The sequence below is a fragment of the Bufo gargarizans genome, chromosome 6, assembly GCF_014858855.1.
Source record: "Bufo gargarizans isolate SCDJY-AF-19 chromosome 6, ASM1485885v1, whole genome shotgun sequence".
NCBI lineage: Eukaryota > Metazoa > Chordata > Amphibia > Anura > Bufonidae > Bufo > Bufo gargarizans.
Window position 1 is genome coordinate 179,674,802 of NC_058085.1, and position 288,358 is coordinate 179,963,159.

The following is a 288,358-nucleotide window of genomic DNA, read 5'->3' on the forward strand; positions in this document are numbered from 1 at the left end:
TTTTTTTTTTTGTTAACAATACATTTATTTATTTTTAATACTCTGTTGTAATTAAAATTTTTAGTAAAAATATATTTTCCCATGATTAATTGTCTTTGTATCTTATTGGTATCTTATTAATTAATTCTAAATATTTAGTTTTTTATATCACATGGATGTGTTTATTATATTTTATCATAAATTTTAATATAAATAATTACTATTATTTTAAATCTGAAAATTAATAAAAATTAAATATTTTTTTAATTTTAAGGTTTCATTACTTGTGGAGACTTTATAAAACTGCCATAATTATCCTACCTGGAAATCTATACATAAAAGGTATTTATCATTATTAATTTTTTTTAAAAATATTTATGCTAACAGAAAGTCAATTTTTTCATATTTCATTTTTATCACAAACTAAAAAAATTATCATTAAGATCTTTAACAACTACTGTAACTATCACGATCGGCGTAACTGTCACATACGTGACACGGAGGGAGGAACAGAGGGAGGCCCTGCCCTAGTGAGAGGGAAGGTGGTGACCCCTGACTCACCTTGCGGCTGGCGCCTGGCTGCCCTGTCGTCCCTAGACGGGTTCCTCACCCGTACGCCGATCACGTGCCTAAAACCCTGGCTTTCCCTAGGATGAGCCCTAGATAGTGAACAGGGCGGTGGGAACACTAGTCCGCACCACTAGCTCTAAAAGAAAACACCAAGGGGAGGACAGACAATACAAACTAAACATATAATCCCAGGTGGGCAACAACAGGAGACAACAAAAGCCCAACAGGGATCCGGAGGGTAGCACTCTGGAACAACAACCAGATTCTCAGCTCCAGTGGGTCAGCATAGATGTCCAGGCAGGAAGCTCTATAACTGGCAACAAGAGAAGTGTGAGAGGAGAATATAAGGAGTTTGGGAGTGGCAGACAAGAAACAGCTGAGGAGGAGAAGCTACGGATCCCTGAGTGAGACAAAAAGGATAGCAAGGCAAACACAGAAAACAAACACTAAGAAACACCGTGATCTTTAGACATAGAGCGCGCAGCCACCCGCTGCGACTTCCTGACCCCGGGTATAACGGAGTCAGACGTGGCTCTTGACACCCTCGTGACAGTACCCCCCCTTTCACGAGGGGCCTCCGGACACTCAGGACCAGGTCTCTCCGGATGAGAGACATGGAAAGCCTGAATCAACCTGTTGGCGTTTACCTCTGACGCTGGAACCCACATTCTTTCCTCGGGACCGTAACCCCTCCAATGCACCAGATACTGAAGAGAGCGGCGGACCCGACGAGAATCAACAATTCTGGATATTTGAAACTCCAGATTACCATCCACAACAACAGGAGGAGGTGGCAGCGGTGATGGTTCTAGAGGTGGAACATACTTCTTGAGCAACGACTTATGGAAGACGTTATGGATCTTAAAAGTCTGAGGTAGCTCCAGGCGAAAAGCCACAGGGTTAATGACGGCTACAATTTTATAAGGACCAATGAACCTAGGACCCAGTTTCCAAGAGGGAACCTTCAACTTAATATTCCTAGTAGACAACCACACATAGTCATTCACTCCTAGGTCCGGACCTGGCGACCGTTTCTTATCGGCCATGCATTTGTATTTACCACTCATATTTTTCAAGTTAGCTTGCACCTTCTGCCATACCGATGAAAGAGATGAAGAAAACCGTTCCTCTTCGGGAACCCCAGAAGACCCCCCCTCTTTGAAAGTACAAAATTGGGGATGAAAACCGTATGCACCAAGAAATGGTGACTTGCCAGTGGATTCCTGACGGCGATTATTTATGGCAAACTCGGCTAACGGTAAATATGATGACCACACCTCTTGGTTTTCAGACGCAAAACACCTTAAATATGTTTCTAGGTTTTGGTTGGTACGCTCAGTCTGTCCATTCGACTGAGGATGGAAAGCTGAGGAAAAGGATAAGTGTACCCCTAAACGGGTACAAAAAGCTTTCCAAAACTTAGAAATAAACTGGGTTCCCCGATCCGAAACCACATCGGAAGGGACCCCGTGAAGCTTCACGATTTCACTGATAAACACCTGAGCAAGAGTCTTAGCATTAGGAAGTGCGGGTAGCGCAATAAAGTGTACCATTTTGCTAAACCTGTCTACTACTACCAAGATAACTGTTTTACCCGCAGACAAAGGTAAGTCAGTGATGAAATCCATTGATAGATGTGTCCATGGTCTATTGGGGATGAAAAGTGGCAATAAAGACCCTGCTGGACGTGTATTGAGAGACTTTCGCGCGTGCACAAGTAGAACAAGTAGACACGAAATCTATTACATCCTGACGCAACCTTGGCCACCAAAAACGACGAGACAATAGCTCCAAGGTTGCTTTACTACCCGGGTGCCCAGCAAGTGCCGAATTATGATGTTCCTTCAATAACTCAAGACGCAGGTTTAACGGTACAAACAATTTCTCTGTGGGGCAAGAGGCCGGGGCGTCCCCCTGGGCCTCTAACACCTTTGCCTCTAGAACAGAGTGTACAGCAGAGACAACCACTCCTCTTTGTAAAATAGGTACCGGATCACTAACATTACCCCCTCCAGGGAAACTACGAGACAATGCGTCTGCCTTGGTATTTTTTGCCCCAGGACGATAGGTGATGACAAAGTTAAATCTGGTAAAGAATAGCGACCACCTAGCTTGTCTAGGGGTGAGACGCTTAGCCGATTCTAGGTACAGAAGGTTTTTGTGATCCGTAATTACCGTGACGGGGTGGATTGCTCCCTCTAAGAAGTGACGCCACTCTTCAAACGCCAGTTTAATCGCCAACAGTTCCCTATTTCCAATATCATAGTTCTTTTCTGCTGCAGATAATTTTTTGGAAAAGAAAGCGCAAGGACGCCATTTGCCAGGAGACGGACCCTGAGACAATACAGCCCCCACTCCCACCTCCGACGCATCAACTTCAACAATAAAAGGCTGGGAGACATCAGGTTGAATTAGGACAGGTGCCGAGGTAAATCTCTCTTTTAGAGAGGAAAATGCAATTTTAGCGGCGTCAGACCATTTAGAAAAATCAGTCCCCTTCCTAGTCATGTCAGTAAGGGGTTTAACGATCACTGAATAATTTTTAATAAACTTTCTGTAGAAATTTGCGAAACCCAAAAACCGTTGTAGAGCTTTAAGGTTCTCAGGAAGATCCCAATCTAAAATTGCCTGGACCTTCCCAGGATCCATACGGAAACCTGAAGCAGATAATAGATATCCCAGGAATTGTATTTCCTGAACGGCGAAGACACATTTTTCAATTTTCGCATATAATTTATTCGTCCGTAGGACCTGCAGTACTTGCCTGACATGTACTTCATGTGTTTTCAGATCAGCCGAATAAATTAAGATATCATCTAGGTATATGACTACAAACCTGCCGATGAGATGACTAAAAATATCATTAACGAAATGTTGGAAGACAGCAGGGGCATTGGTCAGACCGAAAGGCATGACTAAATTTTCGTAATGCCCCTCAGGGGTGTTAAACGCTGTCTTCCACTCATCCCCTTCCTTGATACGAATCAGATTGTAGGCCCCCCTAAGATCAAGTTTGGAGAACCACCTAGCACCCGCAATCTGATTAAAAAGGTCAGGAATGAGAGGAAGAGGGTATGGGTCTCGAACGGTTATCCGGTTTAGCTCACGGAAATCTAGGCAAGGACGCAGGCCCCCATCTTTCTTTTTAACAAAGAAAAACCCTGCAGCCACGGGTGAAGAAGAGGGTCTGATGTGTCCCTTGGCCAGACTCTCGGAGATATAATCTTTCATGGCTTGTCTCTCGGGACCCGAAAGATTATACAACCTGGACTTGGGTAATTTTGCACCGGGAATCAGGTTAACCGGGCAATCATAAGGACGATGAGGTGGTAGCTTCTGACAACCCTTTTCAGAAAAAACGTCCTCAAAGTCCGAAATAAATGTAGGTAGGGAAGCTATGGAGGCGATTAAGCAATTGTTATTTAAGCAATTCTCTCTGCAATGCTCACTCCACTCCAATATCTCCCTGGCCTGCCAATCCACCACTGGATTGTGCGCTACCAACCAGGGAAGACCCAATACCACACGAGAGGGAAGGCCCTCCAGAACGTAACATGAAAGACGCTCCTTATGGTGGTCCCCTACCCGAAGATGTAAGTTATGGACAACGTGAGTGAGGTTTCTCTGAGACAGAGGAGCAGAGTCAATCGCGAATATGGGAATGGGTCTCTGCAGCGTACAGAGAGACAAACCCATAGTGTGGGCAAAATGGGCATCTATCAAATTTACCCCTGCACCACTGTCTAGAAAAAAAGAAATAGACTCCGTCTTAACACCAAAAACAATAACCGCTGGCAACACAAATTGAGATGTTCGTATGGAGGAAACGTATACCCCCAGGCTGACATCCTCCGCACAGCCTGGGGTTAGTAGTTTTCTGACGGTCTTTTGTTTTTGGGAAAGGAGGGACAGACATTAATGAAATGACCCTTCCCCCACAGAAAAAACAAGCCCCCCACCTACGGCGAACCTCAGGAGGACGGACCTGACGAGAAGTTCCTCCTAGCTGCATAGGCTCATCCAAGTCCGTACAGACTAACTCCTGCTTGGGAGAGGTTACCGATTGCTCAGGAATTTTCGATCTCTCCCTAAGACGTCTATCTATCCTGATAGAGAGGGACATAACAGCATCAAGGGAAAGGGGGGTCTCATACAGCGCCAGCGCATCCTTAACCCTTTCAGATAACCCAGAGCAGAACTGACTCCTGAGAGCCGGGTCGTTCCACTGAGTATCCGTAGCCCACCTGCGGAACTCTGAGCAATATTCCTCTGCTGGCCGATCTCCCTGTAGGAGTCTCCGTAACTTCGACTCAGCCAGGGCGACACGGTCAGGGTCATCATATATGAGACCCAAAGCCCCAAAAAATCCCTCCACTGACCGGAGAGCCTGGGAACCAGGGGGTAACGAGAACGCCCAGGATTGCGGGTCCCCTTGAAGCAGGGAAATAACAATCCCCACCCGCTGTTCCTCATTACCTGAGGAGTAAGGGCGCAGCTTAAAATATAATTTGCAGGCCTCACGGAACAACACAAATTTGTCCCTTCCCCCAGAGAATCTGTCAGGAAGAACAACCTTGGGTTCTGTAACAACCTGGTTACCCATAGCAACCGCTGGGCTTACGGTCTGCTGCATTTGCTGCTGCTGTTGGAGGACAGACGCCTTCAATCCTGCCACCTCCAAAGACAGGCCTTGAAGCTGTTTTGCCAAAGCAGCAATAGGATCCATATTGGATTCTAAGTAGAGAAAAAAAAAAAATTATATATATGTATATATATATATATTTTTTTTTTTCTCAAAAAAAATAAGGGCCAGTTATAATATCACGATCGGCGTAACTGTCACATACGTGACACGGAGGGAGGAACAGAGGGAGGCCCTGCCCTAGTGAGAGGGAAGGTGGTGACCCCTGACTCACCTTGCGGCTGGCGCCTGGCTGCCCTGTCGTCCCTAGACGGGTTCCTCACCCGTACGCCGATCACGTGCCTAAAACCCTGGCTTTCCCTAGGATGAGCCCTAGATAGTGAACAGGGCGGTGGGAACACTAGTCCGCACCACTAGCTCTAAAGGAAAACACCAAGGGGAGGACAGACAATACAAACTAAACATATAATCCCAGGTGGGCAACAACAGGAGACAACAAAAGCCCAACAGGGATCCGGAGGGTAGCACTCTGGAACAACAACCAGATTCTCAGCTCCAGTGGGTCAGCATAGATGTCCAGGCAGGAAGCTCTATAACTGGCAACAAGAGAAGTGTGAGAGGAGAATATAAGGAGTTTGGGAGTGGCAGACAAGAAACAGCTGAGGAGGAGAAGCTACGAATCCCTGAGTGAGATAAAAAGGATAGCAAGGCAAACACAGAAAACAAACACTAAGAAACACTGTGATCTTTAGACACAGAGCGCGCAGCCACCCGCTGCGACTTCCTGACCCCGGGTATAACGGAGTCAGATGTGGCTCTTGACACCCTCGTGACAGTAACGCCTTATGCTGGATTGCGTCCTGGAGGCATACCGGGTATTCTTCAGGAACAAAACTGCGCATCCTCTCCCAATAGGCGAGACTTCATGTGAACGTACGTGCACACAGGCGCATGCGTTCACAGGTCCAAAAGGTAAAGTAGTGGATCAGCAGCCTGGCAGTGGACATCGTTCGCTGCCTGGGTGTAGAAGTAGTTTTTAAAAAAAATATAAAGGTATATAGACACTGTTTTGATAACAGCTTCTACTCTCCCTGGTATCTGGTCCCCCTGTGGTGCTATTTGTTTGGATAGACCACCATAGGACAAAGGTAGCTCTGTAAAGTAGCAACTCCCTATTAAAGGGAGTCTGTCACCAGATTGTGACCTAATAGACCGCTTACATAGCGCTCTAGCATAGCAGTCCTATGATTCTAATGGTACCTTTGATGTGTGCTTCTGAAGTTCCCCCAAGGCAAAAACAGACTTTTATTCAAGGGATCGCAAGTGCCCAGGGCGGGGTTCACCTTGTTGGAGCCCAGGCTGTTCTGCCTCTTTTCGCCATATCCCCGCCCCAGCCTCTTCCTCTGCCCGCCCCGCTCTTCCTTTGCGTCCTCCTTCTCTGCAGCCGAATCCCGCGCCTGCGCTATCCATTGCTTGGCCGGGGCATGCGCACTGCGATGCCCATTGTGGGTGTATCTGGTCCGCCTCCTCGCCGCTGTTTCTCGCCGTTGGCCGGCGCATGCGTGGTAGCTACTGCGATGCCGTGCCGACAATGGGCATCGCAGTGCGCATGCCCCGGTCAAGCAATGGATAGCGCAGGCGCGGGATCCGGCTGCAGAGAAGGAGGATGCAAAGGAAAAGCGGGGCGGGCAGAGGAAGAGGCTGGGGCGGGGATATGGCGAAAAGAGGCAGAACAGCCTGGGCTCCAACAAGGTGAACCCCGCCCTGGGCACTTGCGATCCCTTGAATAAAAGTCCGTTTTTGCCTTGGGGAACTTCAGAAGCAAACATCAAAGGTACCATTAGAATCATAGACTGCTATGCTAGAGCGCTATGTAAGCGGTCTATAAGGTCACAATCTGGTGACAGACTCCCTTTAAGCACTGATCAAGCAATATAGCCTCCAGTGTTAACCCACTCCCATTTATCCTCCCCCTCTAAGGCTACATTCTGAGTTCCATCTGTGTTTTGCACATCCGGAAAATAGGGATACAGTGGATCAACAAAATACAGATAAAGACAATGGCCTTTCTCCATTTTGCGGATCCAGACACACCCATAACTATATAGATCTTTAGACCTATATAAACCTTGAAAGTATTGTAGTGTAGAATTCAAGTAAGTCTGTTTCATTAACTTAAGTTTAAGGTAGGGTATCTGTGGTGGTTAATATTTTTATTTCAATTTTTTTATTTACAGATTCAAATAGAAAAAGATGCCGGCCTGTATTGTGACTAAGTGTCGTAACAAATCTGGCCGCCGAGGACAAAGTCCCCATATAATAATGCACTATTTTCCGAATGACATTGACCGTGTAGTTTTGTGGCTTGCACAAATTGGTCAAAAATTTGCTGACATCAATGGTGTGGCCAAAAAAATTGGCGAAGGAAGAAAATCTAACAAATATGTCATTTGTTCAGAGCATTTTGCAGAGGATTGCTATAGAATCACTCATTACGGAAGAGTTTTGAACAAGGATGCAGTTCCGACCATCTTTCCAGATGTGGTTGATGGAGAAAGTATTATTGAGGAAACTTTAAAAAAAACAACTGGACACTCTAGAAAGCGAGTTCGGGATCCTGATTTACCTACAACAAGTCTTTGCGAAAATATTTCTCCGGGTGAACCTATTCTACCTGAAATTGTAAAATATGGTATGTGTAGTGTATCAACCCAAACTGACTACAATTTGACCAATAGCAGAGTGTACTTGTTATCCACTTCTCAATCATTAAACGAAGCCCAACTATCAACTCAACAGGAACAATGCATTTTGAATCCAAATATGTCCACACCTCTACATCAAGGTGTACGCAGAGTTCTTGAAAGCAGTCCCGGATTTTCATCACCTCTAAAAAAAAATAATAATTTAGATTTCGAATTATTGGATCCGGATTCCAATATTATGTCAAAGATATATCCTTTATCACCAATTCAACCAGCAAACTTAGAACAATCTGAAGTTAATGAAGAGCAATTATCAATCAATGTAGATTAAAGTTTACAGAACGAATCTGAATATCTCCCCGGAATATCAAGTTTGGATGATTCTGAAAATTTTATGTGTGAACCATTAGTTTTAGAAAAAATAAATTCTGATCCATGCAGGCAATTTCTTCGCCCAGAAAACTTGGTCAACGATAAAAAATTGATTGTGTTTGAGAGCTGCCTTGAAGAACTATTTACAAAAATAAAATGTCAAAAATACAAAAATTGCAATTTTATGGTGAAATCGTGGTCCAAAAATTATGATGGTACCTTTTGCAAATTCAAAGGGACTTGTAGTGCTGGACATTCTTTTTTACTCTTTGAAACCCAACCAAAGATAGGACGTTACTCTGCTGGGAACATATTGACTGCCTCATCCATTCTTTTTTCAGGTCAAAATTTCCAAAAAATTAGTGAATTTTTTAATATTTTAGGATTATCATTTATTTCACAAACAACGTATTATAGATACCAAACAAGATTTTTATTCCCAGCAATCCATTTAGCTTGGGAAAAGGAAAAAAAATTGTATAATCAATTCAAAAGTAGGGAAAACCCTTTGTGTTTCCGGGGATGGCCAATGTGACAGTCCAGGCCATAGTGCTAAGTACTGCATATATACTGTTATGGACCTTTTAACAAAAAAAATAGTTGATTTTGAAGTTGTGCAAAAAACTCAATGCTCATCCTCAGTGGCCATGGAGAAGTTCGGTTTTGAGCGTGTTTTGAACAGAATGTCTGAAAAAGGATTGAAGGTCAAAATATTCGCATCGGATCGGCATGTTGGCATAAGATCTAAAATAAAAAACGATTTTCCATCCCTAATACACCAATTTGATGTCTGGCATTATGCAAAATCTTTAAAGAAGAAAATGCATACAGCATCAAAACTTAAATTTTGTAAAGAAATAACTCCGTGGATTGAAAAATTAATCATACATTTTTGGTGGTGTGTCCAAACATGTGAAAACTCACCAGAACTTCTAAAAGCAAAATGGCTTTCACTACTAAATCATGTAAAAAATGTTCACACCTGGGAAGGAGATTTGTATTCGGCCTGCACACACCAACCAATAGAAGACATTGACCGTGAAGTCCTCTGGTTGCAATTGGGAACTCCACCTTACACCAAGATTGAGGAAATTGTAACTAGCAAACAGTTGTTGTCTGATTTACCTCATCTGGCACATAACTGCCACACAGGTGAACTTGAAAATTTTCACAGTCTAGCTCTTAAATACCGCAGTAAACGTATTCACTTTGGAATTGATGGGATGGAAGCACGGGCCAAACTGGCCTCATTGACCCATAATAACAACGTTGGTCGTGAGCAAGCAGTTGTCAAATTTTCAAAAAAAAATACAGAGCCAAAAGGAACTCTTAGAACAGCTTTAAAAATTCCAAAAGGCAACGGGAGATGGATTGTACGGAACGTGTACGAAAAAGCCAATGTTGGCTATTTGGAAAACTTACAAATTGATGTTATTAAATTAGTCAAAAAAAATCTTACAAGTGACTGGTTGTCCCGTGCACCAAATTTACCAGCAAATATTCTAAATGCTGAGAGACCTTGTAAGGAGGATATCAAAAGGCAACAATTAAGCCGGTTCAGGGCTATGTCCATTGCGGAAAAAACTCCAATTGTGAATTTTGATTAAAAAAATATAATTGTAATACAAACCCTAAATATTTTTTTAACGTAATGTTATTCAATTTTTACTGTGTTTTTTAAAATAAATCTAATTTATTTCACTGTTTATCCTAAAATGTTATTTTTATCTAATAAATGTTTTTTGAAAAATAATATTGATATCTTTTATTTCCAATTATTTATTAATGTTATTTATTTATATATGATATGAAAATAAGTTTTATTTAGAAAACATATTCAAACAATGTTTATTAAACTAACAAATATTACAGGAAGACGCGGTGTCCACTTTTAAATATGTGGTCACTTGTGGGTTTTTTATACTGCACATTTTTTAAATTGGCTCTACAGCAGCATTACATGTATGTACTGCATTACGATTTTCAAATATTCAACTTAGGCCTCATACACATGATCTTTGTTTTTGAGAGCAAGAGAACATATGTTTTGGCAACTATCCTTTTTTCTTTATAGATGTAAATTATTGTACACATATTTTGCACAACACTCAGTGTGCTATCCGCATCACTGGATCCAGCCAAAATATATCATGTTCTATTTTAGTAGACGACTAGCGTACAAGAATCGGCATTTATATTGCCGGCTAACATCTTGTTACGCACATTTTTTAAAGCAAAACGGATGACCCTTAAATTATTGGTCGCTTACTCAGTTTGTGATCCACCAACAAATAAATAAACTTGGTCTGTTCTGTGCATGAGGCCTTATATTCAACATATGTGTAATGAAATAATTTTTTTTTTTTTCAAACTGGGCTGAAATAGAAAATTAACGTGAGATAGTTCATAATTTCCATCTAGTAATGTGTATTCATAAATATATTCTTTATTAATGCAGCCTTAAAGAGTTGTAATAAATTACAGGGTTGTGATAAAGGGTTAATAAGTATCAATGGGGGGTAAAATGTATAGTGTAGATTGTTGCTACTTAAAGAGCTACCCGTGTCCTCTGGTGTTAGATCAATGCAAAATTCACCAACAGAGGAACAGGTAGCAGGTCTATTAAATGGTATTAACAAAATTGGTTCAAAAATCTCATTCTTTTAAAAAAATACTAAAAAAAATCTACTAGATGCCATCAAATGCTATCCGGTGGAAGGCTGTCGATCAACTGGATTATCTTCCGTTCATGTGAACTTGTGTTCTTGTAATAGCGTGTTCATTCTTACAAATTTAGAGTATTGCCTGATGAAGCACAGGTGCATCAAGGAGGAATAACCCATTCAACTGCAGGACGCACCACAGCGCTAGGCAATCATGTGGCTGCAAAGTGCAATCTTTTCATTCATACATTTCAATCAGATAATAATTAGAAATTTTATTCAATTAAAATACATAAACTATCAATTCAAAACTAGATTTTTATTTTGATAAATTTAATTTTATAACAAAACTTTTTAAGTTCACCATAAACAAAAAAAATAAAAAATTTTTTTTAAATAAAATAAATAATTTATTAACTTAACAATAAAAACTTCTATTTAACCAAAACAAATCGAATAAAAAATTATTCGAAAGCTAGAAATTCAGCAGCCCTTTCTCTAGTATTTTTATATCCTAAATATATAGACTCAGGATCAGGAAATGAAATTCGAACACTGTTCACTGCACATGCCGGGATGGGTTGTCGATTACATGCCCCTAGGTATCCATGAATCCATGCCGTAAAGGATCGATAGGCAGTTTTTCGTAGCAATCTAGAAAGTATATAAAAAAATACATTTTATTAACAAAATTAAACATAATAAATTAAATTGTGAATTAAATAATTCAAACTTGTACAATTCCCCAAGATCGAAAATTGATATTGACTGTCTCTACTCTTTTACAATAAATGATAAATAATTCGTGCTCGGTAATGCAATTTAAGTCTTCCAAAAACGCATCTGCATTGGAAATTTCCTTACAACAGACTGACTCGATATTGGTCGGCATTGGAATACAGTTTTGACATTGACACCAATCATAATGACCAATTCGATTTTCATCTTCAGTGTCTTGGAAGACTATATATTTTAAATTTTCTGATTTTAAAGGATTACTAGTAAAAGACACTTGGCTTGGTGTTGCAGAACTGTACATTCGGTTCATTTCACCTAATAATTCATCCAACTGTAAAAAAAAACAATAATACATCATAAAATTTTTGATACATTGGTTAAAAAAAAAATGAAATTCATTTATAATATTTTTTAAATTGACTAAAATTATTTTACACTAAACTAAACTTTAAAAATATATTTTATAACATATCTTCTAATTTTAATGTTCCAAATAATAAATATTTTATCAGTTTATAAAATAATTAATAATATAAAAAAATTTCTTATTTAAAATAAAAAACTTTTGTGATTGCTGACGAACAATATATATCTAATAATTTCTCTAATAGTTACAAATATAGTTAAATTTACTTACTAATTTTTTTTTAAAATTTTCAAAATTAATAATTTAATGATTTCAATTGTTAATGTTTATTAAAACATTTTAGTTATGATTATTATATAAAAAATAATTAATATTAGATTAAATAATGAAAAAAATTAAATAAAATTAGTTGTTTATTATATTCTTAAATACATAACCAAAGTTTGAACACATTTTTTTTGGGGTAGAAGAACATTTTTGTTTTTAATAAATAATATTAAATATTATATTTATTATTCAAAGTTTAAATTGAAAATATATTTCATTTTTTTAATCTAATAATTTTTAAAAATTTTATTAATGTAAATATCAAATTTATAATATATTATATTATTTTAAATTTTTAATAAAGATTACTAAATTGTTTTTACCTCTTTATCAAAAACAGTAGAAGAGTCATGTAAATTCACCCGCCCGGTGGCATCTTCTGCAACATCCACAATATCAGTATCAGAAAATGGCTAAACAAAATATAAACAAAAAAATTTAAAAAAATTAAAAGTTATTCTTTTTTATAAAACAAATAGAATAATTCTACAGTTATGTAGGCAATTTTAAATTATTTTAAAAAAATTTAAGAACTAAAAAAAAAAGATAAAAGGAAATTCAAATGTTTTATAAAAAATAAATAAATTTTATACGGATTAAACCAACAACATGGTTGACTATTTTAGTTATACATAGATTTTTTGAGGTTTGCTTGATAGTTTGAAAGTGAAATTTGAAGATAATAATGTGTAAATTCTTATAATCTAAAAGGCAAAAAAGAAAAATAAGATATTCTATTTGAAGGATCCAAGTGCTCCTAAAAGTTAGTGTGTGAAAACTATTTGAGTAATGTTTGTAAAAATCTCTATCCTAGAATTAAAAAGTCAAACCTCTGTACTCGCTTTCACAACTAATGCAATGCAACAAACGGCAGTGAGCTGAACGGAAGACGCGTGATAACTAGTCAATAAGTAACGCTTATGCTTCCTGAAGTTGGAAGAGCCGTACTAAGTGATGTCATTGAAGGGCAGGCCTGCCAGCTAGCTGCATTTTATTCATCGTGAAAGTGACTACATATACAGATTTTTTGCCCCATAAGTTTACTTATTATATCCCTCCTAACACAGTGCTCCACAGATATACCCTAAGAGTGTTCTGAATTGAGCAATTTAAAAAAAAAAATCTAAATAGGTTGCACATAACAGCGTCCTCAACAGATCACCCCTAACAGTGCAATACACACTACACCCCTAATCATGTAATGGACATACGCGTAAGCAGGCTCAAATTTGAAAAATCTGTCCAATAAAGAAAAGTTATATAATAAAAAATCTATATAATTATACTTTGTAATTATAAATATGTATATATATTAAAAAAAATTACCAATATACTGTCGTCTTCATCAACAATACATTCGATGATATCGTAGTTGCTTGAAATAATAATTTCAGAATTTTGACCACTACTGATGGTAATAAAAACGTCTTTAGAATCATCGTGAACAGTTGATTCCTTTAATAATTAAAAAAGGAAAAATATCCCAATAAGCGTAATGTTAAAATATATAGAAATATATTTTTAACAAAATTATAACACTGGAAGATAATTAAAAACTATTATCAGGGATATTGTTACTAACTGTCAGTATTTTCATTCTGAGGCACATAAATACATGGCAAAAATATTTTAACATATAAAAGTTATTAAATGCAATATTGATTACGATGTTTTTTTTTATCAGTAATAATTTGTGTAAATATTAGTGAAATACATAGATTATAATTATTATTGACCGATATCATTTCTTCCGTATGCCTGAAAGCTACTTGATCAACATGTCCATTCAGAATTGTCTTCCCAACTCTCCTCCTGCTGAATGTTTGACCGCCTACAATCTGGGTTGCGAACCCAACAATCGACCGTGACTGCCCTTACCAAAGTCAGCACTGACCTACTAACATCAAAAACCAAGAAAGAATACTCTGTCTTCCTTCTCTTTGACCGGTCCTCTGCCTTCGACACTGTTGACCACTCCCTTCTGTTGAAAACTTTCTCACCTGTTGGCATCACTGACCTGTCTTTCTCCTGGATCACATCATACCTCACAGACCGGACGTTTAGCGTCTCCCACTCCCGCACCACCTCCTCATCTCATCCCCTCTCTGATGATGTCCAGCAAGGCTCTGTCATAGGACCCCTGATCTTCACAATATACACTTATGGCCTGGGACACCTCATTGAGTCCCATGGCTTTCATGTATCACTCAGATTATGATGACACACAAATCTACCGCTCTGGTCCAGACATCACCACCTTACTATCAAGAATCCCACAATGTCTATCTTCTATATCATCATTTTTCGCCTCTAGCTAAAATGCATACAACAGAATTCATAATCTTTCACCCATCTTGTTCAACACCACCAACAGACCTATCTATCACGATCAATGCCTGCACATTATCCTCAGTCAACAAAGCCCGCTTCAGACAAGCCTACAACGAGTGACCCTGCTGCCTCTATAACGCCATGACAAACTTAACTTGCACCGACTGTATCCCTCTCCCATACCATGTTGATCGTAACCCCTCACGTGCAAGGCACTCTCTCCTTCTGTACCAGATTTTAACTAATCTTGTTTATGATTAGTGCAATTCTCTGTGTTCATCATGTGCACCGCTTATTTATATAGGTCATAAAATTATTTAGAGTTAAATATTTTTTAATATGATCAAAGTGGTTACCATGTTTAATATTATATTAAAATGTAATCTTACTAGTGTTCTTGAAGAATTAGCTTCATGAATCTCAACCACGTTTTCGTCACTCTTAGGCCTCATGCACACAACAGTTTTTTTTCACGGCCCGCAAAAACGGGGTCCGTGGGTCCGTGATCCGTGACCGTTTTTTCGTCCGTGGGTCTTCCTTGATTTTTGGAGGATCCACGGACATGAAAAAAAAGTCGTTTTGGCGTCCGCCTGGCCGTGCGGAGCCAAACGGATCCGTCCTGAATTACAATGCAAGTCAATGGGGACGGATCCGTTTGATGTTGACACAATATGGTGCCATTTCAAACGGATCCGTCCCCATTGACTTTCAATGTAAAGTCTGGAGTTCTTTTATACCATCGGATTGGAGTTTTCTCCAATCCGATGGTATATTTTAACTTGAAGCGTCCCCATCACCATGGGAACGCCTCTATGTTAGAATATACTGTCGGATATGAGCTACTTCGTGAACCTCAAATCCGACAGTATATTCTAACACAGAGGCGTTCCCATGGTGATGGGGACGCTTCAGGTTAGAATACACTACAAACTTTGTACAAGACTGCCCCCTGCTGCCTGGCAGCACCCGATCTCTTACTGGGGGATATGATAGCACAATTAACCCCTTTAAGTGCGGCACCTAAAGGGGTTAATTGTACTATCATATTCCCCTGTAAGAGATAAGGGCTGCCAGGCAGCAGGGGGCAGCCCCCCCCCCTCCCCAGTTTGAATATCGTTGGTGGCACAGTGTGCCCCCCCCTCCCTCCCTCTATTGTATTAAATCGTTGGTGGCACAGTGTGCCAACCACCATCGGCCCCCCTCCCTCCCTCTATTGTATTAAATCGTTGGTGGCACAGTGTGCCAACCACCATCGCCCCCCCCCCCCTCCCTCCCTCTATAGCAGTAACATTGGTGGCAGTGCGCGGTCTCAACAGTAGAAGATTCATACTTACCTGCTTCTTGCTGCTGCGACGTCTGTGTCCGGCCGGGAGCTCCTCCTACTGGTAAGTGAAAGGTCTGTGCGGCGCATTGCTAAAGAACTGTCACTTACCAGTAGGAGGAGCTCCCGGCCGGACACAGACATCGCAGCAGCAAGAAGCAGGTAAGTATGAATCTTCTACTGTTGAGACCGCACACTGCCACCAATGTTACTGCTATAGAGGGGGGGGGGGAGATGGTGGTTGGCACACTGTGCCACCAACGATTTAATACAATAGAGGGAGGGAGGGGGGCCGATGGTGGTTGGCACACTGTGCCACCAACGATTTAATACAATAGAGGGAGGGAGGGGGGGCGATGGTGGGGGCACACTATGCCACCAACGATATTCAAACTGGGGAGGGGGGGGGGGTCTGCCCCCTGCTGCCTGGCAGCCCTGATCTCTTACAGGGGGATATGATGCCGCACCTGAAGGGGTTAATTGTGCTATCATATCCCCCTGTAAGAGATCGGGTGCTGCCAGGCAGCAGGGGGCAGTCTTGTACCAAGTTTGCAGTGTATTCTAACTAGAAGCGTCCCCATCACCATGGGAACGCTTCTGTGTTAGAATATACTGTCGGAAATGAGTTTTCACGGAGTGAAAACTTAGATCAGAAAAAGCTTTTATGCAGACGGATCTTCGGATCCGTCTGTATGAAAGCAACCTACGGCCACGGATCACGGACACGGATGCCAATCTTGTGTGCATCCGTGTTCTTTCACGGACCCATTGACTTGAATGGGTCCGTGAACCGTTGTCCGTCAAAAAAATAGGACAGGTCATATTTTTTTGACGGACAGGATACACGGATCACGGCCTCGGCTGCAAAACGGTGCATTTTCCGATTTTTCCACGGACCCATTGAAAGTCAATGGGTCCGTGAAAAAAAACGGAAAACGGCACAACGGCCACGGATGCACACAACGGTCGTGTGCATGAGGCCTAAGTATGATCGATTCTTTTAGTTTCCTTTAATTAAATTTTTTTTTTTAGTCTTACATACATAATATTTAAAAAATTACATACACAACATAAATTTTCAATACACTTTTATTTTAAAAATAGACTTACCATTTTACTATTTTTAAATTAAATTTGATTATCAAAAATTTCAAAGGTAAATTTTAATAGCCTAAAAGGAATATCAGTGCCATTTGAAATTGGGGAAAAAAAATAAAAAATAATTTATAAGTAATATTAGAGTATATCATTTTCAATCTATAGTAAACATGTATAAGAGAAAAGAAATGTACGATTTAAAATTAACAAAAATTTTTTACACTATATATTAATTTACACATTATTGAATAGAGAATTATAATAAGTAAATTAAAATTTAACAGAAAATTTTGAAAATAATTTCAAATAGAAAAATTGTGCTTGTTGTTTTTCTAATATCATTATGCTTTTCAACGGTATTACTAATTAATCAAAAAAATATTACTTGGTAATGAAATAACAATAGCATTTAGATGAATAATACAATATATATATAAAAAAAATAACATTAATATACCAACTAAAATATTAACATTAATAATAAAAAAATATATATATAAAATTCACTTATAAAAAACCAAAGAATTAAGTACACAATAATGATATATACATCAAATACATTTTAAATTTTAAAAAATAGTTGATTTACCGAATAGCATAATATCAATTCATAAAATAAAATGTCAAATCTAATTTAAATCTTTCCTATTTTTTACAAATTTATATAACAATTAAAAAATAATTATTTAGATAATATTAATATTTGCCAAATTTAAATTTTTATAACATCTATTTATTAATTTTCTATATTTAATTTTTTTATAAAAACAGGTTAAATTAAATAAAAAATTTTTTTTTATGTTTATAGTAAATTTATAGTTATTTTATTATTATATTTATAATTTATTAAAAATGATATAATAATTTATACTTAGTTTTTAATAGTAAACCACAAAAATTATATGTATATATTTTTAAAATATTTTTTTGATTTAAATTTAGTAATAAGTAGTTAAAAAATATTATAATAAAATTTTAATATAGTACAAAATATTTATTAACTTTTTTTTAAAAAAATTAAGTTTTAAGTTAATAAAAAATAATGATAAATATAATGATATTTTTGGGTTAATTTATACGATAAAGATTTTATATTATGTTTTCCTTAAAACATATTTAAAACAAAATTTAATGTGAAAAAATTTAATTTTAGATGTTATTACATTTGTACATATTTTTAAAAGTTTTAAATTAATATATATAATTTTTTTTAAATTTAAAGAATTTTTAATATTTTGAACTATAATTTTTTATAAACAATAAATATACATCTACACACATGTTATTTTAAATATATATATTTATTGCTATAGAAGTAGTCATGTGATTAAACATGTGTGTGTATACACATATATATATATATATATATATATATATATATATAACTATATTTATATATTAGATTATATACAGTAAAAAAAGAGATATATAGATACATATTATACATATATATATATATATATATATATATATGTAACTATATACACTCTATATTGGCTGGCTGTAAATGTAGCTCTAAATATAAACTACACACTATTGTGCTTGATATATTTTATCAATACTGAAAAAAATCAACTCTATTTTCGGTAATAAAAACTTTTATTCAACTACAATAATGCCCCATTAATCGTTGGTGGTATTAGTGGTTGTGATCGCTTGTTATTATGTATAAATAGTTACCTAATCCGAAGATCCAGCGATGAACGTCCAGAAAGCTACCTCCTCCGCTTGCTGCTGGGCTTCGCCTGTCCCACGGAGCTCTGTGACATCATCGGCGCAGGCGCAGTGGAAATGTCTGAGCGGGGAGCGGTCAGACATTGACTGCGCCTGCGCCGAATGCCTCCGAATGCCGCGACGAACGGCGCAGGCGCGGGATTTCTGAAGGCTGAAGCAGGGGGAGGATCGAATACAGTAAGAGATGGGCGTGCTGGAGCGAGGAGCTGGGCGGCAAACTGCAAGGTAGACGGAGCCTCTAGGTGCTGGAAAAACGCCTGCATAGCACCTAGAGGCTCATTTGCATAAAGATATAAGTGCTTTTTTTGAGGTATCGGCCGAACGGATTAATGTGATAATTAGCTTGTAAGCAACATCAGACACTAGCGGATCGCTAGTGTCTGAACACCAAATATGTGATATGCAAGTGGTAGAAACCCTTTAACTAACCCTGATGCTGAAAACTAGGGGATTTCTTACTTAATCGGGCAAGCAAATTACAAATTCAGAAGCAGTACAGAGCCTCATAGAGGCCCTAGAGCTGCCCACAGAGGTAGCCATTGTTAAAGTACCAGCCCATGTGAAGCAAGATGATCTGCTAGCCTTGGGAAACGCTCAAGCAGCCAAACAAGCAGCCGGTCTGCCGCTCTTGACATTGTTTTTACCAACTATGCCAGATTTGTCGAGCCGAGGGCCATGAAGACAGGAGAGCTCTGGCAGGTAAATGGCAGAACATGTTTGCCTCTGAGTTTCTATCCAATGATCGCAATTTAGCACATGGCCCTACTCATTTGTCAAAACGAACTATGAGTGCACTAGTTTTAGAACATTGGTTTGCACCTGGAATTCAGACCCTCTTTAAAAAGTTTGTTCAGGGTTGTCTTACATGAGCAAGACATAACCCTGGGAGGTTCGTAAAGACCCCCCAAAAACACCCTCCCAAACCTTTGTGTCCGTTTCAAAGAGTCTAGGTGGATTACATACAGCTACCCAAGGTGGGCACGTATGAGTATGTCCTTGTAGCCATTGATGTATTCTCTGGCAAGTAACTACGGCTACAGCCAAAAACACTACTAAGAAAATATTGTCAGAAATAGTCTGCACATATGGGATTCCAGAGGTGATAGAATCAGACAGAGGTGCTTAGTTCACTGAGCAGATAATGGGACACATACTGAAGACCCTAAGGATTACACAAGCTCTGCACAGATGGAATCACCTAGGTGGTACTGTTACTGCGTTTATCACTTTCTGTTCTGTATTGAGTAGCTCCGGGACCTAAGTGGAAGTTCGGATGGAGGCGCATCTTTGGCAGGAAGGAAGTGTCCGTCCCAGGTTTCCCATCGCCGAAGTGTCCGTAGCGTTGACTAGAGGAGGACAGAGGTGGACGTTCAAGGCAATTCCAGGCCTTCTCCACGTAGCTACACTTCCAGGTGCACCATATTGGTCAAGGGATATGCCATGATTGATAGCACTGTCAAACCAAGGGACAGCAGCACCCAAGATGATGCTCACCTTCCTGATTCTACAACAGAAGACCACATCTACACAGAGACTTTTAGGCTTACTGTTGATGCTCCTAGCGGTATAGCTGACCTACCAGCTCCTAGAGATTCCAACACAGGAGCAGAAGAAGGTGTATCCAGAACTATGGACAATGATGCTTGGGACAACAATGCTGCACCTACATCCACTTAGATAGTGTGTACTTGTGTTTCGTGTGAGGGTTAATAAAATGTATGCATGCTTAGTCAAATGACAACTACTAGACAGACTGGAATCGATTCTTGCATCGCATGGTCCATGCAGCTTATCTGTATACTCTGCGAAGTACAGGCTGTCTAAAGGGTCATTTGTTTGCTCAGGCAGGTTACTAGTTAGCAAGATACACATAAATGATACAATGAGCCTTCAGAAGAAACGTCCACCATGTGAAGAGATTCTTCAGCGCCCACATAAAATTTAAACAAGAGGAGGAAAATGTTAAATAAATTATCCAGCTTTCCTGAAACTGGATATTATAAAGAGACCAGACCAATGCGACCAGGTGGTAGTTTGGATTGCAGCAGATAATGCATCTAGTCGGTTAAGCACCACCCTTTCTTCCACCAAGTCCAGTCTCAGTTGCTCTTTTCAGCACCATTCCTTCATTTGGGCATCTCGACAAGCCTGCTTGAAGAGGAACATGAGATCTTGTGCCCTGATTCCCAAACTCTTGAGCATCCACAGTCACAAGAAGATGACAGTAGGGAACTTATGCCTGATTCCTATTTCCTCTGGATTGCCACTACCCCACCAGTAATGAAGTAAGTGACCACTTGTTGGTGAGGACAGTGCAGAGGTGTGTGTGTGTCACTCAGCTTTCCCAGACTATTCCTCTGCACATACGCCATTCAGAACAGGAGGAAAGCTTAGTGCTATTATGTAACGTGACTCATCTTTCCTGATGTCCTGCATGGCACAAGTGCAGAGGCATGAGAAGATATGAGGGTAGGTGGGAGCTGTGTTACTCAGCTTTCTCAGACTATTCTCATGTCTCTCCACATGTGCCATGCAGGACAGCAGAAAAGCTGGGTGCTATTACATCATGTAATGTCACTCAGATTACCTGCTATCAAGGGGCGTAGCTAGAAATGACTGGGCCCCATAGCAAAAAAAATTTATGGGCCCCCCCTCCCGGATCTCCCACCCCCACATTACCTCTCGGACCTCGCCGCCACATCCGCAGCTCGTCATGCACTTGCGACGGTTACGCGTAGGACTGAGCATAGACAGTTGGTCACTGGCAACGCATTTGTGCCAGTGTAGGAAATGTATGAATCTAAATGTCTGTGTATTAAAGTAGGACTAGTCAGAACTGCCCCCCAGACTGCGGGACCACTCCAGGGGTCAAGTCCTGGGAAAAAAAGTGTGGGAACTCACCCAAGATCCACTGCCACCCCAACCCCCCCCCCAAAAAAAAATATATATATATATATATATATATATATATATATAATATATATTTTTTTTTTATTTTTATTTTTTTGCAGAAAATTCAGTGCAACATAAACAAAAACTGGAATTTGCGCTATATGTCTGTTCAGACATAATTTGTCTCTTTCATATTATATGCTTCCCTTATATATAATTTACTTACAGTTCTGAAGACTCAGGGGTGCTGACTGGCTTGTCCTCAGGGGTGCTGGCTGGCATGACCTCAGGGGTGCTGGCTGGCTTGGCAGAAGGAGTGTGTGAGAGACAAGATTTGATTTCTCCTGTAGTACACATTTGTCTCCACTAGATGGCAAAAACTCAATTAGGAGCCTCATGTACATTTTCTTTGTCCTAAGATCATTAGTGAAAGAAAGGAGGAGTTAAGTTGCTATCTTTCAAATGTGCCAATCAACTCAGGAATAGAGTTAGTAAACCACTCCCTTTTTGTCACAGAGCCAATAAACTTTCATCTAGGACCTCCCTTTTTGTCTACCTCATGTTGCCTATATAAGAGTATGTAACTGTAATAAAGAGAGATATTTTCCATGATACCAGCCTGCATTGGTCTCAGAGAGAAAGCTGTATGAGCTCATACTTATAATTCTAATTGATTTGGAGCCACACAAAAGAAGAAGTTGTGTCGTAGAATTTGCGACGACAATATTGGCGCCCAACGTGGGGCAGACAGCTTGCGTAACTTCCGATTTAAACGCCAGGAGAGGACTTGCGTAAAAACATCAGACGAGGCATAAGCTGCAGCAAAGGTAAGAAGCTTTTATTCTTACAACCTCCTCTGAGTCTTTTGCCCAGATGTTTTCTCAAGAGTTGAATTGGTGTTATCGCGATATAAGGGTTCAAATTATAGCTGATCTGTCCGTTAGAAAGAACCTGTTGAAATATTCCTTCTTTGTGTGGTGGAACATGCTGAAACTAAACGGAAGTTGTTAGACAGCTGAGTCGGATATCCTGTGACGTAGAATTGGATCCCAGCCAAGATTCTGACGAGAATCTGGAGAAAAGGGTTAACACCAATTGTCATAGGCAATTGGAAGTTATTAAGATTTTGTATCCCGGTGAATTGACTAGGGGTCTTCACTTTGAGAGATTGTGGGTTCAATACTATTATATCATTTGAGCTTTGTGCAACTGCGTTTGAGTTAGTGGGTTCGGTGGCGATTACTTATAGTAATCGGATACCGTTTGAGCTTTGTGCAACTACGCTTAAGTTTGCGGGTTTGATAAGTAGCAATTGTTTGAGCTTTGTGTAACTACAATAATGGGAAATTCTAATGTTGCAGGACAGAGTGAAAAAATGTTAACAGCAGCTCAGTTGATGAGAGAAAGAGAAGGAAAAGTTTCAGTAACTAAGTTAAAATCGTTCATGCAGGCAATTGGTATGCATGAAACTGGAAGATTAAATGAAAGTTTATGGAAAAATATATTGCAAGAAAAGAAAGGTTGGCTGAGAGATAATAATAGGCTGGTGCAAGCAGAGTTATGGTGGAAGTTGTCTGCAGATGTGACTGATGGAAAGTTGAAAGAAATTGAGAAGAATGGTCAATATTGGTATAGTAAGATGGAGGGTTTGGATGTGGTAAGGAACAAAGAACAGGACAGTTTGCCATGCGGCATCCCTTCCCCCACCACCTCTGTTGTAAGTAATCCTGGGTCTTGTGGTCCAACAAACAATCCATGTGTCAGCCCCTCCTCTACACCATGTGCTGGAATGTGCTTATCAGGACCACCCACTGTGCTTTCTGCTTCCTCTATCCCTTCTCCATCCCCCAAAACTGCTTCCTTTGAACAACAACCCCCTCCTTATGGGGGATGGGAGTGTGTGTGCAGACACAAGAATGCTGAGAGGAATAACATGTGTGTTGTTTGTGGATCTCAAAGAAAGGACACAATTCCTATCATAGGTCCCAGCACTGGATTATATCCAGTGATGTCTTCCAATAACCCTTCCCAACTGTATGTCCCAACAGTTAAAAATGATCCTGCAGTAATTGCCCCTATGATGCCTACTAGAAATATTCCAGACCAGTCTACCCAATCTAGGATTGCATCCACTTTAAGTCCATTTTCAGACTTGAGTGGATTTCTATCACAGGAAAGTATGGGATATCCAACATCAATGTTGGATATGCAAAATCTCATGCACCCAGTTTCCCCTATTATACCATCTCCGCCAAATCCACCCCGACCAAATATATCCTATCGTACGCCCAGGTACCTAACCCCTGGAGCTGCTCCTCTCAGAGGTCCAAATGACACCCCTGATGAACCTGTATATCGCCCTTGGTCCCCTAGTGAGATGCTGGCCATGATGAGTAGAATCCCTAATCCAGAGGACTTACCCATGCCATTCTGTAGGGAGTTAGCGAAGATAAGGAAAGTGTTCTCATGTTGCTGGAGGGATCTAGAAGATTTAGTTCAGTGTAAAGCTGGTGACTCCTTCTCTCAGATTATAGCCTCTGCAGTGGGATCTTATGAGGGGGATGATACTACTTTGTTGTCCGGTGAGCGATACATAGTAAGACTCACGGAATGGGGGAGAAAGCGGTTAGGTGATCAGTCTGTTACGTTGTCGGATATGCATCAGGATAAAACGGAAAGTGTGGAGAAATTTTACACTAGACTCCAGCAGAGATGGGTGGATTTGGGCTTTGAGTATACTTCAGACATGCATGAGAGAATTTTGAGTGCTGCTTTTGTGGATGGTGTTAGGGAAAGCATTCGCAAGGGTCTGGTATCAGCTAGGCCTGAATGGAGAACTATACCGCCCTCCATTTTGTTACAAGTAGCAAAGGGGGTAGAAGCTGAATTGAACAAAAGACCTAAGGCGGGTGTGGCCGCATACCAGCACTTTCCCCAAAAAGGGGGAAGGAACGCAAGGTATCGCTTAAGATGTTTTAACTGTGGCAAGGTGGGGCACTTTATGCGGGATTGCCAAACTCCTAACCCATGGGAGGAGAAAGAGGAGGAGAATGCTCAGCAGCATCCCCAAATGCTGACGCCCATCGGAAATTGGCAATCCAGAGTCAAATGCTGTGCCCCTATTAAAAATTCTAACCTTAGGGCCTGCCCCAGTTGTCTCCTTGGCAATTAATGGGGGGGAGCCCATCCCCTTTTTGATTGACACTGGAGCAGCCAAAACTGTTATTCGCAGCAAACATGTAAAAAGATCCCTCATGTCTAAGGATAGTATTGCATGTGTAGGAGTAGATGGTAATGAGATTCCTACTCCTCTCACAAAGCCAATACAAATTGCATTTGCCCCAAACCAACAAATGCTAAGTCGTCTCTTAGTCAGTGACACCGCCCCTATTAATTTGCTAGGAGCAGATTTGTTGCAGAGAATATATGCGCAGATAACATATCTTCCTGATTGTACTGTGAAGTTACAAGGCAAACTAGGAGAAGAGGATATATGTCTCTTAGCAGCCTGTGATTATAATCCATTTCACATGTACGTGTCTACACTCTCTGAAGAGGGCGTGTCCCTTCTGCTGCAACAATTACCTGCACAGATGTTGGCCATTTATCTGTCCCTCCAATGATGATAGAACGTAAACCTGGTGCTCCTTTACCTCGGAAGGCACAATATCCCCTTAGTATACAACAAACGGATGCCATCACCAAAATAGTACATGATTTTGTCAGTAATGGGGTACTAATTGAAACCACCTCTCCATGTAACACTCCCTTGTACCCCATTAAGAAAAGGGGGGAAAAAGGTCAGCCAGTGCAGTATAGAATGGTACATGATCTTAGGGCTGTTAATGAGGCTACAGTTTTTAATACCCCTGTGGTACCAAACCCACATACGTTGTTGGCACAGATTCCCCACAGTGCTACCCATTTCACTGTGGTGGATCTTGCAAATGCATTTTTCTCAGTTCCGTTACATCCATATTGCAGATATCTTTTTGCTTTCACACATGACAGGAAGCAATACACCTGGACGGTCTTACCACAAGGTGCCCATAATTCCCCCAGTATGTACAGTACTGCCTTAGCCCAGGTTTTAGCGGATTGGCCCATTCCATCTGAAGGAGTTGTCTTACTTCAATATATAGATGACTTACTTCTTTGCTGCCCGGGAGAGGAGGTGTGTAAACAAACCTCGGTGTCTCTTCTCACCTTCCTGGCTGCAAATGGCTGTAAAGCTTCCCGCAAGAAGCTTCAATTTTGTTGTACCACTGTCACCTTTCTAGGGCACTGTATATCTGCTGGGATTAGACATCTCACCCCAGACCGTATAACTGCAGTTGAACAAATTCCTTTGCCTACTACTGTGGGGGCTCTGAGAATTTATTTGGGTCTAGTCTCATACTGTAGGCCTTGGATCAGAAATGCCTCTGCTCTTTTGCAACCCTTGTATGATTGTCTCACCTCTCTTCCTTTTTCATTGACAGATAAGGCCGTGGAGAACTTTCATACATTAAAATTAGTCATCAGTTCGACACCAGCATTGGGTCTACCGGACTACAATAAAGATTTCAGACTTTATTGCACTGAATGTCTTGGCCATGCTTCAGCTGTTCTCACACAAGCTAGGGCTGGCCAACAGCGTCCAGTGGCGTATTACTCTGCCAGACTCGATCCAGTGGCTAGAGGAGCGCCATCTTGTGTCCGTGCGGTAGTGGCTGTACAACTCATGCTTGACAAGAGCTCTGAGATTGTGCTCAATTATCCAATCACTGTTTTTGTCCCTCATGACATCTCGGCCATTCTCACACAAGTAAAGCCTAAATACCTGTCCACTGCCATACCTGTCCTTAGACTAGAATGTGCACTACTTATGCCACCAAATGTCACCATCAAAAGGTACACAACTTTGAATCCAGCTACTCTGCTGCCTCTGGAGGGGGGAGGGAGTAGTAGTATGAGTCATCTAGCCGAATATCTTCCTGACCTGGAAGATAAACACGACTGTCTCCAATTAATGTCCCAAGAGACAGCAGGGTTTGATCACGTGGTAGATACTCCCTTAGGAAACACAGATTTAGAGCTCTTTGTGGATGGATCGCGGTATGGTGTCCAGGGGAAGTTTTATACTGGGTATGCAGTTGTCACTCAGCACGATACGATCAAAGCGGAATCACTGCCCTCTCATATGTCTGCACAGGAAGCTGAACTTAAGGCTTTGGAAGAGGCCTGCAGGTATGCGGAGGGAAAAACTGCAAACATCTATACAGATTCCAGGTATGCTTTTGGGATCACCCATGATTATGGTCCAATTTGGAAGGCTAGAGACTTCCTTACAGCAAATGGCAAGCCAATTAAAAATGGCAAAGGGGTGAAAGCCCTAATGGACGCTCTGCTGTTGCCAACGAGGGTGGCCATTATGAAAATTAAAGGCCATTCGTCAGGAAAAACTCTTGAAGCTCGAGGAAATCATCGAGCTGATCTGGCAGCAAAAGCTGCTGCACAGAAACCCAGAGATGATCCTGTAGGGATAGCAGCAGTACAAGAGCAAATTTCCCTGCCTGTCAACTATGAAACATTTAAAACCTTACAGTCTCAAGCAACCAAAGAGGAAAAGTCAGTATGGATAGAGAAAGGAGCTGTGATGACCCCAAAAGGAACATGGCAACTTAGAGGAAAGCTGTGTTTGCCCCGTGCTTTGTTCCCAGTCACAGCCCAGGCCACTCATGGGAATACTCACCTGTCCAAAACTGCCATGACTGCTCTTGTTAATAGTCACTGGTATGCCCCAGGATTCAGTGTAACTGCAGCCAAATTCACTCAGGCTTGTATGATTTGTGCACATCACAACATAGGAAGGACGGTAAAAACACCTTTGAGGCACACTCCCAGGCCCGATTTCCCCTTCCAAAGACTGCAAATAGATTACATCCAACTACCCAAAGTGGGGACCCTAGAATACGTCTTGGTATGTGTAGATCTGTTTTCAGGGTGGCCAGAGGCCTATCCTGTGGCCAAAGCCACTGCACAAAACACAGCCAAGAAACTTCTGAATGAGATAGTTTGCCGGTATGGGGTCCCAGAGACAATTGAGAGTGACCGAGGTTCTCACTTTACAGGGGAGGTCATGCGTGAAATTATGGGAGCCCTGGGTATTGAACAAGCCTTCCATACTGCGTATCACCCACAAAGCAGCGGTAGAGTAGAGCGACTCAACGGCACAATTAAATAAAAAATACAGAAGGCCATGGCTGAACTGAAAAAGCCATGGACAGAGTGTCTACCCTTGGCACTTTTCTCCATCCGGTATACACCTAACCGGAAGACAGGCCTGAGTCCATATGAAGTACTCTTTGGGAATGCCCCTAGACTAGGACTCTATTTTCCACAGCAACTCCAGATGCAGCATAATAGTCTTTCAAAGTACGTTATCTGTCTTACAAACAGACTGTCTAATGTGTATTCCCAAGTTTTTGCTTCTCTTCCAGATCCAGACAGCATAGAGGCAACTCATTCTCTACAACCTGGAGATTGGGTAGTGGTGAAACGACACGTGCGGAAAGTTCTAGAACCACGATTTGAGGGTCCACATCAAGTACTGTTAACCACCGCCACTGCTGTCAAGTTGGAAGGAAAGCCTAATTGGGTCCACGCATCACACTGCAAAAAAGTACCAGAACCTCAAGTGCTGGAATGACTGCAAGGGCCGTAATATCTTTTTATGTCTTACTATTCGTTTTATATTGTACAGGGGAACATGCAGTCAGATCAAGTCCCAAATTCCATATTTAGAACAATATTAACACAAGGGAATCAGAATACAATTACATCTCCTACAGCTTCACCCATGATTGACAAAATGGCCTTAGAGACAGGGTTTTCAGACACAAATGTATGGCTAGAATGGATCCGCTATACGGTTCTTTCCCAGAAGCGATCCAACTGCATAGCATGTGCTGTAGCTCGACCTCATTTGGGTACGGTACCTTTCCCTTTGAGTGAGGTTACCGATCCTGAGGGTTTCAAGTGTATCCTTAAGATGTACACTGAAACCATTCCCAGTAATGACACCTCCCGCTGCAGGACATTAGAATTACTCTATCCTATTGTTCATGATAAAGATCATATGGGTTTCGGTATAACGCCATACCCTGGAAATTATACCTGTTTCAATCGTAACCATACAGGCAAAGACATTGGTATTTTCCCTCCAGGATATTGTTCCTATAACATCTATCTAAATGATACAAGTAGTGACTCTGATGCTTACCCTGACAAATGGTTTGTCCACCAAGGTTATCAACATTCGGATATCTGGTGGTTGTGTGTAGACATGAAGCTCCGACCCAGGATACAAATGGAATGGATTGGCCAATGTACCTTGATTAAGGTGCTGATGCCATTTGTTCTATTTTCGACTCTTGAGTGGGAGCAAGTCAGTACGCAAGCCAATGTCCGGTCAAGGCTAAGGAGGTCACTCCCTACAGCTTTTGATTCTCATGTATACATAGATGCTATAGGAGTCCCTAGAGGAGTTCCTGATGAATTCAAGGCTAGAAACCAGATAGCTGCTGGTTTCGAATCAATACTTCCCACAATTGGCGTAAATAAAAATGTAGGATGGATTAACTATTTGTATTATAATCAACAGAGATTCGTAAATTATACCGGAGATGCAGTAAAAGGAATATCGGAACAACTGAGCTCTTCATCGGTGATGGCGTTACAGAATCGACTGGCCCTCGACATGATCCTAGCGGAAAAAGGAGGCGTCTGCAAGATGATCGGAAGTTCCTGCTGCACTTTCATTCCGAACAACACTGCCCCTGACGGAAGCATCACAAAGGCTTTGAATGGACTGACTTCTTTATCGAATGAACTAGAGGAAAACTCTGGAATCAACAACCCCATTAATTCATGGCTAGAACAGTGGTTTGGGAACTGGTCTAATGTGTTAGCCAATATGTTAATGACACTGGTGGTAGTACTTGTAGTATTGGCATTAATAGGGTGTTGTGTGATTCCTTGTTTTAGAAAAATTGTTTTTAAAATGTTCAATTCAACCACACCTGCAACAACCATGTACATGCATTGTGAAACTGACAAACCTAAAGATTATTTGGAGAACCTCTTTGAGGAACGCGATTCCGTCCTAAAACAAATGAAATCTTGTTGATAGTTGCGAAATAAATAGCACCAGGTGAAGGCAAACCCGAAAGGGAGTTGGGGGGATCTGGTGAAGCAATAAGGAAAGTCCAGCTCTTCGCCGTTTAGGGCGCTGGGAGAGTACCTCACATTGCTTATTCATCTTGTATCTATTTACCGCAAAAAGGAGGGATTTGTGAGAGACAAGATTTGATTTCTCCTGTAGTACACATTTGTCTCCACTAGATGGCAAAAACTCAATTAGGAGCCTCATGTACATTTTCTTTGTCCTAAGATCATTAGTGAAAGAAAGGAGGAGTTAAGTTGCTATCTTTCAAATGTGCCAATCAACTCAGGAATAGAGTTAGTAAACCACTCCCTTTTTGTCACAGAGCCAATAAACTTTCATCTAGGACCTCCCTTTTTGTCTACCTCATGTTGCCTATATAAGAGTATGTAACTGTAATAAAGAGAGATATTTTCCATGATACCAGCCTGCATTGGTCTCAGAGAGAAAGCTGTATGAGCTCATACTTATAATTCTAATTGATTTGGAGCCACACAAAAGAAGAAGTTGTGTCGTAGAATTTGCGACGACAAGTGTGGGAGACTGTGAGGCCTTTTTTCTACAAGCTGCTCCGGCAAAAAAATATTTTTCATTACACCTCAGGTCAGATCACCAATAAGACCCTCAATGTTAATCAGACCTCAAATCACACCTCAGCTCAGACCCCAATATGAATGACCCCCAATCAGACCTCAGATAAGAGCCCCATGCCTATCGTCCACCAGCAAGGCAGCTGGCACTGGGATCTCCATGTTTTTGGTCAGTTAATACATTAGGGACCCCCTGGCATGGGGCCTGGGCATAGCTAAGTGCAAACTGGGTGATCAATAGGCAGGACCGGGTGGCTGCCCTCATCCACCAGCCCGTCCCTAGGAAATCTCTCATCAGATGTGAGAGCAGCAGCGATCGATCAGCCAGGATTAATGTGCACAGTGTGAGGCCCCTCCTTAGGCAATTGACAAACTGCCCCCCCCCCCCTCATTCTTAGGCAAGTGACAAACTCAGCTCTGCTACATCTACAATGAGCAACTACAACAAATGTAATGCCAAACTGCAATTCCTCTATGTGATGCCTTGGATAGCTTCCACTGGACCCACAGGCTGTGTGGGTCCAGTGGAAGCTATCCAAGGAATCACAAGGAACTGCAGTTTGGCATTACATTTGCTGTAGTTGCTCATTGTAGATGTAGCAGAGCTGAGTTAGTCACTTGCCTAAGAATGAGGGGGGGGGCAGTTTGTCAATTGCCTAAGGGGGTGCCTCCCACTGTTCACATTAATCCTGGCTGATCGATCGCTGCTCTCACATCTGAGGGGAACTGTTAGGAGGCACTGGGGTGACTTTGTAATTGCTCCCTATATAATTGAGTTTGTCTGCTAATAGATCAGGGCACCCAGAGAGAAATCAGATTACGCTAACCAGCTGCCGAAGAATAAGGGGCCACACAAAGGGGCCCATCCAAGCTGAATGACAGATGTAAGGTAATTTACCTTAAGGGCCCCTTACATATGGCAGCAGCTTGATAATTCTGACCCATTGTGTAGCAAACTGACAAGGCTTTAATGAAGTGACATTAGTGCTCCGGGGCAGACATACCATAGCTGTAACTGGTGCAGCTGCATAGGGGCCCCACAGGCATTAGGGCCACAGGCCAGCTCAAAAGTAGCATATGTTCCCTACGTGACACGTCAGATCAGCCGTACCCGAAAATTCCTGAGCCTGAGGTGGAACATAACAGCAAGCTGATATTCGCCAAGATTTAAAGCATTTAGAAATAATTGTCCCAGTATGACCACTGTAACTGCCTGCACCCAGCTTTCCCAATCCCCTGAATGGCAAACCTGGAGAATTAGACCGTAGGCGGGTCAGGGGGGGCCCGGACTCACTCAGGGACAGTCACTCACTGACTCTACAGTCAGTGAGTCACTCACTTGTCTGGCAAGTTCGCAGCACCGCGCGCTGCACACAGCAGCTTCCTCTTCCGACCGCAACTGAAGGCTGAAGCCGCTCCCCCTCATCACTTCGCCTGGCCCTGCCCTGCACAGTGCGCGTCACGCAGGGCTCGGCTCTCAGCCTCCGCTTCACCCCCTGTCCTGTGAATCTGATTTCAGACAGTTATCAGCTGCGCCTGCAGGCCGCGTTCTCCTGGCTTGAGGCGGAGGCCCCGTGGGCCCCCCTGACTTAGGGGCCCGGTCGCAATTGCAACCGCTGCGACCCCTATAGCTACGCCACTGCTGCTATCCTGCAAGGCATAAATGCAGATAATAAGAACATGGAAAGGCAGAGGGAGGGGTTCACCCAGCTTTCCCAGAGACTCCTGTCTCTGCACATGTGTCATGCAGGATAGCGAGTAATGACAGTGTCTCCCAGCTGTCCTGCATGACACAGAGGATATGGGAAGGGGGGCACTCGCTTCCTCACACTTTTCTCATGTCTATGCGCATGTGCAATGCTGGACAGCAGGAAAGTTGGGTGCTATTACATCATGTAACGCCCCAGATTCTTGTCAATATATGCTGAACACCGCCAGAACCTACCAGATCCCATTCTCTATAAGGCTACTTTCACACTTGCGGCAGGACGGATCCGACAGGCTGTTCACCATGTCAGATCCGTCCTGCGGCTATTTCGCCGTGCCGCCGGACCGCCGCTCCGTCCCCATTGACTATAACGATGGCGGAGCTCTGGCGCAGCATGGCGGTGCACGGCGAAAGCCGCCGGACTAAAAGGTACTTAATGTCTGACTTTTTAGTCTGGCAACTTTCGCCGTGCACCGCCGTGCTGTGCCGGAGCTCCACCCGGGATGGAGCGGCGGTCCGGCGTCACAGCGAAATAGCCGCAGGATGGATCCGACATGGTGAACAGCCTGTCGGATCCGTCCTGCCGCAAGTGTGAAAGTACCCTAATGGGTCTGTTGGGTTCCGACATGAGTACTGCCATTTTGTAGAACAAAATACTTCTGCATGAGGTGGGGCAGGGGAGAAGTTAGGGAGGGTAGTGAGAGGAGCCAGGGCGCATAGTAGGAGGGACTAGGAACGGGCATGGTGGCCCAATTTAAATTCTTGCTATGGGGCCCAATGATTTCTGTGTACGCCCGTGCCTGGAAATATTGCCATTTAGGCTTTGGACATTGAGGGCTTCCTCAACCTGATGTCCCCAGCCACCACTTTTTTTTTCACAGTGTGCCGTGCCTGCCTTACACCAGCATGTGTCCTGTAAGATCAACCGTTCCCTGACCAACGCAGTTACTGGGAAGGTCCACTTTACCTCTGACACATGAACAAGTGCTTGTGGCCAGGGACGCTACATTTCCCTAATGGCACACTGGGTAAACGTTGTGGAGGCCAGGAGCGAGTCATACCCTGGGATGGGTCAGGAGCTACCGATGCCAAGGATTGCGGGCCCTAAGATGCCAAGGATTGCGGGCCCTAATTCCATCAGGTTTTCCACCACCACCTACGTTAGTGGCTCCAACCCCCCCCCCCCCCCCCCTCTCCTCCTCATCCTCCACTTCCACCTCAGAATTATCCTCTTGTAGCACCAGTCAGCCATCAGTCACTAGCTGGAAGCAGTGTAGCACTGCAGTGGGGAAGCATCAACAGGCTGTGTTTAAGCTGATCTGCTTAGGTGGCAAACAACACACCGCCGCAGAGCTGTAGCAGGGGATAAGAGACCTGACTGAGCTGTGGCTCTCGCCACTCAACCTACAACCAGGCATGGTTGTGTCTAATAATGGCCTTAACTTGGTGGCGGTTTTGGAGCTCGGGAAGCTCACACACATCCCATGGCTAGCCCACGTGTTCAACTTAGTGATTCAGCGGTTTCTAAAAACCTACCCCAATTTGCCTGAGCTACTGGTGAAGGTGTGCCGTGTATGTGCCCATTTCCGCAAGTCATCGACAGCTTCTGCCAGTCTGTCAACGATATAGCAGTGCTTACAATTGCCAGCTCACCGACTATTGTGTGACGTGAGCACGTCGTGGAACTCCACTTTCCACATGTTGGCCATGCTTTGTGATCAGCAGACGACAGTAGTGGAATTCCAGCTGCAACATGGTCATCGCCTTTCCAGTCAGCTTCCACTCTTCGCAAGCGAGGAGTGGGCAAGGGTGTCTGACCTTAGTGAGGTTTTAAGAAACTTTGAGGAATCAACACAGATAGTGAGCAGTGATAACGCTATTATCAGCGTCACCATCTCACTTCTGTATCTACTCAAACGTTCGCTGCTCGCAATTAAGGCCGACACTTTGCATGTGGAATAAGTAGAAATGGGAAAATACATTACACAGGTTGATAGCCAGTCCACCCTCAGTAAGTCTTCTCAGCGCAAATTGAAGGAGGAGGTTGAGGACTAGGAGACGGTTGCCTCCACTACAGAGGGTAGTACCCATGGAAGTTTAATTTCATCTATTCAGCATGTATGGGCAGAAGAGGAAGAAGAGGATGAGGAGATGAGAGTCATCCTCCTGATGATGACAGCGAAGTCTTGCCTGTTGGGACTCTGGCACACATGGCTGACTTCATGTTAGACTGCCTTTCTTGTTACCCAAGTGTTTTACGTATTTTGGACAACAACGATTACTGGTTGTTCACCCTTCTCGACCCCCACTACAAAGAGAACTTCTCATCTCATTCCTGTGGTGGAGAGGACAAGCAAAATGGTGCTATACCAGAAGGTCCTTGTGTAAAAATTGCTCCCAAAATGTCCAGCTGACAATGCTGGCAGCAGAATACGTAGTTCCTTGGGCAACCAAGGAGGAGAGATGAGGGCAACACACAGCAGTTCCAACAGAGGCAAGGCAACACTCTCCAAGGCCTGGGACAGTTTCATGACACCCCGTTAGCACACTCACCCTGCTGCCTAGTGTCACAAGGAGAGCAAAGTTTTGGAAGATGGTGAAGGAGTAAGTAGCAGACCATGTCAGCATCCTCAATGATCCATCTGTGACTTACAACTACTGGGTATCCAAGCTGGACACGTGGCACGAACTGGTGCTCTACGCCCTGGAGGTGCTGGCCTGCCCTGCCGCCAGCGTTTTGTCAGAGCGCGTATTTACTGCTGCTGGGGGCATAATAACTGATAAGCGCATCCGCCTATCAACTGAAAATGCTGACAAGTTAACTCCTATAAAAATGAACAAGGCCTGGATTTCCCCTGACTACTCTATCAGAGGAACTTTAAATGTGTTTTTTTATAATGTACTGAATTATTGTATTATTGTCAGTATGTAAAAGTGGCATACTACTCTGACAATATCGATTCCAGCAGCTACCTGGGAGTCCAAGATGCAGCCAGACATCATCCCATGTTGTTCCCGAAACATTTTGGTGGTGTTTCCATAAATTTCTGACCTTTTCCTATGAACCAGATACCCTCCCCCGAGGTGTTCGACCCAAGCACCTGAACACCCAAACACTTTGCTGCTTGATCAGCACTAGTGGGGACAGTCACTCCCTGCTCAAGAACTCTAAGGAACTAATCATTTTGCTCATCTCTAATGGCCACCAATATATTACATGAACAGTTCGAGTTCACCAGAATGAAACCTGCTCTTATGGAGTGGGGGACCTCTCTCTTTAACATCCATTTAGTATGCCAAGGATAATAGAAAGATATTATCTTTATGAAATATACTTGACTGTATAAAACGGAGAAGACATTATGGAACAGGAAACTTTTATTAATAAGCAAGCAATATATTTCAGTTACATTTTTAATTTAAGGCATATAAGTTCTTATGATCATCAAAGGCAACATTGCTTCCTCTATGGCCTCAGGTTTGTCCTTTCAGTAATATTTTCTTTGAGACTGGCAAGGATCAGGAACACAGGGGTTGCAAGGATCTGGCAAGGAAAATAAGCATTTATATTACTTTTTATCTACTCCATTTCTTTACACTGTTTTAATTGTAGTGATATAAAACAACTATAAGTGTTCATATTTTATTCCATCCAGAACGTTACTTGATTAGAAAGAATGGATGGTTTCTGTGTTTAAGTGAGTTTTCTCCGTCTGCTCTAGTTTCATCACAAAATGTAGTATCCTAGTTATGCAGTCAAAAGAAACTGCACTTTGAGTCCCTGAGAGAGTATGGAATTTATGTAGTAGCTTCAGTTGCAGTAAAGACATTAGGAGAAAGTGTACTCGTCTCTCAGCATTTTACTATTCTGCTCCAAAAGAGTTAGGCCCCTTTCACAAGGGCGAGATATCCGCGTGGGTGCAATGCATGAGGTGAACGCATTGCCCCCGCACTGAATCAGGACCTATTCATTTCTATGGGGCTGTGCACATGAGCGGTGATTTTCACGCATTACTTGTGTGTTGCGTGAAAATCGCAGCATGCTCCTCTTTGTGTGTTTTCCACAAAACGCAGGCCCCATAGAAGTGAATAGGGCCGCGTGAAATTCGCAAGCATCCGCAAGCAGGTGCGGATGCGGTGCGATTTTCACACACGTTTGCTAAGAGACGATCGGGATAGATACCTGATCATTATTATTTTCCCTTATAACATGGTTAAGGAAATAATAGCATTCTTAATACAGAATGCATAGTACAATAGTGCTGGAGGGGTTAAAAAAAACGAAAAAAAATATTTAACTCACCTTAATCCACTTGTTCGCGCAGCCGGCATCTCTTCTGTCTTCATCTTTGCTGTGCGCAGGAAAAGGACCTGTGGTGACGTCACTACGCACATCACATGGTCTGTCACATGACCCACCACCATAGTAAAAGATCATGTGATGGACCATGTGATGAGCGCAGTGACCTCATCAAAGGTCCTATTCCTCAAAGAAGAAGACATAAGAGATGCCGGCTGCGCGAACAAGTGGATTTAGGTAAGTTAAATTCTTATAATTTTTTTTTAACCCCTCCAGCCTTATTGTACTATGCATTCTGTATTAAGAATGCTATAATTTCCCCTTATAACCATGTTAAATGGGAAAATAATATAATCTACACAACCTTGAACCCAAACCTGAACTTCTGTGAAGAAATTCGGGTCTGGGTACCACATTCAGTTTTGTATCACGCGCGTGCAAAACACATTGCACCAGCGCGATAAAAACTGAACAAGGGAACGCAATCACAGGATGCCTCCGGAGCCAAAACGTGACGCCCATGTGAAAGAGGCCTTAGGGTGGGTTCACACTAGCTTTTGGGATTCCGTTATGGCTTTTGGTTATAACATAATAATAACAGAAAATAACGGAATCCATAAGACGGAAGGACGGACCGTTTTTCTGCCTATAAACTTGTATTATGACGGAATGCAAAACGGAAGCCTTTAAAAGGTATTCCGGTTGCTTTCCATCCTAATAGAAGTCTATGGGAAGCAAAACACCTCCGTCTGGGTCCCATTATGCAAGACGGACCCAGATGAATAATGGGACCCAGATGGATTCATTATGCTTTTCTATAGACTTCTATTAGGACGGAAAGCAAACGGAATGCTTCTGCGTCTGGGTATTTCGTTATTTTCCATTATAACTATGTTATAGAGGAAAGCCTTAACGGAATCCCTAACGCTAGTGTGAACCCACCCTTATTGATATAAAAAAGCTAAGCTTATAATGGTAACATAGTAAACTGTAGTCCTAAATCAATGAACTCTGACTCTATATAGACATATAGGATAATACACCAGCATTACCATATAAAATTGCTGGCTTGTGAAGGACAAATGTTGAAAACTACGTGGTAGAATGAACTAAAAGAGTAATTTTATAAACTAACATTGAAAGTCTTCAAACATTTGAGCTTAGAATTGTTTTACTATCGTAATTGTAATACACATGCTAATCTTTTCCTACGAATAACTGCTTTGGTATTTGGTTTTAAAACACATAGCACAATAGTAAAATCAACATACAGGAAACATGTTGAATTGAAACATTTTCTCATTAAAATATAGAATGTGTCGGCAGATAAGAACCATTTGGCCCATCTAGTCTGCCCAATATAATAAATACTATGGATAGCCCCTGGCCCTATCTTATATGAAGGATGGCCTTATGCCTATCCCATGCATGCTTAAACTCCTTCACTGTATTTGCAGCTACCACTTCTGCAGGAAGGCTATTCCATGCATCCACTACTCTCTCAGTAAAGTAATACTTCCTGATATTACTTTTAAACCTTTGCCCCTCTAATTTAAAACTATGTCCTCTTGTAGCAGTTATTCTTCTTTTAAATATTCTCTCCTATTTTACCTTGTTGATTCCCTTTATGTATTTAAAAGTTTCTATCATATCCCCTCTGTCTCGTCTTTCTTCCTTTTAGAATGCAATTCATAATTTTTATGTAAATTAAAATATAATCTTTAGTGTACATACCTTTGCACTGCTGTACAGGCTTGCAGGCTAAAAGAAACAATACATGTCAATAGCTGTTATGTAATATGCCTTGTTAAATAACCAAATGGCTGCTTCTAATAGAGTATGGTATCCTTTCATATTATTTCCCTTTCATATTTAACCCCTTTCGTACTGGGCCCATTTTTGGTTTTCCGTTTAGTTTACCATGTAATGTACTGTAAAATGGGAAAAAAACATTCTTTGTGTGATTAACTTGAAAATAACCACACATGCCAAGGGTTTGCGGGTTTTGATATTTCAGCGTTCACTGCATGCTAAAAATGAAATGATGTCCTTATTCTGTAGCTCAATACGAACACGACGATATCAAACTTATAAATATACCGGTATATGTATATATATATATATATATATATATATATATATATATATTTATATATATATATATATATATATATATATTGTGAGGCAGTGACAGGCCACATGGTTGTTAGGGGAGATATATGGCAGGATTTGCTGTGTCTTCCCCAGAATCACCAGGTCTGAAGAAAGACCAGGTGCAGTAATCACCTGGGGATAAACGAATCCTCAGAGTGAGAGGGGGCGGGGACTTGCACACAGAAGGCTGGAGTGGTTCTGTGTGGTCTGAGCCGGGAGAGCTGAGAGACCACTATCCCCAAAGAGACACTGGTGTGAGAGCAGCCTGGAGGCTGCTAGAGGTTGGCCTGGGAAAGCCGCATCTCATCATGGGTGTTACACAAGGGGAGACAGGTTATTAGTGTATTAGTTAGAGCCTAGACGGGCGAGTGTTTACTATTTTGTTGTTCTGCTTTAGCTGGTGTGCCACAATAAGTGCACTGTTTGGACCTGAAACCTGGTGTCCTGAAGCCTTATCTGTGAGGATGATCCCCTGAAAGAAAGCTACCCCTCACTATACATATATATATATTACTACTTTTAAAGAAATAAAAACCTTTAAAAAAAATCACAATTTTTATAACTTTTTTATATTTGGGACTACAGAGTGTACGACATTTTGATCACTGTTATTGAATCTTTTTAGAGAGGGGGGTAAGGTGACAAAAGATGGCAATTTTTTATTGTTTATTTTTACCAATTAAGTTGTACTTTGTGCTAAATGTATTAAAAGTTGTACATTGCTTGTCAAATTTGTCCCGTCTTTAAACTTTTGTCTAGAAAAGCTACCCAAATTGCCATGCTCAAATAAATTAGCTTAAAGTGACTTAAAAGTTGTGATAAATCTGTTTTTTTTGTGCTGAAATGTCCATAATATGTAGCCTTCTATATTATCATAAGCTACAAAAAGACTCTACTGTGATTCTTGTCTTTTAATTAGTACCTCAATTAATATTAATATTACTTACGATCCTTGCATGGATCCTGGCAGATGGTCTGCTTCTGGCATGGATCCTGGCAGATGGTCTGCTTCTGGCATGGATCCTGGCAGATTGTCTGCTTCTGGCATGGATCCTGGCAGATTGTCTGCTTCTGGCACGGGTCCTTGCATTGGGATTTCTGATGTCCTCCTTTAACTCCAGACATGTTTGCTTTGGGATCTTTGCCTAGGACAGCACAAGATAGGAAGATTTGCAGTTGATTGTAGGTATCCTTTGCAAAGTTTCCTTTTATATACACAATTTGGTATGCTGTGTGGCATGCGTAAACAAAACCGCTTTTTACAAGATGGAAAATCAGGATAATCCTGACAGAATGTTTATTGTCATTTAATTATTTCCTTGTAGTTGGGTGTTTCTAAGAGAACAGCTCACGTCATATACATCCTAGAATAATGTGCTTTTATGGCTAATGATTTAGATACCCAGGAATTTTGAATACACCTGTTGAATAATGTACTGAAATATAAGGAAGATCTTAAATAAATGATAGGTTAGGGAGATGTGATTGTATTTTGCTGACACATTTAGCAAATTCCATCCTAAGCCATTTAAAAATCAACAAGGTTTATGTCATTAGTATCAGTTTTGATTGTATAATGCCACATAGTTACATAGTTAATACGGTTGAAAAAATACATAAATCCATCAAGTTCAACCAAATGATAAGTCGGGATCCGAATCCCAGAAGGAAGTGAGACTCAGATTTCTACATGTTTTCATAAGCATTAATGTAATTTACTTTTAAAAATTAATCTAAACCCTTTTTAAAACTGTCCACTCTTCCTGCTGTGACCACGTCCTGAGGAAGTCTATTCCACAGATTCACAGTTCTTACAGTAAAAAAGTTTTTATGCTTCTGGAGACTGAACTTTTCCTTCTCCAGTCGGAGGCAGTGCCCCCTTGTCTTTTGAGGGCATTTGACATGGAACAGTTTTTCACCGTTTTTGTATGGCCCATTTATATATTTGTATAGGTTAATCATGTCCCCCCTTAGACATCTTTTCTCAAGACTAAATAAATGCAATTATTTTAATCTTTCTTCATAACTAGAGATGAGCCTCTCAAAGTTGATTTTAGGTTTTATTTGATTTGCACCGCAATTCGTGGTAAGGAATAGCATTTTTTTTTAAATGGCTGCTGCTCGTATGAGGACATGGAGCAAGGAACTCTGGGAAGGCGGGATCACCCATAATGCCATGCATGCAGCCAATCAACAGCCAGCCATCCCTGTGATGTCATAGCCCTATAAATAGCCTCAGCCATCTTGGATTCTGCCATTTTCCAGTGTACTTAGTGGAGGGAGATACGTCAGCAGGCGCTAGGGACAGTGCTAGAAAAATCTTCATTGTGCTAAAAAAAAAAAAACATTTAAAAGTGCAGGGAAAGATTATTTAAGGTGTGCGGAAAAGATAGGGAGGAATTATTCCATAGCATTTATGTTGAACAGGGTTCAGTAGGGGAGGTCACAGCCTGGGTAAGAGGAACAATCCTATTACACCTTGCTGCACTGACTGGGCACCCAAATTGCCATTATACAGCTCTGTAATTCCAGCAAACCATTCTTGTTATTGGGGTGCAAGTGCTGTTGATAACAGGGTTTATTACAAGGAAATATTTATACGTCTTATTTGCCCTTGTGTGGTGCAGTTATATGTTCTAAAGCATTTTTGGCTTGTATTAGTGGGGAAAAAGGGACTTATTAGCCGTTGTGTGGTGAAGTGCTAAAATTACAGCAATTTTTATTGTGTATTAGTGGCAAAAGTAAAACATATTTGCCGTTCAGCGGTGCCGTTATATGTTCTAAAGCCTTTTGTGGCATGTATTAGTGGAAAAAGAAAAATATATTTGCCGTTGAGCAGAACAGTTAGATGTTGTAAAGCACTTTTCATTAGTGGCACAAAAAAAGTATTTGCCTTTCATCGGTGCAGTTATATGTTCCAAAGCCCCTCTTGGCATGTTTTAGTGGGGAAAAAAGAATAAGGGCTTATTAGCCAGTGAGTGTTGAAGTGAGAAAACTACAGCCATTTTTGGTGTAGATTAGTGGCAAAAAAAAGTATTTGCCAATCACCGGTGAAGTTCCATTGTGCTACAGCCATTTACAGGGTGCATTAATAGGATAGATATGTCCTATTAGCTGTTCTGTGGTGAATTGTGACTGTTATATTTATTTTTTGGGAGTGTATTAATAGGAAAAAAAATATAAGTTATTATCCGGTCTGCAGTGAACTGACATTGTTATACTGCCATTGTTGGGGTGTATTAATTGGAAAAGTCAGTGTTATTAGCCTTTCTGCGGTGAATGTAAATTGTCATTCAGTGGTTATTTGTTTGTGATACAGCCTTTTTGGGGAAAATTGATGAGTGATTGTAGACTTCCTTTTGCTGTATGGACTGAATTATGTAGATTATCCATTCAGTAGTGAATTTTTTAACAGCCTTTTTGGGGAAAATGTATGGCTGATTGTAGATTTCCTTCTGCTGTATGGACTGAATCGATTAGCCATTCAGTGGTGAATTTTCTTTTTGGGAAAAAGCTATTTTTGGGAAATTTGGTCGGTAGCTGTAACTACGGTCAAGGACAATATATGTCCTTTATGGCCCACTGGGTAAATGTGGTTCCTGGCCAGCCACACCAGCAACTTGGCCAGGTGACGCTGCTTCTGCCTCCATGTTCTCACGCTGTTGGTCCTGCAACAATGTTCGCCTCTGCCTCCTCTTCTTCCACCGTGGTCCTCAGCCTCCACTGCAGGGACAATTCACAGTGCTCCTCCAGCATACCACATGTGCAGGGCACGGCAATTTCATGATGTTCTACACCTCGTTTGCCTGGACGAACAGAGTCACGCAGGGGAGGAACTGCTCTGTGGCCTTCCTCAAGAAATCGAATCCTGGCTTTCTCTGAGACAACTCAAAATCGGAACCATGATGACCGTCAAAGAAAAGAACATGGTGTTGGCGCTGTATCAAGGAGGGCTGAGCCATGCACCCTGTATGGCACACATGTTCAATCTGGTTGTCAAGCAGTTCCTGAAGTCTTCCACTCACCTGCAAGACATCCTAAAAACAGGCAGGAAACTTTGCATGCACTTCAGCCACTCGAACACCGCAAAGCACACACTCCTTGAGCTGCAGCGACAGAACAGCATCCCCTAACATAGGCCGATATGTGATGTTTCCAACAATTAGAGTTCAACCTTCCATATGTTGGACCGATTATACGAACAGAGAAAGGCCATAAATGATTTCTTGATGATCCAAGTGGACAGGAGTACTCCCCTGTGTAACTTCGATTAGTACAAACACTAGATATGACTTGTTATTTAGCTTGATAAGGGCTACTATGTAGTCGAAACATTGCTATCTGGCTTTTTGTATACACACTCTTTGAAGTACGATCAATAAAGAAAGAACTGGAGATGCTGCTGTCGCCTTTTGTTGATTACTGTGTAACTTCGATGTCAGCCAGTGGCAGCTGATGCGTGACACCTGCTGGTTGCTCAGGCCCTTTGAGGAGGCCACGTTATTTGTTAGTCGCCAGAACTACAGGATAAACGATGTCTTTTGACAGCTTCATGTCCTGGAACAGATGTTGGTAAATCTGGCCGGTTCAGGGGACTGGAGACGTGATGCCTACATCTCACGGCCAAATGAGCCCTGTAGGGGCTGAATTTCAGGAAGAGGAGAACATTGGAGCACAAGCAATGTGTAGCAAAATGGGCGGTTTCTCTACATAGGTGACAGGAGAGGAGGAGCAGGAGCAGGCAGAGGAGCTAAAGGGCCATGAGGAAGACTAGGCAGAGGAGTCAGACACACCATGGCAGTATGCAGTGGAGATGGAGGCAGGGAGTCCCTCTCAGTCACTTTCGCAAATGTCCCGATGCATGCTCTCTTGCTTGAGTAGTGACAGCTAGAGATGTCCCGATTCTCCCGAACTATTCGCCGGCGAATAGTTCCCGGCGAACATAGCTTGTTCGCGTTCGCCGCTGCGGGCGAACATATGCGATATTCGGTCCGCCTCCTATTCGTCATCATTGAGCAAACTTTGACCCTGTACCTCACAGTCAGCAGACACATTCCAGCCAATCAGCAGACCCTCCCACCGCCTATCAAAAAGCAAGGACAGCATCCATCTTAGATTAATTCTGAAGCTGCAGTGTCACAAAGCTGTAATAGCAATGCGATTAATACAGGTTATATTAATCACATTGAGATTACAACTTAGAGCTCCTAATGGTTATATTGATAGAATATAACGAAGATTGAGAATATAGTGCTATATTCGTTGTCAATTCTAGCAATACAACCATTAGGAACTCAGATCTAGGTTGTAATCGCAATGCGAATAATGCAGGTTATATTAATCGCATTGCGAATTCAAGCTAGCGAATGCAAGCTAAGTTCCTAATGGTTCGATTGCTAGAATTGACGAATATAACGAATATAGCACTATATTCTCAATCTTCGTTTTATTCTAGCAATACAACCATTAGAAACCCAACAGCTCTAAGTTGAATTCACAATGTGATTAATATAACCTGCATTAATCGCATTGCGATTACAACTTTCTCAAATCCGACAGTACATTCTAGCATGGAGCCGTTCCCATGGTGATAGGGACGCTCCATGAGCACGGAAGTCGGCAGAATCTCTAAGTTGAAATCGCAATGCGATTAATTCAAGTTCTATAAATCGCATCGCGATTTCAACAGAACTTCTGCTGACTTCCGTGCTCATTGAGCGTCCCTATCACCATGGGAACGACTCCATGCTAGAATGTACTGTCGGATTTGAGAAAGTTGAAATCGCAATGCGATTAATTCAAGTTCTATAAATCGCATGGTGTTAGTCCCCTTGAAACAACTTTTCCATCCCTATTGTGGCCACAAATTTGCCTTCCTATTGATGTCTATTGCGGTTCGCACGTTCGCGAACATCTGCGGAAATTCGCGTTCGCCGTTCGCAAACGGAAAATTTTATGTTCGCGACATCACTAGTGAAAGCCGAATTGTCACCATTCAGCAGAGGGATCCTGTGACATTAAAAGGTCTGTATGGTGAATGCGGTTCATACGCCACCATAATGAGAGGCAGAGGAGTGAGACAGAGGTTTGATTATGTGCCTAGAGGTAAAAAAAATCTAGCTGTCGGCCAGTACAGGCCACCAAAATTAGGCAATAGGCATTCACCCGACGGCGAAGAAATTTGGATTCTGTGGCTGGGGGTACATTAGGATAATGCTTGCAGATCTGTTTGTAAAAGAAGTAACAATGAATATTCCCAGACTGCGCAGAGTGTATCCCAACACAGCCCACAATCAATACAATACAAAGTGCATAGTGCTTATTTGTAAACAATAGTCAAGGGAACAAACATAAATAAATACAGACCAAGTCCTCCCGGATCCCTACACGTGTTTCGCGTTTTGCTTCCTCAGGGGATACTGATGGTGTGTGTTGCCTGTTCCTATATAGTCTGCAAATTGATTGAAAATAAGGATCACCTGGGCTTCATGAGAGAACCGAAAAACGGAAGTAAGATGCGTTCCACGCTGGAGCGCACCATTACTTCCGGCTCGGTCGGTGTCCGGACACCTCATTTATACATGGATAATCAATACCCAGAGTATGGCCCATCTTGGCGTCTGAACTACACATCCGGGCGTTGGGTTCGCTCCGCGTTCATTTTGGGATTGTACTTTCTGTTTATTGAATTTATTCTCTTTACAGACTTGCGTATCCATTATAATGGATTTTTCAGCCCGGGAGGCCTCGTGGAAGTCCCAGGCAGAAAGTATTTTTAACAGTGGAAGCAGCCACTCACAGGATATTGAACAGAGGAATTCACGAGAAATGAAGGTGAAGTTTAAAAATCTCTCACATAAACGCCTAAAAATTTGGTGGAATAGAACATCACTGGAGCAGTATATCATGAGGAATTTGATTCCACGCGGCCTCAGGGTACAGGTATTCCCGTCCCATAACCTGGGCACAGAGCAACTCAATACGAAATGGGAGGAAGCATGCAATTCATGCTCCCTGACATTCATGCAGACCCTCATTGCCACAAACGATATAATGCTGGTAGAAGTGGATAACGAATTACAATCTTTAGCGGATCAGATGAGCCAAGTAATGAACGAGAACGAACAGGCGCTGTTCAAAAGTGAGGTAGATGAAGCCTTTAAAATATGGGAGAAACAAATTAAAGAAAGGAAGACAGCCAAATTCCAGAGAGATCTACAGGATTTGGATCAGAACAGGATCTATAAATGGAAACAGATGAGGTCTGAACCATGGGGTAGAAGCATGTCCGTATCCTCATATGTTTCAACAGAAAATGAGGGAAGCAATTCCGATTCAAACATCAGAACATACCCCACACAATATGGGAGAAGAAGGAATGAAACTGCGAGAGGGCGTCCAACAACGAGGAAATTTCAGGGGACGGGCGACCCTAAGAACCAGCGCCTGCAGGTAATTAATTTATCTAACTATGTCTTGAGCAATGAGCAATTAGAGGTGCTCGGCCTGGGTCTAAACTTTATCCCTAAAACAGGATTTAATCTTTTTACAGCGGTGAAGGATTTACAGTTATTAGCACGGAATCTTACTTTTAAGAAGTTGTATCATAGGAGCGGCACGGAGGACACTAAGTTCACAGCGGAGGAACTTCAGAATGAACAAGTTGATGTGGCACCGGTGAGTAGACTACCTGCAGCTCTGATACCCAAATCTAAGAAATTTCCTCCAATGTCATTATTTCCAAACGTAGACATCTTCGTCAAGGTGGTTACGGATGAACTAAGATCCATCAAGAAATTTACACCAGGAGATAATGTCAATAGACGACAACGTCTTGCCCTAAAACAACTCAATAAAATTGAGAACCTTGTCATTAAGAGTTCAGACAAAGGAGGCAATGTGGTTTTATGGCCAAAGGACATGTACGAACGGGAGGCCTTTAGGCAACTGAGGAATCCTAGCTGCTATCGAAAATTGACATTTAATCCCTTATCTGCTTTTCAGGGTGATTTGGGAAAGATATTACAGCAAGCAGCAGACACAGGAATAATTACTTGCAAAGAACAAAATTGTCTATTCACCATGGACCCGACTATCGCAACTTTTTACATGTTGCCAAAGATCCACAAAAATGCTAAAGTCCCACAGGGGCGGCCGATAGTCTCAGGTAATAACAGCATGTGCGAGGCTATCAGCAAATTGATTGATCATGTTCTGCGACCTTTTGTTGACAGCTTACCTTCGTATCTCAAGGACACCGGAGATTTATTACGAAAAGTGGACGGTCTACAATTGGATGAGGACATGATTTTAGTGACGTGTGACGTCGAGTCATTATATACATCTATCCGCCACGATGATGGAATTCGAGCTGCAACACACTACCTGATGACCTCCAACACGCGAAGTGAGTATGCGGGTTTTATCCTTGAATTACTGGATTTCACACTGCGTCATAATTTTTTCATGTTCAAGGGATCTTTCTACCTACAGCTCCAGGGAACCGCGATGGGGGCGTCTTGTGCGCCCTCTTACGCAAATCTTTTCCTGGGGCTGTGGGAGAGAAACATCTTCTTGACAGATCCGGTGAAGCATATTGAGAAAGTTCATATGTGGAGCCGATATATTGATGACGTCCTTATGGTCTGGCAGGGCAACATGGACGATCTACAAGAGTTCATGACACTCCTGAACACGAATGACGTAAATATCCATCTTAGTTATAAGATGGGGAGAATGCAAATGGACTTCTTGGATGTTGCTCTGAGTGTTGACAATGATGGTTTTATCCACACAGATTTGTTCCGCAAGCCGACCTCTGTGAACAGTCTCCTCCGTGCCGACTCCTATCACCCAAATAAATTACTTGATGGTATACCAGTGGGACAGTTCTTGAGACTGAAAAGAATCTGCTCTAGAGATGAGGATTTTGAGAAACGATCAACGGATCTAGCCAAACGATTTAAAGATCGTGGATACAGTGATCGCTCGGTGAGGAAGGCGTACCTGCGAGCTAAATATAGCAAAAGATCGAAATTACTGGAGGATCGGATTAAACAAGAAAATGGGAATAAAGTTGTGAGGTTTATTACATCATATAATTCTGGACATGAAGAACTCATTTCTGTTCTGCAGAAACATTGGAACATATTAAGATTGGACCATACCCTACGGAGTTATGTACCACATCATCCCTCCTTAACCTTCAGACGTGAAAAGAACCTAAAGGACATCCTAGTGCACAGTCATTACGAGGGTAAGACTGCAGGGAATCTCTTTGGCTCTAAGGGCCCTAAATGGGGTTGTCGTCCGTGTGGAAAATGTGTGGCATGTCCCAACATTTTGTGTACGAATTCTTTCACAGATTCCACCGGACGCAAAAATTATGAGATCACACATACGATCTCATGTACAACATTGGGGGTGATCTACGTTGCCACCTGTCCCTGTAATTTATCCTACGTAGGAATGACGTTGAGACAATTGAGACGAAGGACACGAGAACATGTGCTTGGAATTCTGGGAGCAAAGGAGGAAGAAGATGTGTTGAATCTGAAGACGGTCCCCCGACACTTCAAGACCTATCATAACTGTGATGCCTCCCTCTTGAAGGTAAGATAGGTGGGAGGGGTGGTAACTGGAAGAAAGTTCTTGCCCAGAAGGAGGTCAAATGGATTTTTGTGTTAAATACAGTCATACCATTTGGCCTAAACGAGGCCCTAAGTTTTTCGCCATTTTTAGGCTAATTTAACAACGTATATTATTAATTCGTTCTGTGAAATCCTCTGTAGGTCTAAGTGGTGTGTATCCCTTTGACCTTTTTAATATATATTTTTATGTTATTTTAATTTGTTCTTTTTCTGCATTTGATAGGTTAATTCTATTTGGTCGTTTTTTCCTGAGGCTGTCTGTCATGATATATGCATGTATGGCAGATATCGACATCTGTGGAGGTGTGGATAACGTGGCCCATTGAAGAACTTCTTAACAAGAAATATTAATATGGATACTACATATACGGAGTACGGGAAGGGCTCCGATAATCACAGAAAATCAGTATAATGGTTAATGATTGTGTAGCGTCTAATGTGGAGTCATCAATTCGCTCTCATCTTAATAGGGATGTTCACATTTGTGATACACATTATGAATTAGAAGTATTTTAACTATGTATGATCATAATAATTTCTCTTCTTTTTTACATTCACTTATTATTTATTCACCCTTCTTCACTGAGCACTGCACTTTATTACTATTATATTTAATATAATCATATATCACTTTTTATTTTTTCCTCTTTTTCAATTGTTTTCACTTTTCTGGTTATTCATTATAAATATTGGATCTCTTCCGATCGATATGACATATATTTATGAATTGTTATTTAATGTATAGTATCTATATATCGAGGTTTAAAGATACAATGAAATGTATCCTATATTGTCTTGTTATTATATTTGGGCAGGTATCCAAGATATATCTATTGTGAGTTGAATATCTTTATAGATTCACCCCCATTTATTCTACTAGGACCCCAGAGTGAATGAACTGGCTTTGAAATTGATCTCCGTTTAGTCTAGGAGGGAGAAATTCCATTTGCGTTCCAGGGTGAAACGCACTGCAGGTCGGAACAATCCACAGGATGTGACATCAGTCTGGGCGGAGATGTGGGAGGTGGCTGTGCCGCCGTGACGCGGGTGATGCGTTCCTCCGTGGACGCATGTTGGACATCCGGTTCCTACCTGTGGAAGAGTCCCCCCGTGAGCCCGCCCGCCGCCTCCTCCTACACCCCAACTTCTCAACACCTGGATGTGTAGTTCAGACGCCAAGATGGGCCATACTCTGGGTGTATTGATTATCCATGTATAAATGAGGTGTCCGGACACCGACCGAGCCGGAAGTAATGGTGCGCTCCAGCGTGGAACGCATCTTACTTCCGTTTTTCGGTTCTCTCACTGAAGCCCAGGTGATCCTTATTTTCAATCAATTTGCAGACTATATAGGAACAGGCAACACACACCATCAGTATCCCCTGAGGAAGCAAAACGCGAAACACGTGTAGGGATCCGGGAGGACTTGGTCTGTATTTATTTATGTTTGTTCCCTTGACTATTGTTTACAAATAAGCACTATACAGTTTGTATTGTATTGATTGTGGGCTGTGTTGGGATACACTCTGCGCAGTCTGGGAATATTCATTGTTACTTATTTTACAAACAGATCTGCAAGCATTATCCTGTGTAGCTTTGTGCTGCTTATTCATGTATATGGATATGTATGTTTTAACAAATGTATGTCCAATAAAGGCTTTTGTACTTGTTTAAACTACGCTGTTCTGAGTCTAGCTTTGGTTTGGTTAATGTAATTGTTCTAGGACAGCGACAATACCGGGCGTTGGGTTCGCTCCGCGTTCATTTTGGGATTGGGGGTACATTAGGTGGTCACAGGATAAATATGTAACTGTCGGCCAGTACAGGCCCCAAAAATTTGGCATTCACCTGACATAAGAGGCCTTTATACCGCTGTATATACACAAGGCAAGGACCATTCTTTATTCTGGGTAATGGCAGATATGTATGGGCTGGCATGAGGAAATTCAATTACATGTGGTCATCACAGGTGTTGACTTCCTCCCATATCCATGCCTCCTTCATTTTTAGAAATGTGAGGTAGTCCACACTGTCGTGAGCTAGGCGGACACCACACTCAAAGAGGGGCAAGCCAAGAGTTCAACGGCAAATTGTGCCAGCTCTGGCCATAGGTCAAGCCTGCACACCCAGTAGTCAAGAGGTTCCTTGCTTCTCAGAGTGTCCACATCAGCTGTTAACCTGATTTAGTCGGACAACTGTGGGTCTAGTCGTTTCTCTGAAGCTGGATCCTGAGCTGTCAATTGGTTGGCTGCAAGAATGATCTCATATCCAAAGTGACCAACACATATTCAAACCGCCCTCTGCACGGTAGGATTGCAGAATCATGCATGATCCCCCGAAGACACTGGTTTTCCAGCGAAACATGTCGGGAGACAGAAGGTCTATGTGTGTGTATTTTTAGAACAGTGATCATCAGAGAGGGAACTCCTTGAGAGGAGGAATTAATAGCTAGAACAGCGATAAAGTGAATGCAGTAACACAGGCAATTGAGCAATGTAGCAATAGACCAAAGCTGAAATGAATAGCTAGTATGCTGCTGTGAAAGACTAAAATCAGCAGCAGACTTTCAAGTGAAGGAGGTGATCTGCAATCACTGGGAATTATTAACCCTTTCCAGTATTGTTGTTAAAGTATTTTAATAAAGAGACCTGAATAAAAGTGAAGTTTTAAATACTAGTAGCACATGAAAAAAGACGTTAATTGGTCCAAAAGGACCATTATGTGTATACCATTAAAGTAATCATTGCACATGTGCTAGGAGGTTCTATGATTCTACAACAGTATTTGGGGTTGCACACAGCAGAGAGTGAGCAAGGTGCAGATACAGAGGATGAGGAGGGTGCAGAAGCAGAAGGCTGAGTGAGCCACTCAACCAATTCTGGTGCGTCCTTTGACATAATCGCACAAACCTTCTCCAACTTCCCACTTAGGCTCCGGCCTGGTGAACCTGTCCAACCCATACCACTCCTGCGGAAGAGCCTGCCTCTTCCTCTGCATGTGATTTTCAAAATGACCCTGTGTCAAAGTCCCTAGAAAAGAGCAGTATTTGTGGAAGCTGATATATGGCAGGCCTCAATCAGTTGTTAGTTGAAGCTGGTATATGACCCTCAAGCAGTAATTTTGTGGACGCAGGTATATGGAAAACCTCTATCACTATTTTGTGGAAGCTGATATATGGCAGGCCTCAATCAGTTGTTAGTTGAAGTTGGTATATCACCCTCAAGCAGTAATTTTGTTGACGCAGGAATATGGAAAACCTCAATCACTATTTTGTGGAAGCTGATAGATTGCAGCCCTCAATCAGTATTTTCTGGAAGCATACAAATGCACTATAATATACTTTCTATGTTAGAAAGTATATTATAAGTATATCACACCCCTCTGTGTATCACACCTATCGATAGCACACAGCTACCTTAAAAGTTCTTTTGTGGCCCTATTAGCTAGCGTTTGGTGTCCCTAAGTTCCTAACAGTCTGTCCCTGCTCCAAAACGCAACCTCTCCCTACACTGGCAAAACACATAATGTAAAATGGCTGCCAGATCGGGTTCTGTTCTAGGGTTGGGGGTGTGTCCAAGTGCTGAAACGTCTCAATTGGCTGCCCTGTTCCACCTGATGGATGTGTCATGGGTCAAAGTTCGGTGCAATGCAAAAGAATATGGTGCTCACAAATGTTCTCCGCGAACTGACCACCGAGCGAACCGCGAGGCCATATTACATATTGCTGCATTCACATAGACCAGCTCTATACAAATATCACATGACCTAACCCCTCAGGTGAACACTGTCAAAAAAAGTTAAATAAAAACTGTGCAATTTTTTTTTTCCGTCACCTTGATTCACTAAAAGTGCAACACCAAGTGATAAAAAAGGAATATGCCCCCCAAAATAGCATTATATTTCATGTTTGCCTTTATTAATTTGTGTATCCACAGTTGGGGCCTATGATTGAGCCTATGGTGGAGTATCACATACATGGTATTTTGGGTGGATGCTGGAGTTACCTTAGGATGCTATAGCTATTATTGCTCTTTCATTTACCATTTAAATGAGCATTTGCGGCTGTGGGGATCTGGTTCTTTTTGGTACAGCAGGCGAGCTGCTTGTCGCAGCGTTCACTTGCATTGCTGCTATGTATATTAAATTAATGTATTATTTGTTTGTAACTATTTAATAAAGTTATTATATGTAATGTGTCCCCCCCCCCTGTGAGTTTCTTTTGGTACTACGTGATCAAGCAGGAAGTGCGCACAATGATGTCATACAGAGTGCTTTAAATGTTAACTATACAAAAAAAAACAAATACATCTATAATACAAGCAGTCTGTTACCTGTAAATTCACTGTTAAACCAGGCACAATGCTTTGTAGGGATAGCTCAGCTAAATGTAATTATTAGTGTTGAGCAAATCAAAATAGCCAAAGTGGACTTTGATCCAAATTTTATGGAAAATTTGATTTACGGCAAGGCCGAATTTCCTTGTGTTTCGTGGGAACCAATGCATTTTCCCTGAAATGGCATAAAAAAAATACATACTCATTTCATCTCGTGAGCGGTGATGTATTATGGCCAACATGATGACGTCATCACGCACCGCACAAGATTTCAATCCAGATGGCCGTGGCAACCTTTTCTCGCTTAGGCGAATAAGGAATAAGACGAGTATTATTTTTTTTTTTTTACCCCTGAAAGGCCTCCATTTTTACATCAGATGATGCGATGAAACCGAATCAAAGTTTTCATAATCTCGTTCAACACTAGTAATAATACCTTTCACTAAATGATTCCATTGATTCATTTTTGAAAAAAAGATCTTTTAAGCCATATTCAAATGAGCAGTTAAGTGCACCAGGGTTTAGCCCCAAGCCATTCTGAGCAACCTTGCTCCTCCTTCTTCCTCTACTAACCCCTCCCTTTCCTTAATGGGCAGGAACAGGTTCATGCATAATCATCTGACCTGGTTTAACAGTGAATGTGCTGTTGTTGAGATTGTGTGACCCCCCCCCCCCCCCCCCGAGTGGTATTACCACTCCTACGCCCTGCTTCTATCTATGAATGCTAATATAATGTCATGTTATGCATTTATTTCCAGGTCCCTAGACACTGTGCATTTATAACAATGTTATGTAAATGTTTATGTAATGTGCCTGGTTCACCAGCAGGTGGCAGAAACTATGGCAGAGCTACACATAGAGAGAATGAAACTCACCATTCTATTCTCCCCTCCTTTATTGGTCAGAAGTGGGCCAGTCCTGTTTGCTACCAGAAGGAGGTAGGGAGTTCTAGTGTGTTCTGGTTGAGAGTTCATGTTGGAGTTGCCAGAATTCTAACCTATTCCTTGGCATAATCCAGAGTCAGACTACAGAGAGAAGTTGCATCATCCTGCAGAAGCAGGGATTCCATTTAAGTCTGTTAGTACAGCACAGCCAAAGAGAAACCAATGTAGCAGAATTGAGATTGCTTGCCTGCCAGAGTTAATGCTAAAGTCTGCTGGAACCAAAATAGTGTCTGTAAACCGTTTGGAGGAATGTAAAGTAAAGCTGCTATTGAACTTTATCACAAGGTGCAAACTCAAATATTTCTTCAAATCCCTCAATTGTTCACCTTATTTGTCTGCTTCAGAGCCAATGCCTGGGGTTCCAGAATATCCAGGTAGGAGCACCGTGACACGTGCACAAAACATTAAGGGACATTGTAGGCCACCCTATATCACTCGGCCATTCCTACACCTGTGTTCCAATTCTTAAAGGGACTCCATCCCGTTATTGCTTCATTGCAACTGGCATCACAAAACACTTATCTCACCTTAAAGGGACCCGTTGCGGACTGCTGGAGTTGCACAATCCACAATAACTTAACATTCAGAGCAGATTTTTAAGCCACACCATATCTTTTTATGTTTGCAGAAATCTACTGCTGATTTTACACTTTGCAATGAAGAGGGCGAACTTTAAGGAAAAATGCACAGTTTTGTGCGGATTTTATCATTGCACATTTCAGCCGGATCCAATGTAGTTTTTTCATTTCGGGCATGGCACTTGTGGCTACAACCTTATATAACAGATCAACATTTCAAGATTATTTGTCATTAATTGGCTCTTAAAATTTTGGAATGTATTAACTATAGCTGACATTATATCTCAGTGATAAAATGTCTCGTATCAGGCTGATGACTAACATTGCCACATGCCTGCAATATTTTATTGATGCACAGAAAGACTTCCAGGAATGATAACAAACATGCTCTTCATATTTAGTCTGTCAGGTTGTTATAATTGTGGGTGTCACCGAATTAATGATTTTCTTGATTATGGTATGCAAGTGTAAGGCATTTAACCCTAGCTGACAAGCCCATTGCTGACATGCCCCTGTGAGGCAATTGTGGGGTGCCCATGGTGGCTATGACAGCTGGGAGCATAAAAATACCCCCCCATGGCTGCCATCTTAGCAGTCCTATTAGGCCTGATCATAGGAAAGGCCTAATAGGATGTCTGTCTGTATTTCATTATTATATCAAATAAAATAAATAAAGTGCACTTAATTGGCATTGGCCTGTTTATAATAACCTGAACTATAAAATGATCCTGTTATTTTACCTGTATAATAAAAACTGTAAAAGTAAAATAAAATAATAAAGGTGTTGTGGTTCATAAAGAACTTTTCACTCTAAATTTTAGCTCCCATTCCTCCTTGGATTATTCATATTTACCTAATTTGCAGTTTTGTGTAACTCATGCTAATGTACATAATTTGTTAGATCAAAAGTTATTATTATGTTTGTCTATCTATCTATCTATCTATCTATCTATCTATCTATTGTCCATCTGTCTATCCATCCATAACTGACACTGTAACTGCCATGTAAGTGACACTGCACATATATGAGTGGTTATTAAATGGAAGGAAAAGAAATGCTGTGAGCATGTGCGTCCTGTATTACAAAGCTCCACTACAGGACGTAACGAACAGCAACTGAATTTAAAACTGATTTGCCACAGGGCACAATCGTAGGTTATTATTATATTTATTTATTGTACTATTATATTATAATACATTTATTTATTATTCTAAGTATAGAATAAGGCAGTTTTGATAAACAGTGATATTTGTGGATAGTGATATAACAGCAATATTTGTTGAGTGAGACTTACAAATTGGAAGAATGCAATAAATAGCTATTAAAAAGTCATACCTCAAAATATTAACAATAAAAACTACAGCTTGTCCCAAAAAAACAGGCCATCACACAGCTCAATATATGGAAATAAAAAAAAAATACAATTGTGTCTATTGACCTGCAAAATACAGTAACATTATTTATGCCGCAGAGTAAATGGTGCAAAATGTAAACAATATAAACCCACAAACACTGGTCTAACAAAAAAATAATCAGTAAACTATATATTGAAATTTCCAACTCATCCCACAAATCAGAAGTTCCCCTACAGTTATGTTGAAAAAACAAACAAACAAAAAACTGTTATGGTTCTTGGATGTGATAAAAAATAAATAAATGCTTAATACTTAAATGGATTGTCCACTTTTCTTTAGTTTGCCCTCCCTTCCAGCCAGCTATATTTGTGGAGACATCCATACTCATCAGCTCCCTGCCTTTTTGTTTTACCTCTTCAAGACTCTTTTCACTGGACTTGTGATCCCCATCTGTCAACTGCTGCATGGACAGGATCATGTGCGCTGCTGTAGCCAATGACTGGTCTCAGCACAGAAAAGTCCCTGCATGGGAGTCAGCAATGGCAAGTTTTTTTGGGACATATTACTCCTGAGGCCACGCCTTGTCTGAGGCAATGCATGTGATCCTGTCCACGCGGGAGATAACAGACTTGGACTGGAATTTTAGTGACAGGGAACAAAGTGGCAGGGAGCAAGTGAATATGATTTAAATTCAGTGCACACGCAAATGTGAATCAACATTAGATCCCTTTTTTTTTTTTGGCGAGATATTTGTACATCATTTCTATTGTTTCAGTAAAAAGAATAAAAAAAGGGAGAACATTCATAATTTCAATAATCTTTTCTCAGCATGATGATGACGTTTCGATGGTGACCTTTTTCAAGTCTCATCTGCGCAAAGGAAAGAATAAGAGGCAATGAAAAATAAGTAGAGTTCTGAGAAAACAAAAGATCAATCTAATACAGTGGATATAAAAAGTCTACACACCCCTGTTAAAATGTCAGGTTTCTGTGATGTAAAAAAATGAGACAAAGATAAATCATTTCAGAACTTTTTCCACCTTTAATGTGACCTATAAAGCGTAAAACTAAATTGAAAAACAGACTGAAATCTTTTAGGTAGAGGGAAGAAAAATATAAAAATAAAATAATATGGTTGCATAAGTGTGCACACCCTTAAACTAATATTTTGTTGAGGCATCTTTTGATTTTATTACAGCACTCAGTCTTTTTGGCTATGAGTCTATCAGCATGGCACATTTTGACTTGGCAAGATTTTCCCACTCTTCTTTGCAAAAACACTCCAAATCTGTCAGATTGCGAGGGCATCTCCTGTGCACAGCCCTCTTCAGATCACCCCACAGATTTTCAATCGGATTCAGGTCTGGGCTCTGCCTGGGCCATTCCATAACTTTAATCTTCTTCTGGTGAAGCCATTCCTTTGTTGATTTAGATGTATGCTTTGGGTCGATGTCATGCTGAAAGATGAAGTTTCTCTTCATGTTCAGCTTTCCAGCAGAAGCCTGAAGGTTTTGTGCCAATATTGACTGGTATTTGGAACTGCTCATAATTCCCTCTAGCTTAACTAAGTCCCCACCATGCACCATGATGCCACCACCATGCTTCACTGTGGGTATGGTGTTCTTTTGGTGATGTGCAGTGTTGTTTTTGCGTCAAATATATCTTTTGGAATTATGGCCAAAGAGTTTAACCTTGGTTTCATCAGACCATAACACCTTTTCCCACATTCTTTTGGGAGAAATCAGATGTATTTTTGCGAAATGTAGCCTGTCTTGGTGTTTTTCTTCGTAAGATAAGGCTTTAGTCTTGCCACTCTACCCCATAGCCTAGACATATGAAGAATGCGGGAGATTGTTGTCACATGTACCACACAGCCTGTACTTGCCAGATATTCCTGCAGCTCCTTTAATGTTGCTGTAGGCCTCTTGGTAGCCTCCCAGACCAGTTTTCTTCTCGTCTTTTCAGCAATTTTGGAGGGACGTCCAGTTCTTGGTAATGTCACTGTTGTGCCATATTTTCTCCACTTGATGATGACTGTCTTCACTGTTATCATGGTATATCTAATGCCTTGGAAATCCTTTTGTACCCTTCTCCTGACTGATACCTTTTAACAATGAGATCCCTCTGATGCTTTGGAAGCTCTCTGTGGACTATGGCTTTTGCTGTGGGATGCGACTAAGAAAATTTCAGGAAAGACCAACTAGAGCAGCTGAACTTTATTTGGGGTTAATCAGAGGCACTTTAACCCCTTAAGGACACAGCCCAATTTCACCTTAAGGACCAGGCCATTTTTGCTAATCTGAGCAGTGTCACTTTAAGTGCTGATAACTTTAAAACGCCTTTACTTACCCAGGCCGTTCTGAGATTGTTTTTTCGCAACATATTGTACTTCATAACACTGCTAAAATTGGGTCAAAAAAGTTAATTTTTTTGCATAAAAAAATACCAAATTTACAAAAAAATATGAAAAATTAGCAAATTTCAAAGTTTCAGTTTCTCTACTTCTGTAATACATAGTAATACCCTCAAAAATTGTAATGACTTTACATTCCCCATATGTCTATCATAAAACATCTATCTCACCTTAAAGGTGTAACAGGGTGCCGAAGGCGCACTCGGTCTCCCATCAGCCGCAGACCTGCTGCTTAGCTTTGGGAGCGAGGATCTGTGTTTGACCTCGTTCCCAGGGCGGCTATGCTAGCTGGGAGACTCCCTGCTCTTAAGTCTGCCTTAAGCACCGAGCCGATCACTCGGTGCTCGACTGGTTGGTCTGTCGGTCATGTGATGCTGGACATGTCACATGACCCTCACTCCCCACTATAAATACAGGCAGCCTGCTGGCCACAGGTTGCCTGTTAATTCTAGGTTCCTGGCATTTTGTTGGACTACTGAATACTACCTGACCCTGTTCCCTGACGATCCTTTGCCTGCTCCTCCTGTACTGAGCGTCTCTCCTGGTATCCTGACCCCGGCTTCCACCTGACGATTCTTTGTGGACTCCTGTTGTACTTCGTTTCTATCCTGGTATTTGACCTCGGCTTTTCCTGACTATTCTCTGCTCATTCCTTAGTACTGCATAGCTCTCTAGGTATTGATCCGGTCTGTTCACGTTCCGTTATTTGTCTTGTCTGTCTTCCCAGCACGTATCCTAAGTTAGGGACTGCCGTCTAGTTGTCCCCAGTCATTTGGACTTGCGAGGCAAGTAGGCAGGGCCAGGGGTGAGGGTGGAGCGCAGTGGTCACTATCCTCCCTCTGTGTGTAGTGTACATGACCGTCACAAAAGGGACCCGCGGACTGCTAGAGTTGCACAATCCACATATAACTTAACATGCAGAGCAGATTTTTAAGCCACACCATATCTTTTTATGTTTGCAGAAATCTACTGCTGATTTTAACCTTTGCAATGAAGAGGGTGAAATCTAAGGAAAAATGCACAGCGTTTCCACACCAAAATCTGCAGTTTTGTGCAGATTTTATCGCTGCATATTTCAGCTGTATTGTAGTTTTTTCATTTCAGGCATGGCACATGTGGCTACAACCTTATATAACAGATCAACATTTTCATAAATTAAAAGTTTAAATAGATGGATTGGCTCACTCTATCAATCACAACGCGAGGGTGCTCCCCCAAAAAAAGATATCCCCAATCTTTCAGAATAATTAGATACGAATAAAAATGACGTGAGGGGCACACCTGCACCTAGAAATCACATGGAAGGCCAGCCAAAATGTATGTGTAACAATAGTTTTATTAACACACACTATATGTACAGAATGTATATAAATATAAAATGAGGATCCTCAACTTTCACATAAATCAATACATAGATATTAAAATGCATAGAAATTTAGAATATCTGTGCAACAATTTAAAATTGACTAAATGGTGCAGACTTGTTGTATTTCGAATGCACAAAGATGGAGGCGCACTGACTCTATTTAAAGTTCTGACTATGGTCAGTGATGGTATCCAATCCTGAATGAAAATGTTTTCACAGCTTATATGGCTTGCTTTGCTGAAAAACCGCTCTATGTAGCTGGTATATAGTCTAATAATGCCGCACCTGTGTGGCCGGTAAAGGTGTTTATATGAACAGTCTTTATAGTGAGGTTTTTTCACAGCCCATATCTCTGAAACTGCTGTTAAACCGTACTTAATGTACCCACATTACTCACTGTTCTGATGTGGTACAATACCCGATCCTCCGTGCTTAGCGTAGCGTCCCACGTGTTACAGCATCGGTGGTCTGGGTTCCGGTCTGTTCTTTTTAACTGACAAGCGGATTGTTGGGACAGGATAAGCAGTGATTGAGACGCCGGGGTCAAACGTATTCGGGACCCGGTGTAGATTTCGGCGTTGTTTAGTGTCTTTAGTTCAAGGCACTTTATCACTTCACCGCTTGTGTTCCTTTCTGTCCAATGTGTGGATAAGCGCTTCCGGAAGTTCTGTAGTGGTGCGCAGGTAAATCCGCTGCGGCTTTTTTCCTTTTTAGTTGAGACTTGATACCAGACGCGTTTCGGAGTTGGCAGTGACTCCTTCCTCAGTGGTCAAGTCTCGTATGTTATGTGAAGGTTTATATAGGGCTAAGTCTCTCCTCTCATTGTGCATTGTTTAGACGTCATCGGGAGGTTTAGAAAACCCGGGTATGGATTCCCGAGTTCTTTGGTTTTTTATCATGACGTTACCGATGTGTGTGTGTATATATGTGTGGATTCAACAGTATACATAATAATCTGATAGTATGAACACATACGTGTTGGCTGGATACGATTGCGACCGTTCATTTAAATTATGGAATCCTGTATCAATACGATATAAATGATAAGGTTTAAAGCAGCATACATTATTAAAGTGATTAATAAATTACTTCTGCATTATATGAAGATGTTCTTCGCTTATTTCTTGAGCTGTGTCTGCATGACCACTGCATGACCACTTGAGCTGTGTCTGTTTATATGGAGAGGTGACCAATCGTCACTCGATCTCTTTTTAGAAGATATTAATAATAATTTATTGAACTTACACTTTACGGCTATTACAAGTACTTCTTCCGTTGAATTTTTAGACTTACAAATTAATATAGAGAAAGACACATTACTATGTAGCACCTATCAAAAACCTAGGTCCAAAAACAGCTACATATTATTTGACAGCTGTCATTTGCCACAATGGCTTGTGAATATCCCTTCGGGGCAATTTAGACGCATTAAGAGGAATTGCTCAAAACAAGAAATGTTTGAAGAAGAAGCTTTAAATTTAAGGGACCAATTTTTAGAGAAGAAATACCCATTGCAAATTTTAGAATCTTCTTTGGAAACCGTACGTAAATTAGACCGCAATACCTTTTTCTCTGACAAAATGGAAATATTAAAAACTGACACAAATGATAATATAAGAATTATATTGCCATTTAATTCTCAATACAAAAAGATCAGATATATAATCAATAAACACTGGCACCATGTCGTCAAAGATAGGACAATTGGCCACATTTTACCAAATAAACCTCTAATCACTTTCTCTAAGGCTCCTAATTTGGGCCTATTGGTAGCTCCCACTATCAATAATAAATCTATGAAAACAACATCAATTCAAAAATGGATAAATCTAACAGGCTTTTATAGATGTGGCTCCTGTATGGGGTGTAAATCCACCACATTCCCTAAAAAAACCATTGAAGTCAAATCCACTAGCAATAACCACACACATAAAATCAGAGAGTTTATGACATGCAACACAGAAAGTGTCATATATATTATCCAATGCCCATGTAAAAAACAATACGTGGGCAGAACAAAAAGAACATTGAAAAAACGTATTGCGGAACACATCTCTAACATTAAAAAGGGATATGACAAACACACTCTGTCATACCATTTTAAGATGTCACATAATCAAGAACCACAAGGAATGATTTTTGCAGCCTTAGAGAAAGTGAACACACATTGGAGAGGAGGAGATCATATAAGTCAAATGTCCAGAGTTGAATCCAGAAAATTTTTTGAATTCGACTCCATCCTCCCTCGAGGTTTAAATGCAGAAATGGAGATTTTCGGTTTTTTATAAACTGAGTAAATACAGATTAAACACATGAGAATGGTCTGCTCATTTTTGGTAATTTTCTAAACATTTTAGGTAATTTTCTAAATCATCATGTAATAAAATTCTTTTAGACAAGTATGGAATTATTATAATATGTATATAATATTCATTTACTATTAACCCTGTATTCATCATCATTATAAAAAATTAAAAATAACCAGAAGATTGTAATATTAATAATTTTTAATTTTTAAATTTTTATTTACAATTTTATCATATATATTTTTAATACCATTTCCATCTATATATATATATATATATATATATATATATATATATATATATATATATATAGTGTTAACCTATCTATTTATAATATCTCAACAAGTCTATTGATATCTGAATATAGCATAGTCTTTTCAATACGATCCATATTATCACTAATATGTATAATACTTGTGGTTTGTACTTACTAAATTTTATATATATATATATATATATATATATATATATATATATATATATATATACTACTGCAACACACTTATTAGCTTTTACTGTGAATACATTTCCATCGGAAACCATATGGTAAACGAACCTATGGGGACAAATTGTTTAATAACTACACCTAATAATGACACCTGATGGTCATGCAGACACAGCTCAAGAAATAAGCGAAGAACATCTTCATATAATGCAGAAGTAATTTATTAATCACTTTAAAAATGTATGCTGCTTTAAACCTTATCATTTATATCGTATTGATACAGGATTCCATAATTTAAATGAACGGTCGCAATCGTATCCAGCCAACACGTATGTGTTCATACTATCAGATTATTATGTATACTGTTGAATCCACACATATATACACACATCGGTAACGTCATGATAAAAAACCAAAGAACTCGGGAATCCATACCCGGGTTTTCTAAACCTCCCGATGACGTCTAAACAATGCACAATGAGAGGAGAGACTTAGCCCTATATAAACCTTCACATAACATACGAGACTTGACCACTGAGGAAGGAGTCACTGCCAACTCCGAAACGCGTCTGGTATCAAGTCTCAACTAAAAAGGAAAAAAGCCGCAGCGGATTTACCTGCGCACCACTACAGAACTTCCGGAAGCGCTTATCCACACATTGGACAGAAAGGAACACAAGCGGTGAAGTGATAAAGTGCCTTGAACTAAAGACACTAAACAACGCCGAAATCTACACCGGGTCCCGAATACGTTTGACCCCGGCGTCTCAATCACTGCTTATCCTGTCCCAACAATCCGCTTGTCAGTTAAAAAGAACAGACCGGAACCCAGACCACCGATGCTGTAACACGTGGGACGCTACGCTAAGCACGGAGGATCGGGTATTGTACCACATCAGAACAGTGAGTAATGTGGGTACATTAAGTACGGTTTAACAGCAGTTTCAGAGATATGGGCTGTGAAAAAACCTCACTATAAAGACTGTTCATATAAACACCTTTACCGGCCACACAGGTGCGGCATTATTAGACTATATACCAGCTACATAGAGCGGTTTTTCAGCAAAGCAAGCCATATAAGCTGTGAAAACATTTTCATTCAGGATTGGATACCATCACTGACCATAGTCAGAACTTTAAATAGAGTCAGTGCGCCTCCATCTTTGTGCATTCGAAATACAACAAGTCTGCACCATTTAGTCAATTTTAAATTGTTGCACAGATATTCTAAATTTCTATGCATTTTAATATCTATGTATTGATTTATGTGAAAGTTGAGGATCCTCATTTTATATTTATATACATTCTGTACATATAGTGTGTGTTAATAAAACTATTGTTACACATACATTTTGGCTGGCCTTCCATGTGATTTCTAGGTGCAGGTGTGCCCCTCACGTCATTTTTATTTTCATAAATTATTTGTCATTAATTGGCTCTTAAAATTTTAGAATGTATTAACTATAGCTGACTTTATATCTCAGTGATAAAATGTCTCGTATCAGGCTGATGACTAACATTGCCACATGCCTGCAATATTTTATTGATGCACAGAAAGACTTCCAGGAATGATAACAAACATGCTCTTCATATTTAGTCTGTCAGGTTGTTATAATTGTGGGTGTCACCGAATTAATGATTTTCTTGATTATGGTATGCAAGTGTAAGGCACTTAACCCTAGCTGACAAGCCCATTGACCCCTGTGAGGCAATTGTGGGGTGCCCATGGTGGCTATGACAGCTGGGAACATAAAAATACCCCCCCATGGCTGCCATCTTAGCAGTCCTATTAGGCCTGATCATAGGAAAGGCCTAATAGGATGTCTGTCTGTATTTCATTATTATATAATAAAATTAATGCAGTGCACTTAATTGGCATTGGCCTGTTTATAATAACCTAAACTATAAAATGATCCTGTTATTTTACCTGTATAATAAAACCTGTAAAAGTAAAATAATAAAGGTGTTGTAGTTCATAAACAACTTTTCACTCAAAATTTTAGCTCCTATTCCTCCTTGGATTATTTATTATTTTTTTCCATTTATTATTAATATTTACCTCATTGCAGTTTTGTGTAACTCATGCTAATGTACATAATTTGTTAGATCAAAAGTTATCATTATGTCTGTCTATCTATCTGCCTATCTATTGTCTGTGTCACCGCCAGATCTCTGAGAAGTTCTGAGACGTTCTTCAGTACCTCCTGCATGATGTTCTTTTGTTTTGGTTTCGCTTTGACATCTCTTCTCCCCCTCCCAGCTGTCATCTATTAGCAGTGATTGCCTCCCTTTATACCTTCTCCCATACTGCCTCACTTTGCGGTTTATACTACTTCCTGGATTGTGCTCAGTGCTAGAAGTTTGCTACTGCTGGTTTCTCAGTTAAGTCTATCCCTTTATTTGTGTTTTCCTGTTGACTTGATTCTAGGTGATGATGTGATCGCATGGCACGTCATCCATGCGCATGGGGCGCTCTGATGTCATTCTGGAGCGCCCCGGGGCCGCACGGACTGTAAGTATACTGCTCCCCACTACTACTATGGCAACCAGGACTTTAATAGCGTCCTGGCTGCCATAGTAACACTGAACGCATTTTGAAGATGGATCCGTCTTCAAATGCTTTCAGTTCACTTGCGTTTTTCCAGATCCCGCATGTAATTCCGGCAAATGGAGTACACGCCGGATCCGGACAACGCAAGTGTGAAAGAGCCCTTAGAGACCACTCATGAAGGCGACCTTGACGTGGTGAGAGGCTTATTACGCTTTGGCCAAAATGTACACCAATGCCTTATTCAACATCGAGCATAAAGGCAGGGCAGAGTGCTGGTTTGCAGAGTGCGATTGCATTTGTGTTTTTGCGTTCATCTATTTCGCCATAGCAATGTGCACCTGCATACAGGGTTGTGCGGGCTGAACCCCCAGATATGTTCAAGAAACCAATTTGAAATGATTCGAGCTTTGTGACATGGTGCATTATCCTGCTGGAAGTAGCCATCAGAGGATGGGTACATGGTGGTCATGAAGGGATGGACATGGTCAGAAACAATACTCAGGTAGCCCGTGGCATTTAAACGATGGCCAATTGACTCTAAGGGGCCTAAAGTGTGCCCAGAAAACATCCCCCCACACCATTACACCACCACCAGCCTGCACAGTGGTAACAAGGCATGATGGATACTTGTTCTCCTTCTGTTTACACCAAATTCGGACCCTACCATTTGAATGCCTCAACAGAAATCGAGACTCATCAGACCAGGCAACATTTTTCCAGTCTTCAATAGTCCAATTTTGGTGAGCTCGTGCAAATTGTAGCCTCTTTTCTATTTGTAGTGGAGATGAGTGGTGGGGTCTTCTGCTGTTGTAGCCCATCCGCCTCAAGGTTGTGCGTGTTGTGGCTTCACAAATGCTTTGCTGCATACCTCGGTTGTTACAAGTGGTTATTTTAGTCAACGTTGCTCTTCTATCAGCTTGAATCAGTCGGCCCATTCTCCTCTGACCTCTAGCATCAACAAGGCATTTTTGCCCACAGGACTGCCGCATACTGGATGTTTTTCCCTTTTCACACCCTTCTTTGCAAACCCTAGAAATGGTTGTGCGTGAAAATCCCAGTAACTGAGCAGATTGTGAAATACTCAGACCGGCCCGTCTGGCACCAACAACCATGCCACGCTCAAAATTGCTTAAATAACCTTTCTTTCCCATTCTGACATTCAGTTTGGAGTACAGGAGATTGTTTGACCAGGACCACGGCCCTACATGCATTGAAGCAACTGCCATGTGATTGGTTGACTAGATAATCGCATTAATGAGAAATAAAACAGGTGTTCCTAATAATTCTTTAGGTGAGTGTGTGTGTGTATATATGTGTGTGTATATATATGTGTGTGTGTATGTGTGTGTGTGTGTGTGTGTGTGTGTATATATATATATATATATATATATATATATTATATTAATTATATGAAATCCGGCAGCACTCACTTTAGAGGTTATCAGGTGCAAGCGTCTCGCCTTTGACCATAGGCTTGTATATTCAAGGAAAAATCAACGCAGCACTCAGTGTCAACGCAGTGTCTTTATTCACACATGTGACACAAAAATAGGCAACGTTTCAATCCCCTTCCGGGATCCTTCTCAAGCCAAGTGCACAGACCAACAACATGCTGGCATCTAAATACATATCCAACTTTTCAATACAGTCTGGGAAGGGATGTAAAGGGATGCAATCAGTGCAACTACATGACAGCTGAGAGAGGCTAACGAGATGAGAAAATGAAAGCAAAACAAAAGGAAGCTCAAGGAGGAGGTTCTGAAAGGCATCTGTCAGAGCTTCTCAGATGTCTGGTGGTGACACTTTATTCACACATGTGACACAAAAATAGGCAACGTTTCAATCCCCTTCCGGGATCCTTCTCAAGCCAAGTGCACAGACCAACAACATGCTGGCATCTAAATACATATCCAACTTTTCTTTCTTTCTTTTCTTTTTAATATCTTTTTATTATTTTCAAAGATAAACATATAGGGGATTACAAACAGTCTGTAAATCGAGCTATCAATGGTCTACCTCCTTAATACATTGAATCGTTACAGATGCATTATGAATAGTAACAGAGGTACTGTGCATACAAGAATCATATCAAGAGTCATATCAATCAATGAACCCTAGTCATCTAGAATAGATACATGGGACTTTTACGCCCGCAGTGTGTAGTTAAATAATGGTAATTAGTCTATTGACTTATATCAGGAGACAATATATGTAATATATGTAATGACCGATATGAGGCAATGACATCAACAGCAAGTTACATTGATAAGAACAAAAAGGAACTTAACAGGTAGAAGATAGGGAAAAGGAGGGGGAGGGGGGGGGTACCCTTAATATAGCAAGAGCAAGATACACATGTGTCTGATGGAAGGGAAGTAGTAAACTACATCCTATAGTCCGAGGGAAATATCCTTTTTAACTAGAGTCAAAGTATGTGGTCTGTCAGGTCTGGGCCGTAAATGGGGATTAAGGTAAAGAGGATCTCCATTTGTGCCAAGGAGACCAGATTTTTTTGTACTTATGATGTGATCTCAATTCCCAGTGTGACAGTTCTTCAAGTCTGGAAATTGAGGCAACTTTGAGAAACCAGAGTGTCTCGGGTATAGGGCCATGTGATTTCCAATTGGTAGCTATGATAATTCTGGCTGCTGCAATAAGTGGTCTTAGAAGACTTTTCTCTAAAAGGGATAGTGAGCATGGCATAATGTTCAACAGGGCGGTCCTAGGGCAACTGACAATCCTCTTTGAGTCTTTTCTGTCTAAAATGCAATTAATGTGACTAAACACCCCATTCCAGAAGGTCTGTACATGTGGACAGGACCACCATATGTGCAAAAAGGTGCCTCTCTCTGTTTGACATCTCCAGCACAGGTCCGAGGTAGTGCTATACATCTGGCTCAGTCTGACAGGTGTGAGATACCATCTGGATATCACCTTGTACGAGTTTTCTTGAATGTTAACACATCTTGAGGAAAGCTTGGATGAGAGTAAAATTTCTTTAATCTCCTCCTTTGTGAATGAGGTATTTAGGTCTCTTTCCCATTCCCTTAAGAAATAGAGAGGTTTTGGCGTGGTGCATAGAAGCAAGTTTTTGCTTATCGTGTGTGTGAGTTTCTTTGGAGTCTGAGTTTGAGAAACCAGTTTCTCAAACCAGGAGGGTTCTCTGGTTGGGTGATCTTGAGAGAGAACTATTTTCAGTGCATTTAGAATTATATTATGTTGGAGGTAGCTCAGTTTAGGAGTATCAAAGTGCTCTCTCATAGCTTGTAAGTTCAATATCGCTCCATCTGAGTCTAGGAGATCAGCTGGAGCCATAGTGCTATTACGTATTGGAGCTGGCAGCGTTGCAAATCCATCACCAGTTGCAATAAGGAGGTCACTAAGGTTACTTAAGTGAGAGGGAAATTTAGAGCAAATGTCTCTTATGTACTTAATTTTCCAGACAGATAGTGTGGCCTGGACTAGTATATTGTCTTTACACACAACAGGGGTATTCTGTGGGTCCGAGAGCACTAAACCTTTTAAGGGGAATTTGGTTAGTTCGTTCTCTAATGGGATCCAGGTTTTATGCTCAGGGTGTCTCATCCAATCGATGATTCTACCTAAATGAACAGCGGTGATATATTTATCCAATGAAGGGGCGCCGATCCCTCCCTTGGTTATGGGTAGTTTTAGAATATCATGTGAGATCCTTGGTCTTATATTACCCCAAATGTAGTTTGAGCAGATTTTCCTGAAGGGAGTCAAGAAGTGTTTTGGAATTTTAATTGGGAGTATTTGTATTAAATATGTGAGTTTAGGCAGGATTAGTGTATTAAACATATTTTTCCGTCCTAGCCAAGATATAAAGGTAGGTTTCCAAGAGTTCAGTATGTTAGGGATGGATTTTATTAGTGGAGTGTAGTTTAAGGTAAATAAATTAAGGTCAGGAGGGATATTAACCCCTAAGAATTTCAGGGAGTTTCGAGTCCATTGGAAAGGTGAGTCTTTTTCTAGACGTTTAAAGGGAATTGTGGGAGTATAGAATGCCCATTGCTTGCGACTTGGCGATATTAATTTTGAAGTTGGATATTTCCCCAAATCTATCTAGTGTCTCAAGTACAAGAGGGAAAGCTTGTTTCGGGTTTGAAATAACCAGCAGTAGATCATCGGCATATGCCGCTTGTTTTATTTCCAGGGCACCACATCTTAAGCCTTTTATGTCAGGATTCTGTCTTATAGCTTGTAACAAAGGTTCCATTGACAAAATAAATAATAAGGGAGATAAAGGGCATCCCTGTCTGGTTCCGTTACTAATATGTACCGCCCGGGACAGAGTGTCGTTTACTTTTATGTACGCACGAGGGGATGCATACATAGAGAAAATGGCTTTGATAAATGTAATAGGGAATCCAAATTTCTCCAGAGTGCTATTGATAAAGGGCCAGGCCACTCTATCAAAGGCCTTTTCGGCATCTGTCCCGAGCAGTACAATAGGGGTTTTATTCTTTTTTGCTAGGGAGATAGTATTGATGATCTTGTATATACCGTCTTTGCCCTCTCTGCCCATCACAAAGCCAGTCTGGTCAGGATTAATCAGATCTTGAAGTATAGGCTTTATTCTACCTGCCAAGATTCTAGCGTATATTTTCAGATCTAAATTTAATAGGGAGATGGGTCTGTAGCTTGAACAGAGGGTGTGATCTTTTTGGGGCTTAGGTATTAGGGTGATATGTGCGCTTAAGGTTTGTGGAGTGAAGGGTGAACCATTTAGAGCCGCATTGTATAACTGTGCCATAAAAGGGACCAGTATATCCTTGAACGTTACATAATATAAGGCTGGAAGGCCGTCAGGTCCTGGGGATTTGCCTTTAGCAATTGATTTTAGAACCTCCATGATCTCTCCTTCAGAAATAGGGGCGGACAATCTTACCCTCTGGTCTTCACTGATTTTGGGAAGGTTAAGTCTACCCAGAAAGTCTGAGGTAAGTTTATTTTTGTCTTGTTTAGTTCTTTCAGTGTCTGCTGTATTAATGTTGTATAATTCAGAGTAAAAGTCATGGAAAGCCTGTGCAATTGCAGTGTCATCTTTATGTAACGTTTTGTCGCCTGTTCTAATACTGGCAATCCTGGATTTACGTTTCCGTTGGCGTAACATAGCAATCATAAATTTAGAAGATCTGTTACCATGTGCAAAGAATTTCTGTTTTAAGGCTAAATATAATTTTGCTGATTGAGCATTAAGATGGATTTTCAGCTCTTCTCTGGCTTTGTTAAGTTTATCGAGGGTATCATTTTCCTTAAGGCGTTTATGGTGACACTCTAGATCAGATATTTTAGAGAGTAGTTCCCTTGTCTTTTTCTGTCTGGTTTTGTTTAGGTTTGAAGCTAGAGAAATGAACTCCCCCCTAATTACAGCTTTGTGAGCTTCCCATACAAATTGTGTGGACGTCTCACCGATAATATTGTCTGTGGTAATCCTTTAATCTGTTTATAGCATCATGTACAGCAGTAGAGCTAAGTAAGGTTTCATTTAGACGCCAGTTGAAATATTTAGGTGAAGAGTTTGGTATCTTAAAGGTGAGGGAAACTGGTGCGTGATCTGAATGTATAATAGAGCCTATTTTGGTTTCTGTACAGAACTGGAGTATGTTAGATGGTATAAAAATGTAATCGAGCCTTTGATAGGATTTGTGTGGAGCCGAGAAATGAGTGAAATCTCTTTCTTTTGGGTTAAGAGTTCTCCAGACATCAACCATGGAGTTTTTGTGTAAGGATCTTTTAATGAGTCTCAGGGATCTGTTTGAAAGAGCTGATTTACCCGTTGAAGAGTCAATGTGTGGATTAATCGTCAGATTAAAATCTCCGGCTATTACAGTCAGGCCTTCACGGAAAGCCTCAAGTTCGGGCCAAAATTTGTCTAACCATTTTCTTTGGGCAGTGTTAGGGGCGTATATGCTGACCAAAGTGAATAATTGGGAGTTAATCTCTCCTTTGATCATCAAATACCTCCCTTCTTCATCTGACTTGGTAGATTTGTGTAAGAAATCTGTATTTCTGTGTATTCCTATGCTAGTTCCAGATTTGTTGGAGGTTGATGACGTGTTGTGAAACCAAAGATTGTATTTAGTCTTGGATAGTTCAGGTATTTTGTTGTGCTTATAGTGTGTCTCTTGTAGAAAAATTATATTGGCCTTTTCCCTATGTAGATTAATGATTTGACTTCTCTTCACAGGAGACTTAAAGCCTCTAACATTGTAGGTAGCCACTCTAAGTTCCGCCATGGGGAGAAGTGAATGTGGTGTTTTGTGCATATAGTTTACTCACTGATGCGGTACTCCAATCACCTTTTGCTGGATGTTCAAATCTTCCAAGGACATTCATCAGTACTTTGGGTACATGCGGGGAGGAGGGTAGGTATAAGGGAAAGAATAAAGCCTGTCTAAGGACATAAAAATTGTAGATAAAATAAAGGTTAAACATAAACAAACATTTAGAAAATTTTCCCGAAATTATATTCCGGAGAGGAAAATCAGTTAGAACGCAAAGGATATAGGTCTTAAAAAGACCTAAAAAGTGGTAGTATGACATGTTTAGAAAAAAAAGAACAGATTCTCAAATAAACATATCATGTACGGCATAGGTGGTGATACGTAGTAATCTAACTACTAATAAATCTGGTATCAACAACTTATACAGAGTTATTAAGATAATATGTGCAATTAAGGTAACATATGTAATGGAGAATATTTGCTGAGCGGCTCCAGGACCTGATCCCAATCTGCAGCACGCGGTGCCACTGAGTGAGGAAGGGAAGAGTGGAGATACATTCATGTGCTGCACAGTGGGGTCAAGAAAAGAAAAGAAAAAGATACGGAGATACATTTCCCCGTAGATGAACCTTTGAAAGGATTAGTAGAGCCCAGTCAGCATCTCCATGTAAGTGAACAATACAGAGTAACTAACTATCATATCTTCAATCTTCATCTGCCATAAGACGTCTGGGGGTCATCTTCCCTTGTCTTCGTTTATTCTTCAGGGCTTTGCTGGAGAGAACGGTTTCCCATGAAGATGGAGGTGGAACTTCAGATGGTATAAGGGTGTCCGTCGTGATCGACCAATCAGGAATATCAATGTCTGTGATTTCTAATGCAGCTAAGACATCTGGTAGATCTTTGGGTGTTCTTATGGTATATCTCCTCTCTCTCCATGTGATTAAAATCCCAAAAGGAAATAGCCATCTGAAAGCGATCCTTTTATTGCGTAGATAGTCTGTTAGCGGCTTCAACATACGTCTCTTGTTCAGTGTTACTGGTGCAATATCTTGAAATAATTGAATTGAGGCTTCTTCATACTCAATGCTTTCCATCTCCCTAGCTTTTTTCATGATAGCCTCTTTTTGGGCAAAGTTCAGTAATTTGCAAATAATGTCTCTGGGAGGGTCTCCCGGCTTTGGTTTGGGGCGCAGGGCCCTATGAGCTCTTTCTATGACCACGGGGTTGGGAGGGTCTTCTGCTAACAGGGATTTGCATATTTCTTCCACTGCCTTGGGGATTGCTTCATTTGCCACTGATTCAGGAATCCCCCTAAAGCGGATGTTATTCCTCCTCCCTCTGTTGTCTTGATCTTTAATGTAATCATGGAGATGGTTGATATGTTGTTGATACTTAAAAAAGGTTTCTGAGGCTTGTTTAGTGTAGTTAGTGATAGCGGTCTGTGTGGTCTCAAGTGTTTCAACTCTATTGCCAATCTGCCTCATTTCTCTTTTTATTTCGGATAATTCTTCAAGCACTGGATTTAAGGCGTCAGATAGCGCTTTAGATATGAAGGATCTGGATAAAGGTAATTCAGTGCCAGGTTCTGAGACTTCTTCATCTTCACTATCTCCTTCTGTAGGTCGTATTATGAGTTTTTGTGTGGCTCCTTTAGGAGTAGAGATTTGTGCCCCAGGGGCGGTCTGTGATTTTTTTCATCATATATTTGTCTAGACCTGCTTGGGAAAGGTGCGGAGGTTTTGTTGGGACGAGCGAATCTTGGCTGGTGCCTCTGAATCTTCCCACCTTTACCATATGGGCTATTTAATGAAACCACTTGTGAGAGTAATCACCTATGCCTGTATCTGAAAGGCTATTCGGTTAATACATCCTCTAACCTTTGTTGTAGGTTGCTGAAAGAAAAGTCTCTGGACGAGGATGCTGATGTGATAGTAGCTTATGAATGGGTAGCAATGTTATATAAACTGTGGGGGGTACCGTTTGCAGTTTAAGGTGAAGTCCTATTGATCTGTTGAAACGTCAATGCGTTATCACTGTTGGTAAAGTACTACCATTAAAGAGGTTACTGCGCCTTTAAATATCAGTTAAGGCAGATCTACTTGTTTTCCCTATAACTGCCCGTAATTCAGCCACAGGGGGGGGGGGGGGGGGCAAAGAAAGGAAAGATCGCTGGTCTTGTGTAAACTGGGGTTAACCAGTTGCAGTGCAATATACAGTCCTAATACTTTGCGGTGGCGTGCGCAGGGTATATGAATGGAAGCGCTATGCTCCAGACTCCGCTGTGTCGCAGCGATTCTCCTTTGTGAGCCCGGATCTTTCACCCTCACTGCAGGTAAGGCTCTTGTTTAAATTTGCGCCGATCAGCTATAGCGGTACAATGACGGCCGAGTGCTGCAATATGGCGGGATGTTAACCCCAGGGCCCGGGGATTGTGTTGCGCTTGTATCGGAGCGATTTAACAAACTCCTCTTACCGGCAGATGTTCACCGAGCGCTGCTCACGGGCCCTGTTATCGGGTAGGCTGCAGTGTTGATAGCTAAGTCCGTCGTGCTACAAATATAGATCCGAGGCTCCGGCGTTGTGACTAGGCCGCAAACGGCAACTGGTCGTTCTCGTTCCTGCTCTCTCAGGAGAGGGCTTAAAATAATCCGCCTGGAGTCTGTTGTCCAGCAGGATGGATCTTGAGGAGATTCTAGCTGGTAAATCCACTGGATGTCTCTAGATAGATTCAAGTTCAGGAGCTCTGTGAAGACACTTCCTCCCTGTTCGGCAGTTGGCCACGCCCCCCCCCCACATATCCAACTTTTCAATACATGTGTACAACATCAATTAATCAAGTGATTACAATTAGTGACAGCTGATACAAAATCAAACTAAAAAAATGTGTTCTTGTATACTTTGATTGGAAGCTGCACTTTATTGGCACAAGCACTTTATATACAAAGACGCATGAGACTATATATCAAGATCACAATACAAGAAGATCCGTTGAAAGATTGGAATGGAGCGAATTTTTTTACTTTGATTTTGTATCAGCTGTCACTAATTGTAATCACTTGATTGATTGATGTTGTACACATGTATTGAAAAGTTGGATATGTATTTAGATGCCAGCATGTTGTTGGTGTCATGGAACCATGAACCAGACGTACAACAAGAGATAAGTGGAAATAAGAAGGCTTTATTGAAAATCAAGCTGTAAGGCAAAAGTCCAAACGGATGGCTAAACCGAAGCAGGGTCTTGCGAAGCCAGAGGTCAGGAACCAGAAGGGTAGTCAGACGAAGCCTGGATCAGGAACCAGCAGGGTAGTCAGACGAAGCCTGGATCAGGAACCAGCAGGGTAGTCAGACGAAGCCTGGATCAGGAACCAGCAGGGTAGTCAGACAAAGCCAGGATCAGGAACCAGCAGCAGTCTTAGAAGCATGTGAACACAGGAGGACCAAGCAAGGAACTGAAGCCACAGACCTCCTATATATATGAGCTAGGCATCCAGCTCCTCCCAGTGGGAAGGAGAAGCCGCAGGGTGGGAGGCTACAAGAAACCCAGAAACCAAGATGGCCGCCAGCACATGTCAAACGAAGGAGAACAGCAAGAAGGTAAGACCATGACAGTTGGTCTGTGCACTTGGCTTGAGAAGGATCCCAGAAGGGGATTGAAACGTTGCCTATTTTTGTCACATGTGTGAATAAAGTGTCACCACCAGACATCTGAGAAGCTCTGACAGATGCCTTTCAGAACCTCCTCCTTGAGCTACCTTTTTGTTTTGCTTTCATTTTCTCATCTCGTTAGCCTCTCTCAGCTGTCATGTAGTTGCACTGATTGCATCCCTTTAAATCCCTTCCCAGACTGCTTCACTTTGCGGTTTATATTCCTTCCTGGAGTGTGTGCATGCTGATCCTACTTCTCAGTCTTCTACAGATAAGTTTTGTTCATTCATTTGTGTTTTTCTGTTTGATGGATCCCAGGTGTCCCTGACTCCCTCCGTATCAAGTGTAGGGAGCCGGTGGCCATGTCCCCTCACTATTATAGGGTGTTCAGGTGTTATACAGTCAAGGTACTAAGATATGCGATCATCTACCATTCGGATTTTCGCATAGGCTGAGCAGTCAGGGAGAGAGCCAGGTCTGATGCAGGGCTCTCCCTTTTGTTCCTTAGTTTTGGATCCAGTGATTTGGATATTCATTTTGTGTCTTCTAGTTTCCTGTACACCTTCCATGACATAAAGACACTGCGTTTTTTTTACAAGAAGAGTGCTGCGTTTATTTTTCCATATATATAACAAATAAACACAAAACTTGTAGTATCAGATCACATATTTCACCCCAGAATTAAGAATGAATGAATGTACTTATGTATCACAAAAAAACAAAGCTCAAAACTTGTATCAGGCTGCAATTTCACCCCAGAATCGAGGATGAATTCATGTACTTATACATAACAAAAAAAACACCCCAAAACTTGTAGTATTAGACTGCAATTTCACCCCAGAATCAAGGATGAATGGATGTACTTATAGATAACAAAAAGACATATACAGTACTAAAAACAAATATAAAAAAAAACCACTCCAACTTGCAGTATAAGTCCGCAATTTCACAACACAATTAGGGATTGATGGATATACTTATATACTATACAACTTGAGCAACCTAAAATGTGTAGTATAAGGATTAACAGATTGAATTATATATAAAACACCATGAACACCCCAAATTCTGTAGTATCAGACGGCAGTTTCACCCCAATAACAAAATCAAGGATTATTGGAATTACTGATGTATCTGTGAAATGGGGAAACAGCTCTCCTTGTCTGAACACTGTTCTAGTAACATAGTAACATAGTACATAAGGCCGAAAAAGACATTTGTCCATCCAGTTCGGCCTGTCATCCTGCAAGTTGATCCAGAGGAAGGCAAAAAAAACCTGTGAGGTAGAAGCCAATTTTCCTCACTTTAGGGGAATAAAAATTCCTTCCCGACTCCAATCAGGCAATCAGAATAAATCCCTGGATCAACAATCTCTCTCTCTCTAGTAGCTATATCCTGTAATATTATTACACTCCAGAAATACATCCAGGCCCCTCTTGAATTCCTTTATTGTACTCACCATCACCACCTCCTCAGGCAGAGAGTTCCATAGTCTCACTGCTCTTACCGTAAAGAATCCTCTTCTATGTTTGTGTACAAACCTTCTTTCCTCCAGACACAGAGGATGTCCCCTCGTCACAGTCACAGTCCTGGTAATGAATAGATGATGGGATAGATCCCTGTACTGTCCCCTGATATATTTATACATATTAATTAGATCTCCTCTCAGTTGTCTTTTTTCTAAAGTGAATAACCCTAATTTTGATAATCTTTCAGGGTACTGTAGTTGCCCCATTCCAGTTATTACTTTAGTTGCCCTCCTCTGGACCCTCTCCAGCTCTGCCATGTCTGCTTTGTTCACTGGAGCCCAGAACTGTACACAGTACTCCATGTGTGGTCTGACTAATGATTTGTAAAGTGGTAGGACTATGTTCTCATCACGGGCATCTATGCCCCTTTTGATGCAACCCATTATCTTATTGGCCTTGGCAGCAGCTGCCTGACACTGGTTTTTGCAGCTTAGTTTGCTGTTTATTAAAATTCCTAGATCCTTTTCCATGTCAGTGTTACCGAGTGTTTTACCATTTAATAAGTACGGGTGACTTGCATTATTCCTTCCCATGTGCATAACTTTTTACATTTGTCAGTGTTAAACCTCATCTGCCACTTATCTGCCCAAGCCTCCAATCTATCCAGATCCCTCTGTAGTAGTATACTGTCCTCTTCAGTGTTAATTACTTTACACAGTTTAGTGTCATCTGCGAAAATTGATATTTTACTATGCAAGCCTTCTACAAGATCATTAATAAATATATTGAAGAGAATAGGGCCCAATACTGACCCCTGAGGTACTCCACTAGTGACAGTGACCCAATCTGAGTATGTACCATTAATAACCACCCTCTGTTTTCTATCATTGAGCCAGTTACTTACCCACTTACAGACGTTTTCTCCCAGTCCGAGCATTCTCATTTTATATACTAACCTTTTATGTGGTACAGTGTAAAATGCTTTAGAGAAGTCCAGATACACGACATCCATTGATTCGCCGCTGTCAAGTCTAGAACTTACCTCCTCATAGAAACTGATTAAATTTGTTTGACATGACCGATCCCTCACGAATAGGGATGAGCGAACTCGAACTGTATAGTTCGGGTTCGTACCGAATTTTGGGGTGTCCGTGACACGGACCCGAACCCGGACATTTTCGTAAAAGTCCGGGTTCGGGTTCGGTGTTCGTCGCTTTCTTCGCGCTTTTGTGACGCTTTCTTGGCGCTTTTTGAAAGGCTGCAAAGCAGCCAATCAACAAGCGTCATACTACTTGCCCCAAGAGGCCATCACAGCCATGCCTACTATTGGCATGGCTGTGATTGGCCAGAGCACCATGTGACCCAGCCTCTATTTAAGCTGGAGTCACATAGCGCCGCCCGTCACTCTGCTCTGATTAGCGTAGGGAGAGGTTGCGGCTGCGACAGTAGGGCGAGATTAGGCAGATTAACTCCTCCAAAGGACTTGATTAACTGATCGATCTGCAGCTGTGGATCATTGAGCTGCTGATCCTCAATTGCTCACTGTTTTTAGGCTGCACAGACCGTTTGTCAGTCTCATTTTTCTGGGGTGATCGGCGGCCATTTTGTGTCTTGTGGTGCGCCAGCACAAGCTGCGACCAAGTGCATTTAACCCTCAATGGTGTGGTTGTTTTTTGGCTAAAGCCTACATCAGGGTGAAGCTGTCACACCAAGTGCATTTAACCAGCAATAGTCTGTTCATTTTTTGGCCATATACAAAATCAGGGGCAAGCTGCGCCTGTCACCAAGTGCATTTAACCCTCAATGGTGTGGTTGTTTTTTGGCTAAAGCCTACATCAGGGTGAAGCTGTCACACCAAGTGCATTTAACCAGCAATAGTCTGTTCATTTTTTGGCCATATACAAAATCAGGGGCAAGCTGCGCCTGTCACCAAGTGCATTTAACCCTCAATGGTGTGGTTGTTTTTTGGCTAAAGCCTACATCAGGGTGAAGCTGTCACACCAAGTGCATTTAACCAGCAATAGTCTGTTCATTTTTTGGCCATATACAAAATCAGGGGCAAGCTGCGCCTGTCACCAAGTGCATTTAACCCTCAATGGTGTGGTTGTTTTTTGGCTAAAGCCTACATCAGGGTGAAGCTGTCACACCAAGTGCATTTAACCAGCAATAGTCTGTTCATTTTTTGGCCATATCCCAGTCTAATTCTGTCACTAAATCCATACCGGTCACCCAGCGCCTAAATACTAGGCCTCAAATTTATATCCAGCTAAATCTGTCCCTAGTGCTGTAGCTGGGCGAGTTATTTAGTGTCCGTTCAAGCACATTTCTTGTTCTGGGTTGAAATACAATTCCCAATTTAGCAATTTCATAATTTAGTGGTTCCTGCTATATCAGAGCTATTTGAAATCTATCCCAAAAAGGGTATATAATATTGAAGGTGCACATTGGGTCATTCAGAATAACTTCACACACACACCCGCTACTGTGTATTTCCAAGTCTAATTCTGTCACTAAACCCATACCTGTCACCCAGCGCCTAAATACTAGGCCTCAAATTTAAATCCCTCTAAATCTCTCGTTACCCACCGCTGTACTGTTGTTGCTGGGCAAGATATTTAGTGTCCGTCAAAGCACATTTTTTGTTCTGGGTTGAAGTACAATTCCCAATTTAGCAATTTCATAATTTAGTGGTTTCTGCTATATCAGAGCTATTTGAAATCTATCCCTAAAAGGGTATATAATATTGAAGGTGCACATAGGGTCATTCAGAATAACTTCACACACACGCTTCTGTGCATTTCCAAGTCTAATTCTGTCACTAAATCCATACCGGTGACCCAGCGCCTAAATACTAGGCCTCAAATTTAAATCCCTCTAAATCTCTCGTTACCCACCACTGTACTGTTGTTGCTGGGCAAGATATTTAGTGTCCGTCAAAGCACATTTTTTGTTCTGGGTTGAAGTACAATTCCCAATTTAGCAATTTCATAATTTAGTGGTTTCTGCTATATCAGAGCTATTTGAAATCTATCCCTAAAAGGGTATATAATATTGAAGGTGCACATAGGGTCATTCAGAATAACTTCACACACACGCTTCTGTGCATTTCCAAGTCTAATTCTGTCACTAAATCCATACCGGTGACCCAGCGCCTAAATACTAGGCCTCAAATTTAAATCCCTCTAAATCTCTCGTTACCCACCGCTGTACTGTTGTTGCTGGGCAAGATATTTAGTGTCCGTCAAAGCACATTTTTTGTTCTGGGTTGAAGTACAATTCCCAATTTAGCAATTTCATAATTTAGTGGTTTCTGCTATATCAGAGCTATTTGAAATCTATCCCTAAAAGGGTATATAATATTGAAGGTGCACATAGGGTCATTCAGAATAACTTCACACACACGCTTCTGTGCATTTCCAAGTCTAATTCTGTCACTAAATCCATACCGGTGACCCAGCGCCTAAATACTAGGCCTCAAATTTAAATCCCTCTAAATCTCTCGTTACCCACCGCTGTACTGTTGTTGCTGGGCAAGATATTTAGTGTCCGTCAAAGCACATTTTTTGTTCTGGGTTGAAGTACAATTCCCAATTTAGCAATTTCATAATTTAGTGGTTTCCTGCTATATCAGAGCTATTTGAAATCTATCCCTAAAAGGGTATATAATATTGAAGGTGCACATTGGGTCATTCAGAATAACTTCACACACACCCGCTACTGTGTATTTCCAAGTCTAATTCTGTCACTAAACCCATACCTGTCACCCAGCGCCTAAATACTAGGCCTCAAATTTAAATCCCTCTAAATCTCTCGTTACCCACCGCTGTACTGTTGTTGCTGGGCAAGATATTTAGTGTCCGTCAAAGCACATTTTTTGTTCTGGGTTGAAGTACAATTCCCAATTTAGCAATTTCATAATTTAGTGGTTTCTGCTATATCAGAGCTATTTGAAATCTATCCCTAAAAGGGTATATAATATTGAAGGTGCACATTGGGTCATTCAGAATAACTTCACACACACCGCTTCTGTGCATTTCCAAGTCTAATTCTGTCACTAAATCCATACCGGTCACCCAGCGCCTAAATACTAGGCCTCAAATTTATATCCCGCTGAATTTGAATACAATACATTGGGCCAAATAATATATTTGTTGTTGTGGTGAACCATAACAATGAGAAAAACATCTAGTAAGGGACGCGGACGTGGACATGGTCGTGGTGGTGTTAGTGGACCCTCTGGTGCTGGGAGAGGACGTGGCCGTTCTGCCACATCCACACGTCCTAGTGTACCAACTACCTCAGGTCCCAGTAGCCGCCAGAATTTACAGCGATATATGGTGGGGCCCAATGCCGTTCTAAGGATGGTAAGGCCTGAGCAGGTACAGGCATTAGTCAATTGGGTGGCCGACAGTGGATCCAGCACGTTCACATTATCTCCCACCCAGTCTTCTGCAGAAAGCGCACAGATGGCGCCTGAAAACCAACCCCATCAGTCTGTCACATCACCCCCATGCATACCAGGGAAACTGTCTCAGCCTCAAGTTATGCAGCAGTCTCTTATGCTGTTTGAAGACTCCGCTGGCAGGGTTTCCCAAGGGCATCCACCTAGCCCTTCCCCAGCGGTGAAAGACATAGAATGCACTGACGCACAACCACTTATGTTTCCTGATGATGAGGACATGGGAATACCACCTCAGCATGTCTCTGATGATGACGAAACACAGGTGCCAACTGCTGCGTCTTTCTGCAGTGTGCAGACTGAACAGGAGGTCAGGGATCAAGACTGGGTGGAAGACGATGCAGGGGACGATGAGGTCCTAGACCCCACATGGAATGAAGGTCGTGCCACTGACTTTCACAGTTCGGAGGAAGAGGCAGTGGTGAGACCGAGCCAACAGCGTAGCAAAAGAGGGAGCAGTGGGCAAAAGCAGAACACCCGCCGCCAAGAGACTCCGCCTGCTACTGACCGCCGCCATCTGGGACCGAGCACCCCAAAGGCAGCTTCAAGGAGTTCCCTGGCATGGCACTTCTTCAAACAATGTGCTGACGACAAGACCCGAGTGGTTTGCACGCTGTGCCATCAGAGCCTGAAGCGAGGCATTAACGTTCTGAACCTGAGCACAACCTGCATGACCAGGCACCTGCATGCAAAGCATGAACTGCAGTGGAGTAAACACCTTAAAACCAAGGAAGTCACTCAGGCTCCCCCTGCTACCTCTTCTGCTGCTGCCGCCTCGGCCTATTCTGCTGCTGCCGCCTCGGCCTCTTCCTCCGCCTCTGGAGGAACGTTGGCACCTGCCGCCCAGCAAACAGGGGATGTACCACCAACACCACCACCACCACCTCCGTCACCAAGCGTCTCAACCATGTCACACGCCAGCGTTCAGCTCTCCATCTCACAAACATTTGATAGAAAGCGTAAATTCCCACCTAGCCACCCTCGATCCCTGGCCCTGAATGCCAGCATTTCTAAACTACTGGCCTATGAAATGCTGTCATTTAGGCTGGTGGACACAGACAGCTTCAAACAGCTCATGTCGCTTGCTGTCCCACAGTATGTTGTTCCCAGCCGGCACTACTTCTCCAAGAGAGCCGTGCCTTCCCTGCACAACCAAGTATCCGATAAAATCAAGTGTGCACTGCGCAACGCCATCTGTAGCAAGGTCCACCTAACCACAGATACGTGGACCAGTAAGCACGGCCAGGGACGCTATATCTCCCTAACTGCACACTGGGTAAATGTAGTGGCAGCTGGGCCCCAGGCGGAGAGCTGTTTGGCGCACGTCCTGCCGCCGCCAAGGATCGCAGGGCAACATTCTTTGCCTCCTGTTGCCACCTCCTCCTTCTCGGCTTCCTCCTCCTCTTCTTCCACCTGCTCATCCAGTCAGCCACACACCTTCACCACCAACTTCAGCACAGCCCGGGGTAAACGTCAGCAGGCCATTCTGAAACTCATATGTTTGGGGGACAGGCCCCACACCGCACAGGAGTTGTGGCGGGGTATTGAACAACAGACCGACGAGTGGTTGCTGCCGGTGAGCCTCAAGCCCGGCCTGGTGGTGTGTGATAATGGGCGAAATCTCGTTGCAGCTCTGGGACTAGCCAATTTGACGCACATCCCTTGCTTGGCGCATGTGCTGAATTTGGTGGTGCAGAAGTTCATTCACAACTACCCCGACATGTCAGAGCTGCTGCATAAAGTGCGGGCCGTCTGTTCGCGCTTCCGGCGTTCACATCCTGCCGCTGCTCGCCTGTCTGCGCTACAGCGTAACTTCGGCCTTCCCGCTCACCGCCTCATATGCGACGTGCCCACCAGGTGGAACTCCACCTTGCACATGCTGGACAGACTGTGCGAGCAGCAGCAGGCCATAGTGGAGTTTCAGCTGCAGCACGCACGGGTCAGTCGCACTACAGAACAGCACCACTTCACCACCAATGACTGGGCCTCCATGCGAGACCTGTGTGCCCTGTTGCGCTGTTTCGAGTACTCCACCAACATGGCCAGTGGCGATGACACCGTTATCAGCGTTACAATACCACTTCTATGTCTCCTTGAGAAAACACTTAGGGCGATGATGGAACAGGAGGTGGCCCAGGAGGAGGAGGAGGAGGATGAGGAAGAGGGGTCATTTTTAGCACTTTCAGGCCAGTCTCTTCGAAGTGACTCAGAGGGAGGTTTTTTGCAACAGCAGAGGCCAGGTACAAATGTGGCCAGCCAGGGCCCACTACTGGAGGACGAGGAGGACGAGGATGAGGAGGAGGTGGAGGAGGATGAGGATGAAGCATGGTCACAGCGGGGTGGCACCCAACGCAGCTCGGGTCCATCACTGGTGCGTGGCTGGGGGGAAAGGCAGGACGATGACGATACGCCTCCCACAGAGGACAGCTTGTCCTTACCCCTGGGCAGCCTGGCACACATGAGCGACTACATGCTGCAGTGCCTGCGCAACGACAGCAGAGTTGCCCACATTTTAACCTGTGCGGACTACTGGGTTGCCACCCTGCTGGATCCACGCTACAAAGACAATGTGCCCACCTTACTTCCTGCACTGGAGCGTGATAGGAAGATGCGCGAGTACAAGCGCACGTTGGTAGACGCGCTACTGAGAGCATTCCCAAATGTCACAGGGGAACAAGTGGAAGCCCAAGGCCAAGGCAGAGGAGGAGCAAGAGGTCGCCAAGGCAGCTGTGTCACGGCCAGCTCCTCTGAGGGCAGGGTTAGCATGGCAGAGATGTGGAAAACTTTTGTCAACACGCCACAGCTAACTGCACCACCACCTGATACGCAACGTGTTAGCAGGAGGCAACATTTCACTAACATGGTGGAACAGTACGTGTGCACACCCCTCCACGTACTGACTGATGGTTCGGCCCCATTCAACTTCTGGGTCTCTAAATTGTCCACGTGGCCAGAGCTAGCCTTTTATGCCTTGGAGGTGCTGGCCTGCCCGGCAGCCAGCGTTTTGTCTGAACGTGTATTCAGCACGGCAGGGGGCGTCATTACAGACAAACGCAGCCGCCTGTCTACAGCCAATGTGGACAAGCTGACGTTCATAAAAATGAACCAGGCATGGATCCCACAGGACCTGTCCGTCCCTTGTCCAGATTAGACATTAACTACCTCCCCATAACCATATATTATTGGACTCCAGGGCACTTCCTCATTCAATCCTATTTTTATTTTCATTTTACCATTATATTGCGATGCTACCCAAAGTTGAATGAACCTCTCCTCTGCCTGTGTGCTAGGCCTAAATATATGCCAATGGACTGTTGCAGTGGTGGCTGACATGAAGCCTGATTCTCTGCTATGACATGCAGACTAATTCTCTGCTGACATGAAGCCAGATTGTCTGTTACGGGACCTCTCTCCTCTGCCTGGGTGCTGGGCCTAAATTTATGACAATGGACTGTTGCAGTGGTGGCTGACGTGAAGCCTGATTCTCTGCTATGACATGCAGACTGATTCTCTGCTGACATGAAGCCAGATCGTCTGTTACGGGACCTCTCTGCTCTGCCTGTGTGCTAGGCCTAAATATATGCCAATGGACTGTTGCAGTGGTGGGTGACGTGAAGCCTCATTCTCTGCTATGACATGCAGACTGATTCTCTGCTGACATGAAGCCAGATTGTCTGTTACGGGACCTCTCTGCTCTGCCTGTGTGCTAGGCCTAAATATATGCCAATGGACTGTTGCAGTGGTGGGTGACGTGAAGCCTCATTCTCTGCTATGACATGCAGACTGATTCTCTGCTGTCATGAAGCCAGATTGTCTGTTACGGGACCTCTCTGCTCTGCCTGTGTGCTAGGCCTAAATATATGCCAATGGACTGTTGCAGTGGTGGGTGACGTGAAGCCTCATTCTCTGCTATGACATGCAGACTGATTCTCTGCTGACATGAAGCCAGATTGTCTGTTACGGGACCTCTCTGCTCTGCCTGTGTGCTAGGCCTAAATATATGCCAATGGACTGTTGCAGTGGTGGGTGACGTGAAGCCTCATTCTCTGCTATGACATGCAGACTGATTCTCTGCTGTCATGAAGCCAGATTGTCTGTTACGGGACCTCTCTGCTCTGCCTGTGTGCTAGGCCTAAATATATGCCAATGGACTGTTGCAGTGGTGGGTGACGTGAAGCCTCATTCTCTGCTATGACATGCAGACTAATTCTCTGCTGACATGAAGACAGATTCTCTGTTACGGGACCTCTCTCCTCTGCCTGTGTGTGTGCTGGGCCTAAATATATGCCAATGGACTGTTGCAGTGGTGGCTGACGTGAAGCCTCATTCTCTGCTATGACATGCAGACTGATTCTCTGCTGACATGAAGCCAGATTCTCTGTTACGGGACCTCTCTCCTCTGCCTGTGTGTGTGCTGGGCCTAAATATATGCCAATGGACTGTTGCAGTGGTGGCTGACGTGAAGCCTCATTCTCTGCTATGACATGCAGACTGATTCTCTGCTGACATGAAGCCAGATTCTCTGTTACGGGACCTCTCTCCTCTGCCTGTGTGTGTGCTGGGCCTAAATATATGCCAATGGACTGTTGCAGTGGTGGCTGACGTGAAGCCTCATTCTCTGCTATGACATGCAGACTGATTCTCTGCTGACATGAAGCCAGATTCTCTGTTACGGGACCTCTCTCCTCTGCCTGTGTGTGCTGGGCCTAAATATATGCCAATGGACTGTTGCAGTGGTGGCTGACGTGAAGCCTCATTCTCTGCTATGACATGCAGACTGATTCTCTGCTGACATGAAGCCAGATTCTCTGTTACGGGACCTCTCTCCTCTGCCTGTGTGCTAGGCCTAAATATATGCCAATGGACTGTTGCAGTGGTGGCTGACGTGAAGCCTCATTCTCTGCTATGACATGCAGACTAATTCTCTGCTGACATGAAGACAGATTCTCTGTTACGGGACCTCTCTCCTCTGCCTGGGTGCCGGGGCCTAAATATCTGAGAATGGACTGTTCCAGTGGTGGGTGACGGGAAGCCAGATTCTCTGCTATGGAACCTCTCTCCAATTGATTTTGGTTAATTTTTATTTATTTAATTTTTATTTTAATTAATTTCCCTATCCACATTTGTTTGCAGGGGATTTACCTACATGTTGCTGCCTTTTGCAGCCCTCTAGCCCTTTCCTGGGCTGTTTTACAGCCGTTTTAGTGCCGAAAAGTTCGGGTCCCCATTGACTTCAATGGGGTTCGGGTTCGGGACGAAGTTCGGATCGGGTTCGGATCCCGAACCCGAACATTTCCGGGATGTTCGGCCGAACTTCTCGAACCCGAACATCCAGGTGTTCGCTCAACTCTACTCACGAAGCCATGCTGATATGGCGTTATTTGCTTATTTCCGTTAAGATGCTCTAACATAGCATCTCTCAGAAAACCTTCAAACAGTTTACCCACAACAGATGTTAAACTTACCGGCCTATAGTTTCCAGGCTCTGTTTTTGGACCCTTTTTGAATATTGGCACCACATTTACCATGCGCCAATCCTGTGGGACATTCCCTGTCAATATAGAATCTGCAAATATCAGAAATAAGGGTCTGGCTATGACATTACTTAATTCCCTTAGGATTCGGGGGTGTATGCCAACCGGGCCTGGCGATTTGTCTATTTTAATCTTTTTAAGTCGCTGTTGTACTTCTTCCTGGGTCAGACAGGACACTTTTAATGGGGAATTTATTTCAACATTCGGCATGTCATCTGACAGTTTATTTTCCTCAGTGAATACATTGGAGAAAAAAATATTTAACAACTTTGCTTTCTCCTCGTCGCTCTCTGCGACTCCCCCCTCATTACTCTTTAACGGACACCTTCAGATTTATACTTTTTAACATTTATATAATTGAAGAACATTTTAGGGTTAGTTTTACTCTCTTTGGCAATTAATCTCTCGGTCTCTAGTTTGGCCGCTTTTATTTGTTTTTTACATGTTCTATTTTTTCCATTTCATCCACCATGACGGCCCACATTGAGATAGACCCTTGACCTCTGTAGGGGCAGGAACACATAGAGTTTAAGAACCCCCCCACCCCTCCACCTCCTCAGTGCTTTCCTGCCCCTACAGGGGCCAACACGTGGAGAGGATCCTCCTTAAGGAGGATAGCATCTTTATTTTCTTTACAGGTTCTCCAGCTGGCCTCCCGCGGCATGGGCTAAGGCTGGCCAGCTTGGAGCATCAAGGACCCTCGTCTTGGCCTATGCCAAGGCCTGCGGTCCTCCCCATACCTCTTGTACTTCCTTCCCTCCTTGTGGAAGCAGTCGGGGGTGCCGGCTTCACGGGCGCGCGCTGTATTCGGCGTCCCTTCTTCTGGAGGCATGCTGAGCACTTGTGACCGGCAGGGGGAGCAGGTGCGGCGCATGGAGCGCTTCAGGAGGCAGGCCGGACGTCGCACGTATCCTCTAATAGGCTGGTGCGGCGCCGGCTCCTGCCGTCACCAGGGCGCAGCTAGATGACGTCAGACGCCGGGATCTTTGAAAAAGGAAAAGACCGCGGTTCCCTCCGGCCCCTTGCCTGCTGCACCGCGATGTCAGACACCCCGCCAGGAAGGCCCTGATCCTACTGCTGCCAGTACCATGAGTCCCCTTCTGGGGGGTGTATATTTCAGATTCCTGTCTTGAAATACTAATTGTGGCATATCTGGTTGCTTCCTCACTCCAGGGCAGCAAGGTGTCAAAGTCAAAATCTAAACTCTTAAAATGCTGCGCTTGTTCCAAGCGTCTCCCTGAGAACTACAAAAAAGGTTGTGCAAATCTTGCACAACGGAAATTTGGAAGGAAGAACAACCAGATATACTTTCTGAGATGAAGTCTTTTATTGCGGACGAAATTAAGTCTTCTTTAGCCACCTTGTCTGCCCCTGCTAGTACCCCCAACCCCTCTAAGAAAAGCAAATTGTCCACTATCTCCTCTTCTGATGGTGAAGATGTTGAAGTGGCTTCCGCCTCATCCAGACAATTTCCTAATGAGGAACCCTTGTCTGACGGGGAAATTCTGGACGAGGATAAAAAATATTTTTTCTCCGCTGACGAAATGGAGGAACTGCTGAGAGCAGTCAGATCCACAATGGGAATCGAGGATACTCCTAAACCCCGTACGGTACAGGATGAAATGTTTGGGGGTCTTAGATCTAAATCTTCTATAGTTTTTTCCATCAATGAAAATATAAAAGAGATGATAATGGAAGAGTGGTCAGACCCGGAGAAAAGATTAGGCGTTCCCAAAGAGTTCAGAAACAGACTCTGCTTTGACCCGGCTGAAAGCAAACTTTACAATCAGACCCCTAAAGTGGATCTACAAGTGGTCAAGGTAGTAAGAAGACCGCCCTACCCTTTGAAGACTCCTCACAGTTGGGCGATCCTATGGATAGAAAGGCAGATGGGCTCCTAAAAAAAATCCTGGGAGTCAGCTATGTTCGGGGTCAAAACTAATATTGCTGCTACCTCCGTTGCCAGAGCGAAGTATATATGGCTAGGAGAGTTGGACGAACATCTAAAAAATAAGACTCCAAGAGAGATCAGGGATTCGCTCCCTCTTCTCCGCTCCGCCACAGCATTTCTGGCCGATGTTTCAGCAGAGTGGAAGGAAGTTTGGCCGGCACACGCAGGGTTGCACGTCGCACGGGACAGGATAATTACCACGTGTAGTAGAAAGAAAATCCCAGCAGACGTGTCTTCAATGCTAATGAAGTTTATTTTGGAGAAGGTACTCTCAAACAGGGGGTACTGGCCACACAACGGAAGGGCACCTTTCCGTGTCTCCATTGTTTCCAATGTTCTAATGTCATCAAAGGCCCCAATGTGTACCACCCACATACTGGACGGACATATGCAGTTAATGGCTTTTTTACATGCGAATCAGCAAATGTCATATATTTAATAAAATGTCCTTGTGGGTTGTTATACATTGGGGAAACTATGCAGAGTGTGAAAGACCGGATTGGAAAACACAAATCCACTATCAGGACAAAAAATTTACTTTTACCAGTTCCCTCCCATTTCGACAAATTTAACCACACAATTGCCCAATTAAAGTTCCAGGTCATAGAACAGATTTCTAGACCTAGGCGAGGTGGCGACATTAAAAAACTTCTTTTGCGCCGGGAGGCCTACTGGATTCACACCCTTGATACCCTTCATCCAAGAGGTCTGAACCGCGACTATGAAATTATGCATATCTGATCTCTATTAATGCTATTTTCTGTTCACTTTTATTTTATGGTTGTAACTTATTCTATTATATTTTTTCTAGACATCAATTATATAAACGAAGGAGTCCCGCAAGCGTATCGGTATTTAATCATAATATCTAACATTACTACTGACATGTATTCTGACACCCGTTGCGTTTTTTGATTCTTTGATTGACTACCTTATCACATGATTATGTATGTACCGCCCCTATCTTGGGCGTTTTCACTACTGGGAGGTTCTCATCATTGATGTGTGTGTGTGTGTGTGTGTGTGTGTGTGTGTGTATATATATATATGAGCTGTTGACCATGTATATTTATCTGTTGAGAAAGGCTACTGAGCCGAAACGCGTCCTATTCATGGACATATTGCTACTTGCAAAATAAACTTCATTAGCATTGAAGACACGTCTGCTGGGATTTTCTTTCTACTGATGTTTCAGCAGAGTCGATCCGTTTCTCAGCCAAGGATGCGGCTCTTTCTAATGCAGCCCAACGGGCGTTATGGATGTAGGCCTGGTCTGGGGACAAGGCTTCCAAGGCAAAGCTATGTTCCATCCCCTTTTCAGGGGAATTTGTCTTCGGTCACACTCTGGATAAGATCCTAGAGGGGGCAGCAGACAAGAAGAAGGGGTTCCCAGAGGAGAAAGATAAAAAAAAAGAAGCCCTTTCGTCAATTCCAGCCTCAGCAGAGATCCTACAGGGGGAAAGGGAAAACCGTCTGATGGAGCTATCCAAAAGGAGGGAGAGGAAGAGGCTTCATCCTCAATCCCTAGAATAGACAAAATAAACAGCAGTGACTCCAGAGTAGGGGGGCGACTGATGGGTTTTCTATCTTCTGGAAACAGATAACCTCAAATCCCTGGGTTCTAAATGTAATCTCTCAGGGCTACAAGATAGAATTCACATCAGTCCCCCCAAGAAGATTCTGCATCTCACCCCAGCGCAGATCAGAACTCCCGAAAATTTGTCAGGGCGTCCAGGACCTCTTAGATCTAGGGGTGATTCAAAAGGTCCCTATCCCAGAGGAAAGGAGAGGGTTTTATTCCAGCCTTTTTTTAGTAAAAAAACAGACCAATCCTTTCGCACTATAATAAACCTAAAACCCCTAAACAGGTCTATTCTATACAGGAGGTTCAGGATGGAGACCATCCCATCCACAATCCCCCTGATCCAGAAGGGGGCGTTCATGTCCTCAATCGATCTAAAGGACGCCTACTACCATGTCCCTATTCATCATCTCTCCCAGAAGTATCTAAGATTCGCTCTAAAGGGTCCGGATGGCTCGATCCATCACTTTCAATATGTGTCCCTTCCTTTCGGTATCTCCTCGACTCCCAGGGTCTTCACAAAAGTCGTAGTAGAGATGGTGGCCTACCTTCGTCAGGAGGGAGTTACAATCATCCCATATCTTGACGACATCTTAATTCTGGGCAAGACAGAATCCGAAAACCTTTTGGCAACTCAAAGATTCTCGGAGTTCTTAAAAAATTTCGGCTGGATCATAAATCTAAAAATCCACCCTAATCCCATCCAGGAGAATAAGGTTCCTGGGTGTGAAACTGGACTCATCCCTGTTGAAAACTTTCCTCCCTCGGGACAAGGCCACTACACTGACAGAAAAGATCCGAGTGTTCCAGAGGACTCGCAGTTGCTCCATCCGAAAGGCCATGAGTCTCCTGGGAAGCCTAACCGCCTGCAATCCCTCGGTTGCATGGTGCCAAAGCCACATAAGGGTGATCCAGAGTTGGATCCTAGGTATTTGGGACGGGAAGCAAGTAAGTCTAGACAAGACCTTCCGGATTCCGCAGGCAGTAAAAACAGACCTAGATTGGTGGAAAGAAAGAAGACTGCTTGGAGGCCTACAGTGGCAGAACCATCCGGCCGTTCAGGTAATCACGGACGCAAGCCTCGGAGGCTGGGGTGCAAAGATAGGAGATCATCTTCTGCAGGGCTCCTGGCCGGCCGAGATAAGAGTCAGATCCTCAAACTGCAGAGAGCTGTACGCGGTCCTGGAGGCGTTATTAAGGGGAGAGAGTCTTTTGAAAGGGCGACACATAAGAATAATGTCCGACAATACCACAACGGTGGCTTATCTGTGACACCAAGGAGGGACAAAGTCACAGCCTCTGGGTGCGATAGCAAGAAAAATCTTCTCCTGGGCAGAAGAGAACGTTTTATCTCTCTCCGCCACCCACCTAAGGGGCTGCGAAAACACGATAGCAGACTTCCTGAGCAGAGAGACAATAGATCCAGGAGAATGGTCTCTGAACAGGGATATCTTCCAGAAGATCTCGGAAAGATGGGGCCGTCCGGAGGTAGACTTGTTCGCCTCCAGAAAAAATGCGCAGGTGGAATGCTTCTGCTCCCTAAACCTAGAGGACAGACCCTGGGCAATCGATGCCCTGTCAATACACTGGAATTGGAAACTGGCCTACGCCTTCCCCCCAATACCTCTTCTACCCCGGGTCATCCAGAAGCTCCTAGGGGAACCAACTACTCTTATCCTAATAGCCCCTCTATGGCCAAAGAGGAGTTGGTTCTCCACTCTAAAACAGCTATTGCTGGAGGATCCGTGGGAGATCTCTTTCCAGAGGGACATTCTAGTCCAGAGCCCTCTACTTCATCAAGACCCCGGGATATTCAAGCTGTCAGCCTGGATCCTGAGAGCGAGACGTTGAGAAGCAGGGGTCTTTCGGAAAAGGTGATACTTACCCTAAGGGCTAGTAGGAAAAAGGTGACTTCCGCTATCTAAAGATCTGAAAGAGATATTGTTCTTGGTTAGGAGTTGAGCGCCCAGACACCTCCTCCCCTCCCATCAATAGGATCCTGGACTTTCTACAGTGCGGCTTGGAATTAGGCCTAAGCTAATCACAGATGGATCAGGAGGTTCTTTAGAGCGGTTTCAAGATTGAGACCCTCTCTGAAATCCAGAGCTCCTACTTGGGACCTTAACCTCGTCCTAGAGGGCCTAACAAAACCTCCCTTTGTACCATTATCAGAAATCTCTTTAAAACATCTTTCCCTGAAGACTGCCTTTCTGATTGCAATCACCTCAGCCAGACGTATTGGAGAGATCCAGGCCCTTTCTTGTAGAGAACCCTACCTCCAGATCAGCAAAGATCACATCCGTCTAACTCTCGATCCAGGTTTTCTCCCTAAAGTAGTCTCCTCTTTTCATCGAGAACAGGAGATCTTCCTACCCTCTATCCCCAAATCTGAATTTTCAGGGTCTAGCATTAATTTACATCTCTTAGATGTCAGGGATACAGTTATCCATTACCTGGATTCTACCAAAGATTTTAAGGTTGATAACAATCTCCTTATTCAGTTCTCGGGGAAAAATAAGGGAAAGAAACTAGCTAGGTCTTCCATAGCCAGATGGATCAAATCCACCATTGAATGCTGTTACAGGATGAGAAAGGAGGAGTCTCACTGGACCAGATCTGCAAAGCCGCAACCTGGTCAAGCGCTAATACCTTTGTAAAACATTATCGTCTTAATCGTCTTAATCTTCCGGATTCGAATGAAGCTCTTTTCGGCCGGAGGGTTTTACATCCCCACCCTCTTAGTTATCTGATATATCTCAATGTGGGCCGTCATGGTGGATGAAATGGAAAAACCGCAATTAGACTTACCGGTAATTCTGTTTCCTTGAATCCACCATGACGGCCCATACTATTCCCCTTCCCCCCCCCCCCCCCCCAAAAAAAAATAAAAAATATATATATATATGTATATATATATATATATATATATATATATATATATATATATATATATTTATATATGCATACTTTAAGATAAATAGGAGTTTAAGGGTATGAATCAATATCCTTTTACTTTCGTTCCACATTTTCGGGTAATTGTAAAGCACTGAGGAGGTGGAGGGGTGGGGGGTTCTTAAACTCTCTGTGTTCCTGCCCCTACAGAGGTCAAGGGTCAATCTCAATGTGGGCCGTCATGGTGGATTCAAGGAAACGGAATTACCGGTAAGTCTAATTGCGTTTTTTTTCCTTATAGTTTTTCTGTGCTTCCGTGCTACCTTCCTGTTTTAGTGTTTTATATGCTATATTTTTGTCAATTATTGCTTTCTTTACAGTTCTGTTTATCCACATTGGTTTCTTTTTGTTCCTTAACCTTTTATTCCCATACGGTATGTACCTCTCACAATGAGATTTTAGGATGCTTTTAAAGATATCCCATTTTGTGGCTGTATTTTTATTTGTGAGGACTTTATCCCATTTAGTTAGGCCTATGGCCTCTCTTAGTTGGCTAAATGTAGCTTTTTTGAAGTTTGGTATTTTTGTTCCTCCCTGTAGAAACGCTCTCTTGAATGATAATTGGAAGGTTATTACTTTGTGGTCACTATTTCTCAGGTGTCCCCCAATCTGCACGTCTGTTGTTCTGTCAGGCCTATTGGTTAATACTGTCCAGTATGGCCGTCCCTCTAGTCGGGTCCTGAACCAGTTGGAAGAGGTAATTGTCTTTGGTTATTGCCAAGAACCTGTTTCCTTTATGAGATATACAAGTTTCAGTTTCCCAGTCTATATCTGGGTAGTTGAAGTCCCCCATAATAACCACCTCATTATGATGCCGCCTCGTCAATCTCATTTAGTAGTAGATTTTCTGTGGACTCTGGTATATTTGGTGGTTTATAGTAAACTCCTATTAGTAATTTATTATTGTTTTTAGCGCCATGTATCTCTACCCACAGTGACTCCACATGTTCATGTCCCTCACTTATATCTTCACGGAGTGTGGGCTTTAGACCGGACTTTACATAAAGGCAGACCCCTCCCCCTCTCCGGTTTTGACGATCCTTTCTAAACAGATTGTATCCCTGTACATTAACTGCCCAGTCATAGCTATCATCCAGCCATGTCTCAGTTATTCCCACTATGTCATAGTTCTCCTCACACATCACTAATTCCAGTTCACCAGTTTTATTAGTCAGGCTTCTGGCATTAGTATACATACATTTGAGAGGTTTATGTATATTTTTTTACCCTACACCTTTCCTTCTGAACTGTTCTAGTCCCTCCTTCCATTCCTCCCCCAGTCTCACTACCTTGCCCCTGGTCTCTATCTGCACTATCTTCCCATCCTATAACATAATTACCCTCCCCCCCCAGTCCCTAGTTTAAACACTCCTCCAACCTTCTAGCCATCTTCTTCCCCAACACAGCTGCCCCTTCCCCATTGAGGTGCAGCCCGTCCCTACGATAGAGCCTGTAGCCGATAGAGAAGTTGGCCCAGTTCTCCAGGAACCCAAACCCCTCCTTCCTACACCAGTTCTTGAGCCACTTGTTAATGTCCCTAATCTCCCACTGCCTTTCTTGTGCGGCCCGTGGTACAGGTAGTATTTCGGAAAATACTACCTTTGAGGTCCTTGCCCTAAGCTTTTGACCTAAATCCCTGATATCATTTTTAAGGACTCTCCACCTACCCCTAACTTTATCATTGGTTCCGATATGGACCATGACCGCTGGATCTTCTCCAGCCCCTCTTAGTAATCTGTCAACCCGATCCGCGATGTGTCGAACTCTAGCGCCAGGAAGACAGCACACTGTTCGGCGATCACGGTCTTTGTGACAGATTTCCCTATCTGTTCCCCTAATAATTGAGTCTCCCACTACCAGCACCTGTCTGGCCTGCCCTGCTCTCCTGGTCCCCTGCTTACCGCCGCTGGCATTCCCCTGACTGGCAGAGGAAGTGTCTGGCTGCGGCAGTGCCATCCCTGGACTGACATCCCCCTCATCTGCCAAACGTGCAAACTTGTTTGGGTGTGTCAGATCAGGGCTAGCCTCCCTGGCACTCTTCCCTCTACCCCGCTTTCTAACTGTTACCCAGCTAGCTACCTCACTTTCCTCAGCCTCCTCTGTCACCCTCCCCCTCATCTATCCCAAAGAGTGCTTGCTCGGTGAGAAGCAAACTCTTTTGCAAATTGTCAATGCCTCTCAGTGTTGCAACTTGCCCATTTAGAGATTAAATTAAATGTTCTGGACTGACATTCTGCTGTTTGGCCACAAGATTTCCTAAACACAGCTACAGACTGCACATATATCTCCATATTCATGAGAGGTGGGGATTACACAGAGAAGGAGCGAGCAGCCATCTTAGATGGAGGTGAAAATAAGGAACCGTGTGAGCAGAGAATCTGACGGCATCCAGATGGGAGAGCATCCCTCAGATACCAGATCTGCAGCTAAGTGAAGCTGATCCTGTCCAAGACCCAAATTCTGTCCAGATGAAGGAGGATTGCTGCCAGGAAAGCTGATGAGAGCAGAGGAACAAAGCAACATACACTGTGGTACCGAATGCTTGTTGGAGAGACGTTTGTTCTATTCAGATTCAACAGCGGATGCAAAGCAGACCCGGGTCGGTAAGATTGTGCACGCACCTCATCCCAGTGTTGGCACCTAGAGACTGAAAACTGGCCTGTAAGTTAGTTAGGATTTATGTTTGAGTCAGGCCACAAGTGTTACTACTGTTCATTTCAAGGACTCCATAACTTAAAGCGATTTCACATTGGGGAGCTGATATAATTCTTGCAAACTCAAGTCAGGCTGGCACTTTCTTGCTCAGGAGGAATACTCACACACATGCTAGTGGACCAGTTATGGAAGGGGGAATATTGTAGAACTTAAGTTAAGATTGTAAGCTGTTGTGCTGCACCGCAGGATAGCCTGTAATACACACCCATACAGTGGTTCTTGTTTTTTAGGGTAATAACAGGTAAGCTGTGGCAGTTTAGTTGTGCCCGCCAGTAGGTACTGTAAATTACGTCACTTTTCTCCTTCATCCATCAGAGAGTGCCATGCTGTGCAGCACAAGGGTTTCAACCCTTAGGCCTGGGTGTATGTAAATTGATTGTATGTTCCCAGCATTTGTGGTTGTGTTTATTGTCACATTTAAGTAAAATTGTTTTGTTCTGTTTTGGCAAAAGCTGGTGTTGGGGTTGCTCTCCTTGTTCGTAACTTCACTGTATCCTGAGGAGCTCTCCCCGTTACACGGCTTACAACTTGGCTTAGTCGGCAGGATACAGCAACCGTTGTGGATGGGAAGATGGCGCCGGTCTAGGACCCAGCTCAGGATGCGCCAATGCAAGACCAACTTGTGTCATCTGCCAAAATTTGACGGGAAAAATATGATGCTGCAGGACTGGACTGAAAGGGTGTGAAGTGCGGTTAGAATGTGTAACCTGAGCCCTGGGCTGCGGGCAGAGATTGCCTTAGGGGCTCTAGAGGGTGACAGCAAACAAACAGTAATGGTAAGGCCAAAATCTGAGAGAGACACCATAGAGAAAATATTCTCACTGCGTGCTAAAGTAGTGCAGCTGCCGAGCCACTTCTTCAACCGACCACTGCGAGAGCACAAGACCCTAATGCAGTATTCCAATGCCCTACAGGAGACGCTAAATGAAATACAGCGGCAATATCCAGACGCCATGGGAGCCTTCATGGAGGTGGACTGGCTACTACGAGACCAGTTCATAATGGGGCTCTCCAACAAATTCTTACAGGACAAATTGGAAGAGATTACCCGGAAAACGCCCGACATGACATTCTACAGCTTCTACCTAGCCACCGTGGAGAGTACATGCCTGTGGCTGTGGGAGTAGTGAGTAGCACCATGTTAGAGGAGTTCGGCCTGCATGTGAAGACTCAGAGTCCATAAAGGATGTGGTCCAGGCCCTGCGAACAGAATTAAGAGAACTTCATCTGTAAGTGTCCCAGATGAGGGCAGGTTTACCCAGGCCTCCAGAAATGACCCCAATCTCCCCCCCCCCCCCCCCGCGCCACTCCACCCAGGATGACTCAGGTGCGGGGGCTCATCAAAAGAGGGACACTCTGCTGAGCTTGTTGACAGTACGGCCATATGGCCAGAGTGCCTCGAACAGATGAAGTCTGAGCCGACGTTAAACTTCCGACCACTGCAATAGCTGGGCGTCCTGCAGCGGTACACCAGAAGCTAGCCCTATGCATGAGGAACACAACCTGTATGCCAGCAGCCCCGTTATGGAAGACGAGTTGGAAGGCCAGAAAATATGCTGTTTAGTTGATACAGGGTCGGAGTGCACCCTTACGCCTCTGGAGTTCTTCTAAAGACACTTTGGACATATGATGGAAGACGGGAGCATCATCAGGCTGACAGCTGCCAATAACAGAGAGATGGACGTCTGAGGGATAGTCTGGATCCGGGTCAGGCTGTTTGGGCAAGACGTCGGCAAGAAGTGGATCATGCTGGTGGACCATTCATAGACCATCAACTCTTTGCCAAAGAAGGGCAAAAGTATTGGCAACGGGGCACAACACACCGGCCGACACAAAAGGTTCTACAGAAGTTGGTGAGAATCTGTATTCTGCAAAAGAGCCACATGTGCGGTTGGCCAATTGATCGTGTAAAGGTGCCGCGGAGGACCCCGGTGAAGATCGCACCTCGACAAGAACAAATATTGATGCTGCTGGTGGGGGCTGGACAACAACTGAATGAACTGGAGGTCCTGATCGAGCCCGCTTACCAAAAGGAAATGCAAACTCGCTATAACCGTTGGTGCAAATACATTGTCAAAGTTTGTGTCTGAAGGGGATATTCCTCGATGAAGGAGCATTACGCTACAGCCAGATAGGAGGTCAGCCTATGCTGTAGAGGCCCATCAAAGGGAGACTGAAATACCCTGGGAATTTTAGGATGCATTCTCGAGACATGATGAGAAAATCAGGTGTGCTTCCGCCATCAAACATGAAATTCCCACCAGCGATGCTGCACTGATCGGGGAACGTTACTGGCAAATCCCACCTAAAATGTACTAGGAGGTGAAGGATATGGTGGCTAGCATGTTGGAAAACCAGGTGATCCAGATGAGTCAAAGTCCTTGGGCTTCTCCAGTAGTCTTGGTGTGGAAGAAAGATGGGAGTCTCCGGTTCTGCATGGATTATCGTAAGCTGAATGCCCAGACCGTCCGAGATGCCTACCCCCTTCTGCGGATTGAGGAGTCGTTGCATGCCTTGCCCTTGAGTCATGCTAAGTTCTTCTCGACTTTTGACCTGGCCAGGCCAGTGTGTATTGGCAGGTACCGGTGGCCAAGAAGGACAAAGCGAAAATGGATTTCATCCTACCTATGGGACTCTGGATGCCTTTCCAATGCCATGGGAACATTCCAGAGGTTGATGGAGCACTGTCTGGGAGATCTCAACTTTGAGTCGGTATTGATATACCTGGATGACATAGCAATGTTTGAGGCCTCTTTTGATCACCTCCAGAAGCTGCGACAGGTCCTAAGACGGCTGCAAGACCATGGGCTCAAGATCCAGCCCAAGAAGTGACACCTGTTTAGACAGCAGATAGAGTATTTGGGACATTTGGTCACCCAGGAGGGGTAAAGCCAGACCCAGCAAGGTGGAGGCCGTCCAGAAGTGGGTCCAGCCGAGTACACTATGAAAGGTGCAGGCGTTCGTGGGACTGGCCGGCTAATACAGGAGGTTTATACCAAAATTTGCTCACTTGCTAAGCAGCCAATGAACCTGCAGGTAAGTACTGCTATCACTGTAATGCCAGTAGCCATATTGGCTGCTGGCATTACAGTGACTGGCTGGCCGGAACACATCATCGGGTGCTATATAGCACACGATCACGTGGGTTTGGCTCATTGCGAGTCAGGGAGGGACAGATAGTGTAGGGAGATTGTGATCGCAATACAGGGAGTGCAGAATTATTAGGCAAGTTGTATTTTTGAGGATTCATTTTATTATTGAACAACCATGTTCTCAATTAACCCAAAAAACTCATTACTATCAAAGCTGAATATTTTTGGAAGTAGTTTTTAGTTTAGTTTTTAGTTTTAGGGGGATATCTGTGTGTGCAGGTGACTATTACTGTGCATAATTATTAGGCAACTTAACAAAAAACGAATATATACCCATTTCAATTATTTTATTTTTACCAGTGAAACCAATATAACATCTCAACATTCACAAATATACATTTCTGACATTCAAAAACAAAACAAAAACAAATCAGTGACCAATATAGCCACCTTTCTTTGCAAGGACACTCAAAAGCCTGCCATACATGGATTCTGTCAGTGTTTTGATCTGTTCACCATCAACATTGCGTGCAGCAGCAACCACAGCCTCCCAGACACTGTTCAGAGAGGTGTACTGTTTTCCCTCCTTGTAAATCTCACATTTGATGATGGACCATAAGTTCTCAATGGGGTTCAGATCAGGTGAACAAGGAGGCCATGTCATTAGATTTTCTTCTTTTATACCCTTTCTTGCCAGCCACGCTGTGGAGTACTTGGACGCGTGTGATGGAGCATTGTCCTGCATGAAAATCATGTTTTTCTTGAAGGATGCAGACTTCTTCCTGTACCACTGCTTGAAGAAGGTGTCTTCTAGAAACTGGCAGTAGGACTGGGAGTTGAGCTTGACTCCACCCTCAACCCGAAAAGGCCCCACAAGCTCATCTTTGATACCAGCCCAAACCAGTACTCCACCTCCACCTTGCTGGCGTCTGAGTCGGACTGGAGCTCTCTGCCCTTTACCAATCCAGCCACGGGCCCATCCATCTGGCCCATCAAGACTCACTCTCATTTCATCAGTCCATAAAACCTTAGAAAAATCAGTCTTGAGATATTTCTTGGCCTAGTCTTGACGTTTCAGCTTGTGGGTCTTGTTCAGTGGTGGTCGTCTTTCAGCCTTTCTTACCTTGGCCATGTCTCTGAGTATTGCACACCTTGTGCTTTTGGGCACTCCAGTGATGTTGCAGCTCTGAAATATGGCCAAACTGGTGGCAAGTGGCATCTTGGCAGCTGCACGCTTGACTTTTCTCAGTTCATGGGCAGTTATTTTGCGCCTTGGTTTTTCCAGACGCTTCTTGCGACCCTGTTGACTATTTTGAATGAAACGCTTGATTGTTCGATGATCACGCTTCAGAAGCTTTGCAATTTTAAGAGTGCTGCATCCCTCTGCAAGATATCTCACTATTTTTGACTTTTCTGAGCCTGTCAAGTCCTTCTTTTGACCCATTTTGCCAAAGGAAAGGAAGTTGCCTAATAATTATGCACACCTGATATAGGGTGTTGATGTCATTAGACCACACCCCTTCTCATTACAGAGATGCACATCACCTAATATGCTTAATTGGTAGTAGGCTTTCGAGCCTATACAGCTTGGAGTAAGACAACATGCATAAAGAGGATGATGTGGTCAAAATACTCATTTGCCTAATAATTCTGCACTCCCTGTATATTCCAGTGAATAACGTTTCAAAGACCCAAAAGTCCTTTTAAGGACTATTGTGTGTGTGTGGTGGTGGCGGCAGCAATTTAATTGTGCAAAGTAGTGCTCAATTTTTTTTTTATATATACTTTGCGAAATAGCGATTCTTTTGCTATATAGGTGTCTGTAATGACTTGTGACATCTGTGCAGCAATACCTTCTGTGTGTAAGGGGCAGAGATGAGAAGAATATTAGTGTAAACAATATTTTTTTTTTTCCTATGATCCACATTTTTGCTGTCAACAGTGTAATCCATGAATTGTGTGATCTGCGCTTCAACACTTTGTGTGGTTGTCAGGCCCAGATATAGGGAAAAATATAAATATAAACTAAAACCAATGTCCGTACCGCAGATTCCAATAATCTGGGACTAAAATAGTGTCCATATTCTATGGTGTCCTGTGATATATACAGTACGCCATCCGAAAACAGTTTCCTTAGGGCAAATTTAACTAATCTGGGCCTAATATAGTGTCCATTTTCTGTGTGTTTATGTGGCATGTACTGTCCTGCATCCGAAAACTGAGTTTGTATTGCAAATTCCAAAAATCTGGGCCTAATTCAGTGTCCATAGTGTGTGACTTTCTGTGGCATATACAGTACGCCATTCGAAAACTGTTCCTTTAGGGCAAATTCTAATAATATGGGCCTAATATAGTGTCCATATTATGTGTGTTTCTGTGACACATACTGTCCTGCATCCGAAAACTGAGTTTGTATTGCAAATTCCCAAAATCTGGGCCTAATCTAGTATCCATAGTGTGTGGCTTTCTGTGACATATAGAATACGCCACCCAAAAACTCGTTCTTTAGGGCAAATTCTAATAATCTGGACCTAATATAGTGTCCATATTCTGTGTTTCTGTGACATATACTGCACTGCATCCGAAAACAGTTTCTTTAGGGCAAATTCCAATAATATAGGCCCAATATAGTGTCCATAGTGTGTGGCTTTCTGTGACATATACAGTACCCCATCAAAAAACTTTTTTTAGGGCAAATTCTAATAATCTGGAAGTAATATACTGTCCATATTCTATTCTGTGTGTTTCTGTGACACACTGCACTACATCCGAAAAACAGGTTTTTTTTAGGCAAATTCCAATAATATGGGCCTAATATAGTGTCCATATTCTGTGTGTTTCTGTGACATGTACTGTCCTCCATCCGAAAACTGTTTCTTTAGTGCAAATTCCAATAATCTGGGCCTAATCTAGTGTCTATAGTGTGTGGCTTTCTGTCACATATGCAGTACTTAGAGTTGAGCAGACACCTGGATGTACGGGTTCGACGTGTTCGCTGAACTTCACAAAAAAGTTTGAATTCGGGTCCCGAGCTTCACCCAAACTTCACCCGAAGCCCATTGAAGTCAATGAGGACGCAAACTTTTGTGCACTAAAATGGCTGTAAAATGTTATGGATAGGGCTAGAGGGCTGACAATGGGATCAAAATGTGGTTTAGAGCATGGCAAGTGCTCTGCAAACAAATGTGGATAGGGAAATGACTTTAAATAACAAAATATGTAAAAATTTAAATAATAATCTTGATCTAGTAGGACAAGGTCCATATGGAGTAGGAAGTTGTGGAGGCGGTGGATGTGGCGCTGTAGGTGGAGGCGGCGGTGGAGGAGGAGGAGGTAGCCTACATTGCTTTTGGTTTTAAATGTATTTTTAATTTTTTTAATTAGGGTACACCCCAAAACATTGGGAAATATAACCTGGGATAACCCTCTCCAGTCATGCTAAACACACGTTGAGACAATACACTGGCTGCAGGGCAGGCCAGCACCTCCAAGGCGTAAAGGGCAAGCTCAGGCCATGTGCCCAGTTTGGAGACCGAGAAGTTGAAGGGGGCAGACCCATCATTCAGTACGTGTAGGCGTGTGCACACATACTGCTCCACCATGTCTCACGTCCCCGCGATGTCCACAATCCAATTGGATATCTTCTTTATCAACTTTCGATGTTCTTTTATGCGCCTACCATGGTGATCACGGGTGGCAGTGAATCAGGGTTCCAGGCCGGAGAGGGAGCCTGAGAAAGGGATACCACATCCAAGGGAGGCCAATGGATGAAATTAAATGTAATTGAGCGGAAATGTGGGACAAAGTATTGAAGCATAAGCTTCCAAATTAAGGAGGGGGCGTGCGGCAATTACTCACTCCCGACTCGGGGAGGTAGTGACGATAAATAACAATGCAGGACTCTTAAGATGCCCTGTTATTTGAATGATTAATAAAAATTTACAGGGAATGTCACTGGGGTATTTTGAATTAGGAAACGTTAGACAGGAGAGGCCCTGCTGCCGCTTTGTTGACTCTAGATAACTTCTGGCTGATTGCACGTCCCTGTGACGTCCACCATCCATTTGGATATCTTCAACTTTTGATGTTCTATTTTCAGCCTAGCATGTTGATCACGCTTATCTGCGAATCAGGGTTCAGAGAGGGAGAGTGAGAAAGGGAGACCTCATCCAAGGGAGGTCAGTGGCTGCAATCGGATAAAACAGAAATGTGGGACAAATTATTAGAGCAGAAGGATTGAAAGAAAGGGCCAATTAAAGATGAATTTTAGAAATTTAGGTCCCTGTCACCTATGCATAGCAGGGGTTTCTATCCAGCAAAATTGGTAAAATGTCACCTGACAATGTAACAGACGATTTTTTGAAATTTATATTCCTGTCACCTATACAGAGGTGCCCCCGTGACGTCCACCATCCATTTGGATATCTTCTCTATTAATTATTGATGTTATTTTCTGAGCCTAACATGTTGATCACGGTTATCGGCAAATCGGGGTTCCACGCCGGAGAGGGAGCGCGAGAAAGAGACCACATCCAAGGGAGATAAATGGATGAAATTTAATTTTGATAGAGCGGAAAAGTTATTAAAGCAGTAGGATCGAAGCAAAGGGCCAATTAAAGACAAATTTTTGAAATTGAAGTCCCTGTAACCTATGCAGAGCAGGGGTTTTTCATCACCAGAAATGGATTAATGTTATCCACCAATGGAACAGATTATTTGTAAAAATTTCGGTCCCTGTCACCTATGCAGAGCAGGGGTTTATTCACGTCAAAAATTGTAAATGTCAACCCAAAAATGTAACAGAAAAATTTGTGAAATTTATTAACCTGTTTACTAGGTAGAGCAGGGGTCTATCACAGCGAAAAATTGTTTAATGTCACCTTTCAACTAGGTACAGCAGAGAAATTGGTTTATTTCACCCAAAAATGTAATAGACTAATTTACCTGTCTACTAGGTATAGCAGTGGTATATCACACCCAAAAAATAGTGACTTTCACCCTAAAATGTAACAGACAAATTAGTGAATTTTTTTTAACCTGTATATTGGGTATAGCAGTGGTATATCAAACCCCAAAATTGGTGAATTTCACTTGAAAATGTAACAGACAAATTAGTGAAATTACATAAAATAAAATACGGACAAATAAAAAAATAATTGATTTATGAGGTGGAGGTCCATATGGAATAGGAATTTGAGGAGGAGGTGTAGGTGGAAGAGCCGGTGGAGGAGGACGAGGTAGCCAACACAGGTTTTTGGTTTTAATAAAATCTTTTTAAATTGGGGTGCACTTTAAAAGAGTGTGAAATATCCAAAATACAAGAATGAGCAATTGTGCTGCAGTATAACAATGGCTGGTTAGAGCCGGTATACATGTTTATTCTGCACAAGGTACGGACAATTTCTGAGGGATCCATGTCTGGTTCATTTTAATGAACGTGAGCTTGTCCACATTGGCTGTGGACAGGTGGCTGTGCTTGGCTGTGATGACGCCCCTGCCGTGCTAAACACACGTTCAGATAATACACTGGCTGCAGGGCAGGCCAGCACCTCCAAGGCATAAAGGGCAAGCTCAGTGTGCCCGATTTGGAGACCCAGAAGTTGAAGGGGGCAGGCCCGTCATTCAGTACATGTAGGTGTGTGCACACATACTGCTCCACCATGTTGGTGAAATGCTGCCTCCTGCTAAGACGTTCCATATCAGCTGGTGGTGCTGGTTGTTGTGGCATGCTGACAAAGCTTTTCCACATTTCAGCCATGCTAACCCTGCTTTCTAAGGTGCTGGCGTTGGCGATCTCTTCCTCGTCCTCTGCCTTCGCCTTGTGCGTCCACTGTGCCCCCGCTGTCAGGTGGGAATGCCACCAGCAGCGCGTCTACCAGCGGGCCCGTGTACTCGTGCATCTTACGATCACGCTCCAGTGAGGGAATTAAGGACGGTAAGTTGTCCTTGTAATGGGGATCCAGCAGCGTGGCCACCCAGTAATCAGCACAAGTTAGAATGTGGGCAACTCGGCGGTCGTTGCGAAGACACTGCAGCATGTAATCGCTCAGGTGTGCCAGGCTGACCAGAGGCAACGAAAAGCTGTCCTTTGTGGGAGGTGTATCATCTGTGTCCTCTGTATCCCCCCAGCCACGCACCAGTGATGGCCATGAGCTGGTCTGGGTGCCACCCTGCTGTGAACATGGTTCCTCCTCATCCTCCACCTCCTCATCCTCCAGAACTGTGCCCTGGCTGGACAATTGTGTACCTGGCGTTTGTGGGTGCAGGAACACACCCTCGAAGCCACTTGGGAATGACTGTCTGGAAACCCTACAAAATTATCCCTCTTCCTCCTCCTCCTGTGCCACATCCTCTTCCATCATCGCCAGGAGCGTTTTTTCAAAGAAGCACTTGGGTTGGACGGCACTCCTCTGGAGTCCTTTTTGTACGGTGCTCAGTGTTAATGTGAGATGATATATAGTAAAGGAGACCACTGCACTCGTTTTTCGTATAAGAAAAAATATATTTTTATATTTTCATTTCATGATATTTATATCTTATTTCATCATTTCATCATTCATAATTTCATTGTTTGTTAGCATCCAGGAATGCAAAGACTTGGCCAACGTTTAACGTTTCGGTCCTTGTATGGGACCTTGATCACGGCCTAGAGTAAGATACAATGTAATGTGTCAGAAAACATTATACATGATTAGAATAAATTAAAGTATAGTTCATAGTATATATTACATCATAGTTCATAGTATATATTACATACATGTCAAGTAGTCAGCTGTCAAATCGCTAAGGGTGCAGAGGGTGACAGGTAAGCATACTATCATTAAAGGTATGTATTTCATATAGATGTCATCCATTGTGGAGTTACATACACATATTTACAATTGAGTACAGCATTAAGTGGCAAAATGGGACAAAACAGGAAGGAGCAGGAAGTAAACAAAGCGTAAGTCCACAGTAAGTGAAATAGTGATATCTCTCGCAAAATTCATAGTTGGCAAGGGCAAGATTAGGCAGGCAATATGGCAAAGTAGCAGGGCTTCTCTGGGGTGACTAGACCTGTAAAGTGTTGCAGAGGTTGTATTGTCATTAGGCTAGATAATATGCTGTAGTAAGGCTAGACATATAAGTATACATAAAATAGAAGAGGGGCCTCTGGTATAGCACTGGGTAAGGGTCAGGGTCACATCCCATAGGGACATATTGTCTGAAGTTGCCGTGGATGGAGAGAGTAGATGGGGGTGTCGGTCGGTATTTACCTTTGTCCGGGCTGCATGTTGCCTGCTTGAGGATGCGCTGGTGTGAGCAGCGCTGATGCCTTATTTGAAGTGTGCCGCCGGTGTGGGCGGGCGTCTTGCGCACGCCTCCGGCTCCGTCGCACGCATGACGCCGCCGCGCGCAGGCGAATGACGTCACTGCGGGCCGGCACGCATGCGCAATCGGCTCGCTAAAACCTGAGCTGGCAAGGTAGTGCTGGCATGAGTAATGTAGGGGGCGTTACGATTACAAAGGCATAGAGGGCTTGGAGCAAAGGCCCGTTTTGAATAGATGGGTGCAGGCAGAATTTCGGTGGAGGCAGACTGAAAACTTGGATACATATGGCGACCCAACCAGGATATATAAATACTAGTAATGACCTAACTTATGAACATAATGACTAGATTAGTTCAGTCATTCTGGAATTGATTATATAACGAGTGTAATACAGACATATTATGAGTATAGTACAATATGCTATAGATTGCATCTTCTGTTGTAGAACTATATAGAAACTATACTTAATACTATATGGCTATATTGTATCGTATACTACCTGGTTGGGATAGACTTTAAGAGTCATTTTGTCTGTGGGAGGTAAAATAGAAAATGGTGTTAGTAAACATCTCATTACAACAAAAGATCATTTACATTAAATGCGAAAGGAAGGAGGTGAGTGTGGGATATATGATGTCCAATTATAGTTATATAACCACACGTTTAGTAGTAAAAGTCTGGATGAGTTTATCATGATGTACAAAAATCGAAGTCCCAATTCATACCGTTTGGAAAAAGGGTATTAAGTTCGAATATCCAAAACGATTCGCGTTCTTTCAGACGCGCGATCCGGTTACCGCCTCTTCTTCCCGCCGGTATTTGTTCCAGTATTTGGAATCTGAGTTGGCTGATTTGATGTTTTGCAAGGGAGAAGTGATGTGGGATGGGTTGTTCAGTTCTGTTACATCGGATATCGGATTTGTGTTTGGAAATTCGTCGCGTATATTTTGCGTAGTTTCCCCCACGTAGGCCAGGCCGCAAGGGCATTTGATTAGGTATACTACAAATGAGGAGCTACATGTGAAGAAATTTTTTGAGTTGTAGATTTTACCCGAACGGGGATGTGTTATGCGATTCCCTTTGATTACATTAGTGCACTGTGCACAATGGAGGCATGGGTATGTTCCTGTTTTTTTCGGAGCTAGGGTGGTTTGTTGTAATGTGGCTTTGAGGGGGCCGATGTCGGCGTGTACTAATTTATCTCTCAGATTGTTCGGTCTCTTGTAATCAATTCCAGAATGACTGAACTAATCTAGTCATTATGTTCATAAGCTAGTCATTACTAGTATTTATATATCCTGGTTGGGTCGCCATATGTATCCCAGTTTTCAGTCTGCCTCCACCGAAATTCTGCCTGCACCCATCTATTCAAAACGGGCCTTTGCTCCAAGCCCTCTATGCCTTTGTAATCGTAACGCCCCCTACATTACTCATGCCAGCACTACCTTGCCAGTTCAGGTTTCGGCAGGCCGATTGCGCATGCGCGCCGGCGCCGCAGTGACGTCATTCGCCTGCGCGCGGCGGCGTCATGCGTGCGACGGAGCCAGAGGCGTGCGCAAGACGCCCGCCCACACCGGCGGCACACTTCAAATAAGGCATCAGCGCTGCTCACACCAGCGCATCCTCAAGCAGGCAACATGCAGCCCGGACAAAGGTAAATACCGACCGACACCCCCATCTACTCTCTCCATCCACGGCAACTTCAGACAATATGTCCCTATGGGATGTGACCCTGACCCTTACCCAGTGCTATACCAGAGGCCCCTCTTCTATTTTATGTATACTTATATGTCTAGCCTTACTACAGCATATTATCTAGCCTAATGACAATACAACCTCTGCAACACTTTACAGGTCTCGTCACCCCAGAGAAGCCCTGCTACTTTGCCATATTGCCTGCCTAATCTTGCCCTTGCCAACTATGAATTTTGCAAGAGATATCACTATTTCACTTACTGTGGACTTACGCTTTGTTTTTTCCTGCTCCTTCCTGTTTTGTCCCATTTTGCCACTTAATGCTGTACCCAATTGTAACTATGTGTATGTAACTCCACAATGGATGACATCTATATGAAATACATACCTTTAATGATAGTATGCTTACCTGTCACCCTCTGCGCCCTTAGCGATTTGACAGCTGACTACTTGACATGTATGTAATATATACTATGAACTATGATGTAATATATACTATGAACTATACTTTAATTTATTCTAATCATGTATAATGTTTTCTGACACATTACATTGTATCTTACTCCAGGCCGTGATCAAGGTCCCATACAAGGACCGAAACGTTAAACGTTGGCCAAGTCTTTGCATTCCTGGATGCTAACAAACAATGAAATTATGAAGGATGAAATGATGAAATAAGATATAAATATCATGAAATGAAAATAATGAAAATATAAAAATATATTTTTTCTTATACGAAAAACGAGTGCCGTGGTCTCCGTTTTTTCAAAGAGGCATAGAAGTGGGATAGTAACGCTGAGAACGGCGTTATCGGCACTGGCCATGTTGGTGGAGTACTCAAAACAGCGCAACAAGGAACACAGGTCTCGCATGGAGGCTCAGTCATTGAAATGGTGCTGTCCCGCCGAGCGACTCACCTGCAGCTGAAACTCCACTATCGCCTGCTGCTGCTCGCACAGTCTGGCCGGCATGTGCAAGGTGGAGTTCCACCTTGTGGGCACGTCGCATGTGTGGCGGTGAGCGGGAAAGCCGAAGTTACGCTGCAGCTCTGACAGGCGAGCAGCAGCAGGGTGAGAACGCCGAAAGCGCGCACAGACCGCCAGCACTTTATGCAGCAGCTCTGACATATCGGGGTAATTTTTAATGAAACTCTGCACCACCAAATTCAGCACATGCGCCAGGCAAGGGACGTGCGTCAAACCGGCTAGTCCCAGAGCTGTTACGAGATTTTGCCCATTATCGCACACCACCAGGCCGAGCTTGAGGCTGACTGGCACAAACCACTCATCGGTCTGTTGTTCAAGGCCCGTCCACAGTACCTGCACGGTGTGGGGTTTGTCCCCCAAATAGATACGTTTAAAAACTGCCTGCTGTTGTTTACCCCTGGCTGTGCTGAAGTTCGTGGTGAAGGTGTTACGCTGACCGGATGAGGAGCTGGTAGAGGATGAGAAAGCATAGTAGCAGGAGGAAGCAAAAGGAGGCAAACTGAAGCGCCCTGCAATCCTTGGTGGTGGAAGGACATGCGGCAAACTGCTATCCGCCTCAGGCCCAGCCGCCACTGCATTTACACAGTTTGCTGTTATGGAGATATAACGTCCCTGACCGTGCTTACTGGTCCACGTATCCGTAGTGAGGTGCACCTTGCCACAGATGGCATTGCTCATTGCACACCTGATTTTGTCCCCTACTTGGATGTGCAGGGAAGGGATGGCTCTCCTGGAAAAGTAGTGGTGCCTGGGCACGACTTCCAGTGGGACAGCCACCGCCATAAGGCCTTTAAAACTATCCGTCTCCACCAGACGGAATGACAGCATTTCAAAGGCCAGTAATTTCAAAATGCTGGCATTCAGGGCTAGGGATCGCTGGTGGGTAGGTGTTTACTTCCTCTCCAGTGTTTGGGAGATGGAGAGCTGAACGCTTCCGTGGGACATTGTGGAGATGCTTGGTGACCCAGGTGTTGGTGTTGCTGGCAGATCCTCTGTTTGTGGGGTGGCAGGTGACACTCACTCCAGAGGTGGATGAAGAGGCTGAGACTGCAGCAGAAGAGGAAGCAGGAGGAGCCAGAGACCTTTCTTGGTTTTTCAGGTGTCTACTCCACTGCAGCTCGTGCTTTGCACTTAAATGCCTGGTCATGCAGGTTGTGCTCAGGTTGAGAACGTTTATGCCTCGCTTCAAGCTCTGCTTGCACAGCGTGCAAACCACTCGTGTCTTGTCGTCAGCACATTGTCTGAAGAACTGCCACGCCAGGGAACTCCTTGGAGCTGGCTTTGGTGTGCTTGGTCCCTTGCTGCAGTGGGCAGTAGCAGGCATACTGTCTCTCCACTTTTGCACCCTGCTCCCTCTTCTGCTGTGCTCTTGGCTCTGTGCAACCACCGCCTCTTCCTCTGAACTACATAGGTCACTCGCATGACCTTGATTCCATGTGAGGTTGAGGACCTCATCGTCCTCCACATCATTTTCCACCCAGTCTTCACCCCTGCCTTCCTTGTCAGTCGGCACACTTTCGAAAGCCCCAGCAGTTGGCACCAGTGTTTCGTCATCATCCGAGACGTGCTGCGATGGTCCTCCCATGTACTCATCTTAAAAGATAAGTGGTTGGGCATCGGTGCATCTCTTCCACTTCTGGGGCAGGACTAGGTGGATGGCCCTGGGAAACCCTGCTAACAGTCATCAAAAAGCAGAAGAGACTGTTGCATGACTTGGGGCTCAGACTGCTTGGCTGATTTGCAAGGGGGTGAGGTGAAAGACTGATGGACATCGGCTGCAGGTGCCAACTGTGGTCTTTCAGCAGGAGACTGGGTGGGAGACAATGTGAAGGAACTAAATCCACTGTCCGCAACCCAATCTACTATCGCCTGTACTTGCTCAGGCCTCACCATTCGTAGAGCTGCATTAGGCCCGACCAAATACCGCTGCAGGTTCTGTCACCTACTAGCACCCGATAAAGGGTTTTCACTTGTGCGTGTAGCTGGTACAGATCGACCACATCCTCTCTCTGCAACAGGAGCTCCACCAGCAGCACCACGACCTGAGCCACGTCCCTTATTTGACGCTCTCCTCATATTTCTCGAATTTAGGATCTTGCCCTAAATGGGTGTTTAATAGTAGAATAGAATGACAGTATGTAAAGGCCTGAACCAGACTAGGCCTCAATTAAAGATTTGTTTGCCCAAAATGGCTGTATTTCAAATACCTGAATCAAACCCCTGTATTTAAAGGATGTATCTCATACGGCCTGAACCAAACTAGGCCTCAATTAAAGATTTGTTTGCCCAAAATGGCTGTATTTGAAATACCTGAATTAAACCCCTGTATGCAAAGGGTGTATCTCATACGGCCTGAACCAGACTAGGCCTCAATTAAAGATTTGTTTGCCCAAAATGGCTGTATTTGAAATACCTGAATCAAACCCCTGTGTTCTTTTTCAACACTGAACTTTACACATTTCTTACAGTTCTAATTTGTCTTTCCCAAACTCCTAGGCTCTCTGACGGTACTGCTAATGGCTATGAAACATCTTAAGGCGTTGATAAATGGGTCAGTTGACATATCCTCCAACATTTCCAGGTGAATTGCTCTGGAGTTTAGACATGTAAATATTAGTCCATATCTCTTCTACTCCTTGCAGTTTTGTTTGGTGATGAATGGGCCAAAACAATCCATTCTGCTATAAAGAAATGGTGGTGATGGGTTTTACATGATCTGCCGGTAAATCTGTCATTCTTTGTTCTTCGGTAGGTCTACCTGCCTTTCTGCAGACTACACATTTACTTATATACTTTGCTATAACTTTGCTTCCTTTCACAATCCAGTAACCACCTTCTCTCAAACAGCTTTGGGTAAAGTTTCTTCCTTGATGCAAGGATATGTTGTGGTAGTCATCAATAATCACTCTTGTGAAGGTCGAATTTTTGGGTAGAATTGCTGGATGCTTAACTCTGCTAGGGAACGGTGCATTTTCCAGTCTCCATTCCATCTTCAGTATACCATCCTGCAGAACAAGATTAAGCTTGTACAATGAGTGATTGTTTGGAAGCATTTTAGGTTCTTGTCTAAGTGTCACGGACGGTGTACAGGACACAAGGCAAAGCAACAAGCATAAATGACTCGCTGGATCCAAAAGCTAAGGAACCAAAGGGAGACCCCTGCAGAAGACCTGGCACTTTCCCTGGCTGCTCAGCCTATGCAAAGATCCGAATGGTGGAAGTTTGCATATCCACGTACCTTGACTATATAACCGCTGAGCACCCTACAATAGTGAGGACACGACCACCGGCTCCCTACACAAGATACGGAGGGAGTCAGGGTCACCTGGGATCCAGCAAACAGAAAATAACAGATAAATGTTCAACACTTAGCTTTGTAGCAGACAGGAGAACAAGACCAGCATGCACACACACTCCAGGAAGAAGTATAAGCCGCCCAGAAAAGCATTCTGGGGAGGAATTTAAAGGAAAGCAATTAGTCCAACACATGACAGCTGAGAGAGGCTAACGAGATGAGCAACTGAACAGCACAACAAAGAGAACTCAAGGAGGAGGTTTTGAAAGGCCCCTGTCAGAGCTTCTCAGCTGTCTGGTTGTGACACTAAGTCTCCAACTCTTTACTGTAGAATCTCTGCTGAATGAGTCTTATGACTGTTTCTTCAGCTTTTATTCTTTCTTCTACATTTAACAATTCCTTCTTTCTGATTCCCTTTGCCAAATGTTAAATTTAAGCTACTACGTTTATGCCTGTATCACATTTTGAACATCTGGCTAGTCTTTCAAGCTAGTCTTTCAAGCCTAGCTCATTAAGGTGTTACATTTGTTGCTGGGGGAGGAGCTTGTGAAGGAGTGTGTGTGTATATATAGAGACAGACTCATTAGCTGGCCTAATTCATTAGCTGCAAGTACTACCTTCAAGTACTACATTAAGTACAGTGAAGAGATATTGCAGGAGATAGTCAGGAGGTAGGCTGGAAGGTGGAAACAATACAAAAAAAAGGTAAGATTTGTTTGATTTAAATTTTACAAATTCATATATTTTTTTTTCTTTAAAATGGCAGACTTGGTTCAGTGCAGGAATTGTTATGCATTTATTTCATGTTCCACTCTTTGGAGATTCGGATGCTGTCAGATCTGTAGACAGTTCTCCTTACTACAGCAGGAAATTGAATTTTTGAAATCTGAGATATTTAAATTATCTGTTAAACAAACTCCAGCTAGGACTGCTGCAATGCCACTGCCACAGAGGACCCCCAGAAATGGCAGATGGGTTACTGTAGGTTCTGGAAGACTTAGTGGTGGATAGAAGACATGTCCCACAGTCGGTGGTTCTCCATAATTCATTTGCAGCACTCTCAGAATGTAAGGACAACATGGATATGGACTCAAGCACAGAGGGTGAGAAACCATCGACTCCTATGTCTAATGTATGCAAGACTGCAGCCAAGGACAAAAAAGATAAAGTGAAGTCTCAAAGGAAGCAGCTGTTGCTGGGTGATTCAATCATAAGAAGTGTGGAGCTTAAAGAAAATGGTTTTGTGAGATGTCTCCCTGGGGCTACTGCTAGAAGAGATAGAAGACATATTATTAATATTGTTAAGCAAGCAAAGCAGGAAGGGGACGTGGATGTTCTTGTCCATCTAGGGACAAATGACCTGGCTTGCAATGAAGTGTCAGAGGTGAAAAAATCTTTTATCACACTTGGTAATGACGTACAGGATTTTGCATCCACCATTTCATTTTCTGAAGTTCTGCCTGTGCATAATGTTCAGAATGATAGGCAGAGGCGCATAAAGGAGTTCAACATATGGCTTGGTAAATGGTGTCAAGAGCAAGGATTTGGCTTTGTTTCTCATGATAGCTCTACTTGGAATAGAAAGGAACTGTACAAAAAAGATGGTTTGCATCTTTCTCTCAAAGGAACAAATGTACTTAGTGAACAACTCCAAGAATTTGCGAAAGAGTATTTAAACTAGGAAGGGGGGGGGGCAAAAGAGTGAAAATAAGAGTCCAATTGCCCTTCGAAACAATGCCAGAACAGGTCAGAAGCTCAGAGTCCTGTCTACAAATGCTCGCAGTTTAGGTAAAAAAATCAATGAACTTGGGTCAATAATGGCATCTGAGAATGTAGATATAGTGGCTGTTACGGAGACATGGTTTAATGAAAGAAATGACTTGGACATAACCATACCAGGGTACTCTTTATACAGAAGAGACAGAGAAGGCAAGAAAGGAGGAGGAGTGGCCCTGTATGTGAAAGATAGCATTAAATCTAACCTAATACAAGTTGGTGAGGCCAACATAGAGTCAGTTTGGGTTACGTTGCAGTTTGCTAATCATGCAGTAACTCGTGTAGGTGTGATATATATAGACCACCTGGTCAAGTTAAAGAACTAGATGATCTACTAGTTGAAGAAATAGCCAAAATGACAATGAAAGGAGAAGTTATCATTATGGGAGATTTCAATCTTCCAGATATAAACTGGAAAACCAAAATAGCAAGTTCTACCAGGAGTAGATATTCTAAATTCCCTACTGGGGTTATCCCTACAACAAATGGTTGAGGAGCCAACCCGGAGGGAGGCCATTTTGGATTTGGTATTCACAAATGGGGATTCGGTATATGATGTCATTGTAGGTGAAACCTTGGGATCTAGTGATCACCAGTCAGTGTGGTTTAATATAAGAACTGTAAAAGAGTCCCACCACACACAAAAAAAAAGTTTTAGATTTTAGAAAAAAATGAAATTAGTCATAAATGAGTCCTTATCAGACTGGAACGGATTACATGGAGTCCAGGAGAAATGGGACTACTTAAAAGGTGCATTATTGAAGGCAACAGAAAATTGCATTAGACTTGTCAGTAAAAGCAAAAAAAGGAAGAGACCACTGTGGTACTCGACAGAAGTGGCCCAAATCATTAAAAATAAAAAGCTAGCATTTTGTAATTATAAAAAAAAACAGAGCAATGAAGATAAGGAAATCTACAAGATTAGGCAGAAAGAGGCCAAGCAAGTTATAAGAACTTCTAAAGCGCAGGCAGAAGAAAAACTAGCTCAGTCTATGAAAAAAGGGGATAAGACATTCTTCAGATATATAAATGAAAAAAGGAAATTAAAACAAGGAATAACTAAATTAAAAACAAAGGACGGAAGGTATGTAGAAGAGAATAAAGGGCTAGCCGACTGCCTTAATGAATACTTCTGTTCAGTTTTTACAAAAGAAAAAGGAGAAGGACCTCCACTAGAAAGGATGACTATAATAAATCGTTTGCATGTGTCTTTACAGAGGAAGATGTTCTAAGTTTGCTGTCTAAAGTGAAGACAAATAAGTCACAGGGGCCTGATGAGATGCACCCAAAATTATTAAAAGAGCTTAGTGGTGAGCTGGCAAAACCGTTAACAGATTTATTTAACCAATCCTTAGTAACAGGAGTCGTCCCGGAAGATTGGAAATTGGCAAATGTCGTGCCCATTCACAAGAAAGGTAGTAGGGAGGAATCGAGCAACTATAGACCAGTGAGTCTGACATCAATAGTAGGCAAATTAATGGAAACCCTATTAAAGTATAGGATTGTGGAACATCTAAAATCCCATGGATTGCAAGATGAAAAACATGGGTTTACTTCAGGGAGATCATGTCAAACAAATCTTATAGATTTTTTTGACTGGGTGACTAAAATAATAGACGGTGGAGGTGCAGTAGACATCGCATATCTCGATTTTAGTAAGGCTTTTGACACTGCCCCACATAGAAGACTTATCAATAAACTGCAGTCATTGAGCATGGACTCCCATATTGTTGAGTGGATTAGGCAGTGGCTGAGTGACAGATAACAGAGGGTTGTAGTCAATGGAGAACATTCAAAACAAGGTCATGTTACCAGTGGGGTTCCACAGGGATCTGTACTGGGACCAATTTTGTTTAATATCTTCATAAGTGATATTGCAAAAGGCCTCGATGGTAAGGTTTGTCTTTTTGCTGATGACACAAAGATATGTAACAGGGTTCATGTTTCTGGAGGGAAACGCCAAATGGAAAAGGATTTAGGAAAACTAGAAGAATGGTCAGAACTCTGGCAACTGAAATTTAATGTGGATAAGTGCAAGATAATGCACCTGGGGCGTAAAAACCCAAGGGCAGAATATAGAATATTTGACACAGTCCTGACCTCAGTATCTGAGGAAAGGGATTTAGGAGTAATTATTTCAGAAGACTTAAAGGTGGGAAGACAATGTAATAGAGCAGCACGAAATGCCAGCAGAATGCTTGGATGTATAGGGAGAGGTATAAGCAGTAGAAAGAGTGAAGTGCTTATGCCGCTGTACAGAACACTGGGGAGACCTCACTTGGAGTATTGTGCGCAGTACTGGAGGCCATATCTCCAGAAGGATATAGATACTCTAGAGAGAGTTCAGAGAAGAGCTACTAAACTAGTACATGGATTGCAGGATAAAACTTACCAGGAAAGGTTAAAGGACCTTAATATGTATAGCTTGGAAGAAAGAAGAGACAGAGGGGATATGATAGAAACTTTTAAATACATAAAGGGAATCAACTCGGTAAAGGAGGAGAGCATATTTAAAAAGAAAAACTACCACAAGAGGACACAGTTTTAAATTAGGGGGCAAAGGTTTAAAAGTAATATAAGGAAGTATTACTTTACTGAGAGAGTAGTGGATGCATGGAATAGCCTTCCTGCATAAGTGGTAGCTGCAAATACAGTGAAGGAGTTTAAGCATGCATGGGATAGGCATAAGGCTATCCTTCATATAAGATAGGGCCAGGGACTATTCATGGGATTCAGATATATTGGGCAGACTAGATGGGCCAAATGGTTCTTATCTGTCGACACATTCTATGTTTCTATGTCATCTTGACACTTGGCAGCAGTGCTCAATGTTTTTACAACTTTTACTTCTGGATCACCCATAGACAATTCTGTGTAACCTTTACTGGGCGTGATTTCCCTTTTCCAAAGGAACTCTGTACCGGTGAACCAGTTAGAATTTTTTCAATTCTGTTACATTCAGGCCTCTTGAAGCATGATCTACTGGGTTAATGTGATGCCAATGTTCTGGATTTCTTATTTCCTGAATTTTCTCAACTCTGTTGGCGACAAAGATATGGAATCTTCGAGCTTTGTTGTTTATGTATCCTAGGACAACTTGTGAGTCTGTCCAAATATATTCATCATCTATTTTCAATTCCAATTCTTCTCTAAAAAACTTGCTTATTGATGCTGAAACTACGGCTGCTGTCAGTTTAAGTCTTGGTATTGTCTGAATACTGGTAGGTGCAACTCTGGCCTTCCCCATAACCAGGGCAGAGTGTAGCTTTTCTTCTCCTATTACTCTGATGTAGGAGCACTGACCATAACCAGAACTACTGGCATCTGAAAAATGATGAAGTTCTATTTTCTTGCACTTTCCAAAATCATGAGGTACAAAACATCTGGGTATCCAAACTTCTCTCAAGTTTTGCAAGTCTCTTATCCAACTCTCCCACCTTGACCTCAAATTTTCAGGTATAAGCTCATTCCATCCAAAAATATGTCTGCATAATTCTTGCTGTATTTTGCTCTGAGGATTAATTGGGCCAAGTATCCCAATGGATCAAATATAGTAGCCACTGACTGCGGAAAGAATGGTTCGTCTAGTTGCAACTTTCTCTTCAATAGATACTTCAAAGAAGAACTTGTCGTTCTCTACATTCCATCCCAATCCAAGTATGTTCTGAACTGGAAGATGATCATAATTGAGATCTACATTCTTCATTGTTGCTGCACGTTCAGAGTCACTGATGGATTCCAGTACCTCTCTGTTGTTTGAAATTAATTTGTGAAGGCGCAGGTTTCCTCTTGCGCATAACTCCTGGCTTTTTTTCACTAGTTTGAGTGCAGATTCTGTAGACTCTAGACTTATGAGACCAACATCTACATAAAAGTGTTTCTTCAGAAAAGTTGCTGCTGATGGGCAATCCTTTTCATTCTGATTAGCCAGGTACTTCAAACCATAATTGGTGCAACCTGGAGATGATGCTGCTCCAAACAAGTGTACTTTAATTCTGTATTCTGCTGGCTCTGTATCCTGCTAAAGGGTAAGGGCATTTCAAGATGACCTTGTTGATTCTGCTGAATACTTTCTTCTAGAGTGTGTACGAACTTTGTCTTCTTCTGATACACTCTTTTCTTTAGAACTTATATCTGCAAAGTCAGATTCAAGGATCTTGATTACTTTTGCTTGACTTACAGTTGGTAACTCTTGGACAGATATTCAATGACACAATCCTGTCACCTGTCTTGAGTTTTTAATCTGCTGTTTTCCTCCAACTCCCCATCTTAGATCAGTTTGAACAGTGTACGGTTCACCCTTTCCTCCTACGATTACCTTTCATGGGACCAAGGCTTCAGGACAATCGTTGCCTATCAACAGTCGAACACCAAACTCCTTCAGCGGGGACATTTCATGAGATATGACAAATAGGGGCTCCCATTCATTGTCTGTTTCACAGGGAGGTATGCGATCTCGATCTAGAGGTATATCGCTTTTTGTATAAGCTGGAGGTAGATCCAATGTGCAGTTTGAATGAAGTCCCCTAACTCTCAGTCCTTTGACGCTTTGACTGTTCACTAATGTGTCTCTCCTCGTCATTGTGGTGAGTTTGAGCGTCACTGGTTCTGTAGCCACTTGTAATTTCTTGCAGATTTCTTGATCAATGAAGGTGACATCAGTCTGGGCATCCAGTAGCGCATAGGTGTATACCTTCTTTTTTCTCCTTTTAGGACTTAAAATGCACACTGGTACAACCATTGATGTGCCATTGCTTTCTCCTTCCCTCACTCTGCAAGAAAATACAGATACTTTATTTTCTTCCTCAGTACCTTTAGGTATTGAGGATTTATCTATCTTTGGACGTTCTTCATGTAGTGGTGTAAGATGGCGTCCTTTGCAAACGCTGCATGCAGCCTTTTTCTTACACTCCTTAGTAACATGTTCTTTTCTTAGGCATCCAAAACACAGTTGGTTATCCAGCTCAATTTCTTTCTTTTCTTCTGGGGACTTCGCCTTCAATTGTTGGCACTTATGTATGGAGTGGTTCTCTCCACAGAACATACACTTGAAGGTAGTCTGAATATTTGTCGGTTCTGTCTCTCTAATGATCCCAGTAGTGACTATGAACTTGCTCTCATAGGTATCTGGACCTTTAGCTGCTGTGTTGGTTGCAAAGCTAGTTGCTCTTGCACATCTTATCTATCTTGCAGGCCTTTCTTCTAAGGATTTTAAGACGTATGATGTGGACCAGATTACATGCTATCCGTGCTTCCTCATTGAGAAACTCAGAACTTTTTAAAACTTTTGAAGTTCTTACCTAGATCTAACTGTTTAGTCACATAGCGATTCCATCTAGAAACCACTTCATCAGGTAGCTTAGTTAGCATCCTGTAGTTTTCTAAATAGTCATTGAGTACTTCCAGTCCTTGAACATGTGCAATGGCATTGCTGCATGCTTGCAGGAAGTCACCAACCATACTTTTGGAATCTGAAGTGTTCTTTAGACCAATTTTAGGCCAGTTATTCAGTTTCTCTCTAAAGGCTCTTTGTACTAAGAAAGGATGACCATATCTTGCATTCAATTTTTCCCAAGCTTGTTTGTAAGCTTCTTCGTCTTTTCTATAGAGGTTACTTTCAAAAACTTCCTTGGCTTCTCCATCAACATATCTCTGAAGGTAGAATAACTTGTCAACTGGACTGAAGCAATGATGCTCAATGATCATTTCAAAACTGGCCTTCCACTCTATGAACTTCAGTACGTCTCCTGAAAATACAGTGGGGTCTCTCTTTGTTTTTGTGAGCAGGGGTGGAAGGATAATAACCTTTTTCTTCACTACATGCTGTAGATTTCTTTCCATTCTCCTGGGCATATGAAGGAAAGTAGGAGTCTGTTTATTCACTTAGTACAAATTTGAACCTATGACTACTCTGACTCATATCCTCCTGATGTACTCTGAGTCTGGATTCTATGATCTTAACTTCTTTCTGCCTTTCCAGATTTTTCATGTGTTGGCGCTGTGCCTTGATTTCAGCTTCCATCCGATGGTGTTGTGCATCCTTTTCAGCTTCCTTTTCAGCCATCAGTTGACACTGTGCCTCGATAGCAGCTTCCATTTCAATTTCTGCTCACTTGACAGCAAGTTGTTCAGCTAATTCCTTTCTTTAGGGTGAAGTATTTGAGGACTCTGATATACGGGTGGCACTTCTGCTAGCAAAGGAAGTCACACTTGAGATTATGGTACCACCTAAGGACCTAGCATATTCTCTCATAAAAAGCTCACTCATTCTACTTCTTGCTTTAACTTCAGCATAGTTTTCTGCAGATGATGGTTCTCTCATGAGCTTTATCAAATCTTTAGTGACCGCAATACATGCGTCCATGTTGCTTACAATATCCTGGGAAGGTGTCGTAAATGACCACAGGTTGATATATGCTGCCATAAGCTCTGATTCAGATTCTTCTACCATCTCTACCATATCACTCAAGTTCCCTTTTATACTTTCTTGCTTAATCTTTTTACGAAAGTCTTTAATGTATAATTTCCATTTATCATACATTCTGGCGAACTTCTTCCTTTACAGTCGGGCTATATTTGTTTGAGGCAAGACTAATGCTGCATCAATCTCTTCTACTTCAGGCAGTTTCCCTCGCTCTTCCCCCTCTATCTATCTTTGTATGCTCTAACAGTGGCATGGTAATACTAGGTTCAGACATTTTACTTTAAATGCAATGCTGACAATCAATACGAATATTAAGAGTCCTTTCACTTTAAATTAAATACTGACAAATGCTAAAATAAATGACTGTCACTTTATATACAACAGGCAATAAATTACTTTCACTTTAAATGCTTTAGAGTCTGTGAACTACAAACTGTCCTTTGTTTTTTATTTAAAGTCTTTTATTTTGAAACACAAAAAATGTCTCTTTATGCCAAAGCCTATATGCAATGATAAGTAATAAAAGGAAAGCTCTGACCTTATTCTGAAGGGCAGGAACAAATGTCAGTCTTAAGGGAGACGTGTCTTTTCTTGATATGATGCGATGCTTGCACTGACTTGCGATGCTCTGTGATGACTTGCGATGTGGTGGCTTGGATACGCTGCTGCAGGCTTTGGGCCTCGTAGTAGGAAACTAGCTGGCTGCAGTATGTGGTCTCGCAGGGATAGCGGTGCAGGCACTCTAGCACTGGACTATGGCCTCCCACCATGCGTCTTTCTCTCTAGGGATCGCAGGAGGGTTGGTGCTCTTTCTCTGACTATTTTTCCTTTGCCGTTCTGCCACTTTAAGAGTCGGCTGCAGTTTTTACTAATGCACATGTTCTATGGCCTTCATGGTAGCACCCCTGAGATGTCTTTGATAGCTTACTCAGGGAACAGTTGCTGCGTGGCGGTATATGCTGGCGCTCAGCTGCTTTAATGCGCTCTTTACTGTGCAATTAGAAATTATTAAGGTTACAACATTGCTCTACACTGGGTCTATATATTTTTTGTAGCAATCTATAATGACCCCCCCCCCCCCCCCCCCAAAATGCCAACTCACTAGGAATAGATAAGCCTACAGCGGAACAGAAGAGTCCTAAACGGCAATGTATACAAAATTAATTTTATTCAGTACATAAATATAAAAGCATTTGGATGATGTAACGGACCGTTTCAGCAGACAAGGGGTTAAGATCCGTTCAGGCGATATGCCCCTTTCCGAGAGACAGGCACAGCTACTGCAGAACACCAACCTCCCGAACTGGATACAAAATAGCACTCCAAACTGGAACCTTGCAAATAGCTGCCGGCAGACTAACAGGAAAAGCGTACAGTCAGCTTACACTCCTGGCAATCAGTCTCCAACAGCATAGAGGGAATCCCCCCAATAACGAGACAAGGCTCCGTCTTGAGGGTCAAGCAGTGGTCTGATGTGCTGGCACACCCAGCCTGGTTTTTATTACAGTTTTGCAAATACAGAACAGATACAACATATCCCCACAATGCATCATGGTTTCCTCCTCTCTGCCTGGGAGACAACCGAGGGTAATCCAATTATCTCTCAGGACAAAGGGGAGATCACCAATACACATGTGGAGACAACAGGACAGACATCACCTTTTAAACACACAATGGCACACCCCCACAGCAAACACAGACATTTAACATATCCCCAGATAGCTCAAGTCTGAGTGCATATCATTAGGTGAATGGCACTCAGAATACACAAATACAATAATATTAGCTATCTGGGTGCCCTCACATAACATACAATTTAACCGAACGCATAATAACATAAAATACAATTCTACAGACAGATTTAAGCTGTGCGGCCGGTCTGTTTTCTCCTTTAAAGCTACTATGGGCCATAATCCTGAGGCAAGAGGCTTTTAAACAGCCCTCTCCAAAACCCAGTGGCGAGGTTGGTTTCGCCACAGATGACAAAACACAAACAAAATGTGTGATACCTCCCGGTAGACAGAGTATGCATGAACTTAATCAGTACAAAGTGTGGTCTGAGTACTACACAGTTTGTAAAGTGCTAAGTGCAACAAGCATACAGCCTATAAATGCAGGGACCAATCAAAGATCTATAATAGCACCCACACCAAATATATGCATATCAATGAACATGAGGTGGACACATACAAGAAAAACCTCCAAATATCTATATACTAGACAGTTGTAAAGTGCGAAGTGCCACCAGTATATAGCCTAAAACAGGCAGAGATTAATCAAGATTTTATAATAATTCCCACATTGAATTGAACATATGCACATGTAATTACAGCTTACCCATAATAATACTCTCACCACCAGGAGGAACACACTCCCTGATGCACGTTTTGGCGGAAACACCTTCTTCTGGGGATGTGATTCTCCCCAGTGGCGAAAGCCATTTAAACAATAACCCACAAATCAAAAGTCAGACACCTAAGTTAATAATAACACATTACCGGTGTGTAAGAGCATGGAGAGCAGAAGGAGGAAAGGCCAGGTGCCGTACCACGTGATAGCCAGTCACGTGGGTCGGTGCACAAACCTTACGGTGCTTAGAAATGTTGCAGCATTACCTTGTATGGGCGGAGACGCCACACAGCCACATGGTGGTAAGTCACGTGACCTGCAGGGCACCCCCGCCACAGAGTGCATAGAAAAAATTAAAGCAAAACTATACAATCTCTGGAATCCTTTATGTTGGAACTCAATACCAATCCATACAACATCAAGTTGACATTTAAAGCAGATCTGACCAGTATTGAATTTCTTGATGTGGGGATTAAACGGGATGACTTTGGATTCTTGTAGACGGATGTCTACAGGAAAGAAAAATTGTTTAATGCACTCTTGCATGAGTCTTCCTCCCATCCTCCACAAACAATCAGAGGCATACCTACTGGCCAGTTCATTAGGATAAAAAGTATCTGTTCAACAACTGAAGATTTTGAATGCCAGGCGAACATCCTGAGGAGACGCTTCTTGGAAAGAGGCTATAGTAAAAAATCTATCAAGAAAGCCTAGAATCGAGCCAAATATACACCACGTGAAAAACCTAATGTGCCCATGTCCAAAAACATCTACCGATAATTCGGTAAGATATATTACCAACTACCATTTACAATGGCAACATATGCGAAAAACTTTGGACCCAAAAACTTTTTTAAAAACTGACCCAATCTTGGATACAATTTTAACATCACATCCAGCTATAGTGGCCAGACGTGCTAAGAATTTGGGTGATCACCTGATTAAATCTTACTATTCCCCTACAAAACCAGGGGGAATTTTCGGCTCAAAAGGACCAGAGTGGGGCTGTATTCCCTGTGGAATATGTATTGCATGCACCAACATCTTGAGAGCAACCTACTTTGCTGATTCGACACAGTCCAAGACGTATCATATTACCCATTATATCTCCTGTACCACTACAGCTGTTGTGTACTATGCCACCTGTCCTTGCCCTAGGATTTATATTGGTCTAACGACCAGAGAATTGAAAGTGCGTGTGAGGAGATATTGACAAATCTAAAAATGTTGAGGATTTGATGTCTTTAAAACCCATTCCCAAACATTTCAAAATGCACCATGATAGCAATTCCTCTCTATTGAAGGTCCGAGGAATTGATCACGTGGATCTTGGCATGCGTGGTGGCAACAGAACAAAACGCCATTGCTCAATGTAAAACCAAATTGATATGGACATTGAATACAATGAAGCCACAAGGCCTCAATGATGTTCTGACTTTCGCTCCCTTTCTATAATTTTATTTATGTTTTTATCCATTTGGTTCTCTCCATTAGTGTTATAAATCTGTTATTAATTGAATGTATCTATTTTATTTTAGTTCTAATTCCCACCGGTCTGCTGCTATTATATACTGCCTTTGGACATCCTGTTGGACTATAAAATCTGGATGAAACGTCATTGGAGAATCTCATCTATGTTATCTGACATTTTTAGCATTGTGTTTTAGTACCATTGTGCAGGTATGTGTATGCACTCCACATACACACATTATTTATTTTATTTTTATTGTGGTTCGCACAAAAAATATTTTTCTCACACTACTTCAGTTCACATTGCGTGTTTTTTTATTTTTATTTACACAGATCGAATGAAATGCCACTGGAACATTTTATTTATATTAGACATATTTTGCACTTTATTTTAGCTGTGCGGTGCATGGTTTGTATATGCACTATACATACACCATTCATTTTATTGTGGTCTTTGTGTCCAAAACAATTTTTCATTTACTTCAGTTCACACTATGCGATTTTTTTTTTTTCTTTTCCTTTTTTTTTTTTTTCTTTTTATTCACTCAGGCTTTTTTCACCATCCGTTCATGTGATACTCCCTTCCCCCTCTTTGTTCAGCACTCATCACTCACCACTGTTCATTCATTACACTTGCACTTTTAGCACTTTCATTTCCTCTTCGGCATTATGTTTTGCTTTAATTAGGCTTTTTTCTATGCACTCTGTGGCGGGGGCGCAGGTCACGTGACTTGCCATCATGTGGCTGTGCGGAGTCTCCGCCCATGCGAGGCAATGCTCCAACGTTTCTAAGCATGTGTGCGCCGACCCACGTGACTGGCCATCACGTGGTACGGCGCCCGGCCTCTTCTCCTTCTGCCTATGATTGGCATATAGGGGCGGACGCTTGCCCTCGTGACTGGCCATCACGTGGTGTGGCGTTCGGCCCCTCCTTTATGCCCTACATTTACAAATTATGCAGCCTCATGAATTAGTCAGCATCCGCCCATTGAATGAGTCATCATGTTGGGCGTTGCTTACCACAGGAATTATCACTATACTATATGTCTCCGTGCTCTTACACACCGGTAATGTGTTATTATTAACTTAGGTGTCTGGCTTTTGATTGGTGGGTTATTGTTTAAATGGCTTTCGCCACTGGGGAGAATCACGCCCCCAGAAGAAGGTGTTTCTGCTGAAACATGTGTTGGGGAGTGTAGTCCTTCTGGTGGTGACAGTATTATTATTATTATGGGTAAGCTGTAATTGCAACATGTGCATATGTTCCATTCAATGTGGGTGTTATTATAAAATCTTGATTAATCTCTGCCTGTTTTAGGCTATATACTGGTGGCACTTCACACTTTACAACGTTTACTATATGCATTACATTTATCATTTTGTTGCACATGCACTTTAATGAATGAGAATCATGTTGAATAATAATGGACTTGTATCCGCTGTAGATCTCCTCCAGTGATGTCGTGTTTTTTTATCTCCTACACTTTGTTTTTAATCATGTCTGTATTTAATCATGCAAACATATTGTGATTTTTGTAATAAAGAATTGAATCAGTATAAGCGGTCTGGCATTCTGTGTAGGAGATATATAGATATAGATATAGATAGAGAGATATATATATATATCTCTAATGGTTGCCATAGGCTTAATCAGTTACTTGGACAAGTAATTATCCCTTGGTTGGGGCGAATATTGGATGTTGACTAGCATATAGATATTTTGTCATCCAAATGATTTTATATTTATGTACTCAATAAAATTTATTTTTATTTTTGTATACATTGCTGTTTAGGACTCTTCTGTTCTGCTGTAAGTTTATCTTTACTGTGCAAGTTGAGGAGCGCTATCGCTTCACCCTCTGAGGTCAATAGTTCCACTGTGGCAGGAACAGCACTATGAAGTGACGTTTGGAACTGTGGCATTAGAAGAATTTTGGTATCTTTGACTTTTTAGTCTAACCAGACTGTCTATTACTCTGCAATTCCTCTAGTCCCGTTCTATGGAAACAGTAGGTTTAAAGAGCACACCAAATGCTTGAAATAACTTCTTTATTAACTTAAAGGGAACCTGTCACCATGTTTTTGTGCATAGAGCTGGGGACATGGGCTGCTAGATGGCCACTAGCACATCTGCAATACCCAGGTCCCATAGCTCTCTGCGCTTTTATTGTGTTAAAAAAACATTTTGATTGATATGAAAATGACCTGATATGTGTCCTGTAACCAGAGATGAGTCAAGCGGAAAGGAGCCCAGCACCGCCCCGCGTCCTCCGAATCTCCTCCTTGCTGGCTGACGTCACAGAACTGGAGCGTCGGAATCTCGCGATGCGCAAGATAGGGAACGAACTACGCATGCGCTATGTCAGCACAGGGAATGAACATGATGCCGACACTGCGCACTGAGCTATGGGACCTGGGTACTGCAGGTGTGCTAGCAGCCATCTAGCAGCCCATGTCCCCAGCTCTATGCGCAAAATCATGGTGACAGGTTTCCTTTAAACTTTTCTTCATATAACACTGTTGCCTCCGCAGCAGATAGTCTATGTACATAAGATGGTGGTTCAACTGTTCAATATTGTCATTCAACATCAAATAGTGGATATATTTCTCTCTTGAGTATCTGTACTCTCACTTTAAGTTATTTAAGCACTTTATGATCTCTCTGAGAGGTTTATCTGAGGTTTAACTAATAGTTCACTTGCGGTATGCAGTTAGCAGTGACTATTTGCAGATTGGTTGAGTATGATCTGGTATGGTTGTGTCCAATTTGGATTGCAATATGGAATCTGAATGCTTGCAATTTGTATTTGCAATTGTATGGTTGCAATTGTATTTGGTGGAACTGTAAGTAAACACATATATATCTAGTTCAGTATACAGTCCTAAACAAAATACTAACAATAGACACATAATATAACTGTTTTAAATACCTATTTTGGCCTCTTGTTCCGATAAAACGCAGCTCTCAGTGGAGTGAATGTCTCTTCAGCTCCTGTCTCTGGTGAATAGTGAGTCTAGCAGCAGGAGCTAGGGGAATTCCCAGACAGGCTGTGTGACGCTGGCTGTGATTAGTGAAAACTCTTGATGTGTGAGAAGCTGGCTGTGATTGGTCTAGACTTCTGCCCAGCAACAACAGATTTACACTATGCTTTCTGTTGTTTCTGCTGTGTCACTGAGCTTACCTTACATTACAAAATTAATCTCAAAAATTAACAGTTATATTACATCCAAAACATGATTTCACAGTAAAGAACTCTGCTTTTGTCTTTAACATAGGGACCGTATAAAGGTTATTAGCAGGTTTAGCTGCATACACATAAAAGGCTATACTAGAAACCTAGAACAGGTCTTAGCTGGCCAGCTACACTCATAAAATATCTACAGAAGTCTGCATGTTTTGCACATGAGCAGCCACTGGCATGGTGAAAAAAACAAGAACCTGTGCAGGCACGTTTCTGGTGGAGCAGCCTATCAAGCGTATACAAGGTGGAGTTCCAGAGCATCGGGCAGTCACAAATCAGACGTCTGACAGGCAAGTGGTGTTGCCGCTGAACGTCAGCAAGGCGAGCCATGGCCGTGTAAGATCTTCTAAAATGGACAGAGATTTACCTGGCCTTTCGCAAGACGTCCTGGACCCAGGGGTATTTGGCAATGAATCGCTAAACGACTAAGTTCAGGAGGTGTGCCATGCACGGCACATGTGCAATTTTGCCCTCTTTCCGTGCGCTCAGCAAATTAGCACCATTGTCGCACACTACTTTACCAACTGTCAAATTGAGCGGGGTTAGCCATTGAACGGCCTGTGAACGCAGAGCTGTAAAAAGTGCAGGCATGTCTCCTGGCATGTCAAATAGGTTCTGGGGAGCTGGGGGGGTGCAGCGGAAGAGGCGGTAGCAGTGGAAAAGGAGGAGTCAGCCGAGGAGAAGATGGAGGATGGAGTAGGAGGAAGAAGAGGAGAAGAGGCAGGCTTGTATGCAATTCGTGGCGGTAACACCAAATCCACATGGGTGCCACGGGTTGCATGCTTGACGGCCGTCAAAAGGTTCACCCAGTGGACAGTAAAAGTTATGTACCTTCCCTGCCTGTGTTTGCTAGACCATGTGTCTGTGGTCAGATGTAGCTTGACACTGTGTGCTAGAGATACATTCACTTGCTGCTGAACATCGCCATAAAGCTCTGGGATGCCCTTCTGGAAGAAATATTTTCTTCCGGGGACCTTACATTGTGGTGTGCAAATAGCCACAATTTTTCTTAAGGCCTCTGAGTCCACCAGTTTATATGGCAGTAGTTGTTGGGCTAGCAGTTCTGACAAGCCGGCGGTCAGCCATTAGGTCATCAACTTTTTACATTTGAACATTTGGGCCACGGAAGCCTGTCTTTTGCCAGATGAACGCGACAACTGCTCGGTGGAAGGTGGAGTGGAGGACAAATGGTTCAAAGAAGAGAAGGAGAAGAGGCAGGACGTGGAGCACTGGGAGTGTGGCTTTGTGGGTTCTGACGATGTTGCTCTTACTTAGAAACATAGAATGTGTCGGCAGATAAGAACCATTTGGCCCATCTAGTCTGCCCAATATATCTGAATCCTATGAATAGCCCCGGCCCTATCTTATATGAAGGATGGCCTTCTGCCTATCCCATGCATGCTTAAACTCCTTCACTGTATTTGCAGCTACCACTTCTGCAGGAAGGCTATTCCATGCATCCACTACATACTTCCTTATATTACTTTTAAACCTTTGCCCCTCTAATTTAAAACTGTGTCCTCTTGTGGTAGTTTTTCTTCTTTTAAATATGCTCTCCTCCTTTACCGAGTTGATTCCCTTTATGTATTTAAAAGTTTCTATCATATCCCCTCGGTCTCTTCTTTCTTCCAAGCTATACATATTAAGGTCTTTTAACCTTTCCTGGTAAGTTTTATCCTGCAATCCATGTACTAGTTTAGTAGCTCTTCTCTAGAGTATCTATATCCTTCTGGAGATATGGCCTCCATGTCATGGAACCATGAACCAAACGTACAACAAGAGATGAGTGGAAATAAGAAGGCTTTATTGAAAATAAAGCTGTAAGGCAAAAGTCCAAACGGATGGCTAAACCGAAGCAGGGTCTTGCGAAACCAGAGATCAGGAACCAGAAGGGTAGTCAGATGAAGCCAGGATCAGGAACCAACAGGGTAGTCAGACGAAGCCAGGATCAGGAATCAGCAGGGTAGTCAGACGAAGCCAGGATCAGGAACCAGAAGCAGCAGCAGTCTCAGAAGCATGTGAGCACAGGAGGACCAAGCAGGGAACTGAAGCCACAGACCTCCTATATATATGAGCTAGGCATCCAGCTCCTCCCAGTGGGAAGGAGGAGCCGCAGGGTGGGAGGCTACAAGAAACCCAGAAACCAAGATGGCCGCCAGCACATGTCAAACGAAGGAGAACAGCAAGGAGGTAAGACCATGACACTCCAGTACTGCGCACAATACTCCAAGTGAGGTCTCACCAGTAGGGATGAGCGAACTCGAACTGTATAGTTCGGGTTCGTACCGAATTTTGGGGTGTCCGTGACACGGACCCGAACCCGGACATTTTCGTAAAAGTCCGGGTTCGGTGTTCGTCGCTTTCTTGGCGCTTTTGTGACGCTTTCTTGGCGCTTTTTGAAAGGCTGCAAAGCAGCCAATCAACAAGCGTCATACTACTTGCCCCAAGAGGCCATCACAGCCATGCCTACTATTGGCACGGCTGTGATTGGCCAGAGCACCATGTGACCCAGCCTCTATTTAAGCTGGAGTCACATAGTGCCGCCCGTCACTCTGCTCTGATTAGCGTAGGGAGACGTTGCGGCTGCGACAGTAGGGCGAGATTAGGCAGATTAACTCCTCCAAAGTACTTGATTATTGATCGATCTGCAGCTGTGGATCATTGAGCTGCTGATACTCAATTGCTCACTGTTTTTAGGCTGCCCAGACCGTTTGTCAGTCACATTTTTCTGGGGTGATCGGCGGCCATTTTGTGTCTTGTGGTGCGCCAGCACAAGCTGCGACCAAGTGCATTTAACCCTCAATGGTGTGGTTGTTTTTTTGGCTAAAGCCTACATCAGGGTGAAGCTGTCACACCAAGTGCATTTAACCAGCAATAGTCTGTTTATTTTTTGGCCATATACTACATCAGGGGCAAGCTGCACCTGTCACCAAGTGCATTTAACCCTCAATGGTGTGGTTGTTTTTTGGCTAAAGCCTACATCAGGGTGAAGCTGTCACACCAAGTGCATTTAACCAGCAATAGTCTGTTTATTTTTTGGCCATATACTACATCAGGGGCAAGCTGCGCCTGTCACCAAGTGCATTTAACCCTCAGTAGTGTGGTTGGTCAAGCTATCACACCAAGTGCATTTAACCAGCAATAGTCTGTTCATTTTTTGGCCATATACTACATCAGGGGCAAGCTGCGCCCGTCACCAAGTGCATTTAACCAGCAATAGTGTGGTTATTTTTTGGCCATATCCCAGTCTAATTCTGACACTAAATCCATACCGGTCACCCAGCGCCTAAATACTAGGCCTCAAATTTATATCCCGCTAAATCTCTCATTACCGCTGTCCTGTTGTGGCTGGGAAAGTTATTTAGTGTCTGTCAAAGCACATTTTTTGTTCTGGGTTGAAATACAATTCCCAATTTATCAATTTCATAATTTAGTGGTTTCTGCTATATCAGAGCTATTTGAAATCTATCCCTAAAAGGGTATATAATATTCAAGGTGCACATAGGGTCATTCAGAATAACTTCACACACACTCTACTGTGCATTTCCAAGTACAATTCTGTTAGTAAATCCATACCGGTCACCCAGCGCCTAAATACTAGGCCTCAAATTTATATCCCGCTAAATCTCTCGTTACCGCTGTCCTGTTGTGGCTGGGAAAGTTATTTAGTGTCCGTCAAAGCACATTTTTTGTTCTGGGTTGAAATACAATTCCCAATTTAGCAATTTCATAATTTAGTGGTTTCTGCTATATCAGAGCTATTTGAAATCTATCCCTAAAAGGGTATATAATATTCAAGGTGCACATAGGGTCATTCAGAATAACTTCACACACACGCTACTGTGCATTTCCAAGTCTAATTCTGTCACTAAATCCATACCGGTCACCCAGCGCCTAAATACTAGGCCTCAAATTTATATCCCGCTAAATCTCTCGTTACCGCTGTCCTGTTGTGGCTGGGAAAGTTATTTAGTGTCCGTCAAAGCACATTTTTTGTTCTGGGTTGAAATACAATTCCCAATTTAGCAATTTCATAATTTAGTGGTTTCTGCTATATCAGAGCTATTTGAAATCTATCCCTAAAAGGGTATATAATATTCAAGGTGCACATAGGGTCATTCAGAATAACTTCACACACACGCTACTGTGCATTTCCAAGTCTAATTCTGTCACAAAATCCATACCGGTCACCCAGCGCCTAAATAGTAGGCCTCAAATTTATATCCCGCTGAATTTAAATACAATACATTGGGCCAAATAATATTTTTGTTGTTGTGGTGAACCATAACAATGAGGAAAACATCTAGTAAGGGACGCGGACGTGGACATGGTCGTGGTGGTGTTAGTGGACCCTCTGGTGCTGGGAGAGGACATGACCGTTCTGCCACATCCACACGTCCTAGTGTACCAACTACCTCAGGTCCCAGTAGCCGCCAGAATTTACAGCGATATATGGTGGGGCCCAATGCCGTTCTAAGGATGGTAAGGCCTGAGCAGGTACAGGCATTAGTCAATTGGGTGGCCGACAGTGGATCCAGCACGTTCACATTATCTCCCACCCAGTCTTCTGCAGAAAGCGCACAGATGGCGCCTGAAAACCAACCCCATCAGTCTGTCACATAACCCCCATGCATACCAGGGAAACTGTCTGAGCCTCAAGTTATGCAGCAGTCTCTTATGCTGTTTGAAGACTCCGCTGGCAGGGTTTCCCAAGGGCATCCACCTAGCCCTTCCCCAGCGGTGAAAGACATAGAATGCCCTGACGCACAACCACTTATGTTTCCTGATGATGAGGACATGGGAATACCACCTCAGCATGTCTCTGATGATGACGAAACACAGGTGCCAACTGCTGCGTCTTTCTGCAGTGTGCAGACTGAACAGGAGGTCAGGGATCAAGACTGGGTGGAAGACGATGCAGGGGACGATGAGGTCCTAGACCCCACATGGAATGAAGGTCGTGCCACTGACTTTCACAGTTCGGAGGAAGAGGCAGTGGTGAGACCGAGCCAACAGCGTAGCAAAAGAGGGAGCAGTGGGCAAAAGCAGAACACCCGCCGCCAAGAGACTCCGCCTGCTACTGACCGCTGCCATCTGGGACCGAGCACCCCAAAGGCAGCTTCAAGGAGTTCCCTGGCATGGCACTTCTTCAAACAATGTGCTGACGACAAGACCCGAGTGGTTTGCACGCTGTGCCATCAGAGCCTGAAGCGAGGCATTAACGTTCTGAACCTGAGCACAACCTGCATGACCAGGCACCTGCATGCAAAGCATGAACTGCAGTGGAGTAAACACCTTAAAACCAAGGAAGTCACTCAGGCTCCCCCTGCTACCTCTTCTGCTGCTGCCGCCTCGGCCTCTTCCTCTGCCTCTGGAGGAACGTTGGCACCTGCCGCCCAGCAAACAGGGGATGTACCACCAACACCACCACCACCTCCGTCAGCAAGCGTCACACGGCAGCGTTCAGCTCTCCATCTCACAAACATTTGAGAGAAAGCGTAAATTCCCACCTAGCCACCCTCGATCCCTGGCCCTGAATGCCAGCATTTCTAAACTACTGGCCTATGAAATGCTGTCATTTAGGCTGGTGGACACAGACAGCTTCAAACAGCTCATGTCGCTTGCTGTCCCACAGTATGTTGTTCCCAGCCGCCACTACTTCTCCAAGAGAGCCGTGCCTTCCCTGCACAACCAAGTATCCGATAAAATCAAGTGTGCACTGCGCAACGCCATCTGTAGCAAGGTCCACCTAACCACAGATACGTGGACCAGTAAGCACGGCCAGGGACGCTATATCTCCCTAACTGCACACTGGGTAAATGTAGTGGCAGCTGGGCCCCAGGCGGAGAGCTGTTTGGCGCACGTCCTTCCGCCGCCAAGGATCGCAGGGCAACATTCTTTGCCTCCTGTTGCCACCTCCTCCTTCTCGGCCTCCTCCTCTTCTTCCACCTGCTCATCGAGTCAGCCACACACCTTCACCACCAACTTCAGCACAGCCCGGGGTAAACGTCAGCAGGCCATTCTGAAACTCATATGTTTAGGGGACAGGCCCCACACCGCACAGGAGTTGTGGCGGGGTATAGAACAAAAGACTGACGAGTGGTTGCTGCCGGTGAGCCTCAAGCCCGGCCTGGTGGTGTGTGATAATGGGCGAAATCTCGTTGCAGCTCTGGGACTAGCCAATTTGACGCACATCCCTTGCTTGGCGCATGTGCTGAATTTGGTGGTGCAGAAGTTCATACACAACTACCCCGACATGTCAGAGCTGCTGCATAAAGTGCGGGCCGTCTGTTCGCGATTCCGGCGTTCACATCCTGCTGCTGCTCGCCTGTCTGCGCTACAGCATAACTTCGGCCTTCCCGCTCACCGCCTCATATGCGACGTGCCCACCAGGTGGAACTCCACCTTGCACATGCTGGACAGACTGTGCGAGCAGCAGCAGGCCATAGTGGAGTTTCAGCTGCAGCACGCACGGGTCAGTCGCACTACAGAACAGCACCACTTCACCACCAATGACTGGGCCTCCATGCGAGACCTGTGTGCCCTGTTGCGCTGTTTCGAGTACTCCACCAACATGGCCAGTGGCGATGACGCCGTTATCAGCGTTACAATACCACTTCTATGTCTCCTTGAGAAAACACTTAGGGCGATGATGGAAGAGGAGGTGGCCCAGGAGGAGGAGGAGGAGGAGGAGGAAGAGGGGTCATTTTCAGCACTTTCAGGCCAGTCTCTTCGAAGTGACTCAGAGGGAGGTTTTTGGCAACAGCAGAGGCCAGGTACAAATGTGGCCAGCCAGGGCCCACTACTGGAGGACGAGGAGGACGAGGATGAGGAGGAGGTGGAGGAGGATGAGGATGAAGCATGGTCACAGCGGGGTGGCACCCAACGCAGCTCGGGTCCATCACTGGTGCGTGGCTGGGGGGAAAGGCAGGACGATGACGATACGCCTCCCACAGAGGACAGCTTGTCCTTACCCCTGGGCAGCCTGGCACACATGAGCGACTACATGCTGCAGTGCCTGCGCAACGACAGCAGAGTTGCCCACATTTTAACGTGTGCGGACTACTGGGTTGCCACCCTGCTGGATCCACGGTACAAAGACAATGTGCCCACCTTACTTCCTGCACTGGAGCGTGATAGGAAGATGCGCGAGTACAAGCGCACGTTGGTAGACGCGCTACTGAGAGCATTCCCAAATGTCACAGGGGAACAAGTGGAAGCCCAAGGCCAAGGCAGAGGAGGAGCAAGAGGTCGCCAAGGCAGCTGTGTCAATGCCAGCTCCTTTGAGGGCAGGGTTAGCATGGCAGAGATGTGGAAAACTTTTGTCAACACGCCACAGCTAACTGCACCACCACCTGATACGCAACGTGTTAGCAGGAGGCAACATTTCACTAACATGGTGGAACAGTACATGTGCACACCCCTCCACGTACTGACTGATGGTTCGGCCCCATTCAACTTCTGGGTCTCTAAATTGTCCACGTGGCCAGAGCTAGCCTTTTATGCCTTGGAGGTGCTGGCCTGCCCGGCGGCCAGCGTTTTGTCTGAACGTGTATTCAGCACGGCAGGGGGCGTCATTACAGACAAACGCAGCCGCCTGTCTACAGCCAATGTGGACAAGCTGACGTTCATAAAAATGAACCAGGCATGGATCCCACAGGATCTGTCCGTCCCTTGTCCAGATTAGACATTAACTACCCCCCCTTAACCATATATTATTGGACTCCAGGGCACTTCCTCATTCAATCCTATTTTTATTTTCATTTTACCATTATATTGCGAGGCTACCCAAAGTTGAATGAACCTCTCCTCTGTCTGGGTGCCGGGGCCTAAATATATGCCAATGGACTGTTCCAATGTTGGGTGACGTGAAGCCTGATTCTCTGCTGACATGAAGCCAGATCCTCTGTTACGGGACCTCTCTCCTCTGCCTGGGTGCTGGGCCTAAATTTATGAAAATGGACTCTTACAGTGGTGGGTGACGTGAAGCCTGATTCTCTGCTATGATATGAAGACTGATTCTCTGCTGACATGAAGCCAGATTGTCTGTTATGGGACCTCTCTCCTCTGCCTGGGTGCTGGGCCTAAACTTATGAAAATGGACTCTTACAGTGGTGGGTGACGTGAAGCCTCATTCTCTGCTATGACATGCAGACTAATTCTCTGCTGACATGAAGCCAGATTGTCTGTTACGGGACCTCTCTCCTCTGCCTGGGTGCTGGGCCTAAACTTATGAAAATGGACTCTTACAGTGGTGGCTGACGTGAAGCCTGATTCTCTGCTATGACATGAAGACTGATTCTCTGCTGACATGAAGCCAGATCCTCTGTTACGGGACCTCTCTCCTCTGCCTGGGTGCTGGGCCTAAACTTATGAAAATGGACTCTTACAGTGGTGGGTGACGTGAAGCCTCATTCTCTGCTATGACATGCAGACTAATTCTCTGCTGACATGAAGCCAGATTGTCTGTTACGGGACCTCTCTCCTCTGCCTGGGTGCTGGGCCTAAATTTATGAAAATGGACTCTTACAGTGGTGGGTGACGTGAAGCCTGATTCTCTGCTATGACATGAAGACTGATTCTCTGCTGACATGAAGCCAGATTGTCTGTTACGGGACCTCTCTCCTCTGCCTGTGTGCTGGGCCTAAATATATGCCAATGGACTGTTGCAGTGGTGGCTGACGTGAAGCCTCATTCTCTGCTATGACATGCAGACTGATTCTCTGCTGACATGAAGCCAGATTGTCTGTTACGGGACCTCTCTCCTCTGCCTGGGTGCTGGGCCTAAACTTATGAAAATGGACTCTTACAGTGGTGGCTGACGTGAAGCCTGATTCTCTGCTATGACATGAAGACTGATTCTCTGCTGACATGAAGCCAGATCCTCTGTTACGGGACCTCTCTCCTCTGCCTGGGTGCTGGGCCTAAATTTATGAAAATGGACTCTTACAGTGGTGGGTGACGTGAAGCCTGATTCTCTGCTATGGGACCTCTCTCCAATTGATTTTGGTTAATTTTTATTTTAATTCATTTCCCTATCCACATTTGTTTGCAGGGGATTTACCTACATGTTGCTGCCTTTTGCAGCCCTCTAGCCCTTTCCTGGGCTGTTTTACAGCCTTTTTAGTGCCGAAAAGTTCGGGTCCCCATTGACTTCAATGGGGTTCGGGTTCGGGACGAAGTTCGGATCGGGTTCGGATCCCGAACCCGAACATTTTCGGGAAGTTCGGCCGAACTTCTCGAACCCGAACATCCAGGTGTTCGCTCAACTCTACTCACCAGTGATCTGTACAGCGGCATAAGCACTTCACTCTTTCTACTGCTTATACCTCTCCCTATACATCCAAGCATTCTGCTTGCATTTCGTGCTGCTTTATTACATTGTCTTCCCACCTTTAAGTCTTCTGAAATAATTACTCCTAAATCCCTTTCCTCAGATACTGAGGTCAGGACTGTGTCAAATATTCTATATTCTGCCCTTGGGTTTTTACGCCCCAGGTGCATTATCTTGCACTTATCCACATTAAATTTCAGTTGCCAGAGTTCTGACCATTCTTCTAGTTTTCCTAAATCCTTTTCCATTTGGCGTTTCCCTCCAGGAACATCAACCCTGTTACATATCTTTGTGTCATCAGCAAAAAGACAAACCTTACCATCGAGGCCTTTTGCAATATCACTTATGAAGATATTAAACAAAATTGGTCCCAGTACAGATCCCTGTGGAATCCCACTGGTAACATGACCTTGTTTTGAATGTTCTCCATTGACTACAACCCTCTGTTGTCTGTCACTCAGCCACTGCCTAATCCACTCAACAATATGGAAGTCCATGACTGCAGTTTATTGATAAGTCTTTTATGTGGGACAGTGTCAAAAGCCTTACTAAAATCTAGATATGCGATGTCTACTGCACCTCCACCGTCTATTATTTTAGTCACCCAGTCAAAAAAATCTATAAGATTTGTTTGACATGATCTCCCTGAAGTAAACCCATGCTGTTTTTCATCTTGCAATCCATGGGATTTTAGATGTTCCACAATCCTATCCTTTAATAGGGTTTCCATTAATTTGCCTACTATTGATGTCAGACTCACTGGTCTATAGTTGCTCGATTCCTCCCTACTACCTTTCTTGTGAATGGGCACGACATTTGCCAATTTCCAATCTTCCGGGACGACTCCTGTTACTAATGATTGGTTAAATAAATCTGTTAACGGTTTTGCCAGCTCACCACTAAGCTCTTTTAATAATTTTGGGTGTATCTCATCAGGCCCCTGTGACTTATTTGTCTTCACTTTAGACAGCAAACTTAGAACATCTTCCTCTGTAAAGACACATGCATCAAACGATTTAATAGTCATCCTTTCTAGTGGAGGTCCTTCTCCTTTTTCTTTTGTAACAACTGAACAGAAGTATTCATTAAGGCAGTCGGCTAGCCCTTTATTCTCTTCTACATACCTTCCGTCCTTTATTTTTAATTTAGTTATTCCTTGTTTTAATTTCCTTTTTTCATTTATATATCTGAAGAATGTTTTATCCCCTTTTTTCATAGACTGAGCTAGTTTTTCTTCTGCCTGAGCTTTAGAAGTTCTTATAACTTGTTTGGCCTCTTTCTGCCTAATCTTGTAGATTTCCTTATCTTCATTGCTCTGGGTTTTTTTATAATTACAAAATGCTAGCTTTTTATTTTTAATGATTTGGGCCACTTCTGCTGAGTACCACAGTGGTCTCTTCCTTTTTTTGCTTTTACTGACAAGTCTAATGCAATTTTCTGTTGCCTTCAATAATGCACCTTTTAAGTAGTCCCATTTCTCCTGGACTCCATGTAATCCGTTCCAGTCTGATAAGGACTCATTTATGACTAATTTCATTTTTGAAAAGTCTGTTTTTCTAAAATCTAAAACTTTTGTTTTTGTGTGGTGGGACTCTTTCACAGTTCTTATATTAAACCACACTGACTGGTGATCACTAGATCCCAAGGTTTCGCCTACAATGACATCATATACCGAATCCCCATTTGTGAATATCAAATCCAAAATGGCCTCCCTCCGGGTTGGCTCCTCAACCATTTGTTGTAGGGATAACCCCAGTAGGGAATTTAGAATATCTGTACTCCTGGTAGAACTTGCTATTTTGGTTTTCCAGTTTATATCTGGAAGATTGAAATCTCCCATAATGATAACTTCTCCTTTCATTGTCATTTTAGCTATTTCTTCAACTAGTAGATCATCTAGTTCTTTAACTTTATCAGGTGGTCTATATATCACACCTACACGAGTTACTGCATGATTAGCAAACTGCAACGTAACCCAAACTGACTCTATGTTGGCCTCACCAACTTGTATTAGGTTAGATTTAATGCTATCTTTCACATACAGGGCCACTCCTCCTCCTTTCTTGCCTTCTCTGTCTCTTCTGTATAAAGAGTACCCTGGTATGGTTATGTCCCAGTCATTTCTTTCATTAAACCATGTCTCCGTAACAGCCACTAAATCTACATTCTCAGATGCCATTATTGACCCAAGTTCATTGATTTTTTTACCTAAACTGTGAGCATTTGTAGAGAGGACTCGGAGCTTATCATTTCTTACCCTCTGTGCTTCTGACCTGTTCTTGCATTGTTTCGGGGGACAATTACTTGGCTTGGTTCTCGACAGCCAGGTACCTTCTTAAGGCGGTCATTCCTAGGTGAGTGTTGGGCTTACCTTGACTTATGCATTGACAGCACAGGCTGCAGATGGCAACACTATTGTCAGCAGCTGACACATTAAACAAAGCCCACACTGAGGAACCATGTGCCGGCATCCTGGGAGCGCCAGATGTGACCGTGCATGGTGAATGGCTCGCTCCAAATACATTTGCAGTCAGATTTTTGCCTCCTGTGCACTGCGAGTTCTGCCTTCTTCTCCTCCTCCTTCTCCCTATCTGCTGCACCATCTCTCCCTCTGAACTCCCCTCCTCTTCCTCTCTTGTGGGCACCCATGTAACGTCCATCGACGCGTGATCATCGTCACCTTCACAACCACTGGAGTAGGCAGCAACAGCGGGGACCACCCTCCTTGGGCCGATCTGGGTACTGTCGTCAGACCACTGGGTGGCGGCCATCGGTAAGGTCTGGGAATGGATGAGAAAATAAGGAAATTCCTCTGACTCGAGTAGAGGGGCTATACTGGTGGTGGTGGTGTCTTTGGTGGTGCACACAGCAGAGTGAGGAGGGTGCTGATACAGAGGATGAGGAGGGTGCAGAAGCAGAAGGCTGATTGAGCCACTCAACCAACTCTGGGGCATCCTTTGATGTAATCGCACGCACCTTACTTCTCCAACTTCCCACTTAGGCTCCGGCCTGGTGCACCTGCCTGACCCCTACCACCCCTGCGGAATGGCCTGCCTCTGCCTGTCATTTTCAAAATTACCCTGTGACAAAGTCCCTATAGAAGAGCAGTATTTGTGGAAGCTGGTATATAGAATCCCTTAATGATTATTTTCAGGAAGCAGGTATATCAAACCCCATAATAAGTTTTTGGACAACAGGTACAGTATATCACGCCAGTTGCAATTAGTTGTTCCAATAGCGTTTGTACCTCTGTATAGCTGCAGTATCACTGTGCAGAACCGCATACAACTGCTGCACAATACAAATGCACTATATAGAAAGTATATTATAGGTATATCACACCCCTGCCTCAATCAGTTTTTTTGGGGGGGAAACTGATTTATGACACCAGTTGAGATTAGTTTTTTCAATAGCGTTTGTCCCTCATTATAGCTGTGGTATCGCAGCAGAACCGCACACAACTGCTGCAAAATACAAATGCACTATATAGAAAGTATGTTATAGGTATATCACATCCCTGCCTCTGTTTTTTTGGGGGCAACTGGTATATCACTAAATCAAATGCACCCACTAAACCCAGGAAGTCAATTTTCATATTCCAATAGTCTAAGACTATAAATTCCTGTTTTTGGTCTTATTTTTAAAATATATGTGTCATCTTGATACAGATTTTTTAAAAATCTGTGTCATTTTGATACAGATTTGTCATTTTGATACACATTTGTAACCGATGTGGTTGTCTCCATTTTAGAATCCTTTTTTAGAATCCACGCCATGTTTTAAGTGTTTCTAGCTGATCTCAGGTTTTACTAATGATTTTAATTGTGTATCCTATATAATGTTTGGAAGAGCGCAGTCTGGTAGCTACTGAGGAAGAGGCAGGTAGCCTCGAAAAAAGCGTCTAGCCGACTACGCAATTCCTACATCCAGTACTGGTCCGGACCCCAAGTACAGAAGACTTTGTGGATCAAAATTATTATCCTGTAATAACTCACACAGCCTTTGAACACAGCCATTGATGCAGTATAGGACCTGGACTTATCCTTGACACAAGGACCTGTGAACTACAGGATTGGACGATTCATACCAGCTGATCGGAACATATCATCCTTGATACAAGGACCTGTGAACTACGGGATTGGGCGATTTATACCAGCTGATCGGAACATCTGATTCATTTGCATAGAATCACCTGATCGAAAGCACGCCCTGCGAATTAAACACTTGAAACCAACCCAGCGTCCAGCGTCCTGCGTCCTGCGCTCATGTGAGTGCATTGCTATGTGAGTGCATTGCTGTGAGACTCTGAGCACGTCTTCCGGGCTGTGTGCCTGTTTAAATTGATCCAGCGTTCAGCGCTCAGTGCACAGAGTCCAGCGTCTTGGAGACTACACATCTTTACTGCTCCGTACATGTATACCACACGCTAATAACATCGGCACTACTGAGTGGTAAGAGTCTCATGGAGACAGACCAATATTGACAAATGGATTGTTATAACTTTCTGCCACACTCTTCAACTCAGGACACATAATTTCAGGAGACTACATACCAATTTTGGCATTTTATGTGATATTTCCTTTTATATTAATTTTATCTCAGTGTATTTTATTGTGTATTGTTTAGAGTAATTTATTGGCCATTTTTATGTGTGATATAATAAAATTTCAAAATAATTTTAACAGAGTATTTCCAGTGGTCCACTCTTTTTCCAGAAGGTGGTGTGCCTGCTCTTCCTTGTTACAATTTTTCATTCCATAATTGGGTGAGTGACCCAATCAGCAGTGAACCCACCGCTATCCGTTCACCTAGAGTGTTGAGCCTCCCTATTTTTTCAGTATTTTACAATTTTTAAAATATAACCTTTATTTCTTTCATTATAACGTAATACCACAGAAAACAAAAAAAGAAAGACGTAACAATTAAAAATACATATGGAGGGCTTGTGTCTTGCACTGGGGGTATCTCAGTTTATTAGTAATTCAGAGGAATCACTCTATATATCTCACTAAGGCTACATACAGGCTTCCTACTCACACCTTATTCCTATACTTAATGTCTGTAATGTCAGCCGACACCAGACACTCTTATCATCAGGTTGCATTTAGTAGCAATTCATTCTTGATACTATTCCTCTAATTGTATCTATCTGTATCATCGCTGTGGCTATGCTGCCTAAATCATTGCGCTGTTCCTCAGGCTTGTTCGGCGTCTGCAGATCACCTGACTTATGTTCTATCTTTCGCCATTCCGTAATTCTTAAAATGTATTTAGAAGCGCAGCTCCCTCGACATGTTTCATCGCAGATGCGGCGTCTTCAGGGGAATGGAGCTACTGTCAACCGTAGCTCCATTCCCCTGAAGACGCCGCATCTGCGATGAAACATGTCGAGGGAGCTGCGCTTCTAAATACATTTTAAGAATTATGGAAGGGCGAAAGATAGAACATAAGTGAGGCGATCTGCAGACGCCAAACAAGCCTGAGGGACAGCGCAATGATTTAGGCAGCATAGCCACAGCGAGGAAACAGATAGATACAATCAGAGGAATAGTATCAAGAGTGAATTGCTACTAAGTGCAACCTGATGATAGAGTGTCTGGTGTCGTCTGACATTACAGACATTAAGTATAGGAATAAGGTGTGAGTAGGAAGCCTGTATGTAGCCTTAGTGAGATATATAGAGTGATTCCTCTGAATTACTTATAAACTGAGATACCCCCAGTGCAAGACACATGCCCTCCATATGTATTTTTAATTGTTACGTCTTTATTTTTTTGTTTTCTGTGGTATTACGTTATAATGAAAGAAATAAAGGTTATATTTTAATAATAAGACCAAAAACAGGAACTGGTATATCATACCCAGGGCCGGCGTCAGCACCCGGCCCATTATTCCTTAGGGGGCCCACTCGTTTGCACGGTCCCTTTAAACATTTTGACCTACTTCACTGCTGCTGCCATCTCACAAAATCTCCTCCAGGCCTGCGAGACAGATCAGAGGAGGACTGGAGGAACGTGATCACAGTAACCCCTACTGTGATCACGTTCCTCTAGTCCTCCTCTGATCTGTCTCGCAGGCCTTGAGGAGATTCTGTGAGATGGCAGCAGCAGTGAAGTGGGTCAAAATGTTTAAAGGGACCGTGCAAACGAGTGGGCCCCCTAAGGAATAATGGGCCGGGGGCTGACGCCGGCCCTGGGTATAATATACCAGTTGCCCCCCAAAAAACTGAGGCAGGGATGTGATATACCTATAACATACTTTCTATATAGTGCAGCACAGCTGCATAAGACAGCATAGCAGCTGAGCGCTGAAACCAGGAGCAGGGCAGGAGTAGGTATGTGCGAAGCTGTGACCAGTAACATGAGGGGGCGGCAGCATGTGGGGCTAATGCAATAAATGCATCATGCATGGTGTGATGTTTTTGGGGAGGGATTCCGCCTCCACTAATAGGAGAATATTGAATTGCGCAACAAACCTCTTTGTGGGGGAATTCCTTAGACCTCCCCCTTGCCAGTATACCTTGTTCCATTATAATATATATCGATGAGGAAAAGAAATGCACAGCACGCAGTAAGGCAAATATTCCTACTAAAATGACTGAGCCTTTAGGAATATTTGCTTTACTGCTTGCTGTGCAATTCTTTACTCATCCATATACATTACATTATAGTATGTGGAACAAGGTATACAGGCGGGTGGGGAGGGGGTCTAAGAAATTCCCCCACAAAAAGGTTTGTTGCTCATTATTCTCCTATTAGTGGGGGCTCCCCAAAAACACCACACCATGTAGCAATAGTACGTGGTATTTGGTAGTACACACACAATGCATTGCAAACTCTTGTATGAGTCTGGTCTGGGGTCCTAATAATTTATTTATATTCTGTAGTTGCCCACACCCTCTACAGAAAATAAATTCTGTCCACAGACTACCTAAATGGAAACACCAAATTAGATCCTAAAATTCAGACCTTTTATATTCAGACCCCAGATTAGACCCCTAAATTAGTTTAGGCCCCAGACTAGATCCTAAATAAAATCAGAGCCCCAGACTAGACTCCTAAATTCGCAACTTAGACCAGAACCCCTAAATTAACTCTTACCCCAGTCTTCTAAATTCAGACCCCCAGACCATGTATAATACATGGTCTGGGAGTCTGAAATTAGATGACTGGGGTAAGAGTTAATGCCATGAGGGGGCCCACTGAGGCTTTTTTGCCCAGGGGCCCACATGAACCTGGATCCGGCCCTGATCACACTAGTTGCAATAAGTTGTTCCAATAGCGTTTGTCACTCTGTATTGCTGCGGTATTGCATTAGAACCGCACACAATTGGTGCACTATACGATTGCACTATGATATACTTTCTATGTTAGAAAGTATATTATTAGTATATCACACCCCTCAGTATGTCACACCTATCAATAGCACACCTATACCTGTCCTTAAAAGGACTTTTGTGGCCCTTTTAGCTAGCGTTTGGTGTCCCTAATAGTCTGTCCCTGCTCCACACAGCAACCTCTCCCTAGACTGGCAAAAGACTGAATGTAAAATGGCAGCCAGATTGGGTTTATTTATAGGGTAGGGTGTGGGCCCATATGCTGAAATGTCTCAATTGGCTGTCCTGTCCCACCTGAGGGATGTGTCATGGGTCAAAGTTCTGCACAATGCAAAAGAGTATGGCGCCGGCGGACATCACCATATGTTTGCCTATTCGACGAACCGCGAATGAGCCAAGTTCGCCACAAAATGACCGCCATGTGAACCACAAGGCCATCTCTAGATGGTACATTTCAGGATATAAGTGTAAAATGGATGGTTCTTTGTATTATACATGTATTTCCACATGACAAGGATGTCAAAAAATGGAAGAACATAATAAGCCCTTAAATAATCCAGATAAACTTGTACTTCAAACTAGTTATGTTTGTTATCATGAGTATACACAATTCTGTGTTGTATTGTCGCTCAGCAGACCACACCTCAACATTGATTAGACATCATCTAATGATCCACCCTTTAATAACAATCCATTATTTTAAGGACACAGAAACTGAATGACAGGTGAATCATGAACATCTTATTTAGAAACAGGGGGGATAATTGGGAACACCTAGGCTTAGGGGAGGTGGGAGAAAAAACACAACCCTAATGATGAATCTCAAATATCGACATTCTAGAGTTTAGTAAGGAATTCCATTCAGCGTCATCAATCCACCACATATTAGTCACAAATATGGTATAAAAGAGGATGTCATTTCAACAGCAAAGCAACACTTGGAAGAAGTTCTCTGATACATTACCTGTTCAGATACCACAACCAGAAAGTCATGTCTGGAATCAAAGGAAAACCAGCATTTAAACAGCCAAATCCTGTCCAACAAATCCTGGAGCCACAGCCTATCTGTGAAGGTAAGCAATATATTTCAGACACAGATTAAAGTTTTTGAGATGGCAGTCATATATTTACGATACCTATTTTATTCCCAAACTTCTACATGAAGTTACTAATACAGTGTTTCACGGTATAACTAAGCCCGGCACTGCAGAAAATAAAATCAAAGTACGAATAAGGTTTATTTTAGGTATTATTTCACTCACTTATATAGTACTACCCTACCCTGCTACACTTTACAGGCATTATCATTACTTGTCCCCAATGGAGCTTACGGTCTAAGTTAGTAGTCCTATCAGTACTATATGTGGGAGGAAACCCACACAAACACAGGGAGAACATACAAACTCGATGCATATGATTTTCTTGGTCAGATTTGAACCTAGGACTAGTACAGGCGGGCGTGCATGGCCATACTAGTGCCAGTTATGCTGCATGCCACATGTGCAGTTGGTACCGCTCGATCAGACTATTAGGTAGATTATCTAACTTCAGTGCCACCTCCTTGCTCCTAATGAGGTATCCGCAAAAAAGTCACAAGAAACAAGTAGTCAATGATTTTGGTTCCCTATGTGCTTATAGCTGTGCTGGGCATATGAGACAAAGTTAATATGTAACAGCATACATTGTTGTGGTACATTGGGGGATACCGACTTTCTATCTTATGCACCTTGGAATATTCAGGGCTTACAACGGATCATTGCTTTATCAGTCCCTGGTGTTTACATGCACACTGCTATGGTGCATAGGATGCTATATTCACCCTGGCAGTAAAAATCTGACTAAAATATCAACACACTGCTAGGTTGACTCACATTCTACAATTAACATTTTTTTTTGTTTTATTTTCAACTGTCTTATGCAAGCAGTGAGCAACACTAATAAGTAGACAAAAAAAAAAATAGCAGAATGGGCCTGCGCAAAGGGCATAGGAGAGGGAACAAACATTTGTAGCCCATCATTTATAAATGGCGCTACAGAATGTAATATAAGTGGCCTTTATACAATTTGGCAACTAAAAATTTGAACAGCCGAACATTTGGGACCTAAAGTAGTGCCAAAGGTCAGAGGGGTTCACAAACTTTGGTATGTCAGAACACTATAGATAATGCAATCTCCTGAAAGCTCACTGCAAAGGGGTTTGTGTACTGTGCAAGGCGAGTCCGATAAGGTTGTGCATGGAGAATAGGGAGTTAATCATCCATCCACTCAGACTCCCCCCTGCTTGCTAGTGGGGGTTTCTGACTCAGTGGGGGAGATATATCAAGACTGCTCATTCCATACACTTGTCATGATCTCCTTGCACTGGCGTGCAGGGCCGGCCTTAGGTGTTCAGGCGCCCTGTGCGAGCTAACCTTGTGGGCCCCCCCCCCTCAAAAAAATAAATAAAAAATATTGTGTGGCACAATGTAGGCTATATGTGTATAACAAACATATTTCACATGAAAACTTACAGTTACTTGGCTTGGCCCTTGGGGATCTAGGACACCACTTCCACACTTTGGCCGGGGGCTCGGTGGAGCTGATGAGGTGTGTTATCCTAATGAGAAAGATTTCATAATAAGTATTTGGAGAAGGGGCAGAGGGATAGCAGAGCAGGGAGAGGCTGGTGCTGCTACTAGGGGGTCATACCATGGGGGAGTAATAAAGTCCACAATTATGCCCCCACCTCCCCAGTAGTAATAATTCTCCTTATAATGTGACAGTGCAAAAAATACCCCCTTGTAATGCCCCCATTTCAGTTAATGTCCTCATAGTGCCCCCATAATGTGCCAGTATAAAATACCCCTATATAGTGCCCCTAGTAAATGACCCCATAGTGCTCCACACCCTCCTTCCTCCTAGTGCCCCCCATAATGTACTAGTATAAAATGCTCCAGTAGATGCCCTCAGTGTCCCCCATAATTTGCAAGTATAAAATACACCTTCTTAGTGCCCCCCGTAGATGACCCCATAGTACTCCTCTCCCCCCTTCCCCATAGTACCCACCATGTGTCCCAGTATAAAATTGTACTGTACAGAGAGCCCATATAAAATATCCCTTCTTTGTGGCCTCAGTAGATGCCCCTATAGTGCCCCCAATCATGTGCCAGTATTAACAGCCCCCCCTGTGCCAGTAATAATAGCCCCCTATGCCAGTAATAGCAGCCCCCCTGTGCCAGTAATAGCAGCCCCCCTGTGCCAGTAATAACAGCCCCCAGTAATAACAGCCCCCAGTAATAAGAGCCCCTCTGTGCCAGTAATAACAGCCCCCAGTAATAACAGCCCCTCTGTGCCAGTAATAACAGCCCCCAGTAATAACAGCCCCCAGTAATAAGAGCCCCTCTGTGCCAGTAATAACAGCCCCCAGTAATAAGAGCCCCTCTGTGCCAGTAATAACAGCCCCCAGTAATAACAGCCCCCAGTAATAAGAGCCCCTCTGTGCCAGTAATAACAGCCCCCAGTAATAAGAGCCCCTCTGTGCCAGTAATAACAGCCCCCAGTAATAAGAGACCCTCTGTGTCAGTAATAACAGCCCCCAGTAATAACAGCCCCTCTGTGCCAGTAATAACAGCCCCCGCCAGTAATAACAGCCCCCCCTTTGCCAGTAATAACAAACAGCCCCCCTTTGCCAGTCAGCAATAACAGCCCCCGCCAGTAAAAGTATTGTACATAATAAAAAAAAATCCAAAAAACACATACTTACCTCCATGTCAGTGATGCGATGCAGGCCTCTTCTGGCCTGTGTCCCACGCTGTATGGCTCAGGCGGCGCGATGACGTTATCGCGCCGCCTGCGCCGGCCTCTGATAGGCTGCCGGCCTAGTGCCTGCAGCCTATCAGAGGAAGGGAAAGGGACACGCCTCTCCCTCCCCTACTGCAGCACAGGCAGGCATCTGTATCTCCCTGTGCCCAGCCGCCGCCGCCAGCTCGCTCGCTGCCGCATATTACACTGCGAGCTGTCGGCCGCCCGGCGCCCCTGTTGCTATGGCGCCCTGTGCGGCCGCACAGCCCGCACACCCCAAAGGCCGGCCCTGCTGGCGTGAGATGCGCATCTCTGCCCTGCCGTGCGCCAGAAATTGTAGCTGGCATAGACTTCAGCTATAATTTCTGCCATTATCTGGTGAAAGTTACAGTAAATGCGTCGGGTGGTACATAGCCATGCCCCTTTTCACTATGGCACAGCCCTTTTATATGCACTTCAGAAAAGTGCTGAGAACATCAAAAAGGTGCAAATTATGGTGTACACATGGCGTGCGCCATAACCAGCAACTTTTTTACACATAGTGGCGTAAGGAGCTTAATGAATGTCCCTCACAGTCGGAGTGTAGTGGCTACTACAATTCCCATCTTTACTTTTACTCCTATCTTCTCCGCCTTCCCACTTGGTTCTTGCAGAAATTCTAAGAATAAACAAAGAAAAGTTAACAGTGCTCCTCAAATATATTGTATAATCCCAAATTACTCCTCTAGGTGGCTATAACGGTCAATAAGTCATGCATGAGCTTTCAGTATTTACTTACAACAATCATTTTACTTTTACAGATATAGTCACTCCGAAGCATCCTGCTCCTTGTCCTGTGCCTGTGACACCACAGCCTTGTGCACCCGTGCAAGTTACTCCACAACCTCCTGCTCCTGTGCCTGTGACACCACAGCCTTGTGCACCTGTGCAAGTTACTCCACAACCTCCTGCTCCTGTGCCTGTGGCACCACAGCCTTGTGCACCTGTGCAAGTTACTCCACAACCTCCTGCTCCTGTGCCTGTGACACCACAGCCTTGTGCACCTGTGCAAGTTACTCCACAACCTCCTGCTCCTGTGCCTGTGGCACCACAGCCTTGTGCGCCTGAACCCACTGTTAACCAGGGGAAGAAAGGATGCAAAAAGTAAAGTGAATGTCTCAGATGAAGATGGGGTTTCCTCTACCACTATACACCCTACTGCAAAAGAATTGTTAATTTAATTTAAATTATTTTGTTTCTGTTAGATATGACTTGAAACATTAAATTAAAGTCATAAGCAGCATAACTGTGTATTCTTGACAACAGGATATAAAAATTGCCACAATTCAAATGTAACCTAGAAAACGGAGATGATATGCATGTATGCCTATCGTATCTAACGAGCATTTGTCACCATAATTAATCCTATTAAACCAGACCAGCTAATGGCTGGACATAAAATCTTGTGCAAGTACAGGCGGCAGTATCATCGACTTGTGTGCAGTGAAGATCTCAGTGGGGATGACAGATCTGAGATCCTCACTGTGCCGACACATGTTTGGAATTTCAGGGCTAGACATCGTAGTAGTAAGGATGCCTTGCCCTATCAGTCTTACTGGGAGGGGAATGGCAACAGGGAGAGATAGAGGTTAAGCTGTGCTCCAAGGAACTGGTCCAGCCCCTCAGTGCTCCAAGCACCTAATTTACATATACAGTGGATATAAAAAGTCTACACACCCCTGTTAAAATGTCAGGTTTCTGTGCTGCAAAAAAAATGAGACAAAGATAAATCATTTCAGAACTTTTTCCACCTTTAATATGACCTATAAACTGTACAACTCAATTGAAAGACAAACTGAAATCTTTTAGGTGGAGGGAAGAAAACAAAAAAAAAAATAATAATGTGGTTGCATAAGTGGGGATGTAGTTGTGTTTAGAATTAAGCAATCACATTCAAAATCATGTTAAATCGGAGTCAGCATACACCTGCCACTATCTAAAGTGCCTCTGATTATCTGATTATCCCCAAAAAATGTTCAGCTGCTCTAGTTGGTCTTTCCTGATATTTTCTTAGTCGCATTCCACAGCAAAAGCCATGGTCCACATAGAGCTTCCAAAGCATCAGAGGGACCTCATTGTTAAAAGGTATCAGTCAGGAGAAGGGTACAAAAGAATTTCCAAGGCATTAGATATACCATGGAACATAGTGAAGACAGTCATCATCAAGTGGAGAAAATATGGCACAATAGTGACATTACCACGAACTGGACGTCCCTCCAAAATTGATGAAAAGACGAGAAGAAAACTGGTCTGGGAGGCTACCAAGAGGCCTACTTCAACATTATAGGAGCTGCAGGAATATCTGGTAAGTACTGGCTGTGTGATACATGTGACAACAAACTCCTGTATTCTTCATATGTCTGGGCTATGGGGCAGAGTGGCAAGACGAAAGCCTTTTCTTACGAAGAAGAACATCCAAGCCAGGCTACATTTTGCAAAAAGACATCTGAAGTCTCCCAGAAGCGTGTGGGCAAAGGTGTTATGGTCGGATGAAACCAAGGTTGAACTTTTTGGCCATAATTTCAAAAGATATGTTTGGCGCAAAAACAACACTGCACATCACTAAAAGAACACCATACCCACAGGGACGCATGGTGGTCGCAGCATCATGCTTTGGGGCTTTATTTCTTCCGCTGGAACTGGGGACTTAGTTAAGCTAGAGGGAATTATGAACAGTTCCAAATACCAGTGAATATTGGCACAAAACCTTCAGGCTTCTGCTAGAAAGCTGAACATGAAGAGGAACTTCATTTTGAAGCATGACAACGACCCAAAGCATACATCCAAATCAACAAAGTAATGGATTCACCAGAAGAAGATTAAAGTTTTGGAATGGCCCAGCCAGAGCCCAGACCTAAATCCGATTGAAAATCTGGGGGTGATCTGAAGAGGGTTGTGCACAGGAGATGCCCTCGGAATCTGACAGATTTGGAGTGTTTTTGCCAAGAAGAGTGGGCAAATCTTGCCAAGTCAAATGTGCCATGCTGATAGACTCATAGCCAAAAGACTGAGTGCTGTAATAAAAATCAAAAGGTGCTTCAACAAAGTATTAGTTTAAGGGAGTGCACACTTATACAACCATACTATTTTTTATTTATTTTTTATTATATTTTTTCTTCCTTCTACCTAAAAGATTTCAGTTTGTTTTTCAATTGAGTTGTATAGTTTATAGGTCACATTTAAAGGTGGAAAAAGTTCTGAAATGATTTATCTTTGTCTTATTTTTTTTTACATCATTGACATTTTAACAGGGGTGTGTAGACTTTTTATATCCACTGTATCTGAAAGTGTTTCTTTATATCAGTAATATCGATTGCGTAGAAAAAAGGATCCTTTTACTCTCCATGTTGAATCCTACTAGCCATTGCTAAGGGTTTTCCTAACAGCACAGTGCTGTATTAGGGAGACAAGGTGTGCTGGTAGCGGATGGACATGTGCCAGCACTGCTCCTTCATACAGTAGATGGGCCAATACAGTTATTATGGATTAAATATGTATTAATATATAAATAAATATCTTTACTTTCTTCCTGCTAAGTGATCAGTGTGCCCAGCACTGTCAGTGAGCTCTCCCCCATACTCCCAGTGCGCTGTGTGATTAAACATCTGCAAGGAGCGATGCATGTTTAAGCGCTAAGCGCTCACTACAGGCAATGCAGAGAGGCAGGGGGAAGCTGTTCTACTTTACATATAACTGTCCCTATGTACAGTAAAATAGCTTCCCCCTGCTATAGTTACAGTTTAAAGGGAACCTGTCACCAGTTTTATGATGTTCTAACTAAGGGCAACATAAATAAGTGACTGATTCTCTTAGCAAAATGCTGGGTCACTTTCTTTAATTGACCCAGTCAATCTGCCAACATCTTGTATTGAAAAGCTCCAGCTGATAATGATGAGTCATAAATATTTATGAGCTCCTGACTCTCTCCGCCCACCTGCTGCTGAATGACAGTTTGTTTCCATATGAATCAGCAGCAGGTGGGTAGGGGAGTGGCTATAGCTCTGAATTACAAAATAGTAGTTAATTATTGTATATAATTAGTTAGATTATAATCAAATATCCACATGACAGGTTCCCTTTAAATATGAAAAAAAAAATAATTATAAACCTGAAACATTGCAAAAATAATGAAGCACAAATCAGTAACAGAAGAAAAAAAACCATCCAATAGTAAACTACAAAAGTATTGGGACACATACACATACCTACAGGAGTTTTTATGATATCCCATTCTAAATCCATACACATTAATATGGAGTTGGCTCTTTGTTGCAGATAAAACAGCTCACACTCTTCTGGAAAGACTTTCTACAAGAATGTGTAGGTGGGAATTTTTGCCCATTTATCCAGAAAAGCAATTGTAAGGGCAGGCATTGATGTTGGACGAGAGGGCTGTGCTCACAGTTTCCTTTAGAGTTCACCCCAAAGGTGTTCAATAGGGTTGAGGTCAGGGAACAATTCTAGCTAGTTAAGTTCTTCAACTCTAAAATGATCTAACCATGTCTTTATGGATCTTGCTTTATTCACTGGGGCACAGTCATGCTGGAACAGAAAAGGGCTGTTCCCACAAAGTTGGGAGCATAAAATTGTCCAAAATGTCTTGGTATGCTGAAGCATTTTCCCTTCACTGGAGATAGAGAGTCTAGCCCAATCTCTAAAAAACCACACCATAGCATTATCCCTCCCCTACCAAACTTTACAGTTGGCATAATGCAGTCCGTCGTCCATGTTTCTATAAAGTGTGTTGTGGTTTATACCATTCCACGTGACGCTTGGCAGGCTGAGTGGCTGAGCTGCTAAAGATCCTAAAAGCTTCCACTTTGCAGTAATTCCACTCACAGTTGATTGTGGAATATCTAGTAGAGAAGAAACTTCATGTACTAAATTGTTGCTACTAACATAAGGCCGAAAAAAGACATTTGTCCATCCAGTTCGGCCTGTCATCCTGCAAGTTGATCCAGAGGAAGGCAAAAAAAAAACTGTGAGGTAGAAGCCAATTTCCCCCACTTAAGGGGGGTAAAATTCCTTCCCGACTCCAATCAGGCAATCAGAATAAATCCCTGGATCAACGATCTCTCTCTAGTAGCTATAGCCTGTAATATTATTAAGCTCCAGAAACACATCCAGGCCCCTCTTGAATTCCTTTATTGTACTCACCATCACCACATCCTCAGGCAGGGAGTTCCATAGTCTCACTGCTCTTACTGTAAAGAATCCTCTTCTATGTTTGTGTACAAACCTTCTTTCCTCCAGACGCAGAGGATGTCCCCTCGTCACAGTCACAGTCCCTGGGGATAAATAGAAGATGGGATAGATCTCTGTACTGACCCCTGATATATTTATACATATTAATTAGATCTCCCCTCAGTCGTCTTTTTTCTAAAGTGAATAGCCCTAATTTTGATAATCTTTCAGGGTACTGTAGTTGCCCCATTCCAGTTATTACTTTAGTTGCCCTCCTCTGTACCCTCTCCAGCTCTGCTATGTCTGCCTTGTTCACAGGAGCCCAGAACTGTACACAGTACTCCATGTGTGGTCTGACTAGCGATTTGCAAAGTGTAGGGACTACGTTCTTATCACGGGCATCTATGCCCCTTTTGATGCAACCCATTATCTTATTGGCCTTGGCAGCAGCTGCCTGACACTGGTTTTTGCAGCTTAGTTTGCTGTTTATTAAAATTCCTAGGTCCTTTTCCATGTCAGTGTTACCGAGTGTTTTACCATTTGTTTCACCACACTATTGCATCTAATTACTATACAACGCACAAATTCAGTGAGCTCTTTCAAACGGCTCATTCTTTCACAGATTTGTTTAAAGACCAGATTCAAATGAGCAAGTTGTCTACAGAAAACATGCTCCAAGTGGGAACATGATTTTACGTCCTGGTCTCTGTTCTTTTGACTGGATGTCATGACATTATAATGATTTATAATACAGTGTGGCCCTGCCCGACATCAGCTGTAATAATTTGTACTGATGTCCTTATGTCAGACATCTGTCTTATCTCAGGGGTGCAACTAGCCTTTCTGCTACCTGAGGTGAAAATTGAAACGGCACCCCCCCATGCCAATTTCTTAACCTAACCCCTTTACTAGTGATGAGCGGCAGGGGTCATATTCGAATTCTCAATATTTCACAAATATTTAGTAGAATATTCGAATATTTGCGAATTCAAATATTCGTTAGATTCTATATTCTTCTTTTTTTACTCAAAATCGGCAAGGTAATGATCGCGTAATATGCAAATATTACGTGATCAATATAGGCGTGGGTCAAAAACAAGTATATAGCACTGCTGACAAGCAACTTAAGCAGGGAAGAATCATAACTTCAGATGGAAAAAAATGATGAATATTCTAAAAAAGAATATATAGCACTATATTCAATATAGCGGTATATATATACGTTTTTTTGAATATTTGTCATTTTTTTCCATCTGAAGTCATGATTCCTCCCTGCTTAAGTTGCTTGACGAGTAACTTAAGCAGGGAGGAACCATAACTTCTGATGGAAAAGATGACGAATATTCGAAAAACGAATATCTAGCACTATATTCTAAATATTTGCAAATTCTCGAAGTTGCGATATTCGCAATAAATATTTGTAATTTGAATATTCGCGCTCAACACTATTTGTCCCAATGAAAGTGCTCATTGCCCATGGCCCTTCCGCTGCACCCCTCTTGCCCATACTTGGTGCTGCCTGAGGCGATCGCCTCACCTGGCCTCATTGGTGGTGCACCCCTGTCTTATCTGAAACTCCCCAAAGGCATACTGCATGGCTTGGTGCTTGATTTTATACACCTGTGGCAATGCGACTGAATGAATCACCTGAATTTGATCACTAAGGTGCATCCAGATACGTTTGTCCATATCATGTAGTTATTAATGCAATTGTGCCAGCTTTGTTGCATTTGTGCATTGAAATTAGTGCTTTCCTGCTGAATGTTTTGCATTTTTGCAAAGTAATGAAAAAAAGAGAATGTGGTTTGCAAGTGGATATTTTCCAGAGCAATCCAACATTTTTACAAATCAAAAAGGGCAGTGACCTACTAGAGGTCCAAAATGACAATGCTGCACTGTATTCTGAGCACTGTACATACCACAATAAAGTTACAGAGAGAGAGAGTTCATCATTACAAAACCTTGTGGTTTTCATAGAGCTCATATGGCCTAGTAAAAGCTAATGGTTTAATTGTAATCAGTGTTATAACTGTTAACCCTATACTTATTGTACTTTACTGCCATCTAGTGGCCACTGTAATGTTTGGTTTTAGGAAGTAATCTTTGTTATTCGTCCTGTAACTTCTCTTCTGTAGATCACAATCTGTGTCCTTCAGTTTTTTCCTGCTTGTGAGGCATACATCAGAGCTGGAGGGAGGACTTTCCTTTTACCTCTATCATAATTTCTCAAGGTACATTCAATAAATTACCTAAATGCATATCCACTGCATCTCCCTCATTCTGGAATTCTACATGTAACTGGTGTGGGTAGATGAATGAGTTTTACAATGGATTTGGAAAACAGGGAAAACAGTACATAATAACACTCACATAGCACTAAATCCAAAGTTTATATCTAGACTAATACTTCATATTAATTTGATAAATAACTCTGAGGTTCTTAGCAGATACATTTACCCCAGCAAGGTGACCTCTGTGCAGGCACAAACATACTGTTTTTTTTTTTTTATAATTAACAATTTTTTTTTTTTTTTCAAATAATAACAAAGGATACATGACATTGGCGGAGAAATAGCGCCAGTATAATAGTACAAAAGTATAGATATATGGTATTACATCATACCAGCACATCTTAACACAGCAAATCAGTAAGCAATGCCATAAATTAACATAAATAGGGAAGGGGAAGTCGAGAAAACATCAACCAAACAAATGGTATAAATCAGGTGAGACATAAATATACACTATAGCTCATTAGGTGCAGCAACAAGGTATGGCACTAGGTCAGTTACATGCCCAACACAGTAGAGAAAGGGTAGAATGGTAATAATGAGAAAAGAAAGCTAGAGAAAAATAAAAATAAAAAAAGAAGCTAGTACAAGTTAAGGAAAAGTCAAGGAAGGCCCCTAAACGTCTTCCAAGGAACCCACATGTCCAAGAAGGCGCTTCTAGTACGGGTTTCCCAATGAGAAAGTTCCTCTAATCTATACAGTTGGTCCATCTTTTGTGTCCATTTAGCCTCATCTGGGGCCTCTGTAGAAAGCCAGGCGGCAGCAACTAAAATTCTAGATGCAGCTAATAATATAAGCAATAAGGACCTGACCCTCTTGTGTATCCTTTCCAGCCCCAGGCCTAGGAGAGTCAGTTCAGGAGAACACACCAAAGAGGTACCACAAATCCTATTACACTTAGTTATTATGGAATGCCACCATGTTTGAATGATTGGACATTCCCACCATATGTGAAAGAAAGTGCCCTTAGAGGTTTTGCATCTCCAACAGGAGTCGGAAACACCCGAAAAGTATTTTGCAATATTCTCTGGAGTTTTATACCACCTCATCATGATCTTGTACCCATTTTCCTGAACACGCACGCACCTTGAAATTTTATGTGGAACAGAAAACATAGTCTTGATTTCAATGGGGGTTAGGGATCGATTGAGATCTTTTTCCCAGACTCTCACTATAGCTGGTGTAATATCAGTCACCGGTGATTTGATCCTTTTGTATATGAATGAAATTAATATATTAGGCGCTTGCTTAGAACCAATTAGCCCTTCAAACCATGGGAACAAAGGTGTCACCTTAGGAAGGCTCTCCGCAGAAGCCATTTCAGTTAATATATATTTGTGTACAAATGAAAGAGACATAGATTCTTTCAAGTTGGTAAAAAGGAGAGGAAGGGGGGGGAAGGTATTGTGCTTTTTTAGAATGTCTGATACGGGTAAGTTAGACTGCCTAACCACAGGGCTACAAGCCTCTTTCAAATCAAAGGGTGCTAAATCAATGACATCTCCCAAAGTCAGAAGCGGGGAAGGAGTGGAAAGCATTCTACCCCTAGAGGAGAACCATTCCCAAACTGCCAGTGAGCATCTTATCATAGGGTTTTGGATTTGAGGAGATGGGGGAAAGGCTTTCCCAGCAAGCAGAACAGCTCTGGGAGTGGAGGGGAGAAAGCTATTTTCCATCTGAACCCAAAATTTATGGGGGGGAGCTCTAATCCAATCTACTACTCTGGCTAGATGTATGGCTTTCATGTATATTTCAGGGTCTGGGAGATTAATCCCACCTAGATCCTTTGGTTTGGTGAGAGTGTCCAATGCAATTCTCGGTCTGCGCCCCTTCCAAATAAAATGACGCACTGCCTTGTTAAATCTATTAAAGAAGGATTTCGGTATCTTGATAGGCAGAACCTGCATGACATATGTCAATTTGGGTAGAATCAATGCCGATACCATATTTTTTCTGCCAAACCAAGACAGAAAAGGGAGGTCCAACGAGTCCATCTGGTCAATAACCGACTTTAAAAGAGGGATAAAGTTTAGTTTGTATAAGTCCTTAGTATTAGGGGATATGTTTACTCCTAGGTACGTCAACCTTTGTGTAGACCAGTTAAAGGGAGACTGGAGCTTAAGAATTCTAATTGTTGAGGGAGGGAACCCACTATGAATGAGTTGAGATTTAGCAGGGTTTACCTTGAAATTAGAAAGTGACCCAAATAAATCCAACAATGATAAGATAGCAGGAAGAGATTTTTTCGGATTGGTTGTGCAGATCAAGAGATCATCGGCAAATGCAGCCAATTTGATTTCCTGACTTCCCACTCTAAGTCCTATAATCTCTGTCTGCTGTCTCAGGGATTGTAAAAGCGTCTCCATAACCAATACGAAAATAAGCGGGGACAGAGGACAGCCCTGTCTTGTGCCGTTCCTTATACTGAAGCAGGGAGATAGGGTATCATTAACTAGTACCGATGCCGAGGAGGAGTGATACATAGCCCTGATTGCATTTGAGAATTGAACAGGGATATTAAATTTGGCCAGTGTAAGACTAATATATAGCCAGTCTATTCTGTCAAACGCCTTCTCGGCATCGGTACCTAAGAGAACTATGGGTATTTTTTTAAAAGAGGAGAAGTACAATGCATTTAGTACTTTCATAACATTGTCCTTACCCTCTCTTCCCTTGACAAATCCGACCTGGTCTGGATGGATCAGGGAGGGGAGTAGCTTTTGCAGCCTAGTAGCCAACATTTTGGCCAACAGTTTAAGGTCAGTGTTAAGCAAGGATATAGGACGGTAATTTGAGCAGATGGAATGATCCTTACCTGGCTTGGGAATAATTGTTATCGTAGCTCTAGACATATCGGACGACACCGGGGAGTTAAGCAGAGCATTATTGCATATTGGAAGTAAGTGGGGAAACAGGACTTCGGAGTAAGCTTTATAATAGGACAGAGGTAAACCATCCGGTCCGGGGCATTTCCCGGTCGGGGATGAATTAAGTGCTTCTTGAATGTCCGTTATCGTAAACGGAGCAGCCAGCTGATCATGCTGGCTATTTGTAAGGACCGGGAGATGAAGTGAGCTAAGGAAGGAAGAAATATTTTGTACCTTGTCCAGTCCAGGATCAGGAAGACGGGGGGGGGGGGGAGGTTATACAGGGACTCATAATACAACTTAAACTGTTCTGCTATTTCTTCAGTTTTGAGCAACATTGAACCTGATGGAGAGGTAATTTTATGTATGAAGCCATTCAGTTTTCTACGTTTAATCCGCTGCATCTGAAACTTTGTTGCTTTATCGCCATGAGCAAAAAATTTTTGCTGAGAGCTTAAAAAATACTTCGCAGAGCGCTCATTTAGTAAATTTTTAAGCTCTGTTTTGAGTAAAATAAGTTCAGATAAGTGAAGTTGCAATAAAGAAATTTTATGAGTCTTCTCCAAGTTGTTAATCCTGGTAAGAAGGGAGTCTATTTTTTTTGTCGGCCTCTTTCTTCAAATAGGAGCATAGGCTTATCAATTGTCCCCTTATGTAGGCTTTATGGGCATCCCATAGGGTATTTGGGGAAGTATCAGAAGTATGATTAATTTGGAAGTATTCCTTTAGGAGGGAAAGTATTTTATTCTTATGTTTGGCATTTTCCAAGATAGACTCGTTGAACCTCCAACCAGATTTCTTACCCATACCTTGTGAAGGGCGGATGGAACAGAAGACTGGTGAATGATCTGATAGCGTCATGGACCCTATTTTCGCCGAGGAGCAAAGTTGCAAGTGTTCTTTGGAGATTAATACATAATCAATTCTGCTATATGAGTTGTTGGCTGCAGAGAAAAAAGAGTAATCAATATCATTAGGATTAAGACATCTCCACACATCAACCAAACCAAGTTTGAACATTCTAGCCAGAGTAGCTTTGATTGCCTTAGAGGGGAGAGCTTATTTTCTTGAAGACGTATCTAAAAGGGGATTAAGAGGCATATTCAAATCTCCTGCTAATATTAGTATACCTTCCCTATGTTTCTCAACTAAAGATAGAAGGCTGGCAATCCATCTAGTTTGGTCAGCATTAGGGGCGTAGGCATTAACAAAAGTGTACAAGGTTTGGCCGATTTTTCCTTTTAATATAATGTAACGGCCCTCTGGATCTTGAACATGACTCTGATAGGTAAATGGGGTGTTACGCCTGAAACCAATGCTGACCCCTCTAGATGCCGCCCCATCCGCGCCACAATGATACCAAGTAGGGTATTTAGTAAATGACAGGTTTGGAAAGTTATCCTGCTTAAAGTGAGTTTCTTGTAGGAAAATTACTGCACTTTTTTCCTTCCAGAGGAGAGAGAAGATTTGACTTCGTTTAGAGGGGGACCTTAACCCCTTCACATTGTAAGAGACAATTACTAGTTCAGACATTTCTTGACCATAATAACATATGAAGCATAGCGATGCATAATGGGCAAAATAGAATCTATGGACCCTGACTTACACCATATTAACATAGAAACAAAAACTTGAGACCACATTAAGTGGAACAGCAACAACATGTGAAGTCGCATGGACATCAACTATCAAATGGGGTAGGGGGAGAGTGAAACAAGTTCACAAGTAACCTGCATCAGGGAGGGAACCGGCCTAAAATATAAATCATAAAATCATAAGAGTCAAAAGCATAGATCAGATCTATAAAAGAAAGGTGACATTAAAGCTGGGTTAAAATAACAGTATAACGGACCACAAACAGAGAGGGACCGACAGGACAGTAGGAGAACAGAGGAAGAAAAATTAAAGACAAATGACACCAAGGATTCAGGAGCCATCCTGTGAGAAGTGGGTCTTTTTTGGCGTTGAGACATCTCTGGACTTCTTGGACTTCATCTTCTTCGGCGTTGTAGTGGTCTCCCAAGGCTGGGGAGCGGGCAAAGCTGGTAGAGCTGAAATATCCTGAACTTTGTCCCAGTCAGGAATGTTCAAAGGAGGAGAGTCTAAAGCTATATAAGCTTCCGATAAGTCCGAGAAGGATGATATCATGATCCTTTTTCCATCAGCTAGGAAGGACAGCCCAAACGGAAAGGACCATCTGTAGAGGATCTTCTTTTCTTTAAGCAATGATGTAAGGGGCCTCAAAAATCGCCTTTTTTGCAGGGTAAATGGTGATAAGTCCTGATATATCTGTATCTGCGACTCCTCTAGGAGAATCGATGGTGCAATTCTGGCAGCCTTCAATATTGCTTCCTTATCCTGGTAGTTCAGGAAACGGCATATCACGTCCCTGGGGGGATCAGTGTCCTTAGGACGGGGGCGCAAAGCTCTGTGTGCCCGTTCTATTATCAGCATGGCTGGATCAAATTCTCCCAGCAAGGAAGTGACTATTTTTGTAATGGCGTTCGGAATGTCCGTGGTGGAGACCGTCTCCGGGATCCCTCTAAACCGGAGGTTATTACGCCTTCCTCTATTCTCCTGGTCTTCCAGGGAGGAATATAACTGGTTAAAGTGAAACTGACAGGCAGATAGCGATTTAGTGACTGCAGCGCTGTGTTCAAGCGTCGCCGCGTGCGCAGTTTCTAGCGCATCCACTCTGTGGCCTATCTGTTGAATGTCCTGAGCCACCTCCTGTAGTTTCGAGATCACAGGGTGCATTGCCTCCTCTAAAGCCTGCTTAATAAAGCTACGTGACACCGGGAGGTTGCGGGACTCACCCTCTTCCTCCGCGTCTTCCTCTCCTTCAGAGAAGCTTGTAGTGCGGCCTCGTGGAGCGCCGCCGGGAGCCGCGGCCATCTTGGATTCTTTGGCCGGACCGGCTGCCGGCTGCTTCTTTAGATATTTCGTCATGTCTGAGACCGCTGGCGAGGATTTAGCATGTGCAGCTTGGTCACACTGCTTCTGGCCACCATATTTGACCATTTTGAGCTCTCAGTGTTGAAGATAGCCGTTCCCTCAGCAGGTTGAAAGCAGGAGCTCTAACCGGATGCTTCCATTCAGTTCAGGCGCTAGCTCCGCCCCCCAAACATACTGTTTTTAATACCTATATAATGCCATTGGGCATTTACACTCAGGAGACAGGAGCCTGCACATTTACTCTGTTGCTACTTGATAACGCTATGTGCATTTAAGCAACCAATGAGGGGAAAAGCCTACTCAACTATATGTATCACATTAAAAGCACCTTATGGAATAGGTGGGACAATAGGAGTATATTATAGGTTATGTACACCTTCGGAGACAATTTTTTTTCATGATTACATGTTACTCATTTTTGGCTAAAAATCATTTTTAGCCTTTATAAAAAATGTTGTTCTGTCACAAAGGGTTAACTGTTTTTCCAACTGTGTGACTGGTACTTTAACCTTGTGCCAGTGTTCTAATAAATCTTATCTCTAAACTACTGAGAGGTCATAATCACTTAAGTAAGCCACATTCATTATGTGTAAGAAAAGGACTGAGTGTTTATAAGAGAGCAGAGATAAAGAGTCCGTGAGCTCTCGATCTGATGGAAAAGACAGAAAATCCAAAGGATACTACTAGAGCATATCAGCTCTGAACAGAAAAAAAGGACACCATATCTCTAATATACAGGGTGGGCCATTTATATGGATACACCTTAATAAAATGGGAATGATTGGTGATATTAACTTCCTGTTTGTGGCACATTAGTATATGTGAGGGGGAAAACTTTTCAAGATGGGTGGTGACCATGGCAGCCATTTTAAAGTCGGCCATTTTGAATCCAACTTTTGTTTTTTTCAATAGGAAGAGGGTCATGTGACACATCAAACTTATTGGGAATTTCACAAGAAAAACAATGGTGTGCTTGGTTTTAACGTAACTTTACTCTTTCATGAGTTATTTACAAGTTTCTGACCACCTATAAAATGTGTTCAATGTGCGGCCCATTGTGTTGGATTGTCAATGCAACCCTCTTCTCCCACTCTTCACACACTGATAGCAACACCGCAGGAGAAATGCTAGCAAATGCTGTGAAGATACAAGATGTGCAGCACCTGAAACTACGGATACTGGAAGCCCGTGCTAGCATTTCTCCTGCGGTGTTGCTATCAGTTTCTGTCTGTCTAGACGTCTGTCTGGACATTCTTTATGCGCGACCAAATGATTGGACCGATCTTCATCAAATTTGGCACACAGGTGCATCAGGTGTCCGGGAAGGTTTTAAATCGGGTTTCAACTCTCTAGGACGTACCATTTCTGAGATATTCCCCCAAAAATGACCTACATTAGCCAATACAAAACAACCCAGCCATTTTTATTCAATGCTATAAGTCAGCTTTAGGCTAGGGTTACATGGCGACATGCACAGCTCAGCAGACAGTATCACACAATAGACTTATATATAAACAGCAGACAGTATCACACATGATAGGATTAGATACACAGCTCAGCAGGCAGTATCGCACAGGGTAGGATATTAGATACATAGCTCAACAGACAGTATCACACAGGATAGGATTAGATACACAGCTTAGCAGACAGTATCACACAGGATAGGATTAGATCACTGTTAGATCACATTAGGTCACTGGTTTGGAGGAAACTGTCGATATCTTATAACGACACACAGAAACTTTAAATGAAATAGATAAAATATACCCGTGCAAAGCCGGGTCCTTCTGCTAGTCTCTTATACAGATGTACCATTGCTAGCGCCCCCATCAGAATCGCGTGAGCGCAGAGCGATATCCAATTCCTTTGCAAACCTGAAGTGCGTAAATAGACTATTTAGAAAAATCAGGGTGCAATTTTGGTTTATAAACACCAGATGGCGCATGGAACAACAGTCAGTATTGGTGATGAAGCCACTTCATCCCATTGCTAAACTCAGTGCTATTGTGATTCTTATAGCGATTTGGCTGTGTGCAGAGCAGTAGTTATGATTGCAATATTATGTCCCAGCCGTATATTCAGATTGTTACACCAGGGTGGAGGGGGGGAGAGCTTGGACATAATATCGCTATCATAACTACTGCTCTGCACGCAGCCAAATCGGCAGAGTGAGATGTGGAGCCGGACACTGCCGTACAGTATGTGCCAGTAATATCATTTGGGCAGAAAATGCAATGTTGATCCCGCTCCATTCTCAGGGACCGACCGGCTATCAATGGTAAGAAAATACAGGTTTCCTTTCAGCCTGGAAGGGGCTAAATAAATAAAAAATATTTAATACAAATAGGTATGCACTCCAAAATCCATGTGTGAGATTCTGCATTTATTGTATAATTGCCCCTTTAACAATGACTTCCACAGGGCCCGCCCCTTTAACATTGACCTCCACAGTGCCTGCCCCTTTAAAAGTGCCTGTCCCTTTAAAAGTGACCTCCACAGTGCCCACCCTTTTAAAAGTGACCGGCCCTTTAGCATTGACCACCCCTTTAACAGTGAAGGCCGCTCTACTCATACCGGCTTCCTCACTGTGACGTAGTCGGCGCAGGCACAATGAAAAATCCGTCACCAGGAGCGCATCATTCCCTCACTGCGCCTGCGCTAAAGACAGAAGTGAATGCCGCAGGTGCGGGATTTCGGCATCGATGCAGGGAACAGTGACATTAATTAAGAGGATTGGGGCGGGCAGAACAGGGGACCAGGGCGGGATAAAGGGTGAGTGGACGGAGCCTCTAGGTGCTGATCTTACGCCCACATAGCACCTAGAGGCAAGTAAGCATATTATAAAAGAGGCTATTTTACAAAAACGGCTGCAGGGACAAATGTCAGAAACATACTGTTATGTAGTGCTGAGAGTAGTGCATCGCTAATGTCAGTCAGCTACATAACGGAATTTCTGGTTATAGAAGCCCTTTAAAAGTGACTTTCAAAGTGACCACCACTTTAACAGTGACCACCCCATTAGCATTGTACACCCCTTTAACAGTGACTTTTATAGTGGCCGCCCCTTTAACAGTGACTTCCACAGTGCCTGCCCATTAAAAAGAGACTTTCACAGTGACTGCCCCTTTAACAGTGACTTTCACAGTGACTGCCCCTTTAACAGTGACTTTCACAGTGACCGCGCCTTTTAAAGTGACTTTCACAGTGACCTTCCTTTTAACAGAGACTTTCACAGTGACCGCCTCTTTAGCCGTGACTTTCACAGTGACCGCCCCTTTAAAGTGACTTTCACAGTGACTGCCTTTTAACAGTGACTTTCACAGTGACCACCCCTTTAACAGTGACTTTCACAGTGACCGCCCCATTAGCAGTGACTTTCACAGTGACTGCCACTTTAACAGTGTCTTTCACAGTGACCGCCACTTTTAAAGTGACTTTCACAGTGACCTCCCCTTTAACAGTGACTTTCACAGTGACCGCCTTTTTAGCAATGACTTTCACAGTGAGCGCCCCTTTAACAGTGACTTTCACAGTGACTGCCCCTTTAACAGTGACCGCCCCTTTAACAGTGACTTTCAGTCACCGCCTCTTTAACCGTGACTTTCACAGTGACCGCCTTTTTAACTGTGACTTTCACAGTGACAGCCCCTTTAACAGTGACTTTCACAGTGACCTCCCCTTTAACAGTGACTTTCACAGTGACCGCCCCTTTAACAGTGACTTTCACAGTGACCGCCCCTTTAACAGCGACCACCCCTTTAACAGTGACTTTCACAGTGATCGCCCCTTTAACAGTGATTTTAACAGTGACTTTCACAGTGACCGCCTTTTTAACAGTGACTTTCATATTGACTGCCCCTTTAACAGTGACTTTCACAGTGACCGCCACTTTAACAGTGACGTTTACCATGACCGCCCCTTTAACAGTGACTTCCCCTTTAACCCCTTTAGGACACGGCCTTATTTCACCTTAAGGACCAGGCCATTTTTTGCAAATCTGACCAGTGTCACTTTAAGTGGTGATAACTTTAAAACGTTTTGACTTATCCAGGCCATTCTGAGATAGTTTTTTCGTCACATATTGTACTTCATGACACTGGTAAAATGAAGTAAAAAAATACCAAATTTACCAAAAATTTGTAAAAAATTGCAAATTTCAATTTCTCTACTTCTATAATACATAGTGTAGCAATGTGATATTGAAGTGTTTTCCCCAGGCTCCGGTCCGGGACTTAGGGCATGCCCATGTCCAGGGATCCTATTTAATCCTGCTACTTGTTCTTGGGTGTGTCTCACTCTGGAGAGTGTGCAGACAGAGGCCTGGTGAGGCTCTGTCAGTGTGGTCTCAGATAAGCCAGGCTGAGGGGCCACGAGGCTATGCAATAGCCTGGACTTTGGGGGACTTGCACACAGAAGGCTGGAGTGGCTCTGTGTGGTCTGAGCCAGAAGGGCTGAGAGACCACGATTCCCCAAGAGACCCTGGTGTGGGAGCAGCCTGGAGGCTGCTGAAGGTTGGGCTGGGAAAGCCGCATCTCATCACAGGTGTGAACTGTGCTACGCTTTAGGTGAGTCAGGGAAACCTATGTGTTTAGTTAGGGCCCAGACGGGCAAGGTATTTTATTTTGGCTTTGTGTGTTTTTGCTTTATGCCGTGTGCCACAATAAAGCACAGTTTGGCCCCAAAATCCTGGTTTCTGTGAAGAAGTGTGTGTTTGCAACCCCTGGAAAAGAGCTAATCCCCTACAATAGTAATACATACAAAAATAGTTATTACTTTACATTCCCCATATGTCTACTTCATGTTTGGAATGATATTTTATTTTTGGGGGGATGATATTTTATTTTTGGGGGATGTTACAAGGCTTAGACGTTTATAAACAAATCTTGAATTTTTTTTAGAAATTAAAAAAAAAAAACTTTTTATTGACCAGTTCAGGTCTGAAGTCACTTTGTGAGGCTTACATAAGAGAAACCATCCAAAATTGACCCCATTCTAGAAACGAAACCCCTCAAGGTATTTAAAACTGATTTTACAAACGTCCTTAACCCTTTAGATGTCCCACAAGAGTTAATGGCAAATGGTGATAACATTTCTGAATTTAGATTTTTTGTCAAATTTTCCATTTTAATTCATTTTTTCCAGTAACAAAGCAAGGCTTAACAGCCAAACAAAATGCTATATTTATTTCCCCGATACTGAAGTTTGTGGAAACACCCCATATGTGGCTGTAAACTACTGTACGGGCACACAGTAGGGCGTAGAGGGAAAGGTGCGCCATCTGGTTTTTGGAAGGCAGATTTTGCTGGACTGGTTTTGCTGGACTGGTTTATTTACACCATGTCCCATTTGAAGCCCCCCTGATGCACCCCTAGCGTAGAGATGTCCCGAACTATTCGCGAACATCGCGTTTGGGGCAGCAGGCAAACATATGCGATGTTCGGTCTGCCCCCTATACGTCATTATTGAGCAAACTTTGACCCTGTCAGAGTCACAGTCATCAGACACATTCCAGCCAATCTGCAGCATACCCTCTCTCCCAGACCCTCCCACCTCCTCTAAAATAGCAAGGATGGCAGCCCTCTTAGATTCACTCTGAAGCTGCAGTGTTAGTTAGAGCAGGGAGAGTGCTGCTGCTGAATTAAAACGGAAATCGTTAGCTAGGCCAGTGTTCTGTGTCCACTCCATTCCTCAAAGACTCCTGACAGCACCATAAAAAGCCCTTTTTAGGGCGTGTAGATCAGTCTGCTTTTTTTTTATTTTTTATACAGTACAGACCAAAAGTTTGGACACACCTTCTCATTCAGAGTTTTCTTTATTTTCATGACTATGAAAATTGTTGATTCACACTGAAGGCATCAAAACTATGAATTAACACATGTGGAATTATATACATAACAAAAAAGTGTGAAACAACTGAAAATATGTCATATTCTAGGTTCTTCAAAGTAGCCACCTTTTGCTTTGATTACTGCTTTGTTGTTCAAATTCTTTTATTAGTAAGAGCCAATATAAGAACATTACAATGAAAAACAGCTTGATTACAAGTCAAGGCTGTGTACAGTAGTAGTATACATTAAGACGATCACATTTAATGTAAGCAAATACATTTTAGAGACATAGATGTGGAAATATAACTCGTGATCCCAGCTTCCATTGTAAAGGTATCTCATAATCCCAGTTACGGGTGGAGAGGTATAGAAAGCTCCAACTTATACTACACAACAAAAGAAAACAAACAAGGACAGGACCACATAGGGAAAGGAGTGAAAGGGGAGGGGAATCCCTGACAATACAAGTAGAGGTATAATAGACAATGTGGAGTAATTCCCAAGGTGCACGGAACGCAGCTGGAAAACTCCCTAGCTTAGGCGCAACTATTGGTGTAGGCAAAGAAAATGGAATTCTGCATGGAAGGAGTAGTCTCCCTAGGAACTGGCGACATCTCTATTTAGCCACGTGATAAAATCAGGAGATCCCTTGAACAGGATCCAAGGAGTCCAAATTTTTAAAAACTTAGTGGAGTCACCCATGTCCTCTGCTCCTCCATTCTGTAGATTTTTTCAAAAGTGATAAGCCAGTCCCTAGGGAGAGGGGCAGATGTGGATTTCCAGAATCTAGGGATAACCAGGCGTGCTGCTTAAACAAAGAATCTCAGAAGACCCTTTTTCAGAGCGGAGCTTGAGCTAGAAAACATGGAGAGCAAAGCACCCTCAGGGGTCCATCTGGAGGAGCTACCGCTGACCATGTCATATAGATCATGAATAGCTTCCCAAAAAGGAGCGATTTTGCTGCAGAACCACCAGATATGGGACATGTTGCCCTCCTCACGACCACATCTCCAGCAAGAGCTAGGGCAGGAAGGAAGGAAAGAGTGCAGTAGGACAGGGGTCCTGTACCATCTGGACATAATCTTAAAATTCTTCTCCTGGAGACCGCAGCTTATAGATGACATATGAGATAACTCGAATGCCTTCTCCCATAGGTCAGAAGAAATAGATTTCCCTAATTCTCTTTCCCAAGCCCATACAAAGGGTAAGCCGGAGATGGTATCATCTTTCCCCTGGAGTAGCCCGTATACCAGAGACACTAAGTGTGTGTGGGGGGGGAATTTGGGTACACAGCGCCTCAATGGGGGTGAGGTCTCTAGATAGAGTGTTATTGGGGCTTAAGGAGGACAAGAAGTCTCTTAAGCTGATGTGCTTAAGCCATGCCCCTTTAGATGTCCTTCCCGGGAATGTAATGACCGGCAACACGCACAGGGAGGAAAACAGGGAAAGCCCTGCCCAAGGGAGAGGGAAAGGTGGTGACCCCTAACTCACCTTGCAGCTGGCACCTGCCTGCCCTGACGTCCCTAGACGGGTTCCTCACCCGTGCGGCGATCACGTGCCTAAACCCTGGCTTTCCCTGAAATGAGCCCTAGATAATGAATGGGCCGGTGGGATCGCTAGTCCTCACCACTGCACTAAGAGGGAAACACCAGGGAGAGGACAGACAAACACAGACAAACACCCAGGTGGACGGCAACAATTGTCCACAAAGGTCCAACAGGGATCCGGAGGGTAGCGTTCTAAGGCAACACTCAGAGAACGCAGCAACACAGCTCCAGTGGGTCAGAATAGATGTCCAGGCAGGAAGCTCTATATCTGGCAACCAGAGAAGTGTGAGAGGGGAATATAAGGAGGATTGGGAGTGCTGGACAAGGAACAGCTGAGAGAAGGAGCTACGGATCCCTGAGTGAGCCAAAAAGGGTTTGTAAAGCAAACCCAGAAAGCTACAATAAGGAAACTTCCCTATCTGACATAGAGCGTGCAGCCAACCGCTGCGACCTCCTGACCCCGGGTACAACGGAGTCAGGCGTGGCTCTTGACACCCTCGTGACAGGGAGGAGGAAAGCGGCTGAAGGGATCCCCTCACCAGAACCATAGATACAGTAGGATTATCTGTGAGGACCAAACCCAGAAATGACGTATGACCCATTCCCAAAGGGAAGTCAGGATTGTTAAGAAGGGGGGTTATAGGGCTGGGGGACTGAGTGAGACCTAATGGTATTGCTATTCTATCCCAGATTTTCAGGATACCCAAGGTTAGTAGGGGGAGTCGCGAGGGTCTCTTGGATTTAGAGATCCAGAGTAGATTTTGGGTTGGGTACCCCACCACCTGTTTCTCAAACTGGACCCATCTTTTAGATTGCCCGTTGTGGAACCAATCCAATATGTATGAAAGAGTTGCCGCTTTATGGTAGTTTGGTAAATCCGGGACCACCGCGCCTCCTCTCGGCCTGCTGCGCACCAAAAATCTCATCCCCATCCAAGGGGAAGATCCTGCCCAGATGATTACTGCTTTGCACACTCTTGGCATTCTCTTGATGAGCTTCAAGAGGCAGTCACCTGAAATGGTTTTCACTTCACAGGTGTGCCCTGTCAGGTTTAATAAGTGAGATTTCTTGCCTTATAAATGGGGTTGGGACTATCAGTTGCGTTGAGGAAAAGTCAGGTGGATACACAGCTGATAGTCCTACTGAATAGACTGTTAGAATGTGTATTATGGCAAGAAAAAAGCAGCTAAGTAAAGAAAAACGAGTGGCCATCATTACTTTAAGAAATTAAGGTCAGTCAGACCGAAAAATTGGGAAAACTTTGAAAGTGTCCCCAAGTGCAGTCACAAAAACCATCAAGCGCTACAAAAAAAATGGCTCACATGCGGACCGCCCCAGGAAAGGAAGACCAAGAGTCACCTCTGCTGCGGAGGATAAGTTCATCCGAGTCACCAGCCTCAGAAATCGCAGGTTAACAGCAGCTCAGATTAGAGACCAGGTCAATGCCACACAGAGTTCTAGCAGCAGATACATCTCTAGAAAAAATGTTAAGAGGAGACTGTGTGAATCAGGTCTTCATGGTAGAATATCTGCTAGGAAACCACTGCTAAGGACAGGCAACAAGCAGAAGAGACTTGTTTGGGCTAAAGAACACAAGGAATGGACATTAGACCAGTGGAAATCTGTGCTTTGGTCTGATGAGTCCAAATTTGAGATCTATAGTTCCAACCACCGTGTCTATGTGCAACGCAGAAAAGGTGAACGGATGGACTCTACATGCCTGGTTCCCAGCGTGAAGCATGGAGGAGGAGGTGTGATGGTGTGGGGGTGCTTTGCTGGTAACACTGTTGGGGATTTATTCAAAATTGAAGGCATACTGAACGAGCATAGCTACCACAGCATCTTGCAGCGGCATGCTATTCCATCCGGTTTGCGTTTAGTTGGATCATCATTTATTTTTCAACAGGACAATGACCCCAAACACACCTCCAGGCTGTGTAAGGGCTATTTGATCATGAAGGAGAGTGATGGGGTGCTGCGCCAGATGACCTGGCCTCCACAGTCACCGGACCTGAACCCAATCGAGATGGTTTAGGGTGAGCTGGACCGCAGAGTGAAGGCAAAAGGGCCAACAAGTGCTAAGCATCTATGGGAACTCCTTCAAGACTGTTGGAAGACCATTTCAGTTGACTACCTCTTGAAGCTCATCAAGAGAATGCCAAGAGTGTGCAAAGCAGTAATCAAAGCAAAAGGTGGCTACTTTGAAGAACCTAGAATATGAGATATTTTCAGTTGTTTCACACTTTTTTGTTATGTATATAATTCCACATGTGTTAATTCATAGTTTTGATGCCTTCAGTGTGAATCTACAATTTTCATAGTCATGAAAATAAAGGAAACTCTTTGAATGAGAAGGTGTGCCCAAACATTTGGTCTGTACTGTATATATATTGCAGTTGCCTGCCCGTGTGAGAGGCCACTGGCCCACAGACTGTACTGTGTGCACACCATTTATATACCTTGCAGATAAAAAAGTTTTAAATTTTTCCTATGTAATATAATTTCAGTTACCTGCCAGTGAGTGTCAGGCCCACAAGCTGTACTGTGCCCACTGCCCATCACTCATATACGGTGACACAGTACCTTGCAGATAAAAAAGTAATTTTATTTTTTCTCTGTATTATAATTGCAGTTGCCTGCCAGTGAGTGTCAGGCACACGGACTGTACTGTGCCCACTGCCCACTACTCATATAGGTTGGCACAGCATCTTGCTGTTAAAAAATTAATTGAATTCTTCCTCTAATATAATTGCAGTTGCCTGCCAGTGAGTGTCAGGCCCACAGACTGTACTGTGCCCACTGCCCACCACTCATATAGGGTGGCACAGTACCTTGCAGATAAAAAAAAATCATAATTTTTTTTCTCTGTAATATAATTGCAGTTGCCTGCCAGTGTGTGTCAGACCCACAGACTGTACTGTGCCCACTGTCCACCACTTATATAGGGTGGCACAGCACCTTGCTGTTAAAAAATTCATTTAATTTTTCCTCTGAAATATAATTGCAGTTTTCTGCCATTGAGTTCCAGGCCCACAGACTATACTGTGCCCACTGCCCACCATTCATATAGAGTGGCACAGTACCTTGCAGATAAAAAAGTCATACATTTTTCCTCTAATATAATTGCAGTTGCCTTCCAGTGAGTGTCAGGCCCACAGACTGTACTGTGCCCACTGCCCACCCCGCAGTGGCCGTCTTGGTCGTGGTGTTGTGATTTCCTTTGGCCCTAGAATAATGCCCAGTGTTCAGAGGCCGCGTACCATGAGCTCGAAAAATTCTGAGGACATAGTTGACTGGCTAACACAGGACACCCATCTTCTACAGCTTCCGCTAAGAACCTTGACGCACCATCCTCCTCCAGCTCAGCTTCGGGCACCTCTCAAGTTACTATTTGCCCACCCGCCACCACTACCAACACTAGCACCACAGCCGCTTCACTTGATCTGACAGAGGAGTTATTTACACATCAGTTGGAAGAAATGAGTGATGCGCAACCATTATTGCCAGAGGATGCAGATAACAGGGATCTGTCTCAGTCAGGCAGCATTACACACAAGGACGTACGGTGTGATGATGATGATGTTGTACCCGCTGCTGCTTCCTTTGCTGAGTTGTCAGATACAAGTGAAGTGGTTTATGATGACGATGTGTCCGTGGATGTCACGTGGGTGCCCGCTCGAAGAGAAGAAGAACAGGGGTAAAGTTCAGATGGGGAGACAGAGAGCAGGAGGAGACGAGTTGGAAGCAGGGGGAGGTCGTCGCAAGGAGCTAGTGGCACAGTCAGACAGCATGTATCGGCACCCGGGGTCAGCCAGACAGCACGCCAATCAACGCATGCTGTTGCCACCACCAGAATGCCATCATTGCAAAGCTCACCAGTGTGGCATTTTTTGTGTGTGTCTGCCTCTGATAACAGCGATGCCATTTGCAACTTGTGCCAATAGAAAAAGGGTCGTGGGAAGTCCAACACCCACCTAGGTACAACTGCTTTGAGAAGGCACATGATCTCACATCACAAACGCCTATGGGATCAACACATGAGTACAAGCAGCACACAAACTCAAAGCCACCACAACCTCCTCCTGGTCCAGCATCTTCAGCCACATCAACCACTGCTGTCCTCCTTGCCCCCTCTCAACCACCCGCCACTCCGCCTCTCACCTTCAGCTGTTCCTGCTGATCTGCCCACAGTCAGGTGCCTGTCAAGGAAATGTTTGAGCGTAAGAAGCCAATGTCACAGAGTCACCCCCTTGCCCGGCGTCTGCCCAGCTGGCTTGTCGGAACTCTTAGCCCGCCATCTTTTCCATGCAAGCTGGTGGAGTCTGAGGCCTTCAAAAAATGCATAGCTATTGGGACACCGCAGTGGAAGGTACCCGGACAATTTTTTTTTTTCACAAAAGGTAATCCTCAACCTGTACTCTATTGTGGAAAAGTAAGTCATGGCATGTCTGGCACACAGTGTTGGGGCAGGGGTCCATCTGACCACTGATACCTGGTCTGCAAAGCACGGTCAAGGCAGGTATATCAGGTACACTGCGTATTGGGTAAACCTGCTGACGGCTGCCAAGCATGGAATGTGTGGCTCTGCAGCAGAGTTGGTGACACCGCCACAACTTGCAGGCAGGCCTGCTGCCACCTCCTCCTCCATCCTCTTCGCTAACCTCCTCAGCTGAGTCCTCTTCTGCTACTGCATCTTGCTCCGCATCAACTGCACCCCCCAGATCCCAAGGGGCTATTCCACATCCCGGATACAACAGTGTCACGCCGTCTTGGGGTTGACTTGCCTGAAAGCAGAGAGTCACACCGGACCAGCACTCCTGTCCGCCCTGAATGCACAGGTGGATCAGTGGCTGACCCCTCACCAACTGGAGATCGGCAAAGTGGTGTGTGACAACTACAGCAATTTGTTGGCTGCATTGAATTTGGGCAAGTTGTACAACACTTTGTGTATAAGTACCCAGGCTTACAGGACGTACTCAAGCAGGTCGGGAAGATGTGTGGTGATTTCAGGCGTTCCTACACGGCCATGGCGCACTTTTCCGATAGTCAGCGGCAAAACAACATGCCAGTGAGGCGCTTGATTTGCGACAGCCCGACATGTTGGAATTCAACACTCCTAATGTTCGACCACCTGCTCCAACATGAAAAAGCCGTCAATGAGTATTTGTATGAACGGGGTGCTAGGACAGACTCTGCGGAGCTGGGTATTTTTTTGCCACGTTACTGGATGCTCATGCGCAATTCCTCTAGGCTCATGCGTCCTTTTGAGAAGGTGACAAACCTAGTCAGTCGCACCGAAGGCACCATCAGTGACATCATCTGATTTGTTTTCTTCCTGGAGCGTGCCCTGCGAAGAGTACTGGATCAGGCCATAGATGAGTGTAAAGAGGAAGAGTTGTGGTCACCATCACTACCAGAAACAGCCTTATCATCATCGTTTGCTGGACCTGCGGCAACGCTGGAAGAGGAGTCTTAGGATGAGGAGTCAGAGGAGGAATGTGGCTTTGAGGAGGAGAAAGACCAACCACAGCAGGCATCCCAGGGTGCTCGTTGTCACCTATCTGGGACCCATTGTGTTGTACGTGGCTGGGGGAAAGAACAGTCCTTCAATGAGATTAAGACAAGACAAGGAACGGAACATGAGTAGCTTGGCATCCAACATTGTGCAAATAGGGTCTTTCATGCTGTCATGCCTGTTGAGGGACCCTCGTATAAAAAGGCTAAAGGAAAACGACCTGTACTGGGTGGCCACGCTACTAGACCCCCGGTATAAGCAGAAAGTGGCTGAAATGTTACCGAATTACCGGCAGTCGGAAAGGATGCAGCAGTTCCAAAACAAGTTAAAAAGTATGCTTTACACAGCGTATAAGGGTGCTGTCACAGCACAATGGGAATCTAACAGGGGAAGAGGTGAAAGTAATCCTCCTTTTACCACGACCACGCCGGCAAGGACAGGACGCTTTACAGACGTGTTGTTGATGGAGGACATGCAGAGCTTTTTAAGTCCTACGCATCGCCACAACCCTTCAGGGTCCAACCTCAGAGAACGACTCGACCGACAGGTAGCAGACTACCTCGCCTTAACTGCAGATATCGACACTCTGAGGAGCGATGAACCCCTTGACTACTGGGTGTGCAGGCTTGACCTGTGGCCTGAGCTATCCCAATTTGCGATAGAACTTCTGGCCTGCCCCGCTTCAAGTGTCCTGTCAGAAAGGACCTTCAGCGCAGCAGGAGGTATTGTCACTGATAAGAGAAGTCGCCTAGGTCAAAAAAGTCTAGCTTACCTCCCCTTTTATTAAGATGAATGAGGCATGGATCCCAAGGGACTGACAGTCGGGGATGCATTTGACCAAAAAAGGCCTGATGAGATGCCTTGGACTAAAAATGGTCCCTGCGCTGCTGTATGTAATCTCTGCATGCCGTATGACTTGCGTGACTTTTCTGCCACCAACTAGGGTTCAAGCCGCAATGTTTTAGTACACTTTCTGCCTGTAAAACATCCATTTTTATGTCTGCTACTACAGCAGCGGCTGCAACAATACCAAATTTTTTAGACATGTGTACTTGCCTAATTTTTCTGGCCTCTGGTGCTGCACTGTGGCTGCAAAAACAAAACAAAAAAAAAAGGCACATACATGTGTCAATTCCCCTTCGTGATCGTTACCTTGTTGTGGTGAAGGGGCTTGCGTATCACAATGAAGCGATTACCTCTATGAGTGTGTTGGCAATGTTGGCACACCCCAGATGATAAGGTCGTTGCTTCATTGTGAACAGAGCAAAAGCGATCGTCTGGATAATTTTTTATAGAAAAAACATACATTTTCTTTGTGATCATCTAAGGCACTGATGGTGAACCTTTTAGAGACCGAGTGCCAAACTTCAACCAAAAACCCACTTATTTATCGCAAAGTGCCAACACGGCAATTTACCCAGAATACTACAGTCCAATATAGTACATGTTCTATGTACCTTATCATTTGGCTATAATAACCTGCCTGCATTTAGTGCGCTGCTTGTGCTGTACATAGTGCGCCCTGCGCTGATGAATCATGGGTAAAGTCTAAGGCATATTGGTATGCCTTTGACTTTTTCCAGGGTGCGGGTGCTCACAGACAGGGCTCTGAGTGCCGCCTCTGGCACCAGTGCCATTGGTTCGCCACCACTGATCTAAGGTGATCATTAAAGCCTACTAGGCCAACAATGGGCCCACACTGCAGAATCATTGTTTTCTGGGTCACTTAACTGTCAGTCAACTACCTTAGCTCGACCATAGGCTTTGAAAAACCACCATCGCCTGCAATCTCCCGAACGTGCGCACGAGCACAGTCATCACTACACCAAGATTGACGCATAGAGGAATAAAATTTATGTCATGAGTGTGTCAACTATTGACGACAACTTTTTGCGGTTGTTTGCGGTGCGTTAAAAGGGGAGTTTGGTCTGTCACTGTGAAGCGGGCGTAAGACTTACACTACCTGATCGATACAACATAATACCTGATCGCATACACACACTGGATATATTAAAGCATTTTATTCCAAACAATTTAGGAATGTTAGGTGATTTATGCCCTTTATGGATTAAAACCCGACTCGGCATCAACTACATAATTTTCCATGGGAGTTTTGCCATTGATCCCCCTCTGGCATGCCACAGTCCAGGTGTTAGTCCCCTTGAAACAACTTTTTCATCACTATTGTGGCCAGAAAGAGTCCCTGTGGGTTTAAAATTCGCCTGCCTATTGAAGTCTATGGCGGTTCGCCCGGTTCGCCCGTTCGCGAACATTTGCGTAAATTCGCGTTTGCCGTTCGCAAACGGAAAATTTTATGTTCGCGACATCTCTACCCTAGAGTATAAACTCCATAAAAGTGACCCCATCTAAGAAACTACATCCCTTAAGGTATTCAAAACTGATTTTACAAACTTTGTTAACCATTTAGGTGTTCCACAAGAATTAATGGAAAATAGAGATACAATTGCAAAATTTCACTTTTTTGGCAGATTTTCCATTTTAATAATTTTCTAGTTACAAAGCAAGGGTTAACAGCCAAACAAAACAATATTTATGGCTCTGGTTCTGTAGTTTACAGAAACACCCCATATGTGGTCGCAAACCGCTGTACGGGCACACGACAGGGCGCAGAAGGAAAGGAATGCCATACGGTTTTGGAAGGCAGATTTTGCTGGACCGTTTTTTTGACACCATGTCACATTTGAAGCCCCCCTGATGTACCCCTAGAGTAGAAACTCCAAAAAAGTGGCCCCTAGAAACTTTAGGATAGGGTGGTAGTATTGTTTGTACTAGTTTAGGGTACATATGATTTTTGGTTGCTCTATATTACACTTTAGAACAAGAAATAGCTGTTTTGGCACCGTTATTATTTTTTGTTATTTGCAAAATTCATCTGACAAGTTAGATCATATAATATTTTTATAGAGCAGGTTGTCATGGACGCGGCGATACCTAATATGTATACAATTTTTTTATTTATGTAAGTTTTACACAATGATTTCATTTTTGAAACAAAAAAAATCATGTTTTAGTGTCTCCATAGTCTGAGAGCCATAGTTTTTTCAATTTTTGGGCAAATATCTTGGGTAGGGTAGGATTTATGCGGGATGAGATGACGGTTTGATTGGCATTATTTTGGGGTGCGTATGACTTTTTGATCGCTTGCTTTTTCATTTTATGTGATGTAAGGTGACCAAAAATTTTTTTTTTCCACTTTTTATTTTTTTTTACGGTATTCACCTGAGGGGTTAGGTCATGTAATATTTTTATAGAGCAGGTTATTATGGACACGGCGATATGTATACTTTTTTTTCTTTATGTAAGTTTTACACAATTATCTCATTTTTGAAACAAAAAAAAATTGTGTTTTAGTGACTCCATTCTGAGAGCCATAGTTTTTTCAGTTTTTGTGCGATTATCTTAGGTAGGGTCTCACTTTTTGCAGGATGAGGTGACGGTTTGATTGGTACTATTTTGGCGTACATACGACTTTTTTCATCACTTTTATTACCTTTTTGGGAAGTAAGGTGGACAAAATTTAAATTTCATCATCGTTTTTTATTTTATTTTTTTATGGCGTTCACCGTGCGGGTAAAGTAACATGACCGTTTTATAGATTAGGTCGTTACGGACGTGGTGATATCAAACATGTGTAGGGAATAATATTTGTAATAAATGTGTTTTTTTATTTGTACTTTTTTTTTTGACCCAGACCCACTTGGTTCTTAAACATCCAGTGGGTCTGATGTCTGTATAATACAGTGCAGTACACTTTATAGTATACTGTACTATATTTTCACTTTACAAAGTCTGATTAGACTTCTGCCTTTAGCAGAAGTCTAATCAGCACCATGGACAGCCTCTGATCAGTACCATGGACAGCCGGACGTCTTTGAAGGCACCCGGTTGCCATGGTAACCATCACTCGCTGCCACAGCAGAGTGGTGGGGCCCCCTACCTCTCCCATCGGTGGCAGAAAAGGCACAGCAGCCCCCGATGGGAGAGGGAGGGAGCTTCCTCCCTCTTAACCTCTTCCATACAGCGGTCCCTACGGACCACGGCATGGAAGGGGTTATACTCCTGACATCTGTGTCAGGCGTTTCTGCTAACCGCTCGGCTATCCTGAGAGAGGGGGCGGGCGGATGATCTCATGCCTGCCCACCCCTCAAGCACCGTCCGCCCTAGCCCTCCCGGCCTCCCTGCCGCACTCCCTGCAGCCCCCGCTGCTCCCGCCGGCAGATAACAAAGAGGGCAGCAGGGGGGGTTAAACATTAAAATAAATGTTATTTGAAGTTTCCTATACCCGTGGTCACAGACCGCGGGGATCAGAAACTTCCGAAACCGCTGAAAACCGCAGGTCTGAATTGACCTGCAGTTTGCTGCGATCGCTGACATGGGGGGTCACAGGACCCCCCGGCGCATTTAGCCAAGGTGCCTGCTCAATGATTTGAGCAGGCACCGAGTTCCGATCACCGCCCACCGGGCGGCGGTGATCAGAACTATGCATGACGTAGCGGTATGTCATGTGTCCTTAAGTACGAGGAGAACATGCCGTACTGGTATGTCATGTGTCCTGAAGAGGTTAACAGTGACTTTCACAGTGACTGCCTTTTTAACAGTGACTTTCACAGTGACTGCCCCTTTAACAGTGACTTTTACAGTGACCTCCCCTTTAACAGTGACTTTCACAGTGACCGCCCCTTTAACAGTGACTTTAACAGTGACTTTCACAGTGACCGCCTTTTAACAGTGACATTCATAGTGACTGCCCCTTCAACAGTGACTTTCACAGTGACCGCCACTTTATCAGTGACTTTCACAGTGACTGCCCCATTAACAGTGGCTTTCAAAGTGACCGCCCCTTTAACAGTGACTTTCACAGTGTCCACCCCTTTAACTGTGACTTTTGCAGTGACTGCCCCTTTAACAGTGACTTTCACAGTGATATCCCCTTTAACAGTGACTTTCACAGTGACTGCCCCTTTAACAGTGATTTTCACAGTGACCACCCCTTTAACAGTGACTTTTACAGTGACCACCCCTTTAACAGTGACTTTCACAGTGACTGCCCCTTTAACTGTGATTTTCACAGTGACCACCCCTTTAACAGTGACTTTCACAGTGACTGCCCCATTAACAGTGACTTTCACAGTGACAGCCCACTTAACTGACTTTCACAGTGACCGCCCCATTTAACAGTGACTTTCACAGTGACCTCCCCTTTAACAGTGACTTTCACAGTGGCCAACCCTTTAACTGTGACTTTCACAGTGACTGCTTCTTTAACAGTGACTTTCACAGTGATCGCCCCTTTAACAGTGACTTTCACAATGACCGCCCCTTTAAAAGTGACTTTCACAGTGACCTCCCCTTTAACAGTGACTTTCACAGTGACCGCCTTTTTAACAGTAACTTTCACAGTGACCACCCCTTTAACAGTGACTTTAACAGTGACTCCCCCCTGTATCTGCAATCGCTGCTAACCGCAGGTCAATTCAGACCTGTGGTTTGTAGCATTTCTGGTTCATTCGGGGTCTCTGGTGACCCGATGACCCGGAATAGGAGGTGCGGTGATCGGAAATACATAGGGCTACCTGTTTGTCCTCTGTCCGTAAGAGGTTAAAGAGGCTCTGTCACCAGAATCAACCCTATTAGATCATACATACTGCCTGGTAGGGCTCATTATGCTGATTATGTATGATAAATAGCTGAAGAGATATCTGTGTTTTTATTCATATGCAAATAAACAATTCGAGCACTCAGAGGCGGGGCTGAATATTCTGAGTAATGCTCTGTAACACCCCCTGTGCTCGTCACACACCCCCTCCCCCCATTGACTGACAGGGCTAGATAGCAGGCTGACGTCACAGCACCACGGGGACCCAATGGACACCCTGCATCCTGCAGGATATCGCACGAGCAGCGGTCAGCGATGACTGCGGCAGTGCAAGGGTTTGCAGATCTGTCACGAGGCAGTGAATCTGGCAAGTCTCCTTATCAGCTACTCCAGAACACGCCCAAACTTCCTCCTGCTTGTATTTGCTGGGAGAGCTGGACCATGCCTAACCACAGTGGACTAGTGAGCCCCCTAGTGGTCATATCTTTGTAGCTTATGTTTTGGTGGATGCCAACAGATAATTGCAATCAAGTGATTTACATACAGTACAGACCAAAAGTTTGGACACACCTTCTCATTCAAAGAGTTTTCTTTATTTTCATGACTATGAAAATTGTAGATTCACACTGAAGGCATCAAAACTATGAATTAACACATGTGGAATTATATACATAACAAAAAAGTGTGAAACAGCTGAAAATATGTAATATTCTAGGTTCTTCAAAGTAGCCACCTTTTGCTTTGATTACTGCTTTGCACACTCTTGGCATTCTCTTGATGAACCCTGTCAGGTTTAATAAGAGGGATTTCTTGCCTTATAAATGAGGTTGGGACCATCAGTTGCGAAGTGGAGAAGTCAGGTGGATACATAGCTGATAGTCCTACTGACTGTTAGAATTTGTATTATGGCAAGAAAGAAGCAGCTAAGTAAAGAAAAACGAGTTGCCATCATTACTTTAAGAAATGAAGGTCAGTCAGTCTGAAAAATTCAGAAAACGTGGAAAGTGTTCCCAAGCGCAGTCACAAAAACCATCAAGCGCTACAAAGAAACTGGCTCACATGCGGACCGCCCCAGGAAAGGAAGACCAAGAGTCACCTCTGCTGTGGAGGATAAGTTCATCCGAGTCACCAGCCTCAAAAATCACAGGTTAACAGCAGCTCAGATTAGAGACCAGGTCAATGCCACACAGAGTTCTAGCAGCAGACACATCTCTAGAGCAACTGTTAAGAGGAGATTGTGTGAATCAGGCCTTCATGGTAGAATATCTGCTAGGAAACCACTGCTAAGGACAGGCAACAAGCAGAAGAGACTTGTTTGGGCTAAAGAACACAAGGAATGGACATTAGACCAGTGGAAATCTGTGCTTTGGTCTGATGAGTCCAAATTTGAGATCTTTGGTTCCAACCACTGTGTCTTTGTGCAACTCAGAAAAGGTGAACGGATGGACTCTACATGCCTGGTTCCCAGCCTGAAGCATGGAGGAGGAGGTGTGATGGTGTGGGGGTGCTTTTCTGGTAACACTGTTGGGGATTTATTCAAAATTGAAGGCATACTGAACCAGCATGGCTACCACAGCATCTTGCAGCGGCATGCTATTCCATCCGGTTTGCATTTAGTTGGACCATCATTAATTTTTTAACAGGACAATGACCCCAAACACACCTCCAGGCTGTGTAAGGGCTATTTGACCATGAAGGAGAGTGATGGGGTGCTGCGCCAGATGACCTGGCCTCCACAGTCACCGGACCTGAACCCAATCGAGATGGTTTGGGGTGAGCTGGACCGCAGAGTGAAGGCAAAAGGGCCAACAAGTGCTAAGCATCTCTGGGAACTCTTTCAAGACTGTTGGAAGACCATTTCAGGTGACTACCTCTTGAAGCTCATCAAGAGAATGCCAAGAGTGTGCAAAGCAGTAATCAAAGCAAAAGGTGGCTACTTTGAAGAACCTAGAATATTACATATTTTCAGCTGTTTCACACTTTTTTGTTATGTATATAATTCCACATGTGTTAATTCATAGTTTTGATGCCTTCAGTGTGAATCTACAATTTTCATAGTCATGAAAATAAAGAAAACTCTTTGAATGAGAAGGTGTGTCCAAACTTTTGGTCTGTACTGTATCTGATATTTAGACTCCTTGCTAAGAAATAAGAATACATTATTGTACAGTGACTGTTTCAAGACAACAACAAAAAATAATAATAATTCAGTCACCTGGAAATAGATGAAGATACACCAAATTAGTGCCCCCTTTACTATAGTGCTGCCCATGTTCTCTAAATAAAATAAAAAAAGGACTACTTACATCACACACCACTTTAATTTGTCTCTGATATAGGGCTCTATAAAATAAAAAATATAAATTTTATTAAAAGCCTGAAAGGGGTTTTGAATCCATGAACACTACATGCAAATCAAGTGTCTTACCACTTAGCTATAGCTTTAGACACTGAAGGCAGTGATTTTTTTTTATCTATGAGATGTAGTATACCAAAAAACACAGTAAACCTAACATCCTTTGTGACACTGACAAGTGAAGGAAGTCAGATATCAGCGTCACACATCATTTGAATTTGCGCTCAATAAAATGTAAATTTTAGAGACTGAAAGGGGTTTTGAACACCGAAAGCCTGGACGTGGGGCAACAGCATTACCACTGCACTACCAGCTTGCCTTGTATGAGCTTGGGGTTGTATGTCAGGGGTAGGCAACCTCCGGCTCCCAGCTGTTGTGAATCTACAACTCCCAGTATGCATACTTGCTCTGCTCTTCTAAGAACTCTCATAGAAATGAATGGAGCATGCTGGGAATTGTAGTTTTACAACAGCTGGGAGCAGGAGGTTACCTACCCCTGATCTATGTGATGTAGCATACAAAACCACAGTAAACCTAAATTCGTTCGTGACACTGACAAGTGAAGGGAGTCAGATATCAGCGTCACACATAATTTCAATTTGCCTCTTATCTAGGGCTTAATAAAATGTAAACATTTTTTAGCAGCTTAAAGGTGTTTTGAACACAGAAACACTGGGTATAAGGAAATTGCTTTACCACTGAGCTATAAGCTATGCGATCGTATAACACTGTAATGTGTTAGCTTACAGAATTTTAGGCACAGAGCTATAAGCTGAGCTATAGACGTACTTTGGTTGTGTGATACAATACAAATACATAGTATATCTATAACTCATTCTAACTTTGACCCTGACCTCTGAAGAGCATAAGTCAGACTCAGATATCAGACTCAGATGTGAGAGTCAGGTGTCAGGGTGTCAGAGTCAGGTGTCAGAGTCAGGTGTCAGGATCAAGTGTCAGGGTCAAGTGTCAGGGTCAGGTGTTAGGTGTCAGAGTCAGGTGCCAGGGTGAGGTGTCACATTGGCATTATTTTGATACTTGACTATGATATCTGACCATGCCCTAAAATTAACACTGTACACCCTTTCCCTAAGGGTCAAAGACCAACCCTTTCACTGGTCAACCTTCTGAGCAGCGATCTTAAGCCTGTCGTCCCAATTTTGGGTGGGATAAGCCCCATGGCCAAAATGGATGCCTAGAACTTTGGCTGATGACTGGGGCCCTGGAAGGGTGTCCGGGGGATCAAAAACTGGATCACCCCCTCCCAGCCAGAGACTTTCACACTTATCCCGATTGATCATGGACCCGGATGCCTCCGAGTAGCGGTCCACCTCAGATGTCACGTATTCCGCCTCCCCTTTCGAGGACACGAAAAAGGTGTCATCATCAGCGTATGCTACTGCCCTCAGAGTGGCTTCTGGTGCTGCCGGATCCATCCAGACTCCCGCCAACAGCCCACAACTGATCCTCTTAAGAAAGGGATCAATCGCGAACACGTATAAAAGCGGGCTCAAAGGACCCTGGTGAACGTCAGACCGTTTATTCGCAGGCAATGTTTCAGCCCACACACTGGGGCCTCACGGCTACCTCCAGTCAAGACCACTTGCTCGAGTTTCCTTCTCAGACCCTGATACAGGCGGTACCTGTCCAGGGACCTGAGGCTCGAGAGATGGCGGAAGAACTTTGCCGCCCAATCTTTGAATATCTCCCACACCTCGACTTAGTATCACAGAGATCCAGTAAAGCTACCTGACTCTGAAGGAAGTCCTCAAAGGATTGTCTCACCTCTGCTTCCTCCAGGACACCCAAATTCAGCTTCCAGTAACCTCTTCCCATTTGGGGGGACTCTGAAATATTCATAGAAAACATAATCAGACAGTGGTCAGAGAATTCTACCTCCACAATCTTTAAAGGCGAGAAAGTAGCCTCCTCCTTTAAATAAAACCTGTCTATTCTAGACCTAGTCTGACTACCTCTATAGTAAGTGAAACCCCCGTGGCCTGGGGTATGCCTGATGTGGACATCCACCAGATGAGCCTCACTAGCTACACTATTTAAGAAAATGCTATCATAAGCCAGACGGTCTCTGGCACCTCCCCTATCTTGGGACCTCGTGATGGTATTGAAGTCCCCTCCAAAGACCACCTGCCGACTCGTAAAAATAAAAGGCTTGATCCTCATAAAGAGACTATTCCTGTCCCATTTGGACTGGGGCCCATAGATGTTTATTAGGTACAGTTTCTGTCCCTTCATGAGGACATCCAGGATCAAACACCTCCCCATTTCAAATTCAATTACTGGTCAGCATTCTACCGGTGCGGTAAAAAGGACCGCCACTCCGCTATACGGCTCGGCCGCAAGAGACCAGTAAGAAGGCCCTGATCTCCACTCCTTCTTGTCTTTGCGAATTGCTGCCAAATCTGACAGCCTGGTCTTTTGCAAAAACAAAATGTTAGCTTCAACTCGGCTGAGAAAATCAAAAGGCCATAAAACGAGCTGCATCCGACTTAATACTGGCGACATTAATGGTCGCCAGCGTCAGCAGAGCGAGTGCCACCATACTAAGTAATTCAATTAGACGGCCTTCTTTCCACCCTTCTCAACCTTCTTCCCCCTCCCGGGGCTGTCTTCTAAAGCAGCACAACCTCTCTTGGGGGAGACAGTGGTGTCCATCTCATTCGCCACCACTGCCTCCCTCTGTGCACCAATCCTGGCTTCCTTCGGTTTCAGAGCCCGGTTTTGCCACCTCTCCTGTGGACCTTACATCCCCACCAGAGGGGGGCGTGGGGCCTCCTAAAGGCCTTCCCTCCTTCTCCCCCGGTCCCCCACCTTCAACCTCCTCCCCAGAAGAAGAGGAGGCGGAGGTCTCATCCAAAATGAGGTACCAATTGGAGAGCTCCAGAGGGGAGTCGGTCATGCCTTCCCTGGCTACTTTGGTCAGGTTTCTTTTTTTTTGTCCAGCGTTTCCGCCTGTTTTTGGACTCTGTCCCACTATCCTCTGTAGCGCTTTCATAGGGCGAGGACAGAGTCTTCTCGGCGCACTCCAGTCTCTCGATCTCCTCATTCAGCTCCCTGTCCCCTAGGGTCTCCGACTCAGGAGGGGCAGCCGCTTGGGAAGGAGCAGGCGTCACCCCAGGACAGGGTTCCTCCCGCCCCCTCTCCGCCTGGCGCCTCTCCCTCCGCCTCTGCCAGGACAGACCATTTTTGTTCTTCACTGACCCCTCAACCCTTCCTGTATTTGCCAGCACCCGCCTCAGCCAAAGGGACCTCCCGGCCCACTTCTGCATGAGCTCAGGCTGCATTGACCTCAGAGAGAGGACAGCGACTGAAAGGGTGCCCTAGCTCACCACACAGGTTGCATCTAATCTCCTCACAAGATGCGGCTAGATGACCTGTCCCTCCACACAAAGCTCACTTCTGCACTTGGCAGCTGGCGCTGAAGTGTGCAGGGCTGCCGCACTTGTGACAGAGCTTAGGCTGCCCCCTGTAGAAAACCAAGATTCTATCACGGCCAATAAAGGCAGAACCGTACTCCCCAGATGCTTAAGTTTTATGTTAAACATCCAGGCACCCGACCAAATGCCAAACTCATCCAGGTTTTTAGATGCAACCCCCTGGACCTCTCCGTACCTGCCCAGACAGGTCATGATGTCAACACAAGAGAGCTACTCGTTACGGGTCAGCGCGGTCACTCTCTTGACCTCACTCTGGCGGGTTATCGCTTTTGCAAGGAAACCTCGCCAGTCCGGCTTGTTCTTTGCCAACTCATATCCGGACCAGAAGAGCTCTAGCCCCTCTGGCCAGACAAAACTAACGTCGAACTCCTTGGAGACATAAGGATTGATCAAGGCAAAGATGTCCGTTGCCTTGAAACCCATCCCAAGCAGGAGCTCTGCCACCTTCATTCTTGTAGGGCACGAATCCTCACTACACCACTTGAGACAGACCACATTCCGTCTGACTCCAGGGCCAGTTGTGGGTAAAGACCAGGCGGTCTCGCCCCCCCTCTGCTCTCGGAAAGCCCTCATGCCATGTCTGTTTATCCAGAATGACAGATCCACCTTATCAGCCTCTACGGTAATGGAGCTCTCCCCCTTTTTGAGGGCTTCCATCAGTCGCCGCTGTAAGTCTCCATCACCGTACTGTGACAGCAAGGAAGTCAACGAAGACAGCCCCTCCCCCCCAGGGCCGCATCCACGCTGGCATAACTTCTGCTAGGCACTACGGATGCAGGTGGGGCAGCTGAGCTGGCCCCCTATTCTACCTACAGCAGGAGCTGCCCCAGACACCCCTGAAGGGGCTACATGAGGGACCGCCGCCACTTTTACAGCGGCCGGCCGAGCCCCTGCTCTCACCCCCCCATCAGGATCCGGAGCAACACCCTAAACATAATTAGCATCAAAAACACTATTAACATCAATGACATTACCTTCACTATTAGGGTTGTTTCACATGAGCGAGTCTAAGGTCCCCACTGTCCCCACTGGCCCAGCTGTGTGTTTGGGGGGGATAGTGAAATGGAGGTGGCCACTGCAGAAGTGGTTGCCCAGAGTAAAGGCTGTTTCACACGAGCGAGTCCATTGCGGGAATTACGCTCCGTGTGTGAGTGTGATCCTCCGCTCTGGACTTGCAGGAGCGCACAGCATTATCATGATTTACAATGCTATGTGTCTCTGCATGGCCTTTTTTTCCACAGAATCATAGTGACATAAAGCTGTCAGTATGATTCTGTAGAAATAAGGTCAAGCAGAGGCACATAGCATTATAAATCATGATAATGCTGTGCGCTCCTGCAAGTCCAGAGGAGAGGATCACACACACATGGAGCGTAATTCCCGCAATGGACTCGCTCGTGTGAAACAGCCCTTACTCTGGGCAACCACTTCTGCAGTGGCCACCTCCATTTCACTATTCCCTTCAAACACACAGCTGGACCAGTGGGGCCAGTGGGAACCTTAGCCTCAGCCTCCACAGCTTCTGCAGCTGTTTCATTGGCTTCATTGGCTTTATGACCCTGATAGACCTGAGCCTCTGCCACAATCCTCTCCACCTCCCCCTTTCCTGAGGAGCATAGAGGAGACGCAGCAGAGTCAACAGCCCTAAAAACTTTAAATCTCATTGCAGTTTTGGAAATTCTCTGCTCCGTTGCTCCAGGATGCCATGCTGTGGAACTACTGCTCTCAGCTATGTACACTCCTGCACCAGCTCCACACACAGACACTCTCAGGGACACTCCCATCCACCTTCTCCCCCCCTCCCCTCTCGCCCCTCTCCGCCCGTTCACAAACAGCAGGGGGAGGGGCTATGAGGACCTCAGGAGTAGCAGGAGCAATGGGGGTGACGGGGTTAACAGAGCCAGAGATTTCTGACATAGCGATACGGAGCCTTGCAGAAGGAGAAGCGGTGGCCACATCACAGTGCACTTGTCCAGCGCTACTGTACATGCAGCGGTGAGCAGAGTCATGCCAGAAATAGCCACGCCTCCCCCTCCCACCATTGGTTCCTTCCTGTTCAGCCTCTCAGCGCATCCTGCCTCCTCCATCTTGCTGCCCCTGCTACTACAAACAGAGACGGCGTCCAACGCCATTTTGCCTCTTCTAATCTCCCCACTCCTGCACTCCAATCCCTCTGCAGAGACCGGGCTAGGGAGAATAGCGGGGCTTGCGCCCTGAGCCGACTTTGCAGAGCTCCAGAGTGCACTTGATGTGATACATAGACAAAAGCCGCCTCACCACATCCTTGCTTTGTTTTCTTTATCTTTTTCTTAGGTTCATCATCTTCTTCCGGGAGTCCATTGCCAAACAGGAGATTTTCTTCACTGATCCTCGATAACTCCAGGTGCCTGATTTGTTGGAGCAGCTGCCCAACCACTCCACTACTTTCACACTCAAAATCCTCATCTGAGCTTGAGGGGGGTAGGCAGACCTGCTCCGGCCAAATCCCTGAGCTGACCAAGGAGACAGTTCCTTCTTCTGGCTCCATCTCCTCTCCTTTATCTAAAGTCTCAATATCTGAGGTATCTGTATCTTCAACCTCTTTCTTTCCTGACACCATTTCTTTAAAATGAGCCTAATTTTCAAGCTTTTCCCTGAAGGGTCCACTATTATGAAGGATGGCTGACCTTCTCTCCTCCAACATCTTTACTTCTTTCAGTCTTTTAATGTTTGCTGAAATTTACGGCCTGTTCCTCTTGGATGCCCTGTCTGCTCTCGCTCTCTCGTTTTCAGGTCAACACTCAACACAGAGCTTTCTTAGAGCCTTGCTGCTTTCCTCGTACTCCAGGAGCTACGCCGTTATTCGGGAGCCAAAGGTGGTAACCGACTCCCGGGGCTTCATTGTACCCACCCGGCTATCACCGAGCCTGGTTTCCCTCCAGGAGTACTATCCAGATGGTCTTGCGGTGTGCCGACGATGTTCACGGCTGCCGCGGCTGCCTTGCAGCTACCATGGCTATCTTTGCTCCCAGGGGCTGCTGGGGTCCCTTCAACAAGACCCCTGCTAGATCTTCTTACCCCTGGGGCAGATGGTGGAGCTGAGGCCGGTAACTCACCTCCCCTACCTCCCGCCGGAAAGTCTTGTCTGGTTCTCAGGAACTCCTCCAAACAGGTCTGCTTACCACGGCTGCTGGCACTAGTTCTGAGAAATTCCCCCAAAATGACCCACATTAGCCAATACAAGCCAGCAAGCCTTTCACTTAAATCCAAACTGCCATTTACAAGGTCACATGTCCCTTATCAGCCAATAGAAGCTCGTAGTCCTACTCCAGGTTGCCATAACAACTGATCACAGGTTTTAGCAGTTCGCAGGTCCTTAAATATTCAGTCATATGACGTATGACAGCATAACTACACTGCTACATGCATGAGGGGCAGGGGGCACTATTAAATGGACGGCTCTGTGGAGTTTACTGTTAAAGAGGCAAAAAAAGAAAAAATTGTAGCAGCACAACAAGAAAAACGTATGTTTTCAGTTCCTTACTGTGGTGGTGCCCGCTGTGTCAGAAGCCAGTCTTGAACTTCCCCAACTTCGGATGCAATCATAAAAGAAACTGCAGCACTCTCCAGCCTATTCTGTTAAAGAGGCAGGCACTGTGGAAGTCACTGTTAAAGGAGCGGCCACTATGAAGATCACTATTAAAAGGGCGGTCACTGTTAAAGGGGCGGGCACTGTGGAGGTCACTGTTAAAGCGGCGGCCACTGGGGAGGTCAATGTTTAAGGGACGGCCATTAAGAAGGTCACTGTTAAAGGGGCAGGCACTTTGTAGGTCATTTTTAAAGGGGCGGGTACTGTAGAGGTTATGGGGGAAACTGTTGATATCTTTTTTACGACACACAGAAACATAAAATTAAATAGATGAAATATACCCATGCAAAGCCGGGTCCTTCTTCTAGTATAAAAATAAGTTTCTGTCTGTCTCTCTAGACGTCTGTCTTTCTGTCTGGATGTTCTTTATGAGCGACCAAATGACTAGACCGATCTTCATCAAATTTGGCACACAGGTACATCAGGTGTCCGGGAAGGTTTTAGTCTCAGCTCTCTAGGACTTATCATTTCTGAGATATTCCCCAAAAATGACCTGCATTCGCCAATAGAAGCCAGCAAGCCTTTCACTTAAATTCAAACTGCCATTTACACGGTCACATGTCCCTTATTAGCCAATAGATGCTCGTAGGTCCTACTCCAAGTTTCCATAACAACTGATCACAGTTTTTAGCAGTTTGCAGGTCCTTAAATATTCAGCCATATGAGGTGTGTCAGTCAATATAAGTTCATATTTAATTTATCCAGGTTTTCATAACAGCACAGCCATAAATAGACAAAACACACGGTCACATATCCCTTATCAGCCAACAGGTAACAGTTAAAGGGGTGGTCACATTTAACCTCTTCAGGACACATGACGTACCGATACGGCATGTTGTCCTGGTACTTAAGGACACATGACGTACCGGTACATCATGTGCATTTCCGATCACCGCCACCCGGCGGGCGGCAAAATAGTGCCGATAAAACCATCATTTAATCCTGCAAAAATCATACCCTACCCAAGGTAATCGCCCAAAAACTGAAAAAATTATGGCTCTCAGACTATGGAAACACTAAAACATGATTTATTTTGCTTCAAAAATGAAATCATTGTGTAAAACTTACATAACTAAAAAAAAGTATACATATTAGGTATCACAGCGTCCGTAATAACTTGCTCTATAAAAGTATCCCATGACCTAACCCCTCAGGTGAATACCGTAAAAAAAAAAAAAAAAAACTGTTTAAAAAAAGCTATTTTTTGTCACCTTACATGACAAAAAGTGTCATAGCAAGCGATCAAAAAGTCACACGCACCCCAAAATAGTGCCAATCAAACCATCATCTCATCCCGCAAAAATTGTACCCTACCCAAGGTAATCGCCCAAAAACTGAAAACATTATGGCTCTCATTATGTTTCAAAAAAGAAATCATTATGTAAAAGTTACATAAAAAAAAAGTATACATATTAGGTATTGCCGCGTCTGTGACAACCGGGTCTATAAAAATACCACATGATCTAACCTGTCAGATAAATGTTGTAAATAACAAAAAATAAAAACGGTGCCAAAACAGCTATTTCTTGTTACCTTGCCTCACAAAATGTGTAATATAGAGCAACTAAAAATCATATGTACCCTAAACTAGTACCAACAAAACTTCCAACCTATTCCAAAAACCGTATGGCATTCATTTCCTTCTGCACCCTGCCGTGTGCCCGTACAGCAGTTTACACATATGGGGTGTTTCTGTAAACTACAGAATCAGGGCCATAAATATTGAGTTTTGTTTGGCTGTTGCTTTGTTACTGGAAAAAATTGATAATAATTGAAAATTTTCCAAAAAATTGAAATTCTGAAATTTCATCTCCATTTGCCAATAACTCTTGTGGAACACCTAAAGGGTTAACAACGTTTGTAAAATCAGTTTTGAATACCTTAAGGGGTGTAGTTTCTTAGATGGGTCACTTTTATGGAGTTTCTACTCTAGGGGTGCATCAGGGGGGCTTCAAATGGGACATGGTGTAAAAAAAACAGTCCAGCAAAATCTGCCTTCCTAAAACCGTATGGCATTCCTTTCCTTCTGCGCCCTACTGTGTGCCCGTACAGCAGTTTACGACCACATATGAGGTGTTTCTGTAAACTACAGAATCCGGGCAATAAATATTGAGTTTTGTTTGGCTTTTAACCCTTGCTTTGTTAATAGAAAAAAAGGATTAAAATGGAAAATTTGCCCAAATATTGAAATTCTGAAGTTTCATCTCCATTTGCCAATAACTCTTGTGGAACACCTAAAGGGTTAACGACGTTTGTAAAATCATTTTTGAATACCTTGAGTGGTGTAGTTTCTTTGATGGGGTCACTTTTATGGAGTTTCTACTCTAGGGGTGCATCAGGGGGGCTTCAAATGGGACATGGTGTCCAAAAAAACAGTCTAGCAAAATCTGCCTTCCAAAAACCGTATGGCATTCCTTTCCTTCTGCGCCTTACCGTGTGCCCTTACAACGGTTTACAACCACATACGGGGTGTTTTGTGTAAACTACAGAATCAGAGCCATAAATATTGAGTTTGGTTTGGTTGTTAACCCTTGCTTTGCAACTGAAAAAGAATTATTAAAATTGAAAATCTGCCCAAAAAGTTAAATTTTGAAATTGTATCTTTATTTTCCATTAATTCTTGTGGAACACCTAAAGGGTTAACAAAGTTTGTAAAATCAGTTTTGAATACCTTGAGGGGTGTAGTTTCTAGAATGGGGTCATTTTTGGTTGGTTTCTATTATATAAGCCTCACAAAGTGACTTCAGACCTGAACTGGTCAATAAAAAGGGTTTTTGAAAATTTCTGAAAAAGTTCAAGATTTGCTTCTAAACTTCTAAGCCTTGTAATATCCCTAAAAAATAAAATATCATTCCCAAAATGATCCAAACATGAAGTAGACATATGGGGAATGTAAAGTAATAACTATTTTTGTATGTATTGTTATGTATTATAGAAGCAGTGAAATTGAAACTTGGAAATTTTGTTAATTCTGCTGGTACTTTGTACTCGAATCCCGGACCAATAAAGGAGCTTTTATGAATGACTGCTGGGTGAGTGCCGCCTTATTACCTTTTCTACTTTGGAAAACAATGGAATAAAGGGTGTAACCTCCAGTCACTGCATGGCTCTAACAGGAGCCAGAGCAAAGGATTTAAGTGGTAATGGCTCTGGCTGTCACAGTTAAACATGTTGGCTGTCCTCACACTGTTGCTTCAGAGGGCCATGCAGTAAAAGGAGGGGGCATTCTTCTTCCCTAATTCTGGGGCTCCTGCCAGATGGTAGCTGGTGTGCCCTTGATGTTAGATATTTGGATGAGTACAAAGCAGGGTGTGTAGAATGCAATGGCCAGTGTATGCTGCAAGAGGTACCTGTTGATGAAGGCACATAGCCGAAACGCGTCCTGGTTGTTGGGACATATGATGTTCATGGAATAAAGCAGACATATTTATAAGAAGACACAGCTGCGGGTATTTTTTCTTATAGTGTATGCTGCAAGCGTCAGGAAACCAGGCCAGAGAGAGAATAATAAACGACTCTCATTACTGAATTGTAAACAAAAAACTGTTCCAACTCTACACAGTGCAATTTTCTCCAAGATAGCAATGTACAGTATCAATTTGGGCAAGGTTTGGAGTTATTGCTCTCCTTCCTCTGTCTTGCTAAAGTCTCTCTCAGTAGAAACTGATTTCCAAACCTGAGCAATATACACCCCGTAATGTCTGCCACACCCCCACAAATAGATCCGTGCATGTAATCGGTAAATTAAATAACACAGCCACTCAGGAATCCCCAGTTTCTGTTTTCCAGACTCCGCTACTTACCCCAAGTTCAATTCATGCTCCTTTTATTACTAATACCACACTCACTCTTACCTCCCCGTCTTCCATATTTTCCACAGAAATACTCAATACCTGTGGTCCACTTAATCTACCACCAACCGAGTTTTCTATCCATCCTGATCAACATCCATCAGTCACATCCGATTCCCCCACCCCCTCAGTTTGCTCTGATTTGGAGGTTGACTCCCTTCTTACCATCCATGAGAGTACCCCTCCATCAACCACCTCACACGTGGATACACTGGTTAACACATCCTCCATTACCCCTGTTTACATTGACCTGAACCAACCAAATGGCTCACCTACCATAGAATCTTCATCAGTTGGCCCCTTTACATCAATGGTATCCTTTTTAGACCTTCCTCCTCTGATCCATCCCACTACCATCCAATCCATTCCGAAAAGCCCAAAAACCACCAATATAGCTCATTTTTTTCGCCCACTAGGCCACAAATCTGTAAAAAGAAAAAAAACAAGGAGAGGCTGTAGAGCAGGCCAGCGCAAAAAGAAAAATTCCAACCCCTCGCAGCCAACACTGACCTCTAAACAAGATACATCACCCCTTTCCTATGGCATCTTTAATCTGTCTAGTCATATATTGACACATAATGAGATCGCAGTACTCTCTAAAGGACTCTCGTTTTGTCCCACCAGCAAAATTAAAGAATTTGATATTTTTCTCGACCTCAATCGATATATAAAGAAACTCACCCTAAAAAGACATTTTAAAATTAAGGAAAATTCAAATACTGGGTCCAATCTAGAGCCCAGTACCATATCCCCGGACATGGAACAGACTGTAGCCCCACCCCCATTACCTACTCGCCTCAAACCACCTTCTACCTTTTATCCCATTCATCATAAGGGAAACTTCCTTGACACATTCTATTCTGTGGTCTCAAATGACTTCAGGGATATCAACCAGAAACCAGAAACAAGGCAAAACATGAAACCATCGGAGAAATTAGCTCTGAGAAAATTACAACTTGATACCGATCTAATTATTAGAAATGCTGACAAGGGGGGGGGGGGGGGGGTTGTTATTCAGAACCATACAGACTATGTGAAAGAAGCTCTGAATATTCTTTCCAATGATAAATACTATTTACCTCTTGAGTGTGATCCCTCTGAAACCTATGTAGAAGAGTTTTAGACTCTGATAAAATCTGGGGATCTGTGTTTAAACAAGAAAGAAAGGGAATACATTATGGTAAAAGAGTCCACACCAGCGACCTTTTACCATCTTCACAAGGATACCCAAAATCCACCGGGACGTCCCATAATATCGGGAGTCTCTTCTCTTACACGAAATCTGTCACACTACATTGACATTCATTTACAGAAACATGTTCTGAATTTAAAATCCCATCTTAGAGACTCCGCATCACTTATCTCCTTACTCAAAGACATCGAGTGGTCAGATGGTTACCATTGGGTGACTTTGGATGTATCAGCACTGTACTCGAATATTTCCCATGACTTAGGGATGAAGTGCACTTCAAGTTTTCTCGATAATGATCAAGACATGCCCGCTGTGCAAAAAACATTTATCATGAGGGGTATTGAGTTTATACTTACGCACAACGTGTTTACATTTCAAAATGACATCTATAAACAAATACGGGGAACCGCGATGGGGACGCGTTTCGCGCCCAGTTTTGCGAATTTGTTCATGGGGGCGTTTGAGGAAACTTTCATATATGGATCCAGTTTCTGGTCCAATAACAACATTGTCTTCTTCCGCAGATATATAGACGATCTGATTTTTATTTGGAATGGGGACCATACATCTATAGATAACTTCATCTCATATATCAATACCAATGATTGGGGCATTACTTTTACTGGTGCTTCTGATAACAAAAGAACTGAGTTTCTTGATTTAGAAATCTTTATTCAAGACAGCAGAATAAATACACAAACTTTTTTTTAAAAAAGTAGATAGCAATAGCTATTTAGACTTCAAGAGTACACATTATAGAAAATGGAAAACGAATATCCCCTTCAGTCAATTCAAACGACTCAGACGGAACTGTACTCGCGAAGATGATTTTCACCAGCAGTGCGATATTTTGGCCTCCAGGTTCACTCAGAAAGGATATCCTTCTAATATCATTTCTGGCGCAAGGAAAAAGGCTATGGAACTCACCCAAGAAGAATGTCTGATCCCAGTGTCTAAAAAGAAGAAAGAGATTAGTAATGGAAAATATGGTTGCAATTTCATCACTACCTTTAACCAAAACCATCTATCGATCAAAGCGGTTTTAGAAAAACATTGGCACATTTTAAAAAGAGACCCCATTCTGAATCAAATCATTCCTGAATTTCCTAGACTTACATATAAAAGAGCACGTACCCTCAAAAATATTCTGGCACCTAACAAACTGAATTCTGCCACACATCACAATGAGAGTGACGATGCTGTTACCCCCAAAGGTAGCTTTAAGTGTGGACATAAAAAATGCCTATGCTGCTTTAATATATGTCAAACTTCTGTTTTCTACAGCCGAGTGAGTGGGGAATCATTCCCCATTATGTCCGCACTTAATTGTGAATCTAGTTACGTTATATATCTCCTAGAATGTCCATGCAACCTACAGTATGTGGGGCGCACGATCCAAACACTGCGGAATAGAATAAACACCCATAGATCTAAGATTAAGAAGAAATTTTGGAGACATAGTGTATCTAGACATGCTGCGGAACACCATGGGGGCAGTTCAGCTGAATTTAAGGTGACCCCAATCTAACAAATTCCGCGCCACCTACATAAAGATATCCAGCACATTAGACGTAGAGAAATGTACTGGATCTTCAAGTTGAACAGTTTGCATCCGTATGGCCTCAATGAAGCTTTTGAGATTAATTTATAGGAAGTTTACATATATTTTATATTATATATATATTTTTTATATATATATATATATATATATTTTTTTTTTTATTTTTTTTATTTTTTTTATACGTTTTTATGCATTGTATATTTATCTATATATATTTTTATATGCGTTTTTCATTTATATATATATATTTTTTAATATACATGGTTTTATGACGTTGAGATATATATTTACCCCAGTCCTCATGGCTATTAGTTCCTTCAGCAATAATACATATACCCTTTTTAATTCATTTTTTATTCATTATTTATATAGATTTAATCATTTGAGCGCATTATTTTCATATATATATATATATATATATATATATATATATATATATCTATTTATATTCATTTTCCATTTTATCTTTATCTTTCTCTATGTATGTATTTATATGTAGATCGACCTGGTCAATATATGTACTCTTCATACTAAGTGCGGATAAACCTATATTACAGCATTTTATTACTATACTAAGCCCATTGTCTTTGATCCCCCCCCCCCATTACCATTTCCAATAGTTGAATAGATTTCGATCACTATTCTGCTTTCACCTAAACAGCCGCCCTCTGTGTGTATAGTGAGAGCGCATACTCTGTGCCTCCGTAGAGCGGCGTCCCTGTAGTCATGGACACTGGCCATGTGATCGCGAGGGTAGCGATCACATGACCGGGCGCCCGTACAAGCAAGATAGATGGGCAGAGCGCAGGCGCCGAGCGCCGTACACAGGAGCCGCTCTGCTCCGATCACATGACCGCATCACTGCGGTCATGTGACTCTGACACTCCGCTTTTAATCAAACTAAAACTAAGGGATAACCACAGATTATTTGGAATATATCCCCCTGGATTATCATCAATGATGGGCTGCAACTATATTTTGTGACTATATGTATGGTTTGACTAATTATATGTCCATCTATGACACACTACCTGTAGCTTAGCCCCTCCCATCTGTGGGCAGCCCTCAGGTAATCCGTTTTTTGGCGGGTTTTTTGCACCTTTATATACCTGTATTTACATTATCTACTGTGACTATTGTTAACCTGATGAAGGGGACACTTTGAGCCCCGAAACGCGTTGTTTTACATTTCCTATGAAATAAAAGAAGTTTCACCTATAAGAGACGGATTGGATCCTATGTGTTTTGCGCCTGACCAGAAACCTTTTTCTCAGTAGAATCTATGGCTGGTACTGTACAGTTGCAATTATGTTTATAACGTGCAAGTTGATGAACACGCTGAATGATACAACTAGCCAAGCCATTCAAGTGTGTCAAATGTCTTAAGTGTAATCCCTCCATGGCAGTAATATCTGTATTGCCTTCTATACAGGTTACCTTACTGACTGACTCTGTTCACTCAGCCACACTAATTCCAAGCTCTCATTTCTCTCTTACGCTCCTCTTCCTGTAGCTCTTGCTGTAGATCATGCAGCAATTCACACAGAGATCTGTTACTCTCTGTAACTTTAGGCCTGAAAAGAAGGAGCATAAGGCACAGCTCCCTATCCTTTCACTACATTCAAAGTGTAGCGAAAGGATAGGGAGGCATTATCCACACTGTAGGGAGAGAGCAGGGCCCAATAGGAGAGTATAAAGCCTGGGTAATAGGAGCAATTCTATTACACCTTGCTGCACTAATTGGGGATCCAAATTGCTGTTATACTGCTGCTTTTAAGTTTACACTATATGATAACTCAGTAATTCCAGCAAACCTTGCTTGTTATTGGGGTACAAGTGCTGTGAGATACATCAAGTTTTGGGGTGCATTAATAGGAAAAATAAGTACATGTTATTAGCTGTTCCGCAGTGAACCGACATTGTTATACAGCCATTGTTGGGGTGTATTAATAGGAAAAATAAGTATGTTTTATTAGCCGTTCTGCGGTGAATTATACATTGTCATAAAGCCATGTTTGGGATCTATTTATAGGAAAAATAAGTATGTGTTATTAGCTGTTTTGCGGTGAACGGTTATTGTCATACAGCCATTTTTGAAGTGTATTAATCGGAAAAATAAGTACGTGTTATTAGCCATTCTGTGGTGAACTGTTATTGCTATACAGCCATTTTGTGGTGTAGTAATAGGAAAAATAAGTACATCTTATTAGCCATTCTACGGTGGACTGCTGACATTGTCACACAGTCACTACTCCCCATCCAGGATCTAGAGGAGACATCCTCCGGTGGATGGACAAGTACTGATGATGAGAGTCGCATAGGAGCTGGTGTTATGAGCAGTCAGGCCCCTGGCCCTGAGACCGTTGAGGGAGACATCAGTGACATGCAGACAGTAGTGGATGATAATGTAGCCGATCACACTTGGTAGTCAGGTGAAGAAGGGGCTTCAACATCATCAGGAGAAGAGGGTGGCAGCTTGCATGTGAGGCAGCGGCTGAGCCAGCAGGGTGGTAGAGTAGCCGTGAGTCAGCAGGGTGGCAGCAGTGGGAGGTCAGGAGCCAAACGTGCCCAGGGTAGACCGCCCACTTGCAGGAGCCTACCTGCCCGGAAAGTAACGGTGCAGGGGTTCACAGAGGCAGTGGTAGCAGGCAATCAAGTGCTAGGGGGAAAATGCCATATTCGGCAGTCTGGCAGTTTTTTGTCAAGCCGCCAGAAGAGCTAAACATGGCCATTTGCCGAATCTGTGGGCAGAAGCTGGAGCATGGCCAGGGTCAACACATGCATTCATCACCATAAAGTGGCCTGGGAGAACTGTGGTGCTAATGTAGTTGTCCAGCCTGCCGCAGCAACCGATGCATCACCTAGTGGCCCGTACCCCTTTTCCTGCAGTCAAAGTTCCACCACCTCAGCTTAAAGGAGCTGTCCTTCCCATCATCTACTGGTCCTGATGCTCCTGCTCCTTGTCCTCTTACTCCTCATCAGTCATTTCGTCAGCAATCGATCACCAAAGTGATTGCCAAGAGACAACAGTACGTGTTCACTCATCCAATGGCGCAGAAGTTGAATGTGCTCCTGGCCAAGTTGCTGGTGCTACAATCCCTTCCTTTTCAAGTGGTGGATTCTGCACCTTTAAGAGAACTGATGGCTTGTGCCAAGCCCAGGTGGAGAGTCCCAAGCCATCATTTCTTTGCCAAAAAGGCAGTACCAGCCCTGCACACATATGTAGAACAGGAGGTGGGCCAGTCCAGTCCAGATCATTGCCTACAGTGTTCAAATGTACTAAACCCAGCAACACACTGAGGCAACAACTGGTTCACCCAAAGACCCAACGCCTAAACACAAGATGGACAACATTGTGTACGCAGTCCAGTGCAATGAGGAATGCTCAGAACTGTATATTGGCGAAACAAAACAACAACTACATCAGCGTATGGCTCAACATAGAAGAGCCGAAACCTCTGGTCAAGATTCAGCTGTGTACTTACATCTAAAATGAACAGGTCACACCTTTGAAGACAGTCAAGTACGTGTTTTGGATAAGGAGGCCGATAGGTACAAACGAGGCGTGAAGGAGGCCATCTACGTAAAAATGGAGAAGCCAAGCTTGAATAGAGGTGGGGGGGGGGGGGGGGGTTAGACATCTATTGTCTGCCACATACAATGCAATCTTGACACCTTTTTCTCAGAAGTCTTTATCACCTACTGACTCCAATTAGGATAATGGAATCAACACCTTTGACCCAATGCTGGGTATAATTACGAGATGTGGATTCAGTTACATATTTATTCCCAGAATTTTTGTACAGTCACTCAGAATTGAGAAAGCTTGTTGGAAGAACGAGTGAAACGTTTTCAAGAAATCTACAGTACGTCCAGTTGCCTTGATTTATTCTTTACAGATAAATGTACTAAAAGGAACATACTTTCACCGTCCTCTATCTGGCAAAAGCTTTCCAGTCCGAGGATACTTCACGTGTGACTCTTCCTATGTGGTATACCTTCTAAAATGTCCATGTGGGAAGGTATAAGTAGTCGAGACAACCCAGAAGATATGGGATAGAGTGTGCCAACATAAATCTACACTACAACGCAAAAATCTACTACTCCCAGTACCAGCACATTTTGAATCGGCGGGACATAATCTTGCACAATTAAAATATCAAGTTATTGAACATGTCAGACTATTAAGGGGGGGAGGTAACAAAGCAAGATTATGCAAAACGAGGGAAGCCTACTGGATCCATACACTTGATACTATTGAACCTAAAGGTCTAAACAGAGAAAACGAGATTCAGGGCCTCTTGCGATTTGATACATAGGAACTCAAGTAGGCTAATTGTACAATGTCAATGTAAACAATCCGCACAATGCAATGCATTGAACTCTATGTCTCTTTGCCTCAGACTTAGGTAATATAGTGATATACTATTAAGTGGACCAGTATGATGTTTTTGACTGCTTCTAATCTTTTTCCTTCTTCATTATTCCTTCTTTTTTCCCACTTTTCCAAAATTTTTCACAATTTTCAAATTTTTTATTTTTCTCATTTTTTCAAAAATTTTTCCACTTGGATATATTGTTTCTACTTTTTCATTTTTTTCATTTTCGTCATTTTTAGTTTTTTTCAACTCTTGCCGCCTTTTTTCATTGATCTATCCTTTTTTCTATATACATATCCTGTAGATTCCATATAGGGTGTACTTCTACGATACGTTATTTATACACACAAGGAATGTATTTGAATTGATTGCTAGTTCTAGTTGATATTAACCTATGTATATATCTTCTTCTTCCCACAGATAGCCTAGTCCATATAAACTGGTGCCGAATATAATATAATTTAGTATCCTTTATATCACTATTGGTAGGTACAAATTTGCTATAGTATTCGCTTTACCGTTTGTACTAGATAGTATACAACACTTGGGTTTGACATACAGATCCGATTAGACTATCAGTACTAACTAACCTAATGCGCACATGCTAGTATATCGGGACAGCATCATTGTACCTGGATCCGCCCTGCTTTCTATAGCTATTTCAGAGTGAGGCTTGACATGCACCGGTGCCTAACATACACAACATCCGGTTTATCTAGCAGCAAGTGAGCAGTGAGGCTTGAGACGCATCTTGGCGGCTCTGCACATGCGCGGTGTCCGGAACACTTCTGGCCCGCTCTCCTTATCTAGGCCCTATTCATAGTCTAAGCAGGCACCATTATTACTATCAGCAGCACAGAATCTGGATCTACCTAACCTGCGCCTGCTATCCATACAGTTCCCTAATCGATACCAGGTAGCTATATTTTACTACAACATATTTTATGTGCATGCATATTCTACTTCTACTTAACCTCTCCTGCCTTCTCTGTCTCTCATATCTTCACTTGCCGTAGTTGTCATTACCATATCCTATACTACTGTATCCACCTGTGTCTGCACAGTTAGGTTCTTTTCATATATTCCACATGAGAAAATTGATCAGCATTGCTCATACTAGTATATCCATATGTACGCCAACCGCTGTATATAGACCTCTGACGATATGTATATTTAACTTTGGACCTAGTACTGTGTAACATATTGCTTTATGTTCTAACTCGCCAATTTGATCTTGGTTGATCAAAATATCTCTCTCTATATATATACTGAGTTTGTTTTTTTCTTTAACGGCGGATTCATCCAGATATGTTTCACCTAGGAATTTCAGCCTATGATTTGTTCTATTCAGACCTAGATACATATGACTATTAATATGTAATACTATGTATATACTATTGTCTAACCACAATAATGCTATCTGACACTATATAATGTGCCCTCTTTATATTTAGCATTTTTTGTAATAGTCTGATGAAGGCCGGATTGTGGCCGAAACGTCAAGCATATATGATTTACTGCATTTCCTATCAAATACAACTCATCAAATCGCATAAACTGGAGTTTGCATTCTTCGTGATTTCACGGGGTGGGAACCTGACTTCCAGTAGTGTACCTACAAAAGAGTGCCACAAAGTTTTCTATTCGGTGTATGCCAAAGTGAACGGCAGCACCGAAGTGTGACGCTGTATCTACAGTCAAGGACGATATACACTCACCTAAAGAGTTATTAGGAATACCATACTAATACGGTGTTGGACCCCCTTTTGCCTTCAGAACTGCTCAGGTAGCCCGTGGCATTTAAACGATGGCCAATTGGCACTAAGGGGCCTAAAGTGTGCCCAGAAAACATCCCCCACACCATTACACCACCACCACCAGCCTCGACAGTGGTAACAAGGCATGATGGATACATGTTCTTATTCTGTTTGCGCCAAATTCGGACTCTACCATTTGAATGTCTCAACAGAAATCGAGACTCATCAGACCAGGCAACATTTTTCTAGTCTTCAACAGTCCAATTTTGGTGAGCTCATGCAAATTGTAGCCTCTTTTTCCTATTTGTAGTGGAGATGAGTGGTACCCGGTGGTGTCTTCTGCTGTTGTAGCCCATCCACCTCAAGGTTGTGCATGTTGTGGCTTCAGAAATGCTTTGCTGCATACCTCGGTTGTAATGAGTGGTTATTTCAGTCAACGTTGCTCTTCTATCAGCTTGAATCAGTCGGCCCATTCTCCTCTGACCTCTAGCATCAACAAGGCATTTTCGCCCACAGGACTGCTGCATACTGGATGTTTTTCCCTTTTCACACCATTTTTGTAAACCCTAAAAATGGTTGTGCATGAAAATCCCAGCAACTGAGCAGATTGTGAAATATTCAGACCGGCTCGTCTGAAACCAACAACCATGCTACGCTCAAAATTGCTTAAATCACCTTTCTTTCCCATTCTGACATTCAGTTTGGAGTTCAGGAGATTGTATTGACCAGGACCACAACCCTACATGCATTGAAGCAACTGCCATGTGATTGGTTGACTAGATAATCGCATTAATGAGAAATAGAACAGGTGTTCCTAATAATTCTTTGGGTGAGTGTATGTCCTTTACGGCCCACTGGGTAAATGTGGTTTCTGCCCAACCGCACCAGCAACTTGGCCGTTCTCACGCCGTTGGTCCTGCGGCAATGCCCACCTCTGCCTCCTCATCCTCCACTGTGTCCTCAACCTCCACTGCAGGCACAATTCAGAGTGCTCCTCCAGCATTCCATATGTACTGGTCACGGCGGTGTCATGCTGTTCTGCACCTAGTTTGCCTGGGCGAACAGAGTCACACAGGGGAGGAATTGCTCCGCGTCCTTCATCAAGAAATCGAATCCTGGAATTCTCCTAGCCAACTCAAAATCAGAACCATGGCTACCGACAACTGGAAGAACATGGTGTCTGTGCTGCATCAAGGAGGCAGGAGCCATGCGCCCTTCATGGTGCATGTGTTCAATTTGATTGTAAAGAGGTTCCTGAAGAGCTTCCACCCATCTGCAAGACATCCTGAAAATGGCCAGGAAAATGTGCATGCACTTCAGCCAATCTTACACTGCCAAGCACACCCTCCTTGAGCTGCAAAGGCAGAATGGCGTTCCCCAACATCGGCTGATATGCAACGTTTCTACTCGTTGGAACCCATATGTTGGACTAACTACAGACGTGGACAAAATTGTTGGTACCCTTTGGTCAATGAAAGAAAAAGTCACAATGGTCACAGAAATAACTTTAATCTGACAAAAGTAATAATAAATTAAAATTCTATAAATGTTAACCAATGAAAGTCAGACATTGTTTTTCAACCATGCTTCAACAGAATTATGTAAAAAAATAAACTCATGAAACAGGCATGGACAAAAATGATGGTACCCCTAACTTAATATTTTGTTGCGCAACCTTTTGAGGCAATCACTGCAATCAAACGCTTCCTGTAACTGTCAATGAGACATCTGCACCTCTCAGCAGGTATTTTGGCCCACTCCTCATGAGCAAACTGCTCCAGTTGTGTCCGGTTTGAAGGGTGCCTTTTCCAGACTGCATGTTTCAGCTCCTTCCAAAGATGCTCAATAGGATTGAGGTCAGGGCTCATAGAAGGCCACTTTAGAATAGTCCAATTTTTTCCTCTTAGCCATTCTTGGGTGTTTTTAGCGGTGTGTTTTGGGTCATTGTCCTGTTGCAAGACCCATGACCTGCGACTGAGACCAAGCTTTCTGACACTGGCTAGTACATTTCTCTCTAGAATTCCTTGATAGTCTTGAGATTTCATTGTACCCTGCACAGATTCAAGACACCCTGTGCCAGACGCAGCAAAGCAGCCCCAGAACATAACAGAGCCTCCTCCATGTTTCACAGTAGGGACAGTGTTCTTTTCTTGATATGCTTCATTTTTTCGTCTGTGAACATACAGCTGATGTGCCTTGGCAAAAACTTCGATTTTTGTCTCATCTGTCCACAGGACATTCTCCCAGAAGCTTTGTGGCTTGTCAACATGTAGTTTGGCATATTCCAGTCTTGCTTTTTTATGATTCGTTTTCAACAATGGTGTCCTCCTTGGTCGTCTCCCATGTAGTCCACTTTGGCTCAAACAACGACGGATGGTGCGATCTGACACTGATGTTCCTTGAGCATGAAGTTCACCTTGAATCTCTTTAGAAGTCTTTCTAGGCTCTTTTGTTACCATTCGGATTATCCGTCTCTTAGATTTGTCATCAATTTTCCTCCTGCGGCCACGTCCAGGGAGGTTGGCTACAGTCCCATGGATCTTAAACTTATGAATAATATGTGCAACTGTACTCACAGGAACATCTAGTTGCTTGGAGATGGTCTTATAGCCTTTACCTTTAACATGCTTGTCTATAATTTTCTTTCTGATCTCTTGAGACAGCTCTTTCCTTTGCTTCCTCTGGTCCATGTCGAGTGTGGTACACACCATATCACCAAACAACACAGTGATTACCTGGAGCCATATATATAGGCCCAATGGCTGATTACAAGGTTGTAGACACCTGTGATGCTAATTAGTGGACACACCTTGAATTAACATGTCCCTTTGGTCACATTATGTTCTGTGTTTTCTAGGGGTACCATCATTTTTGTCCATGCCTGTTTCATGAGTTTATTTTTTTACATAATTCTGTTGAAGCATGGTTGAAAAACAATGTCTGACTTTCATTGGTTAACATTTATAGAATTTTAATTTATTATTACTTTTGTCAGATTAAAGTTATTTCTGTGACCATTGTGACTTTTTCTTTCATTGACCAAAGGGTACCAACAATTTTGTCCACGTCTGTATATCAACAGAGAAAGGCCATAAACGATTTCTTTATGATACAGGTGGACAGAGGTACTCCCCTGTGTAACTTCGATGTTAGCCAGTGGCAGCTCATGCGTGACACCTGTTGTTTGCTCAGGCCCTTTGAGGAAGCCACTTTATTTGTCAGTCACCAAGACTACAGGATGAACAATGTCATTCCACTGCTACATGTCCTGGAATAGATGCTGCTAAATCAGGCTGGCCAGGGAACAGGAAATGTGTCACCTACATCCTACAGCCACATAAGCCCTGTCGGAGTTGAAGTAGAGGAGGAGGAGGATATTCAAGCACAAGCAATGTGTAGAGAAATTGGTGTTTTTTCTACACAGGTGACAGGAGAGGAGGAGCAGAAGAAGCCGGAAGAGCTACAGGGCAATGAGGACAACGAGGCAGATGACCCAGACACACCGTGGCAGTGGAGATGCTTCCTAGTCACTTGTGCAAACGGTCCGATGCATGCTTAGTTGCTTGCGAAATGACCGCTGAATTTTCACCATTTGGCAGAGAGTTGACTACTGGCGCTCCACCATGTTAGAGACCCTTGTTACTGGTCCAAAATGGGGGCCTTTATTCAACGCACTGAGAGGGAGGACAAACTGAACTACTATTGAGACATCCTATGTAGTCAGTTGGCCACTGCCTATGTGTGCCATTGCACATCCTCACACAGGTCTGACCGGGAAGGCCCTCTGTGCTTATGTTCCACTCCCATGGCTGCTGAGGGGGGGGGGGGGGTACAGGAGCAATACCAGCTCCATCAGCAGCAACTTAAGTCTAGAGTCACTGATGAGCAGTTTTCTTCACCTGCCTAGTGAAGAGACTACTCACCAGCAGCAGCATGTAGACATGGAGAAGAAACTGAACCAGCAGGTTATGGCATACTTGGACTGCACCCTGCTCCCCACATCGAAGATCCCCTGGACTAATGGGCAGCCAAACTTGATTTGTGGCCGCAACTGGCCAAGTTTGTGGTACTGTCATGCCCGACTCTGATGTGCGGACGTCGGTCAGGATAGCAGCACGAGTTTAGTGTTTGTTTTGGAGCCGTGCTGGATCCGCCTCTCATCAGGAGCACTGGGTGGGGTCATTAGTTTAAATAGCACACCATCCCAGTGCTCTGAGCGGATTATAGGAATCATTGTGGTCTTGGAAGCTAGGAAGGAAGGTTGTCTGTTCCAGCTTAGAAAGATGTGTGATTTCAAGTTTGGTTGTTTTGTGTCATCTCTCCCATCCAGGTTTTGTGCGAGCAGGCTGCTCCTATTTCCCCTCTTCACCATCTCAGGGAATTTAGGGTGTTTTCAGCCCAGGCACGGGGACACATCATACCTACCATAAAGATCTGCATGTGGGCTGAGCAGTGCAGGGAAAGACGTCAGGGATTAGCTAGGAGGTGACCCTTCCCCTGTCGCTCGCCCAGAGCCTGGTTGGTGGGTTATCTGTGAGTCTGAGTGCACGCCCGCCGTGACAGTAACACCCCAGAGTTGTTTACTACACGCCTTCACCCCACTAGTGTCTTCTAAGAGCCTTTACATTGTCATCTTATATAATTTATATTATATCTTCACAAATATGCATATAAAACCATGTTAAACACAATTGTTATTGTAATTTTACAGGTTACCAGTAAGTGGCAGCAATGCATTGGTAAGGAACTAGTCTCAGTTTAGTATATCTAGGCTGGAATGGATTATTCCAGCTTAGCTCCCCCTCTGTGCAGAGTGGGCTGTTCCCACATCCTACAGCATGGGTGGAGAAGGAAGTTAGAGTCAGTGCAGCCTCCCCCCTGCTAGGGGAAGGCTGTGTGATAGCGTTCAGGAGATCTCCTGCATAGGGAAGACAGGAAAGATATTGTCTCGGCTGAGACCTGATTACAATCCCAGACTGCGCACCTGCAGCCTCAGCTGGATGGATGAAGAAGCAGAAACTGCAGACAACCTCCAGAATTCCAGGAAGAAGCATCCCCTGAGAGTCTGAGAGATAAGTCCAGAGAACTAGTAGAAGCCATTCCTCCTCAGCTAGTGTGTCCCCACAAAGCAGAAGATACAGAAAAGTGCACAAGAGTAATTCCTGCCGCAGTTACAGAGCTGCCAAGCAGATGTCCTATCCTGCAAGCTCCCCACATATCAAGCAGAAGCATTTATTCCTGCCAATGATTGCCAAAACCTGCTGGGACCAGAGACCAAAGCTGTATACTGCTTGGATATAAGTTATCTTCGTTAAAGGAACATTTGAACTTCATCTAAAGGTTTGGACTACATTTCTGCTGCAAAATTCCTATATTACTCCTACTATCACTACACTCAAATTTATTGCAAGTGAGCCAGGAGTCCAGTCGTACCCAGGTAGAAGACACCATTGACACAATTGACACTACCCTGTAGAGACATTATAGGCCATTACACCACTCTGGCATTCCTAATATGAGACGTGCGTTATAACACCTTGGAAGGGCCTTGGGGTAGTACCCTGCACACGCTGCAATTGGCGTTATGAACAAATGCAGACTATTATCCACCTGTATCCTGGCCCACTGCATAAGTGGCGTCAGCGTTACCCCATATCCTGCTTATTGCATTTGCCCTGGACAAGATTTCCTGCATGGCCAGTAGTGTGGCATCAGAGCGGGTGTTTAGTGCGCTGGGAGCCATAGTTACCCCAAGGAGAACTCAGCTGTCCACCCAAAGTGTGGAGAAACTGACCTTTGTGAAGATGAATCAGGTATAGATCAGCCAGGATTTCCACACACCAGTACCTGATGCTTCAGATTAGATCTATGATGCCACACCCAAACTTTGTCAAAAGAGACCTGTTTCTTCTGGCTATCTGCTTCATTTACTATTCTGATGCTCCTGCCACCTGCCTGATGTCACACACCTGCTGCCAGGTGCTCCTACTGCCACCCACCATAGATGGTACTTGTATTGCCCCACACCTCCCCAGTCATTGGGCCACTCCTGTGGTCTCTTCATGCTGCTGCCACATCACTACTCTGTCACAGGGCCACTCTGTGGTCTCCACATGCTGCTGCCACCTCACCACTTTGTCACTGGGCCACTCTGTGGTCTCCTCATGCTGCTTCCAACTGAACACTCTGTGGTATCCTCAGTCTGCTGCCAATTAAGCACTCTGTCACTGGGCCACTCTGAGGTCTCATCATGCTGCTGCCACCACCGCACTCTGTCACTTGTCCACTCTGTGATCTCCTCATGCTGCGGCCACATCACCACTCTGTAGTCTCCTCTTGCGGCTGCCACCTCACCACTCTGGGGTCTCGTCATGCTGCTGCCACCTCACCACTCTGTGGTCTCCTCATGCTGCTGCCACCTCACACTCTGTGGTCTCCTCATGGAGCTGCCTCCTCACCACTCTGTCACTGGTCCACTCTGTGATCTCCTAATGCTGCTGCCACCTCGCCACTCTGTAGTCTCCTAATGCTACCGCTACCTCACCACTCTGGGGTCTCCTCATGCTGCTGCCACCTCATCATTCTGTGGTCTCCTCATGCTGCTGCCACATCAATACTCTGTCACAGGTCCACTCTGTGATCTTCTTATGCTGCTGCCACCTCACCATGCTGGGGTCTCCTCATGCTGCTGCCACCTCACCACTCTGGTTTCTCCTCATGCTGCTGTCACCTCACCACTCTTTGGTCTCCTCATGCTGCTGCCACCTCACCACTGTGTCACTGGGAGTTCATGAAGTCCCCCCCCCCCCCCCCATTCCATGCTGGGGCCACTATTTTGCCTTTTTGGCCTGGTTGACATTACCATTTATTTGATATTTCTTCTGTTCTGTCAGAAGGAAGGAAAAATTAGACACAACGGATCCTGTCTATGTAGCAGCTGTAAGGCCTGTATGACACAGTCCCAATTTTGCTTCAGAATGGGCTTATGATTTGGTAATAGCCAAGAGCAGGAGTCGGTACCAAACACAGAAGTCATGCAAATATTAAATTTATGTGTCATCTCTGTTTTGGATCCACTCTTGATTTTTTGGGGAGGAAATACTGATGGATTACTGACCAAATGCTGACCGAGTGAAGGCGGATGCTCAACAGACAGGATCCGTTTTTTGGGGGTTATTGTTCTGACAAATCAGAGGAAGGGCAAAATAATCAGTGACATCAACACAAACTTACTGCTGACACCCTTTCCACTCTGTCAGGGGGCTCTACTTATATCAGCATTTAATAGAACAGGTTCTGTAGAAATCTGTGTGGAATCAGCTGACAACAGTATAAAAGGAGTGTGCCCTTTCACGCTATAGTAGGATCTTGGGCCTCTGCACGGCTCTTTATACCTGGTGCTTTCAGTTACCTGTATGGCTGAGTTCACACTTGAGTTATTTGGTCAGTTTCTAAGAGCGATGTCTGTCATCTGCATGTCATACTGACTCACAGTATTGTTTCACTACCAGAGCAGACTCCCTAGGCATGTTTCTGCAAGGCACAGTGTTCTACAACACTATACAGGCTCTCTGCAGCCAGGAAATGTTTTTAAAGCAATTCGTCACAAAAACATTTAGATCAAAAAGAATCTTTTTGGAAAATTTGGCGAACCAACCAAATAGAATTTACTGACAAATGAATAGTATTTTAAAAACTTATTCCCATGCATTCTAAAACAGTATATAGAAAATACACCCAGAATGGAACCTGTCTAGTGTTGGACGAGCATGCTCGGCTAAACCCCATTTTGACTCGAGCATCGCGATGCTCCAGTCTCCTCCCCGCACGTTTGTTGGCAATAAACATGCAGGGAAATACTGGCACTCACTGTAATGCCGTAGCCATGTTGGTTACTGGCATTACAGTGATTGGCTGGCCCGAATGCGTCATCGGATGCAGGGCCGTCTTTAATATTGATTGGACCCTGGGCAAAAATTTACTTGGGCCCCCTGGATCCCGCCTTCCCACACCTTAGCAGGCAATCATGGCCTCCAACACAACACACACAAACAAAATCCACACACCTGGTAGAGTACAGTGATATAAATACTTCCAGTTCTGAAGACTCCAGCAGCTCAGGATCAGTGCTCTGGGCAGCTAGGCTCAGGCTGGAAGTGGGCACCGCTCTGCAGGAAGGAGACCAGGGCTCAGCTCACCCTAGTGTTACAGTGCACCCCAGCACCCCACAGTATGCAGTATAGCACCCTATAGTATACAGCACCACACAGTATGCAGTATAGCACCCCACACTATACAGTACCCCACAGTATATAGTAGAGCAGTATAGCAGCCCACAGTATACAGCACCCACAGTATACAACACCTCACAGTATACAGTAGAGCAGTATAGCACCTCACCGTATACAGCACCCCAAACTATACACGATACAGCCCCCCACACTATACAGCCCCCACACTATACAGTACAGCAGTATAGCACTCCACACTATACAGCACCCACAGTATACAGTATACAGTTCCCCACAGTATAGAGTACAGCAGTATAGCACTCCAGGCCCCCCCACAGTATACAGGACCCCGCACAGTATACATGCCCCCCCACACAGTATACAGACCCCCCCACACAGTATACAGCCCCCCCACAGTATACAGCCCCCCACCACAGTATACAGCCCCCCACACAGTATACAGCCCTCCACAGTATACAGCCCCCCACACACAGTATACAGCCCCCCACACACAGTATACAGCCCCCCCACAGTATACAGCCCCCCACAGTATACAGCCCCCCACAGTATACAGACCCCCACAGTATACAGACCCCCCACAGTATACAGCCCCCCACAGTATACAGGCCCCTACAGTATACAGCCCCACACAGTATACAGCCCCCCACTATACAGTAGTTTACAGTATATTAGCATTAGCATAACAGCCCCTGTCACCTTTTCCTGATGTAATCTTTACAACTTCTCCTGCAAAACTCCTGGTAGGACCTGTGATGACCTCATAGCCATGTGACCAGTAATATTGCTAGGTTACTGGTCACATGGTGATGATGTCATTAAGGTCCTAGATCACAGCTCTCACAGACACAGTATGCTGGCTGGAGTGCCGGCAGGCATGGCATGGCAGCACCACCTGTGTAGCTGACAGCCTGACACCCGGGGCAGTGGCTAGCAGGGCTCAAGAGGCAGCTGCCTTGGGCCCCCCAGGAGCAATTGGGCCCGGGGCAGCTGCCCCTTTTCCCCCTTGGTAAAGACGGCCCTGATCGGGTGCTATATAGCACCCGATGACACGTGGTTCGGCTCAGTCTTAGTCAGGGCGAGCTGCAGCAGAGGGGACAGATAGTGTAGGGACAGAATTGTTTTTATTTTTTAGGCAGGGTTTAGTGTTGAAAGTTGTTAAAGACCCAAAAGTCCTTTTAAGGACTATTGTTTTATCTGGCTGCAATATATATTATTAGCGCAACCTGCACTAAATTGCGTACTATTGTTTCGTCGCTGCCAATAGTGACACAACCTCTGCTACATCTGTTGTGTTACATTTGCGCATCCTAAATATCTGTGACATTCAGCGCAATTGTTTGGCTGCTGCTGACAGCGACGTTACCTGCGCTGCATCTCCTGTATAATATTTGCGCATCCAAAATATCTGTGAAATTCAGTGTAATTTTTTCTTAGCCGCTGGTGACAGCGACATTACCTGCGCTACATCTCCTGTATAATGTTTGCGCATCCTAAATATTTGTGACATTCAGTGTAATTTATTTGCACATACACTTAAAAAACCTGCGCTTTTGTACGTGTGACATACTTGTAAGCATATATACTAGGACGGGGAAGTGGCCGTGCTGCTGATGGTGCACGCAGAGGCCGTGGCCCTGGGCGTAGTGAGACTGTGTCTGTTGCCAGAGCACAAGAAACACACTCATCCACGATACCTAGCTTCATGTCCCAGTTTGCAGGGCGGCGAAGGACACCACTCTCGAAGTCGCACCAGTGCGACCAGGTGGTCGGTTGGATTGCAGCAGATAACGCTTCCAGTCAGTTAAGCACCACCCTGTCTTCCACAAAGTCCAGTCTCAGTAGCCAAGAGTCTGGTCAATAGAATCCTCCTTCCTCCCACCATAGAGGTTCTTGGCAAACAAGTGATCCCACACTCGGATATTCTGTTGAGCTCTTTTCATCACCAGGGGCGGACATACTGTAAGCCCGTTCAGCTGCACAGGGCCCATTCATACTAGTGAGCGCTACTACAAGCTCTAACTAGTATCATACTAGTAAGCAGATCCAGAAGCGCTCACTAGTATGCAAGAGATTGGCGCTTACTTACCCCTCCAGCCTGACAGCTGCGTACAGCTCGCACTATGACCTGACGCTGTTCGCCGTCAGGTCACGTGAGTGTGCAGCGCGGCCTGTTGAAAACCAGCAGGGCAGACACTCACATCAGGACACGGAGAGCAGCGGAGCAAGAGAAGTACGTTTTAATTATTTATTTTTAGTCTGATCTGAGGTCTGATGGGCCCCTGGGGGTCTGTCACATCGATATGGGGGGCAACGGACATATGGGGGGGCTAAATAAATAAGCAACTGATATTGGGGGGTCCTCCTGAGTAACTGATATGAGGGGGGCCCTAGGCAACTGACATATGGGGGGGCAGAATAAATAAGCAACTGATATTTGGGGTGTCTTCCTGAGTAACTGATATGGGGGGTCCTGGGCAACTGGCATATCAGGGGGCCTGAATGAGCAAATGATATGGGGTGGGTCTGAGCAACTGATATTGGGGCGTAAATGGGCATCTGATATGGGGGGGTCCTTAGCAACAGATATGGGGGCCTATCTGAGCAAGTGACATATGGGGGGGACTGAGCAATTGATATATGGGGGGCCTGCCTATTTTATATACTGGAAGACATGGGGGGCACTATGGAGAGGGAGGGGCACTATGGGGGGACCTATCTTGTATACTGGCACACATGGGGGGCACTATGGAGGGGGGAGCAATATAGGGGCCATATCTTATATACGGGAACACATGGGGGGACACTATGGAGAGCGAGGAGCACTATGGGGACCCTATCTTATATACTGGCATACATGGGGGGCACTATGGAGAAGAGGGGAAAAGAGCGCTTGCAATTGCCAGCTCACCGACTGTTGTGCGACGTGAGCACGTGCTGGAACTCAACGTTCCACATGTTGGCCAGGCTTTGTGAGCAGCAGAGGGCAGTATTGGAATACCAGCTGCAACATGGTCATCACCTTTCCAGACAGCTTCCGCTCGTCACAAGCGACATGTGGGCATTGATGTCTGTCCTCTGTGAGGTTATGCGCAACTTTGAGGAATCGACACAGATTGTGAGCGGCGATGCAGCTATTATCAGCGTAACCATCCCATATCTGTGTTTACGGAAATGGTCACTGCTCACAATAAAGGTGGACGCTTTGCATGTGGAATAAGTGGAAATGGGGGAAAACAGTACACAGGGTGATAGCCAGACCACCCTCAGTTCGTCTTCTCAGTGCAAATTGGATGATGATGAGCAGGAGACGGTTGCCTGCGCTACAGATGGTAGTACCCACAGCAGGTTTATTCCATCTGTTCAGCAAGGATGGGCCGAAGAGTATAAGGAGAATGAGAACCTTCACAGACATAAGGAGAATGAGAGTCATACTCCTGATGAGGACAGCGAAGTCTTGTCTGTTGGGACTCTGGCACACATGGCTGACTATATTAGGCTGACTTTGCTGCATTTTGGCCAACACCAATTACTGGTTGTTCACCCTTCTCGACCCCCGCTACAAAGAGAACTTCTCATCTCTCATTCCTGTGGTGGAGAGGACGAGCAAAATGGTGCAATACCAGAAGGTCCTTGTGGAAAAATTGCTCCAAAAATTTCCAGCTGACAACGCTGGCGGCAGAGTAGGTAGTTACTTGGGCAACCGAGGAGCAGAGATGAGGGGAACACACTCCAAGGCCTGGAACAGTTTCATAACACCCCAGCAGCACCCTCACCCTGATGTGCGGCCTAGTGTCACAAGGAGGGAAAAGTTTTGGAAGATGGTTAAGGATTAGGTATCAGACCATGTCTGCGTCCTCAGTGATCCCTCTGTGCCTTACAACTATTGGGTGTCCAAGCTGGACACATGGCACAAACTGGCACTCTATGCCTTGGAGGTGCTGGCAGGGTTTGAGTCCAACTAAGAGCTTTACTGTAACCAGGATCTTGACAGCAAGCAATTTTACATCCAGTTATAAAACAGTCTCTGATAAACATGTAGGTTGGATGGGGCAAATCCCAGTGACAGGCTGTATATGTGGCTATGTCTCAGGCTATATTAGGAGGTTGTGTTACTCACTGGTATTTAGCTCTTTGCCTTGCTCCAATCTCAGTAAAAGTGGTTCAAGTCCTTTTCTTCTACACACAAGTGATGCAACAGATGGCCTGTCTGTCCTTGAAGTAACGGTGAAGCTGCTGGAAGATAATAAACCTTCACCTGATGACAAAGGCGCCTAGAGCCTAGAAAAATGGCTATAGTCCTTCCACAATAAAATTATTAAGATCCACTTGGGACTCCGGAAGAGTAGATGGTCCCCTCCTTCCCCCTCACTCCATCTCATCCTGCTTCCACACTCTAACCCCAACTCTCTACATCTCACCAACTAACTAACTGGGCCTGAACTGTGGTATATATACTATGGTGATATCCCCATCTAGTGGGGGAATGTGTGAAGTGCACCTAACAGCCTGTTAACAGTGATTTATATACAAAAGTGCAAAACAACATAGTAGAACATACAATATAACAGGATTTGCAGTGCCCACGTACACTAATGGGTGCATTTTTTGCAGTGATTTGTGTATGTATATATTTTTTCATCTGCACAATGTATCATTTTGTGTAAGATGTCCTTGTGGTGCATGTGGTTCGCCCCGGCATCCTCCATTGTACTCATTTTTGCTGGGGATTGCCGTTATCTGCGAACCACATGCGGAGGAATTGCTCCCCCGGTCATAGACACATTACAGTGTCTGGGTTGGGAGCATTTCCACCCGTTTAGGCCACTTTTTTCAGTGAGTTTTTGTCTTTATGTGTATGGAATGTGCCACTTCATTTTGTTGGTAACATTCTTTTGCACCTGGTAGCTTCTGTGTCACATGGTCTGTTGTGGGTGCGGCTCACAGCTTTATCCTACCTCACAGTGCACTGGTGATACCACTATGGAGGCATGTGAGAGTCTGGCTGTGAGTTGGTTTCTGGCACTGTTCAGACCCTGTTTACACACCACGAGTAGTTGAGTGGTAGGACCCCATGCTTGCTGAGACACCGTGATATGCTGCATGAGGGGCACCGATATGTTCCCGACTGGAAGATACTGTCAAAGTTCTCAGCTATTAACATCAGCTTGAGGAATTAGCTAGTATTGTCAGTTGTGTATCATTATGGTGCATTTTTTGCAGTGATTTGTGTCCTGTTACATAACCGCAATCAACCTGAAGAGGGGGTATGAAGGGTTACATTTTGCGCAGAACAGACGCAACAGGGAGAGAAAACACAGGCCAAAAGGGGTCCTGGAAAATTCCTTAAAGAGACAGCAGGCTGAATAGAGACTTAAAAAACTGTCACTGTGCCTTGGGAAACCGGCAACAGTAAATGCTGGGCAGGTCCGGATGGGCAGCACCTCTCTTATCAGGTGCGGGTGTATTTGCGGCCGCGAATCTACCGGGTTAAAAATGATCCCATTCCTTCTCCCGGACGACGAGATAGGAGTTCCGGTCGCTTGCACCACATTAGCCATTGCTGGGCTTACTGATTTCACTCTCTCTGGGACTGGCGGTCCTTCACCTGATCTGTATACAAGCAGTGCACTCATCTCGCACTCTGGCCCCGACTGACTCAACATATCGGCAGGCCTAGTGTCTCTCTGCATGTCTGGAAACAACAGCTCCTCCAGCAGACTGATCCATTGATCATGCAGGATCCACCTTTCTTCTTGCACGCCCCTTAAGTTCTGCAGCATGAGGGAGGACGCGCTCATATTGTAATCCATGTTAATGAGGTAATGGCGCAGCAGAAATTATTTTCCTGCAATTTTCAAGGGGCACCACTTAATTTTTCCCGCCAAACAGGGCGTTTTGCAGAGTGATGGCGCCATAGATTAGAGAAGAAGGCCTCCGGCAGCCATTTTGAGTGCTAGAAAAAAAGTAAATTCAGTTACAGCAAGCAGTCCTAGTAACACAAAAATCTGCGATTTCTCCAGTTTTAACAGCGCAATTTGAAAGCAGACAATTGACACAACATATCCATGCAGTTTTTAAGTAGTTTAAACAGTTCTTTAGCCCAATAAAACAGTCAAACAAATGGGGCTCATTCGCATAAGGCACAGAGGAATTGTATCCTGTTCATGATGTAAATTTTATGCAGCGAGCCAGGACCGCAGGGGGAATAACTTGTGAGGTGACGGTGTAACGAGGAATAATAACAGTTAGTTCTTTTTTCACAGTTTTGACGCTCACTTGGGCTGCAGTGAAGGGGAGAACAGTACTGGATTCTCCGGGGCACATTCTATTACAGGGGGACACCGGCCAGGTGGTGATCGAGGATTTTCTGCGTGCTTGTGTGGATGGGCCCCTGACTTAGGTAATGTTGTGACGCCAGCACCTTGGTGGTGCAAAATGAGGAGAATGGTTGCAGCATGGAGATAGAAGAATGAGGCAGGGTTTGAATCCAACTAAGAACTTTACTGTAACCAGGATCTTGACAGCAAGCAATTTTACATCCAGTTATAAAACAGTCTCTGATAAACATGTAGGTTGGATGGGGCAAATCCCAGGAACAGGCTGTATATGTGGCTATGTCTCAGGCTATATTAGGAGGTTGTGTACTCACTGGTATTTAGCTCTTTGCCTTGCTCCAATCTCAGTAAGGGTGGTTCAAGTCCTTATCTTCTACACACAAGTGATGCAACAGATGGCCTGTCTGTCCTTGAAGTAACAGTGAGGCTGCCGGAAGCTAATAAACCGTAACGTGATTACAAAGGCGCCTAGAGACTAGAATAATGGCTATAGTCCTTCCTTCTGTCTTTCCACAATAAAATGAGTAAGATCCACTTGGCACTCCAGAAGAGTAGATGGTAGAATAAAGGCTTCACCTCTGCCTATTTGCCTTGCTTGACACTGAGAATCGGCTACTCTGGGCCGTGGAGTCCAAGAGAGCTGAGAGGAGGGGCTCCATCTCATCCTGCTTCCACACTCTAACTCCAACTCTCTACATCTCAACAACTAACTAACTAGGCCTGACCTGTGGTATATATATTGGGGTGCTATCCCCATCTAGTGGTAGAATATGTGAAGTGCAGCTAACAGCCTGTTAACAGGGATCTTTATACAAAAGTGCAATACAACATGGTACAACATACAATATAACAGGATTTGCAGTGCCCACGTACACTAGTGGGACGCTGCATGTCACTTCAGCAAATGTCATTTATGTAGACAAAATTAATACATGACACTTATGCCTGTTTCACTTGGGTTTTATTAACTGTGGCTCCCTGGCTGGGGTCAGTGGTACTCCAGCCGTCGTTGGTGCTAGAGCTCTGCTGCAGTCCGGGGTGTTCTGTCTGCGCAGTCCTTGAGGGCCACCTTGTAGGACATACTGTCATGGTGGGGAGTGCTTTGTACAGTGGGGGTTTCCCCCACTCCCCACCATGACAGTATGTCCTACAAGGTGGTCCTCAAGGACTGCAGCATCTGTGAGGTTAGGCAGGGGGAGGGGGCTCCCTCTGCCTTCCGATCAGAGACCCCGCAGTGTAATTTTTGGCACTCAATTGGTAACCCCAACAGCCTGGGGCCTTCTAAAGGTTCCCAGGCCTGCCAAGCTGTGCACGAGGTATAGCTTCACAGGAAGGCAATAAAAATCTCATAGACCGTAATAGTTTTTATTATGGAATAGGGTAAAAACTATCAGAAGATTGTAGGTTAGAGGCCCCTAAGGGGGCTAAAAGATATTGAGTAAAACGTTTTAAAAAGTTAAAAAAAATATTAGAATATAAAAAATTTAAATCGCCTCCATTTTCCAATTTTACATATACAAATAAACCATAAAAAAATAAACATAACAGGTATCAAAGCGTCCAAAAAATGTTTAAACTATTAAAATATAAGCATTTTTTATTGCGCTGTGAATGCTGTAACGTAAAAAATAAAAACACATGATTCACCATTTTATTGTCCCCTTTTCTTGCCCCCAAAAATAACAGTGATTAAAAAGTTGTACTTACCCAAAAAATGGTACAGATAAAAACTACAGTAGTCCCGCAAAAAACAAGCCCTCATACAGCTCTGTAGACAGAAATATAAAAAGGTATGGCTGTCAGAAAATAGTGATGCAAAGAAAATTTAGATTATTTTCAACGTTTTTTTGTAATAAAACAAAATAAAAACTGTACAAATTTGGTATTGCTGTAAGCGTACTGACCTACAGAATAAGGATATCATGTCATTTTTAGTGCACAGAAAACTTTGTAATATCAAAACCAATAAAACCAAAAAATAGTTTTTTCAATTTTACCCCATAATTTTTTTTTCTAGTTTTCCAATACAGGGCATGGCAAATTAAATGATGCCATTATAAAATATATCTTCCCCCCCCCCCCCCCCCCCCCCAAAAAAAAAGCCCTTATATCGCTATCTGAGTGGAAAATTTTAAAAGTTATGGCTCGGAATGTAGGGAGAAAAAAAATCTGAAATGCAAAAATGAAAATTGGCCCAGTCTTTAAGGAGTCATCACACATATCAGTTTGTCTGCCAGAAAAGTAAATGTACACTATGATCTGGCATAAAAGTGCGCTATAATTTATGCCAGTTTCTGGCATAAAAATATAGTAAATATGTCAGACCATGAGAGGCTACAAAAACCATGCTAAGCACCATCCACTTTTGCAAAAATAGAGTGATATTTCAGTGATTGGCTGAGCAGGCATGTCAATGCTGGACAGGAAATGAAAAACAGCTTGGAGTGGAGCTGCAGCTGAGGGAAATCAATCGAGGTGAATAATGAATTTTTTGCCGCTTTTTTGTCTGGCCCATTCTCCCTGAAAAACCACTTTAAGCTTATACCTGGTGAGTTTGCGCAACAGTCAACTAAGCATCTATTAACATGATGTAACATTTTTCTGATCGCAGTTTCCCAGTAATTAAAATGTTTAGACTTGTTGGGTGACCACGTGTTATGAGATAATAAGGCGTTGACACGATTAATCCTGTAATAATATACCTTAAAGTGTTATCAAGCTCCACATTTATGCCATGCAATTATAAGCTGGCAATTCACATTAGATGAATGTTGTTTTGGAAAATCAGGTTTGGTCCTCTTAGATTGAATTTTTTTTGGTATAAAGCCAGAAGAATAATGCAGTGTCTTATTGCGGTATGCCAGACCTAACAGGGGAATTATGCATGAGGTCATGGTGTGAGCACTAGGTGGGCTGAGATAAATACAGTTCTGGTTACTCATGGTTACGTCGTCCCTGGGCAGGCTCGCATAAGTGAAGAGGAGAACGGCACAAGGATTCTCTGGGGCACACTCAGGTGTAAGGGACACTGGCCAGATGGTGGTTCGAAGTGCCCTTGGTGGTCTGTATTAATGTGCCTGTAGCAAGGTCCCTTGTAGTCGTGACGCCAGTACCTTTTGTATGGAGGTACAAGCATTTACTGTAGTGTTAATTGAGGAACTTGAAACTGAGACAAGGATGAAATCCAGGGTGGAACTTTACTGAAGATAAATCCTGGTAACAGTACATCCAAGTTATAACAGTCTCTTGGTACAGCCAGGCATTAAGCACAATCTCCCATGCATATGGGGGGGGGGGGGGGGGAGGGAAATGCAGGTCATTAGTGAAAACAGGCTCTTTGTATTGAATATGAAAGCTACTGCTCAGACTAGGCTTGTAAAATATGAAAGTCTTACACTGGTAAAAACTCCGGCCTTAGGCCTCATGCACACAACAGTTATTTTTCTCGGCCTCTGTTCTGTTTTTTTGGGGGATAGGATGGGGACCCATTCATTTCAATGGGTCAGTAAAAAAATGCTGATAGTTCATCTGTTTGTACAAACCGGATTCCAAAAAAGTTGGGACACTAAACAAATTGTGAATAAAAACTGAATGCAATGATGTGGAGATGGCAAATGTCAATATTTTATTTGTAATAGAACGTAGATGACAGATCAAACGTTTAATCCGAGTAAATGTATCATTTTAAAGGAAAAATAAGTTGATTCAAATCTTCACGGTGTCAACAAATCCCAAAAAAGTTGGGACAAGTAGCAATAAGAGGCTGGAAAAAGTAAATTTGAGCATAACGAAGAGCCTAAAGACCAATTAACACTAATTAGGTCAATTGGCAACATGATTGGGTATAAAAAGAGCTTCTCAGAGTGGCAGTGTCTCTCAGAAGCCAAGATGGGTAGAGGATCACCAATTCCCACAATGTTGCGCAGAAAGATAGTGGAGCAATATCAGAAAGGTGTTACCCAGCAAAAAATTGCAAAGACTTTACATCTATCATCATCAACTGTGCATAACATCATCCGAAGATTCAGAGAATCTGGAACAATCTCTGTGCGTAAGGGTCAAGGCCGTAAAACCATACTGGATGCCCGTGATCTCCGGGCCCTTAAATGACACTGCACAACAAACAGGAATGCTACTGTAAAGGAAATCACAGAATGGGCTCAGGAATACTTCCAGAAACCATTGTCAGTGAACACAATCCACCGTGCCATCCTCCGTTGCCAGCTGAAACTCTACAGTGCAAAGAAGAAGCCATTTCTAAGCAAGATCCACAAGCTCAGGCGTTTTCACTGGGCCAGGGATCATTTAAAATGGAGTGTGTCAAAGTGGAAGACTGTTCTGTGGTCAGACGAGTCACGATTCGAAGTTCTTTTTGGAAATCTGGGACGCCATGTCATCCGGACCAAAGAGGACAAGGACAACCCAAGTTGTTATCAACGCTCAGTTCAGAAGCCTGCATCTCTGATGGTATGGGGTTGCATGAGTGCGTGTGGCATGGGCAGCTTGCATGTCTGGAAAGGCACCATCAATGCAGAAAAATATATTCAGGTTCTAGAACAACATATGCTCCCATCCAGACTTCATCTCTTTCAGGGAAGACCCTGCATTGTTCAACAAGATAATGCCAGACCACATTCTGCATCAATCACAACATCATGGCTGCGTAGGAGAAGGATCCGGGTACTGAAATGGCCAGTCTGCAGTCCAGATCTTTCACCTATAGAGAACATTTGGCGCATCATAAAGAGGAAGGTGCAACAAAGAAGGCCCAAGACGATTGAACAGTTAGAGGCCTGACAAGAATGGGAGAGCATTCCTATTTCTAAACTTGAGAAACTGGTCTCCTCGGTCTCCAGACGTCTGTTGAGTGTTGTAAGAAGAAGGGGAGATGCCACACAGTGGTGAAAATGGCCTTGTCCCAACTTTTTGGGGATTTGTTGACACCATGAAATTCTGATTCAACATATTTTCCCTTAAAATGGTACATTTTCTCAGTTTAAACTTTTGTTCCGTGATTTATGCTCTATTCTGAATAAAATATTAGAAGTTGGCACCTCCACATCATTGCATTCAGTTTTTATTCACGATTTTTATAGTGTCCCAACTTTTTTGGAATCCTGGTTTGTATTCCGCGTCCGTTGTCCGTGTTTCCCTTCAGAAAAACAAATAGTGCATGTCCTAATTTTTTCACATTTGCGGACAAGGATAGGCATTTATTACAAGAGATCTGTGGAGAAAACGGATCCTCCCCAAAAAACAGATGCCGCATCCTTTTTTTTTGCGGACGCACAATTTGCGGATGCAAAAAACAACTGTCGTGTGCATGAGGCCTTATTCTAACCTTGGTTGAAGGTGCTTTTCTAAATCCTTGAACTTCTATTCCAATGTTGTTCTGACAGTTGGCCTAAACTGTCCTCAGAATTTGAACTGGTGGTGTGGATGCCTGTCGCTGTCTCCTACATTTCATACAAAGGTGCCCAGTAAGCCCTCAAGTAATGGCTGTCTTGCTGATCCTATGTCTTGAATAAACTGTAGTAATCCCTTAGATACTCTGCTGAATGCAGCTTGGACACTGGTCACCCTGGAAGAGCGATCTATATGAGTGAATTGCTCACCTCTAGGTAGAATAGTTGCAGGCTTTAACCCTGGACTGTGGAGCCGACAGGGGCAGAGCAGAGAGGCTGTGAATAGGCCTCCCTTCAGGTATACAGCTACATTGCTGCTGCTTTCTGACTAAACTCATCATGAGTGAACTGAATTGAACTGAACTCTCAACTGACTGACTAGGTCTGAGCTAAGCTATATATACACTGACACTGCCCCATCTTGTGGAGAAACAAGTGTAGTGCATCCTAACTAGGCCTGTGTAAAGGATCTTGCATGTAGAATCAGGGCCGTCTTTAGCGCGGGGCAAAAGGGGCAGCTGCCCCGGGCCCAATTGCTCCTGGGGGCCCAAGGCAGGTCCCCGTCCCAACTCACCATCCTATCCATCACTTAGTTCACTATGCGAGCGAGCGGCATGGTTTGCATACTGAAGGACTTACTGCTTACTTGCACTCCTATTTACTCCTCCTCCTCCTCCGTGACCTCCCCGACCCCTGCCCTTGCCTACTGGTACACTGTGCCACATGCTCCTGCTGTCTTTACAAAAGTAAGGGAGAGAGAGGCTGCATCCCACCAGTAACTCACCTGGCAGAGGCAGGCAGGGCACGCTTTACTGCAGGAACTTAGGAATGGAATGGCTGTTCAGTAGTGGCATACTGTGTCTGCTGGTAAAAGACCTCTGTCATGTGTCATGATAGAGGTCTTTTACCAGCAGATACAGTATGCCACTACTGAACAGCCATTCCATCATCTCTCATCTGACTGTGCCATATGTGAGTCTGTTCTGGAATGGTCCTGCGAGGCTCCTGAGAGCATGTGCAATCATTCCCTAAATAATACTGCCAAATTAGCAACCTACACTACTGCTGCTTAATGTCCAGATATAACCCCATAGAGTGTTCACATAATGATAATACCATTACTACCTAACACCAACATAATATTGCCACATAGTAGGCATATAATGCTGCTAATACCCACATATTACTAGAGAATGGGTTTAGGGTACATGCACATGAACGTGTGCCAGCCGTGCTCGTGCTGTGGCTGCAAATTGTGGTCCGCAATGCACGGACACCAACCACGGGGCAGCCGCATGCGGATCGCGGACCCATTCACTTGAATGGAGTCTGTGATCTGCGGATTGCGGACCCATTCACTTGAATGGAGTCCGCGATTGGCATCCGACGTCCACACGGCAAAAAAATATGACATGTCATATTTTGTTACGGTGCGGAGGCACAGACAGAAACACCACGGAAGCACTTTGCAGTGCTTCAGTAGGGTTCCGTGCCTCCGTTCCGCACCGCAGCTCCAGATTGCGGACCCATTGAAGTGATGCGGAATGAACATGGCCGGCGGCCGTGGATTGCCGACCCGCCGTTTGCGGGCCATAATACGGCCATGGCCGCCCAACAGCCGTGTGCATGAGGCCTTATGGTGTTTCCCAGTGTCATGAATATGATGTGGGGGTGCATAATTGTAGTAGCTATTATAGAAGTATATGTGTTGTGTGTCGTTGTGTAAGGTGTGATTTCACCAAATGCTCTGAAGCCACTACTCTATCCCAACAGGGGGTAGCCAGGCAGACTGGGACTAGCTACAGGAGATGCAGAGGGACAATTGTCACATCTAACGCCTTTTTGGAGGGAGATTTGAAAACTCTAAAACAAAGAGATGTCAATATTCAGTGCCCTCCGCTCTACTCATTAATTGTCCCCCAATGGAAGAACTAGGATTTGGTTACTCAATGACTGGGTCTGACCGGAATCTGGAAACCAATCCTAGTTCTATAAAATTGTTGCAGGGACATTGTTCAGGGTTAAACCATGTGGGAGTCACAGCCGAGCTGGCTAGTAGCTATTTTCCTCCCCTTCTGCCGGGGAAGTAAGTTCTTACTGCTTTTACCCATTTATATTACTCTTACTGTTTTGTATGTTATTTTTTAACTTTGTCTCATTTTATATCTGTTTGTAAGCACTGCACTACTTTTATGTATAAAATATTCCCTTTATAAGTCCGCCTTGTTACTCTAAAGAATCCATAGCCTGAACGTGTGACTGTGTGATTGCTTGTGAGTAGAGTTGATCGGACACCTGGATGTTTGGGTTCGGCAGGTTCGGCCGAACTTGAAAAAAAAGTAAGGGTTCGGGACCCGAACTTGACCCGAACTAGAACCCGAACCCCATTGAAGTCAATGGGGACCTGAACTTTTGGCCACTAAAATGGCTCTAAAATAGCCCTGGAAAGAGCTAGAGGGCTGCAAAAGGCAGCACAATGTGCTTAAGAGCATGGCAAATGCTCTGCAAACAAATGTGGATAGGGAAATGAATAAAAAAAAACGTAAAAGACCTTAAAAAAATTAAAATTAGGAATGATGTAGGAGGAAGAGGTTGAGGAGGCGGTGAGGTGAATGGGTGGATGTGGCGGTGTAGGCTCACGTGGCGGTGTAGGTGGAAGCGCTGGAGAAGGAGGAATAGGTAGCCAACACAGATGTGTTTTATTTTGCATTTTTACATAGGGGTATCCCTGAAATATTGGGACATATAAAAAATAAATAAAAAAAGGGATAAGTGCACTTGAGTAAAAGAATGGATGGTTGAGGCTGTTAGAACTGTCTATTCTGCACAAGGTACAAACAAGTCTTGTGGGATCCAGGCCTGGTTCATTTTAATGAACGTGAGCTTGTCCACGTTGGCTGTGGACAGGTGGCTGCGCCTGTCTGTAATGATGCCTCCTGCCGCGCTAAATACACGTTCAGAGAGTACACTGGCTGCAGGGCAGGCCAGCACCTCCAAGGCATACAGGGCAAGCTCTGGCCATGTGGACAAGTTGGAGACCCAGCAGTTGAATGGAGCAGAACCATCAGTCAGTATGTGTAGGCGTCTGCACAGGTACTGTTCCACCATGTTGTTCAAATGTTCCCTCCTGCTAACACGCTCCATATCAGCAGTTGGGGCCGGTTGTTGCGGCGAGGTGACAAAGCTTTTCCACATGTCGGCCATGCTAACCCTGCCTTCTGAGGTGCTGGCGCTGACACAGCTGCGTTGGCGACCTCTTCCTCCTCCCCTGCCTTTGTCTTGTGCTTCCACTTGTCCCCCGGCGTCAGAAAGCTCTCAGGAGCCCGTCTACCAGCGTGCGCCTGTAGTCGCGCATCTTCCGATCACGCACCAGTGAGAGAATTAAGGACGGCACATTGTCTTTGTAACGGGGATCCAGCAGGGTGGCCACCCAGTAGTCAGCACACATTAAAATGTGGGCAACTCTGCTGTCGTTGCACAGGCACTGCAGCATGTAGTTGCTCATGTGTGCCAGGCTGCCCAGAGGTAAGGACAAGCTGTCCTCTGTGGGAGGCGTATCGTCTGCATCCTCCGTATCCCCCCAGCCATGCGCTTTACGCTTTGTCTCCAAGGTTTGTGAGATGGAGAGCTGAACGCTTCCGTGTGACATGGTGGAGATGCTTGGTGACGGAGGTGGTGGTGTTGGTGGCACATCCTCTGTTTGCTGGGCGGCAGGTGCCAACGTTCCTCCAGAGGCGGAGGAAGAGGCTGAGGCAGCAGCAGAAGAGGGAGCAGGAATGGCCTGAGCCCTTTCTTGGTTTTGAAGGTGCTTTCTCCACTGCAGCCCGTATGTCGCATGTAGATGCCTGGTTATGCAGGTTGTGCTAAGGTTCAGAACGTTAATGCCTCGCGTCAGGCTCTGATGGCACAGCGTGCAAACCACTCGGGTCTTGTCGTCAGCACATTGTGTGAAGAAGTGCCATGCCAGGGAACTCCTTGAAGCTGCCTTTGGTGTGCTCGGTCCCTGGTGACGGTGGCCAGTAGCAGGCGAACTGTTTTGGCGATGGCTGCTCTGCTTTTGCACCCTGCTCCCTCTTTTGCTACGCTCTCCCTCCGAACTCTGAAAGTCAGTGGAACGACCTTCATTCCATGTGGGGTCTAGGACCTCATCGTTCCCTGCATGGTCTTCCACCCAGTCTTTTCGGTCTGCACACTGCAGAAAGACGCCGCAGTTGGCACCTGTGTTTCGTCACCATCAGAGACGTGCTGAGGTGGTATTCCCATGTCCTCATCAGGAAACATAAGTCCGTCAGTGCATTCTTTGTCTTCCACCCCTGGGGAAGGGCTAGGTGGATGCCCTTGGGAAACCCTGCCAGCAGAGTCTTCAAACAGCATAAGAGACTGCTGCATGACTTGAGGCTCAGACAGGTTCCCCGATATTGTTAATGGGGATATTAATTATTGATATTTATGCAAATCTCAATAATTAATATTCAGAAATAGGCATGAGTTGTCTAGTTATAACTCCGCCTATTTATGCCTAAATAAACAAATCACTACTGATTACCTTACTCTACACTGTACTACCTGTGGCTATTGCTGCGGCGCCTTACTACTACAAAAGACTACACACTGTGTTTAAATAAAAGGTATTTATTCACACACTATACGTCACAGTATAATATATTTGCTTATAACTATATATTTATAGCAGCACACAGTAATATAAGTACACACACTATTACAACACACTAATACGGTACTAACTACGCTAACACAGTGCCAATTCCTCCCCAGAATCTACCTACAATTATAATAATACACATACATACACTTTACCAGCAGCCCACCCACTCCTGTCAATATACTATCCCTATGGGGAATAACAAGGGGTTAATACGAACACTGCTGCTGCTGTGGTGAGCAGGGCAGCTGTGAAGGGGTATCAGGGGTAGGGGCATTACCAGGGTAGCAGGAGATATGAGGGCCTGGGGGAATGCAGGGGAATTTGGAATATCGGGGGACACAGGGCAGGAGAAGGTACGGGTTACGGAGAGTCCAGGGGGTAAGGGTAAGTAAGCTGTAGGGGAAGGTAAGGGTTATAGGGGAATTAGGGGTATTGTAAGGGTTAATCAGGGTATAGGGGCTGTAAGGGTTGGTTGTATGGGGGGAGAGTATGGGTTAATCGTTGGTGGTATAGGGAGGGTAATAATAGAGTTAATAATAATATATCGATACTTAGGGTATTATGCTCGTTGTCCAGGGGGGTTCGTATGTCCAGGGTATGATCCTCTCCGGCTGGGGGCTCAATCAGAAGTTCCCCTTGCGTAGTGCAGCCGGACTATTTAAGTTCGGCGGCGCTCGCTCCCGAGGCAGCCCGTCCTGTGGCGCGCATGCGCACCGCCGGCCAGAAAACGTGGGTCGGCGCGGTGATTTAATGTCACCGCCCCGGCCCGCGCATCCCAGAGCGCGCTTCCCGGCGGAGGGTTCCCTTGATCCTCCGCCTGTGGCGCATATTGCGATAACTATGGCGCCAGAGGTATGCAGATAACAGAGGGAGGGACATTTGTTTCCCTCTCTCTGTTATGTTAACTATCCCCAGCAGCTGGGAATAGTTAACACCAAAAGGCATCGGATCTCTATTGATCCTATGCCTTTTGAGGTCACCAGAGGCTGGACATAATTGTCCAGCCATCTGGTGACCTTCTCATCTCCTGCAGGGATGCAGGAGGAGGGGGGGCATCTGGACAGGGGGCATCTCATCTGTATACTATATGTGTATAGATGCTTGAGGCACGTCCATACACATATATATACATCGATCTATGGTGGGAGTCATACATATATAGATTTGTATAGATGCTTGGGGCACATCCATAAATATATATATATATATATATATATATATATATATATATATATATATATATATATAGATATGACTAATGAGCCCACTCACATACTATACCCTATACATAGAGATGTATGCTGCCAAGGGGGCATACATACATCTCCATGTATACACACACATGTCCCACCTGGACGGGCCCATAGAAAAGGGCCAATACATATGTATATATGTCAGGGCATATACACATATGTATTTAAATATAACACTTCCCTCAACAGATATGCACGGGGGTGATGTGACAGACTGATGGGCATGGGTTTTTAGGCGCCACCTGTGCACTTTCTGCAGAAGACTGGGTGAGAGATAAAGAGAACCTGCTGGATTCACTGTCGGCCACCCAATTGACTAGCGCCTGTACTTGCTCAGGCCTTACCATCCTTAGAACGGCATTAGGTCCGACCAAATATTGCTGTAGATTCTGGCGGCTACTCGCACCTGAGGTAGTAGGTTCAGTAGGACGTGTAGCTGTGGCAGAACGGCCACGTCCTCTCCCTGCACGAGAGGCTCCACCAACACCACCACCACAACCATGACCGCGTCCCTTATTAGATGTTTGCTTCATAGTTAGCGTTCACCAAGCAAAGTAAAAAGTGGTGAAGTCTCTTAAAAATAATTAACCGCCAATAAAAACCCTGATGTAGGGTATTGCACAATTTTTATTTTTTTTACTCTATATGACAGCGGCATTTGTGGCCTAAATTTCCCAGTAACTTATGCACCTCTAATCCCAGATGTGCAGTATATCAGACTTTTTTTTAACCCCAGTAAGCAAAAGCCGTATTTGTGGCCTAAATTTCACAGTAACTTATGCACCGATAATCCCAGATGTGCAGTATATCAGAGGTTTTTTTAACCCCAGTAAGCAAAAGCCGTATTTGTGGCCTAAATTTCACAGTAACTTATGCACCGATTATCACAGATGTGCAGTATATAAAACACAGAGGGCCAGATTTATCATGACTCTGACAGCTCACTCCACTTTAACATATGGCTAAAGTCAGTTTAAGCCAAGTCAGATTTATGATCGGCCCTTTAAGACTGTAATAAATGTGGTAGCAGTTTATCCGTCAGTAAGCAGCTTTACAAAAGTCGCACGTTTTTATGAAAAAGTCGCATGTTCTATTAAAAAGTCTCATAAGATAAGCATGGCCCTCACTGGAGTGAAATTGCGACTTTTCTGCAACTTTTTAAATAGTCCCAATAGTAAATCTGTCTAGAGATTCATTTACATAAGAAAACAAGCCCACTTTCAGAAAACTGGCGAGCATAGTGCAGAGCAGAAAAAGTTTTAGCGTTTGGGACTTTTTTGGGGACATTTTCACTCCATTATTCTGACCTGAGCTAATGATAAATCTGGCTGTTTTTTTCCACCCCGGTATGCGAAAGCCATATTTCTGGCCTAAAATCAACAGTGTTTTATGCACCTATAATCCTAAATGTGCACTATATGAAACAGAGGGGTTTGTTTCACCCAGTATGCCAAAGCTGTATTTCTGGCCTAAATGTGACACTCACTTATGCACCTATAATCCTAGATGTGCACTATATGAAACAGATGTTTTTTTTTCCACCCCAGTATGCCCCAGTATGAGAAAGATGTATTTCTGGCCTAAATTTCACAGTAACTTATGCACCTATAATCACAGATGTGCACTATATAAAACACTGTGTTTTTTCCACCCCGGTATGCGAAAGCCGTATTTCTGGCCTATAATGAACAGTCCCTTATGCACCTATAATCCTAGATGTGCACTATATGAAACAGAGGGTTTTTTTTTCACCCAGTATGCCCCACTATGCCAAAGCTGTATTTCTGGCCTAAATGTGACACTCACTCATGCATGTCTAATTCTACATGTGCACTATATGCAGTACGCAGCCCTGCAGGGTGAAGCGAATGGTGAGGTCACAGTGGTAGTTACTAACCGAGGGTGGTTATGGTACTCACAGTCTTTTATATACACCAATTTATTGTAGGAATAACTGAGGTACACAAGTTGCAGTGAACCAAAACTTCCTTTTACTGAAACAGTTTAACTGTTTACAGTCTTTGGTTAGTTCCACATGTAAAAAGGTTGAATACAGGCAGGCTTCATATAAAACGGCAGGCAAAGTCTTTGCAAGATACTCAGAGGGTAAAGACTCTTACAGATCAGGCTGCTCTTTTCCTCAGAGCCTGTCTGGCTTACTCCAAGGCCCGTATGCCCTATTGCTGGCTATATCCTTGGGTAGGGAAACCTTCCTCTGGTATATGTCTCCTTGCTGTAAAATATCCTTCTGCCCTTCAGCTCTCTGTTTGGCTGGAAATAAACCTTGGCTCTGCACTGCACCTTTAAGGGAACTTGGTTTCTCAGGAGGTAAACCCTTCTCCTGGTGGCAACTTCTGAGCTTCTCTAGCTCAGGAAACTCAGGCAGGCTAGACTGCACTAACTAGCCTCCTGGACTGTACTGCACCTTTAAGGTAACTTGGTTTCTCAGGAGGTAAAGCCTTCTCCTGGTGGCAAGCTAGGAGCCTACTTTCCCTGAACAGGACCTGACTATATATACTAGGGGTTCCCTAGCTCCCTCTACTGTCTAGGAGGAGGAACTACCCCTAACAGGCCTGATACACAGATAACAGGAAAAATACACATAAAAACATTATGTAAAATACAGTGACCCTGTTCCACAAAAGGTGGGGAACAACGTGGCCCAATTGACCCTTGTGTAGTGCCCACATTTACCTAGTGGGACACTGCATACCCCGCTGCTTTGAGGTTGCCCGTCCTCGGCGCAACACAGGGGGCCTGCCCAGCTGGAAACTGTGACCTGAAAGACAAAAATGTAAAGCAGGCACATACATCTACATTTGCAATAAAAATATTAGGCAGCTCGGCTGGCAAAGGAAACAAGTGCAGTGAAAAGGGGCATCGCTCTCTTCATACAGGATAGAACAGGGAACATGGGCGCTGACCTGGTGCAGCGTATCAGGGATAACCAGAATAGTCCATAATAATAAAATACAGTAGTCCCATAAAACAGCATCTCAGAGGCCCACAAGCACTGTGGTCATCTCTGGGCACATCTCTTTAAGTTTAATATTGCACACATAAAAGTCACAGCACATAGTCCCAAGTCCTGGGATAATAAAAGAAGTGTCGTAATATTCCCTATTCAACCTGAAAAAGGGGTTAAAAGGGTAAGGTGCAAAAAAAACAACAGGCACAACTTGGTTTTAGTACTTGAAGCAGGCAGGGGGTCCTGTAAACCGTATGGCAGCAGAGCATTTGGACTTCTCAGTGGCCTTACAACTACCACTGGGCTGTGGGGAACTGGCAGCAGCTCAATGGTGCCAAAACATAGGACTCCTGTCCTGAAACAGTTAAGTTACTGTAGTAAGGGTCCCTCAGCAATTTTTATGGCCTAGCAGGCCTACTCACAGGTACGTGTCTAATTCAAAATGGTCATCAGATGTAGTGCATCCTGGCTCCACTCTGAGTCTTGGCCTGAGCGGATCATTACTTGGCTGGGACCACAAAATAGTATTAGCCGGCAACTGCAAAATGAATGGGCCGGTCAATTGTACAGGCTCCGCAAGCCTGGGGGTTACCGATGCAGGAGGCTCTACGGGTCTGGGTGTGGCTGGCCTTACGCGACGGACCCGACTCCTGGTATAGCACAGTTTCTTTGGTACGGCAACGGTAGGCACATTGAAGGAGGTCGCGAAGCTGGGGGCAACGGAAACTTCTACCACAGGCTCAGGGACATCAGAGTTTATTAGAGGATCACTATCGTCCGGTGATACCGGTGCCGCTCTGGACGCGACAAGTTGGCGCAGGCCATGAAGATGGATCTCTAACCTGGCAATCTGATCCTCTAGTCTCTCGGGCGGTGCTCCGCTGCAGGGATCTGGTACTGTCACAGCAGGTTCAGGCGCCGGATCCGAATCCTTCCCTCGCCAAAGGGCATCAAGGGCCTCATGGAATCTTTCCAAGTTCTCCATCTCCGCCTGGGTCTTCTCCCTGCAGGGCAACTCAGGTGAGGGATAAGGGATCACCCATTTCTCCAGCACTGTAGGTTGCCAGAAGATATTAGGGCCGGTGAAGGAACCCCTCTCCTGGTAAGTATTGTGAGCAGGTTCCATCGGGCGCTCTAGCTCACATTCTGGACTGGCAGGCTCCTCAGTCTCTTCCCAATCCTCTGGCCTCGGCTTAGGACGGGCTACGGCCGTGGCATACGGACCTCTCAGGCCCTCAGCGGGGGTGAACTCCACTTCCTCTCCTTCGCGGAGGTTGTGCAAATGTTCCGGTAGGTAGCTGCGCTTTACAGATTTCCGGTTCACAAAAAGGTCTCAGCCTGTGGAGTTGTCTTTAATAAATCTGAACCCCCGGTTTTTAATCGAATGCCACTACTACCACCATTCTTCTTTCTAGATGGGGCTGAGTGTTCTCATGACGCTCATAGACCGTTTTTGCAAGTTCCTCAAAATATATTTTCTTTTCGGTGGTTTTCTGGATAGCTGTGGCGCGTATCTCGGCCATCAGCAGAGGCCACTGCGCCGAAGGTCGGTCAGATCCACTTCGCGAGCCAAGGTTCGGCTCAAACGGCGACTGCGGTGGGGAGTAAGAAGGCCTCTCTGGTCCCGGAGTATAGGCGGGTGGTGCTTCTTCCTTGTCGAACATTGCAGGCTCTGCAGACTTGACGGTAGGTGAAGCCATTCGATTATAGTAATCCTCCCTCTCCAACATGCTCGATCCTTCTCTGATGGACGACAGGGTGGCACGCAGTACTTCCGACAAGACCTCCCACTGCTCCAGAAGGCCGCCCCCTAGGTACTCCAACATGGGGAGGCGGAATCCATAAGGCTAGACATGCAAATAAGTTGATAAGGCGGTGGCGCGAAAATATAGTCCTTCCCGCTTTTTCAGCAGACGGTGCCAACTTTTTCCTGCCAATACAATACAGCGATGGCGCAGCAGTAAATTCAGTCAGCTAAGGTGGCCATCTTTAAGCATAAGGCTGTCCATTCACTGACAGCAAACGGTGAATCAAAAACGGCAAACAGTCCACAATATACAGTTTTCACACCGCAATTTTTCACAGTTCTTTGGCCCAACAATTTTCAAATAAACGGATAGGGCATTTATCACTTCATAGGCAATAATGGCACACAGTTCGGATTCCACAATGGCGTAAGAATATTTGCATCCTGTTCGTGATGCCAAAATATGCAGTACGCAGCCCTGCAGGGTGAAGCGAATGGTGAGGTCACAGTGGTAGTTACTAACCGAGGGTGGTTATGGTACTCACAGTCTTTTATATACCCTGGGCAGGCGTACAGCAGTGATGGAGAGGCTGGCACAGGGGTCCTCTGGGGCACTCTCTATGTATAGGGACCAGGCCGGATGGTAGGTGAGGTGCCCTGGGTGTTGCAGGTTTAATGTGCCGGTGGCAAGCTCACTTGAAGTTCGTGACGCCAGTGCCGCTAATGGTGGCACACCGATTTATTGTAGGAATAATTGAGGAACACAAGTTGCAGTGAACCAAAACTTCCTTTTACTGAAACAGTTTAACTATTTACAGTCTTTGGTTAGTTCCACATATAAAGGTTGAATACAGACAAGCTTCATATCAAAGTCTTTGCAAGATACTCAGAGGGTAAAAAACTCAGATCAGGCTACACTTTTCCTCAGATCCTGTCTGGCTTACTCCAAGGCCCGTATGCCCTATTGCTGGCTTTATCCTTGGGTAGGGAAACCTTCCTCTGGTATGTGTCTCCTTGCTGTAGAATATCCTTCTGCCCTTCAGCTCTCTGTTTGGCTGGAAATAAACCTTGGCTCTGCACTGCACCTTTAAGGGAACTTGGTTTTTCAGGAGGTAAACCCTTCTCCTGGTAGCAACTTCTGAGCTTTACTTGCTCAGGAAATTCAGGCAGGCTAGACTGCGCGAACTACCCCTAACAGGCCTGATACACAGATAACAGGAAAAATACACATAAAAACATTATATAAAATACAGTGACCCTGTTCCACAAAAGGTGGGGAACAACATGGCCCAATTGACCCTTGTGTAGTTCCCACATTTACCTAGTGGGACACTACATATATGAAACAGATGGGGGGTTTTTTCACCCCAGTATGCCCCAGTATGAGAAAGCCGTATTTCTGGCCTAAAATGAACAGTCCCTTATGCACCTATAATCCTAGATGTGCACTATATGAAACAGAGGGGTTTGTTTCACCCAGTATGCCCCATTATGCCAAAGTCGTATTTCTGGCCTAAATGTGACACTCACTTATGCACCTATAATTCTAGATGTGCACTATATGAAACAGATGGGTGTTTTTTTCACCCCAGTATGCCCCAGTATGAGAAAGACGTATTTCTAGACTAAATTGAACAGTCACTTATGCAGCGATAATCCTAGATGTGCACTATATGAAACAAAGTTTTTTTTTTTAAACCCAGTGTCTCAAAGCTGTATTTCTGGACTTGCAGACAAGCAGATATCCTGTGATGGTGCACTATTGTTGCATAAAATGGCTGCCGATTCTGTATTGATATTGACTAACTGAAGGAAAAAAAGTTTGTTTTCATTAGTAGTTGGCTCAGGACAGGCGTAAAACAATTGTGCACTGCTCCCACAAAACACATTTGCTGTAGATCGCTGAGTAAAGAAGCAGTTCTTCATAAGATTTCTCCCTGATCTCTCCCTCACAGCAGCTGCAGCCTATCCCTACACTAATTCAAGCAGAGTGACGGGCGGCGCTATGTGACCCCAGCTTAAATAGAGGCTGGGTCACATGCTGCAGTTGGCCAATCACAGCCATGCAAATAGTAGGAATGGCTGTTATTGCCTTTTGGGGCAAGTAGTATGACGCTTGTTGATTGGCTGCTTTGAAGCCTTTCAAAAAGCGCCATAAAAATCGCCAAACACCGAACCCGAACGTTTACATAAATGTTCGGGTTTGGGTCCGGGTGCCGAAAAACCTAAAGTTCGGTACGAACCCTAACTTTACAGTTCAGGTTCGCTCAACTCTACTTGTGAGCACAACGTATATACGTGGAGTGTGCAACGTTTCCAACTTACGGTGGTGGCAGCTGGTGTTTGGGGTCTGTGCATCCTCACTTAGCGGCCTGAGTGTGTGGGGTGCGCGGATTGAGAGCTTGTAGGTAGTCTGGCCCCTGGCAGACCCATCCCTGGTTGCCAGATGCGGGTGTGTACGTGACACCCAGCTAGAGGCGTTTATCACTGATCCCATTCCTCAGGACGACCGTGGCTTGAAAGAGCAGCTTAAATAGAGGTAAAGCATGAGGTTGAGGTAAAGCATGCTTCCTGCACCTCCATTCGAATATATCATACATCCCGACTGATAGTGGCTCCTGTTACTGTACTGTATGCTGTGTACTGCCCACTACACGTACCTGGATGAGCAGCACTTTTTTTACCTGGATAATCGCGCAACACATAGGGCACAACTACACTGCAACATTTGTCTTGCGAAAATGTTTTTAATCATAGTCAATGTTGTCGCACTGCGACTTGCTGCGACTGGAATGGGACAGCCGCAGAAAAATCCATTTCAAATGGATTTTTGGTGACTGTTGTGTCGCAGCGTGACACCATAGACTATCATTATAAACATAATGTTGTTGTGTAGCCTTAGTCTTACTCCTTACTGGGGCCCAGTCCCTCTGACCTGTACCATACTTACATTTTGCACCTTTCTTCATGTGTTACTGGTGTATAAAACGAGTGCACAGAAAGCAGCGCCATTTCTCCCAGCGATTTCAACTCATTTTTCTAAGAGTAATTGCTATGGGAAACGATTTCACCTTTTTGTCAGAACTCCATTTTATTCACAAAGTCTGGTGTCAGTCAGGGTAACGTGCACCATATACCCCTATGTACACCTCATGAGCGGTACACGTCTGACTAAAATGTTAGATTGTCCTAGGCGTCGTCCATCCCCATCATGTTATGTGGGCATACCTCATATAATGGAGGGATTCTTGCAAATGTTCGTTTTCTTATTAGAGACTAGGCCTGACTTGCTACGTACATGCGCCCATTTCTGTGTGCCAAAACTTATCGCGCAAATGTGATGCACAGGTACAAAGTGCACCACTTATTTTGTGGTGTGGTAGCCAACTGTATAGTAAAGTGCAAAAAGGTATAGTGCGATGACCAGGTTGTTTGGTCATATGCTAACATTTCTTGCTTAGGGTGCCTTCACACGCTGCAGATTCGGATGCAGAATTTTCCACGACTGAAAATCAATTCCATTCATTTCAATGCGGCGGCATGCACATGGATTTCTGCAAGCACCATTGCATCAGGTGATAAGTGTCTGATTCATGAGGGTCTGACTGCTGGGACTCCCATGATCAAGGGAACGTGGTCTTAAGACCCTAGTGAACATAGATTGGCGGTAATGTAATTGAATGTCTCAGGACCCCTTCTTTCATGATCAGTGGGTGTTCCAGCAGTCAGACCCCAGCAATCTGATATTTATCACCTATCCTGTAGATAGGCAATATATCATTATATTCGGACAAATCTTTTTAATTATAATGCAGATTATGTACAATCTGTGGAGGTTCTTAGTCCATGGTTGAGACACTCTCCGCTGTGATTGGACCACACTAAAGCCAGCGAGAATGAGACGCCAATTGAGAAACCCTGGCGTCTCCTCCTCCCTGTACAGATGCTAGCAGGGGAGTAGCGTGGGGGGGGCCGGAGGGGCCGTTGCCCCGGGCGCCAAATTGCAGGGGGCGCCAGGCAGCCGAAATTTCAATGAGGGCTACGGGAGCCTATGGCTCCCGTCCCCTCCGTTATGCCCCATAGGCTTCAGGCCTAGTGGCCTGAAGCCTATAAGGCAGTAGAGCGATGCAGGACTCGGTCACGATAACCTCACTGTGACCTCCTGCGTCGGGTCTCGCGAGATGACGCGATGACGCGGCGCAGGAAGGCACAGTGAGGCGTTCGTGACCGCCTGCGGCGGGAACAAGCAGGGATGGAGATGGGTAAGTATTTTTTTTTTATGTTACCTTTCCTAATTGCAGTGCAGAGGCTCTGGGGGCAGTATGGGGGGTGGGAGAGGACTGGAGCAGAAAGGCTATGGCATTGGCACAGTAATAAGAGGGGGACATTATATTAGCAAAGAGGGGGCCAGTACATTAATAACAAAGAGGGGGACATTACATTAGCAAAGAGGGGGCCAGTACATTATTAATAAAAAGGGGGGCATTATATTAATAATAAAGAGGGGGCCAGTACATTACTATTAATGTAATGACCCCCTCTTCATTATTAATGTAATGACCCCCTCTTTGTTATTAATGTAATGGCCCCCTCTTCGTTATTAATGTAATGACCCCCTCTTCATTATTAATGTAATGACCCCCTCTTCATTATTAATGTAATGACCCCCTCTTCATTATTAATGTAATGACCCCCTCTTCATTATTAATGTAATGACCCCCTCTTCATTATTAATGTAATGACCCCCTCTTTGTTATTAATATAATGGCCCCCTCTTTGTTATTAATGTAATGGCCCCTCTTTGCTAATATAATGGCCCCCTCTTTATTATTAATGCAATGGCCCCCTCTTTTTATTAATGTAATGGCCCCCTCGTTGTTATTAATATAATGGCCCCCTCTTTATTATTAATATAATGGCCCCCTCTTTATTATTAATGTAATGGCCCCTCTTTATTATTAATGTACTGGCCCCCTCTTTGCTAATATAATGGCCCCCTCTTTATTATTAATGTAATGGCCCCTCTTTATTATTAATGTAATGACCCCCTCTTTGCTAATATAATGGCCCCCTCGTTGCTATTAATATAATGGCCCCCTCTTTATTATTAATGTAATGGCCCCTCTTTATTATTAATGTACTGGCCCCCTCTTTATTATTAATATAATGGCCCCCTCTTTATTAATAATGTAATGGCCCCTCTTTATTATTAATGTACTGGCCCCCTCTTTGCTAATATAATGGCCCCCTCTTTATTATTAATGTACTGGCCCCCTCTTTGTTATTAAAGAGGGGGCCATTATAATATACAGGTGGAATAATATTATGGGGAATGAAAGCTATCTGTCTGGCTCTAGCTCAGTATTGGGGGGCAGCAGGATGACAGTGTTGAGACACCAGGAAGGAGAGCATGATAGTAAAGTGAGGAACCTAAATTTTTTTCGGTGAAACTCTGCAGAGACGAGAAGCGGCTGAAAGAAGTTATCATGGTGGTCTTATCTCTGAATGAAGACGTCGAGGAGAGTCTACATCACAGGAGACGTCACTGGATGTAACAGGTATGGTGCGGTATTCTACTGTAATAATAATGTCCATCCACATATCTGTTTCATGGTAGGGTTGAGGGAGAAGATTGAGAATTTGGCCCATACTGCCGCATTCTGGCCCCAGACTTCAGGTCACACTGTGTGTGTTCTGAATTCTGGGGCCTCACACCCATCTACTACATTATCTGTACTCAGAGAGTTATCTCTGTGTTATCTGAGGTGTTACATAGGACTGCTAGTGATCTACTATAGTATCTGTTAAAAGTGGCGTGCCTGGGGTAGGCGCGGGGGGGGGGGGGCGCGCAATTTTTGGCTTGCCCCTGGTGCTGGCAACCCACGCTACGCCACTGGATGCTAGTAAGGCTACTTTCACATATGCGCTCGGAGCGCATCTGTCCTGTACTTGTACAGGACGAATGCAATCTGATATACAAAGGAATGCATCCGTTCAGGAGGGATTTGTTTGTATGATATTCGAAAAAAAATTCTAAGTACAACTACAGATCCATCCTGACTTACATTGAAAGTCAATGGGGGACGGATCCGTTCACAACTTCACCATGTTGTATCAATGAAAAATGATCCGTCCCCATTAACTTACATTGTAAGCCAGAACGGATCCATTTGTTTCCTCATGGCCGCGCGGACACCGTTTTGAGGTCTGCCTCCAAAGCGGAATGGAGGCCGTACGGAGCCCAACGAATGCATTCCGAATGGATCCACATCCATTCCGAATGCATTGGTATTAAACTGATGCGTTTGGGGCTGCTTGTGAGAGCCTTGAAATGGATCTCAGAAGCGGATCCCCAAACGCCAGTGTGAAAGTAGAATACCAGGAGCGATAATAACAGGCATCTCAAACTGCGGCCCTCCAGCTGTTGTAAAACTACAACTCCCACAATGCCCTGCTGTAGGCTGATACCTGTAGGCTGTCCGGGCATGCTGGGAGTTGTAGTTTTGCAACAGCTGGAGGGCCGCAGTTTGAGATGCCTGGATAATAACATAGCAGGCGAATGGAGCGGCGCCCAGGAATAATAGTAAGCTCTATTAGATGCCTGTTTGATGCCCCTTCCTAACGTGCCACTTATTTTATAATGTCTTGACCCATAAAAGGTCCTCTTTAAAGGCGTTAAAGGGTTTGTCTCACTTCAGTAAATGGCATTTATCATGCAGTTAATACAAGGCATTTCCTAATGTATTGTGATTCTGCATATCGCCTCCTTTCCATCACATTATTCACAGCACATATCCGCGGTTATTACCATGTGTAATCCAGCAGTGGTGGCCGTGCTGACACAATATTGGGAAAGAAGACCGGCACTTGTTGATGTTAATGTGATTATTCTTTATTGTATCGTGTGATACATTAAAGAAAATCACATTGACATCAATGAGTGCTGGTCTTCTTTGCATGGACACATGCACCGCTCGCTAATTAAAGACGGCCCTGTGTAGAATCACATTGGGACATGGGAGAATATGACAGGAGATGAAGTACAAAATGCAGGCATATTACATGACAATAAAGCATACTTAAAACAAGTTTGTGGTGCCTACGGTCACGTAGTGGGACACTGCATTTTCCCTTCTCTGTATGGCACATGTGCTTGTCTGATAGGAATATACATGTTTACTCAGGGGAGTTATTGGTCAAACAAGGGTTGCCAATATGTATCTGAATAGAGCCATTTAGGAGGCCTGGGGTTGTCCTCTACTAGGCCACAGCATTAAGCTGAGTTCACACGGGTGAGATTTCCGCGCAGGTGCAATGCGGGAGGTGAACGCATTGCACCCGCACTGAATCTGGACCCATTCATTTCTATGGGGCTGTGCACATGAGCGGTGATTTTCACGCATCTATATTGTGCGTTTATCACGCAATGCAGGCCCCATAGAAGTGAATAGGGCTGAGTGAAAATCGCAAGCATCCGCAAGCAAGTGCGGATGCGGTGCGATTTTCACGCATGGTTGCTAGGTGACAGTCTATTCACTGTATTATTTTCCCTTATAACATGGTTATAAGGGAAAATAATAGCATTCTGAATACAGAATGCTTATTAGGTGGTCAATTGAGACCGGCAACTACACGATCAAGAGGAGAAGGTGAGTTAATTTTTTTTTTTTTTAACCCTCAGTTGACCACCTACTATGCATTCTGTATTCAGAATGCTATTATTTTCCCTTATAACCATGTTATAAGGGAAAATAATAACATCTACAGAACCCCGAACCCAAACCTGAACTTCTGTGAAGAAGTTTGGGTCTGGGTACCACAGTTGGTTTTTTTATCGCACGCGTGCAAAACACATTGCACCCGCGCGATAAAAACTGACTGCAATTGCGTTCCTACTCGCGCGGGTTTGTCGCAATACACCGGGACGCATCCGGACCTAATCCGGACACGCCCGCGTGAACCCAGCCTTAATCGGAGCTAGACATGACAGTGGAGCAGTGTTGTGAGGAGCCACTTTCACAAATGAAATACTTCAACCATTAACAACTTCACACAATAACAATATGCCGTTAAAGTCTATCATGACCCACACAGGGTTTTGTATAAGGGATACTTCAACTACCACTGCTAGTGACCAGAAATATTTGGGAAATGTGCATCATTTTTTTTTTTATTGAAGTGCAAGATGTGTGCTAAATTTATTAAAGGGGTTTTCCAGAAGTTATTGATGGCCTATCTCAGTGATGGCTAACCTCCGGCTCTGCAGCTGTGGTGTGCATCTTGATAGTTGTAGTTTTACCACAGCTGGAGTGTCGGAGGTTAGCTATCACAGACCTATCTGATCAGTTCACAGCATACCGAGCACAGCACCATACATTGTATAGTGGCAGTGCTTGGTATTGCAGCCCATGCCCTTTCATTAAATGGGATTGAGCTACGAATACGCTATGTAACCAATGAACGTGACATCACTGGATTACGACCCTCACCAGCCTCTTAAAACAGATGATTGGTGGGAGTATTAGAATTTAGACCCCACTGATCAGATATTGATGAGCTAACCTGAGAACAGGTCATCAATATTTTATCGTAGAAAACCCCTTGAAGCATAATAGACCTTTTGTGTCTGCCTCACCATGGAGAGTGGATAAGCAAAGTATGCCTACCATACCTAGTTAGTTGTGCCTAGTACATAATTCAGTATATATATATACACTATTTTGATAAATTTGCACTATTTTTGCTATCTCCTAAAATATGAGGAGTACTATGATAGTACTAATAAATCTCCCCATTTGTGCCTATTCTATGTATACACATGAATACATGAAGTCAATAAAAGCTGAGAAAAGGGGATCTAGGGGTTAAATGCCCAGCAGATTGCAAGTAATTGCTTGCTTACTAAATTAGAGTAGATCTGGCATATGGAACAAGGTTTTCAATATCATATATACATTTAATAACTGATTGTGCCCTCACAGGGTGTGTCCAGGCTGTGGGATCCATGTGTGAATGACTTCTAATTGCCAGGCTGTACCTGTACTTGCCAGTTGAAACAACAGAAAAAACAGGTGCGGACTGGCAATTGACATCAGTAATCAGCATGCAGACAGTGCAACAAGGGCACCACCAGTTACACACTGAGGATAGGTTTGCACAAACAATAAATATATAATAATTTCATGTTTACTATACTGATTTGCTTTCCATTTATTGTTTGGAATTACTGCTACTTTTTATAGTTATCTTGAGAAATCTAAAAATATAGACAATCAAAAAAATAAAAATAATTAAAGGGTTTTCCAGGCTTTTAATATTGATGACCTATCCTCAGTATAGATCATCAATATCAGATCGGCGGGAGTCTGACACCCGGCAACCTTGCTGATCAGCTGTATGAGATGACGATGCGTGCAGTGTGCACGTACTATCTCCCTTCTCTCTTCCTGCTCACCGCTGCTATCTATGGCAAAGCAGCAGCGGTTCGCCCAGCGGTCGTTTCGCGGCGAACTTTGCTCGTTCGCGGTTTGCCGAACGGGCGAACATAGGGTGATGTCCGAAGGCGCCATATTCTTTTACATTGTGAAGAACTTTGACCCATGACACATCCATCAGGTGGTACAGGATAGCCAATTGAGACGTTTTAGAACATTGACACACTCCCTACCCTATAAATCAACCTGATCTGGCTGCCATTTTACATTCAGTCTTTTGCCAGTGTAGGGAGAGGTTGCTGTATGGAGCAGGGACAAACTGTTAGAGACACCAAACTCTAGATAATAGGGCAACAAAAGTCCTTTTAAGGACTGGTATAGGTGTGCTATCGATAGGTGTGACTTACTGAGGGGTGTAATATACTTATAATATACATTCTAACATAGAAAGCATATTTAATGCAGTCATCCTCAAACTGTGGCCCTCCAGCTGTTGCAAAACTACAACTCCCAGCATGCAGGTATCAGCCTACAGCAGGGCATTGTGGGAGTTGTAGTTTTACAACAGCTGGAGGGCAGCAGTTTGAGGATGCCTGTTATAGTGCATTTGTATTGTGTTGTGTGCGGTTCTGTTGCGATACTACAGCTACACAGAGTGCCAAACGTTATTGGAACAAATAATTTCTCCTGGTGTGATATACCAGTTGCCCCCCCCCCCCCACCAAAAAAAAAAAGTGATTTAATCAGGGGTGTTATATACCAATTTTATACTTTCTATATAGTGCATTCTGGTAGTGCAGCATTTGTTTGCATTTTAACTGTGTTACCTCAGCTACAGATAGTGACAAACGACATTGGAACAAATAATTTCTACTGGTGTGATATACCAATTGCCTCCCCCCAAAAAAGTGATTGAAGCAGGGGTGTTATATACCAATTATATACTTTCTATATAGTGCAGTTGGGTAGTGCAGCATTTGTTTGCTGTTTTTCCGCGTTAACTCAGCTACAGATAGTGACAAACTACATTAGAACAAATAATTTCAATTGGTGTGATATACCAGTTGCCCCCCCAAAAAACTGATTGAAGCAGCGGTCTTATATACTAAAGATAGTGATAGAGTTGAGCGGACACCTGGATGTTCGGGTATGACGGGTTCGGCAGAAAATTTTGAGTTCGGGACCCGAACTTGACCCTGAACCCCATTGAAGTCAATGGGGATCCGAACTTTTGAGCACTAAAATGGCTGTAAAAGTCATGGAAAGGGCAAGAGGGCTGCAGATGACATCAAAATGTGGTTAAGAACATGGCAAGTGCTCTGCAAACAAATGTGAATAGGGAAATGACTTAAAATAACATAAAATACATAAAAATAAAAAATAATAATCTTGATCTTGGAGGACGAGGTCCATATGGAGTAGGAGATGGAGGAGGCAGTTGATGTGGCCGTGTAGGTGGAAGCGGTGGTGGAGGATGAGGACACTACACTGGATGAGGCCTACACTGCTTGTTGGTTTTATTTTTTATTGTTTAAATTAGGGTACACACCAAAACATTGGGGAATATAACCTGTGATAACCCCCTCCAGCCGTGCTAAACAAGCGTTCAGATAATGCACTGGCTGCAGGGAAGGCCAGCACCTCCACGGCGTAAAGGGCAAGCTCAGGCCATATGCCCAATTTGGAGACCCAGAAGTTGAAGGGGGCAGACCCATCAGTCAGTACGTGTAGGTGTCTGCACACATACTTCTCCACCATGTTGCACGTCCCTGTGATGTCCACAATCCAATTGGATATCTGCTCTATCAACTTTCGATGTTCTTTTCTGCGCCTACCATGTTGATCACAGTTAGCGGCAAATAAGGGTTCCAATGCCGGAGAGGGAGCATGAGAAAGGGAGACCACATCCAACGGAGGTCAATAGCTGCAATGTGATCAAGCTGAAATATGGAACAAGTTATTAAAGCAGAAGGATCGAATGAAAGGGCCAATTAAAGATGAATTTTAGAAATTCCAAAAATGTAACAGACAAATTAGTGGAAATTGTTTACATGTCTACTAGGTAGAGCAGGGGTATATCACAGCCAAAAATTGGTGAATTTCAACCAAATATTTAACAGACAAATTAGTGAAATTTGTTTACCTGTCTACTAGGTAGAGAAGGGGTATATCACAGCCAAAAATTGGTGAATGTCACCGGAAAATGTAACACACAAATTATTGAAATTTGTTTACCTGTCTACTAGGTAGAACAGGGCTATATCACAGCCAAAAATTGATGAATGTCACTTGAAAATGTAACAGACAAATTATTGAAATTTGTTTACCTGTCTACTAGTTAGAGCAGGGGTATATCACAGCCAAAAATTGGTGACTGTCACCCAAAAATTTAAAAGTCAAAATATAGAAATTTGTGTACCTGTCGACTAGGTAGAGCAGGGGTATATCACAGCCAAAAATTTGTGAATTTCAACCGAAAATGTAACAGACAAATTAGTGAAATTTGTTTACCTGTCTACTAGGTAGAACAGGGCTATATCACAGCCAAAAATTGGTGAATGTCACTCGAAAATGTAACAGACAATTTAGGAAAATTTTTTACCCGTCTACTAGGTAGAGCAGGGGTATATCACAGCAAAAAATTGGTGAATTTCACCTGAAAAATACAACAGAAAAATTAGTGAAATGACAGAAAATAAAATACGTACAAATTAAAAAAAATATCTTGATGTATGAGGTGTAGGTCCATATGGAGTAGGAAGTTGAGGAGGCTGTGGAAGTAGCAGTGTAGGTGGAAGCGGCAGTGGAGGAGGACGAGGTAGCCAACGCAGTTTTTTTGTTTTTATTTTAATTTATTTTAATTTTTTTAATTAGGGCACACCCTAAAAGAGTGGGGAATATAAACATTACAACAATGAGCAATTGCGCTGTAGTATAAAAATGGCTGAGTAAGGCTGGTATACATGTCTATTCTGCACAAGGTACGGACAAGTCCTGTGAGATCCATGCCTGGTTCATTTTAATGAACGTAAGCTTGTGCACATTGGCTGTGTACAGGCGGCTGCGCTTGTCTGTGATAACGCCCCCTGCTGTGCTAAACACACGTTCAGATAATAAACTGGCTGCAGAGCAGGCCAGTACCTCCAAGGCGTAAAGGGCAACCTCAGGCCATGTGCCCAATTTGGAGACCCAGAAGTTGAAGGGGGCAGACCCATCATCATTTAGTACGTGTAGGCGTGTGCACATATACTGCTCCACCATGTTGCTGAAATGCTGCCTCCTGCTAAGACGTTCCATATCAACTGGTGGTGCTGGTTGTTGTGGCGTGCTGACAAAGCTTTTCCACATTTTGGCCATGCTAACCCTGCCTTCTGAGGTGCTGGCTGTGCCCCAGCTGCTTTGGCGACCTCTTCCTCCTCTGCCTTTGCCTTGTGCTTCCACTGTGGCCCCGCTGTCAGGTGGGAATTCCACCAGCATCGAGTCTACCAGCGTGCGCTTGTAGTCGCGCATCTTACGATCACACTCCAGGGACGGAATTAAGGACGGTACGTTGTCCTTGTAAGAGGGATCCATCAGCGTGGCCACCCAGTAATCAGCACAAGTTAGAATGTGCTCAACTCGGCGGTCGTTGCGGAGACACTGCAGCATGTAATCGCTTATGTGTGCCAGGCTGCCCAGAGGCAACGAGAAGGTGTCCTCTGTGGGAGGTGTATCATCTGTGTTCTCTGTATCGATCCAGCCACACACCAGTGATGGCCATGAGCTGGTTTGGGTGCCACCCTGCTGTGAACACGGTTCCTCCTCCTCCATCTCCTCCTCCTCATCCTCCACCTCGTCATCCTCCAAAACTGTGACCTGGCTGGACAATTTTGTATCTGGCGTTTGTGGGTGCAGGAACCCATGCCTCGGAGCCACTTGTGAATGACTGGCCGGAAACCTTATGAAATGATCCACCTTCCTTCTCCTCCTCCTGTGCCACATACTATTCCATGATCGCCAGAAGCGTTTTTTCAAGGAGCCATAGAAGTGGGATAGTAACGCTGAGATCAGTGTCATCGGCACTGGCCATGTTGGTGGAGTACCCGAAACAGCGCAACAAGGAACACAGGTCTCGCATGGAGGCCCAGTCATTGGTGGTGAAGTGGTGCTGTTCCACAGAACAACTCACCCGTGCGTGCTGCTGCTCCACTATTGCCTGCTGCTGCTCGCTCAGTCTGGCCAGCATGTGCAAGGTGGAGTTCCACCTTGTGGGCACGTCACATATGATGCGGTGAGATGGAAGACCGAAGTTATGCTGCATCAATGACCAGCGAGCAGCAGCAGGGTGAGAACGCCAAAAGCACGCACAGACGGCCTGCGCTTTCTGCATCATCTCTGACATATCAGGGTATTTAAGGAACCTCTGCACCACCAAATTCAGCACATGCGCCTGGCAAGGGATGTGCGTGAAACCGGCTAGTCCCAGAGCTGCTACGAGATTTCACCCATTATCGCAAACCACCAGGCCGGGCTTGAGGCTCACTGACATTAACCGCTCATCGGTCTGTTGTTCCATGCTGGTCGACAGCTCCTGCGCGGTTTGGGGTTGGTCCCCCAAACAGATACGTTTGAAAACTGCCTGCTGTCATTTACCCCTGGCTGTGCTGAAGTTGGCGGTGAAGGTGTTATGTTGAATGGATGAGGAGGCGGTAGAGGATGAGGACGCGGAGTAGTAGGAGGTAGAGTTGAGCGAACACCTGAATGTTCGGGTTAGAGAAGTTCGTCCGAACTTCCCGGAAATGTTCGGGTTCGGGATCCGAACCCGATCCGAACTTCGTCCTGAACCCGAACCCCATTGAAGTCAATGGGGACCCGAACTTTTCGGTACTAAAAAGGGCTGCAAAAGGCAGCAACATGTAGGTAAATCCCCTGCAAACAAATGTGGATAGGGAAATGAATTAAAATAAAAATTAAATAAATAAAAATTAACCAAAATCAATTGGAGAGAGGTCCCATAGCAGAGAATCTGGCTTCACGTCACCCACTACTGGAACAGTCCATTCTCAGATATTTAGGCCCCGGCACCCAGGCAGAGGAGAGAGGTCCCGTAACAGAGAATCTGTCTTCATGTCAGCAGAGAATCAGTCTGCATGTCATAGCAGAGAATCAGGCTTCACGTCAGCCACCACTGCAACAGTCCATTGTCATAAATTTAGGCCAAGCACCCAGGCAGAGGAGAGAGGTCCCGTAACAGACAATCTGGCTTCATGTCAGCAGAGAATCAGTCTTCATGTCATAGCAGAGAATCAGGCTTCACGTCAGCCACCACTGCAACAGTCCATTGTCATAAATTTAGGCACAGCACCCAGGCAGAGGAGAGAGGTCCCGTAACAGACAATCTGGCTTCATGTCAGCAGAGAATCAGTCTCCATATCATAGCAGAGAATCAGGCTTCACGTCACCCACCACTGTAAGAGTCCATTTTCATAAATTTAGGCCCAGCACCCAGGCAGAGGAGAGAGGTCCCGTAACAGACAATCTGGCTTCATGTCAGCAGAGAATTAGTCTGCATGTCATAGCAGAGAATCAGGCTTCACGTCAGCCACCACTGGAACAGTCCATTGTCATAAATTTAGGCCCAGCACCCAGGCAGAGGAGAGAGGTCCCGTAACAGACAATCTGGCTTCATGTCAGCAGAGAATCAGTCTTCATGTCATAGCAGAGAATCAGGCTTCACGTCAGCCACCACTGCAACAGTCCATTGTCATAAATTTAGGCCCAGCACCCAGGCAGAGGAGAGAGGTCCCGTAACAGAGGATCTGGCTTCATGTCAGCAGAGAATCAGTCTTCATGTCATAGCAGAGAATCAGGCTTCACGTCAGACACAACTGTAACAGTCCATTTTCATAAATTTAGGCCCAGCACCCAGGCAGAGGAGAGAGGTCCCGTAACAGACAATCTGGCTTCATGTCAGCAGAAAATCAGTCTTCATATCATGGCAGAGAATCAGGCTTCACGTCAGCCATCACTGCAAGAGTCCATTTTCATAAATTTAGGCCCAGCACCCAGGCAGAGGAGAGAGGTCCCGTAACAGACAATCTGGCTTCATGTCAGCAGAGAATCAGTCTTCATGTCATAGCAGAGAATCAGGCTTCACGTCAGCCACCACTGCAACAGTCCATTTTCATAAATTTAGGCCCAGCACCCAGGCAGAGGAGAGAGGTCCCGTAACAGACAATCTGGCTTCATGTCAGCAGAGAATCAGTCTTCATATCATAGCAGAGAATCAGGCTTCACGTCACCCACCACTGTAAGAGTCCATTTTCATAAATTTAGGCCCAGCACCCAGGCAGAGGAGAGAGGTCCCGTAACAGACAATCTGGCTTCATGTCAGCAGAGAAATAGTCTGCATGTCATAGCAGAGAATCAGGCTTCACGTCAGCCACCACTGCAACAGTCCATTGTCATAAATTTAGGCCCAGCACCCAGGCAGAGGAGAGAGGTCCCGTAACAGAGAATCTGTCTTCATGTCAGCAGAGAATCAGTCTTCATGTCATAGCAGAGAATCAGGCTTCACGTCAGCCACCACTGCAACAGTCCATTGTCATAAATCTAGGCCCAGCACCCAGGCAGAGGAGAGAGGTTCCGTAACAGACAATCTGGCTTCATGTCAGCAGAGAATCAGTCTTTATATCATAGCAGAGAATCAGGCTTCACGTCACCCACCACTGTAAGAGTCCATTTTCATAAATTTAGGCCCAGCACCCAGGCAGAGGAGAGAGGTCCCGTAACAGACAATCTGGCTTCATGTCAGCAGAGAATCAGTCTTCATGTCATAGCAGAGAATCAGGCTTCACGTCAGCCACCACTGCAACAGTCCATTGTCATAAATTTATGCCCAGCACCCAGGCAGAGGAGAGAGGTCCCGTAACAGACAATCTGGCTTCATGTCAGCAGAGAATCAGTCTTCATATCATAGCAGAGAATCAGGCTTCACGTCAGCCACCAATGCAACAGTCCATTGTCAGATATTTAGGCCCAGCACCCAGGCAGAGGAAAGAGGTCCCGTAACAGACAATCTGGCTTCATGTCAGCAGAGAATCAGTCTTCATGTCATAGCAGAGAATCAGGCTTCACGTCACCCACCACTGCAACAGTCCATTTTCATAAATTTAGGCCCAGCACCCAGGCAGAGGAGAGAGGTCCCGTAACAGACAATCTGGCTTCATGTCAGCAGAGAATTAGTCTGCATGTCATAGCAGAGAATCAGGCTTTACGTCAGCCACCACTGCAACAGTCCATTGGCATATATTTAGGCCCAGCACACAGGCAGAGGAGAGAGGTCCCGTAACAGAGGATCTGGCTTCATGTCAGCAGAGAATAAAGTCTGCATGTAATAGCAGAAAATCAGGCTTCACGTCAGCCACCACTGCAACAGTCCATTGTCAGATATTTAGGCCCAGCACCCAGGCAGAGGAGAGAGGTCCCGTAACAGAGGATCTGGCTTCATGTCAGCAGAGAATCAGTCTGCATGTCATAGCAGAAAATCAGGCTTCACGTCAGCCACCACTGCAACAGTCCATTGTCAGATATTTAGGCCCAGCACCCAGGCAGAGGAGAGAGGTCCCGTAACAGAGAATCTGTCTTCATGTCAGCAGAGAATTAGTCTGCATGTCATAGCAGAGAATCAGGCTTCACGTCAGCCACCAATGCAACAGTCCATTGTCAGATATTTAGGCCCAGCACCCAGGCAGAGGAGAGAGGTCCCGTAACAGACAATCTGGCTTCATGTCAGCAGAGAATCAGTCTTCATATCATAGCAGAGAATCAGGCTTCACGTCACCCAACATTGGAACAGTCCATTGGCATATATTTAGGCCCCAGCACCCAGACAGAGGAGAGGTTCATTCAACTTTGGGTAGCCTCGCAATATAATGGTAAAATGAAAATAAAAATAGGATTGAATGAGGAAGTGCCCTGGAGTACAATAATATATGGTTAAGGGGAGGTAGTTAATGTCTAATCTGGACAAGGGACGGACAGGTCCTGTGGGATCCATGCCTGGTTCATTTTTATGAACGTCAGCTTGTCCACATTGGCTGTAGACAGGCGGCTGTGTTTGTCTGTAATGACGCCCCCTGCCGTGCTGAATACACGTTCAGACAAAATGCTGGCCGCCGGGCAGGCCAGCACCTCCAAGGCATAAAAGGCTAGCTCTGGCCACGTGGACAATTTAGAGATCCAGAAGTTGAATGGGGCCGAACCATCAGTCAGTACGTGGAGGGGTGTGCACAAGTACTGTTCCACCATGTTAGTGAAATGTTGCCTCCTGCTAACACGTTGCGTATCAGGTGGTGGTGCAGTTAGCTGTGGCGTGTTGACAAAAGTTTTCCACATCTCTGCCATGCTAACCCTGCCCTCAGAGGAGCTGGCCGTGACACAGCTGCCTTGGCGACCTCTTGCTCCTCCTCTGCCTTGGCCTTGGGCTTCCACTTGTTCCCCTGTGACATTTGGGAATGCTCTCAGTAGCGCGTCTACCAACGTGCGCTTGTACTCGCGCATCTTCCTATCACGCTCCAGTGCAGGAAGTAAGGTGGGCACATTGTCTTTGTAGCGTGGCTCCAGCAGGGTGGCAACCCATTAGTCCGCACACGTTAAAATGTGGGCAACTCTGCTGTCGTTGCGCAGGCACTGCAGCATGTAGTCGCTCATGTGTGCCAGGCTGCCCAGGGGTAAGGACAAGCTGTCCTCTGTTGGAGGCATATCGTCATCGTCCTGCCTTTCCCCCCAGCCACGCACCAGTGATGGGCCCGAGCTGCGTTGGGTGCCACCCCGCTGTGACCATGCTTTATCCTCATCCTCCTCCACCTCCTCCTCATCCTCGTCCTCCTCGTCCTCCAGTAGTGGGCCCTGGCTGGCCACATTTGTACCTGGCCTCTGCTGTTGCAAAAAACCTCCCTCTGAGTCACTTCGAAGAGACTGGCCTGAAAGTGCTAAAAATGACCCCTCTTCCTCCTCCTCCTCCTCCTCCTGGGCAACCTCCTCTGCCATCATCGCCCTAAGTGTTTTCTCAAGGAGACATAGAAGTGGTATTGTAACGCTGATAACGGCGTCATCGCCACTGGCCATGTTGGTGGAGTACTCGAAACAGCGCAACAGGGCACACAGGTCTTGCATGGAGGCCCAGTCATTGGTGGTGAAGTGGTGCTGTTCCGCAGTGCGACTGACCCGTGCGTGCTGCAGCTGAAACTCCAACATGGCCTGCTGCTGCTCGCAGAGTCTGTCCAGCATGTGCAAGGTGGAGTTCCACCTGGTGGGCACGTCGCATATGAGGCGGTGAGCGGGAAGGCCGAAGTTACGCTGTAGCGCAGACAGGCGAGCAGCGGCAGGATGTGAACGCCGGAAGCGCGGACAGACGGCCCGCACTTTATGCAGCAGCTCTGACATGTCGGGGTAGTTGTGAATGAACTTCTGCACCACCAAATTCAGCACATGTGCCAGGCAAGGGATGTGCGTCAAACTGGCTAGTCCCAGAGCTGCAACGAGATTTCGCCCATTATCGCACACCACCAGGCCGGGCTTGAGGCTCACCGGCAGCAACCACTCGTCGGTCTGTTGTTCTATACCCCGCCACAACTCCTGTGCGGTGTGGGGCCTGTCCCCCAAACATATGAGTTTCAGAATGGCCTGCTGACGTTTACCCCGGGCTGTGCTGAAGTTGGTGGTGAAGGTGTGTGGCTGACTGGATGAGCAGGTGGAAGAAGAGGAGGAGGAAGCTGAGAAGGACGAGGTGGCAACAGGAGGCAAAGAATGTTGCCCTGCAATCCTTGGCGGCGGAAGGACGTGCGCCAAATAGCTCTCCGCCTGGGGCCCAGCTGCCACTACATTTACCCAGTGTGCAGTTAGGGAGATATAGCGTCCCTGGCCGTGCTTACTGGTCCGCGTATCTGTGGTTAGGTGGACCTTGCTACAGATGGCGTTGCGCAGTGCACACTTGATTTTATCGGATACTTGGTTGTGCAGGGAAGGCACGGCTCTCTTGGAGAAGTAGTGGCGGCTGGGAACAACATACTGTGGGACAGCAAGCGACATGAGCTGTTTGAAGCTGTCTGTGTCCACCAGCCTAAATGACAGCATTTCATAGGCCAGTAGTTTAGAAATGCTGGCATTCAGGGCCAGGGATCGAGGGTGGCTAGGTGGGAATTTACGCTTTCTCTCAAATGTTTGTGAGATGGAGAGCTGAACGCTGCCATGTGACATGGTTGAGACGCTTGGTGACGGAGGTGGTGGTGGTGTTGGTGGTACATCCCCTGTTTGCTGGACGGCAGGTGCCAACGTTCCTCCAGAGGCGGAGGAAGAGGCCGAGGCGGCAGCAGCAGAAGAGGCCGAGGCGGCAGCAGCAGAAGAGGTAGCAGGGGGAGCCTGAGTGACTTCCTTGGTTTTAAGGTGTTTACTCCACTGCAGTACATGCTTTGCATGCAGGTGCCTGGTCATGCAGGTTGTGCTCAGGTTCAGAACGTTAATGCCTCGCTTCAGGCTCTGATGGCACAGCGTGCAAACCACTCGGGTCTTGTCGTCAGCACATTGTTTGAAGAAGTGCCATGCCAGGGAACTCCTTGAAGCTGCCTTTGGGGTGCTCGGTCCCAGATGGCGGCGGTCAGTAGCAGGCGGAGTCTCTTGGCGGCGGGTGTTCTGCTTTTGCCCACTGCTCCCTCTTTTGCTACGCTGTTGGCTCGGTCTCACCACTGCCTCTTCCTCCAAACTGTGAAAGTCAGTGGCACGACCTTCATTCCATGTGGGGTCTAGGACCTCATCGTCCCCTGCATCGTCTTCCACCCAGTCTTGATCCATGACCTCCTGTTCAGTCTGCACACTGCAGAAAGACACAGCAGTTGGCACCTGTGTTTCGTCATCATCAGAGACATGCTGAGGTGGTATTCCCATGTCCTCATCATCAGGAAACATAAGTGGTTGTGCGTCAGTGCAGTCTATGTCTTCCAGGTGGGCTAGGTGGATGCCCTTGGGAAACCCTGCCAGCAGAGTCTTCAAACAGCATAAGAGACTGCTGCATAACTTGAGGCTCAGACAGTTTCCCTGATATGCATGGGGGTGATGTGACAGACTGATGGGGTTGGTTTTCAGGCGCCATCTGTGCGCTTTCTGCAGAAGACTGGGTGGGAGATAATGTGAACGTGCTGGATCTACTGTCGGCCACCCAATTGACTAATGCCTGTACCTGCTCAGGCCTTACCATCCTTAGAACGGCATTGGGCCCCACCATATATCGCTGTAAATTCTGGCGGCTACTGGGAGCTGAGGTAGTTGGTACACTAGGACGTGTGGATGTGGCAGAACGGCCACGTCCTCTCCCAGCACCAGAGGGTCCACTAACACCACCACGACCATGTCCACGTCCGCGTCCCTTAATAGATGTTTTCCTCATTGTTATCGTTCACCACAACAACAAAAATATTATTTGGCCCAATGTATTGTATTCAAATTCAGCTGAATATAAATTTGAGGCCTAGTATTTAGGCGCTGGGTGACCGGTATAGATTTACTGACAGAATTAGACTTTGAAATGCACAGTAGCGTGTGTGTGAAGTTATTCTGAATGACCCTATGTGCACCTTGAATATTATATACCCTTTTAGGGATAGATTTCAAATAGCTCTGATATAGCAGAAACCACTAAATTATGAAATTGCTAAATTGGGAATTGTATTTCAACCCAGAACAAAAAATGTGCTTTGACGGACACTAAATAACTTGCCCAGCCAGAACAGTACAGCGGTAACGACAGATTTAGCGGGATATAAATTTGAGGCCTAGTATTTAGGCGCTGGGTGACCGGTATGGATTTACTGACAGAATTAAACTTGGAAATGCACAGTAGCATGTGTGTGAAGTTATTCTGAATGACCCTATGTGCACCTTGAATATTATATACCCTTTTAGGGATAGATTTCAAATAGCTCTGATACAGCAGAAACCACTAAATTATGAAATTGCTAAATTGGGAATTGTATTTCAACCCAGAACTAAAAATGTGCTTTGACGGACACTAAATAACTTGCCCAGCCAGAACAGTACAGCGGTAACGACAGATTTAGAGGGATATAAATTTGAGGCCTAGTATTTAGGCGCTGGGTGACCGGTATGGATTTACTGACAGAATTAAACTTGGAAATGCACAGTAGCATGTGTGTGAAGTTATTCTGAATGACCCTATGTGCACCTTGAATATTATATACCCTTTTAGGGATAGATTTCAAATAGCTCTGATACAGCAGAAACCACTAAATTATGAAATTGCTAAATTGGGAATTGTATTTCAACCCAGAACTAAAAATGTGCTTTGACGGACACTAAATAACTTGCCCAGCCAGAACAGTACAGCGGTAACGACAGATTTAGAGGGATATAAATTTGAGGCCTAGTATTTAGGCGCTGGGTGACCGGTATGGATTTACTGACAGAATTAGACTGGGATATGGCCAAAAAATAACCACACTATTGCTGGTTAAATGCACTTGGTGTGACAGCTTGACCAACCACACTACTGAGGGTTAAATGCACTTGGTGACAGGCGCAGCTTGCCCCTGATGTAGTATATGGCCAAAAAATGAACAGACTATTGCTGGTTAAATGCACTTGGTGTGACAGCTTCACCCTGATGTAGGCTTTAGCCAAAAAACAACCACACCATTGAGGGTTAAATGCACTTGGTGACAGGCGCAGCTTGCCCCTGATGTAGTATATGGGCAAAAAATGAACAGACTATTGCTGGTTAAATGCACTTGGTGTGACAGCTTCACCCTGATGTAGGCTTTAGCCAAAAAACAACCACACCATTGAGGGTTAAATGCACTTGGTGACAGGCGCAGCTTGCCCCTGATGTAGTATATGGCCAAAAAATAAACAGACTATTGCTGGTTAAATGCACTTGGTGTGACAGCTTCACCCTGATGTAGGCTTTAGCCAAAAAACAACCACATCATTGAGGGTTAAATGCACTTGGTGACAGGCGCAGCTTGCCCCTGATGTAGTATATGGCCAAAAAATAAACAGACTATTGCTGGTTAAATGCACTTGGTGTGACAGCTTCACCCTGATGTAGGCTTTAGCCAAAAAACAACCACACCATTGAGGGTTAAATGCACTTGGTCGCAGCTTGTGCTGGCGCACCACAAGACACAAAATGGCCGCCGATCACCCCAGAAAAAAGTGACTGACAAACGGTCTGGGCAGCCTAAAAACAGTGAGCAATTGAATTTCAGCAGCTCAATGATGCACAGCTGCAGATCGATCGATTAATCAAGTCCTTTGGAGGAGTTAATCTGCCTAATCTCGCCCTACTGTCGCAGCCGCAACCTCTCCCTACGCTAATCAGAGCAGAGTGACGGGCGGCGCTATGTGACTCCAGCTTAAATAGAGGCTGGGTCACATGGTGCTCTGGCCAATCACAGCCATGCCAATAGTAGGCATGGCTGTGACGGCCTCTTGGGGCAAGTAGTATGACGCTTGTTGATTGGCTGCTTTGCAGCCTTTCAAAAAGCGCCAAGAAAGCGTCACAAAAGCGCCAAGAAAGCGACGAACACCGAACCCGAACCCGGACTTTTACGAAAATGTCCGGGTTCGGGTCCGTGTCACGGACACCCCAAAATTCGGTACGAACCCGAACTATACAGTTCGAGTTCGCTCATCCCTAGTAGGAGGTAGCAACAGGAGGCAAAGAGAAGTGCCCTGCAATCCTCGGTGGTGGAAAGACATGCGCCAAACTGCTATCTGCCTCAGGCCCAGCCGCCACTGCATTTACCTAGTGTGCTGTTAGGGAGATATAACGTCCTTGCTTACTGGTCCATGTGTCCGTAGTTAGGTGGACCTTGCCACAGATGGCGTTGCGCAGTGCACATCTGATTTTGTCCCCCACTTGGTTGTGAGGGAAGGGATGGCTTGCCTGAAAAAGTATTGGCGACTGGGCACAACGTACTGTGGGACAGACACCACCATAAGGTTTTTAAAACTATCTGTCTCCACCAGACGGAATGACAGCATTTCAAAGGCCAGTAATTTAGAAATGCTGGCATTCAGGGCTAGGGATCGTGGGTAGGTAGGTGGGGTACTTCCTCTTCCTCTCCTGCGTTTGGGATATAGAGAGCTGAACTCTTTCTTGGGACATTGTGGAGATGCTTGGTGACCCAGGTGGTGTTGCTGGCAGATCCTCTGTTTGCGGGGTGGCAGGTGCCACTGTCACTCCAGAGGTGGATGAAGAGGCCGAGACTACAGCAGAAGAGGAAGCAGGAGGAGCCAGGGACCTTTCTTGGTTTTTGAGGTGTCTACTCCACTGCATCTCGTGCTTTGCACTTAGATGCCTGGTCATGCAGGTTGTGCTCAGGTTGAGAACGTTTATGCCTCGCTTCAGGCTCTGATTGCACATTTTCCCAAAATGGGTCTTTTTTTTAATAACAGAAGATAACAGCAGTATCTAAAGCGTGTATTTCTCACTGACAGATGCAGCAAAGCCTGCAAATTTTGTATTTTTCCCAAAATTGGTGTTATTTTTAATAACAGAATATGACAGCAGTATATAACGCTTGTATTTCTCAAGGGCTGTAAAATTTAGTATTTTGCCCAAAAAGGGTGCTTTTTAAAACCCAGAAAATTATTGCAGTATTTCAAGCTTAATTTTCATACTGACAAATGCTGCATTAGCCCCAGAGGGAAGGTATTGCCAAAATGGGTGCTTTTTAAACCCAGAAAAGTATTGCTGTATTTCAAGCTTGTATTTAACAATGACAGATGCAGCAAACGCTGCAAAATTATGATTTTGCCCAAAATGGGTATTTTGTTAATAACAGAATACGACAGCAGTATATAACGCTTGTATTTTACACTGACAGATGCAGCAAGGGCTGTAAAATTTAGTATTTTGCCCAAAAGGGTGTTTTTTAAAACCCAGAAAATTATTGTAGTATTTCAAGCTAAAATTTGACACTGACAAATGCTGCAAAGGCCACATATGTAGGGTCTTGCCAAAAATGGGTGATTTTTTTAAACCCAGAATATAATTGCAGTATTTGAAGCTTCTATTTGACTGTCACCAATGCACATATGCTGTGCTGGAGCACAGAACTGGCATAAAATGGCCGCTGCTGCCCACCTAACTAACAGACAAATAAAAGTTATTTTTCTGGGTCACTGGGCTCAGGGCAGGGTAAAAAGTTTGTGCACTGCACCCACAAAACAAAATCTAGGTAGATCTCTATGTTAAAAAGTACTTCACATTAAAGATTCTGTTCTATTCTCTCCCGCACAGCAGCAGCATCCTAACCTTACACTAATCAGAGCAGAGTGATGCGCAGCGCTACATGAACTCCAGCTTATATAGAGACTGGATCACATGCCGCACTGGCCAATCACAGCGATGCCATTAGTAGGCATGGCTGTTATGGCTTCTAAGGGCACACGAGTTAAACGCTTGTTGACTGGCTGCTCTGTAGACTTTTAAAATGTGCTATTAAACCGCCGAACACCAAAGCCGAACTTTTACTGAAAAGTTTGGGTCCGGAGTCCGAAAAACCTGAATTTCGGTACGAACCCGAACTTTACAGTTCGGGTTCACTCAACCCTAACAAACTACATTGGAACAAATCATTTCTACTGGTGTGATATACCAGTTGCCACCCGAAAAAAGTGATTGAAGCAGGGGTGTTATATACCAATTATATACTTTCTATATAATGCATTCTGGTAGTGCAGCATTTGTTTGTGGTTTAGCTGCGTTAGTTCAGCTACAGATAGTGCCAAACGCTATTGGAACAAATAATTTCCACTGGTGTGATATACCAGTTGCCCGCCGAAAAAACTGATTGAAGCAGGGGTGTTTTATACCAATTATGTAATTTCTAAATAGTGCAGTTGTGTTGTGCAGCATTTGTTTGCTGTTTTGCCGCGTTACCTCAGCTACACAGAGTGACAAATGACATTGGAATAAAAAAAGTTCTACTGGTGTGATATACAATCTGCCTTTAAAAAAAGTTATTAAAGCAGGAGTGTTATACACCAATTATATACTTTCTATATAGTGCATTTGGGTAGTGCAGCATTGGTTTGCGGTTTTTGCTGTGTTACCTCAGCTACAGATAGTGACAAATGACATTGGAACAAATAATTTCTACTGGTGTGATATACCAGTTGCCCCCTGACAAAAACGGATTGAAGCAGGGGTGTTATATAGCAATTATATACTTTCTATATAGTGCAGTTGTGTAGTGCAGCATTTATTTGCGTTTTTTGCTGCGTTATCTCAGCTACAGATAGTTAAAAAACGACACTGGAACAAATAATTTCTACTGGTGTGAGATACCAGTTGCCCTCCAAAAAAACTGATTGAAGCAGGGGTGTTATATACCAATTATATACTTTCTACAGTCAGGTCCATAAATATTGGGACATCGACACAATTCTAACATTTTTGGCTCTATACACCACCACAATGGATTTGAAATAAAACGAACAAGATGTGCTTTAGGCTGGGTTCACACAGGCGTGTCCAGATTAAGTCCGGATGCGTCCCTGTGTATTGCGGCAAACCAGCGCGATTAGGTACGCAATTGCAGTCAGTTTTGACTGCGATTGCGTTCCGATGTTCAGTTCTTATCGTGCGGGTGCAATGTGTTTTGCACGCACGTGATAAAAAAAACGACTGTGGTACCCAGACCCGAACTTCTTCACAGAAGTTCAGGTTTGGGTTCGGTGTTGTGTAGATGTTATTATTTTCCCCTATAACATGGTTATAAGGGAAAATAGCATTCTGAATACAGAATGCTTAGTAGGTGGTCAATTGAGGGTTAAAAAAATAAAAAAAATTAACTCACCTTCTCCTCTTGATCGCGTAATTCCCAGGCTCTTCTTTACTTCTTCAATGATGAACTACCTGCTAAAGGCCCTGTGGTGACGTCAGCTCACATGCTCCAATCACATGTTCCATCATGGTCCATTCTTAAAAAGAAGGAACGCACCGGTCAGCAACGCCAAAAGACAAGGAAAACCACGGAAAACAACTGTGGTGGATGACTGAGGAATTCTTTCCCTGGTGAAGAAAACACCCTTCGCAACAGTTGGCCAGATCAAGAACACTCTCCAGGAGGTAGGTGTATGTGTGTCAAAGTCAACAATCAAGAGAGGACTTCACCAGAGTCAATACAGAGGGTTCACCACAAGATGCAGGGCCGGCTCCAGGTTCATGTGGGCCCTTGGGCGATAAAGCCTCAGTGGGCCCCCTTGTGGCATTTTGCATAACACGCGTGCAATAAAACTGCATGTTTTATATATGGTGCCAAATACAATAGACAGGACATGCTACAGCGTGAATATATATGAATAGAGTTGAGCGAACACCTGGATGTTCGGGTTCGAGAAGTTCGGCCGAACATCCCGGAAATGTTCGGGTTCGGGATCCGAACCCGATCCGAACTTCGTCCCGAACCCGAACCCCATTGAAGTCAATGGGGACCCGAACTTTTCGGCACTAAAACGGCTGTAAAACAGCCCAGGAAAGGGCTAGAGGGCTGCAAAAGGCAGCAACATGTAGGTAAATCCCCTGCAAACAAATGTGGATAGGGAAATTAATTAAAATAAAAATTAAATAAATAAAAATTAACCAAAATCAATTGGAGAGAGGTTCCATAGCAGAGAATCTGGCTTCCCGTCACCCACCACTGGAACAGTCCATTCTCAGATATTTAGGCCCCGGCACCCAGGCAGAGGAGAGAGGTCCCGTAACAGAGAATCTGTCTTCATGTCAGCAGAGAATTAGTCTGCATGTCATAGCAGAGAATGAGGCTTCACGTCAGCCACCACTGCAACAGTCCATTGGCATATATTTAGGCCTAGCACACAGGCAGAGGAGAGAGGTCCCGTAACAGAGAATCTGGCTTCATGTCAGCAGAGAATCAGTCTGCATGTCATAGCAGAGAATGAGGCTTCACGTCAGCCACCACTGCAACAGTCCATTGGCATATATTTAGGCCCAGCACACACACAGGCAGAGGAGAGAGGTCCCGTAACAGAGAATCTGGCTTCATGTCAGCAGAGAATCAGTCTGCATGTCATAGCAGAGAATGAGGCTTCACGTCAGCCACCACTGCAACAGTCCATTGGCATATATTTAGGCCCAGCACACACACAGGCAGAGGAGAGAGGTCCCGTAACAGAGAATCTGGCTTCATGTCAGCAGAGAATCAGTCTGCATGTCATAGCAGAGAATGAGGCTTCACGTCAGCCACCACTGCAACAGTCCATTGGCATATATTTAGGCCCAGCACACACACAGGCAGAGGAGAGAGGTCCCGTAACAGAGAATCTGGCTTCATGTCAGCAGAGAATCAGTCTGCATGTCATAGCAGAGAATGAGGCTTCACGTCAGCCACCACTGCAACAGTCCATTGGCATATATTTAGGCCCAGCACACACACAGGCAGAGGAGAGAGGTCCCGTAACAGAGAATCTGGCTTCATGTCAGCAGAGAATCAGTCTGCATGTCATAGCAGAGAATGAGGCTTCACGTCAGCCACCACTGCAACAGTCCATTGGCATATATTTAGGCCCAGCACACACACAGGCAGAGGAGAGAGGTCCCGTAACAGAGAATCTGTCTTCATGTCAGCAGAGAATTAGTCTGCATGTCATAGCAGAGAATGAGGCTTCACGTCACCCACCACTGCAACAGTCCATTGGCATATATTTAGGCCTAGCACACAGGCAGAGCAGAGAGGTCCCGTAACAGACAATCTGGCTTCATGACAGCAGAGAATCAGTCTGCATGTCATAGCAGAGAATGAGGCTTCACGTCACCCACCACTGCAACAGTCCATTGGCATATATTTAGGCCTAGCACACAGGCAGAGCAGAGAGGTCCCGTAACAGACAATCTGGCTTCATGTCAGCAGAGAATCAGTCTGCATGTCATAGCAGAGAATGAGGCTTCACGTCACCCACCACTGCAACAGTCCATTGGCATATATTTAGGCCTAGCACACAGGCAGAGCAGAGAGGTCCCGTAACAGACAATCTGGCTTCATGACAGCAGAGAATCAGTCTGCATGTCATAGCAGAGAATGAGGCTTCACGTCACCCACCACTGCAACAGTCCATTGGCATATATTTAGGCCTAGCACACAGGCAGAGCAGAGAGGTCCCGTAACAGACAATCTGGCTTCATGTCAGCAGAGAATCAGTCTGCATGTCATAGCAGAGAATGAGGCTTCACGTCACCCACCACTGCAACAGTCCATTGGCATATATTTAGGCCTAGCACACAGGCAGAGCAGAGAGGTCCCGTAACAGACGATCTGGCTTCATGTCAGCAGAGAATCAGTCTGCATGTCATAGCAGAGAATCAGGCTTCACGTCAGCCACCACTGCAACAGTCCATTGTCATAAATTTAGGCCCAGCACCCAGGCAGAGGAGAGAGGTCCCGTAACAGACAATCTGGCTTCATGTCAGCAGAGAATTAGTCTGCATGTCATAGCAGAGAATCAGGCTTCATGTCAGCCACCACTGCAACAGTCCATTGGCATATATTTAGGCCTAGCACACAGGACAGAGGAGAGGTTCATTCAACTTTGGGTAGCCTCGCAATATAATGGTAAAATGAAAATAAAAATAGGATTGAATGAGGAAGTGCCCTGGAGTCCAATAATATATGGTTATGGGGAGGTAGTTAATGTCTAATCTGGACAAGGGACGGACAGGTCCTGTGGGATCCATGCCTGGTTCATTTTTATGAACGTCAGCTTGTCCACATTGGCTGTAGACAGGCGGCTGCGTTTGTCTGTAATGACGCCCCCTGCCGTGCTGAATACACGTTCAGACAAAACGCTGGCTGCCGGGCAGGCCAGCACCTCCAAGGCATAAAAGGCTAGCTCTGGCCACGTAGGACAATTTAGAGACCCAGAAGTTGAATGGGGCCGAACCATCAGTCAGTACGTGGAGGGGTGTGCACACGTACTGTTCCACCATGTTAGTGAAATGTTGCCTCCTGCTAACACGTTGCGTATCAGGTGGTGGTGCAGTTAGCTGTGGCGTGTTGACAAAAGTTTTCCACATCTCTGCCATGCTAACCCTGCCCTCAGAGGAGCTGGCCGTGACACAGCTGCCTTGGCGACCTCTTGCTCCTCCTCTGCCTTGGCCTTGGGCTTCCACTTGTTCCCCTGTGACATTTGGGAATGCTCTCAGTAGCGCGTCTACCAACGTGCGCTTGTACTCGCGCATCTTCCTATCACGCTCCAGTGCAGGAAGTAAGGTGGGCACATTGTCTTTGTAGCGTGGATCCAGCAGGGTGGCAACCCAGTAGTCCGCACAGGTTAAAATGTGGGCAACTCTGCTGTCGTTGCGCAGGCACTGCAGCATGTAGTCGCTCATGTGTGCCAGGCTGCCCAGAGGTAAGGACAAGCTGTCCTCTGTGGGAGGCGTATCGTCATCGTCCTGCCTTTCCCCCCAGCCACGCACCAGTGATGGACCCGAGCTGCGTTGGGTGCCACCCCGCTGTGACCATGCTTCATCCTCATCCTCCTCCACCTCCTCCTCATCCTCGTCCTCCTCGTCCTCCAGTAGTGGGCCCTGGCTGGCCACATTTGTACCTGGCCTCTGCTGTTGCAAAAAACCTCCCTCTGAGTCACTTCGAAGAGACTGGCCTGAAAGTGCTAAAAATGACCCCTCTTCCTCCTCCTCCTCCTCCTGGGCCACCTCCTCTTCCATCATCGCCCTAAGTGTTTTCTCAAGGAGACATAGAAGTGGTATTGTAACGCTGATAACGGTGTCATCGCCACTGGCCATGTTGGTGGAGTACTCGAAACAGCGCAACAGGGCACACAGGTCTCGCATGGAGGCCCAGTCATTGGTGGTGAAGTGGTGCTGTTCTGTAGTGCGACTGACCCGTGCGTGCTGCAGCTGAAACTCCACTATGGCCTGCTGCTGCTCGCACAGTCTGTCCAGCATGTGCAAGGTGGAGTTCCACCTGGTGGGCACGTCGCATATGAGGCGGTGAGCAGGGAAGGCCGAAGTTACGCTGTAGCGCAGACAGGCGAGCAGCGGCAGGATGTGAACGCCGGAAGCGCGAACAGACGGCCCGCACTTTATGCAGCAGCTCTGACATGTCGGGGTAGTTGTGAATGAACTTCTGCACCACCAAATTCAGCACATGCGCCAAGCAAGGGATGTGCGTCAAATTGGCTAGTCCCAGAGCTGCAACGAGATTTCGCCCATTATCACACACCACCAGGCCGGGCTTGAGGCTCACCGGCAGCAACCACTCGTCGGTCTGTTGTTCTATACCCCGCCACAACTCCTGTGCGGTGTGGGGCCTGTCCCCCAAACATATGAGTTTCAGAATGGCCTGCTGACGTTTACCCCGGGCTGTGCTGAAGTTGGTGGTGAAGGTGTGTGGCTGACTGGATGAGCAGGTGGAAGAAGAGGAGGAGGAAGCCGAGAAGGAGGAGGTGGCAACAGGAGGCAAAGAATGTTGCCCTGCGATCCTTGGCGGCGGAAGGACGTGCGCCAAACAGCTCTCCGCCTGGGGCCCAGCTGCCACTACATTTACCCAGTGTGCAGTTAGGGAGATATAGCGTCCCTGGCCGTGCTTACTGGTCCACGTATCTGTGGTTAGGTGGACCTTGCCACAGATGGCGTTGCGCAGTGCACACTTGATTTTATCGGATACTTGGTTGTGCAGGGAAGGCACGGCTCTCTTGGAGAAGTAGTGCCGGCTGGGAACAACATACTGTGGGACAGCAAGCGACATGAGCTGTTTGAAGCTGTCTGTGTCCACCAGCCTAAATGACAGCATTTCATAGGCCAGTAGTTTAGAAATGCTGGCATTCAGGGCCAGGGATCGAGGGTGGCTAGGTGGGAATTTACGCTTTCTATCAAATGTTTGTGAGATGGAGAGCTGAACGCTGGCGTGTGACATGGTTGAGACGCTTGGTGACGGAGGTGGTGGTGGTGGTGTTGGTGGTACATCCCCTGTTTGCTGGGCGGCAGGTGCCAACGTTCCTCCAGAGGCGGAGGAAGAGGCCGAGGCGGCAGCAGCAGAATAGGCCGAGGCGGCAGCAGCAGAAGAGGTAGCAGGGGGAGCCTGAGTGACTTCCTTGGTTTTAAGGTGTTTACTCCACTGCAGTTCATGCTTTGCATGCAGGTGCCTGGTCATGCAGGTTGTGCTCAGGTTCAGAACGTTAATGCCTCGCTTCAGGCTCTGATGGCACAGCGTGCAAACCACTCGGGTCTTGTCGTCAGCACATTGTTTGAAGAAGTGCCATGCCAGGGAACTCCTTGAAGCTGCCTTTGGGGTGCTCGGTCCCAGATGGCGGCGGTCAGTAGCAGGCGGAGTCTCTTGGCGGCGGGTGTTCTGCTTTTGCCCACTGCTCCCTCTTTTGCTACGCTGTTGGCTCGGTCTCACCACTGCCTCTTCCTCCGAACTGTGAAAGTCAGTGGCACGACCTTCATTCCATGTGGGGTCTAGGACCTCATCGTCCCCTGCATCGTCTTCCACCCAGTCTTGATCCCTGACCTCCTGTTCAGTCTGCACACTGCAGAAAGACGCAGCAGTTGGCACCTGTGTTTCGTCATCATCAGAGACATGCTGAGGTGGTATTCCCATGTCCTCATCATCAGGAAACATAAGTGGTTGTGCGTCAGTGCATTCTATGTCTTTCACCGCTGGGGAAGGGCTAGGTGGATGCCCTTGGGAAACCCTGCCAGCGGAGTCTTCAAACAGCATAAGAGACTGCTGCATAACTTGAGGCTGAGACAGTTTCCCTGGTATGCATGGGGGTGATGTGACAGACTGATGGGGTTGGTTTTCAGGCGCCATCTGTGCGCTTTCTGCAGAAGACTGGGTGGGAGATAATGTGAACGTGCTGGATCCACTGTCGGCCACCCAATTGACTAATGCCTGTACCTGCTCAGGCCTTACCATCCTTAGAACGGCATTGGGCCCCACCATATATCGCTGTAAATTCTGGCGGCTACTGGGACCTGAGGTAGTTGGTACACTAGGACGTGTGGATGTGGCAGAACGGCCACGTCCTCTCCCAGCACCAGAGGGTCCACTAACACCACCACGACCATGTCCACGTCCGCGTCCCTTACTAGATGTTTTTCTCATTGTTATGGTTCACCACAACAACAAATATATTATTTGGCCCAATGTATTGTATTCAAATTCAGCGGGATATAAATTTGAGGCCTAGTATTTAGGCGCTGGGTGACCGGTATGGATTTAGTGACAGAATTAGACTTGGAAATGCACAGAAGCGTGTGTGTGAAGTTATTCTGAATGACCCAATGTGCACCTTGAATATTATATACCCTTTTGGGATAGATTTCAAATAGCTCTGATATAGCAGGAACCACTAAATTATGAAATTGCTAAATTGGGAATTGTACTTCAACCCAGAACAAAAAATGTGCTTTGACGGGCACTAAATAACTTTCCCAGCTACAACAGTACAGCGGTAACGAGAGATTTAGAGGGATTTAAATTTGAGGCCTAGTATTTAGGCGCTGGGTGACAGGTATGGGTTTAGTGACAGAATTAGACTTGGAAATACACAGTAGCGGGTGTGTGTGAAGTTATTCTGAATGACCCAATGTGCACCTTCAATATTATATACCCTTTTGGGATAGATTTCAAATAGCTCTGATATAGCAGGAACCACTAAATTATGAAATTGCTAAATTGGGAATTGTACTTCAACCCAGAACAAAAAATGTGCTTTGACGGACACTAAATATCTTGCCCAGCAACAACAGTACAGCGGTGGGTAACGAGAGATTTAGAGGGATTTAAATTTGAGGCCTAGTATTTAGGCGCTGGGTCACCGGTATGGATTTAGTGACAGAATTAGACTTGGAAATGCACAGAAGCGTGTGTGTGAAGTTATTCTGAATGACCCTATGTGCACCTTCAATATTATATACCCTTTTAGGGATAGATTTCAAATAGCTCTGATATAGCAGAAACCACTAAATTATGAAATTGCTAAATTGGGAATTGTACTTCAACCCAGAACAAAAAATGTGCTTTGACGGACACTAAATATCTTGCCCAGCAACAACAGTACAGCGGTGGGTAACGAGAGATTTAGAGGGATTTAAATTTGAGGCCTAGTATTTAGGCGCTGGGTGACAGGTATGGGTTTAGTGACAGAATTAGACTTGGAAATACACAGTAGCGGGTGTGTGTGAAGTTATTCTGAATGACCCAATGTGCACCTTCAATATTATATACCCTTTTTGGGATAGATTTCAAATAGCTCTGATATAGCAGGAACCACTAAATTATGAAATTGCTAAATTGGGAATTGTACTTCAACCCAGAACAAAAAATGTGCTTTGACGGACACTAAATATCTTGCCCAGCAACAACAGTACAGTGGTGGGTAACGAGAGATTTAGAGGGATTTAAATTTGAGGCCTAGTATTTAGGCGCTGGGTCACCGGTATGGATTTAGTGACAGAATTAGACTTGGAAATGCACAGAAGCGTGTGTGTGAAGTTATTCTGAATGACCCTATGTGCACCTTCAATATTATATACCCTTTTAGGGATAGATTTCAAATAGCTCTGATATAGCAGAAACCACTAAATTATGAAATTGCTAAATTGGGAATTGTACTTCAACCCAGAACAAAAAATGTGCTTTGACGGACACTAAATATCTTGCCCAGCAACAACAGTACAGCGGTGGGTAACGAGAGATTTAGAGGGATTTAAATTTGAGGCCTAGTATTTAGGCGCTGGGTCACCGGTATGGATTTAGTGACAGAATTAGACTTGGAAATGCACAGAAGCGTGTGTGTGAAGTTATTCTGAATGACCCTATGTGCACCTTCAATATTATATACCCTTTTAGGGATAGATTTCAAATAGCTCTGATATAGCAGAAACCACTAAATTATGAAATTGCTAAATTGGGAATTGTACTTCAACCCAGAACAAAAAATGTGCTTTGACGGACACTAAATATCTTGCCCAGCAACAACAGTACAGCGGTGGGTAACGAGAGATTTAGAGGGATTTAAATTTGAGGCCTAGTATTTAGGCGCTGGGTGACAGGTATGGGTTTAGTGACAGAATTAGACTTGGAAATACACAGTAGCGGGTGTGTGTGAAGTTATTCTGAATGACCCAATGTGCACCTTCAATATTATATACCCTTTTTGGGATAGATTTCAAATAGCTCTGATATAGCAGGAACCACTAAATTATGAAATTGCTAAATTGGGAATTGTACTTCAACCCAGAACAAAAAATGTGCTTTGACGGACACTAAATATCTTGCCCAGCAACAACAGTACAGCGGTGGGTAACGAGAGATTTAGAGGGATTTAAATTTGAGGCCTAGTATTTAGGCGCTGGGTCACCGGTATGGATTTAGTGACAGAATTAGACTTGGAAATGCACAGAAGCGTGTGTGTGAAGTTATTCTGAATGACCCTATGTGCACCTTCAATATTATATACCCTTTTAGGGATAGATTTCAAATAGCTCTGATATAGCAGAAACCACTAAATTATGAAATTGCTAAATTGGGAATTGTACTTCAACCCAGAACAAAAAATGTGCTTTGACGGACACTAAATATCTTGCCCAGCAACAACAGTACAGCGGTGGGTAACGAGAGATTTAGAGGGATTTAAATTTGAGGCCTAGTATTTAGGCGCTGGGTCACCGGTATGGATTTAGTGACAGAATTAGACTTGGAAATGCACAGAAGCGTGTGTGTGAAGTTATTCTGAATGACCCTATGTGCACCTTCAATATTATATACCCTTTTAGGGATAGATTTCAAATAGCTCTGATATAGCAGAAACCACTAAATTATGAAATTGCTAAATTGGGAATTGTACTTCAACCCAGAACAAAAAATGTGCTTTGACGGACACTAAATATCTTGCCCAGCAACAACAGTACAGTGGTGGGTAACGAGAGATTTAGAGGGATTTAAATTTGAGGCCTAGTATTTAGGCGCTGGGTCACCGGTATGGATTTAGTGACAGAATTAGACTTGGAAATGCACAGAAGCGTGTGTGTGAAGTTATTCTGAATGACCCTATGTGCACCTTCAATATTATATACCCTTTTAGGGATAGATTTCAAATAGCTCTGATATAGCAGAAACCACTAAATTATGAAATTGCTAAATTGGGAATTGTACTTCAACCCAGAACAAAAAATGTGCTTTGACGGACACTAAATATCTTGCCCAGCAACAACAGTACAGCGGTGGGTAACGAGAGATTTAGAGGGATTTAAATTTGAGGCCTAGTATTTAGGCGCTGGGTGACAGGTATGGGTTTAGTGACAGAATTAGACTTGGAAATACACAGTAGCGGGTGTGTGTGAAGTTATTCTGAATGACCCAATGTGCACCTTCAATATTATATACCCTTTTTGGGATAGATTTCAAATAGCTCTGATATAGCAGGAACCACTAAATTATGAAATTGCTAAATTGGGAATTGTATTTCAACCCAGAACAAGAAATGTGCTTGAACGGACACTAAATAACTCGCCCAGCTACAGCACTAGGGACAGATTTAGCTGGATATAAATTTGAGGCCTAGTATTTAGGCGCTGGGTGACCGGTATGGATTTAGTGACAGAATTAGACTGGGATATGGCCAAAAAATGAACAGACTATTGCTGGTTAAATGCACTTGGTGTGACAGCTTCACCCTGATGTAGGCTTTAGCCAAAAAACAACCACACCATTGAGGGTTAAATGCACTTGGTGACAGGCGCAGCTTGCCCCTGATTTTGTATATGGCCAAAAAATGAACAGACTATTGCTGGTTAAATGCACTTGGTGTGACAGCTTCACCCTGATGTAGGCTTTAGCCAAAAAACAACCACACCATTGAGGGTTAAATGCACTTGGTGACAGGCGCAGCTTGCCCCTGATTTTGTATATGGCCAAAAAATGAACAGACTATTGCTGGTTAAATGCACTTGGTGTGACAGCTTCACCCTGATGTAGGCTTTAGCCAAAAAACAACCACACCATTGAGGGTTAAATGCACTTGGTGACAGGCGCAGCTTGCCCCTGATTTTGTATATGGCCAAAAAATGAACAGACTATTGCTGGTTAAATGCACTTGGTGTGACAGCTTCACCCTGATGTAGGCTTTAGCCAAAAAACAACCACACCATTGAGGGTTAAATGCACTTGGTCGCAGCTTGTGCTGGCGCACCACAAGACACAAAATGGCCGCCGATCACCCCAGAAAAATGAGACTGACAAACGGTCTGTGCAGCCTAAAAACAGTGAGCAATTGAGGATCAGCAGCTCAATGATCCACAGCTGCAGATCGATCAGTTAATCAAGTCCTTTGGAGGAGTTAATCTGCCTAATCTCGCCCTACTGTCGCAGCCGCAACCTCTCCCTACGCTAATCAGAGCAGAGTGACGGGCGGCGCTATGTGACTCCAGCTTAAATAGAGGCTGGGTCACATGGTGCTCTGGCCAATCACAGCCATGCCAATAGTAGGCATGGCTGTGATGGCCTCTTGGGGCAAGTAGTATGACGCTTGTTGATTGGCTGCTTTGCAGCCTTTCAAAAAGCGCCAAGAAAGCGTCACAAAAGCGCGAAGAAAGCGACGAACACCGAACCCGAACCCGGACTTTTACGAAAATGTCCGGGTTCGGGTCCGTGTCACGGACACCCCAAAATTCGGTACGAACCCGAACTATACAGTTCGAGTTCGCTCATCCCTATATATGAATGAATCCTTATGTCCCTACTTAATTTTTATCTACCCAGTGTTTTAATCCCTCAGGTCTACGCACAGTATTCAGTTTTTCCTGTACACCCCCTAAAGAGAAACAGATAGGCATTGAATATGAAAATATTTTATTTGAACATACTATAAAGACATAAAACATTTGAAAAAGTACGAAAGGAAGTTAATGCAGAACACTATGAAATGTCTTGTTGGAGTCCAGCATTGATGGTCCAACTTTTTGGGCAGAACACAAAAGTGGTATCTTGTGTAAATCAGTTAAAACACTTTTCTACGTGTTTTTTCAGCTGCAAAAACATGGATTACCTGATTAAAATCTACACATTCTGCTTCTTGAGATTCAATTGAAAGAACCGCCAGTGCATTTAATCTGTCTTGCGACATTTGGGACCTTAGGTAGTTTTTAATTAGCTTCAATTTACTGAAGCTCCTTTCAGCAGATGCAACTGAAACAGGCACAGTTAACAACAACTGCAATGCCAAAACAAGGTTTGGGAATGCCAGATTAAGTGAGTGGGAGAATATATACTTTAAAGTCTCCTGTGGGCACAGATGTTCAGGTAACATCCTAGCCAGTGTCTTGATCTCCTCAAGCATAACTTCTCCATCAACTGCTGGGTCAGAGAATTTTAAACACTGGAGCTGTAAGTTAGACAAGTCAGCGGCTTCTTTCTTGATGTCATATAGAAATCCAAACTTGTCTGTAAATGTTTGCAAAAAATTGAACCTTATTTCAATTTCACCAAGGACAGTTTCAAGCAGAGGCTTGAAGAATATTTCTTCAAATTCTTGCCTTGCATCTAAAAACGATGTTCCACTTGCCTGTTGGCATGCTGGCTCTTGACAGTTTTGGTCACTGCATTGCCGAGTTTTCTTCCTAACCCTGTGTGTCGGGTATTCAGTGGCTATATCCAGCTTTTCGCAAATACCAGATGCCTTACATTCAGCTTGTTTGAAACCTGACACCTTATATTCTTTAAAAGCTGTGGTAATAGATTTTACAAGTGGAATAACGCTTGAAACATTAATGGTTTTTGTTTGTACAGCCAGGCTAATTTGGTTGACCTGGAGGAGAATGTCATACCAGACACATAAAGAGACAACAAAGGGGTATGTGCATATGGAATCCAATAAAATCTTTGCCTCACTGTATGTGTCACTGGAATATTGGGTACCATGTAAAAAAACTTCTAAAGCATCAACAAGTTGTGGAAACTGTAACAAAATAGCTTTCACTGATTCAAGGCGAGCACACCATCGTGTCTGAGACAGAGCTTTAAGTGTCAGATGTGACAAATGCTGTGAAGCCACTTCCCACCTCTTAGTTGCTCCGGAGAAGAACACATATATGCGATTCAAAAGGTCATAAAAATGTTTTGCTCGGCTTGAGCTCTCTGCAGCGTGCACTATTACGAGATTCCAGTTATGTGGAGAACATGGTACAAAGAAGGCATGAGGATTTTTTTCTAAAACAATTGCCTGAACTCCTTTGTATTATCCCCTCATATTAGCACCATTGTCATAGCACTGACCTCGAATGTTTGACACACACAGTCCATGTTGTTCTGTCAGTCTTTCCAAAACAACACTTGCAAGACCTTTTCCAGTTGTATCTGTGACAGCCAGAAATTCCAGAAAGCTTTCCTTGACTTCCACTGTTTTGCTAACATCATCGATGTCCACATATCGCAGCACAAGTGACAACTGCTCTTGTTTGGAGATGTCTGGTGTGCAGTCTACAATGATGCTAAAATATTTAGCTTGTCTCACCTTTTTTATGATTATTTCAATTACTGCATCAGCAATTAAACAGCAGAAATTTGTTTTGCATATCCTTGCTCAGATAATGCGCATTGGTTCCTTCTTTGGCACGTTGCAAGTGTTCCTTCAGAACAAGATCAAATTCAGAGATCAGCTCCAGTAATTGGAGAAAAATACCATTATGTTCTGTGAACACAGTATCTGATGATCCTCTGAATGGCAGATTGTTTTTTGCCATCCAGCGAATTATTTGCAGTAAACGCAACAATACTTTGCGCCATCTTTGTTCTTCCATATGGAGTTGTCGACTCAAATCTTTGTCAATGGTAGTTTCTTTTTTTATGCTAGATTCCAGATCTTTCCATTTGGCATAATGAGACAGGTGGCTGCTAGATATTTCGTGGGAATGCAAGGATCCCTTACCACTGACATGCTTCCAGTCTTTAAATCCATATGGGCTTGAGAAATTTGATTTAGCTTCGTTGTCAAATAGCCTGCAACAGAAGCAATATATGGAATCTCCAAGCACTGAGTAAATGAGCCAATCTCGTGGAACCTTTTTCCCACTACCCAGCAATCTGTAATAATGACCAGATGAGAATTTTCTTTTTGTACCATCTGGAAAATCTGTAAGTGGAAAATCTTCCAGCTTCACTTGCTTAGGGCCCCTTTTGATAGCTTGGCATCTCAGTAGATTGGTGATTACATCTGGCCATTCTGCTGGATCATCACTAAGCTCTGGAAGAGGTCCAGAATTACAGGACACGGTTGGCTGGTCTGGAGGGTCTACAACCAGCTCACTGACTTCTCCAATGCTCGAACATGCTTCTTGAGAGGTAGTGACACTTGGTTGAATATCTGATTCGGATGTACTGCAAATGGAGGACTCTTTAGGTGCACTTTTCCTGAAGAAGCGGTCAATGGAAGCTAGCTTCTTGATTTTGTCTTCCAGTATCTGCTTCTCTTTTCTTTTTTGGCTTCCAGACTTGTGCTTCTTGGTGGGAGGTGCCTGTTGACCTGCCAATTCTTGGTCCTGATCCCTATTCATTTTGGCCTAAAAAAAATGAATAAAATGAAGGCCATTCTCTTCTGTAGCTGTGTCCTTGCAATATTTATTGCAGTCATTCTGTTTCTTCCAAACGTGTGTCTTCTGCTTGGTTCTTCAAGCTTCTTAATGATGAATTCATGCTTTTGTCAATTTGTTTTGGTAGCAGATATAACTTCTAGTAAAGTCCCTGCTTCATGTGTGAGACAATTGGCAATTTGGCAACACATAGCATAATTAACCCTCCAATATGTGTTCTTTTTAATTTGGAAGTATTTTACAATTAAAAATGTAATGTACTTCTTTGAAATCAGCACAACGTGACCTCCCAGCACTGACAGGATTCACATAGCATTATATTGATTTATGATGCTATGTTAGGCTACTTTCACACTAGCGTTCGATCGGATCCGTTCTGAACAGATCCGCTCATATTAATGCAGACGGTGGCTCCGTTCAGAACCCTTTACAGTCGTGGAATGTATTAGATGACACTAACAGCATTATGCCAGTGTTATCCAATACATTCCAGAACTTTAAGGGTTAGATCATAAATCAATATAATGCTATGTGACCTCCGGCAGCGCTGGGTGCTGCGATGTGGACTCGCTTCGGGAGGAACGCTAATCTGCAAGGGGCCTAAAGGCTCTTTCATCCGAGCGAATGCCATGCGCATGCGGGTAATCCGCTGCGTGAAAGAGTGCCAAGCCCCGTCCCGGACAGCAGAGACACGGAGCAGTAACATGATTGATAATGCTCTTTGCCTCTGTGATCATTTTACTACAAAATCACTGTGACAGCTGTATCTCACTGTGATTTTGTAGTACAAATGGCACAGAGAGGCACAGAGCATTATCAGTCATGTTACTGCTCTGTGTCTCTGCTGTCCGGAGCGGGGCTTGGCTCTCTTTCACACAGCGGATTACCCGCACGGCACCCGTTCGTATAAAAGAGCCCTTAGGCCTCATGCACACGGCTGTTATGCATCTGTTGCGGTCCCCAATGCACGGGCAACGTCCGTGCAGCGGCCGGGACAGATCCGGACCCATTCAACTTGAATGGCCGTATGCGGGCAGCAATACAGCCATGGGCCCACAACGGCCGTGTGCATGAGGCCTAAAACAAACTCCTATAAGAAAATAATAATCAATAATACACTTTATTGGCAAAAATTCATAAGAGGAAAATTTCCTCTTATGAATTTTTGCCAATAAACTGTATAATTGATTTCATGGGTTCTGGTATTTTCTTAGAGGAGTTTATATTGTGTTTTAGGCCAAATGCACGCGGCTGTGAGCGGTCCGTGGTATCCCGGCCTGGCATCCTGCTGAGAGCTGGAGCGTACAGCGTCATTGGTTGCTGCTATGACACTGTTAATGCTGCCGCTGCATTACAGTAATACACTCGTATAGATCATAACTGGTCTTTCTGTGACTTACTAGACTTACTAGTTAATCTGAATTATAAATTTAACACGAAATTCAGCTGTCAGCACTGCAGCAGCATTCAGTTGTGTCTGCTCTGGGACTGGGCGCCAGGTTTCCAGCTCTGGGCTCGGCTATCAGGCCTGCTGCTGGCTGGGGGCGGGCTTACAGTGAGTCAGACTCAAATGAGGATCATCGCTGGATTCGTTGATCTGTGCGGCGTGCGGTGCCTGGACTCGGAGTCAGAAGAGAAGAGGATCACGTGAGAGAGGGGGCGGGCGCTGCGCAACATGAATAATTATGGCTCGGACGGCGAGCGGGCGCTGCGCTGCGCAAACATTTCTGGCAAACATTTTAAAGGGGCCGCCGCGGAGACTGAGTGGGCCCCCTAACTTACAGTGGGCCCCGGCACTTGCCCGGGTTTGCCGGGTTCTGACGCCGGCCCTGACAAGATGTAAATCATTGAGCCTCAAAAACAGGAAGGTCAGATTAGAGTTTGCCAAACGACATCTAAAAAAGCCTTCACAGTTCTAGGAACAGCATCCTATGGACAAATGAGACCAAAATCAACTTGTACAAGAGTGATGGGAAGAAAAGAGTATGGAGAAGGAAAGGAACTGCTCATGATCCTCAGCATACCACCTCATCAGTGAAGCATGGTGGTGGTAGTGTAATGGCGTGGGCATGTATGGCTGCCAATGGAACTGGTTATCTTGTATTTATTGAGGATGTGACCGCTGAAAAAAGCAGCAGGATTAATTCTGAAGTGTTTCGGGCAATATTATCTGCTCATATTCAGCCAAATGCTTCAGAACTCATTGGACGGCGCTTCACAGTGCAGATGGACCATGACCCAAAGCATACTGCAAAAGCAACCAAAGAGTTTTTTAAGGAAAAGAAGTGGAATGTTATGCAATGGCCAAGTCAATCACCTGACCTGAATCTGATTGATCATGCATTTCACTTGCTGAAGACCAAACTGAAGGGAAAATGCCCCAAGAACAAGCAGGAACTGAAGACAGTTGCAGTAGTAGACCTGGCAGAGCATCATCAGGGATGAAACCCAGCATCTGGTGATGTCTATGCGTTCCAGACTTCAGGCTGTAATTGACTGAAAAGGATTTGCAACCAAGTATTACAAAATAAAGGTTTGATTTGTGATTATTATTCTGTCCCATTACTTTTAAACACTTAACAAGTGTGGAGGCACATATGCAAACTGTTGTAATTCCTACACCGTTCACCTGATTTGGATGTAAATACCCTCAAATTAAAGCTGACAGTCTGCAGTTAAAGCACATCTTGTTTGTTTCATTTCAAATCCATTTGGTGTATAGGGCCAAAAATGTTAGAATTGTCTCGATGTACCAATATTTTTGGACCTTACTGTATATAGTGCATTTGGGTAGTGCAGCATTGGTTTGCGGTTTTGCTACGTTACCTCAGCTACAGATAGTGACAAACAACATTAGAACAAATCATTTCTACTGGTGTGATATACCAGTTGCCCATCCAAAAAAGTGATTTAAGTAGGGGTGTTATATACCAATTATATACCGTATTTTTCGCCCTATAAGACGCACCTAGGTTTTTGGGGAGGAAAATAAGAAAAAAAATATTTTTAACCAAAAGGTGTGCTGTGTGTTTGGTGGGTTTGGAACTAATGGTGGTCTGTGGATGGCACTATTACTGGGGATCTGTGGATGACGGACACTGTTATGGGGGATCTGTGGATGACGGACACTGTTATGGGGGATCTGTGGATGACGGACACTGTTATGGGGGGATCTGTGGATGACGGACACTGTTATGGGGGGATCTGTGGATGACAGACACTGTTATGGGGGGATCTGTGGATGACGGACACTGTTATGGGGGGATCTGTGGATGACGGACACTGTTATGGGGGGATCTGTGGATGACGGACACTGTTATGGGGGGATCTGTGGATAACTGACACTGTTATGGGGGGGATCTGTGGCTTGCACTGTTACAGGGGGGGGTCTGTGGCTGACACTGTTACAGGGGGGATCTGTGGATGGCACTGTTACAGGGGGGATCCGTGGATGGCACTGTTATGGGCTGGGGGGGTCTGTGGGTGGCACTGTTATATATGTGCCATCCACAGACCCCCCAGCCCATAACAGTGCCATGCACAGACCCCCCCAGGCCATAACAGTGCCATTCACAGATCCCCCCCCCCCTGTAACAGTGCCATCCACAGATCGCAATCCGAACCGCCCCCCACCCCCCTCCTCCCGCCCGCCGCACAAAATATAAGTTGTCATATTGAATTAATAGTTATTAAACATGCCCCCCAACTCCTATTACTACCTTTCATCCTAATCGCTGCTGTAGAAATCAGGCAGGCCGGACGGCCGGACGGCGCGTCTCACTGACGTCACTTGCCTGCGCCGCCTACTTCATTCATAAAGTAGGCGGCGCAGGCACGTGACACGAGTTAAGCTGCCGCCCGCCCGCCTGGCCTGAATTCTACAGCAGCGATTAGGAGGTAAGGTAGTAATAGCAGTTGGGGGGCATGTTTAATAACTATTACTTCAATATGAGATCTTATATTAGCATACCGGAGCTGCGGGGCGGTGCTATACTACACTGACTGCACTGCCCCGCCGCTATTGCCGGCCCCCAGCTCCTCCCAGTCCCTCCCCGAGTCCCCGCTCTGCTCATACATCGCAGCTTGCGATGTAAAAGTGGCAGCATTCGCCCCATAAGACGCAGGGGCATTTCTCCCCCATTTTGGGGGAAGAAAAAGTGCGTCTTATGGGGCGAAAAATACGGTACTTTCTAAATAGTGCATTCTAGTAGTGCATCATTTGTTTGCAGTTTAGCTGCGTTAGTTCAGCTACACATAATGACAAACAACATTGGAACAAATAATTTCCACTTTTGTGATATGCCAGTTGCCCGCCGGAAAAACTGATTGAAGCAGGGGTGTGTTCTACCAATTATAGACTTTCTATATTGTGCATTTGGGTAGTACAGCATTTGCTTGCGGTTTTGCTGCATTAAATCAGCTACAGATCGTGACAAACGACATTGGAACAAATCATTTTTACTGGTGTGATATACCAGTTGCACCCTGAAAAAAGTGATTGAAGCATGGTGTTATATACCAATAATATACTTTCTAAATAGTGCATTTGGGTAGTGCAGCATTTGTTTGCTGTTTTGATGTGTTACCTCAGCTATCGATAGTGACAAATGACATTAAAACAAATAATTTCTACTGGTGTGATATACCAGTTGCCCCCCCCCCCCACCCCCCAAAAAAATAATAATTGAAGTTAGGGTGTTATATACCAATAATATACTTTCTATATAGTGCATTTGGGTAGTGCAGCATTTGTTGTTTGCGGTTTAGCTTCATTAACTCAGCTACAGATAGTGACAAACAACATTTGAACAAATAATTTCTACTGGTGTGATATATACAAGTTGCCACCCCAAAAAAATAATTGAAGTTAGGGTGTTTTATACCAATAATATACTTTCTATATAGTGCAGTTGGGTAGTGCAGCATTTGTTTGCAGTTTTGCTGCATTACCTCAGCTACAGATATTGACAAACAACATTGGAACAAATATTTTCTACTGGTGTGATATACCAGTGTCCCCCTGAAAAAACTGATTAAAGCAGTGGTGTTATATACCAATTATTTACTTATTATATAGTGCATTTCGCTAGTGCAGCATTGGTGTCACCGCCAGCTCTCTGAGAAGGTGTGGCAGACGTTCTTCTGTACCTCTTGATGTTCTTTGTTTTGGTTTCACTTTGTCATCTCCTTCCTTCTCCCAGCTGTCACCTATTGACACTAATTGCCTCCCTTTATATTCCCTCCCATACTGCCTCACTTTGTGGTTTATACTACTTCCTGGATTGAAGTGATCACTGCTGGAGACTTCTGTTACTGTTTGTTCAGATAAGTCCTTTCTTGTATTGTGTTTCTTTGCTTGCTTGATTCTAGGTGACCCTGACTCCCTCCGTATTAAGTGCAGGCAGCCGGTGGTCGTGTCCCCTCCCTATTATAAGGTTTTCAGGTGTCACACAGTCAAGGTACGAGGGCATGCAATCGTCTACCTCTGAGACCCTTGTATGTGCTTAGCAGTCAGCGTGAGCTCTTAGGGTTTTACAGGGGTCACCTTTATGCTTCTTAGTTTGGGATCAAGCCAGTCGGATGTTTATCCATAACTTCCAGCTATCTGCAATATCATCCGTGACATTATAAACCGCCATTACCGTCTTCAGCATGGATCTGGTTTCAGCCTTGATTGACCAGCATGCAGGGTCTTTCACTGGAGGTAGCAGATCTCCGTAAAACTGTGTCTCAGTTTCAGGTGACCGGTTCTGCTTGCGTTCATGGAGTTTGTTCAGAGCCTAAGATCTCGCTTCCGGATATGTTCTCCGGGGATAGTGAGAATTTTGTTTGCTTTAGAGAGGCTTGCAAACTCCATTTTCGCCTACTTCCCCATTCCTCTGGTGATGAGGAGCAGAGGGTGGGGGTCATCATCTCGCTGCTCAGGGATAACGCTCAGTCTTGGGCCTTTTCGCTGCCGGTGGGGGCACGGCCTCTCCGAACGGTGGATGAATCTTTTGTATCCCTGGGGCAGATATATGATGACCCGGATCGTATTGCTCTGGCTGAATCTAAACTGTGTCTTTTATGCCAGGGTAAACAGTCCGCAGAGATATATTGTTCTGAATTTCAGAGATGGGCAGCTGATACTGGTTGGAACGATGCTGCACTCCGAAGTCAATTTTGCCATGGTCTTTCAGAGGGATTGAAAGATGCATTTGCTTTTCATGAAAGACCTGCCTCGTTGGACTCTGCCATGTCTCTAGCTGTCCGTATTGACAGGAGTCTTAGAGAAAGAGGAGAGACCACTCCTTCATGTCATATTCAGTCCAAGGACAGTGGAGCAGTCTCATTCAGTGCGCAGGGGCCTCAGTCTCTCTCAATCCCCTCTGAGGAGGAGGCCATGCAGCTGGGTTTGCTTGCCTCTAATAGTAGAGGATTCAGCTCTCAGAGGAGGGTTTGTTTCTCTCTTGGGGGAAAAAAAATCATTTGGCTAATGTTTGCCCTTCTAGGAGATTCAGGGAGTTTTCTGAGGGTAATAAAGAAACAAAAAGAAAAAAAACCTCAAAAATTTTTACATTTGCTACTATTGGCAAGGTTGATGCGGAAATTGAAGGTTTGCTGTTTGCTTGTAGTTCCCGTTTTGTCCTACCTGCCAGGGTGGCGCTAGATAGCAAGAACATTGTTTGTGAGATTTTTGTAGCTAGTGTAGCAGCTGTCAATCTCATTGATAATCAATTTGCTATAACACATGGTTTCCATGTATTGTCACGGATGGTGTTGCAGAAATCTACAAGACACAATTGAAGATCCGACTGACTTGATCCAAAACTAAGGAACAAGAGGGTAAGCCCTGTAATAGCCCTAGCCCTCTCCCTTACTGCTTAGCATATGCAAAAATCTCTATGGTAGATAATTGCATACCCTCGTTCCTCGACTGTATGACACCTGAACACCCTATAATAGTGAGGGGACACGACCACACTAAATACGGAGGGAGTCAGGGTCACCTAGAAATAAAGGAACAGACTTATCTTATGGATGCAGCAGTAGCAGCTCCTAGCAGCAGCACAGTCCAGGAAGTTGTATAACCGCAGGGTGAGGCAGTATGGGGAGGAGATATATAGGGAGGCAATCACTGCTAATAGATGACAGCTGGGAGAGGGAGGAGAGATGTCAAAACAAAAGCAAAACAAAAGAAGATCATGCAGGAAGTACTGAAGAATGTCTATCAGAACTTCTCAAAGATCTGGTGGTGACAGGTATGCACTTTGGAAAAGAATATACCTGTTTTTGCTATCGATTCCGCTCCACTTTCTCAAAAATCACATAGTTCACAATATCCGTTTGACTGTGGGTGATGCTCATGTTGAGGATATGTCATGTTTCGTCCTAAGCGGATTACCTACTCCTCTAGTGTTGGGGCTACCCTGGCTCACTAAACATAACCCCACCATTGATTGGCAAGCAAGGCAAATATATGGTTGGAGTGACTTTTTCAGAGAGAATTGCCTCACGGCGTCTCGTTCAGATATTTCTACCAAGACTGTACCATCTTTTCTCTCTGAATTTTCAGATGTGTTTTCCGAGAGTAGTGTTCAGGAGCTGCCCCCTCACCGGGAGTATGATTGCCCTATTAATCTCATCCCAGGCGCCAAGCTGCCAAAATCTCGTTTATACAATCTCTCCCAACCTGAAAGAGTCGCTATGCATACTTTTATCTCTGAGAGCCTGAGAAAGGGACACATCCGACCCCCGAAGTCACCTGTTGCCGCAGTTTTTTTTTTTTTAAGAAAAAAGATGGTTCTTTAAGACCTTGTCTGGATTTCAGGGAGCTGAACTGTATCACAATTCGTGACCCATATCCGCTTCCTCTGATCTCGGACCTGTTTAACCAGATTGTTGGGGCTAAAGTTTTTTCTAAGTTGGATTAAGGAGGGGCATACAACCTAGTCAGGGTCAGGGAAGGGGACGAATGGAAAATGGCCTTCAAGACCCCTGAGGGTCATTTCGAGAATTTGGTTATGCCATTTGGTTTGATGAATGCTCCGGCCATCTTCCAACATTTTGTGAACAGCATTTTTTATCATTTAATGGAGAAATTTGTACTGGTGTATCTAGATGACATTTAGATTTTTTCTCCTGATTTCAAAACTCATAGGGACCACCTACGTCAGGGCTTGCTCATTCTGCGGGAGAATAAACACTAAACTGGAAAAATGTGTGTTTGCGGTTCCGGAGATTCAATCTCTTGGTTTTCTTCTCTCCGCTTCTGGTTTTCGCATGGACCCTGAGAAGGTCTGCGCTGTGCTTGATTGGGAGCTTCCTGAGAATAAGAAGGTGCTGATGCGGTTTTTGGGTTTTGAGAATTACTGAAAGTTAATTTTGAATTATTCCTCTGTTGTTAAGCCACTCACTGATATGACTAAAAAGGGGGTCGATTTTTCCTCCCGGTCGGTAGATGAGCTTAAGGCCTTTTCTAGTATCAAAGAGAGTTTTGCTTCCGCTCCCATTTTGGTACAACCTGATGTCTCTCTACCTTTTATTGTTGAGGTGGACGCCTCTAAGGTGGGTGTGGGTGCGGTCTTATCTCAGGGTCCCTCGCCTGCCAAATGGCGACCGTGTGCCTTTTTCTCAAGGAAACTCTCCTCCGCAGAGAGGAATTACGATGTGGGAGATAGGGAGTTGTTGGCCATCAAATTAGCTTTTGAGGAATGCCAGACACTAGTTAGAGGGAGCCAGACACCCTATTACCGTGTTTACCGACCATAAGAATCTGGCCTACTTGGAATCAGCCAAGCGTCTGAACCCGAGACAGGCCAGACGGTCTTTATTCTTTTATAGGTTTAATTTTGCTGTCACATTCCGCCCTGGGGTTAAAAATGTGAAGCCTGATGCCCTGTCACGTTGTTTTCCGGGAGGGGGGAACTTTGAAGGCCCGGGTCCCATTTTGGTTGAAGAGGTGGTCGTCTCTGCTCTTTATCCTGATTTGGAGGCAGAGGTTCAGGCAGCTCAGGCAGAGGCTTCTGATCTTTGTCCTCCTGGGAGGTTGTTTGTGCCTCTCGCTGTACGACACAAGGTTTTTAAGGAGCACCACGATACTGTCCTTGCTGGGCACCCGGGGACCTTGCTGGGCACCCGGGGAGCAGAGGCACAGTGGATCTCATTGCTCAGAGGTCTGATAGGGGCACACAATTTGTTTCCAGATTCTGGAAGGCATTCTGTTCTCGCTTGGGGGTTCGGTTGTCGTTCTCTTCTGCTTTTCACCCGCAGTCGAATGGTCAGACCGAACGCGGCAATCAGAATCTGGAGACATATCTGCACTGTTTTGTGGCGGAGAATCAGGAGGATTGGTGTTCTTTTTTGTACCTTGTTGGGTTTGCTTTAAATAACCGTCGCCAGAAGTCCTCTGATAAGTCACCATTTTTTGGTGCATATGGGATATGGGATTCATCTGCAGTTTGGGACATTCTCTGGAGAGGGGTCTTCTGGTTTACCCGATGAGGAGAGATTTTCCTCGTCTTTGTCATTTATTTGGCAAAAGATTCAGGGTAATCGGAATAGGATGAGTGAGAGATATAAGCATGTGGCGGATAAGAGACGTGTGCCTGGTCCGGAACTGAATGTGGGTGTGGTTGTCTACAAAGAATATCAAACTGAAAGTTCCTTCTGGAAGTTGGGTCCTAAGTTTATTGGGCCTTACAAGATCTTGTCTGTCATCAATTCCCTTGCCTTCCGTCTTGATCTTCCTCAGACTTGGAAGATCCATAATGTTTTTCACAGGTCCCTATTAAAACCTTATGTCCAACCCACTGTACCCTCCTCTTTGCCTCCTCCTCCGATTGTTGTTGATGGTATTCTTGAATTTCAGGTCTCTAGGATTGTGGATCCTCGCATTATCCGCGGTTCTCTCCAGTACCTCGTTCATTGGGAGGGTTATGGTCCTGAGGAGAGGATGTGGATCCCAGTGGCGGACATTAAGGCCACTCATCTCATCAGGGACTTCCATAGGTCCCATCCTGAGAAGGTGGGCTCTGAGTTTCCGGAGTCCACTCGTAGAGGGAGGGGTACTGTCACCGCCAGCACTCTGAGAAGGTCTGGCAGACGTTCTTCTGTACCTCTTGCATGATGTTCTTTGTTTTGGTTTCACTTTGTCATCTCCTTCCTTCTCCCAGCTGTCACCTATTCACACTAATTGCCTCCCTTTATATTCCCTCCCATACTGCCTCACTTTGCGGTTTATACTGCTTCCTGGATTGAAGTGATCACTGCTGGAGACTTCTGTTACTGCTTGTTCAGATAAGTCCTTTCTTGTAGTGTGTTTCTTTGCTGGCTTGATTCTAGGTGACCCTGACTCCCTCTGTATTAAGTGCAGGGAGCCGGTGGTCACGTCCCCTCACTATTATAGGGTTTTCAGGTGTCACACAGTCTAGGTACGAGGGCATGCAATCGTCTACCTTTGATACCTTTGTATGTGCTTAGCAGTCAGGGTGAGCTCTTAGGGTTTTACAGGGGTTACCTTTATGCTCCTTAGTTTGGGATCAAGCCAGTCGGATATTTATCCATAACTTCCAGCTATCTGCAATATCATCCGTGACAATTGGTTTGCGGTTTTGCTGCGTTACCTCAGCTACAGATGGTGTTACCTCAGCTACAATTAATTTCTACTGGTGTTATACACCAGTTGCCCCCCCAAAACAGTGATTGAAGCAGGGGTGTTATATACCAATTATATACTTTCTAAATAGTTCATTCGGGTAGTGCAGCATTTGTTTGCGGTTTTGCTGCATTACCTGAGCTACAGATAGTGACAAACGGCATTGGAACAAATAATTTCCACTGGTGTGATATACCAGTGTTATAAATCAGGGGTGTTATATACCAATTGTCTAGTGCATTTGGGTAGTGAAGCATTAGTTTGCGGTTTTGCGGTGTTACCTCAGCTACAGATAGTGACAAATGACATTGGAACAAATAATTTCTACTGGTGTGATATACCAGTCCCCCCCCCCCCCCAAAAAAAAGAATGAAACAGGGGCGGTTATATACCATTTATATACTTTTTATATAGTGCTGTTGGGTAGTGCAGCATGTGTTTTCATTTTAGCTGCATGACGGGTGTATTGGCTATGCCTCGTTCGCTTTCTCCACTTACCTTAATACACTCCTTTGAATTCCCATTCCCCACCATTACACCTCCTCGCCACCATTCCCCGATCCCAAAAAGACTCGGACCACCAATTGGAAATGTAATGGCCACAGCAGCCATTTATTAAATAACAATTATAAAATAACCACAACATAGCACTGATAATCCCCAATGGGGGGAGGTCCTAGAAGCCCCAAAACATCGAGCTGCCGAACCAGGGTGAGCCATTCTTACCTCCAACAGTAATACCCAGCTCAAAGGCAACACCGAATGACCCCCCTTCGATTCACCACAACCGCTCGGTCCACCTGGGAGTCCAGCCCCAACCGTGGGGCTCCCCAATTGTCCTCAGATTCCACCGTGACCAACTCCAAGGACCCCCCCCCCCTACCGGCACAAGCCGCCGTGACATGATCACTCCCCACTGAAACCCTCCCCAGACCTCAAAACATAAAGGGAAGGGTGGGTGGGAGCTTTTCTTCTACCTAAAATGACGCCCTGGCTTCCTCCTCCCTGCCTATTTAACCCCTTAACTCCACCCCCTTACTCAAACTGACCTATCCTGACCCTACTCCCTCCCTATAGCCCCTCCCCCTCTCCCTCCACCCCAGCTTGCTAAACCCCGGCTCACTAACCCAAATCCCCGTCATGGGGGTCCTCCCCTAAAGGGGGCTCTACCCCCCCCCCTCAGTCCGGCCATTGCTTGACAGGGGTATTGGCTATGCCTTGTTCGCTTTCTCCACTTACCTTAATACACTCCTTTGAATTCCCATTCCCCACCATTGCACCTCCTCGCCACCATTCCCCGATCCCAAAAAGACTCGGACCACCAATTGGAAATGTAATGACCACAGCAGCCGTTTATTGAATAACAATTATAAAATAAACACAACATAACACTGATAATCCCCAATGGGGGGAGGTCCTAGAAGCCCCAAAACATCGAGAATGCCGAACCAGGGTGAGCCATTCTTACCTCCAGCCGTAACACCCAGCTCAAAGGCAACACCGAATGACCCCCCTCGATTCACCGCAACCGCTCGGTCCACCTGGGAGTCCAATTGTCCTCGGATTCCACCGTGACCAACTCCAAGGACCCCCCCCCCCCCCACCGCCACCAACGACCAGACTTGACCACTTCAACTGCGGGCGTTCCTCCACAACCTTAGGGCCACCTCAATACCATACTGCAATGCCAAACTCCACATATCCAGCCCCACCGCATTCAGGTGCACCCCGTCCGACCTCCAAAAAGCCCCCACACCAGCCTCCAACTCCCTATGCTTAACTACCACCACCACGTTCCTAGCCATAAAACGTCCAATCGCCCTATTCACCTTCACACGCACCTTATTCACCGCATCCACCGACCGCGCCTCCCTCCACACCTGTCGGGGAACAATATCCGACCACACGGTCACCATGCCTGGGAACAATGACCACAACCGCAAGAAATCCCACTTAACCTCCTTAATCAGCTCCCTGATCGGCTTTTCCGCCAGATCGTTGCCCCCCGCATGGACCACTAACACATCAGGTGCCCTATCCATCCTCACAAACCTATGAATCTCAGGCAACACCCCCTTCCAAACCATACCCCTCCTCCCAATCCACCTTACCACCGTAGACTCTCTGTCAAAGCCCAACTGTTGACCGTCCGGCCGAACCGCTGCCCGGACAGCCCCCCAGAAGACGTAAGAATGCCCCAGAATCCACACCAGAGCGGGTGCCGCCACTGCAACGAGTAAACACAAGAACAATAACGCAGCTTTTCCACGCAACACGACAAACCCTTAACACAACCACCCCCGTTCCACTATAGGCGATCCAAGCGAACATACGACTTAAACCTTGCCGATTCTCACCGCCCAATCCGCTTAATAACATCCTCCCCCAGACCCAACCTTGCCGCCTCCGTCGCCGCCCCAATCCTGAAGGAGTGGCTAGAATACCCTTCCCTATCCAACCCTGCCCGACTCAAACACTTATAAAAAAACGCTGAGAACTGAAAACAAGACAAAAAAGAGCCATCCGGATGAACCAACAAAGGGCCCCCCCCCCCTTTCCCAAGCCCTGCCCTATAATCCTGTAGACATTTAACCGGGCACATATCACAACCCTCAACCCGAAAAAGCACCACCTTCCGACCTCTCCCCAACGTATCCGTCTTTGACCGCCGGATAACAAACTCTACCCTATCCACAAACAATTCAACATCCTCAGAAGTCCCACCACCCGCCTCACTGATGGACAAACCAACTCACCCACCCGCATCGCCCCAAAAAATGCCAAATCGAAAGCTAACTGAAACAACCGAACCTCCCCCGCCGATCTACAAACCCCTCGCAACTGACCCCCCAACTGACGCAACAACTCAAAAGATACCGGCCTTCTCCCATCCACCCCCGCACCCATCCTCCGCCACCCTTTTAAAGCCTGCACCACCAAAAAGGATTTTGTAACATCCACCATACAACGAGTCTTAAAACCAAACGCAAACCCTGCCATGTATCCGCTGACCTTGCTAACCGACCAACCTTGCTCCCGGCAATGACCCAAAAACATTAAAAAGGACAATTCCGGCTCCTCATTTCCCACTCCTAAACTGGAACACCAATCCTCCCAAGCCCTCCAAGCCCTCATATACATATCCAACGTACCCGGAGCCAACGATGCCCGAATAAGCCCCATTAATGTTCCTCCAACAGCTCCCACAGGCAAGCCGGACACTCCAGGCCAACCGCGTCCGCCTCCGGAGCTAAATCCCAAAAACGATTTCACTGCAAACGAGAAAGGGCGTCAGCAATACAATTGTCCACCCCGGCACATGCACCGCTACAACCCAAGCATTAAGCGACAAGCACTCCAACACCATCCGCTGCAGCATCCGCACCACTAACGGCGACGATGCCGACAAACCATTGATCGCCTGAACCACCCCCATATTGTCGCAGTGAAAACGCACCTTCCTGTCCCGGAAACGCTCCCCCCATAACAAAACCGCCAGCGCGATGGGAAACAATTCTAACAAGGCCAAATTTCTCACCCAGCCCCGCTCCACCCACACAGCCGGCCAAACCCCAGCACACCACTGACCCCCACAAAACACCCCAAAACCTGAACCCCCTGCCGCATCGGTAAACAACTCAAAATCAAAAGAATCAACAACTTCACCCATAAACAGCGAGCGACCGTTATACTGGTCCAGAAAAGAACTCCAAACCTGCAAGTCCTCCCGCAGCTCCCTCCCCAACCGGATATAATGATGCGGAACAACCACCCCCCCAGTTGCCTGTGCCAACCGCCTGCAAAACACTCGACCCATGGGCATTATTCGACAAGCAAAAACCGGTCCATAAAAATCAGCCCTCCAAAAACCAAACGGAGCACAATTTGGTGTTTCTGTAAACGGCAGAGTCAGAACAATAAAGATACAGTCTTGTTTGGCTGTTAACCCTTGCTTTGTTAGTGGAAAAAATTGGTTAAAATGGAAAATAAGGCAAAAAAAATGAAATTTTCTAATTTCATCCCCATTTGCCAATAACTCTTGTGCAACACCTAAAGGGTTAACAACGTATGTAAAATCAGTTTTGAATACCTTGAGGGGTGTACTTTCTTAGATGGGGTCACTTTTAGGGAGTTTCTGCTCTGGGGGTGCATCAGGGGGCTACAAATGGGACATGGTGTAAATAAACCAGTCCAGCAAAATCTGCCTTCCAAAAACCAAACGGCGCACCTTTCACTCTACGCCCCGCTGTGTGGCCGTACAGTAGTTTACGGCCACATATTGGGTGTTTCTGTAAACGGCAGAGTCAGGACAATAAAGATACAGTCTTGTTTGGCTGTTAACCCTTGCTTTGTTAGTGGAAAAAATGGGTTAAAATGGAAAATTAGACAAAAAAATGAAATTCTCAAATTTCATCCCCATTTGCCAATAACTCTTGTGCAACACCTAAAGGGTTAACAACGTATGTAAAATCAGTTTTGAATACCTTGAGGGGTGTAGTTTCTTAGATGGGGTCATTTTTGGGTGGTTTCTATTATGTAAGCCTTGCAAAGTGACTTCAGACGTGAACTGGTCCCTAAAAATTGTGTTTTTGTAAATTTCTGAAAAATTTCAAGATTTGCTTCTAAACTTCTAAGCCTTGTAACATCCCCAACAAATAAAATATCATTCCCAAAATAATTCAAACATGAAGTAGACATATGGGGAATGTAAAGTCATCACAATTTTTGGGGGTATTACTATGTATTACAGAAGTAGAGAAACTTTGAAATTTGCTAATTTTTCCAAATTTTTTGTAAATTAGGTATTATTTTGTGCAAAAAAATAATAATTTTTAATTTCATTTTGCCAGTGTCATGAAGTACAATATGTGATGAAAAAACAATCTCAGAACGGCCTGGATAAGTCAAAGCGTTTTAAAGTTATCAGCACTTAAAGTGACAGTGGTCAGATTTGCAAAAAATGGCCTGGTCCTGAAGGTGAAATAAGGCTGTGTCCCTAAGGGGTTAAAGCAGGGTTGTTATATACCAATTATATACTTTCTATATAGTGCATTTGGGTAGTGCAGCATTGGTTTGCGGTTTAACTGCATTACCTCAGCTACAGATAGTGATATAAGACATTTGAACAAATAATTTCTACTGGTGTGATATACCAGTGCCCCCCCCCTTAAAAAAAAAAGATTGAAACAGGGGCGTTATATACCAATTATAAACTTTCTATATAGTGCTGTTGGGTAGTGCAGCATTTGTTTGCGTTTTGGCTGCGTTACCTCAGCTACAGATAGTGACAAATAGTTTCCACTGGTGTGATATACCAGTTTCCCCCCAAAAAAACTGATTGAAGCAGGGGTGTTATATACCAATTATATACTTTCTATATTGTGCACTTGGGTAGTGCAGCATTTATTTGCGGTTTAGTTGCATTACCTCCGCTACAGATAGTGACAAACATTGGAACAAATCATTTCTACTGGTGTGATATACCAGTTGCCCCCGAAAAAAAATTATTGATGAAAGGGTGTTATATACCAATTGTATACTTTATATATTTTGCACTTGGGTAGTGCAGCATTTGTTTAGCTACATTACCTCAGCTACAGATAGTGACAAACGACATTGGAATAAATATCGTCTACTGGTGTTACAAAACCAGTTGCTCGCCAAAAAAACTGATTGAAGCAGGGGTGTTTTATACCAATTATATGCTTTCTCTTT

At 44.2% G+C, this 288,358-nt stretch overlaps 2 protein-coding genes across 2 annotated transcripts; one reads left to right on the plus strand and one right to left on the minus strand.

Moving 5' to 3' along the window:
• Positions 1-35,613: 35,613 nt before the first annotated feature.
• On the minus strand, positions 35,614-39,866 carry LOC122942592 (small proline-rich protein 2E-like). The gene is made up of 3 exons (XM_044300261.1): positions 39,645-39,866; positions 38,278-38,304; positions 35,614-35,787 (listed from the first exon to the last, which is right to left on the minus strand). The coding sequence occupies exons 1-3, from the start codon at positions 39,820-39,822 to the stop codon at positions 35,732-35,734; spliced, it is 261 nt and encodes an 86-aa protein (XP_044156196.1). The 5' UTR covers positions 39,823-39,866; the 3' UTR covers positions 35,614-35,731.
• A 104,588-nt stretch (positions 39,867-144,454) lies between these two features.
• On the plus strand, positions 144,455-148,539 carry LOC122942628 (vegetative cell wall protein gp1-like). Its single transcript, XM_044300338.1, has 2 exons — positions 144,455-144,587; positions 148,095-148,539. Exons 1-2 carry the CDS (start codon positions 144,506-144,508, stop codon positions 148,439-148,441), a joined length of 429 nt encoding a protein of 142 aa, XP_044156273.1. The 5' UTR covers positions 144,455-144,505; the 3' UTR covers positions 148,442-148,539.
• The last annotated feature ends 139,819 nt before the right edge of the window (positions 148,540-288,358 follow it).

Coding starts and splice junctions, on each gene's coding strand:
- LOC122942592 (XM_044300261.1), bottom strand. CDS start 39,822: ATGTCTGGAGTTAAAGGAGGACATCAGAAATCCCAATGCAAGGACCCG. Junction 38,305..39,644: donor CCAGGATCCATGCAAGGATC/GTAAGTAATATT, acceptor TGTTTCTTTTAG/CCTGCAAGCCTGTACAGCAG. Junction 35,788..38,277: donor GCCTGTACAGCAGTGCAAAG/GTATGTACACTA, acceptor TTTCCTTGCCAG/ATCCTTGCAACCCCTGTGTT.
- LOC122942628 (XM_044300338.1), top strand. CDS start 144,506: ATGTCTGGAATCAAAGGAAAACCAGCATTTAAACAGCCAAATCCTGTC. Junction 144,588..148,094: donor GCCACAGCCTATCTGTGAAG/GTAAGCAATATA, acceptor TTACTTTTACAG/ATATAGTCACTCCGAAGCAT.